Source organism: Xenopus laevis, chromosome 7S (assembly GCF_017654675.1).
Source record: "Xenopus laevis strain J_2021 chromosome 7S, Xenopus_laevis_v10.1, whole genome shotgun sequence".
In the NCBI taxonomy this organism is placed as follows: domain Eukaryota; kingdom Metazoa; phylum Chordata; class Amphibia; order Anura; family Pipidae; genus Xenopus; species Xenopus laevis.
In genome coordinates this window covers 82,910,592-83,198,949 of record NC_054384.1, presented here as the reverse complement: position 1 = coordinate 83,198,949, position 288,358 = coordinate 82,910,592, and the positions used below count along the sequence as shown (strand labels likewise).

General features: G+C 39.4%; 7 protein-coding genes across 21 annotated transcripts in view; 5 read left to right on the top strand and 2 right to left on the bottom strand.

The window, feature by feature from the left end:
- The first annotated feature begins 54,839 nt into the window (after positions 1–54,839).
- Positions 54,840–57,959, top strand: LOC121396508. Of its 2 annotated transcripts, none has more exons than XM_041571458.1 (5): positions 54,840–54,929; positions 55,851–56,240; positions 56,435–56,654; positions 57,386–57,454; positions 57,600–57,959. In XM_041571458.1, exons 1-5 carry the CDS (start codon positions 54,890–54,892, stop codon positions 57,703–57,705), a joined length of 825 nt encoding a protein of 274 aa, XP_041427392.1. In that variant the 5' UTR covers positions 54,840–54,889; the 3' UTR covers positions 57,706–57,959. The 2 variants fall into 2 exon arrangements, with proteins under 2 accessions (XP_041427392.1, XP_041427391.1); XM_041571457.1 differs by lacking the exon at positions 54,840–54,929 and adding an exon at positions 55,381–55,621.
- A 3,153-nt stretch (positions 57,960–61,112) lies between these two features.
- Positions 61,113–64,816, top strand: LOC121396507. Of its 4 annotated transcripts, none has more exons than XM_041571454.1 (5): positions 61,113–61,763; positions 62,708–63,097; positions 63,292–63,511; positions 64,243–64,311; positions 64,457–64,816. In XM_041571454.1, the coding sequence occupies exons 1-5, from the start codon at positions 61,724–61,726 to the stop codon at positions 64,560–64,562; spliced, it is 825 nt and encodes a 274-aa protein (XP_041427388.1). In that variant the 5' UTR covers positions 61,113–61,723; the 3' UTR covers positions 64,563–64,816. The 4 variants fall into 4 exon arrangements, with proteins under 4 accessions (XP_041427388.1, XP_041427389.1, XP_041427390.1 ...); XM_041571455.1 differs by having other exon boundaries at positions 61,115–61,688; XM_041571456.1 differs by having other exon boundaries at positions 61,115–61,721.
- A 3,150-nt stretch (positions 64,817–67,966) lies between these two features.
- On the top strand, positions 67,967–71,663 carry LOC121396509. Of its 4 annotated transcripts, none has more exons than XM_041571460.1 (5): positions 67,967–68,619; positions 69,566–69,955; positions 70,150–70,369; positions 71,092–71,160; positions 71,306–71,663. In XM_041571460.1, the coding sequence occupies exons 1-5, from the start codon at positions 68,580–68,582 to the stop codon at positions 71,409–71,411; spliced, it is 825 nt and encodes a 274-aa protein (XP_041427394.1). In that variant the 5' UTR covers positions 67,967–68,579; the 3' UTR covers positions 71,412–71,663. The 4 variants fall into 4 exon arrangements, with proteins under 4 accessions (XP_041427394.1, XP_041427395.1, XP_041427396.1 ...); XM_041571461.1 differs by having other exon boundaries at positions 67,969–68,544; XM_041571462.1 differs by having other exon boundaries at positions 67,969–68,577.
- A 30,980-nt stretch (positions 71,664–102,643) lies between these two features.
- On the top strand, positions 102,644–250,155 carry kazn.S (kazrin, periplakin interacting protein S homeolog; the record flags this gene model as incomplete). Its single annotated transcript, NM_001091167.1, is given in 11 exon segments — positions 102,644–102,975; positions 151,483–151,554; positions 178,091–178,282; positions 183,231–183,367; positions 219,916–220,086; positions 223,511–223,594; positions 240,403–240,592; positions 242,856–242,986; positions 246,402–247,733; positions 247,892–247,916; positions 247,979–250,155. Coding segments are annotated over 9 exon segments (1,314 nt in total). The 3' UTR covers positions 246,570–247,733; positions 247,892–247,916; positions 247,979–250,155.
- Positions 194,527–197,616, bottom strand: LOC121396505. Of its 2 annotated transcripts, none has more exons than XM_041571448.1 (5): positions 197,527–197,616; positions 196,236–196,625; positions 195,824–196,043; positions 195,030–195,098; positions 194,527–194,885 (listed from the first exon to the last, which is right to left on the bottom strand). In XM_041571448.1, exons 1-5 carry the CDS (start codon positions 197,564–197,566, stop codon positions 194,780–194,782), a joined length of 825 nt encoding a protein of 274 aa, XP_041427382.1. In that variant the 5' UTR covers positions 197,567–197,616; the 3' UTR covers positions 194,527–194,779. The 2 variants fall into 2 exon arrangements, with proteins under 2 accessions (XP_041427382.1, XP_041427381.1); XM_041571447.1 differs by lacking the exon at positions 197,527–197,616 and adding an exon at positions 196,857–196,984.
- Positions 200,164–203,632, bottom strand: LOC121396506. Of its 4 annotated transcripts, none has more exons than XM_041571450.1 (5): positions 203,221–203,632; positions 201,881–202,270; positions 201,467–201,686; positions 200,663–200,731; positions 200,164–200,518 (listed from the first exon to the last, which is right to left on the bottom strand). In XM_041571450.1, exons 1-5 carry the CDS (start codon positions 203,258–203,260, stop codon positions 200,413–200,415), a joined length of 825 nt encoding a protein of 274 aa, XP_041427384.1. In that variant the 5' UTR covers positions 203,261–203,632; the 3' UTR covers positions 200,164–200,412. The 4 variants fall into 4 exon arrangements, with proteins under 4 accessions (XP_041427384.1, XP_041427385.1, XP_041427386.1 ...); XM_041571451.1 differs by having other exon boundaries at positions 203,263–203,625; XM_041571452.1 differs by having other exon boundaries at positions 203,296–203,625.
- A 20,692-nt stretch (positions 250,156–270,847) lies between the features above and the next one.
- The window catches only part of tmem51.S (transmembrane protein 51 S homeolog), a 29,049-nt gene continuing 11,538 nt past the window's right edge, over positions 270,848–288,358 (top strand). For 2 of the 4 annotated variants that reach the window (XR_005963075.1, XM_018226879.2), the window contains exons 1-2: positions 270,848–271,064; positions 283,816–284,242. Coding sequence is in view for 3 of the 4 variants with exons in the window: in XM_018226879.2 (XP_018082368.1) it covers positions 283,920–284,242 (323 nt within the window). In the remaining variant the exon portion in view is untranslated. The other 2 variants (XM_018226880.2, XM_018226881.2) reach the window with 2 other exon arrangements.

The following is a 288,358-nucleotide window of genomic DNA, read 5'->3' as shown; positions in this document are numbered from 1 at the left end:
GGGGCGAAACTACAGTGGAAGCAGACTCTGCAGTTGCAGGGGGGCGCAAGAGGTATAGGAACCCCATTCGGCCCTCATTAATATACAATTTCAATAAATATTGGTAAAACAGGTCAACCTCTAAACATTTTGGGGGCCCAAGAATAATTTGCTGTGGGGCCCAGCAGAGACGGGCCAATCCACCCTAGGCAACCCAACTTGCCCCCTCCTGTACCTGTCGCTTGTGCACACATGCGATGGCATGCACGCGCATGCGCATCGATGTTATGCGCATACATGCTTGGCATGGGAGCGCGCAAGCTGGATGGCCAGTCTAGGAGTAAGCAAAAAAGGTAGCTGGGTAGCGCGCAAACTGGATGGCCGGTCTAGGAGTAAGCAAAAGAGGTAGCTGCCCAGCTCCCTTCAATTGTTGCACCCTAGGCAGCTGCCTATTCTGCCTTTCCCTAGTTCCGGCCCTGGGGCCCAGTAATATCTAATTATGCCACTGGTTGTAGTGGTTGATTTGGCACTCCTCTTGAAGCAGATTTCTCTTATAGAAGAACTACCAGAGTAACTATGACACCACTAAAGCATCATTTCAGAAGTAAACTTTACCCAAAAGCTTCATCCATTGGAGCTTCATTCCATCCCAGATGCCACAAAAATATGTTTATTGCAGATATGACTTACAGTAGTTGTTACATGGAGAAACAAGTATATGCCTGCATGGTGACACAAGTTTTGCGTTTTGACCAAGGTATGGGCAAACAACCAAGAGGTTGCATTTTGTGGCCAGCAGGTCATGTTGCAGATTTGCACCACTACAGCAGGTGTCGCTGACTGCAATAAGATATTTTCAAGCGAGCCTTACCATAATATATAATATGCTTTTTTGGTTTTGACGATGTTGGACATGGTGTATTATCATGTCAGTGCATCCCATGTTTAAATCTTGGTCTCACTGTGCAGAATTAGATAAGAAATCATAGATGTAGGGCCCATTGTTCCCCATCTGACTACCCAAAGAGAAGCAGAGATATAATAACACAGCCTCTGATTCATTTACCTGTTTATCTGTTTCCTTTTGGTATCAGAAATAACAGTTAAAATGTTTAGTGGTTTATAATGCAAAAATTGCAGTGCAAAATGACAGTGATTAGTTGAAGCAGAAAGACCAAACTGAAGCAAAAATAAAAATATAAAGAAATGAGTAAGAAAGAAGAGAAGCATTGAAAGGTTATCTGCAAGGACTGGCATGATGTAATTACAATCACGTTTTTTTATGAGAATGCTTGTCTCTGAGCCCATGTGTAGCCGCACACTGCCAATACTGGTATATCAGCAAAGGCCTAGATACATCTGTTTAGCTTGTGGCTGTCAGTGAATTTACCTAGATAGAAAGTGACTGTGTTTTTGGCACTAACAGATTGAGCAACATGGCTATTGCTTGTACTAGAGATCACCGATCCAGCTCAGTGTTTTGTTTTTTTCAAGCAAAACCATCCAACCATGAGGGCATGAGTAATGATAACTTAGTGAGATTACAAATGGTGGAATTTTTGTAAATGCGTTAATAAGGAAAGACGAAAGGAGTGGAATCCAATGCAAAAAGAGTGCATTCTGGATAAACTTTCCGGCCAACTGTAACTGAACTGCAACTCTCAGACGTCCACGCAGGTTGGACCTAACTAATGTTCAGCAAGTACTGAAAATAACTAATAGCTGTAAAGACATTGGCATTAAAGATTTCATTTTTGGTCCATTTTATACATTTATAGAGATAAAGAAGCTATTAATTTAAGTCAAACCTGATTCCAAGAATAGATTTGCTGTCACTTAATCCATAACATATAATATCTGATGTGAAGGCTGTGTTTACTTGGCAAACAGCACCTATGCACATATCAGTGTATCCTACAGTGACCTTAGATCCTTGCAGCCTGCAGATGTTGCTGTTCTCTCTCTCTGATAAACAGAGCAAATCTATTCCTTGGAGAGAACTGAAAAACATGGTTTCCAGCTGTCAGAGGACTCCAGAGAGGCTGAACTGTAAAACACAACAGGATTTAATTGCATCAAGGAAGGCTGTATGTAAAGTGCAAAAAATGGTTGCAATCAGCCATTTTATTTGCACTTCGCACACTGTCTTCTTCCATTGCTGCATTGCCACAGGTTTCTGTGTTTCATTTCAGACTGCAAAGACCTGTGGCTATAGAGCACTGCCTGTGTTCGGCCACCACTCTGTTCAAGGGGCACGTAGGCGTTCCCCTCCCACCCCTTACCAATCAAATAACTGAATTAATCTCATATTTTATTAAAAAAAAACAAAGACTAAACTCACATGTCCAATTTGACTTTATTTATTAATAAAAAAAATTTAAATTCATCGGTTCGGGAAAAAACCTGATAAAATCGAGCAAAACCCTTAATCTTCAGTTTTTTTCTAACTTATTCCCCAAATATCTTTTTTTGGATTTTTGCGCTAAACTTAAACCATGATCAGTGTCAGACTGGGACACCAGGGGCCCACCCAAAAATCTTAGACCAGGGGCCAACCAAAAGACCTTAGACCAGGGGCCCACTCTCAGTGTGATTATAATTCCTCTCCTCACGCAACCTCTATTCTCCTAGTCTCTTTTCTTTACATGCTATAAACTATTATTCAATCTATTTAGTCTCTTTGTTCTCATAGAAATAGGTAATGGCCATGAAATATGCCAAATGTTTTGAAGCATGAGGACCCACTGACACCTGGGCCTACCGGGAGTTTTCCTGATATCCCTGTGGGCCAGTCCGACACTGACCACGATATCTTCAAAGTGAAATTGGTGCCTTTTCCATTGAATTACAGTATACAAGACCTCGACAGGTGCCAAATCCCCACGAAAGTCCAACCGGATAAATTCGGAATTTAGTAATTAACCCCCTAAATGAACCCTAATGACTTATTTGTATGCATTTGCATTATATTGCATATTCATTAATACTTATGTGCTATTTCCGTTAGATTACTTCTTAGGGCTTCATCAATGCAGGGGGCCTAACTAGTGTTAGTAGATCAGTCACAGCAGCAGAATAAGTAGTGCTTTAATACTTCAAGGGGCAGAAGAAATTTTAAAATGCATGTGCTGCTGCAGAGAGTTATATGTATGTATGTATAACTTTATTTGTAAAGCGCTGTTAAGGAGCCGAAGCGCTGTACAGTGCATAAAAGTACAATATATATATAAAAGTATCCATGGGGGAGACAAATCACATAATAAATATATACAGAATCATAGGACAAAGAGTATAAGTGCTATAGGGTAAGAGACATTCTGCTTTACGGTGCAATTTTCAGCTTTCTTTGATCTACTGATGTTTGAATATTTTATTAGTTTGTTGGGTTTATGGGCATACTTATCTATTTTTACCTGTTTTTACCTTATTATTTCATGGGTGCACTGGATAATGGATCAGGGTCTTCCCTTCCCAGTCAAGGAGAGTTTGGTGCAGTTGCCCCCTATTTAATTTACAGTGGTTATATTAAACATGCATGACTATAATAACCTTAACACAGTACTGTGCCTCAGTTCAAATAAGAAATGTTACAGTTTGTCTAATTTAATTTTTTTCTTTATTTTGTAACATTCTACAATATAACTGAAACGCTGGATGTGAATAAAGTGTGCCTATGATGTTGCTATTTCATTTTCACAGTAGCGTTAAAGAAAAGGTTTATAGAAGAACGCTTGCATTTCTCCAGGTCTGTCTGCTTTCCTTCTAATGTGCTTCTGCTCCAGCCTTCCCTCGAGAGCTAACTTACATCAACAGACAGTCTAATAATGTCTCTGTCGTACCTTGACACTTCCAATTTTGATTGCTGAGAAGTGGGTTCTGTGCTGTTTTCATCTCTGACACTGATGTACCGACATTATGGCGTGTTGTAATCATTGTTACATTGCTTTCTTTTTCCCTTTTTTACTTTTTTTACTCTTTCTATCCAAACAACAGAGTCTGATGGTCTGTGAACAAAAATTGATGACAGATTCAACTAAACTGTACGGCTATGGGCCGTTGTCAACAAGTCATATGACTGGGGGCACCTGGGAAACTGGCAATACAGTATGTCTAGCCCCATGTCAGATTTCAAAATGAAATATTAGAAAAAAACTGTTTGCTCTTTTGAAAAAAAGATTTCAGTGGAGAAGTCTGCTGGAGCAGCACAATTAACTGATGCATTTTTTGGGGGGAAAACATCACGTGTTCCCATGACAGCATCCCTTTAAAGATTTAGACAACAGATGTTGTTGGATTCAGATTAGATGGAATGGTCTATCATTTCTAGATCTCTGTGTGGTTTAGGGATTATTTTGCAACCAGTTATCTGTGTGCCATTACACTCAGCTGCTTCCTTACCAAGGCACAATGTCCCTGCCCCCATCATGATGCCATCTCTAATTCACTCTTAAGCAAAAATCAGGCTCACTTTTAAAGTCCTGCAGGAATGGTTGGACTGTAATTTCCTTTGCTTGGCTTTAACCTTTTTATTCAAAGAATGAAGTAACCAGCAATGACAGTAGCAATGGTACAGAAACTCATTACATTACACCAACAAAATTACATCCTTGCAAATAGTGCTTAGCAGTGTTTTCAGTTTAAAAGATGCTCTGTAGTGTCAGACTGAGGGCCAAGGGCCCACCTGGCCTGCAGCTTCAGGGGCCCCCTACATCATCCCCCCCCAGCTGCAAACAACTCTGTACCGACATCCCCCCTGAGCATGTTTTTCCTGCACGGCAGCAAGACTGATATCAAGGAAGGGAGGTAAATAGAGGGAGTGTGGTAGCTGGTCGGGACCGGTGGGCCCAAAAGAGTCAAGGGCCAACCGTGTTTTTTCCCAGTGTCCCACCAGCCCAGTCCAACCCTGGTGCTCTGTGATGTAATTGGTGCTCAGTGATGTAATTGGTGAAATGCCTATAATATCAAATAATATATCCCCTCTTGGAGTTCCATGACCTGTTTCAAACCACTTGGCCTTCAGCTGCCTTTATATGGCGATTGAACAACTTGGTTTGGGCTTGTGCTTTTATATGGTCATAGAACTCCTCTGTAACCTATAACAACCCTATACTGTATTTTACAATAGGTGGTACATTATTTCTTATATAAAACACAAGACTAATGCACTTTCTGTAAATGGCGCCCTTATAAATGGTGCATAGTGATGTCATCAGTTACAGTCAGTTCTTAGTTATATAATTTCTGTCACAAAATATAAGGATATAAGAAGTCGCCACAGAGTTCCATGACCTATATAAAAGCACTCGGCCTTCAGGCCTCTGCCTTTCTATGGTCATGGAACACCTTGGTGGCTTATAATATTCTTATATTTTACAATAGGGTTTACAATTGCTTTTTTTTTCTTTTTACTGATTTTTAATAAACACTACCATCATATATTATCTTGCATATAATATCCAAGTTATTGCCAATAATCAGTATGATTACAACAAGTATGTGGTGAAATAAAATAATTAATAATTGAAATAATAATTAACACAATATCATCTAGGGTTCCAAAAAAAGATAGTAAGCTTGTTTTATCCCTGAAGAGTGCTTACTCGTGTGTACTTCAGCATTGTCTCTCAGTTAGTGCCCTTAGACATTAGGCTGGCTTAGTTGGGTTATTATTATAATTAATATGCATCTCCTGTTTTTCCTTTCTTCCCAATGCTGCTGGTCCAGGGTACAGTGGCAAGATATATGTTATATTCAACGTGTTATATAGTCTGAAATCAAGATCAGAGCAGGGGATGTTGTCCATAATAATAACATAACAAAAGCATAATAGTAAACTGTTCTTTCTTGTTACTATCGTCTGTGTGTATAGCACTGACATATTCTAAAGCACTTTAGCATGTTATACATCAGGGGTCCCCAACCTTTTTTACCCATGAGCCACATTCAAATGTATAAAGAGTTGGGGGGCAACACAAGCATGAAAAAGTCCATTGGGGTGCCAAATAAGGGCTGTGATTGGCCCCTATGTAGACTGGCAGCGTATAGGAGGTTCTGCTTGGCACTATAATTGGTTTTTATGCAATTAAAACTTATTCCAAGCCTGGAATTCAAAAATAAGCACCTGGTTTGAGGACACTGAGAGCAACACCCAAGGGGTTGGAGAGCAAAATGTTGCTCACGAGCTACTCACACTACTATAGTTTATGTAAACAAGTTAATATGTAGCAATGGGGGCAGCCATTCAAGCATAGGACACATAGTAGATTACAGTTAAGAACTGCAGAATCCCATTGTATACTACAGAGATTATTTCTTCTGATGCATAACCTTTTCTGCTTTTAACAGCTTTCGATGTGATTTGGCTGGTTGGGAAAATTAGTATATCTACCAAGTATTTTGAAAAATATACAGTTTTTCAACTCATTGCATATTCACACTGCTGTCAGAGGCTTGCATTATTTTTGTACCAAGTAAGATATAGTGAACTCTCTGGAAGCATCTCCTTATCTATCTGTCAGTTGTCTGTGCAGTGATAAGAAGGTCACCTAATGCCTTGCCATCATGCGAATAGCTTACTAGCAAGGCCATTCTGTTACATTCACATAATATAGCGTATAGTCTCTGTATATTTTATCCACAGAGAGCTGGAATAGCTGTTTTTTTATTTTAGTCTTTTTTGATAACTCAAAATGCAGTTTTCTTCACAGATAATTCAGTAGGAAAAAATATCATGAGATTCCTATATACAAAGTACTAATATTATTTACCTTTATACAGAACTTTGCGGCACAGTGAGTGTTAAGCTGGCCATAGATGCAAAGATCCGATCGTACGAATCGTGGATTCGTACGATTTTCGGACCATGTGTGGAGAGTCCCGACATTTTTCGTCCGTCGGAGATCGGTCGTTTGGTCGATCGGACAGGTTAGAAAATTTCTGTCGCCTGCCGATAATATCTCTGCGTGTATTGCCGATCGTACGATTTTCAGTGGGAGACTGTCACTAGTGTTGTCAGACATAAGTATCGTACGATTGCTGTCAGGGGCAGAACATTGGGTGATCTGTTCTTATTTGATCGGAATGGTAAAGACTTTGATCTGAATGGTTAGTGGAGGGTCGGGAGATGGGAAAGTCCGATCGTACGTTGATTCGTATGATCGGATCTTTGCGTCTATGGCCAGCTTTAGTCCCATATACCGTAACATACAATCAGGGTTTTGGTGCCTGAGGCCCTAAGTGACTTGCCCAAGGTTGTAAATAGGCATGTGGATAAAACCTTAATTTTTCTGAGCAGACTCCTCTGACTTTACCACCCCTTCTTAAAAGTTTATAATGCAAACAGCAACTGTGAATATAGTGTATTTCCCCATCTATGGGGCAGATTCACTAAGATCCGAAGTTGCGCCGGCGGTAGCTTTGCCACACTCCGCCGCACTTCGCCAGGCGTAGTTTCGCCAGCGCTTCGCAAATTCACTAAAATGTGAAGTTTCGCTCAGGGAGGTGAACGGTAGCGAAGTTGCGCTAGAGTTAATTCATCAAGCAAAGCAAAGTTGCGCTAGCGATGCCTAATTTGCATACGGTGCCAAGTTAAAGTACAACGGACGTATATGTAGCACTAAATACATTACACTACACAAGCTGGGAAAGCTTCATAAAATAAAATAGAGTTGTTATTTTGCCCTATACATGTGCCCACTGTATAGTTTAGGTGCCATATGTTAGGAAATGTAGGGGGGAAGGAGGGGAGCCCCAAAAAAATGTACAATCTTTTTCAGCCTATCACCCTTAAAAAGGAAAAGACGTCAGCGTTTTTTGGGACTTAGAAAAAATTTCAACTTTTTTGGGAGCAAGCCCTATCTACTCTATTGCACTTCGCCTGGTCTGAGGTGGCGAAGGCAAGTCTGGCGCAAGAGTTAACGTTCATGAAAATCCGCAAGTTAGTAAATTAGCGTAGTTACGTTCCTTCGCCATAGCGTAACTTCGTCTGGCGTAAGAGTGCGAAGTAGCGCTAGAGTAGGTCCACTTCGCTAGCGAATTTACGCCAGCGACCGTTAGTAAATCGGCGAAGTAACGAAATGACGGCACGCTGGCGAATTTGCACTAACGTCAGCCACTTTGCCCTTTAGTGAATTTGCCCCTATGAATGTCACAGTGATGGGGGAATCTGACCCCTTTCATTTCAACAAAAATTTGTGAAACAGCAAAAAAATTGCCAAATACATTGAAGTCTATGGGCAACAACATTTCTTTTTTGATGCACAAGAATTTATTTTGCCCATTGGAGTCTATGGGCATCTTTTTCACAGTGAAACCTGGCGAAAAATTTAGCTCATCACTATGAATTAATAATATAGAGAAAAAGAACCCCTTATAACTTTTAAATGTAATTGGCACTGACACACATCAGACCCTGGTTTTAATCAAGAGATTTGGAAGTGGATATTGCAGGCGGATCTAAATCGCACCAAGTTATGAATTAATAATACTTCATAGTTATATGTGTTTTGGCCTCCTGGTAGTGTAGTCCTGCACGGGTACATTGTCTAAAACCAAACCCAACCCAAATTAGACCCACATTGATCATCTACTGGCATCCAAATCACTTATTTTCCTTCTGGACCCAACCTGTGTCCTGACTTGCTGCCCTGATTACATACAGACAGGTGTTTGTCAGCTGCTGAGGAAGGCAGAGCACAGGCAGATGCAAGAGCTGGCAGTGCTTTGTGAACTTTCTAAACTGCTTGAGTGCCTGTGTCTGACCCTGAACACCCACCCCACCTGAACCGGACTTAATCAAGAGGGACAAGAAGAACAATATATATATTCGAATCAAAACTCATACTACATAAGGTGATGCCTGCCACTTTCTGACTGCAATCCTGCCGTATGTTGGGTATTCTGCAGGTACACAACCCCATGTAGGTCAGGATTCTACCACCTGGAAATCAAGTACATAATTTGGATCAGTCTCAGTCAAACTAGAAAATGAAAGCAGTAGTCTCAGTGGTTGGTGTGGCTATGACTGAAATTTAGTTCTTACATGAATATATATATTTGTTCAGCATCTGTAAATAAACATTTCTTGGCAGCAACACTGCTTTATATAGAAATGGTTCTTATGAGTATTCAGAGGTCCAGGAATGATATCTGGGTTGGCAATGCTGCATGACCCTGTCTGAACCCCCATCCCAATCAGGGAAGAATTTAGGCCAAGAATCCATGAAATCCCATGTAAACAGGGCAGCAGTGAGTGGCAGGTTATGAGGGGTGGCAAAAAGCCTCTTGTAACTTTAAGAGCAGAATATCAAGGTTTTAACCCGGAAATTCGGCTCCGCTAGTGCAGAGAGTGCTATTGCGCTTGTTGCACTAGCGATGTGCCCCCCCCACCCTTTGACCCACTCCGATGCTGATGTTTTAAAGGAATTGTTCAGTGTAAAAATAAAAACTGGGTAAATAGATAGGCTGTGCAAAATAAAAAATGTTTCTAATATAGTTAGCCAAAAATGCAATGTATAAAGGCTAGAGTGATTTTATGTATAACAAGCCAGTCAGAACACTACTTCCTGCTTTTCAGCTCTCTTGGTTTACACTGACTCGTTACCCTGGCTACCAGGCAGTAACCAATCAGAGACTTGAGGGGGGGCCACATGGGTCATAACTGTTGCTTTTGAATCTGAGCTGAATGCTGAGGATCAATTACAAACTCACTGAACAGTTATGTCCCATGTGGCCCCCCTTCAAGTCGCTGACTAACTCAGAGTTATAGAGCTGAAAAGCAGGAAGTTGGATTCTGGCTGTTTTATTAGACATCTGTTCACTCCAGCCTTTATATATTACATTTTTGGCTAACTAACTATATTAGAAACATTTTTTATTTTGCACAGCCTATCTATTTACTCAGTTTTTATTTTTACACTGAACTATTCCTTTAAGTGTGGAGCAGGAGAGGGGACGGGCATCGGGGCCAGAAATGAATTTTACTTTAATGTATACTACTTAAAGAAATAGCCTGATTATAAGGAGCATTGGCTGTCACCATTTCATAAACTTGACAGTTCCTTTCCATTGCTAGAATTTAGTTTAATTCATATATACATAATAAGCCTACATTATGAAAATGAATTCAGTTATACATTATCAAACAGCAGAGCCAGGGAACACCAAAGGGCATTTTTCATATATTAAATATTCTTTGGAAACTCTTAGCAAAACCCCAGAGCTCAGTGTTTTTAATTAGGTAGACTCAAATGATTGCTTTAATGGGAAATGAGAGAGCGTATGCCCAAAGGCAATATTTTCACCCACTGTCACAAAGTTCGGAGAGCCTGGCATCAAAATGCATATATGCCTGGTATATTAATATGCATTCACATTATTTTATAAAAGAACGAGAACCCAAAATTGCTGAGGAAATTTACATTAAGCTGAAAGAGGATCCGGTCTTAGGACAAAATTCCTAAGAAACAGATTTCTAAGCAGTTTTATTTTGCAAAAAGGAAGTACATTGTAACTACAAGTACAGAATTGAAAGACCAATCAATTGGTCTTCTTTTTTTTTTTTTTAAATCATTTTGAATTATATGCTTTCCTCTTCTGACTATTTCCAGCATTCAAAAGGGGATCACTGACCCCAGCAGCCAAAAAACTATTTCTCTTTGAGGCTACAATTTTATTGTTATTGTTATTTTTTATTATTTATTGTTCTGCTCATACCCACTCCTATTCATAGTCCAGTTTCTTTTTCAAACCAATGCCTTGTTGCTGTAGTAACTTGTACCTGAGCAACCATATACCTGCTGATTCCCAGTGGAAAGCTGCAGAATAAAAAGTTAAATATTTTATTTATTTATTTTTAAAACACACACAAAAATAAAAACTAAAGACCAATTGCAAATAGTTTCAGAATAGCACTCTCTACAACATACCAAAAGTTAATTTAAAGGCAAATAACCGCTTTAAGTCTGAATGAACAATTTCCTTTTAATAAGGAATGGTATTACTTATTATAACTTAAATGCTGTGTGTGTTTTGTGACATGACTGATGTGCTCAAGTTGAGACAATTTAGTGTGTTCAGAAAGTTTCTACATTTCAGGAATGATGTGGATTCTGGGCTCATGTACATAGTTGGAGTAAAGTCAGGGGTGCTTCGCCAATGAGGCAAGGTGAGGCTGTCACCTCAGGCGGCAGCGCCCCACTAGGTGCCAGGGGCAGCAAAAATGCTGCTCTTGGTACTTTAAGAGCGAATTTCCGGGGGAGGGGGGCAGCAGCAACTGCTGCTGCCTCAGGTGGCGGAGGGGCCAGGATCGCCCCTGAGTAAAGTGCATTAGCCACACACACACATTGGTGAACCTGAGTGCCACCATGTGCAGGGACATGTTTTAAACAGAAATTCTGTTTAAATGGTTCACAGTAGGCTACAGAACATTTCAATTTGCAACAATATTTTGCACTGTGCATTGACTTATTAAATGAGGTCCAAGGCTCATTCATGTGCCCTGTACTCGGGAACAGATAATCAGAGCAGGCTGACCTGGTGCTTTGGTGTAATAACAAGTTATGGGAATGTATTGCTTATAAAATGATCACACTCTGTCAAAAGCAAAATATCCATAAAGTAAGTAAACATGTTAAACATCAAAGGTGTTTGCATCAGCTAGCAATTAGTAATGGGTGAATCTGAGCCGTTTATTAGCAAGTTAGCGAATTTACTGCAAAGTTCGCAAAACGGTGAACAATTTGCGAAACGCATTTAAGTCAAAGGGCCTCAAAATAATTTTGATGTGAGCCACAACTTTGACACAAGTGACAATTTTTATACGTGCGACTATTTGGTCCATTAAAGTCAATGGGTGTCTGAATAATTTTGACGAGTGAAATTTTTATGCGTGCACCAATTTCGAAGCGTAGCAATTTTTTTTTGACATATCGTATTTTTCATCAGCGAATTGACGCCGAAGTTTCAAAAATTCATTAGTTTGCGGCGAAACGCAGAAATTTGGCGCGAATTCATGTCTGCCAAATTTATTCGCCCATCACTACTAGCAATTAGATCTTAGAGCCTCTTAAGCTCTCCATAGACGCAACGATTCTTCTTGCTGAACGACCGATTTTACAGAAGTCCGACCAATCCTTCGAAATTATCGTGCGGTTAGTGGTATTCAAACGATCGTACATCTTGTGATTTTTCTGCCGACATCTGTCAGGAAATTGATCAGCCAGATCAAAAAATCTTTGTTGGTCCCAGTGCAATCTATATATGTTTGCAGGGCCAAGCAGGCAGCTCCCCTTTGTTTTCCTGGTAAATTGGTCTTTTTAGTTGATGGTAAATTCGTACGATCGTTCAGAGAAAATCATGGTATCACGATGAGGATCTGATCTTTTAAAAATCTCAACATCTATGGCCAGCTTAAGTCAATGTATCTTCACTTTTTCTTAGAAGACACAGAGAAGTATTGTCTTTGGAACTAAACTTTGATTTAAACCCAGTTATTTTCTGCTGTAGGAGGAAGAAGAGATCAACAACTTAAAGGCCTGTATATATTGTGCTTAACAGATAAGCGGCTTAAAATTTAATGCTGACCCTTCTCAGGCAATAGGCCAGCATAGACTCTCCTGCAATGTAACTCCAGAAGATCAGCTAGTTCGGCAATGTCCATCTCACCTTGTATAACCAGCGTTACAATCTAAAGTTACAGCTCAGAAGTATATTATTGGTTAGAAATAATTAAGGAGATAGACTTATTTAAAAAAAACAGTTTTTCTGTAACCCATAGAAACCTATTAGTAATGTAATCCATTTATGAGGTTATGCAGTAACAATTCAAAAGGTTTGTCATGATTCAGTAACCCATGGCAACTGCTCATACGTTATAATTCTCACTGCTTAAGGTCAGTAAGATTCGCTGATTTGTTGCTATTAGTTACTGGACTTAGAAAACCTGTTGCTTATGATGTAATTAAATATTCCTTTCAGAATGTTGAAGCCAAATTTCTAGCTGGTACAGGCTCTTGGTTCAGATTAAAGTCTTGCCCCTGTTTCTGCATAAACGCTTGAGTCATTTATAGAAAAGGCTCACAGGGGAATCAAATTAAACAATACAACGACATCTATTACTCTAGGCCAGTGCTGTCCAACTTCTGTGGTACCGAGGGCCAAAATTTTACTGGCCTATGTGGTGGAGGGCCGATAATGGAAGTCAGTGTTGGCCACTCCCCCTTTTAAACCACACCGGCTGTAAACCACACCCATGTTACCACAAGAACTTTTAAGATCATATCCACATTAACGGTTGTAGCACACCAAAAAAACAAATGGTAGGTGCTCACTGCAGGGAAATCACTCATATGTGAAAGATTGAAGTCATGTTAAAACATACCCTTAAATCCATATGCCTCCTCCTCTGTGGATAATACAACAACCCCCCAACACATGATTAAACACCTTAGGGGCCCTTAACAACAATTTCCAAATGCTAATAAACCCCAAGAACAAACCCCTAACAGGCTTACATCCCACAGGTAGCGTAGGGCAAGCAGAGAATGGCACACACAAGCAGCACTGGGCAAGCAGAGAATGGCACACACAAGCAGCGATGGGCAAGCAGAGAATGGCACACACAAGCAGCACTGGGCAAGCAGAGAATGGTACACCCAAGCAGCACTGAGTAAGCAGAGAATGGCACACACAAGGAGCACTGGGCAAGCAGAGAATGGCACACACAAGCAGCACTGGGCAAGCAGAGAATGGCACACGCAAGCAGCGCTGGGCAAGCAGAGAATGGTACACCCAAGCAGCACTGAGTAAGCAGAGAATGGCACACACAAGGAGCACTGGGCAAGCAGAGAATGGCACACACAAGCAGCACTGGGCAAGCAGAGAATGGCACACGCAAGCAGCGCTGGGCAAGCAGAGAATGGCACACGCAAGCAGCGCTGGGCAAGCAGAGAATGGTACACCCAAGCAGCACTGAGTAAGCAGAGAATGGCACACACAAGGAGCACTGGGCAAGCAGAGAATGGCACACACAAGCAGCACTGGGCAAGCAGAGAATGGCACACGCAAGCAGCGCTGGGCAAGCAGAGAATGGCACACACAAGCAGTGCTGGGCAATGGCACACCCAAGCAGCACTAGGCAAGCAGAGAATGGTACACCCAAGCAGCACTGAGTAAGCAGGGAATTGCACACACAAGGACCACTGGGCAAGCAGAGAATGGCACACACAAGCAGCACTGAGTAAGCAGGAAATGGCACACACAAGCAGCACTGAGTAAGCAGAGAATTGCACACACAAGCAGCACTGGGCAATCAGAGAATGGCACACACGAAGGGAAGGCAGAACAGAGCAGGAGACAGGGGAAGCATTCATTCTAATATGTATTACATACAGTGACACAGTGCTGGTGCCCCATTAGCATTTTGAATAAAGTGTGAACAGGTGAACAATGTGGGCAATTTCAGTCTGGGTCTCAGGTGTGAACAGTACAGGATTTTAGGATATTAACAATAGAGGTGTCACAAGTGTGAACAATGCAGGGGGATCACAGGTGTGAACAATACAGGGGATTAGAGAATTTGAGGTTTAAACAATGCAGGGGCCAGTTAATCTCTGTAGTGATACCTTTTAAAGATTACATATAGTAAGCAGACACAGCATGTGGGGGGCCACCAAAGGGGGGCGCGCCAGATGGACAGCCCTGCTCTAGGCCATGGGTCTTCTGTCTGGGATGATATACTGTAAAACATTCTACAGAATAAATATAGCATTCTATCTTGCACTATTGCAGCTAACCTATTGGCAATAAAATGCCTCCGTAGCTTTCCATCTCCTTTGATTCACTACATTAAAAGCATTCTTGTTGGAAGCTGCAGTATGTCATGTACAGTGTGTGTTCAAACAAAAGTATGAGAGGCAATAAAATGGTCTTACAAGGAACAAGACTGAAATAAATTTATTAAAGATTTATCTATAAAGGCACTTAGGATCAAAAGTCTTGTCCATCTGGATGCTTATATTTACAGGTCTTCAAGGCTTTATTTTACCAATATTCTTTCACTTCACCCTCTAGAGGCTCAATTAGATTTTGGACTCTAAGTAATCGGATGGCATGCAGTTCATGCTGCATTCATTGATTCATTTCTATAAGGGTTCTTATCAACTTGAGCACTGGGAAGGCACTATCTGGGAGAATTACTCTAAAATAAGATTCAACCATTAGGAAATGCAACTTGTAAATGCACCTGAAACAGTTATGTCACACAATGAGAGAAATGCAACCTATCAGGCCACGGGAGTTTGGATGTCCGGAAGGGGCCATGGGTGACTGCTAGGAGGGCCCTTGTTGTTGCAGTCCTGGTGGGCCCCCAATGCTCCTGTCTGACCCTGAAGCCACTCCATCTCTAAAAGATGATTCTTATGGATTCCCTAGTCTGCATTGGCTTCATGTCCGTATTCTTAACTTTCCAATCACCACATATAAAATCTACAGCAAAAATAATGTCACTTTAAAAACACAAATGAAAAATGTTCAATCTAGCACCATTAGTTGTAGAATGATAGGTAACTAGTGGTGAGCAAAAAAATTTGCCACAAACTTCCAGGTTTCACCTCTGGCGAAGATTTTCATGAAACTGCATCAAAAATTCGCCACATGGCTCATTTCTCAAAAAAAAACACGCAAAAAAAAAAAATAGAAGAGCGAAAAAAAAAGACAAATGCATATGTCATTTTATCCTTCCTCTTTCCTTCCACATCAACCTTTTGAGGCATTTGATCCAACCCACTGTCAATATAAGAACATACACATAAATATATGGTTCATTCATTTTAATGTGGGATACAAAGCCCCCAGATATTATCTGTTGGTGGTCAGATTTATTTTTAGTTGTGCCTGTGTTAGTAAGATAGTAGTAATACTGTTTATAAACTATAGTACTTTTTAGTTAAACAGCAACAAATTTACTAAGTGTAGTAGTGGTTACTATATCCAGTCGACAAGATGTAATCACAGACATGTTTTTATGAAATTGGCAACATGGGAGCCTTTTTTTTCTATATAAAAAGCTGTCGTAGCCTATTGGATAGAAGTTCCTCTAACATGTGTGTAGCAGTGAAAATTCATGTGATTTTGCCCTCGCAAATTTTATTGATAGCCCCAAAAGCAGAAACAAGATGCCAAGAAAAAATGCAATTTGGCTCTAATGGGCACAACAAAAAATTTTTGTCTCAACAAAATTGTTTAGAAAATGTTTCCACAATTTTTCTGGGACAGATTCGCTCAACACTATAGGTGACCATTATAGAGGATGACATAAATTATTAAATAAAATCCCTCTTCTATAAAACAAATAGCATTGTGCATACATGTAAATTAGGGATGCACTGAATCCAGGATTCGGTCTGGGATTCAGCAGGATGCCGATGCAAATTAGGGTGGGGAGAGAAATTGTGTGACTTTTTGTCACAAAAAAGGAAGTAAATAATGTTTTCCCCTTCTCACCCCAGGATTCAGATTCGGTTCAGTATTCGGTCGAATCTTTTGCGAAGGATTCGGGGGTTCGGCCGAATCCAAAATAGTGGATTCGGTGCATCCTTAATGTAAATGAACAAGTTCGTTTTAGTGTTTTCAAACACAATAGGGCTCATGAATGTCCACACGTATAGCTGCAGTCCCCACATTTTCCCCATAGTCAGTTGCACATTAAAACCACTTTATTAAAGGTACCTACATCAAAATGTCCTCGTTGTACGTCCATATAATTGCACTCCATGCTGTTTAGTATATCCTGCCTTCTGTCCTGATTTTAATGCTGCTGTACCTATTAATGCAGGAGCACCCTGGAGCTACAGTGACTTCCAGAACAGGTAGTAGCACAGTGGCATAACTAGATATTAATGGGCCCCACATCAAATTATTTTTCAGGCCCCAAAAATGTCTAGAGGTTGAACTGTTTTACTAATATTTATTTAACTTCTATATGAATTAGGGCCTCATGGGGCCCCTATACCTCCTGGGCCCCCCTGCAGCCTCAGGGTCTGCTTCCTCTGTAGTAATGTCCCTGCGGTCGCAGCAGGGTTCCATCAGTGCTTTGTGCTGCAGTTCAGTTGCGTCAATAGAATTGGGCACTCGCACACTCGCAACACCAGAAATGACACCAGACAGATTTTAACTAATATGCAATTGTGCTAGGTGCAGTGAAGTTGTGTCAAGGGCATCACCACTTTGTGACTTCAATGATGCCAGGATTCTGGGGGAAAATACTGCATTGTGGGAAAAAGTATAGTGATTGTGCTCAGAATTGCACTTTAGTCACTGCACCTTTGGATGTACATGTGCCCTGATGTGTTACTTAAAAATGGTAATGTCAAAAGAGACTGGATATAATAAGTAGAGCAGAATAGAATAGAATAACTGCAGAGTACAACTACACAACATGTTTCTGGTCCCTTTGAGCCCTTTACAAATGAAAAAGGTGCTCTTCTCATTATATCCAGTGCACAACGAGGCTTGAGGTTCAGCCATTGAGGATTGATGCATCGCTTCTGAAAAGCCTGACCGTCTGAACACCACTTAATCGTTAATGTAAAAAGATGAAAGCTAAACTATCACTGTTTTCAGAACCAAGGCATAGAAAAACATTGGGACAAAGTATCTAAAGGTCCCCATAGACTCGACGATTCTTCTTGCCGAACGACCGATTTTAGGGAAGCCCGACCAATCCTTCGAAATTATCGTGCGGTTAGTGGTATTCGAACGATCGTACATCTTACGATTTTTCGGCCGACATCTGTCGGGAAATTGATCGGCTAGGTCAAAAAATCTTTGTTGGTCCCAGTGCAATCTCTCTATGTTTGCAGGGCCAAGCAGGCAGCTCCCCTTTGTTTTCCTGGTAAATTGGTCTTTTTAGTTGATGATAGATTCGTACGATCGTACGATCGTTCTAAGAAGATCGTGGTCTCACGATCAGGATCTGATCTTTTAAAAATCTCAACATCTATGGCCAGCTTAAGGTTGACAAAAGCCAAAATAAGTTTCTTTTATACACAAGCCTTTATGGCTTTTAAAGACATACCGGGGCAAAAGTTTTTTCTTTTTTACAGGGGATCTATCTAACTAGTACCAGAAGTATAATTGAGCTTTGGTTTCTATTTGTTTGTGAACCCAGTCAATAAGACATCCAATATCATTGCCCAAGCTGTAACTTGTATATGTTTCCAGCCCTCTGTATAGAAGTGCTCTTGAGATCTGTAAGTGAAAATCATCCAAATCCTTGAATAAGATGCAGGAACATGCTTCCTTATTTCTTTGTCTTTAACCATCTTTAGTCCCTCAGAGTTTCAGAAATTAGCATCTGCACACCATTTTATTCATGATGAATTTTTAATCTCAAAAATGGATGTACTTAAAGCCAGTTCTGAGCCTTCCCATATGGATAAAGAGACAAAGCACATTCGCAATTGCCAGGAGCGATTCTAGCACATTTATTATATGATTACAGACACTGCATATTGTTTCTTAATTAACTTTTTTTATCCTCGAGGCAAAGTATTTATACATCATACCAATTATGTTATCTTCATTGTTATTGCTTTTTGCATCAACACAGTGGAGGATTAGTTCTGCATTGTACTGAGTTCCTAAAACAATATGGCACAATATGTCCATTAACTAGGCTACACTTTCTGATCATCCTCTTCTATCCTTCATGAAAACCATTTCAATTATGTTGTGTGCTTTAGCACTTTAACTAACATTTATTTCAAGAATTGCTTTCATCGAAGTACAGGTTCCCCCTGTATCATTCCTAGCTTACAAGTTAAAGTACATGCCTGTTCTAGTGACCGCAATTGTCATTCTGCAATATCTGAATTGCTGCTATATTGCATGGACAGTATAAACTCATAATGCATTAATCTCTGTAGTCCAATCCCTCTAAATCTGGGGTTTTGGGACATTTTAGTTCAAGACCTTCTTTGAGTTTCAGCCTTTGCCAAATGCATTGACACGAATGAATTTGGCAAATGCAAAGACGCACATTTGGTGAGAGAAAAAACTGCCCATTTACTCCAATGCATTTGGCAATACAATATGTCACCATTTCACTGATTTTTGTTTTTTGCAGCTTCAGAAGCAGGGCAGTTTCTCTGCACTACCTAACACCCCCTCCCTAAAAGTACTAGAGTTAAAGGAAAGATATGAGCAATGTATAATGAGCTGACCTCTCCCCCACAGTGCTACTGTATCTTGGACTAAGGAGGAAAAGAAGCCGCATACTGTATGTCATGATTGAGAGGGATAAATACTAATTTCTCCTCCTCTTAACGTTTCACTAAAGAATGAAATAAAGAAAAAACATTACAACAATAGGTAGAACACATTTCCAACACAACCTCATATATTGCTCTCATGGTGCATCCTTTCTTATCATAAGTTAATAGATGGTGGTAGACTACAGCAATCAGTAGTGATGGGCGAATAAATTTGCCAAAATTGTCTTGCGTCAAAATTATTTATTTTTATGGACACCCATTGTCGCGCGTGTAAAAACTGTTACTCGAGTCAAAATTGATGTGCGTCAAAATTATTTTGATTCCTATTGACTTCAATGCCTTTCATTAATTTTCACCATTTCGCAATTTTTATTATTCTGCGAAGTGTAACGGGACAGATTCACCCATCACTTGCAGTCATCATGCAGCCTCATCTATTATCTGCTGAAAACTGTAGTCCCTATGTAAACATGCACCCTACAAAAGGTTCCGTTTGGCAGTAAACTTAGTTTTTATGCAACCAAACTTGCCTCCAAGCCAGGAATTGAAAAATAAGCACCTGCTTTGAGGCCACTGGGAGAAACAGCCACGGGGTTGGTGAGCAACATGTTGCTGGCGAGCCACTGATTGGGGATCACTGCCTTAGTGCATAGATTATTGAAATGGTGGCACTGAAATACTTGAGAGTTGCCTTGCAAAATACTGGACTTCAAAATGGCCTAAATCTAAACAACCTTGAAGTAATGGTGCTAGTCAAGTGTCTGACCACAAAAGGAGCCTGAACTCTAAAATCGGAGTTTGTTATTCCGTTAATTTATTAATGACTTTGTGGTAATTGTTATTTTTTAATGGTCTATTAGAATGTTTTATTCATTTATTATCAATATTTTATTTTTCAATATGCTTGTAAGGGCCTGTGTAACCGCAGTCACTGCTTTTTTTTTTTTTTAAAGCCTTGCCTGACAAGTAACAGGACAATGATAAATTAGTTGAAGGACGATGCTACCTGTAAAAATGTTGTTTCAAAGCCAGTCACCTCTTTCTGTTTCTTATCCTTCTCCCATAGCGATGAGTGACATTTTTTAGACAAAAAGAAGAGGTTATCTGCACTCCACCCATTATACATATATTTAAAGGAGAACTAAAACCTAAAAATAAATATGGCTAAAAATGCCATATTTTACTTTTTGAACTTATTGTGCCAGCCTAAAGTTTCAGTTTCTCAAAAGCAGCAATGATCCAGGACTTCAAACTTGTCACAGGGGGTCACCATCTTGGAAAGTGTCTGCGACACTCACATGCTCAGTGGGTTCTGAGCAGCTGTTGAGAAGCTAAGCTTAGGGGTCATTGCTAATGGGTCATTGCTAGTTGCACTGGTTTCTGTGCTGCCATGTAGTAATTATATGCAGTAATAATATTGTGACATTTATATTCTATGTGTACTGTATATTTTGAGTCGGTCCCTAATGTATAGTCTGTATAAATTTGTGGTCACAGCCTCATTGGTAACAGCCTCAAAGTTATTGGTGAGCACAACTTTCCCTTTTTTGCTATAGTTTATACAAGAGCAGTGGCCAGCTCCATGTTGTAGCTCCCACCCTTTCCAGCTAAAGTCAGATGATCCAAGTGGTGCAACCATGAAATCATGTTGCAGGTAAAACTAGATGAAAGTGAGTGTAGGACTGGCCAGACAGGGATGACATAGTTGGCCAGCTTAAATATTTTGCAATATATGGACTGTTTTGATTAAAGGTTAAGGCATTTTTAGTAGCTTAAGGCAGAAAATATCTCAATGTCTTAAATATATTGACAATGGGTTGAGTGCAATGGGTTGAGTGCAGAGGATCTCTTGTATTTGTCTGTATGAAAAAATAAGTTGCTGCACAAAATTTGTGTGTGTTCACTGCAAAAAAAACCATTAACTTTAATGCATTTTGCAAATTTTTACAAAATTTTGGTGAAGCAAAACTGCACAGATTCGCTCATCACTACCACATTGTAATTTCTGCTTCTGGGTCATCATTTTGATGATTTTACTGGTCAAACAGTTTGGGGCATTTTATTAGACACATGGCCATTGTTGTATCCCATATGTACATGGAATGCAACAGTTGCTTTTGAGACCAAACATTCAGTTTTGCAGTTACAATGGAAGAAAATGGAGAGGGAAAATGATAATGGATTTGTTTATTTCAAAACGTTATCACAAGAGGTTAAATTGCTTTTTATGAAGGAATTATTTTTACAGAATGGAAAAAGATTGTATAACTGCAGTGTTTTGAAACCGAAAAGAAAAAAATATCGGGGTAGATAATGATTACAGTATAATATTAAAGTCAGGAATCATTATTGTATGGATGTTGAAATAAATTATACATGCATTCATTTAGAGGCTGGCTTATTAGATAGTAGTAGGCATTAAATTAAGGTTTGAAGCATATGAAGAGTCATTTATATCTCAGTATGACATTGTCTCTTTGAATTATGAGATTTTAATGTTCTTTGCATACATGATGTTATTTTTATCATTTTGAATTACGGTAATTTTGTTTTCCCATATGGTATGGGGCTTTCACGCTGATGAATACATGACACCAGTAGGTGAAAAAAAGAACCTATTGTTTTCTGTGGTTTCTAGATCATTAAACCTCTGTAGGGTTTGTATATGGGCTTTGTAAATTTTAAATGATATGGCTTTCCTACATGGGATTGGATTTGGGATTTGGAATGGAATAGGTTCACAGTCTGTGTCTGTGTCTACCTCTGGTGTATTTGTACCCACATGCTTCTCACTAAATACACTGGATAATCCCACAGTAGCAATGATGGGCAGAACATTAATGGCACCATATTGCTCTGTTGTTGGCAAACTGTCAATCTGTGGGTTCTGGCGAATGGCAGAGGGGCTGCTGTAACATGCCATAGACAGTCACTATTTATTGGGCTGGTGGGGGGGCTGTTTGGTGTAAGAAAACCTTAACCTGGTGGTCCAGTGGCCAACCCTGGGGGTCTAGTGGTTACGGGGGAAACATGCCGCGGCTCTGGCGTGGATGCCCGTCTCGTGCGTCCTATATCCTTTTATGCCAGTTCCTCTATGGCGCGCGCGCCGGCACACTTCTGGGTTTATGTGCTGGCGTGATGACGTCACGTGCAACGGCGTGAAATTCAAACTATTTAAAGGGGCCTTTCATGGAAATTCACTGCCCCTTGTTAGGTTCTATTTGGAAAGTTCCTAGGTGCCTGTTTCTATCAGTTATTACTGATTTTGATCCTTGCCTGCCTTTTTGACTATTCTGATCGTCTCCAATCCTGATCCTGCCTGCTTGTGACTACTCTGACCTCTCCAATCCGACCTTTGCCTGTCCACTGACTTTTCTACGTTCTCCTATCCTGATTCCGGCCTGTCTGATGATTCTCTGCTTGTGCTGGTCCAGCCTGCCTGTTCCTGGTGGTGGTCTTCCTTCCAGTATCCTGGTGAGATGACCAGGGAGCTTAGCTTGGGTTCTGGATATAGGGTGCCAAAGTGACATTTGGGCCTCTGTACAGTTGAAATTCCAGGGCCTATTTTAACACCCAGTCCAGACCTGGTTGGCATCTTACTGTACTATACCTGTAGTTCAGCCTATAACTGCTCCCCTGGAGGTATTCTCAACTATACAGCACCTGCACCAATTGTACCATTTAAAGACAGATTTGTTAGTGCTTCCTTGAGAAATTATCTACATTATAAAAAATACTTCTATTGATGCAGCATTTAGCTTATAGGTAGCAATACAAGTATCTCTAGCATTGACCTGTCTCAGTTTAGGAAATTACTTGAGAAAAAAAAACACAAGATGAAGTGGCTTTATAGGCAATGAAACAAGTCCTTATAAGAAATGTTTTTTTAGGCCACAAAACACATAGTCTCCCAAGTTGCCATGTAGACACCTTGATTCTTTGAGGACTAGGGTTTAATAAATGCTATTTGGAATGTGACCTTTCCCCTGCTCATTTGGCATGGATGTTCTCTGGGTGCTTTATGCTATCCCTTATTTTTAGATACACTCAGTTCAGTTTATGAATCAGAATATTTGAGGGAAATATAGATCACCAGGGCATGATGAATAATGCTCTATTTTTATTACAGATGTTACGAGGACTAAAATTTAGAACAAGATAATAAATTCAGGTTGGCCGTTGAAAGTCAGTTTCCATGTAGTGCTGTTGTTTGCATGATACTCACAACAATTTACTGCCAGAGGGACTGGAATAAGATGGATGTTCGAGCTAAGTAAAGAAACATGCCTTCCACAAAGCTGAAGTTAGAAAATATATTGCCTTTTCTAAAAATTATTCTCTTTTGCCCAAAAAAAAAGTAGATGAAAATTCAAATAAAGTGTTGATGAAATCCATAATCCAATTTGATGTATTTGGCTTGTTGAGCTTGTATACCAGCCAGAACATTTTCCGGTGATGTTAATGATGCAAAGAAAAAATATCTGTCAGTTTCCTTGGCAACAAAGAGTGTTGTATTGAATGATGTATATACGATGTATTGAATGCAAGTGGAAGGTTGCATAAGCTGAGACTTGGGGAAAATAAAGCAGAGTGAATGGCTAAAGATGTTTCTTGGTAAAGGTGCGCGTTGTACAAAATGTAAGAAAGTGACTCGTGTTTGCTGTGCCTTCTACTGATAAATGGTTTGAATCCAAGTCATAAAGGATGCGTTTTATACATTTTACGGGCCACATTTAAAATAGAAAAATAAATGAAGTGCACATTGTCATAGAGAACAAACAATCATGCAATGTCTTTTAATGTGATTTTATTAAAGGGGAACGATTGCAAAAATGAAAATGTAATATAAGCTTCAGCACACTGAAATAAGAAACTTTCTAAATACAATCAATTAATAATTATGTAGCATTTCTGAAATAATCAAGTTGATCTTCACTATCCCTCTCACAGCATCTGTTTCTCTCCATTCTGTCTTCATGCAACAGTTGGATGTCATATATTTGTTTAAAGTTAGATCCAATATATCTAATAGGGGGCTCCTTTTGAAGATATATTAAAGCTCACTCTATTGAAATCACCAGAAATCATGTCTCTCTACATGCAGAATTTGTGCAAAAGGCAGTTATTTTGTTAAATTTTATTTGTACTGGAATCAGTTATTTGAGTGAGCTCTAATTCAACTTCTAGGAAAGAAAGCCCTCCTATAAAATATATTAAATCTAACTGTCAGTGATTATATGACACCAACTGCTGCATGAAGACGAAATCAAGAGAAACGGATGCTGAGAGAGGGATAGTGAATATAAACTCAATTATTTCAGAAACCATGCAGGATTTTTAATGGTTTATATTTAGAAAGTTTCTTATTTCAGTATGATGAAGCTTATATTAAATTTTCATTTTAACAATAGTTTCCCTTTAAACAGCAACTAAATCCCTCAAGCAAAATCTGACTATAGGATTAATCACTGATATAGTATATCCCCAGAACAACCCTGCAGCAGCAAAGTTTCCTCACACTGTTTAGCAAGATAATTTGGACATTATAAGTTCTTTTGCAGGGCTTTACTTTTGTAGGCCCATGGGTAATAAAACATTTTACCATGTCCACCTAAATGTACTGTATGCAACAAGTGCTAAAAATTAAAAATATTCAACCAGTTTCTTTCAAGGTTGTAACAGATTATTTCTTCCTTTCTTCTATTTCTTCTTTTGTTCTACAATGGATTTTATGGATTAATCTATTCTACTTAGGTTTTGTTGTGAACTATATTAGTCACCTGATCTACTACTTATCACATCTGGAGTAGCTGCTTATTCATTATAAATAAAATATATACAAATATAGTTGGACTTCTGTCATTTCATCAGTATATGCAGAACTGCATTTATCATATTTATAGGTTGATTGTAAATGATGGTGTTCAGATACACTGTATATGTATTTTAATAAAACAGTTATTTATATAAGAAGTGAACTGGAGGCTGCTCTTTCTAATACCTGTATTTCTTTTGTTTTAATACCAAGGGCATTTGTGAGCAGAGGGCTTGGGAATTGGGGGCAATTGCTTTCTCTTACACCCAGCTCTTTATCTAGTAAAACTTAAAATATAAATAATAGTAATGATGTTCATTTTTAATAAAAATGTAAATCGGTGTTACTTAAAATAAGCTCATAAATATGCAATTAATTTAATTTGTTATTCTTGTACCCATATTAGACTCGATATATCAATCTCTTGTGTTATTTTGTGCATCTTAGTTAATAGCAATACTTATTTGTTGTGTAAATATACAAGCAAAGGCCTAGTGTTATTTTTGGTTGGTGCTGCGCAATGGTGTATTGTTTTATCATAATTACTGATTGTGGGAGATGACAGCCTCAGATCCTGACTAATTCTGCTGCCAAGATCCCTTAATAGATTTTCTACAAGTCTTTGGCAGTCCTTGTCCCGGGGGATAGAGAGAAAGGCCAAGGGAAGCAGGTGCTGGACTGAGCTAGACTGGAAAGCTCCACTTGCTTGTTCTAAATAGCTCAGTGCAAATTATGCACACTCTTTATTATTCACCTCTTGTACCAGGGCTGCCTGTTATAATGGGAAAATGTTAACTAAAATACCAGACATGCTGGTCCTATATGAGCATTCTATATCCTTTATATATATATTTATATATATATATCTATTATTGTTATTGGAGAAAATACCTGGGTGCACACCGCAATAAAGTCATATAGAATATCATGTAAAGCAAGGCACTCACAGGACTTTAAAATATGGTGAAATAGAGATAATGTTTATTTATTATTATTATTCTGCCCCGTCAAGGCAGTGTCCATGTGTCAGTCCTAATTAAGTGAAAAAAGTGAATATTATCTTTGGGGGGGGAAGAAATACCATACCTGCTTTTCTCTTTATTTAGCATGATCTCTTCCAAAGACACTATTAGGTGGGGGTTGGGAGAGCGAGCATTTAAGGAGAGAGCCAGCTCCCCATAATACAGAAAATACACTAAAATGCAGCTCATCCCTTTTTATTTGGTGCAAGTAGGTGTGTCAGCTGCTTTTATCTGCTGCACTTCCCTTAATAAATAAGTCCCAAAGACTGTATTATTGATATAACAGATGGCCTGCAGGGAAACTTTGCTTCTTTCCTAATGATACAAATCATTAAAGCAGAACAGACATCCCAGGTAAAGTAAGATAAATAAAGAGGTTAAGTACTTGGCTAAATTAGAGGGTCTGACAAAAAACCTGAAAGCTGTTTCAATGCCAAAAAAATGCAGAAAAATGCACTTAGGATATAATCCAATATACATTAATGTGAAAACATCAAACCACTAAATGAATTGTTATTTCAGATGGCGAAGTCCTGACAAACTCTTACAGGTGATTTCCGTCTTACTCATAGTTTTGGGGTATTCTATTGTACAGGTTATGTACCACAAACAGGTCAAATAGATCATGATGCTTAATCAAATGTACTGTTCCGGTTTCTTACAATAGAATTACATGAAGGCATTTGTATGGTGATATCATTAATTATGGGGAGAGATTAGAGTACTGACATTATTTTATGATTGGGGGGGGGAAACCTTGGATAAAACCAGTTTAAGGGGTGCTGATTACCACAACTTTTCGCAATAACACTGTGGTGACTAAAAGGCTATGTGTGCTATTTACCTTATAGAGCAGGGATCCCAAACATTTTTTTTACCAGTGAGCCATATTTAAATGTAAAGAGTTGGGGAGCAACACAAGCATGAAAAAAAGTCCCTGGGGATGCCAAATAAGGGCTGTGATTTGCTATTCGGTAGCCCCTATGTGGACTGACAGCATACAGGAGACTCTGTATGACAGTACACCAGTTTTTTATGCAACTATGACTTGCCTCCAAACCAGTAATTAAAAGAATAAGTGCCTGCTTTGAAACCTCTGAGAGAAATATTGGGTTGGTGGGCAACATGTTGCTCAGGAGCCACTAGTTGGGGACCACTGTTATAGAGTATAGCTACATACATAGCAGTGAAATAGTTCATTTGGATTGAAAAAAGACAACTATTCCTTGGGTTCAATCCTTCCATGTATCTTCTAGCTCCACTCGCCCACATTTGCCAATAAAAACACACGAACACTCTCTCTCCCTTTTTGTAGTTTCTATATGATGTGTCTTGTAATCGGCATCCAGGCAACCCGTTTTGTTGTCTGTGCTGCACCAAACTTATAAGATGACTTTCCCCGAGTTAAGGGGTGGCCTCGTTCTTTGTTCCTTCATGTTTGAGAAGAGTTACAATGTAGTAACTCCTTGTAGTTAATTGCTTTCACTAGATTAGTTGCATTATTTGCACGTATCTATCCCTTTCCCAGCTCTTTCCTATGAAGTATAAATACACCCTGGTATTTTCTTACTAAAAGAAGGCATCCAACCCTTGGGCATTGAGTGATTTGGGGTGTCCTACCTGATACTAAAAATCAAATGGGCAAAATACCCCAAACTGTTCCATTTCCTATAGGCCTAAGTAATTGATGTACACGGAGTGAATGGATCTCTTTCTTATCAATTATTATGTTTATCAGCTGCGCAGATAATCTCATTTTAAGACGCAGGTATTGGACCTGTTATCTAGAATTATCTGGACCTGGGGTTTTCCGGATAATGGATCTTGCCATAGTTTGGATCTTCTAGAAAATCATGTAAACACTAAATAAACCCAATAGGCTGGTTATGCTTCCAATAATGATTCATTATATATTAGTTGGGATCAAGTACAAGGGACTGTTTTATCATTACAAAGAAAAAGGAAATCATTTTTTAAAATTTTGATTGTTTGATTATAATAAAGTCTAAGGGAGACATCCTTTCCATATTTAGGAACTTTCTGGATAACTAGTATCCGGATAACGGATCTCATACCTGTACTGAGCACTTCATTCAGAAGACTTTTTGCAGAGAGTGGCTGCTGTAAGGTTTTCTCTAAACAAAGCACAGAAAATTTTAAGTAAGGATTAGTGTTAATCTGAGATACATATCTCTGGTTTCTATACATTACAGTGCAACCTGAGCCCTGTGGATTTTCTTTCAACATAAATTGAAAACAAAGCAATGGCTGTAAGTAATATTCATTTAAGTATTACATTACAAGATTAACTCATTGGCAGGCTCTCTTACTTATACTATATATAAGCAATATATATACTAAATATAAGTAATATGTATACTATATATATATATATATATATATATATATATATATATATATATATATATATATGTGTGTGTGTGTGTGTGTGTGTGTGTATATATGTGGATATATATATATATATATATATATACTAAACACATTTACTCACAAAAGGATCCACGCTGGAACTTTCTGAACCCAGTATTTTAAAGTATATTAATCCTTTCATAAACATTCCCCTAAGAATCCTGTTCAGGTTAACAGAAAGCGGTGGCATTCTCCAATTGTGAGGACCGTCTGCAAACCTGGAGAGGTTGCAAGTGATCACTTTGCTTTCCGTAAGTACTGGTAGACAGGGCCGCCATTAGAAATCACGGGACCCATACAACAACATTTTTTTGTTTAAACATTGGTTTAAAAGTTAAAAAAATTGGGGCCCCAAAATATTTATTTATTTATTTTTTTAAATTGGTGCCAGGGCCCCCCTAAAAAAAAAAGTGGGGCCCCAAAAAAAAATTTTCTAAAAAAAAAAACATTGGTGGCAGGGGCCTATAGAATATTAAAATAATACATTGGTGGCCAGGGGATTAAAAAAAAAAACTGGTGTTCAGTAGAATTGAACTCAAGGCTTCAGGACTTGTCCCCCCCTGATGGCGGCCCTGCTGGTGGATGTTATTACTTCTTCAGAGAACTCAATAAGAGTACTGATCTTTTCTTTTCTAAAATACCTTCTGAATTCCGTACTGGAACTAGAGAAAGATGAACTGTAATGGGTACTGACTGTGAAAAGTCTGTGAGGCTGTGGTGAGAAAAGCTGGGAACCATGGCTGTAGTAATATTCGTTTACTAGTCCCTGTTCAATTCAATTACAAAGAGGTAAATCTTTCCAGTATGTTTTTAGTTCCCAGCTGTCTCTGGTTTTATCCAGCATATTCTCCAACCGCAGTAACATCCAATGCTACAATTGCTTCTTTTCACTTCAACTGGGAGTTTATTGTCTGTTAAGGATTAATAAACAAGAGAGACTGATAATTCAAAGCAAATGACAGGATCCAAATATTTGGGATTCTTGTGGTTAAAAACAAGTGTTTGCACTTGCACACAAACATACTGTTATCATCCATATTCTGCATCTACCCTGCTGAACTGTTGCTTGGATTTGACATTTTCCATCAAAGAATGTATTCATTCCTATAGCAGAAGTAAGCAAAGGGGACAAAGTGACCATATTATTCCTTTTTGACTGCCTCACTCTATGTTCTTGGGCAACATTTGAGGATAATAGTGTTATTGTTTTAATTACATGATTCTATTTTGCTGTAAAATGGGAATGGGACATATCCAGACTTGAGGCCAAGTAAGTAAAAATGCAAAAATATTAATGCCAAAAAACAGAAGGCACTGATACCTGGAGCTTACTATAAAAGAAATGGGTTTGGGATGCTCTGTGGAGCTTATGTGTTTAATTGTCTTTAAATTACGAACAATCAGCCTTTCCACGATTTTATTAGAAGGTTTCTGTCACCTTACCCTAATGGAGTATAAGTTAAAGTCAACTGTGAATCAGAGAAGCATGGGCAATCAAAGTTTACGCAGCCTAAGAGAAGCAATTAAACGCTGCTATTGGGAGAAATAATTCTGGCCTTACAGCTTCCATAGCCAACTAAGCTATAAATATATGGAATGTCACAAGCTGCCTACAAGGTGACTGAGTTTAAAAAGTTGCCATTTAAAGAAAACAAAGTAAAAAATACAAAATTCTGCATTCATAAGCATTATTTCAAGAGATGCATTGATATGCAAGGAAATGGGATTCAGGAAAGTTCTTATTTAGTAGTAGAGCGACACAGGGTTGAATATGGAACATGCCCTAACCTATTAAATTGAAACATGAAGATAATGTCAGAATCAAGCAAATGCTAAGGGCCAAGTAAATGCTATCAAGTAAATGCTACAATATTAAGGGCTCCAAAATTCTGCTGCCTATTTGTAGGTGAAGCAAAATGAAGGCCTCCTACAATTATTTATGATATATATAGTGGAGTGAATGGAGGAGAACAGGGTGGGCTTTCCAGTCCTTGCTCCATTAAGTGTTTTCAGCTGTCCAGTTAGCTAGGCAGATAAGTAAATAGGCTGCAGGTGAGCTGCAGTTAAAAAGAGATGTGGGGCTACACCTCAGTGCTTCTCCCTGGAGACCTCCTTGAGCTGGAGGAGGGTAAAGCTCCCCATAGACGCAACGATTCTTCTTGCCGAACGACCTATTTTAGGGTAGCCCGACCAATCCTTCGAAATTATCGTGCAGTTAGTGGGATTCGAACGATCGTACATCTTACGATTTTTCAGCCGACATCTGTCAGGAAATTGATCGGCCAGGTCTTTGTTGGTCCCAGTGCAATCTATCTATGTTTGCAGGGCCAAGCAGGCAGCTCCCCTTTGTTTTCCTGGCAAATTGGTATTTTTAGTTGATGGTAATTGGGTGTATTTAATGTTTACATCATTTTCTAGTAGACTTAAGGTATGTAGATCCAAATTCCAGAAAGCTCCAGGTCCAAGCAGTCTGAATAACAGGTCCCATACCTGTACCACTATTTTGACTGATGATATCAGTTGTTCTAAGAGTAAGGTATTAAGTATAGATCAATATGATGAAAATAAAGAACACATAATAACAATAAATAAAACCAGAGTATAAAACTCAAAGCTAATTATATGCTGTCACAGTTCTAAAGCAAAAATGTACATGTTCTTTTTATTGGCACACACAGTTTCCAGTTTTAATAGCATTCAAATAATTAAAGATTTGATGACAAGTAGTATTAGAATCTTCTTAAACTGCACATAGTGATTAATGCACACTTTCTGTACAATTTCACAAACCCTGTTATAATATAATGTATTGGATACTATGCCCCACATCACAGAAAATACCCTGCATGTCCTGTCCCTTTTTTTTGTACTCTCCCCTACAACTACCTTCAGTATGCTATTTGAAAATAATGCAGATTCTTAAATGGGTTGTTCATCTTTGCATTAACATTATTATGATGTCGAGTGTGAATTTCCGAGACAATTTACAATTGGTTTTCGTTTTTTATTACGTGTAGTTTTTGAGTTATTTTGCTTTTTCTTCAGTAGCTCTCCACTAAAGAGGAAAAGAGGGGCTAAATAGAAATATGAGTAATACAAAGTAACAATAATAATCGCCTTACAGAGCATTTGTTTTTTAGATGGGGGTCAGTGAACCTTTTTTTTAAAAAATGAGAAGAATAAATAATGAAGACCAACTGAAAAGTTGCATAGAGTTCACCAAATACTAAAAGTTAACCTAAAAGTAAACCACCCTTTTAATGTTTATAAAAGATCACACATGTGAAAGCATTGCTGTATCTCCTATGGAATGGCTTCCAAGCAAATCTAGGAGACCAAATCATCCTTACAATTTCACTGGTTTTTAGGCCGGTCACATCCCTCCAAAAAATGTTTTCGGAGTCCCCTGGGTGGCAGCCCCGCAGTTTGGGAGTCGCTGCTTTAGAGCTGTAGAGTTATTGGGACATATGGCTTCCCCAGGAGGCCTATAACTGAACTTACTCAATAAAAACATTTATGTGAAAAAAAAATATTATCTGCAATAACTAGAAAACTCATTAAACTTATGGAGCTTGAAACCTATTAAAATGAATAGATGTACAAGATGCCCAGTCATCCACAATGTGACCTGCCATCAGAGTGGAGGGGATCTACATGTAGAGAAATGGACTGTCAGAATTAAGTTTACCAGAAGCCAGAAAGAACATTTAATAAAAGAATTAGAAATTATTTATTGTTCTCTGTAGCAGTTGATAGATTATTCCACGCTACAGGTATGGGATCTGTTATCCGCAAACCCGTTCTCTGCAAAGCTCCGAATAATGCAAATGCAATCTGCCATAGACGCAATTTTATCCAAATAATCCAAAATTTAAAAAAAAAAATCCTTTTACTCTGCAATAATAAAATAGTACCTTGTACTTGATCCAAACTAAGATATAATTAATCTTTATTGTAGGCAAAACTGGTCTATTGGGTTTATGGGGTATGAATATCCAAATTACAGAAAGATTTGTTATCCAGAAAAGCCCAGGTCCAAAGCATTCTGCATAACAGGTCCCATACCTGTGTGCTGCAGCCAACTAGCTGTTCTCCTTTGAAACTCCCACATCCAACTGATAGTTAAAGTGATCCTGTCATCGGAAAACATGTTTTTTTCAAAACGCACCAGTAATTAGTGCTACTCCAGCAGAATTCTGCACTGAAATCCATTTCCCAAAAGAGCAAACACATTTTTTTATATTCAATTTTGAAATCTGACATGGGGCTAGACATTTTGTCAATTTCCCAGCTGCCCCTGGTCATGTGACTTGTGCCTGCACTTTAGGAGAGAAATGCTTTCTGGCAGGCTGCTGTTTTTCCTTCTCAATGTAACTGAATGTGTCTCAGTGGGACATGGGTTTTTACTAATGATTGTTGTTCTTAGATCTACCAGGCAGCTGTTATCTTGTGTTAGGGAGCTGTTATCTGGTTACCTTCCCGTTGTTCTTTTGTTTGGCTGCTGGGGGGAGGGGAGGGGGGTGATATCACTCCAACTTGCAGCACAGCAGTAAAGAGTGATTGAAGTTTATCGAGCACAAGTCACATGACTTGGGGCAGCTGGGAAATTGACAATATGTCTAGCCCCATGTCAGATTTGAAAATAGAATACAAAAAAAATCTGTTTGCTCTTTTGAGAAATGGATTTCAGTGCAGAATTCTGCTGGAGTAGCACTATTAACTGATTCATTTTGAAAAAAAAAACAATTTTTTCCCATGACAGTATCCCTTTAAGGCAGTACATTACTGCATTACTAGATTCCCTTCTTCTGATGGCAAGAAGTGACTATAGAACTAGAATTTATATAGCAGTTTGAATTTTACGAGGAACCTAAATGAATACAGTAATCCCATCTAATAAAACAAGCAAGATTTATGACATAATAGATGGGAGAATAAAGCAAACACAGAAATACAGAGAGAGAGAGAAAAATATGAACTTCATTATAAAGGTTTCTCTTGTCCAATTCTAAATGTGGTGTACTGAGAATTTTCCTACCATTGTTTTCAGTTTTCTTAAACTGGTTATAAAATCTTATGACATTTTAAATTAAAACCACAAAGAAATGTTTGGCCAGTCATTTCATTTTTGCTTTAAAGACAATGACAGATGGGCCCCCTACAAATCCACTGGACCTTGGCCACCCCACTCATTCCTATTAATCATCAACAACCTCAAGCATGTTTCCTACAAGGGTGGTCAAAAATGGGATTGAGGCATGAAAATGATGGGACTATTTGGAAAGCTTTGGCACTCCACATATCTCAGATCCCAGGGTGGCTGCCTGAACGGGCCCTAATTATAAACTAACATTGTTTTGCAGGTTCTCTGTGTCTCTGGCCCTTGGGTAATATCTGTGTTTCCTACTGGCAGAGAGTAGTGATGGGTGAATTTCTCTGCAAAAATTCACGGAAAAATCGTGAAAATCAGAACGTTTCATGAGAAAATCTTGAAAATCGTAAAGTTTCACGGAAAAATTGTGAAAATTGCAAATTTCGAAAAAAAAATTGTGAAAATCATAATTGAAGTAAAAAGTCACTCGTGTCAATTTTGACGCTGGCATTAAAGTCAATGGGCATCCAAATAGTGTTGATGCATTGCGATTTTGATATGAGCGACTTTTCGGACGCGTGTGCAGAATTTTTTGATGCAGCTGAATTTTCACTGGAGATTCACGAATTTATTCAGCGATGGAAAAATTCGTAAATTACCCGCAAATTCGTGCCAGGTGAATTTATTCGCCCATCACTAGCAGAGAGACGTAACCCCCCCCTAGTAACAACAACCCCCCTTAATTCCCTTCCATCAAGTCCCTCATCTCTCAATCCCCACACTGTGTATCAGACAGAAAGGTGCCCCTATTTTAGAACCCAAGCCTTAAATGCAGAGCACCTCAGCGGAGTTCCCCCGGAGCCATGTTACTACAGATTTTTTTCTGATCGGACTTTTAAAGGCAAAAAACACAATTTTTTTGTAGAAAAAAACTTGAATTTAGTCTGAATAAAAAAGTCCAGCTCAGACTTGCTGCGTCCATGTAGAAATCAATGGCAGATTGACTGTTGACATTTTAAAGAGATCCCAATTTGCGCTGATTTTTTTTAATAATCCGAAGATTTTGTAGTTTCGGGCCTCAAATCTGAAAAGTTGGAGGTTTCAGACTTCAAGTCTGAAAAAGTCTTCAGCAACAAATCCAAAAAATACATACAATTAGGATTTTTTCAGTATTTTATCGAGTCTTTTCCTGCATAAGAAATTGTCATGAAAATGCATTGATAAATGGGGGGGGGGGAATCTGTGCAGATTTGGTTGGAGTGTTTTTAAGAAAATAGTGAGAAAATGTTGATTTTGATAAAGAACCCACTAAGCCTGCGGGACTGCACATTTGGGCCTAGTCAGGAATTGGCTTTAACTGTGCATGCTCCCTCAGGCTTCATGTAGGACAAGGGACCAGAAATAGTGTGAAGGCGCTAGACATACTTTCAGTTTCCCAGCTGCCCCCAGTCATGTGACTTGTGCTTTAATAAACTTCAGTCACTCTTTACTGCTGTACTGCAAGTTGGAGTGATATCACCTCCTCCCCTCCACCCCCCCCCCCCCAGCAGCCTAACAGCAGAAAAATGGGAAGGTAACACAAGATAACAGTTGCCTGGTAGATCCTTTATAAGTACAGCACTCAATAGTAAAATCCAGGTCCCACTGTGACACATTCAGAGTAGGAGAAACAACAGCCTGCCAGAAAGCAGTTCCATCCTAAAGTGCTGGCTCTTTCTGAAAGCACACGACCAGGCAAAATGACCTGAGATGTCTGCCTATACACAGTACAGCAATATTAGAACTTAAAAAAAATACATTTGCTGGTTTAGGATTTAAAATTTTATATTTTAGAGTGAATTATTTGCAGTGTATACAGTGTAATTTAAAAAATACATCATAAAAATCATGACAGAATCCCTTTAAGTATCAACATATAGAAATCCTCAGGCCTAACTCTAGCCCCAAAGCTGTTCAGTGATGGAGCACCTGTTCCTTATACTGGCTACTTGGAACTGAGCAGCCAGTATGAGAAATCTGCTCTGTGACCAAGTGGGGCCGAGATGTCAACCTGAAGATTTCTACATTGTAATAGTTAAAAGCACTGTGTGCCAGCTCCTATATTACATGGAGAGCTCACTGATGTCTAAATAAAAAAATGTTGGTCAGAAACCTGAAACTGGAAAGCAAGGAGAAGTACCGAACTGCACCTTGAGTTGTAAAGTGCTCAAGGCTCCTGCCTCATCTGCCTGCCACTTGTTCCAGCCCTGACATCAGATATAATACTAGAGCTAGAGTAGGTAAGATTTCAGTTTAGTTTTGTTGGGTTGAGGGACAAAATTACTTAGGGAAGAATTCAGAGATGGAATTCCAGAGGTAAGGAGCAACAAAAAACAACCCAGTGGTTGTAGGTGGCTCTAATGAAATGTGTTAAAGCATGGGAAGTGAAGAGTTTAAAAGCTAACAGAAAGATTGTGAATGTTTTCTTTTCCCTAATTGGGAGCTATAATAAAGAGCAGTCGAGTACCAGTGTCGGTCTAGCCCACCGGGATACCAGGAAAACTCCCAGTGGGCCAATTTCATCAATTTCATGGTCATTTCCTATTTCTATGAGAACAAAATGGCTAAATAGGTGGATTATAGTATGTAAAGAAAAGAGATTAGGAGAATAGAGATTGAGTGAGAAGAGGACGAAAATAGTACTCAGGGTGGTTCCCTGGTCTAAGGTTTTTTGGTGGGCCCCTGGTGTCCCAGTCCAACACAGTCAAGTACCACTGCATTTTGGACATGATGTAGGCTGTTAGCTAATGCAATGCAGTGCTGGATCCTGAATTTCTTTCCAGCTAGAGCATTATCTGCATTTAGTTTGTATATTCTCCCTGTGTCTGTGTGATTTCTTTCCAGCTAGAGCATTATCTGCATTTAGTTTGTATATTCTCCCTGTGTCTGTGTGGGTATCTTCTAACCCCAAAACATACAGGCAGGTTAAAGGGGATGTTCACCTTCCAAACACTTTTTTTCAGTTCAGTTGTTTTGAGATTGTTCACCATAAACAAAGACTTTTTTTCAATTGCTTTCCATCCATTTCCATTGTTTTTTACCTTTTCCCCAAAGTTTAATGTTCCTGTCTCTGGTGATTCAGTCTGGCAGCTCAGTGATACAGGAGCATCTGAATTTCAATTTGCTGCATTTAGTTGATACATTCAGTTGATTTAGTTGATTTTTCAGCAGCATCTATGGACTATTAGCAACTATTGCATCAATTCTAACAGCTGTCTAATGAAACTCAGGGATTCTGCTCAGCAGGGACAATGATAACAAATGTATCAATTTAAAACAGTTAGGGTGGTTGCAGACGGGGAGTTTAGTCGCCCAGCAACAAATCTTCTCTACTGCAGACGACTAATCTCCCAAAATGCCTTCCCGCCGGCAAGAATACGAATCGTCGGCGGGATGACAAACGAATCACTTCGGATTTCCGAAGTTGCCTCACGAGGCTGGGCGACTAATCTCTCCATGTGCCACCACCCTTAAAGAGTCGGCGATCCCTCTCCCAGAGCTGTTTAAGAAGGTGAAAAATTAAACTTTACTCTTCAATATAAGAAAAATGTTCACAGATAGAAAATAGAAAGTAATCGGAAAAAGTCTTTATTTCTGGTGAACTGTCTGAAACCAACTGAACTGAAAGAAGTGCTTGAAGGTGAACAACCCCTTTAACTGGCCCCTGAGAACATTGGCCCTACTGTGTGTGTATGTAATAGGTGACTCAAGCTGGATTCGAACGATCGGACTTCCCCATCTCCAGACCTGCCACTAACCTTCAGTTTAAATAAAGTAGTAAAAGAAGAGATCAGCTGATGTTCTGCCCCTGCAGCAATCGTTTGAAAGTTTATGTCCAACAAAGCTGGTGACAGTCTCCCTCTGAAAATCCTCAGATCGGCAATACATGTAGAGATATGATCTGCAGCTGACAGAAATCTTTTAACCTGTCCGATCCTCCAAAAGACCAATCTCCATGGGATGAAAAATGTCGGGACTCTCCACACACGGTCCGAAAATAGTACAAATCGAGGATTCATACGATCGGATCTTTGAGTCTATGCCCAGCTTTAGACTGAGAGCTCCACTTAGATAGGAACTGACATATAATCTCTGTAAAGTGCTGTTTAAATGTGTGCTATATAAATAACAAAATACTATAATACAATTTCTGTTTTGATTTAACTACTAATAACATAACATATATATATATCAATAGCCTGGGGAAATCTTGTGTACTCTTTGTGGTATGTGACAAGTGAAGCGATTTTCCTGCCATTTACTTACATTAGCATCTGGCACACATCCTATAGATGTTAGTCCTTTTCATTTTGATTATTCCATTGAACCGTTATGCGGTTTTATGGTTCTCACATGCGATTTTTAAAGAGCTGAGATTACATTTACATCCTCGGCGGTTTGTAATAGTAGCTTTAGAAGGTATTAATGCCCTATGGCCATTTCCTCTCCCCACACAATACTTTCATTTCTTTAGTATTATTATAGGGATTCAATTGATTAGAGAGATCTGGTCTTTCCAATGGACTTCTGTATTTTCACATAAACGTTTGTTTCTGGACTACAGATAGGGTTGCCACCCAGCCGGTATTTTACCGGTCTAGCCAGGGCCGGTATTACAAATTTACCGGCAATGTAGCTGCTGGTAAATTTGTAATACACCTAACAAAAGCCTGTGGCCTGCCAGAGTCTGGTGAAAACTCACCTGCTTGATGCCGGCTTCTGGCCTATCGCATGCCGTGGCTCTGCCCTTTTGGTGTCACAATCCGCCCCTTTTGATGTAACGGCCCACCATTGCCTGGTGGAAATTTTATTAAAAGTTGGCAACCCTAACTACAGACCCAACAGCACTCTTATATGCATAGATATATTTTAAGCTAATGACTGACCAACTGCAAGCATGCAGGCTGTTTGCATTATAGTTCAGTAGAAACTGGGAATCCAAACTGTACCTGAAGCCCTCCAGAATTTGTTGAGCTACAATTCCAGCATCACTCCAACAGTCAGCAAATAATAAATCTTCGCTGCTGCGGGCGACTTATCTCCGTGACATGCCTTCACACCAGCAAGAATGTAAATAACCAGTGGGATGGCATTCGCGTCACTTCCTTTTCAAAAGCAAGGAAACTTCAGGAGATTTCGGAAAATAAATTGGCGTGAAAACATCCCACCGATGATTCACATTCTTGCTCGTGGGAAGGCATTTCGGGGAGATTAGTCGCCCACAGCAGCAAAGATTTAATCTGCCCATGTGCCCTCAGCCTAATTTGATATGGAGGGTTGTTGGCTGTCCATATCTGCTCTACAGTACTGTGTATTTAAAGGAACAGTAACACCAAAAAAATGAAAGTACTTTAAGGCCCGGAAACAAATGTGGTTTTTGGGCGTGGTCCGCACCGTGGTTATTAAAAAACTACCGACATGTAACTACGGTTAGTGCTACACAAGCTTAGGCAATGGCACATTACGCTAGTGTATTTACCCTGTGGCCAGCTTTTGTAAAAACCATGGCGCAGATATAGCCAAAAAAACGCATGTGTGTCTGGGGGCTAATGGAAACATAACTATAGTTTATATAAACAAGTTGCTGTGTAACGATGGGGGCAGCTATTCAAGCAAAGGATAGACAGTAGATAAGAGATAAATTCCAAAGAATTTCATTGTATACTAAAGAGCTTTATCTGTTATCAGTTGTGCAAACTATAGTAGAGATACTAAAGCAAATACACAATTTTATCAGTACAGGGCAACAGTACATTACATTTTAATTTTAAATTTTCAATACTTTAAATGCTTTCATTTTTTTTGTGTTACTATTCCTTTAAGCAATTTGTGCTAGTCAACTTCCAGGCTTTTCCGAACTCACATCTTCAGAATATCACAACCAAAATCATATTTTAACTGATTTAATCAGAACAACTGTAATGCAAAACTTTCTGACTTTCAGGGAGTTATTTACTAAAATGCAAACATTTTCTTAAAACCACTTAGCCAAAAAACTTGTGCACATTTTTACCATATTTATCAAAAAATGTACTTGATAAAATCTCAATAAAATCTTTTAAAAATCCAAATTATACCACTTTCTTCAGATTTGATGCCCAAAAGCGCAGATTTTTTCAGAGTAAACCACCAAAAAACATAAATTCTTTGGATTATTGTGCGAAACCATAAGCGCAGATCATGATATCTTCCAGTTGTAAATGGGAAATCTGCCATTGATTTCTACATGACCTCAGCAGGTTTGAGTTGGAGTATTTTTTTATTCAGACTTTTAACAGCATCGGGGTTTAATAACGTTTTTTTTTTCATCCAAAAAAATGTTTTCCCCTTTAAAACTCAGAACAGAAAAAATCTGACTCTAATAAATAACCCCCTAAAAGTATCAAGAGCTCCTGTCATTTATATCAGAGCAAAGGGAAACATGAGCCAGGCTGGTCTTACTGCTTCAGAAACCCTAATGTACATTATTGTTGAAGGATGGAGTTATAAGGTTGTTTAGCTAAAGATGGCCATAACTGAACCACATTGGTTGCCCCTCCAGACTGAGTTGGCAGCTTATTGGACCAGATATAGAGGACACAATTATGGGCCTTCCTGGCTTGGTATGGGATCAGGAAGAAGTCCTGATGGTTGGGGATTGCTACAGTGCCCCATTGCAGTCCTCACCAAATGGGAAATGCATCGATTTCTCTGTAAATCCAGTTGTCAGCCCGGGGGTATGAGTAACATGTCCAAAAAAGCCTTGCATAAATACTTTTAGAATAAATCATCTCTCTGTGTATGCCAAGTTTTGGGCCATGGAATGTTTGGCCACACCAGCAAAGATCCAAAGATCAAATCAAAGCATAGCTTAATTTCTCATGTTTCGGAACATTAGGGTAAGGGCACAGCTAAGATTCGGGGAGATTTAGTCGACCAGGTGATAAATCGCCTCTTTTTTGGGCGACTAATCCCCCGAAAAGCTTTCCCGCTGGCTAGAATTGAAATCGCCGGCGGGAGGGCACTCAAAACTTCAGGCGACTTCGGAAAACAAAGCATTCGATTCTAGCCAATGGGAAGGCTTTTCGGGGAGATTAGTCGCCCGAAGAAGAGGCGATTTGTTGCCTGGCTACTAAATCTCCCAGAATCTTAGCGTGTGCTCTTACCCTTACACGTCACATAGTGGATTCACTGCCACTTTACTTAAAGTTATTACAAAGCAAATTATAATCACTTCCCCTACAGATAGCTCCTCAAATTAAAAAAGAAAGCAAAACAACCGATTTGAAAGTGTATCTATTGATTGAGTCGACACGTTACACAAAGAACAATAGAGGCTCAATTAACCTTTTGCACTCAGAGGGTTTAAGCTAATTATTGACTAAAATGCGGAAATATTAAGTGATTTCCCAAGCGACACAAAGCATGGCATCAAATCAAATCATGCTACTTCACTTTGCAAAATGATTACTACAAATAATTGTAATTATTCAATTGCATGCTTGTTTATTTGGACACAATTCAAATTTGTTTTGTTAAATGGGTAAAATGGGCACATTTATATTCCTGCCTGTTTTATAAAATGTAAGTGAGGTCACAGGTGATATAGTTTTATGGTTTTTCATCATTCACAAATGGAGAGGTATTTAAAGTCTTTGGAAATACCTCTATTATGTTAAACCTTTAACTGCATAGGTGTTACAGAACTACCACAAGCATTGCTTCTCAATTACCCAAGCCAAGAACCACAGAGTATATGTCTCTGGGTAGGCTATAGTAAGGTACTTTTGTCCAGACATGCTCCTTATACTTCTGTATAGTAGTGCTAAGTACCAGTGTGTGCCTCTTCTACTGAATCATGCACAATTGTGCCTATTGAACTGTGGAACCCTGGCACTACTTCCACCCTGAACGTGGCATAATTTCAGGGTTCCTACAGCAGATTGCCTCAATAGGTGCTGCAGACCTACATCAAAGGGAAGACACACCTAGGGGCAGATTTACTAAGCTCGAGTGAACAGTTTGAATCCAAAAATATTCGAATTTCGAAGTAATTTTTTGGGTACATAGAAATTGGTCAAATTCGGTTGAATTCGATCGAATCGAATGAAGTAAATGGGAAATGAAGTAAAAACCATTCGACCATTTGATAATCGAAGTACTGTCTCTTTAAAAAATCCTTAGACTCAATACTTCGCCAAATAAAAGCTACCGAATTGAATGTTAGCCTATGGGGACATTGTAGATAGGTTTTGGGCACTTTTTATGATCGAATAAAAATCATTTGATCGATCGCTTAAAATCGTTCGAATCCTTCGATTCCAGTGATTTTATCGTTTGTTCGAACGATTTTTATTCGATCGTTCGATCGAACATTTTTCACTAAAATCCTTCTAATTCGATATTCGAATTCGAAGAATTTTACTTCGAGGGTCGAATTCAGGGGTTTTTTAACCCTCGAAATTCGACCCTTGATAAATCTGCCCCCTAGTAATTGCAACACTGAGCACCAGCAATGATACATTTCTGTCTCTGAGAATGCGTCGAACACAATTGCAGCATACACAATTCCCAAGCAGATGCAATAATGCTGGAATTCTGCCAAAAACTGCTATGTTATGGTTAAGGATAAAGACATAAAGAGCTACTAGTAGCAGTTCTAAAATTCCCAAAAATACCCATGGACAATACAGATAATTGCCTCTGCTGAAACATGCATTTTGTCTTAGCCAGGCTCAGATTTGTCGAAAAGTCACCAAGGCCGGGCTTATGGAGGCAGGATTTTAGGGGATGGCATGCGGCCCAACCACACCCACATTGATTCAGAAAAATTGGGGATGCGCAGGAGATAAAATCGTTTTTTAAATTTCCTGTGCAGCAATCCCCATTGCTCCAGTCCCAATTATGAAAATTTGCACAAATAAAAGGGAGGGGACAGGGCGACAAACATTAGTGGGCCTAGGGGCACACACTATGTAAATGCGGCGCTGGTCTTAGCAAAGCCAATTATCACTGTAGTAGACAAGTAACTGCTTCTAGTAGCTCTGTGTGTCTTCACCCTAAAAATCATTTGTGTCTGAAAATTGTACTTACTGTCCTTAATGACCCTTTATTGTTTGTACTGTAGCTTATATTTTCAATGAAGTATGTGGCAGAAGACAAAAGACCTCACAATGCCCCATGCAGTGTTCAAAGTGCAGAAAAGACTTCAATCTGCTTTTTATTTTTTTGCATCACACTGGATAAGTTATGTAAAAAATGGCTGCAGGCCTCTGTGATCCCTTTCAGAGCACAGATCGATCACTGACTAATTTAGTCAGTGTTCAATCTAAGAAGAGCTGGAGGGAAGCATATAGGTGTTTCCAAGGCTGGAATTAGGTGTAGGCAGAAGAGGAGGTGCTGGGCAGGTACCTTTTGAAGAGTCTTCTCCCTAGTCTGGGCTCTCTTGCCCTGTGCCACTCATACTTGCTTCTCACCGAGTGCTCCCTCCCTGCAACATCACATGTGCCGGGGAGGGAGTGAGGTGGTCTTTTGGGTTGCCTAAGTCACTTGGTCAGCTTTGCCAACCTCTGGGTATAGCCCCAACTCGCACCCTATCCTCCCCCAACTTGCACGATTTACACTTGCATGAGCATCAAGAGATGCAAACTGCACCAGGGGGCCGTGTCCTTACCACCTGCTTTAAGGCAGAGCTCTAGAATGCTTTGAATCCCCTTACACTTATTCTCTTGTACTTGTGATGTGTACCAAATGACACCCACATGCCATCTACATGCAGCCCCTTTTGTAAGATCCACTGACAGGTGCAAACAGCAGTAGACATATGCAACTTCCACTAGGCAGGTGCTGGGCTTTTGGTCCCTACTTTGATAATGATGAATGAGCCCAACTGTCAACATTTCAAGTTTCACAGTGAAACATATTTTATTCTTCTTCCTTCAGTGATAGGATTAGAGTCTGTATAGCAGAAATTGTGGCATGATCCTAAAATATTAATTATTGCTAAGCAACCATGTAGCTTGGGGAGAAAAGAAAATGGAATGGGACACTGTCATCTTTTGTAGTCATTTCCCTTTTATATTCATCTGGTATGATACGGCACACACATTTGAATAATGATGTGCAGACTGCTCTAATCAACTAGTTTTCCTTAAAAAATGTGACTATTTCACATGCTCTGAGGGCTTGTATTTTAATTTTGTTTATTTTCTTGTCTCGTTAACTCGTAAACAAATCAGATTTAAATTGTTTAACTTTTTCAAAATGAAGCTTTTCCAATATGAATCTCTTGCACTAACCCATGTATTTGGTTTCCAAGTTTTTTTTAAAGTGTTTTCTCTTTTTGAGTGCCTTTAAATGTAGGGAATGCAATAATAGTTTGCACACAAAAATGGGTCTACTGTTTGCAGAGCCAATATGGGGGGGGGGGTAGGAAGTAAAAGGTTTCAGTAAAAAAGGGGTGCAGATTGCCACCAAAGTTTGGGGCTGTACACTAGATGCTAACACCAAAAATATTTTTTTAAATAGTCCAACAGTGGCATCCCCAGGAGGACTCATTATCCAGGAGATGGCAATTTGAATCTACAGCAGTCATCCCTACTTGTTATTCCCTATTATTACTCACATCAACTTGACTGCTTACAGTGCTCATTTGACAGTAGGATTTGTATCTATTTCAGGCTGTTGTAGCCCAGAAAATCCCTTGAAAAAAACCTAAGTGCCATCCCGCCATCCCTAGGATCTCATGTACTGGGATGGCACTGCACTTCACCAGAAATGTCCACATTTATTAACCACGCAATGTTGTCGGTTGGGGGGAAATCAGGTTTGAGAAGCATCAGACACCAATAAAATATGCTGCTACTATTAAACCACTCAGGCATCTGAAGGAACTAGTATGATTGAGACAGAGTGGAGTAGATGTATATCTAATAATACAAAAACTAATAAAATAATACATTGAGTTATCTTCCAAGCTAGTCACTTCTGTCACAAGAGCCTTGGCCGGAGATGAGCTGACTTTTGCTTCATTGCTTTATAACCAGCAGAAAGAGATAAGCAGATAAATTTGCAAATGCAATTGTGTGTACTACTAACCTTAAAACAGTATTGCACCTTGTACCAAATATGGCTCTGTCTGCATTCAGTGAGAGCAGGTTCCCTTGAATCCCCCCCTAGTTTTGCTTGTCATTCAAAAGCACATGCACTTCTGCCTGGGCAATGGTAAAAAAGTCTTACTATTTTTAAAATCTATAACTGGCCATCACAATGGGCTTTTAAATACAATATATTATATGATATAACAAGCTACCTTGAACCATAATTTATTGATAAGTTAGTAGCCTAACAAACACTTTGCTACATTTCAAGCTTTAAGAGGTTTCCATCATTAAAATATTTTGTAGTTTGCCATTTCAAAGCATAAAATAACACAGGTTAGTACTGTATATTGCCAAGATGTAATCCTTTATTGGGATCTTCTGCAAAGCACTATCTGATTCAGCCAGGGATTTTGAAGTGAAACTGCCTGTGCACATCTATTACATCCGTATAAATCCTCCGAAAGCAGCTTAAAATGACCTTATCTCACTAGCAAATATCACAGAAATGGGGTATATATATATATATATATATATATATATATATATATATTTATTTATAGCCATCTAAATATATGTAGCCATTAAAACAGAAATAATTGTATATTGCAGTATTCATGATCATTTTAGTAGTCTTTAGAAAAAAATAACTGTCATCTACTCAGTTTTATAGATGACAAAAATGCAGCCTCTTTAGCATGTTTACCAAAATCTAGATGAATTATGAAAACGCATATTCCAATAAAACTAAATAGATACAAAATGTGCACTTGAGCGTCGCTGGCGAAAATCCAGTTCAGAATCAGACTTTTGGAGCTACAAATCTGCCCTGCGTCCCTATAACACCAGCCTCTTCCAAGCCAAACAAACATACTTTACTTCACTCATTAACTCCCTTTCTAAAAAACCAGCACAACTTTTCTCCACCTATAAAAACACTCTCCTTTCCCCTTCTCCACCCCCTCCATGCACATCTGTCTCTGCTCAAGATATTGCTGAGCACTTCAAAAACAAAATTGACACTATCAGAAGGGACATTACACTACTTAACCCCCCTAGACTTCCACCACCCTCCCTCCACACTCCAAAGTCTCTCCTGTGCTCCTTCACCCCTGTCACTGATGAGGAAGTCTCAAAGCTTTTGGCCTCTTCTCACCTTACCACCTGTTCGCTAGATCCAATTGATCTCTCAGCTGCATTTGACATTGTAGATCACCCTCTGCTCCTCCAGTCCCTCCATTCGCTTGGCCTTCGTGACATAGCCCTGTCCTGGTTCTCTTCTTACATCACCAATCGTTCCTTCAGTGTCTCCTACAACGGAGTAGCATCTTCTCCCCTACCTCTTTCTGTTGGGGTTCCTCAAGGCTCTGTCCTGGGACCATTACTACTCTCCCTCTATACTTCCTCCCTCGGCAAATTAATCAATACGTATGGTTTCCACTACCACCTCTATGCTGACAAAACTCAATCTATCTCTCATCTCCTGATCTCAACCCAGAACTCTCCTCCTGCCTGTCCGCTATCTCTACCTGGATCTCTCAACGCTACCTTAAATTAAACCTCTCTAAAACTGAAATGGTTCTCTTTCCTCCAACTAACACCAGTAACATCCCGGAAGTATCCATCATAGCTAACAATTCCACTATCACCCCCACTCCCCAGGCCCAGTGCCTTGGGGTTATCCTAGATTCTGCCCTGCCATTCACTCCTCATATCCAGTCCCTTATTAAATCATGTCACTTCCACCTAAGGAACATATCCAAAATACGATCATTTATCACCGAAGATGCTGCCACAATTCTTATTCACTCTCTCGTCATATCGCGTCTAGACTTCTGTAACTCTCTTTTAATTGGCCTTCCCCTCCAGAAACTGTCACCTCTCCAGTCCATAATGCTCATACACCTTAGCAACCGCTCCTCTTCTGCCACGCCAATCTGTCAATACCTTTCATACAGGCTCATACACCTTAGCAACCGCTCCTCTTCTGCCACGCCAATCTGTCAATACCTTTCAGAATCAAATTCAAATTAATGACCCTGACATTCAAAGTACTTCATAACTCTGCCCCACCCTACATCTCGGAACTCATCTCTATATACTCACCCAACCGCTTACGACGCTCCTCTACTGTCCTGCTACTCAACTCTTCTCTCATTACCTCCTCACAAGCTCGCATTGAGGACTTTGCACCCCTCCTCTGGAACTCTCTCCCACGGTCTGTCCGACTTTCTCCCAACCTTTCTGCTTTCAAGAAATCTCTTAAAATGCACTTCTTTCGAGAAACCTACCCTCACTCTGCTTAACTACCAAATACAACACCACATACAGTACCACATTTCTCACCCACTTAATTCGATCTTGCCCACACCTTGAGTATTACGCCCTTCCCTTTAGAGTGTATGCTCTTTTGCATAGGGCCTTCCTCACCTTTTGTACCGGTATTGATTGTGATGTATGTAACTCCATATTTTCTATGTATATAATTCATGTGATTTAGTTGTATAATCACATTTACTTTACAGTGCTACGCAATATGTTGGCGCTATATAAATACATGTTAATAATAATAATTCTAATACGAGTAACAAATGGAAGACTTGGAAAATACCATCTCCCAGGGGGTCAACTTTATTTAAAAAAATTCTTACCCATATTGTTTATAATTAGCGAATCCAAAAATTAACTGGTAAAGACAAGTAATGACTAAAGGTGCAAGTGCTCCTCAGAAAGTTGTACCCCTCTTTTGCAGGAAATGCAGGACACCCCTATGCTGCTATTACCGATTATCATACTCTTTATATTTACATGGTGAAATGTCAATGCCATACAGACATACAATGCCAATGACATGCAGCAGTTCAGCTTCTAAGTAAAGGAACAATAACACAATGAGAGTGTTTTAAAGTAATGACAATACCATGTACTGGTGTCCTAAACAGGTAAAACTGATGTGTTTGCTTCAGAAACACTACTATAGTTCATATAAACAAGCTGCTGTGTAACAACTGTGGAAATTGAAAAAAGTCTATATGGCACAGGTTAAAAAGTGGATAATAGATAACACCATTATGTTTTACAGAGCTTATCTGATGTGTAACCTGAGCCTTTTCTCCTTTTGGCTGCCCCCATTGCTACACAGCAGCTTTTTTATATAAACAATAGTAGTGTTTCTGAAGCAAACACAGCAGTTTTACCAGTACAGGGCAACAATATATTATATCTGTGTTTTAAAACACTTTCATTTTTTGATGTTACTGTTCCTTTAAGTGCATCTATACAATTATACAGAAATAATAACCTGCAGTTCAAGTGCCATTGATTTTGTTGCCATTCCTATTGCAATTCGGTCAACTTTTAAATTATGAAGGTTGTCATGGTTTGGCTAACTAAAGGTTGATTCCAGGCCTGTTCATGTCAAGGCTGGTTACATACACAGACATAAAATAGCAAATATATATAAAATAGAAAATATAATGTTAAAACTCCAAAGAGCACAACCTGGGGTTTTGAGGGTTTTGAGCACAACCAGAAGAGAAGAACACTCAGGACTCCAGACACAAGCTTGGGTGTAGCAAGCCCAGAGACTGCAGCAGGAAGAAAATATTAGTGTCGATAGGCATTTCCTTGAACTAAAATTAAACCACAACAAACTTAGAGCATTTCCTTCTGAGACATTACACCTCTTGGTGCTCATTGTCTTTATTGTTTCTGAATCATGTACAATGTGCTGAAATCTAAATTTAAACTGTCCAAAAATGCAGCATGATGCAAATGTGTGATCACATGCAAACCCCACCAAGGTATGTGCCTCTCTAAAGCTGGCCATTGACGCAGAGATCCGATCATACGAATCAACGTACGATCGGACTTTCCCATCTCCCGACCCACCACTAACCATTCAGATCAAAGTCTTACCATTCCGACCAAATAAAGTAGTAAAAGAACAGATCAGCCGATGTTCTGCCCCTACAGCAATCATATAAAAGTTATGTCTGACAAAGTTGGTAACAGTCTCTCACTGAAAATAGTACGATCGGCAATACATGCGGAGATATTATCGGTAGCCGAATTTTCTAGCCTGTCCGATCGACCAAACGACCGATCTCCGCCGGACGAAAAATATCGGGACTCTCCACACACGGTCCGCGTCTATGGCCAGCTTAACTGTGACATCAGCCTCACTTATGTGGTTCCCTAGTAATTCAGATGAGACTCCAAGCTCTACTTTGTTCTTCATCCATCCTTTTTTCAGCATCTATCTCTCTTTGTCTGCACTGCAAGGAATTATGTCTGTGTACTGATTTAAAGGTTCAAAATAAGTTATTGATATATATATATATATATATATATATATATATATATATATATATATATATACACGTAAAGGTTTACAAATTTATACAAATTTAATAACAATTTGATCACGAAAAAATCCCGGAGTTGCTGGTCTTTCTTTACGTATGGATTTCCTTACCATTCACCTTGGTTGAATACAGGAGATGGATTGCTATTACTTACTATTTGGCACAGCACAGGATTTACAAGAAAAGACTAAAAGTTTAATTATGATTAGTGCATAAAACCCCACGTTTCAGCAACACTAGTGAGCCTTCGTTAGGGTACATATATATATATATATATATATATATATATATATATATATATATATATATATATATATATATATAGATAGATATATAGATAGATATATATATATATATATATAAAATAAACAAAAAATTATTGATTACCCCCCCCACCAGAACACTAGTTCACCTCCAGCATTAACAGTGCAACGCAAAGCATTATAAAAGTGTTAAACCAGATTTTAATTATATTATTTCAGCCTGATACCTACATAGCCAAGGGTCTATGTTGCCTTTGAGAAAATTGAAGCCTGTTCTTAAAGGAAAACTATACCCCAAAATGAACACTTAAGCAACAGATAGTTTATATCATATTAAGTGGCATATTAAAGAATCTTACCAAACTGGAATATATATTTAAGTAAATATTGCCCTTTTACATCTCTTGCCTTGAACCACCATTTCGTGATGGTCTCTGTTCTGTCTCAGAGATCACCTGACCAGAAATACTTCAACTCTAACTGTAACAGGAAGAAGTGTCGAAGCAAAAGACACAACGCTGTCTGTTAATTGGCTCATGTGACCTAACATGTATGGTTTGTTGGTATGTTTGTGAGTACAGTGATTCCTACGATCCCAGGGGGCGGCCCTTATTTTTTAAAATGGCAATTTTCTATTTATGATTACCCAATGGCACATACTACTAGAAAAGTATATTATTATGAAAATGGTTTATTTACATGAAGCAGGATTTTACATATGAGCTGTTTTATGCAATATCTTTTCATAGAGACCTACATTGTTTGGGGGTATAGTTTTCCTTTAAGTAGCTACACATCTTTTAGAATAAGGTTTCTACTGTGGAAATACATGATGAATCGTATCCAGCTGAGAGGATGTGCACTAGATTAAAAGAGGAGGTGTGATACGGCTTATCATTCACGTGTGCATCACCCTGGAGCCTTTTCCATTACCACATTCTGTCAAGGCAAGTGCGTTTTCCCATTACTTTGTAAGAGGCCCTTCTTCTGCTCACAGCTTGGCTACAGGTGCATTTCAAGATTTTCATTTTTCCATTTCTTTTTTTTTTTTTTCTGTTGTTTGTTTAAATGGAAATGCGTAGGATTTTTTTTGCCTGCAGCTACCACAATATAAAAAAAAAAATACATGAAAAATAAAGGATAAAAGTACAGTGGAATGGTGCAATATATTAGGTAAAAAGAAATTCACTGGCACACAGGAATATCAGCAGCAGGGCAAACCCTTGCAATTTTATTAATGCAGTGTGCACAATATATCAGGTGCAATATATGTAATATTTCTCTCTCTACCCGTCATGCATCTGGGGGCCTTTATTTTGTCCCCTTTTATTATCAGCAATGTATCAGCTGCACACACAACACAGCTGTCCCAGAACATCAGTGCTTATTGTTTGTTTAAGCTTTCTTTATATAGTCCTTATTTATTAATCAGAGCTTTACAAAAAATCTATGCTCGTGTGGAGGTAGACAACGATAACCTGTTTAGTAGGTATTTCTTAATGCAATTAATTCTGTTTAAATAGAAAAAGGTTATAAATGTGTGGGGCAAAATGCTCATATATGCAAGTCAAAGTAATTTTCGTCTCAAAACAAAATGTATTCAAATAGCTAGGGAAAATTAGACAATAGATCTCATTTGAGAGATTGTGGGCAAAGATGTTCAAATTACTTCTTGTATGACTGATAATCCATCTGGAACTGTTGACTGAATTCATACAGATGTACAGTAATATGACAAAGTTTGGGAACCCCTCTCAGCTTGCATAATAATTGACTCCACTTACAACAAAAAAGATAACAGTGGCATGTCTTTCATTTCCCAGGAACATCTGAGTACTGGGGTGTTTTCTAAAAAAAAATTTTTTTTAGTGAAGTAGTATTCAGTTGTATGAAATTAAATCAAATGGGAAAAACTGGCTATGAAAATATTTGGGTACCCTTGTAATTTTGCAAATCTGAATGCATGTAACTGATCAATACTGATTACTGATCTCACTTTTGATGTTGGTTTTGCTCATTTCTTGCCCCCATTAGCTACCACAGTCACTGGCAGCTAAAACCAGGGCCACCTCTCCATCTCCTTTCTACGCAAGATTCTTTCTAGGGATGAACCAAATCCACTATTTTAGGATTCGGACGAATACCGACAAACTAATTTGTATATGTAAATTAGGGAAATAAGAAGGAAAGGATACTTTGACTTCCTTGTTTGTGTAACGAAAAATCACGAATCCTGCTGAAAAATCTTGTCCGAATTCCAAGCTGAATCCTGGATTCGTTGTGTCCCTAATCCTTTCATTTTAAAAGGCCCTAGTTGGTACAAAAATGTTCTGATGGTGACAGGCACTGTTGGTAACCAAAAAAAAAAAGAAAGCCTAACAACTAAAGATTGGTACCCATTGTTGGTACCCATTAGTATGCCCACCATCAGAAACGTATTCAGCACACTATAATGAACAAGGGATCACAGGTCCAGTGTGAATTACACAAATAATTGCTTTTAAATGAGAACAACACCCTTGTAAAAACTGCAAGAGCACAGTGGGGTCAGAAATGGATCCTGGAAGCCACATGCTAAATGAGCCAATAACAGGCATGGTGTCACCGTGTGTCTTCTGATTCTTTTGAAATCCAGCCCCCCAGTATTGACCCCCGGAATTCTGAATTCCCTCCTGTCCATGGAGCTGCCCTCCCTTAGGGCTATGGTACACACAATTTATTTTCCAAACACATCTGGTTTTCTGGGGGAACCTATTGTTTGAGGCTATTCTGTTCCATAGGATCTTACTTGCACCAGTAGCAGAGGAAAAGAGTTGCCAAATAACCGGCACTATATAATCAATAGAATTAGTATACAGAGTACAGGGGCCCTTATTTAAAATGGATAGCAGAACTGGAAGAGTACTGCAGCCAAATAATAAATAGGAACTTCTAGGCTCCAGAATTTATGAGTATACGTGGAATATAGATTAAGGGACCCCTAGAAAAGGGTAACAAGTGTCACAGCACATGTGGGCCTCTATAATATATGCAGACTGAGCCTAGGAGCCTTATAATATAGCATAGGAGTTTATGAGGTCCCACTTAGAGAAGAAGCACCCTATGGTTTATCAGGGATCTGTCTACAGCTGATGTATTACCAAATTACCCAATTAATCCCCCTAATGTCCATCTGGTAATAACCTGAGCAACTGCCCCCTTAATTCCCCCCTACTGTTTGTGGTAGCAACCCATTTAATTACCCCATTAATCCCCCTCCTACTGTCTATGGTACCAATCTAAACAACGACCACTTTAACCCCCCAGCTTCTGTCTGTGGTACCAACCCAAACAATTCAGCACCCCTTCTGTCTGTCTATGGTACAAGCCAAACAGCTACACCATTAACTCCCCTCCTCCTGGCTGACTACAGGGCTGCCATCAGAAATCACGGGCCCCATACATAAAATGATGAAAGCCCCACCCCAAAAGTGCTGTAACTCCCTCATCTCTTCAGGGGCCCCACAGTATACAATTTAAATTTGGTGTTGTTAGGCCCTTCATTAACAATCACACTAAATGTTTTCTTTACAGAAATTGTGTTCCACTCATTCTTCTGAGGACAGAGCTGCCGACCCAGTCCTCCTCAGCCCACACAGGCCTGTCTCCCTAAACAGATGCAAGCACAGAAATATGCAGCGTCTGGCACAAGTGGGGGTGCGGAGAGTATTAGGAGTGGTGCAAGGTTGGGTGCCAGGAGATGGGCCCTTGAGTCTCAGTCCCAGTGGGCCCTAATACACCAGTCCAACTCTATCTGAGTAACGTGGCACGTGAGCTTACAATTTTAATAATGTGTGGCGGGCTGTTTGCAGTTTTTATTTTTGGGGATCCTACTTTTAACCCAATAGCTGCCACAGGGGTCTCCATTGTAAATAGTTATGCACGGTTTCTACATGTTCCAGGGAAGAAAAACATGGTGATCAAAGTACCCACACTGTAAGAGCTTTTTCTTCTAAAAAGTGACAATGAAAGGACTCATTTTTATTTACAAATCAGAAAAAAGGGAACAATTAGGAGAAAAAAAAATGGGGGGGGAAGGAACTTTTTGTTTGCTATGGGCCTAACTCTGACGTGTGCAGCCGTTTCCTGCCAGTTATTTTGAGTTTCTTTCATGTGAAAACTAGACCAATATTTTTCACAATTTAGGGACAAGTTACAGTCTAATTAGGAGAATATAATGGGTGAAATATGGAAGTTTTTTCCACAACGGCATTGGATGGTCCCAATGTTTTATATGACAGCTAAACCCTCATTTTGCCTAATTTACTGACCAAAATGGGCTGATTTAGAAGACTGGGTAAAACTGACCAAAATAATTTTGCCATTTTATTCACGTTTCCCAGTGGCATTAGAGAGTGTGTTTGTTATTTGGCAGACAAACGTCAGATGAGTCCCAATTACAGGACAGAACAGGGGCTAGTTTAGGAGAAAAGAAACTGGGTGAAATTGAACAAAAGTCATCTTTTGCTATTCCTGTGATCTGGTCTGAACCCCGTCAGTTCCGCAGCAGCAAGTTTCTTTGCCACGTTTCCGTGTTTCACAAATAAACTTATTTCGGGTTCCAATCCAGAGGTTTTATTTCCCCATATTTTAAAGCACAAAATGTGGGCTAATTTAGGGGATCATAATAGAAAACAAAAGCAACTATTAGATTTAGGCTTTTTATAAAATCTTTTTTTGTGCAGCCAAGCTCTAGATTTTTCATAATAATTTAATAACAAAACAATGGCTAGTTTCAGTAAAGATAATCTGAGTTTGATCAAAAGTAATTTTGAGTATTTAGGTTTTTTGCATGTGGAAACTAGTACAGGTATGGGACCTGTTATCCAGAATGCTTGGGACCTGGGGTTTTCCAGATAACGGATCTTTCCGTAATTTGGGTCTTCTTAAGTCTACTAGAAATTAATTTAAACATTTAATAAACCCAATAGGCTGGTTTTGCTTCCAATAAGGATTAATTGTATCTTAGTTGGGATCAAGTACAAACTATTGTTTTATTATTACAGAGAAAAAGGAAATCATTTTTAAAAATTTGGATTATTTGGATAAAATGGAGTCTATGGGAGACAGCCTTTCCTTAATTCGGAGCTTTCTGGATATCGGGTTTTCGGATAAGGGATCCTATACCTGTACCATATTTTTAATAATTTAGGGACAAAAAAGGCTAAATTTACAAAATATAATGGGTGAAATATTCCAACAGCAATCGTTCAGTTTTTAGGGTTTTTTTTCCCTTTCTTTTATTTCTACAATGGCATTGAAGGGTCCCAAGGGACACAGTTGGCAAAGTATATCTCTATGGGGCTTCTGTTCCTACATTTAGTGCTTTATATTCAACACTTTCTATTCAACACGGACAACTTTATTTGCTTTGAGGGGAACATTATCACACATACACATATATATTGTGGGAATTCACTCAGAAGGTAGTCTCAACAATACCTGCACAACGTAGAAAGGCAAGGACTTCCAGGCAACTTTACAAGAAATCTGTATGTTTATTTCACAACAGAGTTTTCAATGGAGAATAACTTGTAAGTTGTAACAGAATTAACAGAAACTTACAAGTTGTGCTTATTAATCAGAACAGCCTTTTTAACTGGCCCACTGGCCGCAGATGTGCTGCTCTTGTCAGTAATGATTTAGTCCCGCTTAGGCAGTTAGTCCATACCTCAGTCTCTCAAAGACTTGTCTCAGTATCCAAATCTCTTCTTTTCACAGCCCTCTCTTAGTTACCTCACACAGACACACTCTCACTTCCTGCTTCCTGCCTTTGGCAGAGAGCTTCCCTCCTCCCAGGTGGTGACATCACTCCCACACCTGCAGTGCTAATTAAATGCAGATTGTTCATAGCATCTGTAATTCTCTTTACATGCTGTGTCTCATAGAGCATTCTGGGAGATATGTACCTTACAGCGAATGAGCATGGTGACATCATCACATTGGCCATTGTGACATCATCGCATTGGCCATTGTGACATCATCACTCGGCCATTGTGACATCATCAATCTGGCCATTGTGACATCATCACTCTGGCCATTGTGACATCATAAGCCTGGAAAATATCAAAGTGTACAGCTGGCACTGAGCTCATTTCATCGTTAGAGCTTGAAGTGAACACTACTAGTGGACACATCATGTATCTTAATATATCTAAAACAATGGATCATCATTTATTTATCTTCATATTCGGACTATTTACTTTATTTATGCATACCACATCAGGTAAGAAAGATCATTCCCTGTTTTTTTACTCCTGAGACATTAACTGGCTCCGTATGTTTCAAACCAATGACATATATATATATATCAATGTAAGATTAGTGAGTGCATGTGAAAAGTCAGGGACACGACTCATGAATGAAATTTGGTAGGCGCCTCTGTTGCAGGATGAGGCTGATAGAGACTGCTCTGTACATTTCATGATCCTAATGTCATTTTTCCCCTCTTTTAGCAGTGAATGTTGAACATTTTACATTATTTAAAGAGAAGCTGACGCTGAAGGCACATACAATCAATATAATTCCATGTATGTTTCAAACACGCGGTCAACTCAACCCACTCAAAGTCCAACTGGAATGGGGGAAAATGGATTCGAAAGGTTACACGTCTCTAATCCACCTGTACGGAGAACATGCGACAATGGAATCGCCCGATTTGAAGGAAAAATACCACCTTTTTGAAAGCCAGGTGGCAAAAGGGATCTGCTCTCTGGTGATTAATCCCACAGAGATGACAGACAGTGGCACTTATCAGGTCCGGCTGAAAATTTTAGGAAAGTTGTACGAGCCGGTTCCATCTATAGAAATTCAGGTTGAGAATCAAGTTGAGAATAAAGACACAGGTAAGTTAAATCGCAAGAAAAACAATCATTCCTAATTTCAAATGTAATCCCAATGAAATGTATCACTCATTAGATGTGAAAGAAAAGTGTCTGTATTGTAACCCCAATACACAGCACATTGACTAAAGTGCCCACACGCTCACTTAGTTAAACTATCATTTCCTTGAGATTCATGGGATCATTTTACTTTGCAGATGAGTCGCAGAGAGGGTTCTGGTCAAAGTCTCAAACAACGACTGTGCCCCCAACGACCACTACTGCATCAACAGCCACAGCCGCAGCCACTGTCTCTTTTCAAGATGCCATCCTAGAATATATTAATTCAAGTGCTAAAGGGGAGACTATACATACTGTAATACTTGGAGCGCTCCTTGTTATAGGCATAGTACTCTTACTAATAGCAGTCAAACTATGGTAAGTGACATTTCTTTTTGCTTTTGTGGTGGGCAAGAAAGGTGGAAACATATCTTACACTAAAATACAAAAAAAAAAGACAATAAGGGGGAATGTAATATTGGTCGATAATGCAAAAATTGTTCGTAATTCGTTCAAAATGTTCGCAAAGTGAAATATTTTTCCTTTCTGAACACTTTGCCCCTCATGTGACAGTAGGATAGCGATTGCAAACGTTATAGTTTGTGATAGTGCGCAGTGTATGTAATAAAACTTGCCAAACGCAAACCTTTTTTTGCGGCAAAATAATTCATGAAACTCCAGAGCATTTGTTAAAGGATCTTAAAGCGCAATTCAAATTTGCAAAGCAATAAAAGCCTAACGAAGAATATTACATTGAGACATGAGAATTTTTATTTGTTTTGCTCTTTGCATATTTTATTAAATTTTTTACTAAATATTTAAGCAAAAGCCAATTTAGTTAGATATGGGCAAGAGCCAATTTAGTGAGATTTGAGTCTGCTCAGCCATAAATAACCAGTAATATAACCTTATATATGTGGGTTAGTGATGTCATCAGTTGTTCTTCCTTGGAATCGGTGTCTGGCCTTGAGCCTTTATATGGTCACACACTTAAGTTATAGGTTTTCATACATACATACATATACGTCAACTGCAGCAAAAATATTGAATAAAAAATCCTGTAGCCATTTCACAATTTTTTCCTGTTTTTTTTTTTTTTTTTTTTGCAGTACTAACGGAAGGCAAAAAAACCCTGATAGTGATGAAGAAAACCCACCAGATAATACTTCAAAGAAAGGGTAAGTAAACATTTACAATGCTTTTTTTATAACCACTAAATATTCTGAACCCAGGGCCTTGCATACATTTTCATCTAACATACCAGATACATATCGGTAAGTATTTGCATTTTTAAGAATCTCTTGAATGATTTTGTATGTGCAGGAAAGATAAAAAGAAGAAGAAAAAAGAAAAAAGTGAGTCAGAAAAGTCTTCCAACGAGAGTGAGGAAAGCACATCTACTGTATCAGAAGAGAGTGAAAGTGACTAGAACAGGAGTGACTGGGCATCATTACAAGAATATGATGAGAACAAAGAGAATTTCGAAGCTTCGTTGGACAAGAATGACTTCTTGATAGGAGAATAAAACCTAAAATTGAAAGACGCTGCTTTAATTGGAGGCAGGAAGGACCTTTGTCTCTTTTCAGCCTCATCTCCAATGTCACTATGGAATGAAATTCTAATCGGTAAATTCTGTCATTTTCAGAAAAAATATTTTCAATAAAACCTAAATATTATAATTTCTTCTTTGTATTCATCTCTTTGATATCATATGTGTAGGGTTTTATACATTTCTTTTAATGTCATTTAACATGCCTTTGTAAGTAGCAGAATTATAATATCTATCCTTTACAGAGTGCACTTATTGTAGCAAACTTGTACAGGTATGGGACTTGTTATCCAGAATGCTCAGGACCTGGGGTTTTCAGGATAAGGGATCTTTCTGTAATTTGGATCTCCATACCTAAAGTCTACTAGAAAAACAAGTAAACATTTAATAAATCCGATAGGCCGGTTTTGCTTCCAATAAGAATTAATTATATCTTAGTTGGGATCAAGTACAAGATACGGTTTTATTATTACAGAGAAAAAGGAATGGGTTATTTGGATTATATGGAGTCTATGGGAGATGGCCTATCCATAACGCTGATCTTTCTGGATTATGGGTTTCTGGACAATGGATCCCATACCAGTTCACACATTTCTTAATTTGTTTAAGGCAGAGATGGCAGATAGTACAAGCCGCAAGACCACTCAATAGTTTTCCAGTTTTAGCTTTGGAATCAGGGATTATTATCACATCCAGAAGCAGGAATTTACAATTGCCAAGGGTGCAAGTGCTAAGGTGCTGATGAGTGAGAAACTGCCCCAGTGTTAATGACACCCCTAGACCAAATCTGTTCCTATTCAATACACTTGAGTTTAGTATTTATTATGGTGGCTCTTATAATACATGTACCATTTTTCAGTTGTAAAACAGAAAAAAAACACATCACATAAACAAAAACCATTGTAGGGGACCCAAAACTTTGGAAATAGGATATTTTTCCTAAACATACACTATACTGCAATATAAAAATAAAAGATGTTCTCAGGTACCTCCTCGCATACACTCAGCAAAATGACCTCCCATATAAGCAGTAGAGGTAGATAGGAGCACCGTGGAAGGGGTGACATGGGTGTGGTTAATCCCAGGACTCTGGACCCGATGTTGAAAAATTGTGCATGGGCACAAAGGAAGCGGAGGGGATGGGGGTGATGAGTGGCAGCGGGCCTTGGGGTGCTATGTAAATCCGGTCCTGGTGATCAAAGTACCCACACTGTAAGAGCTTTTTCTTCTAAAAAGTGACAATGAAAGGACTCATTTTTATTTACAAATCAGAAAAAAGGGAACAATTAGGAGAAAAAAAAATGGGGGGGGGAAGGAACTTTTTGTTTGCTATGGGCCTAACTCTGACGTGTGCAGCCGTTTCCTGCCAGTTATTTTGAGTTTCTTTCATGTGAAAACTAGACCAATATTTTTCACAATTTAGGGACAAGTTACAGTCTAATTAGGAGAATATAATGGGTGAAATATGGAAGGTTTTTCCACAATGGCATTGGATGGTCCCAATGTTTTATATGACAGCTAAACCCTCATTTTGCCTAATTTACTGACCAAAATGGGCTGATTTAGAAGACTGGGTAAAACTGACCAAAAGAATTTTGCCATTTTATTCACGTTTCCCAGTGGCATTAGAGAGTGTGTTTGTTATTTGGCAGACAAACGTCAGATGAGTCCCAATTACAGGACAGAACAGGGGCTAGTTTAGGAGAAAAGAAACTGGGTGAAATTGAACAAAAGTCATCTTTTGCTATTCCTGTGATCTGGTCTGAACCCCGTCAGTTCCGCAGCAGCAAGTTTCTTTGCCACGTTTCCGTGTTTCACAAATAAACTTATTTCGGGTTCCAATCCAGAGGTTTTATTTCCCCATATTTTAAAGCACAAAATGTGGGCTAATTTAGGGGATCATAATAGAAAACAAAAGCAACTATTAGATTTAGGCTTTTATAAAATCTTTTTTTGTGCAGCCAAGCTCTAGATTTTTCATAATAATTTAATAACAAAACAATGGCTAGTTTCAGTAAAGATAATCTGAGTTTCATCAAAAGTAATTTTGAGTATTTAGGTTTTTTGCATGTGGAAACTAGTACAGGTATGGGACCTGTTATCCAGAATGCTTGGGACCTGGGGTTTTCCAGATAACGGATCTTTCCGTAATTTGGGTCTTCTTAAGTCTACTAGAAATTCATTTAAACATTTAATAAACCCAATAGGCTGGTTTTGCTTCCAATAAGGATTAATTGTATCTTAGTTGGGATCGAGTACAAACTATTGTTTTATTATTACAGAGAAAAAGGAAATCATTTTTAAAAATTTGGATTATTTGGATAAAATGGAGTCTATGGGAGACAGCCTTTCCTTAATTCGGAGCTTTCTGGATATCGGGTTTCCGGATAAGGGATCCTATACCTGTACCATATTTTTAATAATTTAGGGACAAAAAAGGCTAAATTTACAAAATATAATGGGTGAAATATTCCAACAGCAATCGTTCAGTTTTTAGGGTTTTTTTTCCCTTTCTTTTATTTCTACAATGGCATTGAAGGGTCCCAAGGGACACAGTTGGCAAAGTATATCTCTATGGGGCTTCTGTTCCTACATTTAGTGCTTTATATTCAACACTTTCTATTCAACACGGACAACTTTATTTGCTTTGAGGGGAACATTATCACACATACACATATATATTGTGGGAATTCACTCAGAAGGTAGTCTCAACAATACCTGCCAGGGCTGCCATCAGAAATCACGGGGCCCCGTACAGCAAAATTTTCTGGGCCCCCGGTCCCCGCCCACCCCCAAGGCCCACCACAGATCCCGCCCACACCACAGTAAAATGTCCACAAAGACACAACTGCTTAAAATGGTAAACCCCGCACTCACAAAAAAAAGCCATTGGTGGTCAGGGCCCCCTTATAATTTAAAAAACAAAAAAAATTGGCGACAGGGGTCCCACATAAAAGTTTTTTAAAAAAACATTAGTGGTCAGGGCCCCCCATAAGTTAAAAAAAAAACTACTGGCACCAGGGGCCCCATAAATGTTTTTTAAAAAAGCATTGGTGGTCAGCCCCCCCCCCCCCCCGATAAGTATAAAAAAAACTATTGGCACCAGGGGCCCCATAAATGTTTTATAAAAAAGCATTGGTGGTCAGGACCCCCCCATAAGTTAAAAAAAAAAACTATTGGCACCAGGGGCCCCGTAAATGTTTTTCTAAAAAAACATTGGTGGTCAGGGCCCCCCCATAAGTTAAAAAAAAAGGGCCCCCCTACAAAAAAAATCATTGTATAAGTGGGCATTGCACACACTGTATATAACAGGATCCAGGTTTCTACTGATACCAGCACTAGGCAAACTCTGTACACAGGGTCTGTGGTAGTTAAATATATGACACTACAAAGAGTCATAGTTAGGCAAATATTAAGCACAACATACACATAACTGCTTTGTCTCCCTCATGTTCTGTTTCTCTGCAAGCTCCAGGATGCTGCCACTCAACTCTCTCTGTGTCATAAAGAAAAGAGCCCAAAGAGGAACCGTGTGCTTACAGGGGCGGGACATAAGGAAGGGAGACGCTGTCATTGGCTGAAAAGCACTGGGGCAGGGCGAGATTGCAGAGTTAGGGATCGTCTGCAAATTTCATACTGCTGATGAAAACTTCAGTTGTGCATTATGTCACAGCTTGAAATTGAGTTTACTGATAGTGGAACTTGCAGATAATCCCTAACTTTGCACTTCTCCTCCACATCCAATTTTCGGCGCGACTTCGGGTCTTCAGCACAGCCGGGCCCCCCTTTAGCCCCGGGCCCGGTACAGGTGTACCCCCTGTACCCCCCTGATGGCGGCCCTGATACCTGCACAACGTAGAAAGGCAAGGACTTCCAGGCAACTTTACAAGAAATCTGTATGTTTATTTCACAACAGAGTTTTCAATGGAGAATAACTTGTAAGTTGTAACAGAATTAACAGAAACTTACAAGTTGTGCTTATTAATCAGAACAGCCTTTTTAACTGGCCCACTGGCCGCAGATGTGCTGCTCTTGTCAGTAATGATTTAGTCCCGCTTAGGCAGTTAGTCCATACCTCAGTCTCTCAAAGACTTGTCTCAGTATCCAAATCTCTTCTTTTCACAGCCCTCTCTTAGTTACCTCACACAGACACACTCTCACTTCCTGCTTCCTGCCTTTGGCAGAGAGCTTCCCTCCTCCCAGGTGGTGACATCACTCCCACACCTGCAGTGCTAATTAAATGCAGATTGTTCATAGCATCTGTAATTCTCTTTACATGCTGTGTCTCATAGAGCATTCTGGGAGATATGTACCTTACAGCGAATGAGCATGGTGACATCATCACATTGGCCATTGTGACATCATCGCATTGGCCATTGTGACATCATCACATTGACCATTGTGACATCATCACTCGGCCATTGTGACATCATCAATCTGGCCATTGTGACATCATCACTCTGGCCATTGTGACATCATAAGCCTGGAAAATATCAAAGTGTACAGCTGGCACTGAGCTCATTTCATCGTTAGAGCTTGAAGTGAACACTACTAGTGGACACATCATGTATCTTAATATATCTAAAACAATGGATCATCATTTATTTATCTTCATATTCGGACTATTTACTTTATTTATGCATACCACATCAGGTAAGAAAGATCATTCCCTGTTTTTTTACTCCTGAGACATTAACTGGCTCCGTATGTTTCAAACCAATGACATATATATATATATCAATGTAAGATTAGTGAGTGCATGTGAAAAGTCAGGGACACGACTCATGAATGAAATTTGGTAGGCGCCTCTGTTGCAGGATGAGGCTGATAGAGACTGCTCTGTACATTTCATGATCCTAATGTCATTTTTCCCCTCTTTTAGCAGTGAATGTTGAACATTTTACATTATTTAAAGAGAAGCTGACGCTGAAGGCACATACAATCAATATAATTCCATGTATGTTTCAAACACGCGGTCAACTCAACCCACTCAAAGTCCAACTGGAATGGGGGAAAATGGATTCGAAAGGTTACACGTCTCTAATCCACCTGTACGGAGAACATGCGACAATGGAATCGCCCGATTTGAAGGAAAAATACCACCTTTTTGAAAGCCAGGTGGCAAAAGGGATCTGCTCTCTGGTGATTAATCCCACAGAGATGACAGACAGTGGCACTTATCAGGTCCGGCTGAAAATTTTAGGAAAGTTGTACGAGCCGGTTCCATCTATAGAAATTCAGGTTGAGAATCAAGTTGAGAATAAAGACACAGGTAAGTTAAATCGCAAGAAAAACAATCATTCCTAATTTCAAATGTAATCCCAATGAAATGTATCACTCATTAGATGTGAAAGAAAAGTGTCTGTATTGTAACCCCAATACACAGCACATTGACTAAAGTGCCCACACGCTCACTTAGTTAAACTATCATTTCCTTGAGATTCATGGGATCATTTTACTTTGCAGATGAGTCGCAGAGAGGGTTCTGGTCAAAGTCTCAAACAACGACTGTGCCCCCAACGACCACTACTGCATCAACAGCCACAGCCGCAGCCACTGTCTCTTTTCAAGATGCCATCCTAGAATATATTAATTCAAGTGCTAAAGGGGAGACTATACATACTGTAATACTTGGAGCGCTCCTTGTTATAGGCATAGTACTCTTACTAATAGCAGTCAAACTATGGTAAGTGACATTTCTTTTTGCTTTTGTGGTGGGCAAGAAAGGTGGAAACATATCTTACACTAAAATACAAAAAAAAAAGACAATAAGGGGGAATGTAATATTGGTCGATAATGCAAAAATTGTTCGTAATTCGTTCAAAATGTTCGCAAAGTGAAATATTTTTCCTTTCTGAACACTTTGCCCCTCATGTGACAGTAGGATAGCGATTGCAAACGTTATAGTTTGTGATAGTGCGCAGTGTATGTAATAAAACTTGCCAAACGCAAACCTTTTTTTGCGGCAAAATAATTCATGAAACTCCAGAGCATTTGTTAAAGGATCTTAAAGCGCAATTCAAATTTGCAAAGCAATAAAAGCCTAACGAAGAATATTACATTGAGACATGAGAATTTTTATTTGTTTTGCTCTTTGCATATTTTATTAAATTTTTTACTAAATATTTAAGCAAAAGCCAATTTAGTTAGATATGGGCAAGAGCCAATTTAGTGAGATTTGAGTCTGCTCAGCCATAAATAACCAGTAATATAACCTTATATATGTGGGTTAGTGATGTCATCAGTTGTTCTTCCTTGGAATCGGTGTCTGGCCTTGAGCCTTTATATGGTCACACACTTAAGTTATAGGTTTTCATACATACATACATATACGTCAACTGCAGCAAAAATATTGAATAAAAAATCCTGTAGCCATTTCACAATTTTTTCCTGTTTTTTTTTTTTTTTTTTTTGCAGTACTAACGGAAGGCAAAAAAACCCTGATAGTGATGAAGAAAACCCACCAGATAATACTTCAAAGAAAGGGTAAGTAAACATTTACAATGCTTTTTTTATAACCACTAAATATTCTGAACCCAGGGCCTTGCATACATTTTCATCTAACATACCAGATACATATCGGTAAGTATTTGCATTTTTAAGAATCTCTTGAATGATTTTGTATGTGCAGGAAAGATAAAAAGAAGAAGAAAAAAGAAAAAAGTGAGTCAGAAAAGTCTTCCAACGAGAGTGAGGAAAGCACATCTACTGTATCAGAAGAGAGTGAAAGTGACTAGAACAGGAGTGACTGGGCATCATTACAAGAATATGATGAGAACAAAGAGAATTTCGAAGCTTCGTTGGACAAGAATGACTTCTTGATAGGAGAATAAAACCTAAAATTGAAAGACGCTGCTTTAATTGGAGGCAGGAAGGACCTTTGTCTCTTTTCAGCCTCATCTCCAATGTCACTATGGAATGAAATTCTAATCGGTAAATTCTGTCATTTTCAGAAAAAATATTTTCAATAAAACCTAAATATTATAATTTCTTCTTTGTATTCATCTCTTTGATATCATATGTGTAGGGTTTTATACATTTCTTTTAATGTCATTTAACATGCCTTTGTAAGTAGCAGAATTATAATATCTATCCTTTACAGAGTGCACTTATTGTAGCAAACTTGTACAGGTATGGGACTTGTTATCCAGAATGCTCAGGACCTGGGGTTTTCAGGATAAGGGATCTTTCTGTAATTTGGATCTCCATACCTAAAGTCTACTAGAAAAACAAGTAAACATTTAATAAATCCGATAGGCCGGTTTTGCTTCCAATAAGAATTAATTATATCTTAGTTGGGATCAAGTACAAGATACGGTTTTATTATTACAGAGAAAAAGGAATGGGTTATTTGGATTATATGGAGTCTATGGGAGATGGCCTATCCATAACGCTGATCTTTCTGGATTATGGGTTTCTGGACAATGGATCCCATACCAGTTCACACATTTCTTAATTTGTTTAAGGCAGAGATGGCAGATAGTACAAGCCGCAAGACCACTCAATAGTTTTCCAGTTTTAGCTTTGGAATCAGGGATTATTATCACATCCAGAAGCAGGAATTTACAATTGCCAAGGGTGCAAGTGCTAAGGTGCTGATGAGTGAGAAACTGCCCCAGTGTTAATGACACCCCTAGACCAAATCTGTTCCTATTCAATACACTTGAGTTTAGTATTTATTATGGTGGCTCTTATAATACATGTACCATTTTTCAGTTGTAAAACAGAAAAAAAACACATCACATAAACAAAAACCATTGTAGGGGACCCAAAACTTTGGAAATAGGATATTTTTCCTAAACATACACTATACTGCAATATAAAAATAAAAGATGTTCTCAGGTACCTCCTCGCATACACTCAGCAAAATGACCTCCGATATAAGCAGTAGAGGTAGATAGGAGCACCGTGGAAGGGGTGACATGGGTGTGGTTAATCCCAGGACTCTGGACCCGATGTTGAAAAATTGTGCATGGGCACAAAGGAAAGGGAGGGGATGGGGGTGATGAGTGGCAGCGGGCCTAGGGATGCTATGTAAATCCGGTCCTGGTGATCAAAGTACCCACACTGTAAGAGCTTTTTCTTCTAAAAAGTGACAATGAAAGGACTCATTTTTATTTACAAATCAGAAAAAAGGGAACAATTAGGAGAAAAAAAAATGGGGGGGGGAAGGAACTTTTTGTTTGCTATGGGCCTAACTCTGACGTGTGCAGCCGTTTCCTGCCAGTTATTTTGAGTTTCTTTCATGTGAAAACTAGACCAATATTTTTCACAATTTAGGGACAAGTTACAGTCTAATTAGGAGAATATAATGGGTGAAATATGGAAGGTTTTTCCACAATGGCATTGGATGGTCCCAATGTTTTATATGACAGCTAAACCCTCATTTTGCCTAATTTACTGACCAAAATGGGCTGATTTAGAAGACTGGGTAAAACTGACCAAAAGAATTTTGCCATTTTATTCACGTTTCCCAGTGGCATTAGAGAGTGTGTTTGTTATTTGGCAGACAAACGTCAGATGAGTCCCAATTACAGGACAGAACAGGGGCTAGTTTAGGAGAAAAGAAACTGGGTGAAATTGAACAAAAGTCATCTTTTGCTATTCCTGTGATCTGGTCTGAACCCCGTCAGTTCCGCAGCAGCAAGTTTCTTTGCCACGTTTCCGTGTTTCACAAATAAACTTATTTCGGGTTCCAATCCAGAGGTTTTATTTCCCCATATTTTAAAGCACAAAATGTGGGCTAATTTAGGGGATCATAATAGAAAACAAAAGCAACTATTAGATTTAGGCTTTTTATAAAATCTTTTTTTGTGCAGCCAAGCTCTAGATTTTTCATAATAATTTAATAACAAAACAATGGCTAGTTTCAGTAAAGATAATCTGAGTTTCATCAAAAGTAATTTTGAGTATTTAGGTTTTTTGCATGTGGAAACTAGTACAGGTATGGGACCTGTTATCCAGAATGCTTGGGACCTGGGGTTTTCCAGATAACGGATCTTTCCGTAATTTGGGTCTTCTTAAGTCTACTAGAAATTCATTTAAACATTTAATAAACCCAATAGGCTGGTTTTGCTTCCAATAAGGATTAATTGTATCTTAGTTGGGATCGAGTACAAACTATTGTTTTATTATTACAGAGAAAAAGGAAATCATTTTTAAAAATTTGGATTATTTGGATAAAATGGAGTCTATGGGAGACAGCCTTTCCTTAATTCGGAGCTTTCTGGATATCGGGTTTCCGGATAAGGGATCCTATACCTGTACCATATTTTTAATAATTTAGGGACAAAAAAGGCTAAATTTACAAAATATAATGGGTGAAATATTCCAACAGCAATCGTTCAGTTTTTAGGGTTTTTTTTCCCTTTCTTTTATTTCTACAATGGCATTGAAGGGTCCCAAGGGACACAGTTGGCAAAGTATATCTCTATGGGGCTTCTGTTCCTACATTTAGTGCTTTATATTCAACACTTTCTATTCAACACGGACAACTTTATTTGCTTTGAGGGGAACATTATCACACATACACATATATATTGTGGGAATTCACTCAGAAGGTAGTCTCAACAATACCTGCCAGGGCTGCCATCAGAAATCACGGGGCCCCGTACAGCAAAATTTTCTGGGCCCCCGGTCCCCGCCCACCCCCAAGGCCCACCACAGATCCCGCCCACACCACAGTAAAATGTCCACAAAGACACAACTGCTTAAAATGGTAAACCCCGCACTCACAAAAAAAAGCCATTGGTGGTCAGGGCCCCCTTATAATTTAAAAAACAAAAAAAATTGGCGACAGGGGTCCCACATAAAAGTTTTTTAAAAAAACATTAGTGGTCAGGGCCCCCCATAAGTTAAAAAAAAAACTACTGGCACCAGGGGCCCCATAAATGTTTTTTAAAAAAGCATTGGTGGTCAGCCCCCCCCCCCCGATAAGTATAAAAAAAAACTATTGGCACCAGGGGCCCCATAAATGTTTTATAAAAAAGCATTGGTGGTCAGGACCCCCCCATAAGTTAAAAAAAAAAACTATTGGCACCAGGGGCCCCGTAAATGTTTTTCTAAAAAAACATTGGTGGTCAGGGCCCCCCCATAAGTTAAAAAAAAAGGGCCCCCCTACAAAAAAAATCATTGTATAAGTGGGCATTGCACACACTGTATATAACAGGATCCAGGTTTCTACTGATACCAGCACTAGGCAAACTCTGTACACAGGGTCTGTGGTAGTTAAATATATGACACTACAAAGAGTCATAGTTAGGCAAATATTAAGCACAACATACACATAACTGCTTTGTCTCCCTCATGTTCTGTTTCTCTGCAAGCTCCAGGATGCTGCCACTCAACTCTCTCTGTGTCATAAAGAAAAGAGCCCAAAGAGGAACCGTGTGCTTACAGGGGCGGGACATAAGGAAGGGAGACGCTGTCATTGGCTGAAAAGCACTGGGGCAGGGCGAGATTGCAGAGTTAGGGATCGTCTGCAAATTTCATACTGCTGATGAAAACTTCAGTTGTGCATTATGTCACAGCTTGAAATTGAGTTTACTGATAGTGGAACTTGCAGATAATCCCTAACTTTGCACTTCTCCTCCACATCCAATTTTCGGCGCGACTTCGGGTCTTCAGCACAGCCGGGCCCCCCTTTAGCCCCGGGCCCGGTACAGGTGTACCCCCTGTACCCCCCTGATGGCGGCCCTGATACCTGCACAACGTAGAAAGGCAAGGACTTCCAGGCAACTTTACAAGAAATCTGTATGTTTATTTCACAACAGAGTTTTCAATGGAGAATAACTTGTAAGTTGTAACAGAATTAACAGAAACTTACAAGTTGTGCTTATTAATCAGAACAGCCTTTTTAACTGGCCCACTGGCCGCAGATGTGCTGCTCTTGTCAGTAATGATTTAGTCCCGCTTAGGCAGTTAGTCCATACCTCAGTCTCTCAAAGACTTGTCTCAGTATCCAAATCTCTTCTTTTCACAGCCCTCTCTTAGTTACCTCACACAGACACACTCTCACTTCCTGCTTCCTGCCTTTGGCAGAGAGCTTCCCTCCTCCCAGGTGGTGACATCACTCCCACACCTGCAGTGCTAATTAAATGCAGATTGTTCATAGCATCTGTAATTCTCTTTACATGCTGTGTCTCATAGAGCATTCTGGGAGATATGTACCTTACAGCGAATGAGCATGGTGACATCATCACATTGGCCATTGTGACATCATCGCATTGGCCATTGTGACATCATCACATTGACCATTGTGACATCATCACTCGGCCATTGTGACATCATCAATCTGGCCATTGTGACATCATCACTCTGGCCATTGTGACATCATAAGCCTGGAAAATATCAAAGTGTACAGCTGGCACTGAGCTCATTTCATCGTTAGAGCTTGAAGTGAACACTACTAGTGGACACATCATGTATCTTAATATATCTAAAACAATGGATCATCATTTATTTATCTTCATATTCGGACTATTTACTTTATTTATGCATACCACATCAGGTAAGAAAGATCATTCCCTGTTTTTTTACTCCTGAGACATTAACTGGCTCCGTATGTTTCAAACCAATGACTTATATATATATATATCAATGTAAGATTAGTGAGTGCATGTGAAAAGTCAGGGACACGACTCATGAATGAAATTTGGTAGGCGCCTCTGTTGCAGGATGAGGCTGATAGAGACTGCTCTGTACATTTCATGATCCTAATGTCATTTTTCCCCTCTTTTAGCAGTGAATGTTGAACATTTTACATTATTTAAAGAGAAGCTGACGCTGAAGGCACATACAATCAATATAATTCCATGTATGTTTCAAACACGCGGTCAACTCAACCCACTCAAAGTCCAACTGGAATGGGGGAAAATGGATTCGAAAGGTTACACGTCTCTTATCCACCTGTACGGAGAACATGCGACAATGGAATCGCCCGATTTGAAGGACAAATACCACCTTTTTGAAAGCCAGGTGGCAAAAGGGATCTGCTCTCTGGTGATTAATCCCACAGAGATGAAAGACAGTGGCACTTATGAGGTCCGGCTGAAAATTTTAGGAAAGTTGTACGAGCCGGTTCCATCTATAGAAATTCAGGTTGAGAATCAAGTTGAGAATAAAGACACAGGTAAGTTAAAGCGCAAGAAAAACAATCATTCCTAATTTCAAATGTAATCCCAATGAAATGTATCACTCATTAGATGTGAAAGAAAAGTGTCTGTATTGTAACCCCAATACACAGCACATTGACTAAAGTGCCCACACGCTCACTTAGTTAAACTATCATTTCCTTGAGATTCATGGGATCATTTTACTTTGCAGATGAGTCGCAGAGAGGGTTCTGGTCAAAGTCTCAAACAACGACTGTGCCCCCAACGACCACTACTGCATCAACAGCCACAGCCGCAGCCACTGTCTCTTTTCAAGATGCCATCCTAGAATATATTAATTCAAGTGCTAAAGGGGAGACTATACATACTGTAATACTTGGAGCGCTCCTTGTTATAGGCATAGTACTCTTACTAATAGCAGTCAAACTATGGTAAGTGACATTTCTTTTTGCTTTTGTGGTGGGCAAGAAAGGTGGAAACATATCTTACACTAAAATACAAAAAAAAAAGACAATAAGGGGGAATGTAATATTGGTCGATAATGCAAAAATTGTTCGTAATTCGTTCAAAATGTTCGCAAAGTGAAATATTTTTCCTTTCTGAACACTTTGCCCCTCATGTGACAGTAGGATAGCGATTGCAAACGTTATAGTTTGTGATAGTGCGCAGTGTATGTAATAAAACTTCCCAATCGCAAACCTTTTTTTACGACAAAATATTTCATGAAACTCCAGAGAATTTGTTAAAGGATCTTAAAGCGCAATTCGCAAAGCAATAAAAGCCTAACGAAGAATATTACATTGAGACATGAGAATTTTTATTTGTTTTGCTCTTTGCAAATTTTATTAAATTTTTTACTAAATATTTTAGCAAAAGCCAATTTAGTTAGATATGGGCAAGAGCCAATTTAGTGAGATTTGAGTCTGCTCAGCCATAAATAACCAGTAATATAACCTTATATATGTGGGTTAGTGCTGTCATCAGTTGTTCTTCCTTTGAATCGGTGTCTGGCCTTGAGCCTTTATATGGTCACACACTTAAGTTATTGGTTTTCATACATACATACATATACGTCAACTGCAGCAAAAATATTGAATAAAAAATCCTGTAGCCATTTCACAATTTTTTCCTGTTTTTTTTTTTTTTTTTGCAGTACTAACGGAAGGCAAAAAAACCCTGATAGTGATGAAGAAAACCCACCAGATAATACTTCAAAGAAAGGGTAAGTAAACATTTACAATGCTTTTTTTATAACCACTAAATATTCTGAACCCAGGGCCTTGCATACATTTTCATCTAACATACCAGATACATATCGGTAAGTAGTTGCATTGTTAAGAATCTCTTGAATGATTTTGTATGTGCAGGAAAGATAAAAAGAAGAAGAAAAAAGAAAAAAGTGAGTCAGAAAAGTCTTCCAACGAGAGTGAGGAAAGCACATCTACTGTATCAGAAGAGAGTGAAAGTGACTAGAACAGGAGTGACTGGGCATCATTACAAGAATATGATGAGAACATAAAGAATTTAGAAGCTTCTTTGGACAAGAATGACTTTTTGATAGGAGAATAAAACCTAAAATTGAAAGACGCTGCTTTAATTGGAGGCAGGAAGGACTTTTGTCTCTTTTCAGCCTCATCTCCAATGTCACTATGGAATGAAATTCTAATCGGTAAATTCTGTCATTTTCAGAAAAAATATTTTCAATAAAACCTAAATATTATCATTTCTTCTTTGTATTCATCTCTTTGATATAATATGTGTAGGGTTTTATACATTTCTTTTAATGTCATTTAACATGCCTTTGTAAGTAGCAGAATTAGAAAATCTATATCCTTTACAGAGTGCAGTTATTGTAGCAAACTTGTACAGGTATGGGACTTGTTATCCAGAATGCTCAGGACCTGGGGTTTTCAGTATAAGGGATCTTTCTGTAATTTGGATCTCCATACCTAAAGTCTACTAGAAAAACAAGTAAACATTTAATAAATCCGATAGGCTGGTTTTGCTTCCAATAACAATTAATTATATCTTAGTTGGGATCAAGTACAAGCTACGGTTTTATTATTACAGAGAAAAAGGAATGCGTTATTTGGATTATATGGAGTCTATGGGAGATGGCTTTTCCATAACTCTGAGCTTTCGGACTTCGCTAAAATCGGTCGTTCGGCAAGAAAAATCTTTGCGTCTATGGGGAGCTTTACTCTCATATTTGAACTACACTTGCAGCCAAAATGATATACAGCAGATGAAACAACACATCTTTCTGTTTTTCAGGAAGAGATATTATTGTATCACCTATGTTCGTAAATGTTCCGTTTCATCCTTTCCTTGTATCCATTGTGAAGTCCTATCCACCTGTTGGGCAATGTCTACACAGTGAAAATTAACAGGGTAACAGATGCAAAGTTTGCTCCAGTTCTAATAACAGACAACAGCCCAAAGACATTTGCTGTCAAACAGCAGAGCAGAAAAAGTTACCTGCTGTATGGTTGCTATGTATCATGAGAACTGGAGCAGGCGTTGCTCTACTATTACATTTCCTCCAACTAACAGTATACAGACTGCCTGATAGGAGCGGAATAATATCTGTCAAAATCACTTTAGTGTTCCAGCTGAACGAGTAACTGTTAAAATGTTCAGATCTAGCCAAAAGTGTCTGGAAACACCAAATTGATTGGATTAGCTAGTTAAGCCTTAAACTTCATAGGCAGTGTAACCATTTGAGGTAACAGGGTCGTCGTCTCCTGGGGGTAGACGGGTTTACAGCAGTATTGGAGTCAGGGCCGGGCCAAGCCGACGGGGTGCCCTAGGCACCCAGTCAGCTACCCCCGCCCTCCCCCATGTGAGCGTGTGCTCTTGTTACCGCACTCATGCGCAAGTGCACATGCGTTATAGGGGGAGACACATGCGCGAGTGCACATGCGCTATGCGGGGAGATTAAAGAAAGGAAAGTGACAGAAGGAGGAGCATGACGGAGGGGCATGACGAGGAAGTGATGGACAGAGGGAGGGAAGTGACGGACAGAGGAAGTAAGGGGAGCGACGGAGAGAATAAGGAAGGGGAGTGAAGAGGGAGGGGAGGAGGAAATCGAGCAATGGAGCAAACAAGCTGGACTAGGGGTAGGCAGAAAACTTTTGAATAGGTACTTGCCCAGCGCCCCCACATCTTTGCGCCCTAGGCAGGTGCCTCTTCTGCCTACCCCTAGTTCCGGCCCTGATTGGAGTCCACGCAAAACAACACAAAACTGGCTGGTAATGTGCAACTGGCCGCAACCAGTTTTATTTGTCTGGTTGGCAGGAAGACATGAATCAAAACAAACAAAAATGAAAATAAAACCTTGCCTGTCCGGCACTAACTAAACAATTAGCTTCTAACTTACTAGTTGAGGATCTGACATCTGACACACACACAATCCCTTCCCTACTTAAGGAGAGAGAACACCTGTTCCTCTCTCAGGTGTTGGGCAAACCCAGACTGTTCATCTGGAATCGGATCACACCCAACACTCAACACTCTCGTAAACTGGGTCCTTTTTCCGGCTATTACAGCTAGCCACAGACCCGTGAAAAAATGTACATTTACCTGGTTGCTTAAAAACAGTATGACAGAAATCTGGATGATACATATACCCCTTCAACCAATTTCCCAGCATTTCTGTCAAATCAGGTGTGTCCAATCATGAGGTAAAAAGGTATTTAGGGTGGCCAATTGCAAACAAAGATTGTTCAGTATCATGGATTAGGGGAAGGCTACAAAAAGCTATCTCAGAGGTTTAAATGGTCAGTTTCAACTGTAATCAGGAAATGGAAGGCAACAGACACAATTGCTATAAAACTATGGTCTGGCAGGCCGAGCGGCATATGCGGAGGATTGTGAGAATGGTTACAGACAACCCAAATATCACCTCCAAAGACCTGCAAGAACATCTTGCTGCAGATGGTGTATCTGTACATCATTCTACAATTCAACGCAATTTGCACAATCTGTGCAACAAAACAAAACTCCAAAGAATTAAGAGGGGTTCCCAAACGTTTTCATATGACTGTAAATTCACAGTTAAACTTGATCAGTTTTGCATTCATAGTATGCCTAATGTTTCATGGAAACCCTACCTCGAAAACGTTCAATACCAGGGGTACTTCGCCAATGAGGCGAGTTGAGGCTGTCGCCTCAGGCGGCAGCGCCCCACTATGTACCAAGGGCAGCAAAAATGCTGCTCCTGGTACTTTAAGAGCTAATTTCTGGAGGAGGCGGCGGCGGAGGGGCCAGGATCGCCCCTGTTCAATACTACTAGGCATATTGGTATTGTTAAAGCAGGTTAAAGCAAGTTTAAATATCCCATTGAGATGAGGTCCTCACTCTGATGACCTGCATTCCTTCTCTGTGATCCAATAGTTTGGCCTGATCAGCCTGCTAGCACCATTGTGGGTATCAGGTAAAGATCCACTAATTTGCCATCACAAAAATGAACAGACTTTATGGGGGTTATTTACTAAACTCTGAATGCAAAAATCACAAAATAAATCGTGATTTTTTATATTAAAGACTTTATGGGGTTATACATAGTTCAGGTTATTTACTAAACTCTGAATGCAAAAATCACAAAAAAAAATCGTGATTTTTTTAATATAAAATTGGACTTTTAAAAAAATCTTTTCTGAATTTATTTAACCCCGAATATGGAAAAGTCAGAATAAGAAAGTCCAGCATCTCAGACCAGTCGAGGTTGCATATACAGTAAGTCAATGGGAGAAGTCCCAATGATTTTTTGATGTGCGCTGGGTTCTGTGCAATACCCCGAAGTTTTCGGCAAAAAACATAAGAAATCTGAGTTTTCGGATGAAAAATCTGAAAAATCGTGAAAATCTGATTTTTTCGGATTTTTTCCCGCAAACAAAATTTTCGGGAAAACTGTATCAATAAATAAGACGAAAAAACCTGCGCGGATTTGGTTGGAGTTTGTAGCAGAAAGTATTGAGATAAATTCGGACTGATAAATAACCCCCTAAGTGTATGGCCAGGTTAAGATTAACCTTACATGCAAGAATATATATCTCATAGAACTGCAGAGCCTTGTGAGAACAGCAGTGCCTTTCCAACAATAGAAATCATTATCTAATAAGGAAAAAATTCTTCCTCTCCTGGGGCTCTAAGGTAAATATCCACCATTGTTCTACTGGCAGAGCAAACAGAGTGCTAACAAGAGGAATACTACCCTTGTTAGCACGTCTAACAAATAGTGAACTTTATTTACAACTAGAAAGGTGTAAATAGCTTTTGGAAATCTACCATAGTGCACTGCTCTACAGAATAGTAATCAGGCCCTCCCCCTATTGTCTCCTGACAATATGCAATTGTACCTGTATAATGTATGTCTTGTATGTGTATCCCTTTACTCTGTAAAGTGCTGTGGGACGTGATGGCGCACTATAAATAATAATTATATTATTATAAAAATATAATAGAGTCAAATCACTTAAGTTGAGATGCAAGCTAAGAAAGAAATATAAGAAAGGAGTTAATAGCTCCTGTATTTCACTGCTCTCTAAACTAGCAATAAGAGTAGAAATCTGATGGGGTTAAATGTAAGAGGAAAAGTTTCAAACTAAAATTAATATATAACTTTTATTGCCAAAGTATTAAAACCCCCCTATAGAGGGCAGGCAAGATTAAAAAGTGAATGATAAAAAAGATGGATGGAAGAAGTATGAGCTCTGTAATATATCATAATATCCTATCACTCATATCACTGCTAGAGCAACTGATTATTTTTAAAGTAGCTTCTTGGGAGATGTATAGCAAAATAAAAAGATATTAAAAGCCACCAATATTTCCCTTCTATCCAATAGCAGCTAGTATAGGCTTGATAAAGGGCCTGTGACCCGAAACGTTGCCATGAATTGATGTCTACCTTTTCAGCCAATAAAATCACCTTTTGCATTCACAAAAAATGGATCAGTGTGCTACAGCGACTTTGAATTGTCCTATAGCTGCTATTATAGAGATGTAGGAAGAAAGGGGGTGGGGTATTTAATGACTTTATACGAATAAAGGTTATGTAAGAACATTGAAATGTTAGGTTAGACATTTTGTATAATTCTATCCAGGTTTTATCATATACATTTTTCAATCCACAAGCCTCACCCATTTCTATGGGGCAAATTCACTAACCTCCGGCCAGTGACGGCTTCGCTCACATCGCCACACTTCTCCAAGGACAACGCTAATTCACTAAAGTACGAAGTTGGTCCATGATGGCAAAGTTTTCGCTAGTGTTAATTCAGCAAGCAAAGCGAAGTTGCGCTATCGTTGGCTAATTTGCATACATCGGGAAGTTAAATTTCAATGGACATATGTTGCGGCAAATACATTATACTACACAAGCCCAGGAAAGCTTAATAAAAGAAAATAGAGTTGTTATAATGCCCTACACATGAGCCCAGTGTATAGTTTATGTGCCATATGTAAGGAAATGTAGGGGGGAAGCTGGGTACCCTAAATAAAATTTACGATCTTTTGCAGCCTATCACCCTGAACAACTGAAAAGACGCTAGCGTTTTTTGGGACTTAGAAAAATGTTCAACTATTAGTTTGAGGAAGTCCTATCTACTCTATTGCACTTCGCCTTGTCTGCGGTGGCGAAGGCAAGTCTGGCGCAAGAGGTAACATTCATTAAAATCCGCATCTTAGTGAATTTGCGTTGTTACGTCCATTCGACAGAGTGAAAATTCGCATTAGAGTGCAGCTAGAGTCTATTTCCTTCACTATCTCCTTCACTAGCAAAGTTAGTAAATCGGGGAAGTCCCGAAATGACGTCACTTTGGCAAATTTTCGCCAGCGTTAGCCACTTCGCCCTTTAGTAAATTTGCCCCTATATCTCTACTAATACAAGGTGGGATGCCATCTCTTACCTGGAAACCAGATATACAGAATGCTCTATATTAAGGGAAGCCCATCTTCCATACATTTCATTTTGAAAGAAATAATAAACATTGTATAACATCATTCCTATTTCCTCTATAATACTAATACCTTGTACTTGATGGTAGCTGAGCTGCATAAACCCTTCTTGGTGGCAAAACATGCTTATTGTTTTGTTGTTGTTGTTTTTTTATGTTTTTAAGTGATCCAAATGATAGAAATCAACTATTATTCAGAAAAATCCAGGTCACATGCATTAGGGTTACAGCTACACACATTTAAATGTTAGCACCCTGGAAAAGCCATAACCAAAACTGTAAAACTTTAGATTTATATAAAAGGAGCAGTAGTTAATGCTATGTAGGATTCGTTTCTGGCCTTACCTGATCTGCATCCTAATTTGTCACTATTTACAAACCATTGCAAGAAATGTGGCAGGAATCAAAAACCAGGGATCCATCACACAGGTTTCAATACACACTTTTTTCCTAATCAATACAAGAGATAGACACAACTAAAAGAAGTAAAGGGGTTTGTGTTTTGTTTTATTTTCATTTTAGAAGAATTGAATGTCCTAAAGGTAATCTCTAATATAATTGTATCTCTTCACTTTGTGCTTCAGGGCTTTAATAAGTTATATCATATAGAAGGGGGTTTAGCTCGTAACTGTATTTCCAATTCAGCAAGGTTTGTGAACAGCAATAAAACAGCTATTATGAAAGATTCAGTTGTGAAATCAAAGTAAAACAAAGTTTGTCAGAAATTAAATTGTACGACTGCAGAAAAGGAACCCTACATATGCTGGAAAGTAAGTCAAATTCACCAGCACAACGTTCAGCCACAGCAAGAGGAAATTTAAGGAAAAAATGGGGGGGGGGGTTGCTGACCCCATCTTAAAAGAAAATTCTCTGTAAGGCTATAAATGTATTGTTACTGATACTCTGTATTAAATTTAGACCTTCCCTTATTCATATTCCAGTTTCATAATTAAATTAGCACATTGTTGCTAGGTTAATTTGTACCAGATTGCTGAAATTGCAAACTAGAGAAATGCTGAAAAAAAAGCTAAACTAAAAAAAACCCACAAACAATAAAAAAATAAAACCAGCTGCTAAATATACTATATTAAATATACTATATACTTATTAAATATACTGCTATACTTTAGCAAATACTAATATACTTATTGAATATACTGCTATACTTTAGCAAATACTAATATACTAATATCTAATTTAAAAGTGAAAAACCCCTTTAACTCATCTATAGTCTTATTTACCTGGTATACTGTAGGTAAGTATTGAGGCCCAGGAGTCATGCTCACAACAGATTTGCACCTAATACATACAAATCATAATAATGCAGAACAAATGCCTACTTATAGGCTGTCCTTTCTTCTTTTCAATTGTTTTTATTAGCATTTAAAAAAAAACCAGAAAGAACAAAGAGCAGCAAAGCAATATCTTAGCATAACATTTGCCAATTACATAATAAGAAGAAATATTATGTAGCAATTCATTGTTAACAAAACATCAAGTAAGTTATAGGCTGTCCAATACACCTCTTTTTAGAGAGAGGCCTAACAGAAAACTAACTTTATTCTTGAGGTTAGTTCAATGATCACTGCTCACTGCTGTAAAACATAAATAAAACATTAGCCCATTCTGGAATCCATAGTTTACCAGCAGCAGTAGGGCCTCCCAGAGCTAAAGGATGAGCACCTTCCCTGACAACAGATAACTCCTATTAGTTTGCGTGCCGCTCTCATTATCCATGTAATGAGAACTACTGGGTGCTATTGCTCAAACTAGAATTACAATTCTGAAAACCACAACTGTTTGTTGGTTTTGGATGTAATTACACACTGAGATATATTTTCAAGGATATGATTCAGTCTTACATTTCGAGCCACGCACCAAATAAGATTTTCTAATGTAGTAGCGCAATTAACAACAAAAACAAACAACCGTGGTGAGTTTGTTATGTGCAGCTTGGGGCTGAGATTAAAAACAGGTTTTTTTTTTGAATGAATAAATTCATCTAATTAACTGCAATATGTCTCTTGAATACTAACTAAAGCGTCATTGTTAAAAGCACGGTCTGTTAAAGTGCAATTTATCAGAGGAGCTCAGGAAGAGGTGCCAGAAATGTAAAGGAAAACTTGCTTGGAGGTGAAAATGAACAATACATAACTGGAAGCTTTGGTAATAAGTATCTGTCACTGTGTTTTATCTATATGTACTGGGGTGCAACATCCATAGTATATACATGGATCCTGGATCCTAGTGGAAGCAGTTTGTTACCCCACTATAAACCACTCAATTAACATGTATCATTCTGATTCACCAAATTGTCATTGTGGATAGATATCCTGGATTTCCTACTGCATTACGCTGCACTCAGTTGGTTAGAGAGTTGCAGGCCAAAAACAACCTTCCTTTTATCATGCACCCAAATATGCACACTAAGTACAATGTTGCGCATCAATATTGATGTTAGCATGTGATTCACTAGGAGCTGATCAATGTACAGTAAGTAAACCCTGGAAGTAACACTTCAAGTACGTTTTAATTCCAGTTCTCCCCTGCATCTGTGTGCCATGTATTTGTATGCAAATGTATTGCATTGCATCAAAGCAAGCTGTTTGATGCTACAATCAAATGAGTGACGATTGATGCTACAAGCAATTGGGTAAAAGGCATAGGTGCAAACACTCATATACTGCAAATGACTCCTATTTGTAATCCTAGCCTTAAAAGGTATATGGAGTTAGAAAAATATACTTCCTTTCTTTTGTGCAGAGAAATTGTTGATATTTGGGGTCATTTCCAGAGCAAGTGCAGTGAGAAAAGTACAATTTTGAGCACACTTGCAATTTTTTTTCACAATGCAGCATTTACCCCAGAATTCCAGCATTGTTTGGTTGCAAGGAGGCATGGCACCGGTACATCAATATTACCCACTTGCGCTTTCTGTAATAAAGTGGACACAATTGTGCTGAAAGTCCTCCAGGTATGGATGAAGGAATTTCCAGTGCTTGGTGCTATAGTGAAGCATGTGCCCTATTCTTTAGAAGCAAGACACTGCACCTATTGATTCTTGAGCCAACAGGTGCAACTGTAATAGATTTGTAACCGGAGACAGGAAGAACTGAGCAGCCCTGAGTAGTACTGCTCTTGGCACAATCATGGTTGCTCTCCCTTATTAATACACTAAATATGCAGATAAATCATTGCACTTACCAGCTCCTGACTGACTGTGAGCTCTCTAATAAAATAGCCTGCATTTTTGCTGTAAATATATAAGGCTCTTTCTTTTGGATAAAACAGAAGTAAACATATCCTTCGCAACACAATCAACATTTTTCTCTTTAGTAACATTTTAGGCATATAGAATGAACTTTGTGTATATAACAAGGCTAATATAAATAGCATTGAACAGAGTACGACATTTTGTTCCTTTTGGCTCAAATACTTCGGCTCACCCAGACCAATAAAGAATAACACTTCCTTCCATACAAATAAACTTTAAAGGGTAAATTTACTAAGCGCTGCCATCGCAACACTTTGTCAGGTGAAAATTCGCTGAGACAACGCAAATTTACTAAGTTGCGGAGTTTCGTCCCCGGCGACGGATGCTGGCGACTTTTCACTAGCGTTACTTCGGCAGTGCGAGCAAATCAAAGCGAAGATGCGCTAGCGTTCAATTCTGCCTAGCATAACTTCACTCAGGCTAATTTGCATATGGCGGGAAATTTAAAGATTAATGGAGGTCTGTATGATACATGTTGCAGCTAATACATTACATTATCACTGATAACTACACCTTAATAAAGTCAGTAGAGTTGTTTTAATGCCCTACACATGAGCCCACTATAAAATAATGCTCCATATGTTATAAAATGTATGGGGGAAACTGGGTAGCCGAAAAAAAACAATTGTATGCCTTTTGCAGCCTATCACCCTGAAAAATTAAGTCACCAGTGTCTTTTGGACTTAGAAGATTTTCCACTTAAAAATTATGATGTAGGTAACAGAAGATTGAGGAAGTCCTATGCACTCCAATGCACTTCGTCTGGTTTGAGCTGGCAAAGGCAAGTCTGGTCGAAAGAGCTAACCTTCAGTAAAATCCGCATCTTAGTGAATTTGCGGAGTGACGTCCATTCCCCAGAGTGAAAAGTCGCCTAGTTAGAGTCCGAATCAGCGATATCTCCTTCGCTAGCGAACAGAAGCCTGCGCCCATTATTAAATCGCGAAGTGCCTAAAAGTGTTAATGCTGGCAAATTGTCACTAGCGTTTGTCACTTTGCCTTTTAGTAAATTTAACCCCATGCGTGATAATGCACTCAAAAGGGATAGAAACGGTAACCAAAAAACGTAGAAAGAATTTTTATGCATCATATGACAGGGACAGATTTCTGAATATGTGATGGTTCCATTAAACAATCATTTTCACATAATAGGGCTGTTGCTAGGAGAAGTGTTAAGAGTATATCATAAACTGTGATTATCTTCCCTGCTATTTCTACATTTATTGTAGAGATGCTCAATCAGATGAGACCAAAGGGTTCAAAGATCGGTGAGGGCTTTCAGAATGCACAGCCTGCCTTGCCAGTGTCCTGAACGAAATGGACATTTTATAGCTGGTAATTTACAATCTTTTATTTAACAATAAAGTATTACATTAGACATCACCACTGTGCTATACTTAAAATTCAAGGAAAATAAATGTTTTCTTTCTTTTTGGTTTTAAAATAATCAAGGTGCTTGCTGATTCAGTTGATCTTTTTGTTAGGAATGAATGCATCATAAAATCATCTCTATGTCTTATATAAGGGTGTAAAGGTTAAACATTACTTCTTTTTTTTAAAAAAGGTGTTCTTTTTATTGGTTTAACTGTAACTGGGATAGGGTACAGAAAGAAAGAGGGAAGGGAAAGGGGGGGGAAGAAAAGTACATCAGCAGTGAAAACAACATATTTATTTGCAGAACATACGACATTGCATTTCTCAAAACATACAATATCGTCATGGTAATGTCAATAAATGTGCTTCTAACCAGACACCCCATATTCTCTCAAATTTGTTAGGGTGACCCCTAGCTTCATATGTCAACTTAATTAACGGGAGCATCTTGTTCACGTACCCAATCCAGCCCGGTCTTTGGGGAGGGTGGGGGGCCATCCAGTGAATAACTATTAGTTTCTTGGCATAAAAAAGTTGGGATCTGACTAATATCCTGGTACTACTGAGTGGCACCATTTCGTCAACTACACCCAGTAGGCATATTTCGGGGGTTTGTAGTGGGGGCAGGGACAGAACCTCAACAATATACAGTGTGATATCGGACCAATATCTGGAAATAACCGGGCACGACCATACCATGTGCCAAAAGGTTCCATCTGCCACCCCACATCTTTTACATGTGGGAATGGGTAGTCTTCCCATTTTGTGGAGCCTGTTAGGAGTGAGGTATATCCGCATTAGGTTAAACATTACTTTTACTTTGTATTTGTCTAAGGGAAATACTAAGGGGTAAAAGCATTATTAACCCATTCTTTGATTTTCTAGCTCTTGTGAATGTGCAACTGAATAAGCATTGACCATACATTGGAAAATACTGGTATATATAACTATTATTATAAGTATTAAATAATATTTTTTTGTAATAAAACATCTAGATGCGAGGGTACTTCACAGAGTTATGGGATCTATTATCCAGATTCTTGGGAGCTGGGGTTTTTTGGATGAGGCTTTTTTAAAATACTAAATAAATCAATAGGATTGTTTTGGCACCAAAATAAATATATGCAGCTTACAAACTGATTATTACAGAGGCAGGCTCAAATTTTTGGAAATTTTGCTACCCTAGTCCTGGGCCTAGGGTAGCAAAATTTTAGGGGCAACATGCTGCCCAACCACCAAACTGCTGCACATACTAGGGGTGCGCTGGAGGTTTGGACAGCCGCTTGCATAGTCCAGAGTCGATGACTTGGAAAGTGTGCATGCATTCGAGTGGAGCCAACCTAGAGTGCCACAAATACAAATCCAGCCATGTACAGAGGAAATCACACAAAAAAATTACAATTGTTTGCTTAAAATGGGCTCTATTGGAGAACAGCCTTAACTTAATTCAGAGCTACTTTCAAGAAGTGTTCTCAGTAGAATGTGAGAAGGTCCATCCACAACCATGTCAGATTATCGGCAGCATCTGATATTCAAATGAGCACATACAAAATTGTGCTATATTGTATATTTTATTCTGGCTATAAGCATAGTTACAAAATACATTGAACGCTTCCAAGAGTTGCCAAAGTAAACGCCAAAAGAGCCCATGAAAGCAAGTTCACTTTAAAGGGACTGTTCACCTTTAATTTAACTTTTATTATGATGTAGAAAGTGATATTCTGAGACAATTTTCAATTGGTTTTCATTTTTTATTATTTGTAGTTTGTGAGTTATTTAGCTTTTTATTCAGCAGCTCTCCAGTTTGCAATTTCAGTAATCTGGTTGCCTATTTCCTAGTGACCATGCATTGATTTGAATAGGAGCCTGTAATATGAATAGGAGAGGGCCTGGATAGAAAGTTGAATAATAAAAAGTAGCAATAACAATAAATATGTAGCCTTACAGAACATTTGTTTTTTTTTTAGATGGGCTCAGTGCCCCCGATTTGAAAGCTGGAAAGAGTCAGAAGAAGGAGGCAAATAATGCAAAAACTATAAAAAAGAAAAAAATGATGGTTAAAAAGTTGCTTTTATCTAGTCATTGTATAACATACTGAGGGTAGAGACACATGTGGAGATTCGGCGAGATTAGTCGCCTGGTGACAAATCAACTTTTCTTTGGGCAACTCGTTTTCCGAAGCTTTCTCGTGAGGCATAGCGAAGCGCTCCAAATGCCATCCCGCTGGCGATTTAGATTCTAGCTGGCGGGTAGGCAGATCGGGGATATCAGTCGCCCAGAAGAGAAGATTTGTCCCCGGGTGACTAAATCCTCCCGAATCTTCTCGTTTGTCTCTGCCCTAAAAGTTAAAGTAACTTAAAGGTGAACCACTCCTTTAACTACAGAGAAAGCAGACCCTGCACTTTCAAGGGAGCCCAGGAGTGTAGAGGGCCCAGTAATGCTGTAATTAATGAGCAATTTTAATATATTTTGGTAGAATAGTTAACATTGTCAATGTTTTGGGGCCCTAAATTGAATTTGCTTTGTTTGTCTTGAAGTGCTTACCAAATTTATGATCATAACTTTGTAACTAAAAGCACCTGTTTTGGAAAATACATGTACTTGCATAGATATTAAATTATTTATGAAACAAGGGACCAGGGAATGTGCATTGATCAATCCCCTCTTTCTTTTGTTTGCTTATTTGCTGTGGGCCCAATAACATCTAGTTACACCACTGTCTACAGTATGTCCCCTTTAAATACATATTTAAAACATTTCCACCCAAAAAAACTGTTTATGATATTTTACAAGTTGCTGGCATTTCTGAAGCAAAGAGAAGCAGGCAGGCACAGTGTCGTTGGCAGTTTTCTTGAGGTCAGACATTTAATCTCTAAGTCACCAGAGATGCCTCTAAATCTAGAATTGCAGCGCCACACGATTGCTTTATTGCTGAAGGCAGTTTTTCCATGTGAGCTACAATTTGACGCGAGACATTTTTCAGTGTGGGTTTTCAATCTGATCTCACTGTACATTTCTTTAGTCCTCGTAGAATTTAAAGCATTTTTAATATCTGTCACATTTCGGTGGTCAACGGAAATCTGTGACAGGAAAAGAGCCTTCAGCCATGTGTTGCTGAATTTACAATTTCAGCATTGAAAATGAAATCTGCTGGAAAGTTAAAGATTTTCATTCTTTTTTTATCCTTTACTCCAGCATTTGATCACTGGTTTTGTAAGTGAATGGCATTCCGTGACAATGTTTATGGGATGGCAGAGAGAAAAGTTTTCTGCTGCAGATTATATTTTATAGAAAGGATTTGGCTATAGTACAAACCAAATGTGTTCAATCTGACACCACCCAAAATATTGATTCATTCCTGGCTACATTAATGGGAGCAAAAGCACAAAGATCCATGTTGTAATAAACTTACACTCTCGGCGGGGACGCCCGCCTCGCATCGCCGCCGCCGATGCGGCTAGGCCCCAGGCGCCGGCTCCTATGGAGCGCGCGGCGCGCATGCGCCAGAATTAAAGGGGCAGGCACGCTGGCGCGAGTGCGCTGGCATGTTTGCGCAGGCGCTGATTCGCCAACGTCCAATGGCGCCAAATTCAACTGTTTAAATGGCCATCAGTCCTTTTGTGCCTTGCCCAACGTAGGTTCTGTATATGGTTCCTGGGTGTGATTATATCTGTGATTCTTGTTGTGACCTTGGCTATCCCTGATTCCTGTTTGACTTCTGCCTGCCCTGACCCTTTGGCTTGTCCCTGACTACTCTTTGGATTCCATTCTGTACTTCGACCCTGTTAGTTGCTGACCTGGCCTGTGACCTCGATTACTCTGCTGCTTACCGATTTTGTACTGCATTTCCGATTGGTTTCGACCCGGCCTGTTCCTGGACTTTGATAAACCTTTACGTTAAGTTCCCTTGCTCACCCAGAGTTCTTCCCTCAGTCTCCTCACTATTAAGTCCTGGCGGCATCCGAGTAGCGGAGGGCTCCACCCGACGTGAAAGGCGGCGGTTATAGGCCGAAGCGTGAGCCGAGCCCGGACATTGGGGTTTACTCTGGGTTGTGGGATACTGAACGTTACACATGTTCTATGTGTGTGCACAACAGATGGTGCTGTCCAATGCCCAGCATGATCTAGGAGTGACCAGATTAAGGGCAGCCGGCAAAGATTCTCCCTCGGCACTAAATTAATATCCACATTTGCTACATATAAATGAGTTACTCCAACTACTTTCTACCAAAATCTTTATTTACAACAGAAGGGTAATTTGTTTGGAAACAGGAAAAAATATTGTCTTCAATCTGTTTGTTTATTGTAACTAATAACTCTTTCCGAGCAGGATTTATCTGAAAATAAATACTGAGTAAAACATATGGGCATACGTTAATCTACAAACAGTGTTATTTAGGAGCACATTTGTAAGAGCTGCAATACCACTGTTGTGAAATTAGAAATATCATTCACAGACCTTAAAGGAAAACTATACCCCCCTCCCCCTGAATAAATATTTAAGCAACAGATTATATCATAGTGGCATATTAAAGAACTTTGCCAAACTGGAATACATATTTAAAGGAGAAGGAAAGCTACCAAAGCAGTGTATTGTCAATAGATTAGCCACATTAGTGCAAGATATAACACTATATTTATTCTGCAGAATGCTTTACCATACCTGAGTAAACAGCTCTAGAAGCTCTTTCTGTTTGTTTAGGATAGCAGCTGCCATGTAAAATTGGTGTGACATCACTTCCTGCCTCAGTCTCTCCCTGCTCACTAAAAGCTTTGGGCTCATTACAGCAGGGAGGGGAGAAAGGAGGGGGATAGGAGCAAACTGAGCATGCTCACACCCTGCCCTGGAGTTTTCAGCTGAAAGAAGAAAGACTGATACAGAAGCCCATGTATACACAATAGAAGGAAATAAATGCTGTGTTTCTTTTGATAGAGGACTCAGAGCAGCATTACTTTGAGGGTTTACTGGTGTATTTATATAGACCTTTCTGATAAAGCTTACTAAGTTTTAGCCTTTCCTTCACTTTTAAGTAAATATTGCCATTTCACCATTTACCATTTAACTGAATTAAGTATGGAGACATAATATCTATGCTGATCCAGTCCCAAGACCCATACTCTCCTACTAAGTGAAGAAACCTCTCTAGTCTATCAGCAAGAACTGATTTGTATTGTCAGTTTCCCAGCTGCCCCAGTCATGTGACTTGTGCAAGCACTTTAGGATGGAACTACTTTTTGGCAGGCTGTTATTTCTCCTACTTAATGTAACTGAATCTGTCTCAGTGGGACCTGGATTTTACTATTGAGTGCTTTCTTATATCTACCTGGTTGCTTTTATCTTGTGTTAGGGAGCTGTTATCTGGTTACCTTTCCATTGTTCTGTTGTTAGGCTGCTGGGGGGAGGAAGGGAGGGGGGTGATATCACTACAACTTGCAGTATAGCAGTAAAGAGTGACTGAAGTTTATCAGAGCATAAGTCACATGACTGGGGGCAGCTGGGAAACTGACAATATTTCTAGCCCCATGTCAGATTTCAAAATTGAATATAAAAAATCTGTTTACTCTTTTTAAAAATGGATTTCAATGCAGAATTCTGCTGGAGTCCCCGATTTGATGTTTAGTAATTCCTATCCATGTTTAGTAATTCCTATCCATTATTTAAATGCATCCAGAAGGTTATATATTTTCACAGACGCAATATACAGTACATTTAGCAGCATTAATTATCCCTTTCTTTAAAGGACATTATCAGTCAAATATTATTTTTTGTAAATATTTCGCTTTCAAAATATATACTGTCGATTTGTATTGTTTAATAGGTTGTGATACAATTTTCTTTTGTCATGTTTCCGAATGCTTCTGAAATTCAGTTCATATTACCAGCAGCTAAGCCATGTACTGGAAAGCAGCAGGTTGTCTCTATGATAAATATACCTGCTGACAAATCTCCTTTTCTTCGGGGAACTAATCTCCCCGAACTGCCTTCCCTGCCTTCCCGCCGGCTAAAATTAAAATCTGCGGCGGGATAGCGCGTTTCGTTTTCCAAAGTCTTTTCAGGGCGACTTCGGAAAACGAATCGCTCCGAGTGCCATCCCACTGGTGATATTCATTTTAGCCGATGGGAAGGCATGGGAGGCAGTTCAGGGAGATTAGTCGCCCCGAAGAAGAGGAGATTTGTTGCCAGGCAACAAATCTCCCCGAATCTGCCTGTGTGCCCTGACCCTAAAAAGTAAAGTTGTGCTTTATTCCATGAGACATTGTCACAGTATGGGATGTTTCACTCCATATTCAATTAATAGTTAATCTCTACTGAGGAGTGTTTAAGCTTGACATTAGACATCAAAACAAATAACATTAATATATATATATTCAATCATAGATCACAGTAAGATCACCCCCTTTGGGCATAATTCAACATGTTTTTTTCCCACAATGCAATATTTCCCCCCACAATTCCAATATAATTTCTGGCATGATGGGGGGAGTTGCATCTGAAGCTACTGTACATGCGGCAAAATTTTTTGGCCATGTACATTTTATGACGACACCCCTTAATTACCATGTTCATTTTCCACATTTGGCAGGTAAGGGAAGTTTGAACTTCCCTTAGAGTTTTAGGGCCATGTTTTATGTATTATAACAGTTTTGCTCATTAAGGTAAAATTGTCCTTTTAAGCTGTGAGTCACAGTTCTCCCAAGAGACCTGCTTATCTTAAATAGCAACAATTGTATCTTTGCTTATCTTTGTTACCAATGTATCTAAGTGCAGGTGTCTAGGTGCCAAAACCCTCTTATTTAATTAAGTTTCAGAAATGTTGTATATTTTTCTGGCATCAGTGTAGGAGATCAAAGAGAAACTTTTTAATAAATATCAGGACTGTGGTTTGAGCTGTCAAAATCGGGACTGTCCCTTAGAAAATGGGACAGTTGGGATGTATGCATATGAACGGCCAACTTGCACAAATATGCGGCTGATTGTTCTACTAGACAATTGTTCAGACATCATGGAACTCATACAGCTGCCATAACTCATAATTTACACTTGTTAGTTAAATTCGGAATTACCAATTCTTTTCTTACAATGTCACTACTTCAAACTTATCAGTTTTACAATTTGGCAATCTATAAATTTTGGCAATTCTTGATTAACATAAGACCTACATTTTAGAGAGGAAATTCAGTGTTTTACTTATGCAATGTGGTAAGATATACTTAAAATCTAATTTTCTGCTGGGTAAAAATGCTTGAATTTGCAAGAGACCTTCATCCTTTCAAATAATCTCATATTCTTTATCTGAATTGTTTTCAATTTTGCAATATGGCTTTTTTTTTCAAAGATGGTGATTTAAACGTTATTCTGAATTGTAAAAACCTTTAGCAGAAGCGCTGTATTGAAGGAAGATTATGTCTTGCTCTAAAAAGCTTCTATACAGGCGATCAAACTGGATTATTATTCATTTTGCAGCCTGTCCAACAGACACGTTATAAATCCAGCAAAACTTGAAACTGTTAAATTGTTATTTAATCAGAAACTGCATTTGCTTTTCCTCTTACAGCTCAGCAATATATTTCACCCTTAATATATTTAAAAGCTTTTCATGCCAAAACAATAATGAAGTAAAACAGTTCTAGAGGTTGCAGTAGTGAATTTCAAACTACTCAATACATGTGTTGGTTGCAGAGTGTTTCCGCGCGCTTACATCTTATATAACCTAAGGATATAGCAATTATCTTGCTATGTGGAAAGTGAAAATTGGTATATTGACACAGATGAATTATATATACCATTTTCTTTTTGGTAATAGTCGGTAGCATTACTGTCTGGTTGTTTTATCAATTTAAAAAGTTTGTTCACCTTTAAATTAACGTTTATTATGATGTAAAGAGTGATATTCTGAGATAATTTACAGATGGTTTTCATTTTGTATTATATGTGGTTTTTGAGTTATTTATCTTTTTATCCAGCAGCTCTCTAGTTCTTAATTTCAGCAATCTTATTGCTAGGGTCCAAATTACCCTGGAATATGAATTAGAGTGGCCATGAATAGAAAGATGAGCAATAAAAAGTAGCAATGGCAATAAATGTGCAGCCTTACAGAGCATTTGTTTTTTCAATGGGGTCAGTGTCCCCTGCGCAAACGCTGGAGAGAGTCAGAAAAAAAAGGCAAACTTTTCAAAAACTATAAAAAAGAAAAACTGAAGGCTAATTGAAAAGTTGCTTATAATTAGCTATTCTTAGTTAACTCAAACATGAACCACATTTTAAGGATGTACAGCAATATCCCAATAGCCTGTAAATAACATTGGCATAATCTTACCATCTTGTTTCAGGGTTAAATGGGAGGGTATCTCATTAAGTAATTAGCCAGCTACAAGTAGCACCTACTTTTCTCTCTCTCTCTCTCTCTCTCTCTCTCTCTCTAAAATAAGTCTATGTGGTTTATTATTTAGCAAATTCAAAGCCAGCATGAAGCGTTGTAAAATATAAAATGTATGAAAAATAATGTGATTATTTAAAAAGGATAATTATATGACAGAGAGTGAGTATTTGTGATCTACTTAACAACCGTGGCTCTGGAAACCAAAACTGATTTTAAACCTAACAATTACTAATGTAAAATGAGTTTATATTATTTCATTATATGTTTGGGGGTCAATGAAAATTTCAACATGAAAACCACAAAACACCTAGGTTGAATAGATTTGGATTGCAAATAACACCTCAATTATTTCAGCTAAGCCCACATATGGTTCAACCCTTTAGACTGTATTTCTCCTCTCCTGCTTTATGATTAGGTGGCAAGTAAAAGCAGAACTGTTAAAATATTGTATGGATCACCGAGAACCAAACTATAAAAATAAACTTTTCCTCTAAACCTTCTCAGTTTCTGCGATCTCTCTAGCAGGTTTGAAACATAAAAAGGATTTTCTGGTGCTGGTTATAAATGCAAGAGTTAAGATTGAGTGCAGGTTCAATCCACCTACCACTATAAGGGATACTGGTTAGTGGAGTAAGTTTCAATAACATTTTATGAAAGGAAGTAAAATATTAGGTACATTTATGGAGGCCAAATAATCCTTATATAGTATAAATAAGGGTTGATTAACTGATCATGGTGGTTTGAAAACGGAATCCACGAATACACCAAATGAAGAAGTGAAGAGGAGCCACACCAGATCTTCACTTACAGAAGTTCTGATTGTTTTGATCACCTAAAATGAGCAAAACAATAGAAAGGTGAAATATATCTTGTATGGCCCTTGCATGGTATCCATTCAGCCATGTGCTAATTGGCCAGATATTGTGCAAGGTCAGTCTGTGTATGGCTGCCCATGATTTTATATTTCCTTAAAAAAAACACTGTTTAAAGCAATGGATCTTGGGTCCCCACTAGACAAGATAAATCACTATGGGCAGATGGTTTATTTTAAAACTAAAAAATTGCGGTGATTATCAGAATGATTGGAGAATAAGAGAACCTGGCTCCACTGAAATTTGTAAAGTGAAATGTATAGCTTTCCTTCTGTCATGGAATGGCAATTTATAAAGAACTTGGTGACAGTTGGAATTAGATAGAGTAGACACATCTAGTGTAGAAATATTTAATTGCCCCTAAGCTAAAGACGTGAACATTTTTACAATGTCTTTCAATGTTCTCCGTAAGAGGTTCTCCTGCAAAATAAACATTCATATGACTCTAAGGGATACAATAACCAATATGATACATTTATGCTTCAGATCCTTTGTTGTACCTATCTAGGAAACCTAGTGAAGCAGCAAGAGCATGCATATCATAAATGTTTGAAACACATAGAATATGTTTAAATGTCAAAATGGGAGTTAAAGCATACACTTGTTATGAAAACAACGGCAAAAAAGAACAGCAGAATGTTATGCTCAGCTATAAATACGATTTGAGAAATTAGAAATGCTGCATATGATATGTTTGAGGAGAAGAGAAACCACCAAGCATAAAGTTAGATCAATCTCATCTGCTCATCCAGAAATGTAATTCAAGTCCAGGGAAGTACAGCATGATTGCAACTGAAGTGGCATGCAGAGGAAAAGAATGCTTTTGCTTGGGAGGCCATTAACGGAAGGCTTTCCTCTGGAAAACGTAGAACTATATATATATATATATGGCAGTTGTTTTGAGAAGACTAAGCCTAAGACTAAGCCTTCCAAATGCTTTATTATTCTCAGCCTAGAGTGTGTACTACTGCAAACCAACGGGGAAATGTAATAAAAGTCGCTAATGGAAAAACTATTCACAATGCGAAAAGTTATGCCTTTGCGCAAACAAATTTTGTTTTGCCCGAATTTAATATATCTTTTGCGACCCCGGAAACTGTTTAGTAACCACTTCCGACAGTGGAAGACCGTTTGCGAATTTTATAGTTTGCGACAATGCAAAAAAAAAAAAAAGTCGTTATGTTTGCTCCAAAAGATTACAACACCTTCAAGCACTTCTTAAGAGTGCGCAATTAAAATTTGCAATGTAATAACAGTTTAAGTAACAATATTGCATTATGTGGATTTTTAGTCTTACTGGTGCGAATTGTTTTGCTCTTTGCGACTTTAATTACATTACCCCGCAAGAGTCTTGTCAGGAGTCGTGAGGTTTCAAACCCAGGTCTGGGTAGTTGCTTTTCCCTGTTGAGCCACTGGGGGCTTTTGGTGTTGATTTCTTACAAAAGTTCTCACAAATGTAGGTTTCCTCTGCAACCATCACTGTCCCCTCCTCCACTTTCATTAAAGGAACAGTAACATCAAAAAATGAAAGTGTTTTAAAGTAATAACATATAATGCAGTGTTGCCTTGCACTGGTAAAACTGCTGTGTTTGCTTTATAAACACTACTATTCTTTATATAAATAAGCTGCTGTGTAGCAATGGAGGCAGCTATTCAAAGGACAAAAGGTTTAGGTTACACAGAAGATAGCAGATAAGCTCTGTAGAACATAATGGTGTTATCTGTTATCCACTATTCAACCTGTGCCATGTAGCCTTTTTTCATTTTTCACCATTGCTACACAGCAGCTTATTTATATGAACTATAGTAGTGTTTCTGAAACAAACACATAATTTTTACCAGTGCAGGGCAACAGTACATGATATTTTCATTACTTGAAGCTACTCATTTTTTTGGCCAGGTGTCTATGATCGCATCAGTAAGGGCCTATTTAAGTCAGTCCCTTCCTGCATCACATTGCTGGATCATGTTTGCCTTTGTTCACGCTCCAGCTTTGTTTCTTGAATCCTTGCTCTGTTCTGGTGTTTCTTATTATTGACCTCTGGATTACGTCTCTGCCTGTTTCCTGGTTATCTTCTATGATTGAACTCTGCCTGCTCCTGATCTCGGCCTATCTCCAACTTACGATAGAACTCTGACTGCCTTCAGACCTCTTACCTGCTTACGGACTTGTTCTTGCTCACCATCCTAATCACAGATTCTACTGGACTTGTTTCCATCACTTCATTTAATTTTGCATTGCTTTTGTCTTCCATTGTTACCATTAAATCTTGTTGCATGTCACATGGCATACGCTTTTGTTCTACCTAGCAACATGCATAACCTGGGTTACTTGGCACATAGGCTCTCTCCTACAAACCTCTCACCTGAGTTAGCTTGTGGCAAGACTATAAAAAAAAAAGTCTTGGAACGCTGTCTCACTTGAACATACATGGAAGTCATCTAAAATGTGTCAGTGTGCCCCCTTGGGAGCATGGCAAATGAGAAAGTGTTATGAATCTTTAAGAAACTCATCCTTTTCTATGTAAATGAAAATCACAAAGAGTGCCTTGACTAAATCCAAGGCAAAATGATATATTATTAACTTGTAAATGGTCAGAGAAGGCAAATCATGTCTAAATATAAGCATGTTGAAGATGTCTATATATTTCTGTGGTCTCATGCTAAATCTTAGAGCAAATATTAACAAAAGCGAAATTCCACAAGACTATGAATGGGGGCCCCGCTGAAGAAATTTGAAGTATGTTCTTCTGAGGGTAAAAACTATTGAGGCTTGTTTATTGTTACAAAGTATTCATATAACTAGTACAAGTTTGATTCCACTAGGGCACTATCTGCAAGCAGGCTGAGGGGCTGATTTATCAAGGTTCAAAGTAAAAATTAAAATTTTATGGTGGTTCAAGTTTTTTTGCACTATAACTCACAAATTCGAATTTGAGGTTTTAAAATGTATGTGTTAATTGCAAAACCCCCACAAAACATGAATTTAAAAATATGCTCTCTAAAAGCTGGCAAATTCATGTAAAAGTCAATGGGAGATATCCTAGACATGATTTTTTTACAATGTGAGTTTCTCAAATTTTTTTTGAGAGTTGGTACCCTTTGAAAGCGATGAGTAGAATACGAATTCCCTGCATGCAAGATTATTTTCACTTTTTATTCGATTGCATTTTATTTTTCAAATAAGCACTTATTTGAGTTTGGTAAGTTTTCAAGTTTATTTGAGTTTAAAGGAAACTCTAAAATTCACAATTTTGAATTTTGATGCTTGATAAAGGGGTTGTCCCCGAAACGTTGCATGCCGCATTAATAAATTTAAAGCAAGGGTTTTTCACCCTGCCAGCAGTACCTGTGTGCCAGTGAATCTTTTCTTGGTTCTTTTGACAGAGGACTCAGAGCAGCATTACTTTGAGGGTTTACTGGTGTATTTACATAGACATTTCTGATAAAGTTTACTTAATTTTAGCCTTTCTTTCTCCTTTAAAGGAAACTCTAAAATTTACAAATTTGAATTTCGATAAATAAGCCACCACATGTTCGACTCATGTATGTGTGAATTTTTTCCAGCTACTCCTCTTCTGGCAAATTGACCATAGTGTATTTGTGTTGTGTGTGTGTGTGCAATTAGCTCCACTGGGGCAGGGAGTGATATGAATTACATGAACCACTGTAAGGGTTGAGGCAGATTCGGCGACTTATCGCCTCTTCTGCGGGGCGATTCTTCATTAAAGCAGACGGAAGGCAGTTCGGGAAGATTGTCGTGGCGCAGCAGAGGCAATTAAATCTCCCCGAATTTGCCTGCCCCAACCCTAAAAGTTGGGGGCAATATATAAATAGATGATAAAAAGATCGGTAACGCTGTTATAAACTAAGGGGTCCCAACAAATATCGAACAGGGCTTAAACTCTAAATTCTCAAAACCCTTAATTTAGAGTGTTGGTTAAATATAATACATTTATGAGTAGACTTTTGGGATTATTAATAATAATTTGATAAATAATTCTGAGAAATGTGTAAAGAATTTCTTTTTAAGCCTTTTCACTCTCAATATAAATAGATAACCCTACCCAGTGCTAAGCAGAAAATACCTATTGAAATAAACACACATAATTTATGGATGGAACAGCATTATGCTGCCCAACCTGAAAACTGAAATTCTTTGAATGAATTTTGCTCTCATTTTACTCGAAAAACATTCTGTGTTTGCAGTTTTTTTTAAACCTGAAGTTTCTGAGGTTTAGCTCAGCCATGACAAACAATATGGTGCCCCTGCCTCATTTGTCTATTTACAAATAGACAGAAATGGAGCATGCTGTGCATGCAATAAGCCCTCATACTTTACTGTCTATTTAGGCAAAACAAATGAAAGGTAACTCTTGTTAGAAATAAGGTTAATTTTCCTTTTGACACAGACCTGCTGCGTAGACTCAGTCAGGCGGCAAGGTTAATCAGCTGTGACTGTAACTTCAAAGGTAAACACTGCAAAACCCATTACTTTCAACTAAAATGATCAGCAGAACTGTACAAGCACTTTAGACGTATTTCTAATGGAGATGGATGTTCAACCTACAGGCCAAAATTGTTTGGTGATCCACAAGTTCCAGGTTAAACTAATTTGGATATAAAAAAAACTGCATACGAAATATAAAGAGACAAAACTTGGATTGGATTTGATCAATCCCATTTGGCTCACAACACGAGAGGCTAAATTAGGCAAGGATCCCCTCATCTGGCGTCCAGGCTAAATGAGTACAATATGACCAGTTCATGTTTGTGCTGCTACTGATGACCATTATGTGATGACCATGTGGTGTTAAACTACACTATTTTAGCCACTAATCCTGCACTTTGTTGGATTATCACACTACATGAAGGAAGGCTGTGACCAGGCAGCAAAAGAAGAGCTGAGCCTCACGCAAATCTTAAACAGCAAGTAGTAACATGTAAGAGAAAGTGAGATAAATAATTATAATTTCTTTTCAACACTTGTGAACCCTACAGAGACACTACTCTGTAATCATTTATTTTGGACCATGTAAAACACACTAGTTTGGCTGAAAACAATGAGAATTCCAATAAGAACAATATTTTGCTGTGTCTTTATTTGGGGGTCTGTAAATGTCACACATTTGTGAGAAGCATTGCATGAATGAAAACAATGCACTCATTGTAATAAGTGAGATATATGCAAAAGAAGGCTAGGAGCAGAAGCTGGCGCTGTCTGTTTTCCTGGTAGCAGTATAATAAGCCTAGGGCCTGCACTGCCGATTTCACCAACTGCATTGCTGCCTCCTTGTGTGAAATTACGTACACCAACAAAAAAAACGTTCATTCTTTACTTTGAAATGGCTGCAATGAATCTGCATAGATGTAATGTACATTCCAGCAAGCCAGGGAAATCAGTTATAAACACACAGCTTCTACAACTATAAATTTAAAGAGTAACCTGCCAGCCTCACAGAGATAACAGGTGCAGCTTTTTGATTTTTGTTTTGATAAAATGGAGTATGTTGGCCTTGCACGTTAAGGTTTACTCATACTGCTTGAGTACAAATGTTTTCTCCTGTTTTACTGACATGTTTGCATCCTATGAAGGTCATCTTCTTATATAAACAAATTACTTATGGGCCCCAGGTATTCTTTTTCATTACATTTTCTTGCTGCAGTCAAAAGAAATACAGATATGTATGGTCATAAATGCCAGCTCAGGGGAGTAGTCTGCAGTAACCCATACTCCAATGACCTGAGGAGAAATGACTAGATATTCGTAGTTCTCCCATGAGAGATAAAATAGAGAGAAATGGATCCTAGGGATGCAGGATTGTACTTTCCTTTATTATTGTCTACTTGCAAAATGCAAAAGGCACCTTTTTCTACGATTATGAAACATATATATATATATACACACACATACATGTGCAGCTGATTTATATGTTTTTAATCTACCCAGATAAAATGTAAATAACACAGTACCACTTGATGCTAGCTGCAGTCAGAGGCCACAGGGTTGCAAGGGGTGTGATCTGTGCTATAGATAATACAGGCATGTTTGAAATGGAACAAATAGCCCTACAACATATTTCTTTATCACATAAATACTGTGATAAAGTCCTTCTATAACCCCCTGCTGCTTTACAGCAACAGAGCAACAGCGTTTTTGTTGTGACTAGCAATAGTGAACCCAGAACAGAATTTTTTTCCCATTCTGATTTCACCCTTTATTTCAAACTTTGCCCTTCTCTACCCTTCTTAAAGGGATCCTGTAATCAGAAAACATGTTTTTTTATGTTCTTCTGTCCACACGTTTTTTTTATTCTGTTGTCCTGTTTTCTCACACCCCTCCTTTTCTTTATTGCTTTAATTCTCTCTTCTACTTTTTCTTCCTCCTCCATTTTTCACCCACTGCCACCCCATTCTAACACTATTCCCTGCTATTCTTCCATGCTTAATCTTTTCGGTTCTCCACCTAGTGGTAGTCTACTGCAAATTGTAGCAGAATATTCATAGAACCAATGTGGCAAAACATGGTTGTGAAATAAAAACATTTGCACAGTTTGTGTTAGTTACTCTAGTAAACTAAGAGGGTGTACTCTCCTCCAAAATGTATGCTTCTATAACTGTATATAGATTTTTACAATACTATTTGTGCAATTATATATTCAATGTAGTAATGTTGTCTCAATTGTACCCTAACCTTTTAGTTTGTAAACTCTAATCTCTAGGTCCTTCTAACCTTATTGTACTCTGTAATCCTTGTTTTTTATCCACCATTTATTCCCTGTTTGCTATAACTGCAGTAAAGCACTGCGTATCTTGACAGCGCTATATAAATAAATGATGATGATGATGAATGTAGTATAGATGAGCTAGGTATGCAATCGGTGTAATAGGATTATGAATGACCTGGAATCTTAAGTATAGTTTGCAAGGTATGTTCCATTTGATATGTGAATGATGCTTCTTCTACGTGATTAAGTAATATGTGATTATGATCCATTCATTGATCGTGCTATTAATTTTCTAAGTGCCTTAATTGCTCACTCATAGTCTGTGCCATACCTAGAGGACTGTCAGTGCTTCCAGTATGAAACTGTCCTGGCAAGATAACAGAAGATTTTTCCAGGGGCCAAGGATCAAGCCCTCCAGCCTTCCCAATTATTTGACCTTAATTTGATGCCACTGCTTTTCTACTCTTCCATTTCCCTAGGCTAATGCTTACAGTGTGAGTATTCCTGATGACAACCAGAATCAATAACCTAAACATCACTTTGTGATGTTCCACAAGTAGGCGTTATTTACTAAAGATAAAGCCTTGTGCTACACTTGTTCCGGGTTGCAGAGGTCTGGACTCGTTTTTGGGCCGACTTAATCAGCAGGACGGAAATCTTTTTCACAGACATAATGTGACAATTGATATATGTCTGAGTTTCTCTGGCAGGGCCCTACTAACCTAGTGCCTCTTCTTGTGTTCATTCACTGTTTGTGCCATTCATTTTCATCAGTCTAGGGACCAGTTATAGACATTCATATGATGTTAGCTTGGGCCAGGACTATTGGTGCTACTCCTAATGTCCATTCATAATCTGTGCCTTATGCAAGGTTAAAGGGGTAGTTCACCTTTAGATTTCTGCAGACCACAAAATAGCCTGGTCTGACTGTAGCCAAAGGTATTGATACATGGACCTTCCAGACAAAATTAGTAGCTTATTGACCAGCGTATTGTGCCAACCAACCATCATCTGCATGTTGATGTAGTCCTTGTCCCAATGGTCTCCATGGCTCAAAGCAGATCATCACATGTATGGAAAGCGTTATACATGTTTACATAATCACACCATAAAAGAGCTTAAATGCACACTGAGTTTACAGCAAACATCCCAAATGAAGTCTTAAAGAGAACATATCCATTATAGTACAGTATATCTAATGTCATCACAAAGGGCATTTGTCCTTGTTAATCATATGGGGAAAGGCATTCAGATATTCCCAACATTGGTTTCTACAAGGAAAAAGGTTTTGGTTTTTACACAAGCTTCTATAAGTCATGTGACACAAATCACATCACTAAGCACTGACACTGATGACACCATTAAGCTCCATTTGTAAGGATATATTTTACAGGACTCCATCTGAAAGCTGAAAAGAGGCCGAAAAGGAATCCAAATAATTAAAAAAATATTTAAAAAAGTAATAAAAAAAAAGTAAAAATGTTCTGAGAACAGGACATTCTATAACATGATATATTCAAGCATAGGACACAGTAGATGACAGATACGTTCTGAAGAATCCCATTATATGCTACAGCACTTACCTGTTATCTGCTGTGTATCCTGTGCCTTTTCTCCTTTTTCAGCTTTGAAAGGCTGCCCCAATGTATACACAGCAGCTTGTTTATAGAAACTATAGTAGTGTTTCTGAAGCAAACACACCAATTTTACCAGTGCAGCACAACAGTACATTATATTTCCGTTACTTTAGGACACTTTCATTTTTTGGTGTTACTGTTCCTTTAGGGTAAGGCCTTCCTTGACTCTGCACCGGCTAAAATGAAAAACCACCGGCGCTAATCACACACCGATTTGTTTTCCGAAATCGCAGCGTGTTATTAGCGCCGGTGTTTTTTCATTTTAGCCGGCGCAGCGTGAGGGAAGTTGTTGGGGGAGATTGGTCACCGCAAAGATGAGGCGATTAGTCGCCAGGCCCAGTGTGGCCTTACCCTTAAAGGTGAACTATCACTATAAGCTCAGGGCTCCCTTACCAAATGCAGGCAATGCTGTATTCATTGCGCTCCATTCTAGGAGCATGGAGAACCATGTAAGCCTCTAGGGTCCACATCATAAAAGCAAAGGTACTAGACTGTATGGACAAAGGGATGTCAATACAATACAAATTGCCTAACAATTAAGAGCTGATAAGGACATTACAATGGCAGTCAGTAGGCAGCCACAAATTGATCAATTTAGCCCATCCAACCAGGCAGCCTGTCTGGATTTGATCACATACTGTAGAATTTGGCTAATCCCAAAGAATTACACGACCTAAATACACATGGGTTTGGGTGCAGTACCAAAAATGATAAACAGTGAAAAAAATGAGTTTGTGCTCAAAGGATTTAAAAGATAATTAAAGCTTTATTGACAAGTGACTAATGTTTCAGATAGTAATCTAGCCTTTTTCAAAGTGACACAAGCACACAAACAATTAGGGCATAACTACATAGGAAGCAGACCCTGTGGCTGCAGGGGGGCTCAGGAGGTATAGGGGCCCCATAAAGCCCTTATTCATATACAATTTCAATAAATATTGGTAAAACAGGTCAACTTCTAAACATTTTGTTGGTACCTTTGAGATATGTTATCCAGGCCACAGTGATGCACCTTTGTTGTATTATAACTTTGATATATACAGCTTTCCATGTAACCTTCCATAAATAAAGAAAATGAATTTCAAACAATTTGGTTATTTGTAAATGTAACTAGAATTGAATCCAGTATATGTCACTTTTGCATTCCTTGTTCTGACACTTAATAATGTAGCAGGTCAGCTCTCCTCCACCTAAGGGTTATTTCACACAAGGAGATTCGGGGAGAGGCAAGTTTGGGCGACTGTGGAAAACGCATCACCGCGTGTGCATTAGCGCAGGAGACTTTTTATTATAGCCTATGGGAAAACACACTGAGGCAGTTCAGGGTGATTGTCGCTTCGAAGACGAGGGATTAGTCGCCAGGCGACAAAATCTCCCCGTATCTCCTTGTGTGAACTAACCCTAAGGAAGGTCCTGCTACATTATTTGCAAAGTCATAAATGTCAGTGCAGACAGATGCTGGTTTCAATAGTATTTACATTTATAAACAACTTTAAAACCACTGAAAAGTGTTCACTATACAGTGGAAAGTTGCTCAGAATTATATGCATGTTTGGGGTTGCATCCGATTAAAGGCTGTGGTATTCACACTGGGGTTAAAAGGACACTGAGATTTGCAGTTAAAGGGGTTGTTCATCTTTAGGGTGGTGGCACACGCGGCTATTTGGGGAGATTAGTCGCCCAGCGACAAATCGCCTCTTCTTTGAGCGACTAATCTCCCCCCAATGCCTTCCCGCCGGCAGGATGGCAGGATTTGGCTTTCCGAAGTCGCCCGAAGTTTCCTTATGAGGCAACTTTGGAAAAATTAAGCGATCCAAGTGCCATCCCGCCGGCAATTTACATTCTAGCCGGCGGGAATGCATTGCAGAGAGATTAGTCGCCCGGAGACAAGGCAATTAGTCTCCGAATAGCAGCGTGTGCCACACCCTTGAATTCAATTTTGCCATCATGTAAACAGGGTCGGAACTAAGGGTAGTTAGAAGAGGGCGCGACTCTGGAGAGGGCGCTGGGCACGTACTTCTTGCATGCATTCCCCTAGAACAGGCCCTTGCGTGCAAATCGCGTCCAAATTAACCAAGCAATCATATATTGATTTGAATAAGAGACTGGAATATGAATAGGAAAGGCCTGAATAGAAATTAGAGTAATAAAAAGTACCAATAGCAACAAGTCTTACAGAGCATCTGTTATTTAGATACGGTCAGTGACCCTCATTTGAAAGCTGGAAGAAAAAAAAAAGGCAAAATAATTGTCAAACTATTAAAACCAAACGAAGGCCAGTTGAAAAGTTGATTAAAATGAGCCATTCTATAACATACTAAACGTTAGCTGAAAGGGGTGGTTCACCTTTAAATTAAAGTTATAAAATGGCTAATTCTAAGCAACGTTTCAATTGGCCTTCATTATTTCTTTTTAATCGTTTTTGAAATATCCGTTTTCTTCTTCTAAATCTTTCCAGCTTTCAAATGGGGGGGGGGGGTCACTGACCCCAACTTAAAAACAAATTATCTGCAAGGCTACACATTTTTTGGTTATTGCTATTGTTTGTTACTCATCTTTCTATTCAGTCCCTCTCCTATTCAGATCAATGCATGGTTGCTAGAGTAATTTGGACCCTAGCAACCAGATGGCTGAAATTGCAAACTGGAGAGATGCTGAATAAAAAGCCAAATAAGTAAAAAAAAAAACACAAATAAAAAAATTAAAACCAATTGCAAATTGTGTCGACGTATCACTCTCTACAGCCAACTAAAAGTTAATATAAAGGTGAGCTACCGCTTTAAATGACTGGAGGGCTGCAAGTTGAAATCCCTGCTGTGTAAGTTAGTATCTCCCATAGAAGAAGTTGGTATGTCCGTAAGTTTTACAGTCACATTCCTTTGCGTATAGAAAAGTAGTGTGGGAGAGAGCTAATGGGCCGCATGATCTCGCACATACTATCAAGGAGAGAGCGAGCAAATAGAATTGTTCCCGCTCAGCATATTCTGTGGAACATACACACGGCTCTTCGGCTGAGTCTCTGCATTCCGTTTGTTCGTGTCAGTGTCCCCGAGGTCTTTGTGGTTCCTCTGCTCCCCCCCCGCCCTAGCCTGGGAAATGGTTTTGTCTTGGGGACTCGGCATTGAATAAATAATGAACACAGGGAAAACCAAGCCAAGAACTGCGCTCACGAGTTTGTAGCTGTGATTTACAAGGGAAGAGGAAGGTGCTAATACAAAAGGGGGGAAAAAAAGGAAGGGGGGCAGAGTGCGTCTCGAGTAGAAGCTGCGAGTCGCAGGCTGTAACGAACTATCGGCTATGCAAGTAATTTGATATTTTTTGCTTATTCTTTAAGGGATAAGTGTTTTGTTACTCTCGCCGCTTTCAAGCGGACACAGTTTAAGCAGCGCGCACACAACGCGCACCCCTACGGATGAGAGGCGGATGGTAGATTCCATTGAAAGAGTGCATGTCAGGTTGGCTGTGCGCTATGTCCTTCGGTGAGGCGGTTCTTCGTTCTGTGTTTCCCGCAGTGCACTTCATTCCTGCACCGGGTGGCGGCAACGTGCAGCGCGCGTCTCTCAACCACCCCCCTCCCCGATCTGGACTTGCACTCACCCACCATGCTGCTCTCTGTCCCGTCTCTCCTCAGGCCAAAATCCTGAAGATGATGGAAGATAACAAGCAGCTGGCTCTGCGGATAGATGGGGCCATTCAGTCCGCCAGTCAGGAGGTGACCAACCTGCGAGCCGAGCTGACGGCCACTAACCGGAGACTGGCTGAGCTGAACAGCGCCGACCCCTGTGTCACGGACAACAACCAGCACAACACGCAAGGTAAGCGGCCGGGGGAACACGAGTGAGGGCTTGGGACTGGCGGAAGGAGCAGGATAACCGCAGCAGTCGCTTCATGTACATGGGGAATCTATACCTTTCCTTACTCCTCTCAGGAATATGTTTTTATCCAACGCTTCCTTATTGGCAGTCTTGCTGCCTCTGTATCTGCACTGCTATTAGTATACATCACTCCCCAGCCTTGTGTCTTACTATCTGACTGCATATAGACCATTGACCAGTAGATTTCTCTCTACAGAGAGCCCCATTGGCAGTCATAATGCAGCTCATATAACTTTATAAAAAAAAAAGGGAATATGCACAACAGACAACCTGATCTCAACCTGATCTCAACCTGTAGCTCTGCGGCCATTGCTGCTCCGCCTCTCTCTTTCAGGGGGTTGCAGTTGAACCACAACGGGTTAGATGCCCCTGCTCTTTATACATGCCTATCATTCCTGTCCTATTGAGTGCAGCTAATGGAACGCGTACACCGCACCATCTGTCGGCTAATGGATGGCACAGATGTGCTGCCCTTACAATTTTAGCCGGCCCTGGTTACTCTGAGGAAGTGCCGAGATCACAGGCACGAAACACGTTATTTTGCCCTTTATCAAATTTACACCGGCCCTCAGCCTCCATCATGAAATTAATAATAATGAGGCCCCCCAGCTCAGTGCGATCAGGAATCCCATAGCAGTAATATTTGGGCACATTAGTGAAATGATCTGCCACTTGGTCTATACTGCTGCCTGTGTGCTGAATGTGTTAGTAATAGACACGTACTGGCACGTAGTAATGTGCCGCTCTCACATACTTCTTTACTTTACTGTACTGGCACTTCAGTACGTCTATTGCACCTTCAGCCCTAAAGACGTATGTGAGAGCGGCACATTACTCCGTGCCAGTACGTGTCTATTACTAACACCTTCAGCACACAGGCAGCAGTATAGACCAAGTGGCAGATCATTTCACTAATCATGTGCCCAAATATGACTGCTACGGCTACACGATTCCTTGTTTAAAGGGGACCCATCACCCAAAATAAATATTCAGAATCCTATTTTATCACATTAGTCAATCAAAAAGAACTTTATTTAAACTCTATAAATTATTTGAATCTTGTTTCCTTCTGTCTAGGAATTCAAAATTATTGCAAGCAGGTAGGAACCATTTTGTGGACACTGTTAGTTAAGGCAAGTCTTGTATCATCTCAGAATCTTGTTTGTGCACCAGAATGGGGGTCCTGATGTCCATCCCCATGCCCTGGCTACACAATTAAACAGTGAAGAGAACAGGGGAATGTGTGGGGAGAGCAGTGATATGTAGGAAGTGCTGAATGGAAAGTGAAAGTGATTGCCTGCCCCGCCTCTATGCCACTGGCATAGAGGAGGGGCAGACAATATTTGATTGACAGCCGATATTTTTAAATGAGCTTACAACAGCTATGAATGCTTTAATAAAAAATAGAAGTTGGATTTCATGTTTAATTTGAAAAGGACTTTTATTATAAAGATTTTTGTGTCTGGGTGACAGGTCCACTTTAAATGAGATAAATGGTGTTAATAGTTCAAAGAATGTCTGGCTAAATGGTCGGCCCCCACACATTTTCACCTCACCAAATCTGGCCCTCGTTGCAAAAAGTTTGGACACCTCTGCCCTATGTGGACTGTCCGCCTACAGGAGGCTCTGTTTTGGCACCTGGTTTTTATCAACAAAAACTTACCTCCAAGTCAATAATTCAAAAACAAGCACCTGCTTTGAGGCCGCTGGGAGCAACATTTGTGAGCTTAGTAATCAACATGTTGTTCATGAGCCACCTGTTGGGGATCATTGGTTTAGAGTTTTCTCTCTTAACTGAGTCATGCTTTTAACCTTGCAAATTTTCTTTGCTTTCAAGAGATGGTGATGCCCATAAGGTGCTAAGGGATTCGTCCACCCCCTTAATATAAGACTTCGGCTGTTCTAATATTATTTCTAGAATTCGTCTCCTGTGTAATTGTGAAAGCTGACATGCAGCGCTCCAGGGTTTCATTGGCATAGCAAATGACTGATAAGCCAATTAGAAAGCAATGGGAATGTCAGCGGCTGTGGAGGAGCAGGGGGCACATGTCATTGTTGTCGGTGAACGCACCCATAAGATGCTACACATAGGGGGGAATTCACCAAAGTGCTGATATTGAGACAAAATAAAAGTGGAGATAAAAATGTAAAAATGTCACAAACCTCTATCTCCACTTTTTTTGAATTTGTCTTTTAAACAGACTGTTTTCAGATTTTTGTGTGCCAAAATTTCAACGACATTTTTCTTAATTTGTCTTTAGCTCTTAAGGTGGCCATACACGGGCCAATAAAAGCTGCCAACAGACCGAATCGGCAGCTTATTGGCCTGTGTATGGGGGCCCCCAACGGGCTTCCCCGATCGAGATCTGGCCGAAAGTCGGCCAGATCTCGATTGGATTGGACTAAAAATCCCGCGATCCGACCGCCCGTTTGTTAGGATCCGATCGTTTGGCCCTAGGGCCCACGATCGGATCAGCCCGATATTGCCCACCTCAAGGTGGGCATATCGGAGGGAGATCCGCTCGTTTGTCTGGGAGTCTTTATTTTTCCTTTAGATAATATATTCACCCAAATTGCTAATATTGCCTCATTCATTAAGCTAAAACTAGTAAAATAATGCAAGTACGAGTTAAAAACTTTTTACATATCAAACTATAAAATACATGAAAGTTTTTCATTGTTGCCAATGGGGCACCTACAAGAGGTGTGTAATGAAGATTGTCTGAACCAAGGCAGAGCATATTAAATTTAGAATTGATCTGACACATGGGGAAGAAAATGTTGTTTAAAATGTCATTTTTGTACCATTTTTATGTCGTTTGAAAGACAAATTCATAAACTGTGATATGAAATATGAAAAGTGGCTGTTGAGTTGGAATTTAGGCGGATTTCTGTTTGTGAATATGGAGAAAGTATTTTACACCAGTTTACCACCACCTTTTCTCCAAACATTGACTCTCTCTCCACTTTTGTGAATTCCCCCCATAGTGTGTGTATTCCTGGGTAGAAGTAAATAGCACATTTGTTTGAAGTTCTGTTTCGCTTTTGGTTGGTTACACTATGCCTGTGTTTTATACTTATCCATTAAATGACTTGATTAAATGCTCTAAATGTAATGCTCTGTGCCATGAATGGCAAGTGTGTGTGTGTGTATGTATGTATATGTGTGTGTATGTATGTATGTATGTGTGTGTGTGTGTATGTATGTATGTATGTGTGTGTGTATGTATGTATGTGTGTGTGCAATGCGGGGGACACGCGTGATCACTCACTGCATGGTATATCTCCCTCCCACAATGTTGTATGATGATGGATTGTTTCATTTGGCAGCTAGAAATCCAGGTCTGACTGTTGAATGCAACAGCTCTGGCACTGTACTCTAAGGTTTTTGTTTAGTGACAACTTGGATATCAGAACAAAATGGTCACAAAGCTGTTTCACTGTGCAGGAGTCCGAAAATACGTCTCTTGCAAATTACTATATTTATTTGTAGTATCTTGTGAGCTTGCTATAGTTCACCTTGGAAATCTACAAACCTAAAACATTGCAGAGGTTTTCCATAGTTTTCAGCAGTTGTTTACTACAGCTATCAACAGTGCAATTAATCCAGTGAAATTCTGGGGAATGGTACTTTTTACTTCACTGCTTTAGAGCATTGTTTACCCCTATGCTTTTCTAAAAGTAGTGCCCTGGCCATACTCATGTCAAATTGGATCATCCACCCAAAAACTTTGTGTTCTAATCTAATTCTAAGCAACTTTCCACTCCAATTTCTAATGGTTTTAAAGTAATTTTTTTTTTTTTTGAGTAAAATAAATTATAAATTGGTGGTGGACCCCTCAGTATTTCCTCCTGTATTGCAATCAAAGTGAACCACTAGAGTTCTCGTAATTCTCATAAAATGTGTTTTATTTTAGTAGCACGTTTCTGTTTTGTTTTTTTTTATTGGGGGTTCCATTTAAGATTTTTGGCAGATTGTAATTTTTTTAAAAAAATTAAGGAATTCATTTTTAAATATTTTTTAGGGAATTAAGTCGCATGTGGGGTATTTCTTTTTGATCTTTTGTTTATCTTTACATGTTGAATATACAGAATGGTAACTTCTTTCCTTATATTTAAGTAAACATTATTGTGTAAACTGAAGGTTCTGAGACCAGAAAGGTTGGTATTACCAGTTTTAAAGTTGACTGATGACATGTTGAAAAATAAGTAAATATAACAGCAATTACAGTAAGAATGGAAGCCTGGAGGCAAAATTTGGCCTGTTAAGTTATAAACTTTGTGAAAGGCTCTGTTTTTCAAGTTTATCTTTAACGATCCACCTAGGCTTATAGTAATAAAGGGGCAAATTCACTAACCTCCAAAAATTCGCCAGTGAAGGCTTCAATCATATCGCAACACTACTCCAGGCGTAGATTCGCCAGGACAATACGAATTCACTAATTCACTCATTCGCCCAATGCTGGCAAAGTAGCGCTAGCGTTACTGCGGCAAGCGAAGCGAAGTTGCTTTAGCGTTGGCTAATTTGCATACGACGGGAAGTTAAAGTTGAATGGATGTATATGTTGCAGCCAATACATTACACTACACAAGCCCAGTGAATCTTAATAAAATAAAATAGAGTTGTTATATTGCCCTACACATGATCCCAGTGTATAGTTTATGTGCCATATGTTAGGAAATGTAGGGGAGAAGCCGGGTACCCCAGAATAAATATATGATCTTTTGCAGCCTATCACCCTGAAAAATTAAGTCGCCAGCGTTTTTTGGGACTTAGAAAAATTTTCAACTATTTTTTGAGGACACCTATCTACTCTATTGCACTTTGCCTGGTCTGAGGTAGCGAAGGCAAGTCTGGCGCAAGAGGTAACGTTCAGTAAAATCTGCATCTTCGTGAATTTGCGTAGTTTCGTTCCTTCGCTAGAGCGCAACTTCACCTGGAGTAAGGGAGCGAATTACCGCTAGAGTCTATATCCTTCGCTAGTGAAGTTACGCCTGCGCCCGTTAGTAAATTGCTAACGTTGGTCAATTAACCCTTTAGTAAATTTGCCCCAAAGGCTGCACAAATCGGCAGCAATAAAAAGTATTTTTTTGAATACTCTCTGCAGACCCAGAGCAGGGTTTTTTTTTTCTTGGAAGTGTGGTGAGAGGAATAAGATGGTGGGTATTTTTCAACCTAAACTTGCCTTGCATGCACTGGGTCAGGTAGTTGCTGTTTAGTAAATGGCAGGAGGCTAGGACACTATTGATGGACATTTGTCCTCCAGACAATAAGATCAATGTAACAAAAGCATATGGCTATTCTTGGTTGTTCATGGCAAAATCTGCTCATTGGGGATGTTGCCAAATGAGAGGATCTTTAACCAATTAGGCCACCAATGCAGTGTTCCAAATTGGGATTGGCCATTTGACTTCGGGCCAATGATCAGATCATAATTAGGACATACGGAAATCAATTTGCAGAAGAGCGAATCAATGCGCTGATTTATTCATTGTCCACACCTGCCCAATGAACATCTCACTGATTTTTGGTAAGCTAAGAAGCCCCTTTATTCTGCCTATGAGTGGGGTGCAACATATTGTAGATATACCCAGCTGACCACGTACCAGCTGATATCGGTGGCAAGTTTTGTTAAAATGTATTATACTGGCTATATCCTGGGGGCCTGCAACCATTCCGTATCTGTTTAGAATACTGGAAACCTTTTTGGCTGATGACTTTCTCGATTGGTGATTCACACCTTCCATGAATGTTGCTAAAGAGCCAATCATTTGGCCACAAAATAATTAGTGTGGTTAGTATAATTGTTTTCCTGTATCTTCACACAAATTGCAGCTCCCACTGATCTTCACATTCAGAGTGCCACTGAATATTGTTCTCTCAACACTCAAATAGGAGGCAAACTTTATATATGGAATTTTTTTTTTTTTTTATAAGGAACTACTCTGATTTAAGAAACTACTTGGCTAAATCACATAAACTATGCTTGTCTGAGTTATGAAGTATAAACTGTAAGCTTTACAAGATAGGGGGTTCACTTTGTAAAAAAAAAAAATTGCATTGTTATAAATAGCGCTAGATAAATTATTTGAAATTAAAAGCATAGTCCACCTTTAAGTCAATTTTTCAAATGTTCAAGAATAGCAAAATCAGTATGTTTTCAGTTGCTCTTCATGTTTTAATATTGGATCACTGACCCCAGCAGCTAAAACAACTATTGTTTGGCTACAGTTGTTTTGGCGTAACATTTTATTATTTAACTTAAGAGAAAATCTTAAGAGAAAATTTCAAACTCCATTTCAAACTCTGATTCAAATTTGATGACCATACATGATTTAAGTTGTGAATTTCAAGGGGCACATTTACTTTTTTTTTTAATGTTTTTTTGGCTACTTCGACCTTCGACTACGACTTTAAATCGAACGATTCGAACTAAAATCGCTCGACTATTCGATATTCGAAGTACTGTCTCTTTAATAAAAACTTCGACCCCCCTACTTTGCCACCTAAAACCTACCGAACCTCAATGTTAGCCTATGGGGAAGGTCCCCATAGGCTTTCTAAGCTTTTTTTGGTCGAAGAAAAATCGTTCGATCGATTAAAATCCTTCGAATCATTCGATTCAAAGGATTTAATCGTTCCATCAAGCGATTTTTCCTTCGATCGTTCGACCGAAGTCGAAGGATTTAACTTCGACAGTCGAATATCGAGGGTTAATTAACCCTCGATATTCGACCCTAAGTAAATCTGCCCCCTAGTGTTCTTTAAGCATGCTGCCCATACAGGTATTAAACCTGTTATCCGGAATGCTTGGGACCTGGGACTTTCCGTATAACTGATCTTTCCGTAATTCAGATCTTTATACCTTACATCTACTAGAAAATCTTGTAAGTATTAAATAAACCCAATAGGCTGGTTCTGCTTCCAGCAAATATTAATTACACCTTAGTTTGGATCGAGAACAAGGTACTGTTTTATTATTTAAGAGAAACAGGATATCCTTTTTAAAAATTTGGATAAAATGTAGTCTATGGGAGACTGCCTTTCCTTAATTCAGATCTTTCTGGATAAGTGGTTTGTGGATAACTGATCCCATACCTGTACTTACATCCTTCTACTAAACAAGTGTAACAAAACTGACTGACTTTAGTAGTTCGAGCTGCTGCAATTATGATCATGTCTATGAAAGACAGTTTGACAGGGGCTTTATATTCAGTCCCATGTTCTGTCTAACCTTAACCTGCCTCTCATAAGTAAATGTTACCAAATCCTAGCCATAGACCCTACCAAGTGCAAATGCAAAGTCAATGCAGGCACAAACTAAGTTACAAGGAAGATCATATCTTTGGGTAGGAGCCCAATTCCTTGAGCAGAAGCAGTTCTCCGCAATTAAGTTTAGTGTATGCATGGATCATTGAGGGAGATACAAAAGGTTAGTTGAAGGGCAAACAAAACCACTGTACGTTTTGTTTTGAAAATTATATGAAATATGTGCTGATGTATCCATTTAATTGTTTAAGCAAATCTTTAAAATAGCATAAGAAAGACCCAACACTGAGTTGATGATAGAAACTAAACAGTAAGATTACACTTGTGAAAACATTGTTTTTATATTTCTGTTCCATAAAAAGGGATAATCGTATACCCCTAAGGCAAAGTGCTGATTTATATGTGTATATATCTTTAAAGCAAAATCCAATACATTTTCAAGGAGTGTAGTAGAGCAGATGGGTAGCGGTTTCCCAAATGCCCTCCACTCTTGCTGTGTTTTCTACCTTTAGGTGTATGCATGTACTATATTTGAATGTCTCTTTAACATTGAAACGTATGAATATTCAATGTTCTGGGTTACCCATTAAAGGCAACATGCAGAGCATTGGTTAATATTTTAAGGTTATTCAGCTTAGTAATTTCAAGGAAATCGTAGATGTTTGACCTGTGAATTAAAGGGCAAGCAAATTTACTGTTACAAAATTGTATTCATTCCTTAAGCCAGTGCTGCTTTTTTGGAAAAAATTGTACTGGCCCTGACAACTTTCATCACTTACTAGTGATGGGCGAATTTTTTTACCAGGCGCAAATTCGCTGTGAATTCCCTCAAAAACAAGACAGCGGCGCCTTTTCGGGAAATTCACAAATTTTCCAGCGAAGCAAAACGCCCCAAATTTGCCCATCACTACCCACCACTATCTTTGCTGTTTCTCTCAGGCGTCCTTGTGAAGACATAAGCATGCAATTTTCCATTTTACTGCTACTGTGCATACCCAAGTCTAATTCTTAGCAAGGATAGCATGGAACATCTGGGAGAGACGGAGACGAAGGCAGTAGTGTATTAGAAAATTCCCTAGTCTGGTAGATTTTTTTCCCCAAAAAAGGGCACCACTCCAGGGAAAATACTTAATTTATTTCTCTGGTGAGTGCCTACCATTTAGCATTTTTGTACTTGATGAACTATGGTCTCCTTTATCTTTAAAGCACTGGGGTCTGAAAGCACAGATTTTGACATTTGTGAAAATGTCCCACGCACCCAATGCCTCGGGTAGGAACAGACTTACTCAGTGCCTGCTTGGTTGTGGACAGCCTAAGGGTGCCTAGTTAGTAAATCCAGCTTTGCATGTTCGCAATGTGTGGTAGGCAGACATTGTGTCTGACCACTTGACTAGGTCTGCTGTTGAAGCTGATTTATTCCTGATTTCAGCAGTTTCCATAATCACTTCTCAATGCTGACAATGAGCAACATGGCAAACAATAAACTAAAGCTGGCCATAGACTCAAAGATCCTATCGTTCGAATCCTCTAATGATCGGACTTCCTCGTCTCCAGAACTGCCATTCACCTTTCAGATCAAATAAAGTAGTAAAAGAACAGATCAGCCGAAGATCTGCCCCAACAGCAATTATATGAAAGTTATGTCTCCCACTGAAAATCGACAGATCGGCAATACATGCAGAGATATTCTCAGCAGCCGACAAATCTTTTAACCTGTCCTATCGACCAAACAACCGATTTCGATGGCACGAAAAATGTCGGGACTCTCCACACACGGTCCGAAAATCGAGGATTCGTACGATCGGATGTTTGCGTCTATGGCCAGCTTTAGCGGTGGGTCTGGGGTGACGTGCAATTGAAGACAACCGATGACAACCTCTGCATTTTGATTTTCGGTACTCTACGCTTTGTCTACCATTAAAACCCAATGAGTTGTAAGAGTCCGTTTTTGAGCAGTGGATTGAAAAATAATTATGGATCATCCCATTTCACATGAGGGCTTACTTTATTACGCGAAAAGCCTAGGAATTTGCAAGGACGTGAGAATGATGCACCATTTGAGAATCCTTTTTTATCTGACCTATATGTTATAAAAATAATTTTTACATTCATGAAAACTTGCTCTATAATTACAGTCATCTAAAATAATTGCTGCCTACCCCGTGCAATTGTTAGTAGCAGTAGTCACACATTGACAACTTAGTAGTTACAAAATCATTGGATATAATTGTATATCCGCCTTGTTATATTATATGGAGCTAGCATTTCAAAAGCCAGCTTGGCAGTTTAAGCATGAATGCTATTTTCTTGTTGAATAGAATTAATGATGTCTCTGACTCACAGAACTTGTTCATGTTCACAGTAAATATGGACACAATGCAAAATGATTGCATTTATTTCATTCATTTTCACACTGGGAATTGACTGCAGTTTAGGGGTAGGTCATTTCTGCTGTTGGGCTACAAATGATGCACCCTCATCCCCTCAACATTCTTTTTAACTTTATTAATAAAAGGGCAGTAACATGCACACAATTCTGCACCCATAAATCTTACTTTTTGTGATCTGTTTCTACAAATCTGTACTATTTAAACACTGACCCCTTCTGTCGTTCCATTTGATTTTTAGAAACTCAATGGTGCCAGCCATTCCCACTCTTAAAGGGATACTGTCATGAGAATTTTTTTTTTTTTTTTTTCAAAATTAATCAGTTAATAGTGCTGCTCCGGCAGAATTCTGCACTGAAATCCATTTCTCAAAAGAGCAAACAGATTTTTTTATATTCAATTTTGAAATCTGACATGGGGCTAGACATATTGTCAATTTCCCAGCTGCCCCAAGTCATGTGACTTGTGCTCTGATAAACTTCAATCACTCTTTACTGCTGTACTGCAAGTTGGAGTGATATCACCCCCCTCCCCTTTTCCCCCCAGCAGCCAAACAAAAGAACAATGGGAAGGTAACCAGATAGCAGCTCCCTAACACAAGATAACAGCTGCCTGGTAGATCTAAGCACAACACTCAATAGTAAAAACCCATGTCCCACTGAGACACATTCAGTTACATTGAGAAGGAAAAACAGCAGCCTGCCAGAAAGCATTTCTCTCCTAAAGTGCAGGCACAAGTCACATGACTTGTGGCAGCTGGGAAATTGACAATGTCTAGCCCCATGTCAGATTTCAAAATTGAATATAAAAAAAATCTGTTTGCTCTTTTGAGGAATGGATTTCAGTGCAGAATTCTGCACATTCTGCTGGAGTAGCACTATTAACTTATGTGTTTTGAAAAAAACATGTTTTCCGATGACAATATCCCTTTAAGCATACACGTCACAGTTATTTCTGTATCACAATACAGCCTACCATGTCCTCCATTTCTAACTGGCTTATTTGTGCAGACATTTACTGATAGGAACAGGTTCACATCTTCCAAAGTTGCTCACAGACTTTCTGCCTTGATCTCTTCTTACACAGACTAATGGACAGTTCTATTAAACTCTTGCTATAATGCAGATGCACAGTTCCTATTGGTAATTATCTGTGTGTTAGAGCCTCAGACAACCTGGTGAAGTATTGACCAATGGTAGTGTTGGAATGGCAAAGAAAATCTTTGCAGAATGGTGCTTAAAGTGGTACTGACACTAAAAAAAAATATTTTCAAAATATAAATCTACATTAAAAGTTACCTATAGGTCATGTTGATTGTTTTTTGCTGATCTTTTGCTTTTGTAAGTAATTGTTACTTAAAGTTCCCAAATGTGACTGTCCCTTTTTAACCTGTCAGAGTTTCTAATGCTAACGGCCTACTACCGCACAAATATGGCAGCCCCCTCATAGAGGAACAGGGTAATAAGAAAGGTAATGTAAAAGCATCAGGCAAATACTTTTATGGCAAAATCATAAATAGAATTCAAAGACAATGTTATGATACATAATAAAAAAGGTTATTTTCTGATGTCAGTTTCTCTTTAAGCTAGGGACGGAGCTATACAGGATAAGGGCTGAAACAACCCCAAATTCTAAAAATCAGTAAGAAACCTAAGCTATTATGGTTTGCAGTCAGTCTTACTGGGCCAGGCTTCTGGGCTTGATTGTGGGCATGCCATTTTTTTTGGTCATTAAGCTTTGCAGGTCTCCAATTTGCTCTGTATATAGACCTATTATTAAGATGTAAAATGTATTTTGTATTTTTTTAAAAACAAACAAACTTTTGTTTGGCACTAGCCTACTGTAAATGCATACCTCCCAACTATCCTGTTTTCAGCGGGACACTTCCGCTTTTGACAGCTCAACCCGCAGTCTTGCGTTTGTACTGAAAAGTCCTGACTTTCTCTGCACTGAACAGGCAGAAAAAGAAACTATGGGGCAAATTCACTAACCGGCGAAAATTCGCCAGCGCTGGCTTAGCGCACACCGCAACACTTTGCCAGCCTTAAATTTGCCTGGACAACGCTAATTCACGAAGATCCGAAGTTGTGCACAGGGTAACGAACGCTGGCGAAATTACGCCAGTGAAATTACACTCAGCAGTTCGAAGTTACGCTACCGATGGCTAATTAGCATAAGACGTGCAGTTAAATTACAATGGCCGTATATGCTGCAGCAAATACATTACACTGCACAAGTCTGGGAACCTTAATAAAATTATATAAAGTTGTTATAATGCCCTACACATGTGCCCACAGTATAGTTCAGGTGCCATATGTTAGCAAATGTTGGGGGAAGGAGGGTACCCCAAAAAAAAAAATTACGATCTTTTTCAGTCTATCACCCTTTAAATAGGAAAAAAGGCCAGCATTTTTTGGGACTTAGAAAAATTTTCAACTGTTTTTTGAGGAACTCTTATCTACTCTTTTGCACTTCGCCTGGTCTGAGGTGGTGAAGGCAAGTCTAGCGATAGAGGTAACGTTCAGTAATATCAAAAACGTAGTGAATTTGCGTAGTAACACTACCAAAAATTTGCCTGGCGTTAGAGGCTGAAGTTACGCCAGAGTCTATCTCCGTGGCGAAATTACGCCAGCGTATTTACCCCAGCTACCATTAGTAAATCGGCGAAGTGCCGAAATGACATCACACTGGCGTTAGCCACTTCGCCCTTTAGTAAATTTACCCCAAAGTTTCTAACTTGCACACCACCAGGTACAACTAAGATACTTCGTAACAATTTTGAGATAAGCAAATAATTCAGATTAGACAATTTAGATAAGGAAGTCCCTTGGGAAATGTTAGGCTCACCGCTTAAAGAGCAATTCACCTTCATTAGCAAAACTGTAATAACTGAAAAAAACCAGAAATATGTTCAAACTTTCATAACCTGCCAAATTTTCTAAAATGAACATGGTAATTAGATGGCCACCAAAATGGGCATGGTCACAAATTTTTCCACTTTTTTTTTTTGTCCCTCTTTTTATTTCCAAAATGTTGGGAGGTATGTAAATTTACACTGCAATATTTTTACTTCAATAGCTTTATTTGCTAAGGACATACATGATAAAAGTTGTCTCAGATCAAAAGAACTGCCCAACTGGTTTGGGCTTTTTTTTGTTTGTATTGTAGGAGTCCAGTCCTTTCCCAAAACATGTAGATCTATCTCTCCATAGCAGCAGTCTTGTTGTGTGTCTTTGCACAGGCATTCTCCTTAGATAATATCTTTTAGTAATTAAAATGTAAATGTATACACACACACACATACACACACACACACACACTGTGTGTATATATGCCCAATATCTCTAAAGCTTCAAATTACAGAAAGGTCCTCTCCCATATAGTCATTTTAAGCAAGTCATTCTAATTTATTTATATATAATACACAAAAGCCATGAATATCTTGTAAATTATATCCTCATAAACGGTGAGTAGTGATGTCATCAGTTATAAACGGTGAGTAGTGATGTCATTTCTGTCACATGACTCACTAAAATTTGTGTATTATAATAAATAAAGTACCCCCAGTTGTAAAATATGAGGATATTATAAGTTACCTCGGAGTTCCATGACCTGTATAAAAACACTCGGCCTTCGGCCTCGTGTTTTTATAGGGTCATGAAACTCCTCGGTAACTTATAATATCCTTATATTTTACAAGAGGGGGTACTTTATTCACTATATAATATTTTTTGGAGGGCTGCTGATGCCTCTGTTTAACTGCAGTCTGTGGGTTACATTTAAACTTGCAGCTACCGTTTACCTGAATTAAGAAACAAATATTGACATGAATATTTTATGCTGATATTTTTAAGCATTATGCACTTTGTTGGTTTTGATCTGGTTTCCAGTAGTATTTTTTTTAAAAATGTAATGAGATTCTGGATCACTTGTTACTGTGATTTTCATGCAGTTGGGTGAAAACTCTGACTATTGTGTGTGCTGCAACTTCCCACACCCATTTACATTCTGAGAGAATTTCTTATGTAATCCAGCAAGATAATATGAAAAATGATATCCTAAATAATGTAACCTCTGTTGTTAAACATGAGGATATTATAAGTCACCAACCCCAAGGTCCTAATAAATACCTTGATATTTTTCTGCAGCTGGTGCTTTGTTTTAATAAGTTTGAGAGTCATGCGACATATACTATCACGAAGCATCGATTATAACTGATGACCTAAGTAAGCATCGCTTACATAGTGAATAATTTATCCCTTATTGTAAAATATATATATAGTGAATAAACTAGCCCCTTTTGTAAAATATAAGGATATTATAAGTTACCGAGGAGTTTCATGACCATATAAAAGTACGAGGCCGAAGGCCGAGTGTTTTTATACAGGTCATGGAACTCCGAGGTAACATCTAATATCCTCATATTTTGCAACTGGGGGTACTTTATTTATTATAATACACAAATTTCAATGAGTCATGTGACAGAAATGACATCAGAACTCACCGTTTATAACTGATTGACATCAGAACTCACCGTGATATTCATGGCCTTTGTGAATTATATAAGGTTATTGTGTCACCCAGGAGTTCCATGATCAGTATGTATAGAGGTTGTTTGAATTCCATGCCCTGTGTAAAAGCCCACGGCTTGTAATTAGGGATGCACTGAATCCAGGATTCGGTATGGGATTTGGTCAGGATTCTGCCTTTTTCAGCAGGATTCGGCCGAATCCTTGTGCCTGGCCGAACCGAATCCAACCCCTAATTTGCATATGTTAGGGGCGGTAGGGAAATCACATGACTTTTCATTACAAAAGAAGAATTTTTACCACTTTTTCCTTTCCTGACCCTAATTTGCATATGCAAATTGGGATTCGGTTCGGCATTCGGACAGATCTATCACCAAGGATTCTGGGATTCGGCCAAATTCCAAATAGTGTTATCGGTGCATCCCTACTTGTAATATTCTGTTATTTTACAACAGGGGGTACATTATTTATTATAGAAAGTTTCTGTGAGTCATGTGACAAAATACATCACTAAGAACCATTTATAAGGATATCATTTACAGGATATTCATGGCTCTAGTGTATTCTAGAAAGATAAAATATGTATACTTAAATATAATCGATTTTCCTAAGTGAGAATTGGAGGTGAAATTACTTTTTTAATTTTTTTTTTTTTTTTCAATAATTCAAACATCTACGGGTAGATAGATTTAAGTGTAAAATTCCACCTCACTATATTAATTTCTATGGGACTTTTTTCTCAAACGGTGAACTCTTAACTTTCACCTACTGATAACAATCACCTCTAAAACCGCATAGGAATGAATAGAGAGTGGCAGAATTTTACTGTGGTGAGCTCTAATTGTACAGTTTGATAAACCAACCAATCTCTATTGGGGGGGGGGGCAGACTATTTGTTTTTATCCACTTTCTAGTACAGAATATAAATACTAAAATTAAAAGAATTTGAAATATGCAGTTGTTTCACATATATTGGTAAAAAATCTGGGAGTGTTTGTATTCAGCAGAGGAATGAGCCAAGAGGAGTTTCAGGATGTTTATGAAAGCATATTTCATCTTTTATATGATTTGCTTTACTTCTGTTCTAGCAGATATTGGTTGTAGTTTAAAGAAATGTTCAGTCTCAGACTAGCAATACGCCAAGCATTTGAAGGCAATTCTTTGAGTTGGCATGTTGATAAATCTCGTTGACATGGCATCAAAGTTGCCCTCTTCTAAAACAGAATTTAAAATTATATTCTGCTAGATTAGCAGGTAAACGTGACCACTGTGTTTAATGGAAGTGCAGTCCATCATGTAGCAGAATGTGAACTGGATGCGAGCAGGGAAGAATTTCTCACCGAGATGGCTTCGGTGACCCAAAATATCCATATGCTGTTGTCCTAAAAGAAAGTAGACGTATATATTTGTGTGAAGGTATTAATTTAGCTGCCACAATGAAACAGTTAAAAAATTGGGACCGTAAAGTAACTACATGGAGCGGGGCCTGGGTAAAGGCCATGTAGGTGGCCCCCCCACTCCCTTCCAGAAGCGATCTTCGCAGCACACAGGATTCACGTGCACGCAAACCACTGGTGGGCCCTGAGGGGTTGCAGGCCCTGCTGCACCCCCAGTAGTTCAGCCATTGATTTCAGATAAAAATATGGTGGTCTTGTATTTAGATAATGAGTTGCCTAAAATGATTTCCATGAATTGCTTTTGAGCAAAGTCTATGGCAATTACTATGCTAATGACACATGTATGATCATTTTCCCAAAGCAAAGAGATGTGAATATTTGGGCAATTATTGCATATGTGTGCCATGTGAAGAAGGGTAGATGGAAATTCTTGACATTTTATTTAAGGCCACTTTGCAATGACAAAATGCTGTCAGTACCATTAGCTTTAAACCTCTGCTTATTGTCATCTTGTATAAAAATATAAATTATAAATATTATATTATGTGTCCTATTTTTTACTGGGGTTTTACTGTGGTTCTGTAGAGATAATATGAGGTGGTGATGGGGACATTATAAATGCCATGGGGATCTTTAAAGGGGCAATCTCAGCAATTTGCCCTATTTATCATAATCAATAGGCATACCTCCCAACTGTGCCTTTTTATGAGGGATAGTCCCGATTTTGACAGCTCAGCCCGCAGTCGCAGATTTTATTAAAAAGCCCAGAGTTTCTCATCTCTTGTGCTGATGCCAGAAAAAGATACAGAGTTCCTGAAACTTAATTAAAATTAGTCTTTTTGGCACAGAGCCCAGAACACACATCACCTGCCCTTAGAACAATTTAAGATAAGCAATGATACAGTTTAAGACAAACCAGTCTCTTGGGAAAACTGAACCTCATAGGGCAATTTCACCTTCATAAGCCAAATTGTTACAACACATAAAACATTGTCCTAAAATTCCCAGACCACCTTAACCTGGTTAATTTTGTAAAACGGACATGGTAATTAGGCAGTGTGGGCATAAAATGGGAGTGTTATACTGTGTGGAAGATCTTTTTGTCCCTCTTTCCATTTCTCAGAAGTTCGTCAGTATGCAATAGGTGCTTTTCTTTGCAGGTTCTGTTTTGTCTCTAGCTGCCATGGTTAAGTGCCTCATCCAAAACCCCCTCCCAAAAATATTTTGTCATTGAGGTGTAATATTCTATACAAGAGTGTGTGAGTGACAAGCTGGGAGATGAGGTGAAAATTAGCAAGAAGGGGTCATGGACTGATGTAGTTTGGTGTCTATCAAACACGGCACAACTAAGAAAAGAACATTTATGTAAATATATTTTTTATAAAAGACTGGTAAGATTGACACTCATTAAACCTGTGTGTGCCTGGGTCTATTGGGAATGGGGGTGCAAAGTAATAAAGAAACTTATTGGAATTGTCATTTATCGCGCTGAATCACTTAAAGAGGTGGTTCACTTTTAAGGTAACTTTTAGTAAGTTGTAGAATGTTCGATTCTAAGCAACTCTTCAATTGGTTTTGATTATTTTTTATAGTTTTATAATTATCTGCCTTTTTCTTCTGACTCTTTGCAGCTTTTGAATGGGCCGTCGCTGACCCCTTCTAAAAAGCAAATGCTCTGCTCTGTAAGGCTACAAATGTATTGTTATTGCTACTTTTTATTACTCATCTTTCTATTCAGGCCTCTCCTATTCATATTCCAGTCTCTTATGCAAATCAGTGCATGGTTGCTAGGGGAATTCTGAACCTTAGCAACCACATTGCTGAAATTGCAAACTGGAGAGCTGCTGAATAAAACACGAAATAAAACCACAAATAATAAAAAATGAAAACCAATAGCAAATTGTCTCAGAATATCACTCTCTACATCATACTAACAGTTATTTCAAAGGTGAGCCACCCCTTTAATTGTCATTTATCAGCTTGTTTGGTGCTGCACAATGTAAGCATCGGCTGGTTTAACAAGATTCTATTTTTATATTGCAGATTAACTAGGCATCTTATTTGTATTTGTTATTACTTGATTGTTCTAATGCATGGAATCCAGCATAATGATGCCCAGTCAGCTGTGGGCAATGTGTTTCCTTAAAGTGATCTAATGATTCAATGGCATGCCTAAACCAGGTGTTGCCAGAGTGATTCGGCAACTCCCAAACTGCAAATGCAGCAAATATGTGTCCATGTAAAATACACTCTTGATTAACGAGCATTTTTGTCCATGAAAGTCAATTGCATGCTGAAATCCTCAGGGTGAATTTGCACACTGTACCTGTCTGGCTGGACTACAGCTGCTTAGTTGCCTGAGGATTGTTAAAGCTGTAGTGATTTACTTGAAGGTTGTTGTGTGAAATAAGAAAAATATACTGAATATAAAGTATTCACTGCACTGGGAAGCTCTGCATAGAAGTGCATAGAAAACCTGCTGTTCAGAGAGCAGGACACATGTTTATTTTCATCCAGCAAACCCAAATTCCACCTGGTAGAACTGCCCCACATGACCTTACAGTATTTATTTACAGTATTTATTTTCATATATGTGAGTTTTAGCTAATAACCGCATAACCACCAGACCATTGATTCATGTATGGGTCTTTTGGGGAGGCAGGCTGGTTTTATAATCTCCCAACATTTTGGAAATAGAAAAATAAAAAGGAGGACAAAAAGAATTGACGCCCAGAGCTAGGCAAACATTTTACCGTGCCCATTTTTGTGGCCACACCACCTAATTACCATGTTCATTTTACGAAATTTGTCAAGTTATGAAAGTTTGAACACATATCTGTGGTTTTTATGTGTTATTACAGTTTTGCTAATGAAGGTGAAGTTTCCGCAAGAGACCTTATTAAATTGTTATAATTTTTTTTTTCTTTGCATATCTTAAAAGTATCTATAAGTGCCATATTCTGGGCTCTCTGCCAAAAGCCAATTAAGTTAGAGACTTTGTATCTTTTTCTGGCTGTTCAGTGCAGGAGATCAAATAGAAAGTTGGGACATTTCAGTAACAATCCAGGACTGCGGGTTGAGCTGTCAAAATCGGGACTGTCCCGTGAAAAACAGGATGTTTGGTAGCTATGTGGTTTGCCAGTTCTCACTGAATAAAAGTTGGTATGTCAGTGCAAAAAAGCCAGTGCCACTTTTGTAACGGTCTGTGGCATTACAACACAGGGAAGTGCGGTGTGTTCTTGCACAAACAAGTTATGATGCACTGAATGAATTGTGTGGATGCAATATCTTCTGAGCTCTGCAAATAATCCAGAAGTGCTCTCTGCACAGTTTTTTTAAAACTGCACTCAAATAAGATTATTTTTGTGCACTTGGCCTATAAGAACAATACTGGTTGTTGTTCTTCCTACAATTTCCGCTCCGATATATTTGTAGAATTTGCTTAAACCTTGTTCCAACTATTCTGTGAAACCCGTAATTAGTTTGTTCCGAACACAGAGCCGTATGCATATTTGGATAGTGAGCAATCTAACAAGGCAAATGGAGACGCCTAGGGGCAAATTTACTAAAAGGCGAAGTGACTAACGCGGGCGAAAATTCTCCAGCGTGACGTCATTACGGTACTTTGCCGATTTACTAATGGTCGCTGGTGTAATTTCACTAGTGAAGGAGATAGACTCTAGCGGGACTTCCTCCATTACGCCTGGCGAATTATCGCTCTGGCGAATGGACGTAACTACGCAAATTCACTAAGATGTGGATTTTACTGAACGTTACCTCTTCGCCACTTCAGATCAGGTGAAGTGCAATAGAGTAGATAGGATTTCCTCAAAAAATAGACTGAGAAAGAGCGTAACATTTTTGTTGGGGTAACCGGCTTCCCCCCTACATTTCTAACCAACTAACATATGGCACATAAACTATTCACTGGGTTTATGTGTAGGGCAATATAACAACTTTATTTTATTTTATTAAGGTTTCCCCGGGCTTGTGTAATGTAATGTATTTGCTGCAACTTATACGTCCATTCAACTGTAACTTCCTGCCGTATGCAAATTAGCCAACGCTAGCGCAACTCTGCTTCACTTGGCACAGCAATACTAGCACAACTTCGCCAGCATTCGGCGCCCTGGATGCAACTTTGGATTTTAGTCAATTAGCGTTGTCCTGGCGAATCTACGCCTGGCGAAGTATTGCGCTGTGAGTGAAGCCGTTGCTGGCGAATTTTTGGAGGTTAGTGAATTTGTCCCCATGTACAGGCTACATCCAAGTGCTTGATCTACAGTATATTTTGAACTACATACAGTCCTTCAAAGAGATTTTTTTTTTTTTTCTACACCAGCAGTTTAAAAAAGTGTACGCTAGTCTCTGCATGAAACAACATGTTTATAGGTCAGTTCAGTTGGATTAAGGAGGTAAAATTTGAGCGATGAAAAGTCTGGCTGTTTCCTGGGTGAAATTTATCATACAACAGGTTCAACCTGTTTGGGGTGGGTTTCACATATCTTAAAAACATCCTAAAACCTGGCTTGTAATAAATAAGCAGGTTTCTTTTTGACAGGATTCTGTGGGCTCTAGCTTCTAGGAACAATTAATGCTGGCTTTGGGCTTTACGTTAATACTCTGTGCTTCTAGTAATGCTGAACCTGTAGGTGTATATAACAGTAGCCTTTCCATAGGAATTACAGGTATGGGACGTTGTCTGGAAACTCATTATCCAGAAAGCTACAAATTATGGAAAGGCTTTCTCCCATTTTTTTCTGTAATATTAAAACAGTACATTTTGTAAGATTTAATTAATCCCTATCGGAAGCAAAACCAGCCTATTGGATTTATTTGATGTTTACATGATTTTCTAATAGGCTTAAGGTATGAAGATCCAAATTACAGAAAGATCTATTATCCTGAAAACTCCAGGTCCCAAGCATTCTGGATAACAGGTTCCATACCTGTATCAGTTTGCATGTAATTTTACATCAATTAGGGGGCAGATTTGTCAAATGGGGGAGTTATTTCACCCATTCTATAAGTCCCATAGGGATGAATAGAATGTGATTGGGTTTTTATTTATTAAGCTCTACACTCACATTTTTATAAATCTGCCCCTATATGTTGCTATGGAAGAACCCTACACGTGTATAACTTTGCATTGTAACATTATTTTACTCATGTCAAATGTCATTGATAAGGAGAGTCCATAAGGGGCTTAAAATGTAGAAAAAAAAAACAAATGATCAAGTTAATTTTTCGGCACCCTTGATTATCTTGAGAAAAGGTCCCAGGGAGAACCAAAACTTTGACGCAATCAATGTTTGAATTTTCTGTATTTTGAACCCCTTGAGTGTACCATTTTGGGTGAATACATATACGTATTATATAAATCGTATAAATCATGCAAAACAACATAGCTTTCATAATGATTTGTGTATGAAGCAAAATGAAACTGACTGTGTACACCACAATTTTATATTTAATATGTATTTAATATGTAAACCACAAAATATTTTTGGGATTTTCTTTAAATATAGAATTTCCACCTCCTTCATCTCAAGAACAAAAGAATATGATGTGGGCCACTGAGCCAGAAAATTAGATAGTGGACCCATCGGTGTCTTGTAATAATTGGCAGGACTTTCTTAGTGTGATGTTTTCTGGACAGGTTATTGTTTTTGCACTTTTTAGTATAATTTTTTTTCTCTCAAATTCATAAATGCCTTTTTTGGTCCTTGATTTACTTTTGAAACATTAGTCTCTATTTGCATTTTTCTGAGGTTACATGCAGTATATGAAACTTATGTTAATCTGGGATCTGCTGTTAAATATCTATAAACTTGTCATCTTTCTGGCTTAAGAAGATAGAGGTTTTTTATCCTCATTCCCACTTGATAACATAATTATCATGTAGACTGTCAAGTAGCCATTACAATAGAGGTGCACTATACTATTCTGCTATTCTATATATAAAATGCTTAATTCTTTTGCACTGCATGCAATAGGGAATGTAAATATGGAGATAATCTATTCATAGATCTCCAGTCTGAGCTTGCTAGAGCTATTAATATACAATGCAATACTTTTGCTATTATATTGCGGAGTACTAGCCGGGCCCCTCCAAGGTGAGGGCGAGCAGCCAGTTACAAGGGGCGGCAAAAAGCTGAAACTTATAAATATAGAGGAACAGTAACACCAAAAAATGCAAGTGTTGTAAAGTAATGATAATATAATGAACTGGTAAAACGGGTGTGTTTGCTTCAGAAACACTACTATAGTTCATATAAACAAACTGCTGTTTAGCAATGGTGGAAATTGAAAAAAGGCTATATGGCACAGGTTAAATAATGGATAACAGATAACACCATTATGTTTTACTGAGATTATCTGTTTTGAAACCTTTATCCTTTGAAGGGCTGCCCCCATCGCTACACAGCAGTATATTTTATATAAACAATAGTAGTGTTTCTGAAGTAAACACTCCAGTTTTACCAGTGCAGGCCAACACTGCATTATATTTTAATCACTTCAAAACACTTTAATTTTTTGATGTTACTGTTCCTTTAAGAGCAGAATTTCCGGGTTTAACCCAGAAATTCGGCTCCGCTAGTACAGGGAGCGCTATTGCGCTCGTTGCATTAGCAATGAGGCCTACCTTTGACCCGCTCCGGTGCTGATGTTTTGAGTGGGAGATGGGGGGCAGCATCAGGGCTGCTGCCGTTCAGTATTGCCCCTGCAAACTAGTACCCCCATTCTGCCCTAGACCTTTTGCCACACCCCAACCTGCTACCCACTTTCTGGCAGTTACATTGCTATCAGGGCATGAAGAACTGCCTGCACTATTCCTGCAGCCTACTAACCAACCTGCGAAATGCTGACTTTTGAAAGTACACAGCATACTGTATGACTGTATTTGATACTGCTGATCCTCACAAAAGTGAAATTGGCATTTAAAATATTATAAAATCAGGTTGACTGCAAGGTGTAAGTTTACTGCAGTGCTGTAACCGTTAGCAACCAGATACATTGCTGTCTAGTTTGGAGTAGACTGTATTGGGCAATGATAATTGCTAATTGGCTATGACTTGCAATTTTTAAAACATGGTATTTTTAGGGCAATAGCCTCATAAACATAAAGGTTCTGGTCACTTTAAAGTGCAGGTCGCTGCCCTTTTCTTTGTGGAAGAATTCAGGCTGCTATACAGGGACAGCTGTTTCCCATCCCTTTAAATATTAAACATACTGTAAGGGATGCTGGCATTGAAGAGTGTATTCTGCAAGAATGCCCACCTGAGGATATATGTGATGGGTTGTTCAAATGAATAGCATGCAAAGGTGTTCCACTCACCATAGTTCCAAAACCTACATCACCTTGCAGGAAGTCTAATTTCGTTTCATGACCAACACCTTCAATCTACATATACTGTATATCTAGTATGTAATCCTATACAGGTATTGGATCTGTTATCCAGAATGCTCCGGACCTTGGATTTCCAGATAACGGATCTTTCTGAAATTTGGATCTTCATACATTTAGGCTACTAGAAAATCAAGTAAACCTTAAATAAACCCAATAGACTGATTGTGTTTCCAATAAGGATTAATTATATTTTAGTTTGGATCAAGTACAACATGGGGTGGCCAAAAGGTTGATTTTCCAGTAGACCTTTAGCTGGTGATCAGTAGATCTCAAGACGCTTGTGTTTGTGTGATTTCTCATAAATCGGTATTTAAGTAATATTTTCCATGAAACCGAATGATAACAATGCTTTTTTGAATGTAGATCACAATGGGACATCATTACTAAAAGTAGACCTCACATTAGTAAATTATGGTCACTCCTGAAGCACAAGGTATTGTTTTATTATTACAGAGAAAGAGGAAATCATTTTTAAAAATGTGGATTATTTGGATAAAATGGAGTCTATGGAAGACGGCCTTTGGAGCTTTCTGCATAACCGATCCCATACCTGTATTTCTGACTGATGTATTCAATGTAGCAACCTATTTTATTTAAAAAGTGGCCATCTGATGCAACAACAAGTCAGGGCACTATCAACTGTCCGGACCTAATTCTGGTGAGACCTTATTCATGAGAATGTTTAGTGATATGGATCACTGCAGGCAGATGTGCATTCCTCACAAAACAATTACAATGCAGAAACAGCTGGACAAATACATTTCATTTTGCAAAAAAAAATTTGTTTAATCAGATATTATTTGCATTGGCAGTGAAATATCTCCCAAGTTTCATTCCACCCAATATGCTCTCAAAGGACTTTTGTGTGAGGCTACTTTATAACATTGTACACCTGCGAGGCTTTCATTTGGGACACTGTAATACAGGCAAAAAATGAAGAAGTTGTTGGGTGTGGAGTGAACAGCTGGTGTTGATCGAGTCTCATTTTAGATTTTATCTGGATAAAGTGCTGAGAGGAATGACCGCTTGACTAGGTCAGGAATGATTTCTTCAAGTGATAAAATGGAAGGGCAAGTAATCGTTATTAGACATGTGTACTAGGCACTATGGGGGCTATGTAATAAAAGGTATTAAGTTGCCTAGGAGCAGTAAACCATAGAAACCAATCAACAGGAAGCATTTACTGGTCACCTGTTTTAAAGCAATCATCTTATTGGTTACTGTTACTGCTCCTGGGCAAATTTAGTTCCCTTTATTACATATGGAGGGATATGTCCTAACCACCCTCACTCAAACATTGCATTAGATGAAAATCTATTGATGACACTTTTTCCTACCCTGGTGCTTGATAAAGTCATATTACCATACCATGGCATCTGGAAGTCCTGCTTGCTCCCCTTGGCCTTCATATGAACAGCTTGCCACATCTTGCTCATTAGTTTTTTTTTTCTACTCAAAATTATTGCTGCAAAGGTCCCCCCCAAGTGGCATACTTAGCTTGACATTAGAGCTTCAGTTTCTCTTATAGGGTATAAAACAGGTCTGAATGCAGCTTATCAGGGCATATTCAAAACTGGAAATGAAGCCCATTACAGGAAAATCCCATGCTCTATTCACTAGTATGAAATATATATATGTTGTGACAGTTCACCCATTAGTGTGCCCGGAATCATATAGAATAGAAAGTGACAAGCTCTTTCAACTTTTGATACAGGTATGCAGGACTGGACTGGGATTCAAAATAGGCCCTGCCATTCCTAGAACACAGAGGCCCATACAGACCCCAACAGCCCACTTAATAGTCACTTTATATGGCATCTTACAGCAGCCCCTCTGGCATTTGCCAGAACCCACAGATTGCCAGTCCGGGCCTGCAGGTATGGGTTTCATTATGGGATTCATAATCCGGAAACCCGGCTACTGGAAGGTCATCTCCCATAGACTCCATTTTAATCAAATTGTTCAAATTTTTAAGAATGATTCTTTTTTTTTTTTTTTTTTTTTAATAATAAAACAGTACCTTGTACAGGCATGGAATCCGTTATCCGGAAACCCGTTATACAGAAAGCTCTGAATTACGGAAAGGCTGCCTCCCATAGACTCCGTTATAATAAAAAAATTCAAATATTTAAAAAATGATTTCCTTTTTCTCTGTAATAATAAAACAGTACATTATACTTGATCCCAACTAATATATAATTAATCCTTACTTAAAATAAAACCAGCCTATTGGGTTTATTCAACGTTTACATGATTTTCTAGTAGACTTAAGGTATGAAGATCCAAATCACGGAAAGATTCATTATCCTGAAACCCCCATGTCCCGAGCATTCTGGATAACAGGTCCCATACCTGTACTTGATTCAAACTAAGATATAATTAATCCTAATTGGAAGCAAAACAAGCCTACTGGCTTTATCTAGGGGCACATTTACTAAGCTCCAGTGAAGGAGTAAAAAAACGTCAAATTTCAACCATAGAATAGGCTACTACGACCTTCGGCTACGACTCGAACGATTCGCACTAAAAATCGCTAGACTATTCGACCATTCGATAGTCGAAGTACTGTCTCTTTAAAAAAAACTTTGACTACCTACTTCGCCACTTTAAACCTATCGAGCTACAATGTTAGCCTATGGGGACCTTCCCCAAAAGTTTTCTAAGCTTTTTATGATCGAAGGAAAATCCTTTGATCGATGGATTAAAATCCTTCGAATCGTTCGATTGAAGTATTTAAGGTAAATCCTTCGATATTCGATTTTCGATTTTACTTCGAGGGTCGAATATCGAGGGTTAATTAACCCTCGATATTCGACCCTTAGTAAATGTGCCCCCTAATGTTTAAATGATTTTCTAGTAGACTTCAAGTATGCAGACCCAAATTACAGAAAGATCCCTTAACCCGGAAAACCCCAGGTCCGAAGCATTCAGGTCCCATACCTGTATCTAGAAATAATATTTCTGTTTTTAAATTTCCTGTTCCTTGTTTGAGCTGCAAATCGGGCACATTTTCTTTAAACTTGCTGGTAGGGTATTAGGCACATGCTGCAGGATACAACCATTTTATCAGCACACAGTAACACAACGGAGGCACCATATCCATCTAGTTTATCTTGTATCTTCTTTCAGTCCGTTTATCCCATATTTTGATGTAATTGTTAGGGCAAGCCTGCAGTTCCTTTTAATGTTATCTTGTAGTAGAGGTGGTCCAGCTTACAGAGCCTGAGGGGAGCTAAAGGGAACATATGAAGGAATTCTTTATAGAGCAGTGATTACTTCACAGAAAATCCTGGCTACAGATGTGACACACACTATACAATAAGGGAATTCAGAGCTAAACATACGGTTTATTGTACATTTCATATAAAGCCCTGAATTAAAGCTCTAGTTGGATTTATTACAGCACAATAAAAATAGCAAAAAATCCCCTCCAAAAGGAGAATTTGTCTGCTTTTCAAAGGTTCCTCCACCCCAAAACTGTTTTCTTTTTATGTAAAAAAAAAAAAAAATCTATATAAATTAAAACATTCCAGTGGCGTTAACGTTATTGTAAATGTTATTGGAACCGAAATCAGTATTTGTTTTTCTTTTCTATGACTGTACTACTCCAGGTCTATTATTCAGCTGCTTCTGCTACATTGTTTTAGGTGCTCCTGTCATTAGAACAAAATAATGTAAACAGCTATGCCATGGAAATATCATTTACAGATAATTACATTTTCTTTCATGATGCATACCTCCCAACCGTTTACAACATTTGCCAGGTTATGAAAGTTTGAACACCTTTCTGTAGTTTTGTTTTTCTTACAGTTTTACTAATGAAGGTGAATTTCTCTTTAAGCTGTGAGTCTAACTTCTCCCAAGGGACAAAACTGTTACAAATGTATCTTAAGTATATATACTGGGCTCTCTGCCAAGAGCCAATTAAGTTAGAAACATTGAATTTTTGGGCTGTTCAGTGCAGAGAAATTGGGACTTTCCAGTACAAACGCAGGCTTGCGGGTTGAGCTCTCCCGCTCAAAACAGGACAGTTGGGAGGTATGATAATGCCATAAAACTGTTTTTTGTTGGCTGGCCCTTATTTCAGCTTCTGTTTAAGGGTCTGGCCACACGGGCAGATTTGGGGAGATTAGTTGCAGACGACAAATCTCTTCTTCGCGGCGACTAGCCTTCCACCGGCTAAAATGAAAATCGCCTGGGGTCAGGCACACAAATCGCTTTGTTTTCCGAAGTCGCCCATAATTGCCTCACGAGGAAACATCGGGCTACTTCAGAAAATGAACCACGCTCTGTGTGCCTGGCCCCAGGCGATTTTCATTTTAGCCAGCAGAAGGCAGATCGGGGAGATTAGTCGCTGCAAAGAAGAGGAGATTTGTCTCCTTTAACTAATATGCCCATGTGGCCAGACCCTAACAATAGTGCATATCCTTATCTGCTTGTGTGTTTTGGTCCAAATGTGACCATTATTAATTATATCTACTCATGTAGACTCCAGAATGTTGCTTCTACATCTCCAGTATTCAGAACTTTTAACAAATTTTTATGTTTCCATGAATTACCAGACCAAACTTTTAAACACCTTTTACTACATTACTCCCAATGTATTTCATTCTTTTCTTGAGCTTAAAGTGAGTGTAAGCTGTACACAGGAAATCTTTATTTTCAATTGATGTTTGTCTCATTTAGGAAGTCTGTAACTTGGCACCGTGTGGATTAAGTTAAATCATGGAGATAAGTTAAATGACAAAGTAACTTGAGCTGCCAAGAAAACCTTTCTTAAAGTTTCACTATGACCCAAGAATATTTATAGGGTAATCATTTAGAAATGGGATACCAGAGTAAGCTGCTGACACAGTAACAATGGCGAGGGAAAACTGTGCAGGCCTCTTGGCACAACGGCAAAGCAGCATCTGTATTGTATACAGAGACGAAGCGTTTGTTCTGCAGGGCTAAACAGATGACTCTCTCATGGCATATACGTTCCTCAAGAAAGTCTGGTATAAATGCATGGCTTGGCCACTTAAAGCTGAATTAATATAAACAGGTGTCAGATGATACTCGTGGAGGCTTTAAAGGGATACTGTCATTGGAAAAAATTGTTAATGGTGCTGCTCCAGCAGAATTCTGCACTGAAATCCATTTTTTTTTAATGTTTAATTTTGAAATTTGACATGGGGCTAGACATATTGTCAGTTTCCCAGCTGCTCTCAGTCATGTGAATTGTGCTCTGATAAACTTTCGTCACTCTTTAGGGCTGGGATACACTGGGCGATTTGGGTAGATTTAGTCGCCTGGCGACTAATCGCCACAAGTTTTCTCCCCGAATGCCTCGCCTCGATCTGCGCCTGGATAAAATGAAAAGTCGCTGGCGCTAATCACACACGGCGATTCGTTTTCCAAAGTCGCCCCAAGTTGCCTCACGAGGAAACTTCAGGCGACTTTGGAAAACGAATCGCCACTTGTGATTAGTGCAGGCAATTTTTCATTTTAGCCAGGCGCAGAGCGAGGGAAGGCATTCGGGGAAGATTGGTTGCGGAAAGTCGCGGCGTTTAGTCGCCAGGCGACTAAATCTCCCCAAATTGCCCAGTGTGTCCCAGCCCTTACTGCTGTACTGTAAGTTGGAGTGATATCACCCCCCCCCCCCCCAGCAGCCTAACAACAGAACAATGAAAAGATAACCAGATAGCAGCTCCCTAACACAAGATAAAAGCTGCCTGGTAGATCTAAGAACAGCACTCAATAGTAAAATCCAGGTCCCACTGCAACACATTCAGTTACATAGAAACAACAGCCTGCCAGAAAGCAGTTCCATATTACAACTAAAAAAATACACTTGCTGGTTCAGGAATTAAATTTTATATGGTAGAGTTGAATTATTTGCAGTGTTAACAGTGTCATTTATAAATAAAAACTATATGATAAAAATCATGACAGAATCCCTTTAATGAGAATTTCCCTAGTATCACTAAGTTGGGTGCAATGGAACCTGGAAGCTCAACCTTTCCACCAATCCGGATACAGAACTAGTACACCATTTTATTGCTGTAATGTATTTTAATAAGTGACAAATGAAGCAGCATCGAATTATGGATTGCGCAGATTATGTTCAGTTAGAACGAACAGGAGACTATGACTATGGCCTTTTTTTACGATGGGTAAATGAATACTAACCATATAAAATTTATTGCCAAACTTGGTGATAGGCAAAGGAAAGCCTTTCTTGTTTCAAACTTTGAAATGTTGTGAAGAGTAAAGAAAGTCTTGTGCAAAGATATTTGTACAAAACTTTACAATGCTCCATTGGTAGTATTGACTCCCAAAATGCTCAGCCACCGGAAGTTAATCAAACAGGTTTATAAACTAGATAAACCTGGTTTGGGGCATCGGCCTTTTAGCCGTGCCAGAACTGCACCCCACTGGATCAGCTACATTTTGCGATCCATATGTGTTCTGTTTATTATGGAAACTATCCTGTTTTTCATACCACATGTCTTCTTGACTCTTTACTGTTTATCCTTCATTTGTACAATCACAGTGACTTTTATTTGCAGTTTTTTTCCACACTATTCTACATGTCAATCTCTTCTGTATACCCTCCAGTCTAAAAAAATATTTATAACTTAAATAACCCCAATAGAATTGTTTTGCCTCCAATAAGAATTAATAATATAACAGGATCAAGTGCATGGTACTGTTTTATTACAGAGAAGGGACTCCTTTTTGATCATTTGAGTTATTTGCTTAAAATGTACTCTCTGAAATCACCTTCTTATTCTGAGCTTCCAGGATAACCGATATCCAGATTCTATACCTGTATACATTTTTGTGAGGGGCTTGTGGTTTTATTGTGAAAATCTAATTTGATTTGATTCAGATGGACACTGCTCAAGTAGCTGTTGGGATTCCTGGCCAACTTAGAACTGCCACACCCTTGGAGTACCCCACGTAGGATCCAGAGATCTACAATATCAAAATGGCGAAAGACATAGCCCCAAATGTATGGTCACATGGTGACCCTTGCTCAGTGCACTGGTCGCTGCCTCCTATAATGAGCTAGTTTGTTAGTGCAGTGATCCCCAACAAGTGGCTCGAGAGCAACATGTTGCTCCCGGTGGCCTCAAAGTAGGTGCTTATTTTTGAATTCCTGGCTTGGAGGCAAGCTTTAGTTGCATAAAAACCAGGTGTACTGCCAAAGAGAGTCTCCTATAGGCTGCCAGGCCATATAGGGCTACCAAATGGCCAATCATAGTACATATTTTGCACCACTTGGAACATTTTTCATGCTTGTGTTGCTCCCCAACTGTTTTTACATCTGAATGTTGCAAAAAGTTGGGGACATCCAATCTTTTTTGCCTTCTAGTCTCAGTTCTTTACATTCCATATTCAATAGGGATACACCAAATCCACTATTTGGGATTCACAGAATCTTCAAATCCTTGGTGAAAGATTTGGCCAAAAACGGAACCAAATCCTAATTTACATATGCAAATTAGGGGCAGGAAAGGAAAAAGTGGAAAAAAATTCTTCTTTTGTGATGAAAAGTCACATGATTTCTCTACCTGCCACTAATTTACTTATGCAAATTAGGATTCGTATTCGAATCCTGGAAGAATCAAATCCTGGATTCGGTGCATCCCTGATATTCAGACAGGTGTTTGTTATGCTTACTGTGGAATTCATTGTTTTGTTTTTTTATGGCACTTTTCTAGTCTTGCTTGTAGATGTTATCTCCACAGTGATAAGTCAGGATTTCCTTTTCTTACTACTACTAGTAATATTCTAATCACATGTAAAGTGTTTTAGTGGGTTAGGCGTCCGAAACCATTGTGTCACATTACAGCACTTTGCATTATTATGAGAACATAGGAAATACTCTTGCGGAACAACTGCTTTTATTGCACACTCATAAATTGTTTCAGCGGCTTAAACAGTGCAGACGACACATGGTTTGTATAAAGTGTGTCCATAGTGGGAGGCTCTACAGGAACAATGGCTTGTAAAGGACAAATAATCTGCATTTGCACTTACTGTTCTCTATATCTCAGGCAATTGTTATTTTGCTGTTTATTCTGTGTCTTGGTTCTTCTTTATCTACATTGCTGAACAAGAATGTTTTGCAGGAAGCTTTGTCTAAATAAAACAAAATTAACTCAAGGCTGCATTGCTTTAGAAGGCTTATACTGAACTATTATATAAATCTTACCAGGGGTGAGAAAGTGAATTCCGGTGGTTATTTGTTGTTGGCTAGAGAATAAAAGCAAGTAATTTGGTAATTTCAGTCCACACTGTGCTGCTAGATCTAACATGTAGCAGTGGGAATGTATGAAACAGCTGGCCAGACCCTTCTGGGCTTAAACCAAGGGGATCAACTGTGGCAATATTAAATCAATCCTTTTTCTTCTCGATGCACATGATCTAGTCTGAGTGTATGTGACAACAATATCAATTGTTTTCTTCACTGGTCAATTTTCTTTTTGATCTATTTAGTGTATCAGTGGTAATAAAACATACTTGTAACGTTACAGTTCCCCAGAATACATGCATCCTGGCTTTAGAAGATTCTCATAACATAATTCTTATGATTGTTGTAAGGACTATTGGGTTCCCTATATAGCAAATGCAGCATTGTACGCCATGGGGCCCAAATATTGCCTTGCCACCCTGCACAGTGGAATCCTTTGCTCCTGGTCCTAAAATTATTTCATGGCTTCCAGTAGAAGATGAAAAGATGCTTGTATATAATTGATTACTTCATTAATAAAAAGATATAACTTGCATTGTGATTGGCCAGCTAAGCTATAAACTGGGTTGGGCAGAATCAAACTTTTTAGTGCTTGTAAATGTCTAGAAGGTATGTAACTTCTACATGCAACCTATCCCTAATTTTTCCAAGAAATAGTTGTGTTTTGTGTAGCCTACTGAAATGGAATGATGTATTGGTGCAGCGGGATATAGCTGCCCGTAACAGGGTATAGATTGGAGAGAGGAGTTTTTTTACCCAATTTTTGCTATTTCTTCCTTAATAGTAAAATAAGTAAATTATTTGCCCAATTAGGGTAAGGGTGAATGTGCTGCATATTTTGAATTCTTTCTTGCACCTTAGACTTTATGGTCATGTACACATAGGGATGGTTATTAGTATTAACTTCTGAGTTTGGTGCATGATCCACTTATAGTAAGCGTTTTTTGCTCTGGGCCAGTGAACTATTTTGAGTCAAGGACTAAATGTTAGCAAAACATAGACACCACATCAATTTGTCTGCTCATAAACATGTCCATCATTAGGCAGAGTAACCATAGATGCAGTCTGTTCAGGCTGCTCTAGATGAGTGTTGCAGACATTAAGTAGGAGGACAGGCAGCTATTATATTGACATGGCACCTTCCTGCTAACATCTTATTTCTAAATCTAATACTCTCAAACCAAATATCCTTGTATGACAAATAACTCTTTCCGAAAAAGGACTACATTCTTTCTTTGGTTTTATTAATGCTTTTTTCCATGCAGCTGTAGGGAGTTCTTTCAGCATACTTTTGACCATTTTTAGTTCCACCACCTGCTGCCATAGAGCTTGGAATTTGGGGAGTTCAAAGGAGAATTGCTTTCCCCAGCTGTTCCCATACCACACGTGAAAGTTTTTTGGGAAAGTTGGTTATACAGTAGAACCCCCATTTTAAGTTTTTCAAGGGTCCAGGAAAAAATTATGTAAGATCCGGGAAAATATAAAATCGGGGAAATGTGTTAAAGTAACACTTTTTCTTCAAGAACTGAAAGGATATAAGCACAGGAGTCTTCTTTACTTTGAGATATAATATTTGCTGTGTTAATAACAAGGGTTAAAAGAGAAACAAACCATCAGCTGCTTTAGTAATCTTCTAAATGAGACCACGCTTTGGCAATTTTTCGCGAAGAGAAGAAAATGGCACCAGTGAACTCCGCTGTACAGAATCGGCACAGTGGGGTAAGTAAAGAGTTAGGGGCATTTGCCGGGGGGTGGAGAGGGCTCTATGTAGGGTAGGGCAGTAGGTTTTATTAAAGGAAAACTATACCCCCCAAAATGAACACTTAAGCAACAGATAGTTCATATCATATTAAGTGGCATATTAAAGAATCTTACCAAACTAGAATATATATTTAAGTAAATATTGCCCTTTTACATCTCTTGCCTTGAGTCACCATTTTGTGATGGTCTGTGTGCTGCCTCAGAGATCACCTGACCAGAAATACTTCAACGCTAACTGTAACAGGAAGAAGTGTTGAAGCAAAAGACACAACTCTGTTAATTGGCTCATGTGACCTAACGTGTGGTTTGTTGGTATGTTTGTGAGTACAGTGAATCCTACGATCCCAGGGGGCGGCCCTTATTTTTTAAAATGGCAATTTTCTATTTATGGCACATACTACTAAAAAAGTATATTATTATGAAAATGGTTTATTTACATGAAGCAGGATTTTACATATGAGCTGTGTTATGCAATATCTTTTTATAGAGACCTACATTGTTTGGGGAGTATAGTTTTCCTTTAAGGGTTTGTTTCTCCTTTAAGCATTGCAGCATTAACCCTTTAAGTGCCAGCAGAATTTCACATTTTGGTTACGCGAAATGCCAGCCGTTTTTGAAACATTTTGTGCTCTCTCACTTTAGGGGCATTTTCTGAGGGGAAACCTATAGTTTACCTAGGAAAACTATACATTGTTTTTTTCGGTAGAAACTGAGCTTTCTAAATCTGCCTGAGTTTTCATGTATTTCCACCTGTGCAAAAAAATTTATAGTGCTAAATACCAAAAAAAATGAAAAATTACCATTTTTCATCGTATATCAATTTATACCAGAAAATATTTCATTTTACGGATGAAAATCCAACTGATTTGGAAAGCCTTATGTCTCTCGAACGTGCCAATACCAGATATGTATAGTTTTAGGGAGATTTAGGATTTCTGTACAGCAAAAACTCCGGGCAGTATATTACCGAATTTTGAAAGCACTAAGGCAGAAAACGGCATGCTTTAGATTCCAAGGCAAAAAATCCTGAAACCGTAGGTTTACCCCAGAAAACCATACATTTTTGAAAAGTACTCATTCTGCCGATTACAAAATGGGTAACTATGTCTCTCTACTCCCAACTACCAAACATAAAAGCTTGTCTGAACATAGCGGTTTTTCAACAAAAAATTCAAAATTCTGAAAAATCATTTCAAAGGTTTTATTTTGCTGCTCCGCATATCCCAAACTATATTAGGTACCAAGAAAAAGCACCTGAAATATGATTGCCAGGGGTCCACTGAACAATTTGATACCCATTATGCATAGGTTTACCAAAGTATCTGGCATTTAGAGACACCAATATGAAGTTAGCACATCCAAATTGTTCAGGACTTTACTTCAGCTACTGAGAAATCAACACATTGACTGCATTTTTTGTGGGGTAAAAACACAGAAATATATGTTTACCCCCCAAACCCATATATTTTTGGAAAGTACACATTCTACTGAATCTAAAATGGGTACCCATGCCTTTCTGCTCCAAACTACTGAGTCGCAAGGCTTTCCCACAATTGTCGGTTTTGGTGAAATATCTGAAAATTTCCTCAAAGCTTCAACTTCCCAGCACCATATCGCCCATGTATCATTACGTACTAAGAAAAAGCACCCTAAATATGATTGCCAGGGTTCCTCTGAACATTTTGGTGGTCATTGTTCATAAGTTTACCAAAGTATCTGGCATTTAGAGGCCCCAAAATGAAGTTAGCGCAAACAAGCAGTCCCGTGGGTAACTTCAGCTAATGAAAGATCAACACATTGACTGCATTTTTGTGGGGTAAAAACACAGAAATATATGTTTACCCCCCAAAACCCATATATTTTTGGAAAGTACACATTCTACCGAATCTAAATGGGTACCCATGCCTTTCTGCTCCAAACTACTGAGTCGCAAGGCTTTCCCACATTTGTCGGTTTTGGTGAAATATCTGAAAATTGCCTCAAAGCTTCAACTTCCCAGCACCATATCACCCATGTATCGTTACGCACCAAGAAAAAGCACCCTAAATATGATTGCCAGGGTTCCTCCAAACAGTTTGGTGGCCATTGTTCATAGGTTTACCAAAGTATCTGGCATTTAGAGGCCTCAAAATGAAGTTAGCGCATACAAATAGTCCTGTGGGTAACTTCATCTAATGAAAAATCAACACATTGACTGCATTTTTGTGGGGTAAAAACACAGAAATATATGTTTACCCCCCAAACCCATATATTTTTGGAAAGTACACATTCTACTGAATCTAAAATGGGTACCCATGCCTTTCTGCTCCAAACTACTGAGTCGCAAGGCTTTCCCACAATTGTCGGTTTTGGTGAAATATCTGAAAATTGCCTCAAAGCTTCAACTTCTCAGCACCATATCACCCATGTATCGTTATGCACCAAGAAAAAGCACCCTAAATATGATTGCCAGGGTTCCTCCGAACAGTTTGGTGGCCATTGTTCATAGGTTTACCAAAGTATCTGGCATTTAGAGGCCCCAAAATGAAGTTAGCGCATACAAACAGTCCCGTGGGTAACTTCAGCTAATGAAAAATCAACACATTGACTGCATTTTTGTGGGGTAAAAACACAGAAATATATGTTTACCCCCCAAACCCATACATTTTTGGAAAGTACACATTCTACAGAATCTAAAATGGGTACCCATGCCTTATTGCTCCAAACTACTGAGTCGCAAGGCTTTCCCAAAGTTGTCGGTTTTGGTGAAATATCTGAAAATTGCTTCAAAGCTTCAACTTCCCAGCACCATATCACCCATGTGTCATTACGTACTAAGAAAAAGCACCCTAAATATGATTGCCAGGGTTCCTCTGAACATTTTGGTGGCCATTGTTCATAAGTTTACCAAAGTATCTGGCATTTAGAGGCCCCAAAATGAAGTTAGCGCATACAAACAGTCCCGTGGGTAACTTCAGCTAATGAAAAATCAACACATTGACTGCATTTTTGTGGGGTAAAACACAGAAATATATGTTTACCCCCCAAAACCCATATATTTTTGGAAAGTACACATTCTACAGAATCTAAAATGGGTACCCATGCCTTTCTGCTCCAAACTACTGAGTCGCAAGGCTTTCCCACAATTGTCGGTTTTGGTGAGATATCTGAAAATTGCCTCAAAGCTTCAACTTCCCAGCACCATATCACCCATGTGTCATTATGTACTAAGAAAAAGCACCCTAAATATGATTGCCAGGGTTCCTCTGAACATTTTGGTGGCCATTGTTCATAAGTTTACCAAAGTATCTGGCATTTAGAGGCCCCAAAATGAAGTTAGCGCATACAAACAGTCCCGTGGGTAACTTCAGCTAATGAAAGATCAACAAATTGACTGCATTTTTGTGGGGTAAAAAACAGAAATATATGTTTACCTCCCAAAACCCATATATTTTTGGAAAGTACACATTTTACCGAATCTAAAATGGGTACCCATGCCTTTCTGCTCCAAACTACTGAGTCGCAAGGCTTTCCCACAATTGTCGGTTTTGGTGAAATATCTGAAAATTTCCTCAAAGCTTCAACTTCTCAGCACCATATCACCCATGTATCGTTATGCACCAAGAAAAAGCACCCTAAATATGATTGCCAGGGTTCCTCCGAACAGTTTGGTGGCCATTGTTCATAGGTTTACCAAAGTATCTGGCATTTAGAGGCCCCAAAATGAAGTTAGCGCATACAAACAGTCCCGTGGGTAACTTCAGCTAATGAAAAATCAACACATTGACTGCATTTTTGTGGGGTAAAAACACAGAAATATATGTTTACCCCCCAAACCCATACATTTTTGGAAAGTACACATTCTACAGAATCTAAAATGGGTACCCATGCCTTATTGCTCCAAACTACTGAGGTCGCAAGGCTTTCCCAAAGTTGTCGGTTTTGGTGAAATATCTGAAAATTGCTTCAAAGCTTCAACTTCCCAGCACCATATCACCCATGTGTCATTTCGTACTAAGAAAAAGCACCCTAAATATGATTGCCAGGGTTCCTCTGAACATTTTGGTGGCCATTGTTCATAAGTTTACCAAAGTATCTGGCATTTAGAGGCCCCAAAATGAAGTTAGCGCATACAAACAGTCCCGTGGGTAACTTCAGCTAATGAAAAATCAACACATTGACTGCATTTTTGTGGGGTAAAACACAGAAATATATGTTTACCCCCCAAAACCCATATATTTTTGGAAAGTACACATTCTACAGAATCTAAAATGGGTACCCATGCCTTTCTGCTCCAAACTACTGAGTCGCAAGGCTTTCCCACAATTGTCGGTTTTGGTGAGATATCTGAAAATTGCCTCAAAGCTTCAACTTCCCAGCACCATATCACCCATGTGTCATTATGTACTAAGAAAAAGCACCCTAAATATGATTGCCAGGGTTCCTCTGAACATTTTGGTGGCCATTGTTCATAAGTTTACCAAAGTATCTGGCATTTAGAGGCCCCAAAATGAAGTTAGCGCATACAAACAGTCCCGTGGGTAACTTCAGCTAATGAAAGATCAACAAATTGACTGCATTTTTGTGGGGTAAAAAACAGAAATATATGTTTACCTCCCAAAACCCATATATTTTTGGAAAGTACACATTTTACCGAATCTAAAATGGGTACCCATGCCTTTCTGCTCCAAACTACTGAGTCGCAAGGCTTTCCCACAATTGTCGGTTTTGGTGAAATATCTGAAAATTTCCTCAAAGCTTCAACTTCTCAGCACCATATCACCCATGTATCGTTATGCACCAAGAAAAAGCACCCTAAATATGATTGCCAGGGTTCCTCCGAACAGTTTGGTGGCCATTGTTCATAGGTTTACCAAAGTATCTGGCATTTAGAGGCCCCAAAATGAAGTTAGCGCATACAAACAGTCCCGTGGGTAACTTCAGCTAATGAAAAATCAACACATTGACTGCATTTTTGTGGGGTAAAAACACAGAAATATATGTTTACCCCCCAAACCCATACATTTTTGGAAAGTACACATTCTACAGAATCTAAAATGGGTACCCATGCCTTATTGCTCCAAACTACTGAGTCGCAAGGCTTTCCCAAAGTTGTCGGTTTTGGTAAAATATCTGGAAATTGCCTCAAAGCTTCAACTTTCCAGCATCGTATTGTCCATGTATCATTACCAGCATAAAGCATCCTAAATATAAACATATGGGTCTACTAAACAGTTTGATACCCAATGTGCATAGATATACCAAACTATGTGGCGCACAGAGACCCCCAAATGACAATATGTATAGACATTTTCACGGCTGACGCGCTGGCTGCTGCAATATAACCACCCGGTGTGTGTATTATGCGACATTAGCCCACCTAACAGTACAGAGACCCCAGAAAACCATATATTTTCAGAAAGTACACATTCTGACGAATCCAATATGGGTAAATAAGTGTTTCTACTGCAAACTGCCAAACTGCAAAGCAATGCTGAACATAACGGTTTTTATCAAATTTCTGAAAATCGTCACAAAGCTTGAATTTTACCCCATTATATGCCACACATTTCGTAATGTATCAGCATAAAACATCCTAAATATGAACGCCAGGGGTCTACTGAACACTTTGATGCCCAATATGCATAGATATACCAAACTATGTGGCGCACAGAGACCCCCAAATGACAATAGTGTATATACATTTTCACGGCTGACGCTCTGGCTGCTGCAATATGAGCACCTGGAGTGTGTATTATGCGACATTAGACCCCCCTAACAGTACAGAGACCCCAGAAAACCATATATTTTCAGAAAGTACACATTCTGACGAATCCAATATGGGTAAATAAGTGTTTCTACTGCAAACTGCCAAACTGCAAAGCAATGCTGAACGTAACGGTTTTTATCAAATTTCTGAAAATCGTCACAAAGCTTGAATTCTACCCCATTACATGCCACACATTTCGTAACGTATCAGCATAAAACTTCCTAAATATGAACGCCAGGGGTCTACTGAACACTTTGATGCCCAGTATGCATAGATATACCAAACTATGTGGCGTACAGAGACCCCCAAATGACAATAGTGTATATACATTTTCACGGCTGACGCGCTGGCTGCTGCAATATAAGCACCTGGTGTGTGTATTATGCAACATTAGACCCCCCTAACAGTACAGAGACCCCAGAAAACCATATATTTTCAGAAAGTACACATTCTGACGAATCCAATATGGGTAAATAAGTGTTTCTACTGCAAACTGCCAAACTGCAAAGCAATGCTGAACATAACGGTTTTTATCAAATTTCTGAAAATCGTCACAAAGCTTGAATTTTACCCCATTATATGCCCCACATTTCGTAATGTATCAGCATAAAACATCCTAAATATGAACGCCAGGGGTCTACTGAACACTTTGATGCCCAATATGCATAGATATACCAAACTATGTGGCGCACAGAGACCCCCAAATGACAATAGTGTATATACATTTTCACGGCTGACGCTCTGGCTGCTGCAATATGAGCACCTGGAGTGTGTATTATGCGACATTAGACCCCCCTAACAGTACAGAGACCCCAGAAAACCATATATTTTCAGAAAGTACACATTCTGACGAATCCAATATGGGTAAATAAGTGTTTCTACTGCAAACTGCCAAACTGCAAAGCAATGCTGAACGTAACGGTTTTTATCAAATTTCTGAAAATCGTCACAAAGCTTGAATTCTACCCCATTACATGCCACACATTTCGTAACGTATCAGCATAAAACTTCCTAAATATGAACGCCAGGGGTCTACTGAACACTTTGATGCCCAGTATGCATAGATATACCAAACTATGTGGCGTACAGAGACCCCCAAATGACAATAGTGTATATACATTTTCACGGCTGACGCGCTGGCTGCTGCAATATAAGCACCTGGTGTGTGTATTATGCAACATTAGACCCCCCTAACAGTACAGAGACCCCAGAAAACCATATATTTTCAGAAAGTACACATTCTGACGAATCCAATATGGGTAAATAAGTGTTTCTACTGCAAACTGCCAAACTGCAAAGCAATGCTGAACATAACGGTTTTTATCAAATTTCTGAAAATCGTCACAAAGCTTGAATTTTACCCCATTATATGCCCCACATTTCGTAACTTATCAGCATAAAACATCCTAAATATGAACGCCAGGGGTCTACTGAACACTTTGATGCCCAATATGCATAGATATACCAAACTATGTGGCGCACAGAGACCCCCAAATGACAATAGTGTATATACATTTTCACGGCTGACGCTCTGGCTGCTGCAATATGAGCACCTGGAGTGTGTATTATGCAACATTAGACCCCCCTAACAGTACAGAGACCCCAGAAAACCATATATTTTCAGAAAGTACACATTCTGACGAATCCAATATGGGTAAATAAGTGTTTCTACTGCAAACTGCCAAACTGCAAAGCAATGCTGAACATAACGGTTTTTATCAAATTTCTGAAAATCGTCACAAAGCTTGAATTCTACCCCATTATATGCCACACATTTCGTAACGTATCAGCATAAAACATCCTAAATATGAACGCCAGGGGTCTACTGAACACTTTGATGCCCAGTATGCATAGATATAGCAAACTATGTGGCGCACAGAGACCCCCAAATGGATATATAGTAAATAAAATTTACAAGGCAAAACAAAATAAGGCAGTAAAGAGTGAGATGCAAAAAAATCCAATAAAACCACAAAAATCAATGTTTTTTTTCCAGACTCGTGTTATCGGCCGTCAGAATCACAGTTTGAATATTTTAGCTGGGCCAAACAGGTTATACGGCTAGAAACAAGTGAACACAACATACGCAGAGCTGAAAATGCAATAAAATGGCTAAAAATTCAATAAAATGGCTAAAAATGCACCAAAATACCCAAAATTACAATATAATCACCGAAATAACATAAAAAAGATATTGCACAGTATGGTTAGCGAATACGCTATTCGTAATGGCAATAAAACATTTTTTTCAGCCAAAAAAAGAAACGATGCGATAAGAAAAATAAAGCCACAATGCCATGTATGTGCGTGTGCGTGTGTACAAATGGTAAATTACATGTTATGTGTGTGCGTGTGCACATGTGTGTAAGTGCAGTGAGTGTAAGTGACCCCCCCAATCCCCAAAAATGTATGTGTAAGTGTGAATCTAAGTGTGTATTACTGTAATAAGTGTGTGTTGGTGTGTTTGTGTGTGTAATTGTTGCACTAACCTGAAAAAATCGCTGGAGACTGTTGCAGGCGATCTGGAAGGGCCTCAGGAAGAGATCTGCGACGTCCTCTGTGTGCCTGTGCTGTGGGGGCGGAGATATCCAGCGCGGTGTAGGCTGCAGCAGCAGGACACGTAAGTTACACGTGCCTGCTGCTGTTTTTGGGCCCCTGGGCGATCGCGCCCCAGGGGCCACTCGATCCCCTGCTCTGCTCGTTGCCTAGGGGCAGGGGATCGATGCGGAACGGAGCGAGCGGCTCTAACAGCCGCTCCTCCGCTCCAGAACCCGGAAGTGCTGCAGAACGTAGAATCTACGTTCTGTGGCATTTCAAGTTACTTTTCCACAGAACGTAGATTCTACGTTCTGTGGCACTTAAAGGGTTAATGGGGGACATGTGCAAGGACTCTCTTAACAGTCACATACACAACCTAAAGCAATAAGTGATTGGTACAGAACTGTATAAGGGGCAGACTAATTGGAATTGACCATTTACAGGCAGAGCCATGGCAAATTATACATCTGGTTAGTATTTTAAACCTCTTTATTTCACAAATATTCAAGTAAAAAAGCAGTTTTTGGGTACATCAGGACAAAATGTTTATGTAAAATCCAGGAAAACATTACTTGAAATCAGGAAAATGCATTATAAATTGGTGGGACCACAAATACAAAATGTAAAATGCAGGGAAACTTAAAATCAGGGTGCTTAAAATCAAGGTTTCACTGTATTCGATATATAGCCAACAAATCTTTAGCTCTAACTTCCCTGCCATTGACGAGTATAAATAGGAAGCTAGACCACAGGTGTCACAGGATAATCTTAAACTCTGAATGTTGTTATGAGCAGAAGATGCTGGAAGTTGTAGTAATGAACGATTTGAGTTTTACACCCCTGTATTAAAGGAAGTATGAGTCTTTAAGGGAAACAGGATTGCCCAGTAATTTTTTTTTTTCCTTTTCAGACCCTTCCCTATTCCTCTTCCAGTCTTATCACTCAAAACATTCCTCATTTTAGGGGTCGGTAACCCTAGTAACCGGCAGCAGTTTAAATACCAAACAATGGATCTGCAGAAAAAGTTAGAGGAGAGCCATTGAGAAACAAAAAAAGGAGGGTTTTCACTGTGAACACAAAAAAGGTGGTTTAAATGTGAGGGCAGTCATGTTGTAAAATTTCCTATTCAGAAAGGCGGCAACCAATGGATAAGAGATGAAATGAGTGAAAATATTTATTTGTAGGAATGCTTTTGGAATTCCGCCAAACCAAATCTGGATGTGTTTATCCATACAATTTTATTTCTGAATATGGATATTAGGGTTCAGATTCTATCCACGATTGGGCCAATTCTGTATTTAGATTGGGCACATTTGTTATTTAGACCAATTTCTTCTGTGTGCCACTGTATTTTAACGGTTCAATAAGCAGTCAATGGTAATTATCCAGAAAGGAATTTATTCTTCCCCTTTGATAGTAAGTTAGCAGCTAAGCTACAGGGGGGTTATGGTAGGGAATCCTTCCCATCATTCAACATGTAGGGATATTTTGGTTGTATTTTTGTATGTCAACCAACATTGAAAGATTTCAGATCAGGTTCAGTTGCATGTTGTCTCTGTATACCACTGTCAGAACAATGTTAAAAATTACATTTTGAGGGAATCTTTCTCATTTTAAAGCAGTGGAATGCACCACATTTCTACACAAGTATTTGATTATTATATTTTCCATTTTGTTATTTCGCATGTATATAATCAACACTGCTGGATTGATCACAGAGCAACCCATTTAGTTAGGCTTTGCACTGAAAACCAGTTTTGTTGCCAGCATTAATAATACAATTGTAAACATATTCCAGTAGTGAAAAGCAAGCCGTTATTTTGTTCTTTTGATATGAGTTTTTTTGGCTACTCTTAACAATCTCTCAAACCCTCACAATAAATGTCAGAATCCCAAAGCTGTGTTGCTGTCTGCCAAAGGATACAAAACCACAGTCACTGGATTCTAGTACAGTGATTTCTGACAAGCCCCATTATGAAGCTCTCATTAACATTCAGAGGCTGTAGTTAAGCATAAGGCAGCACAGCCAGTATAAACTGACAGATATCCTATCCATAAAACAAGCATAGTTTGCATTGGCTTTTCTCCATGCTCCAGAATCCAATACTGCCTTAGAGCTAGTCATTGTTAAGTTTTCTGTATCTATGCAACTTCACTTCATTAGAAACCATGTAAGTAGCTAGTGTGTGTGTGTGTGTGTGTGTGTATGTATGTATGTATGTATGTATATATATGTATAGAGAGAGAGATATTGAATACAGTACCCCATATTGTAAATTATATAGTGAATAAAGTACCCCCTCTTGTAAAATATAAGGATATTCTAAGTTACCGAGGAGTTTCATGACCATATAAAAACACGAGGCCGAAGGCCGAGTGTTTTTATACAGGTCATGGAACTCCGAGGTTACTTTTAATATCCTTATATTTTACAACTGGGGGTACTTTATTTATTATAATACACAAGTTTCAGTAAGTCATGTGACTGAAATTACATCAGAACTCACCGTTTATAACTGATGACATCAGAACTCACCGTTTATAAGGATATAATTTACAAGATATTCATGGCTTTTGTGTATTATAAGGATATAAAAACACGAGGTAACTTCTAATATCCTCATATTTTGCAACTGGGGGTGCTTTATTTATTATAATACACGAATTTCAGTGAGTCATGTGACAGAAATGACATCAGAACTCACCGTTTATAATACCACACTCAACAGGCTCAGATACAGGAACTGATTTTATATAGTGAATAAAGTACCCCCTCTTGTAAAATATAAGGATATTATAAGTTACCGAAGAGTTTCATGACCATATAAAAACACGAGGCCGAAGGCTCCGTGTTTTTATACAGGTCATGGAACTCCGAGGTAACTTCTAATATCCTCATATTTTACAACTGCGGGTACTTTATTTATTATAATACACAAATTTCAGTGAGTCGTGTGACAGAAATGACATCAGAACTCACCGTTTATAACTGATGACATCAGAACTCACCGTTTATAAGGATATAATTTACAAGATATTCATGGCTTTTGTGTATTATATATACATCTACATCTCTTTAAAGGGGTCATTTGTGTAAAACAAAAACCAGGAATGTGACATTGCATTATACGCCTCTAAATATAGAATGAATATACTTAGAAAAGTTCTTGTAGCTGCTTTTTTTTTCACATTTCTACCAAAATAGTTCTGGTGTCATTCATTTATTCCAGTTGGACTGTTCACAACTAGGTGGACATGACTGGGAACTGCAGCCTATATTTGCTTGTGTTAATGTGCACATGTACTTTGCCTACCCTCTGTCAGGGCTTGGGCCTTCCCAAAGTGTAATTAGGACCAAGGAAGAAGCTGTAGCACAAGCAGGCAGAAATAGTTCACTATGCAGCTTCTGAAGGGTGAAAGAAGCTTAACGTGATACTGACACTAAAAATGTTCTTTTCAAAATATAAATCTACATTTAAAGTTACCTATAGGTCATGTTGATCGTTTTTCACGGAAAGTTCTGCATTTGTAAGTAATTGTTACTTGAAATTTCTAAACCTTTTGCCAACCTGACTGTCCCTTCTTAACCTGTCAGTTATAGTTTCTAATACAAACGGACTACTGCTGTACAAATATGGCAGCTCCCTCATAGATGAACAGGGTAGTGAGAAAGGTAATGTAAAAGAATCAGGCAAATACTTTTTGGCAAAATTATAAATAGCATTCAAAGACAATGTTTTGATGGATAATAAAAAAGGTTATTTTCTGATGTCAGTATCTCTTTAAAGGAGAAGGAAAGGGATCGTGCACTTGGGAGTGCAAAATCTTAGGCACCCCCAAGTGATTGCATTGACTTACTTGAAACCCCAGGCTGGTGCTCCTATCAGCAGAAAACTGCACCGGCTTGGGGTTATACCAGTGAGCATCACGGAGCGATCCTCTTCCGTCTTCTTCTTTCTTCAAATTTCCCGGGGCAAACGCACGTGCAGTTAAACTAAATAGTTGACTTTTTAGTTAAAGTTCGGCCTTTCGTTCAACTGCACATTTGCAGCCGCGCGAAGAAAGCTAAAGAGGAATCGCTCTGTGGTGCTCACTGGTATAACCCTGGGCTGGTGCAGTTTTCTGCTGATAGGAGCAGTGGCCCAGGGTTTCAGGTAAGTCAATACAATCACTTGGGGGTGCCTAACATTTGCAGGATAACTTTGTATTCCGAAGTTGCCTCACGAGAAAACTTCTGGCGACTTCGGCATACGAAGCTCCGCGTGTGCCATGCCGCAGGCGACTGGAATACGAAGCTCCGCGTATGCCATGCCGCGGGCGACTTTTAATTATAACCGGCACAAGATAGGCGGAAGCCGTTCGGGGAGATTGGTCGCCCCAAAGAAGACGCAATTAGTCGCCAGGTGACTAAATCTCCCCGAATCGCCAGTTGTGCCCTTACCCTAAAGGTAAACTAGAATCTTACCATTATCTGATGTCCTAAACAATCTTTGAGTGGAATTACTAATACACCAATGTTTTCCTACATCTATAACCTTGTTATGCGATAAGCAGGGCCTTGGCCAGATCTTGGACTCCAAGGGGCTTGAACTGAAAAGATCCCACAACCAATTCTTTACACTGTGATGTCCCTTTGTAAAGGTGGCCATAGATGTAACAATTATGATCTTTTTTTGGAAAAGATCTTTCCAAGAAAGATTGTTTGTTTCAATACACACGTGTAGAGCTGAAATAGACCTGATTCAGCACTAACAATGGCTGATGTTTGGGTGCCTTCAAAGGCACCCAATCTGAATTTTCCGTCCAGCCCGATCAATGAGCCGACTGTTATCCAAATCTTCTGCCGATATCGGTCGGCTCTTTTCCCACCATACACCACGATATGAAAATTGGTTTTGTACGATATTATCTGTGCATCTGTGGGCCTTGGCCACCTTTTTTAGACATAAAATTATATTCAGGTTTATTGTCTAAAATGGTGAACAGTTGATTTTTTTTAAAGCAATACCAGATAAGGTTCTAATTGCCAATGGCTATGGCAATGCCTCCTACCAAAAAAAAAAAAAATCTTAATTCATAACTGCTCCTGCTAACAACCCCTTCAATGCCGCATGCTCGTGCCAGGTGAGTGCACGACAATTTAAAAAAAAAAACAAAAAAAACCGTTGAAGGGAGTGTGGGATTTTAATGCTGTAGTAGAGGAAGCCCCTTCACACCGCAGGGTCTGCTTCCTCAATTGTTGCATGATTGCAATGTTAAGTATAAGGAAAAACCATAAAAACATAGGAAGGCTGTTTTTTTTCTAGAAAATATGGCAGCCCTACTAACAGGCCACCTGAGGGATGGTGCTATTCAGAACAACAATGATCACTTCACATTTACCGAACTAATTAGCAGCTGGATAAATGCCGTTTAAATGTCGCCAGTACATCCTATATGAGTAAATAAATAGCTGATTATCCGATCATTCCCAAAGCAAAACCTGGTTGCTAAGACACCCATATTCTATATCCTACAGTATATGCAACCCAAGACTTATCGCATTTTGAAAGAAAAGCCCCATCCTGTTTCATTAGAACCTCTTGTTTGTTACACTGAACAGCGACTGGATTTCCCACAAACACAAAGCAGCTGCTTTCATTCCGCAAACAATTCCGCTACAGTGCATTATAAGCAGTACCATTGTGAGAGACTCCAGCCAGTGGCACGAGGGGTTAAGTTTTTACTTCAGTTTCACTTAATGTGTTTTACAACAAAAAAAATATAGTTTGCTTTAAAGGGTGTGTTTTTTGCACATTGTGCAGTATGTCATAACGGCTATTACTCGGTTCAGTGGCTAAAGTAAATAGCTGTCAGACAAAAGCTGATATTTTGCATGTATTGTCATATGATATGTTCCTTTTATCCATATACCCACGCGTTCAATGGCTTCATATGTGAATGTTAAAATGCTTTGTTATACGGGTTGTAGGAATTGTTACTTTTCCTCTAAGGGGTAGATTTAGCAAGGGTCGAATTTTGAATTGAAAAAACGTAGAAATTCGAATTCAAAAAGACCAACCGAAATTAAGTCTTTTTTTTTTTTTTGGCTTGAATAGGTCCGAATTCGAATCATTTGAAATGAAGGACTAGCGCATTGATCGAATTCAATTCAAAGTTTTTCCCAAAAAAACTTAGATTTTTCAAAGTCCACCAATTGACTCCAAATAGGTCCAAGGATGTCCGACCATAGGCTAAAACAGCAATTCGGGAGGTTTTAGATGGCGAATGGTCGAAGTCGAATTTTTAAAGAGACCTTACATGATAAATTTCGATAATCTAATTTTTTGCAAATTCGAATCGACTATTCCCTAGTCGAAGTACACAAAAATAGCTCGAAATTTGAATTTTTTTCAATTCTAAAATTCACCTCAACCTTTGATAAATCTGCCCCTAAGTGTTCGTAGCAAAGGTCTATTTATTGGTACTCTTTAGCATACAGTATATATGATTTTTTTTTTTTTAACATGCCTGTTTAAAGCGCACACTTTAAATTTAATAGGGTTTTTTTTCTGTTCAAATCCCTCCTTTTGAGTTCCAATATTATATACTTAGCTGATATTTCCATAACAGGCTTAATTATAGAAAAATAAAGTGTTTGCCTCTAATCTCACCCTTATGAACCTTCAGTTTGGCAATCCAGGCATGTCTAGGAGAATTGACAAATTTTACCCTTGTTGGCCTTTTCATTGGGCACCTCAGCCACTTCCCCTTGGGTGCCATGCTTATAGACGGCCAATTTACCCCAGTTTGTAGGTCCTGATAACATAATCTTCATATTCTCCAGTAATATTGTAATGTAAAATTCACCAAATTTAATAAAACAATGTATAATATTGACTGTTTAAATTGATCTAAACATTTTGCATGGAAAAGGGTTCTTTCTTGGTATTTCAGTTGCACAGATCTACTTCCTGCCAGACAAAAAGACAGCATTGCACTTTTGCTTTATGGCAAGATTCTAGATACAAACTCGGGATCCATTCTATAAAGCAAAATAGGACCAAATTCCATAGATGTGGCCTTTTAATAGATCATGTCATGTATTTTAATGGTATATAGGTGAATGCAATCCTTAAATAATCACTTAGACAACTCTGTTGATCCTGCTTTCTTGTTCATAGGTATGGAGTATGGCAAAATGAAGCTGAGCAGATCTGGAACACTTCAAATGCAAGAAAAGTACACAAATGGCTGTAAGTAGTCTATATGTGAGGTCTGGAGTGTTGCATGATAAAATGCTGTGTAGTTCATTGATGTACAGGTCCTGAACTGTGGCTTCCAGTATCCCCTGGAGTCAGTAGAGACTTGTGTTGTACCTGACTCAAGTTGTCACTATTGCTTCCTAGTAAATACATTTTTTCTATAAAAAAAATGGATGTTCCTGTTCTGTAGCAAAATACATGGTTGTACAAAGTCGCTGTCCGTTTTTAAATATTGGAAATAGGTCTCTTTGTTTTTTATGAATATTGCATCCCACTCGCAGAAAAAAGTAACTCAATAACTACCCACAAATCTTCCAGTGTGATATCGTTAACCATATGGTTATATCTAAGCAGCTGCTGATGCAATCCGCGTGCATAGATGCAATTGGAATTTGCTGTAAATTGACATCAAATCAATTATCAAGTAGGAATGCGTTGTTTAAGCAGACTTAACTCCATAAGGGGCAGTTTAGATTCATCGATTAGATGGAGCTGTGAAATAAATAAGCATTCTTTAATTATTTGCTCCTGATATCTAATTGGCAAAAAAGGGCTGTGAGACTAAGGGGCAGATTTATCAAGGATCCAATTGAAAATTCTAATTTTAGAGTTTTTTTATGGTCAACAGTCAAATTCTAATAGGGAGTTGTTTTTTTTAAAAAAAATTGAATTAGGTTTTCGAGATTTATCATACGCTGGCCCTTTAAGAACTCAAATTTGACCATTTGCCACCTAAAACCTGCCGAATTGCTGTTTGAGTCAATTGAAGAGGTCCAAGGATCAATTTTGAGTTGTTCGCAGCCTTCCTGACGTTCGCGATTTTTTCTGAGTAAAAAAATTGAATCGAGTTTTCAAAGTTCAAATCAAATTCAATTTAAATTTGATTTGGGTTTTCGGGACAATTCCATTCATCCGAGTTTAAAAAATGTAATTATTTTTTTTTCAATAAATTTAGATTGGTCGCATTTATGGGAGTTTAGGGGAGTTTTTAAAAACTCACATGAATTCGAAATTCGACCTTTGATAAATGTGCCTCTAAGGGGCAGATTTATCAAGGGTTGAAATTTGAAGTAATAGGAGTTTTTTTTAACTCCCATAACTTTGAAATTCGAAGAAAAAAAGACCAACCGAAATTTATTGGAAAAAAAAAAATCAAATTTTTTTTCTGTGGGTGAATAGGCTGTATGCGAATCGCATGAATCATAGTAAAATTGTATTTGATCGAATTTAATTCAAAGTATTTCCAAATAAAACTTAGATTTTTCAAAGTCCACCAATTGACTCCAAATGGGTTGTAGGAGGTCCCCAATAGGCTAAAACAGCAATTTGCAGGTTTTAGATGGCGAATGGTCGAAGTTTAAAAAAAATAAATAAAAAAAAGACAGTACATGATAAATTTCGATATTCGAATTGTCAGATTTTTCCAAATTCGAATTGAATTTTGGCCAATTTGATAGTCGGAGTACACAAAAATAGATCTAAATTTAAATTTTTTTACTTCGACCCTTGATAAATCTGCCCCTAAGACTGCCATTGTTTCCTGCCTCTGAAATATGAAACATACTGTTCACCTTTCCTTTGTAATTATTGTTTTTTTTTTTCTTATGTTTTTTTGTGGTTCTTGGATTATGTACAGCAGCTCATCAGTTTGAAATTCCAGCTTCTATCTGGTTGCTAAATTGCAATTAACCATGGCAGGAGTCTTTTGAATGAGGGACTGAAATATGAACAGCAAGGTCAGATAGTATGATTGTCGGTGCTCCTGCAACACTGGGCAGAGTGGAGCTGTTTTTGATGTGTGGTTACCCTAGAACTAACAATAAAGCTGTAGCTTTACAGAGAAATAGTTGTATTTTTTGTTTTAATTTCATTTATATTTGGTGGGGTTTTTTTTTTCTGGCTACAGTCAGTAGTTGTGGGTCGATTTGTGGGGAAGTACTATGAAGTGTTACTGTCAATAACACCAGGACACTTGTGTAGAAATGTAGCATTAGTTTGGAGTGTGCACATAAGACAAAGTAAGCTTTGTGTAACTGGGGCAGAAAGAAGAGCTTTTGTTATCATTGCTTCCCCTCCCACCCCTGCTGTTTACTGTTCACACTAAGAGTAGGGGCACCCTGGAGCGATTTGGGGAGATTGTCGCCCGGCGACTAATCGCCTCGTCTTTGCGACGACCAATTTCCCTGAACGCCGGGCCGGCCCCTAGGCCCACTACCATTCGTCGCCCCTGTCCCCCTCCAGGTGGACAGTAGCAATGGGGATTGGCGCACGGGAAATTTTAAAAAATTATAGTATCTCCAGCTCATCCCCAGTGTTTTTTTGAACCAATGTGGGTGTGTTTGGGCAGCATGCCGCCCCCTAAATTCCTGCTGCCCTAGGCCCGGGCCCGTGGCCTTTCCACAAATCCGGGCCTGCCTGAACGCCTTCCCTCTCTCTTGCGCTGGCTGAATGAAAAATCGCCTGCTCTAAAGCACACGCGGCGATTCATTTTCTGAAGTTGCCCGAAGTTTCCTCGTGAGGCAACTTCGGAAAACACAGCGGCGCGCGTGCTTTAGCGCAGGCGACTTCATTATAGCCTATGGGAAGACACAGGGAGGCAGTTCGGGGAGGTTGTCGCCCAGAAGAAGAGGCGATTAGTCACCAGGCGACAAAATCTCCCTGGATCTCCTCGTGTGAACTAACCCTAAAGTGCTGCAGTGTTGCATGTGGTGTAGGAAGAGCGTTGCACTGGGGTTAGACTTTTCGTGGCTTTTTACATTCTATTCTCAAACTGCACTGCAGGGGTGGTTCACCTTTGAAATAACTTTTCGTATGATGTAGAGAGTGATATTCTGAGATAATTTGCAATTGTCAGAAGAAAAAGGCAAATAATTATAAAACTATAAAAAATAAATTGTAAAATGTATAATGAAGCAATAGAATTCTTAATGAATCAGATAAAATTGAGCATAGGACTGGCCAGATATGGGATGACTGACGTAGTTGTTCAGCTTAAATATATTGCAATATATGGACAAACAATCCCTGTTTTGTTTAAAGGGTAAGGCATTTTTCAGAAGCAGTATGCACAAAATGTCGCTGTCTTAAATATATTGATAATGGGTTGAGTGCAGAGGACTCTTGTATTTGTCTATAAAAAATAAATAATCCAAACCAATTGAAAAGTTGTTTAGAATTGTCCATTCTATAACACACTAAAAGTTACCTTAAAGGTGAACCACCCCTTTAATGACAGATTATTTGGGGTGTGATTTGTCAGCCCTGTAATTTAACAGTGTTCATGTCACTGCTTGTTGGCAAAATGTCAAATGCTACTTTTAGAAATCATTTGCAGAATCAAAGTGTGACATTTTATGATTTACTATTTATACAACTTCTGTGCTCTGCAGCTAGTAACTGATTACTTTTCTATAACTTCCATGCATGCACCATTAATCAACCTGGGTCTCCCCATTTACAGGTTTATTTATAAAATAAGAGGTGTAGTTTTACAACAGTTATATCTCTTAACAGGGAGCAGATGCTTCCCAGTTCTGGCCATATTAAGACAGGGTTGTTACCCCCAGCAACTGTGGGATTGTTCATTTTTCCTATTTTTAAATATATTTAACAATTTTATAGCCTTTGTAATATGGCCATTGCCTTTGCTAAGCAAGACATTGGGTGGATTCTAATGAGAATGATTTTCTAGATTCAAACTAATGAGACAGTTTGCTTAATGGTTCATTTAACATTTTGTTTAACATGAATGGATTGTAAGTCTGGCGCGGTTTAGCCTTTCTTGGAGACCTTTCCAAATCTGCAGAAAATTGCTTATCCCACCTAAATAAATTCATTGTGATCCAAATATGTTGCAGAAAACAATATTAGTCTTACTCATTGAAATACTATGTTTTGCTCTGAAATTAGGCTCCAGTTGTTGTTTTTTTTTTTTTTTTTTTGTTTTTTTTGACCAACCATATTCCCCACTCGGGCTCTAAGTAATTAAACCACATTTCTCTTCTTTTCTATCCACAACACATTGTTTCCAGATACAAAAACCAAGCTGATGGTTTCTATGATCGTATCCCTTTAAACCTACATTTCTTTAACCTGCCTCGCATGGTTTAGTTTAGTGTGACACTTTTGTTGGCACCGAGGAGATTAACGTACATTGTCTTTATGGAACAGACAATCGGAAGGAATTTGCTGTGGGAAATGAATCCAGTGCCATGAGTGCAGTCAAGTTCAAATGCCACCAGCTCCTACTAAGCAATGACAGGCTTATTCGAAAAACAACCTACTGCTTTGGAAACTGTTATGCTCCCTGTGTGGAGCCAATTACCAGTTGTAAAACTATTTAACTTGGTTGAGGTTCCAATTTTTATTAGTCTGTTTACCTTTAGCAGCCAGTTATAAAGCAGTTTTCACCAGTTTAATCCCTAGGGTGTTAGCCTGTGTGTTTATATGCCCACGGAATGCTTTTAGGAGTAGCATCTCCCATTTATGTATGTCCCAAACTCTATAGGTGTGACAGCCTTTTGAATGGAAGCACTGCGGAGGTGTTGCCTGCCATGACATTTTCTCATTTGAGAAAATGGTTCAGAATCCATCTCAAGCTGCTTTTTTTTAGTTTGTTGCTCTGTCATGACCTTGTTTTGTGTTGTCCATCTGGCCAGCAGGCTCCCTGGCTGTTCTTTGCTAGTAGGTTTTATTCAGAACCGTTTGCCTTTTCTTTAACACCGAAACATTATCCTGGAAAGCAAAGAACATCAAAATAATTCTGTATTCCACCTGTGGGCATCTGTCCTTTGGTTGTGTTATTGCCTGATAATTCTTATAAATGTATATTCAGATGAGTCTTTATCAAGTCTTCTACAGAGAAGAAAAGGTGTCCATAGCAGCAGAATAGTTTTCCCTAAGTGCTCAGAGTTGTCGGTTATTGTGAAGCAATTTCTGCTTGCCAGACTATACAAACACAGCTAGCTTGTTTCTGTCTAGCCGTCTCCCTCTTGTTTTATGGGTGTACTGCAACAGGATTATTCCCAGCAATGTTCTGCTCTGGCTCTTTTCAAATGTAAACCATATTGATACAATTATTCTTCATTTATTCAGTCTGCAATAAAAGGGGAGAATAAAGGTGGCCATACACTATTAGATCCGCTATCTTAACCCGATATGCCTTCTAACAGCTGGGCGATATCGGTTGAATCCAAATGATCGGATTGCAATGCTGAGAATGGGCGCCAGGACCAATGAGGTCCTGGATCTCAGAAAAAAAAAATCAAACTTGACCGATGGATATCTGCCTGATTTTTGGCCTGATATTGATTGGGAGGACCCATCGGGAGCCCCCACACACGGGCAGATAAACTGCCGAATCGGTCTAAAGGACCGATACCAACAGCTTTAATCTGCCTGGTATGGCCACCTTTAGCGATGCTTTTTGCCACAAGTTCATCTTAAAACTCTGTAGATCTTTTGTTGTCGTTGTTAGCACAGGTATGGGACCTGTTATCCAGAATGCATGGAACCTGGGGTTCTTTCTGTAATTTGGATCTCCATACTAGAAAATCATTTAAACATTAATTAAACTCAATAGGCTAGTTTTGCTTCCGATAAGGATTTATTAAATCTTAGTTTGGTTCATGTACTGTTTTATTACAGAGAAAAAGTAAATCATTTTTAAAAATTTTGATTATTTGATTATAATAGAGTCTATGGGAGACGGCCTTTCTGAGTTTCTGGAAAACTGGTTTCCGGATAACTGATCCCATACTTAAACTAAATACTTATAAACAGTATTAACATATGTTTATAAAGTGGCCCCATAGTCTGTAGTGTTGTACAATAGAAGATTATATACATCAAACATACAAATACTATGATACAGAAAGAAAAGATGGCCTTGCTCAATAGAGCTTAGAATCTAAAAGGAGACGCAAGTAAATTAAGGTTGGGCCTTTATATCTCTCATAGATCTCCTCCATTAGCAAATGTAGTTCAATTTTCAAAGGACTGAAGTGTTCCTAATGTGTTTTTTGCTTTCAACTTATGGGTTTTGGAGCACTTAATATGGTGTGTGTAAAACAAGAGCATTCCTATGTTTGAAAGGTGTTGCATTTTGCCATTTTATCACTGTTTTGCCAGCCATGGTTTTGCTGGGACCTGCACATAGTATTTCTTGGGTTCTGATGGGGAACAGCAACCTTCCACCTATATAAATTAACAAATGAGTAGATAAGTATGCCAACACCTACACCTTAAACAGAGAAGCCATCCAACTTATAATTGTTTTTTTTTTTTGTGAACATTTCTAGAAGAATGAAAAGGGAGTACCTCAGTTTTTCACACTGATCAACACTTCTCAACTTTGTTTGTTGCCATGTTTTGTATTTTTTATCTTTTTGTATTTTTGTTTATTAAGGGACCAGCTTGGTTACATTTTGCATTGAGAAGGACTAAATGCATTTCTAGGGAATATATTGATTTTTGTGATCAGACATGCAAAGCCATTGTTATTAATGCAATTAATTGTTATTATTGCAACGTGAAAGTGTTGTAGCAGAAGTGTGTTGCAATGTCTGCAGCTCTTTGTATTAATGAACATTGCTAAATGGCTGGCAAATGAGGAGTTATGCTCATCTCTTCCTTTAGGCCATTTGGATATTGATACCAATTAAAAGCATCTGTAACTAAAGAGAAGCAACACCAGCTACAAAGAAACATGCTTGCTTGTGTACCAGTTTAGTAATTAGAATGTTCGTTTATTTTACCCAGACTGGTCTGACACCTTTAAAGGGGCAGTTTACCTAAAAATTTACTATTATTATTATTAAAATTATTGTTATAATTATTAGAATGTAGTAGTGGATAAGAATTTGCACAACAAAAAATTGACACGCTGCAGCATGTGACAAAAAAAATTGACGCCCATAGACCAATGCATTTTGACAAATTTTTGGCAAAGCGAAAAGGGACCGAATTCTCCCATCACTGTACACTTTTTGTGTTTAATGTTTTGTTGTTATATAGCTCTTTAGATTGCAATCGAAAAATGTTTCCTAGATAAGAGGTTACTTACCTTAGCAATTCATAATGCCAGCATGGAAAAAGAGCATCAGATAGAAAGAAAAAAACAGTTCTGTATTCAGATGAATGGCAGCAGTTTTTACAGGATTTAGACTCTAATTTTCTTTTTTTTTATTGAGCATAAAAGTAACTTCAGCGGTGCATAATTTTAAGGTACATGGAGGTAAGTGCCACATTTTGGCAATGATACAGTGTACATCAAAATCAACCAAGTCTGAGCATGCAGATTGGAGATCAGATTAATATGCTGCAGAAACAAAAAATCAAAGTGTGTGGCATTTTGGCTGATTCCAGCATTCCAGAACGCACTGATCAGGATTTGTTTTGAGATTCTGCTAGGGATGCACCAAATTCACTATTTCTACTTCGTGAAAGATTCAGCCGAATACAAAACCAAATCTGAATCCTAATTAGAATATACAAACTAGGGGTGGGAAGGGGAAAACATTTTTTAGTTCCTCGTTTTGTGACAAAAAGTCATGTGATTTCCCTCCCTGCCCCTAATTTGCATACGCATATTAGGATTCGGTTTGGCTGGGCAGAATGATTCGGCTGAACCTGAATCGTACTGAAAAAGGCCGAACCGAAGCCTGAATTTGGTGCATCCCTAGATTCTGCTAAATCCGAATCAGTCCTACTGGCTGACCGAAGGCAACACAATTTTATTTCCGATATTGCAATTTTTTGGCCACAATGTATTCTGTTTTAGATTCAGACCTATTTTTGTGGAGGATTCAGGTATTGGGCAAATCCATATTTACTACCCGACCATATATTTAAATTTGACTCCCGTTAGGGACAGTTTCACAGTCCTGTCACTTCCTTTGTTTTCCACTTGTTCAGGCCATCTGCCAAATTGAACTTTACTATTGACCAATTATTGTCCAATTATAACCAGTACAGGAACAATGCTTAGATACCCACTTGTTCGTTGGCCTTTACTGCTAAGATACTCACCCACTTTTAACACATACTACTAATGCTGTCCTGTGTACAACTGTCTAATGCTGTCCTGGGTCCATCCAATCTCATTGTTCTCGGTTTAATCACAAAGGGGTCCAATTTTCCCCAGTTAATTCCCCAATGTGACACTAGGCTGAGAAGTGGCCCGGTAATAAGTAGCTAAGAAAAGCCACATCCACTTGCTTATAGAAATAACCAATTTGAATACAAAGGATTCCAGACAATATAATACAATATGGAAATGCCAAGGTAGGCTTCAGAGAGGGTTTCATGCAAGTTTCTGTCAGTACTGAACCTGTCAGGGAGAATGACGGCACAGCCTGTCTGTTCTTTGCTCAATTATATTGGATGCTTTGCAACTGAAGCAGCCTGAACTGGCTTGAACTGAAATATCCTTTAGGGGAGATGAGCAATCATTACTCTTTACTTACAGATACTGTAGAGCAATAGGAGGGTTTGATTGAAATCAGCATGAATTGGAATTATGTTCTATAGAAAGAGCAGAAACCAGCAAGGGCGGATGGATAATTATTTGTCATATTCTTATATCTTGGTATTTTGTGGCTTAAATAAGAAATTGCTAGAATAATAAAACAATCATTTTTAGGCCCCTATTTTGCAGATTTAATGAGTGATTTTTCATGGTATGTTGTTTCCTTGCTGGCGCTGAGAGTTCATAAGCAAGCCGCTGAGAATTCATAAGCAAGCCGCTGAGAGTTCAGAAGCAAGCCGCTGAGAATTCAGAAGCAAGCCGCTGAGAGTTCAGAAGCAAGCTGCTGAATGTTGCACTACACAGGACCAGAGACGTCCCACTGGTGGGTTATTGTGCTGCATTGTTCTGCGGCTGTTTCTCCGCAGCCTGAAGATCCACTAACAATATCTCATTATCAAACTCCCAAGATGCAGTATTTTTTTTTTTGTCCACAATCCCTATTTGTCCCTTGATGGTTTTTGTTTAGTGTCGTGCAGGAAAGAGAGAAGTTTGAAAGGTGAAGGAAGAAGTTTAAATGAAACTTCTCTGTTCAATTTTAGCTAGGGTATTATGTCGTTTGTATGTGGGTTTATTTTATGGATACTCTGCTCCACTGGGGCAAGGATTGATGTATAATCTCTGTAAAGCGCTGCAGAATATGTTGACACTACATAAATAAATGATCAATCTGGTAGTTTTGCAGAACTGTACAATTGGTAGTTTTGCTCAGAATGGTGGATCAGCTTATTGTGTGCGCAAAATATTTTTTCTTGTCTGCATTCCTTTATGAATGGCAGCTACTATATTGTTTTTTACCAGCATGTTTTACTGATGATCACAGTAAATATTACAATTAATATAACCAATAAAGCAGTCCCACACACTTCTACAGACCCAAAATGTGGGCTGTCTGTAAAATTATCAACATTTGCAAAAAAGGAGAATCCTGTGTAAGCACACTGTAATATTTTAGGTACCGAGATTATCTTCCATTCTTTTTACAATAAATTCTGATTGGTGCTTGCTGGGGTTTCTACTACGGAGTGATGGCGCCACAGCTGTTACTTTATGCAGTAGCTTTGCAGGATGGAAGAAGGCAGTTTATACATAAATACAGAAGAGCCACTAGAGCCTCTTGTTTCATCCAAAGAGCTTTTTATATGCCTTACTGCTGATAAATGCCCCCCTCCAAAAAAAAAAAAAATGCATTTCTTTTAAAGCAATATCCTTTATTAATACATCGACATCTGATGATCAAGTCTGGGGGAGGGCTTTTTTCCCTTGGCTGAATTTCCATGTGTAGTTAGGAGCTACAGTTCTAAGATTTGTGCTGGCAGTTTTGTAATTGAAACTCCTTGATTTCCTTCTTCACCATTATGTGGAGAGCGCGGCTCTGTAACAAATCTCTTTCTCTTGGCAGGAGCAGACAACTTCATTCGCTTTTAATAACAGCAATTGGTAATTATAACCCTGAGTTTTATAGGCTGTGTGATCGCGATCTAAGCCAAGATGTAAATATGAGTTAAGGAATTATGCTTCGGTGCTGCCTTTCTGCAAATGCTTTTCTGTTCTTCAGTAACTCTCTCCCAGCGTATGAGTATGGACAGGGCTTGGCACTGGTTTTCTCCAGAGGGGCAATATACACTTCTGGCCACCAGAAACCATACAAATGTTGGCTTATTCTGAATATTATTTGAAATATATTATATTTCACTGTATATTTTATAATGGGGCAGTATTGTAAACTGAGCCAAACTTGCAGAAGTACACCCAAAGCACAGGTAAAAAAGACGATTTAGTGTTGTTCTCCCTAAAGGAGCACACCATGTGTGTTAAAGGGTTTTTTTCACCTTCCAAACAATGTTTTCAATTCAATTGTTTTTAGATTGTTCCTCAGACATAAAGACTTTTTTCAATTACCTTCCATTATTTATTTTTTTACTGTTTTTTCAAAATCTAAGTTTAAAGTTGAAAGTCCCTGTCTCTGTTGTTTGAGTCTGGCAGTTCATTAATTCAGGTGCAGTTGTTCCATTTCTCAGCAGCATCTCTGGAATATTAGCAACTATTGTATCAATTCTAACAGCTGTCTGTAATAAAACCCAGTGATTCAGCTCAGCAGGGACAAAGATAAGAAATGTATCAACTACGGGTCAGTCCACACGAGCAGATTCGGGGAGATTAGTCGCCCCATCGACAAATTGCCTCTTCTTCGGGGGGGGGGGGGGTGACCATTTCCCCGAACTGCCTTCCCCTTGCTGGCTAAAATGAAAATCGCCTGCGGCAATGGACACGTGGTGCTTAGTTTTCCGAAGTTTCCTTGTGAGGCAACTTCGAGCGACTTCGGAAAACAAAGTGCAGCGTGTGCATTGCAGGCGATTTTCATTTTAGTCGGCGGAGGGCAGGGGGAAGACAGTTGGGAGAGATTGTTTCCCCGAAGAAGAGGTGATTTGTCGCTGGGGCGACTAATCTCCCTGAATCTGCTTGTGTGGACTGACCCTAAATGTATCCATTTAGAACAGTTTACAGGGTCGGTGACCCCCCCCCCCCTCCAAGAGCTGCTTCAGAAGGTGAAAAATGACACTGTACATTTCAATATTACAAAAACGGCAACACACAGAAAATAGAAAGTCATTGGAAAAAATTATTTCTGGTGATCTATCTGAAAAAAACTAGTTGTTTGAAGGTGAACCACCCCTTTAATTATGGCTTGACCTATTTAACAAGTTTCAGTGTCAGAACACTGGAAGGTAAGACATACTAGAATATCGTACAGGGGCCAAAGACCACCTAAACTGGGTATATTTATATTAGGAAGTGAATTGCCATTACCGTATGTATTCCCCGTTGACTTCTTATTGTTATGTTGCTGTTGTATGTTTCCAAAACCAAGTGACCCAGTGTGCTGTTTACTGTGAGAGAATTCCAAGGGAACCCATTTATGGATTTTATCATCCATGTACGCCCCTCCCAACTGTTCCGATTTTGACAGCTAAACCCGCAGTCCCGGATTGTTACTGGAATGTCCCAACTTTCTCTTTGATCTCCTGCACTGAACAACCAGAAAAAGATAAAACGTTTCAGAAAGTCCAGAATAAATGCAAACTGTGACTTGCAGCTTAAAGGGAAATTCACCTTTATTAGGAAAACTGTAATAACTAGGGATGCACCAAATCCACTATTTTGGATTTGGCCGAACCCCCGAATCCTTTGCGAAGGATTCGGCTGAATACCGAATCCGAATCCTAACTTGCATATGCAAATTAGGGGTGGGAAGGGGAAAACTTTTTTTACTACCTTGTTTTGTGACAAAAAGTCACGAGATTTTCCTCTCCGCCCCTAATTTGCATATGCAAATTAGGATTCGGTTCGGCCGGGCAGAAGGATTTGGCTGGATCCAAATCCTGCTGAAAAAGACCAAATCCTGGCTGAACCGAATCCTGGATTCGGTGCATACCTAGTAATAACACATAAAAACCACAGCAATTTGTTAAAACGTTAATAACTTGCCAAGTTTTGTAAAATGAACATGGTAATTAGGGGGTGTATCCACAAAATGGGCATGGTCAAGAATGTCTGCGGGGTAAATGCTTTTTTTTTTGTCCCTCTTTTTAAAATATTGGGTGGTATACATGCACTCGGCTAATAGGCTTGTTCTATCTAGTCCAAAGTCAATGATCTGACTGTCTAATTTGGTAAATACATTCCAAGGAATATTGTTTTACTTTTCCTTTATTTTTAACAGTAGTAAGCAGAACATATTGATACTAGTTAGTAGCAAAGTTAGCCTAATATTTTCTGTATGCTTGTGTTATATAACGCATATTGAAATTGCCAGGGTACTCTGTTTAGATCATTCATTTTACAGCTATATACTCTGATGAAAATATACCCATGGTGGTAAAATTATGATGAAAAGGGGTATAAATTGTTGTTTTGGCTTTGTAGAGCTATAGAATCTCTGCTGTGGCCTGTGGGAGGGTACTTCTTGTATTTTTAGTCCACAGGAAAAGCCACACATAATTTCTATTGTTTTCAGAATCCATAATTAGTCCTTCTACTGTCAGTCTGAACTGCCGAACAGTTTGCAGTGTAGTCGCTGTTATTAGGCTTCAGGTCAAGTATATTTGATCTCAGTGGCAGCACAATAGGTTTCTTTCCACTTAAAACTGTTTTTGCTCCTGAAGGTTGCTTAAAAGCTTTAGCTTTTGCCTTTCAGAATTCTGTTTTATAAAAATATATGTATAAAAATATTTGTTGCCTGTTATGAATATTATGGTAAGGAAAGCAGTTTTCCTTTCTCCGGATGTAGCAAATCCATCAGCATTGTATTTATTCTCACTTTCCCAACAACCCACATTTATTAAGTCTAAATTCTGTAAACTAAGGGCTGAAGGCCAATTTTATTTCTACTGGCAGTAACAGAACAGTCCTGATTCTCCCCGCAGATTACACAGTGATCTGTGAAATGCAATAGCGTTTGAATGGAGTGTCTTCCAGTAATTACATAGTTTATTTTAATCTGCTTTTTAATAGAACCAAGGTGCAACATGTTTACTTGGGTCTGGCGCTGTTTCTTCCCTGTGTGTGTGTGTATGCACAGCACAAAAATACTACACCCCTGTTTAAATGATTATAGAAGAGACATTATATTGCTTCACATTTATGATTGATATCAGGGCTCAAGAGTAATCTGCTGCACTTCAAATTCTTGCCTGTGGAAGGAGGCAAAAACTGTTGGGTGTACCAGTTTTGGGTGGACTGTTCCCACTGGGGTAAACTCCCCTGAGATATAGGTGATTACATTAAGTGCCATCTGCCTTTAATCTAAAAAAAAATGGCTAAATGGAGCAGATGGTCAAATGCCCCAATTCAACAGGTTGCCACTTGAGTAAGATGTCCTAATGGAGCTCCAAGCTTCTAAGCTTCTCTGCCTGCTGAAGTATAAAAAAAAAGCAGCTGTTTGCCCATTTAAGTCTTCGCTCCATTTTTTGCTTCTGTTGCTTCTTTAGCAATGCCAAATTTCATGCGTTCATAACATTAAATATAACCATTCCTTTTAACAAAAATACATTATTTTTGAACTTGCATGAATCTGAAGCTATCCGCGCATACAGCATGTATGTCAGTATGAAGCAGGACAAGTGCTCCTGGCATACTGCGTGGCTCTGGATAGGACAAGGCAGCATCTTTGCAGTCTTTGTATTTGGGAGTAATCCAATGCTGCCATGGTTTTACATGGGATTGTTTTGCTTTATATCAGGGCGGCCCCTTCTGTGGCCCCCCATCTACCATGTGTAAAATTTAAATGGTATCACTACAGAGATTAACTGGCCCCTGCATTGTTTAAACCTCAAATTCAGACTGTATTCCCCTGTATTGTTCACACCTGGGATCCCCCTGCATTGTTCACACTTGTGACACCTCTATTGTTCACACCCCCAAAACTCTGTACTGTTCACACCTGAGACCAAGACTGAAACTGCCCACATTGTTCACCTGTTCACACATTATTCAAAATGCTAATGGGGCACCAGCACTGTGTCACTATATGTAGTACTTATTAGATTGGTCCTGATAGGTTTCCCTGTCTCTTGCTCTGTTCTGCCTTCCATATGCTCTGCCTGTGTGTGCCATGCTCTGCCTGTGTATAAAACAAAAATAGGGATTGGTCAACACTGGCTTCCATTATCGGCCCTCCACTATGTAGGCCGGAAACATTTTGGCCCTCAGTACCGCAGAAGTTGGACAGCACTGCTTTATATAAAGCCATGCCTGTGTGATTTATTGGATGTATTTTGTTTATTATCTATGTGAACCTTGCTGTAAGTGCTTCATTAGGTTCTGTTTCTGTTCTCCTGTTTCATTATGTGTCCCCTAGTTCTAGGGATCCTTTGCATCCAAAAAACACTTAAAGCACAATAAAAGGGTTTACTTTCTGGGAGGAATGACCAATTCTTCAGGTAAAATGGTCATCTGTGCTGAACTGGGGTACTTGGCTGGGAAACGCCAGAGCACCATTTTCCCATACAGTCTTGCTAAGATAAGCATATGTACAGGCCAAGCCTGTGCAATCAGGCAAGTTTTAAGGTGGCCATAGACATAAGAATTACAATCTTTCCAAGAAAGATCGTTCATTTCAATACACACTTTTAGAGCTGAATCGTCAGATATACAGGTAGAAACAATAGAATTCTACCTTATCTGACGATTCGGCACTAACATTGGCCAATATTTGGGTGCCTTCAAAGGGGCCCGATCCAAATTTTCTGACTAGCCGACTGATATCCAAGTCTTCTGCTGATTTCAGTTGGCTCTTTTCCCTCCATACACACCGAATATTGTACGAAAATTTGTTTTGTTCGATATTATCTTTGCGTCTATGGTCATCTTCAGTGTGCCTTGTCCCTACTCCAAAGGCATACAAGGACTACGTGGGAGAAAGAAAAATATTTGCAGCAGTGCTCCCTAGATGTGTATCCAGAGGCAGGGTTTTGTTTTTGTTTTGTTTTTTTGTGGCTTAAGGCAGACGGTAAGGGTTACAATTCACTGGGGGTAAGAAACACAGACCTCTCCCCCCCCCCCAAACCCATCACCACCATAATAATTTGTTTTATTCCTGGCACAAAATGGGACATCTGCAAAATCAGGAGTATTTTTGTTGTGAGATATGAAGAATAGATAACACAGTAAAAATAGTTGAATTTAGCTTGCTAAATCAAAATGTCCGTTCTCAATACGGTAATAAAAATGCTTGACCTGCCAATCCTTCTCTGTGAGCCCTATGGTTTATGGCAACCTGATTGATGGTGGATCTGCTGGATACGATTGCAACATAATTGCTTCTTTAATTTACTCTTCCAAATCCCTAAATCTGAAGTTTGGAGATGTGGGATCAAGTTTTGGGACGGTAGGAATTGTGTGGGTCCTAATGCAAATGAGAGTACACCCGTGCCCTGCACAAAAGCTAGGAGAATGTTGTGCTTATTAGTTTATATGTTTCTTGCGATTTTCACTACATATCCAAAGCTTGTTGCTGTGGATACAAGAAGAAACTGAGAAATGGAGTCCTGCAATTTACCTTTCCTTTAACTCCTACTGCAGTGTGAATGGCTGCTGTACTTATTCACTAGTAGGGGTTTGTTATGTTGCATTGCTAAATAACTGGCCTGGGGGTTCTGTAGGGACATTACTGACTGTAACATCTTTTGTCTCGCAACAAAAAGTGGAACATTTAGTAATGTGCCCACAGAGGTGGTTTTTATACTTATAGCGATTAAGGAAGGATAGCCTGTAATTGCCTGAAAGCAATGTGTAATACACTTGGCATATTGGCTTCTATGATTTCCTCATGAGGCAACTTCGGGCGGATTTGGAAAATGATTTGATTTTCGGGAAGGCATTTCGGGGAGATTAGTACCCCAAAGAAGAGGAGATTTGTCATTGGGCGACTTATCTCCCCATAATCGCAACGTCTGCCACCAGCCTTTGGGTTTGTTTAGGAACAGGGTGACTTTTGGCATGTAATGAAAATTCATATACGCTTAACTTATTCCCTATTATTGGCTGTAGGTTATTGCCATGGTAAGTTTAGTACTATAACAAGACCAGATATTTAGCCCTAAAGCCACTACCTCTTGGATTTTCTGCTCTGTATTGAAGGTGCCCCCCTCTCCCCACACACCTGAGGACATGCCCTAAGGACTGATCACTGCGACTTGAGCGTTAAAGCCCAATGACCTGTCTACATCTGGAGCAGGTGGTCCTGTTGCTTTGTTTCCCTAGTTTTGGTGCTTTTAGACAGGTCACATCATATATCCTGTTTTTTTATGATGTCATGGAAGCATATGAAATTTTATTACCCTTTTGTCCCAGAACACAGGTGAGGGAGTGCAGCTATGATGTGTATGTGAAAAATGTGTTGTAGTTGGTTCCTTTGCACTTACATCCATGTAGCTCAACATGCCCTGGCAATAGCTAACATGCTCTATCATTGGCGATACCCATTTTCTGAGCAGTTTGTGCTACAACACAACAAAGAGCCGTATAAAGAAGAAGAAAAAATATCTTAAGCCCCAACGCCATGATTTGTAAACTTTGACCTTTAAAGGTAGCCATAACCATCCATTTTGTATGATTGATAGTCCCATGGGCTGATTGGATGGATACCATATGCCTGTCCATACACAATTTGGTTGCCTGGCGACTAATCGCCTTGTTTTTGCGGCGACCAATTCCCCCAAACGCCTTCCCTGTTCCTGCGCCGGCTAAAATGAAAAAAACGCCGGCGCTAATCACACGCGGGGGTTCGTTTTCTGAAGTCGCCCGAAGTTGCCTCATGAGGAAACCTCATGGCGACTTCAGAAAACGAATCGCCACGTGTGATTAGCGCCGGCGGTTTTTCATTTTAGCCGGCACATATTCAAGGAAGGCGTCTGGGAAGATTGGTCGCCACAAAAACGAGGCGATTAGTCGCCAGGCGACCAAATCTCCCCAAAACGCCCTGTGTGGCCTGAAAACGCCCTGTGTGGCCTGACCCTAATAAATGATTGGAAATGCAGCAAGTAAAGAAGTGCTGCCAGTTAAAACTTGAATGACTGCCTCCAGTGGCCACGTTACATTTTTATTAATTATTTAACCATTTCTGCAGATAAGACACGTTACCAGCGATGGGTAACCATATATTTTTTTTTTCCTCTTTGGTTTTTTTAATTTAAGAAACCCACATGTTAATCTGTGCTTGGGTGATGTGGGGTGTTCTGCTGATTTAGGCATTGCCTTCCCCAGAGGCATATTAAAGGGGGTGGTTGACCTTTAAAATAACTTTTAGTATGTTATAGAATGACGAATTCTAAGCAATTGTTTTTCATGATCTATTTTTTATAGTTATTTGCCTTTTCTTCTGACTCTTTGCGGATTTCAAATTGGCGTCTCTGACCCCTTCTAAAAAACAAATGCTCTGTTAGGCTACAAATGTATTGTTGTTGCTAATTTTTATTATTCTTCTTTCTATTCAGGCCTCTCCTATTCATATCCCAGACTCTTATTCACATCAGTGCATCGTTGCTAGGGACAATCTCCCCGAACTGCCTCTTTGTGTCTTCCCATCTGCTATATTGAAAAGTCGCCTGCGCTAAAGCACACGCGGCGCTGCATTTTCCGAAGTCGCCTGAAGCTGCGTCACGAGGAAACTTCAGATGACTTCGGAAAACGCTGCGTGTGCTTTAGCGCAGGCGACTTTTCATTATAGCGGAAGGGAAGACATGAGGAGGTAGTTCGGAGAGATTGTCGCCCAGAAGTCGAGGCGATTAGTCGTCACGCGACAAAATCTCCCCGAATCTCCTTGTGTGAACTAACCCTAAAGGAGGGGGTTGCACAAATCAGGCAGTGAAACAGCTTGTGCTGAGAGGCAAAGCAAACGGATAACAAGCTAAAGCTCCTGTATTAGTTGAATAGGTGAGCTGGCCCCTCCTCTCCTTGTCCGTTAGTGGTGACATCATGGCAGATCCTAGTGCAGCCTGTGCGAGGGTCAAATTCCTGGCAGCTCAGGTAAAACAAACATTACTTCCTGAAGCACAGGGAGGAGCCAGGCACTACATTGTGACAGAGCACTTTCCTGCCATTCCCAGCATGAAGTCTGACGGTGAAGAAAGTAAGCCTGGTATGAAGCATGCTTCACTTTATTTTCATTCTCATCTTTCACTGCTGACAGCCAGGAGAATGTGTGTAGCTCTTTACAGAGAATGTGCAGAGAGAGGTGCTCTCTCTCTCACTCTCTCTCACTCTCTCTCACTCTCTCACACTCTCTCACACACTCTCACACTCTCTCACACACTCTCACACTCTCTCTCTCTCTTTCCAGGCCTTTCTGCTTGATACGGGTCATTTAAACAAGGCACCTCAGCTCGGTTATGTGCAGGGGGTGTCCATATGTACATGGAGTACTATGCTATAATCGTGCCGCATTATTGTGTCTTCTTGTTGGAAGCAATAGCTTGCCGTTTATCTTGGCTCTGCACCAGGATGATAACTTTATTGTTAAAATTATTTAAACAAAGTGCAAAGCAAGGATTCGTAATCTGTCGGTCATGACCCAAATATATGTCCCCATGGTGTTTAGGGTTGACCCCCCCCAACTCCCCATGATCCCTTGTTAGCAGGGGAATAATAATCTGGATGTTTGCTGCCCCCTATGTGCTTAGAAGATTTTTGGCATGTGATATGTGCATGTATACAGTTTATATAATTTAGTAACCATTGCTTCCAGGAATGACCCTAGAGCAGGGGTCTCCAACCTTTTTTACCTGTGAGCCACATTCAAATATAAAAACACTTGGGGAGCAACACAAACATGAAAAAGTCCCTTGGGGTGCCATATAAGGGCTGTGATTGGCTATTTGGTAGCCCCTATGTGGACTGGCAGCCTACAGGAGGCTCTGCTTGGCACTATACTTCGTTTTAATTCAATTAAAACTTGCTTCCAACCCTGGAATTCAAAAATAAGCACCGGCTTTGAGGACCCCGAGTGCAACATCCAAGGGGTTGAAGAGCAACATGTTGCTCACAAGCTACTGGTTGGGGATCACTGCCTTAGAGAGAGAGAGATTGTGGAATAAGGGGCACCGCTATTAACTGTAAGCAACGGTGTAGCTCATGATATTGTTTATATGTTACAGGCATCTTCCATGTGGTCACCTTGTTATTTTATTGCCTTTAAAGGTTTGGATATTGGTACTTACGGTTTTATTGGAGGAATAGACTGTATAGCCAAACCAAAACTGCCGAGATAACCCTTCTCAGTCCAGACCTGCCCTTCTAAAGTCAAATTCTTTTATCGGCAGGTTATTATTTTGGTTTATATCACTACACATTCAGTCATCCGATGGACTGATGAATCACACTTCACCATATTGCAGTCTCAAGGATATGGATTTGGTGGATGCCAGAATACCAACTATAAAATGTGTTAGTAGCTGTGTTGTGCTGTGTTTTATGGCAATATGGGAAACGGACCTTGAAGGCCAAATGGGACTTTGACCCCTAAACTATGTATGTATATTCTTGTTAAGTAAAACACTGCAACATTTTATTCCACAATTTGGGGTTCCTGGTAACCTATATCAGTGCTGGATGCTGGCATTATGGTGTAGTGCAAAGGAAGGACTACTGGTTCATAATCGCTGGTTTAACCCAAGTTTCTTGCATTCCTGTTGAATTGAATCATTTAAGGCCTTTGTGTGTAGCTAATGGGGGTGTCCGATGTGTCAACTACATGTCTCCGCATCACTTGCAAATTAGTGGCCAAGGGTTTCTGTTTGTTTTAGCTCACTAAAGCGGCTGGCAATGTGTTTGCATTAACAAGCTAAAATAAATCATTCATTGTATCCTACGGTTTGTTAATGAAGGGCATGTAAAGTTAATTTCTTCTGATCACTAATTTGAAATGAAATCTTTGAATACCTAATATTGACCAAAATGCTAATTATTTCTGCCAATTTTATCTTTCATGCGAAAGTAGGTGTAATGGACACAGAACTTACATTAGACTCCAGTGTACTGTAGGAGGTCGCTCTGGTAGCTTTAGAATGCTATGTCTTCTGCTATCTCTTCTGCTATGTCTTTTGCTATAAAATGCACTTGTGTTAAACCTATGCTTGATCCATTTCCATTTGTAATTATTTTGATCTGTGACTGTGCAACACTTTCTGCTTTCCTTTGCAAATGTCAGTAGCAATGGTTTTATTGAGTGAATAATTAAATGCGTGGTATTCCCTTCTGTTTGTGCAGTTGACTAGACTATGTTACAGCTGGGGGAAATCGGCATCCCCACCGCCTGCTCTCCAAGTACCATACTTGAGTCTTTGCTTCAACCTTTGTATTGATAGTAAACCCCAGTGCACAGCCCTAGATCAATATGTTCTAACCTGCCTCCTTATTTATTATGTCTGTGTAGTATATCACATTAATGAGCAATCACCATGCTATTCAGACTATGACATTGTTTGGCCCTTGTTGATTTGCTTTGTTTACACAGAGCCCACAAGTACAATAATTTCAAGCTGGATGTGTGCCTGGTTCCTGCCTATCAGCCTCTTGTATTGACCGTCTCAGAAGTTGGGTGTGTACGTCTTGTTTGCACAGTGTCAAATATATTCAGTTTATGCTCAATATATCTGTCGCTTATTCCAGTGTCTGAAGAGGCTAGTTAAGTGGCACATCTATTTCAACGCTTCTGTTACTTTAGCTGATGCAGGTTCTGTCATTTTAAAAAGCCAGAATCTGCTTTCATTTTACTTGTAGATGTATTGTGCCTGTCTGTATAAATATCTGTACCCAAAACTGGCATTTAGGCCCAATATAAAATCAAGACAAGGGGCGCTAAGCTATGATGTGTGTCGTTTAAAAATTCTTTAGTCTCACAACAGTAGAACAATAAGCAAATCACCAGCGTGGGGTGCTACCCCCTAAATATAGTTGGTCAGGCCATTCAAATCTGGGAAGAATGAAAAGGAAGAAAGGGATGTGCTCCTGTGGTGTAAAATCAATGGTTAACATTTATTTAGATAAGAATAATTGCACTTATAAATTGTTGTAGTAAAATCAGCATATCAAGTATGTAATCCTCCAGATTGATAGCTCCAAAGCGTTTTGTCTCAATACTGACTTCATTAGTGGCATAAAATTAGGGATGCACAGTATCCAGGATTCTGTTCGGGATTTGGCCAGGATTCAGCCTTTTTCAGCAGGATTTGGATTTGGCCAAACCCTTCTTCCAGGCTGAACTGAATCCTAATTTGCATATGCAAATTAGGGACGGGGAGGGAAATCGCATGACTTTTTGTCACAAAACAAGGAAGCAAAAATGTTTTCTCCTTGCCACGCCTAATTTGCATATGCATATGCAAATTCGGTTTGGTATTCGGCAGAATCTTTCGCAAAGGATTCAGGGGTTCGGCCAAATCCAAAATAGTGGATTTGGTGCATCCCTACATAAAATATTCTCAATCTCAAAGATTTGAAATCTCTTGGCAAAGAACCGCATTGGTGTCCTGGTTAAGCCTGGTATACTGTACGGAGATCCAACAGCTGCCTGTTATAGGTTGATATAATTACTAAACTACTATTACTAATTACTCAACTTGAGACATGCTGTGCTCTCCTGTAAGGGGGTGTTGTAGATTCTCATTCGTTTGTCTAGTTTGAGTAGCCAGATGGGCCATATTCATATGTGAGGAGCCAGATTCTTTTAGCCGGCATTATTGAGTGACCTCATGGACAGTATTTTGGCAAGTTTACTCTGTAGTATTTCATTTATTCCATGTTGCTTTTCCATGTTGCTTTTGTAACTAATAATTGTAACGTGGAATCACATTTGGCTGCTTACCCATGGGCTTTTTTTATACCCATGATATAAACTGCAGTTAGTGGAGGGATATTCAAAGAAAGTGGAACAGACTGGCCAAGTTGTAGTGGCAACACAAATGCAGGACCTGCATTGCATGGAGTTCATGCACTATGGTATACTATTTTCTATTGGTACAATTTTTTTAATCTCTTGTGTTTTAAAAAAAAATAGTTTTCTATCTTGTCTATCAAATTCTGTAAGCTACAGTAGGTCCGTGACCTAAATCGTAAAATTTGTCCCATTAGTCGACACACATCTTAGCAGCATCAGAGAAACGCCAGCGGCTAATGTGTTATCTATATTCGTAGCAATTCGGCGAAATGTATCAACTAACATATCTATCTGTTTATTCAGGTTGTGGCATTTTTTTGGCCCATGTTGATCTGCATTGCTTAACTGTTTAGAAAGTCAACCTTCATGCCTCCTGAGCTGCTAATGAAATTGAAAGAGTAACATTTAAACATTTTCTTTTCTAGAATTGTGGTTTTAAATAGAAGGCAACTGAGAAAAAGTCATTATTTGTGGGTAGCATTTGACAATTATAAATTTGGAAAAGATGAACTGCCCATATTCCCACTATTCAATACTTTTGTAGGTGCATATGGGACAGCTCTGATCCCAAGTGAGGATAAAACAAGTGACTGTGTCTTCAAAACTGAAATATAAGTGCCACAAATATAAAATGTACTTAAATAAAAGCATCAAATTTCACCCTCTTAAAAACCCAGCTATAGCCCAAAAATTCTTAGCAGTGCTTCAGAACCCATACTGGGTCCTCTTAATGGTTAGGGTGGGTAACCATGATCTCGCTGAATACAGTGGATATTCGTTTTACAATATCAACATTTAATTTCAGCTAAGGCCAAGGCTAGTTCTAAATTTTTCCAATCTGGGCTATTAAGGTTCTAAATAGGTGATACTACCACTTTAAAAAGTCTTTCTCAGACTGCATTATCCTTCCTGACACTAAAATAAATAAATAAATAAAAACCCTAGAAGAATGTTTGTACCAAGAAAGTATTGCCAGTCACTGTAAATTGGAATTATTGTTGCGTAGCCAGAAATAATCTTAAAATCATACATGTGTAAGAACTAATAATGCATCCCCATTTATAGTGCAATTCCCTAAGGATTGATCATCATTTGGACCCCTAGTTAATACAGGGTGTAACTCTGGGTGTATAGAATGACTTGTAGAGATCCCAGGTTTGGTCACAATGAGGAAGAGGGCCTGAATATAAAAGGATGAGCCATGTGGCTCTAGGGTCTCTTGCCAGCTGCTTCCCCAAGGGAGAAGAGAAACCCCAGAAGTGCATAATAGTCTCTCCAGGAGTAGGGCTTCCTAGATTGAGCAGCTCTGGGCTCCACCGAGGAGATTAGAAGGAAGTAGAGTTCCAAGGGCATTGTGGCCTAGACAGGGAACAAGAGCCAGGTTATAAGGATTTAGCTAGATTCCCACCTAGGTTCCACATCAGAGGTGTCCCCTGAGAAACACAGGAGAAATTCTGGGAGGTCATTGTGATATTCCCCTCTCAAGTGCTACTAGAGGAAAGACTCCTATTATTCTGTATTGTGAGTATTTGCTTATCCGTTAATTTTGCTTCTTATAACTGCATTATTCTCCCTTATGGATTTGTTATAATAAAGCAGTTCAGTTATTGTTCAAGAACCACTGGCGCTGATTGTTTGAATGTATAGTGATACTGCACCCTGCTTCCACACCGTTGCGAGGGCTCACCCCTGAGGATAAAACGTCTCATCCGGAGCTCAATTTGGGGGACCGCTACTAGTGTAGAGCAACAGGGCCGCTCATTTAACTATAAGCTTACACATGGTTGAGACAAGAATTTTTTTTAAATGGACTGGTTATTGTATAGGTTCATTTATATGAAGCTACAGGGAAAACCTTATCCTAACACAGCCGGCACACAGTGAAGATGCTTTCCATATTTGCTACCAATCAAGCCATTATACATGATGTTCCCTGAATATTCCAACATTCTCCTTTACTGAAACAAGTGCCATTTGTTATTATCCTTCACAGGCAACAAAGGTTAATAGCAGATCTATACTATGTAGAAATTGAAAGCAAACAACATAACCCATTCTGTACTGTTAAAATCAGTCTCTTGGTGCCAAAGCATTAATAGTTTTAACTTTGGGTGAAGTGATTGCCATCGCAGTGATTACATGATGTGCACATTATGCCTTTCAGGTTAGCCCCACAGGGAAACTTGTTAGGTTTAAGTAGCACAAAGAGATGAAGGGGTCTGATGTATTTCTCTACTAAAACTATTTCCTGTGTTCTCTCTCCTGTAGTCTGTCTGATGGCCTTCATGCTATTGCTTTTATATTTCTAATATCCATAACCAAAGAAAAGGGGCAATCAATGGGACAAAACCACACATATATATATATATATATATATATATATATATATATATATATATATATATATATATATATATATATTTATTTATTACGTAAAGTACTGCTGTAGAAAATGTTTAGTCTTTCTTTCTCTTTCTTTTTCTTTTCTTTTTTTTTTTTTTCTTTGTCTTTCCTATTATACAGTAGTGGGGTTTCCCCAGTATTAGATTTCATTCCGGAGATGAAATCGTTTAACTTTTTGTTTGGGTTAGTCTGGTCACCTGTTTTATGAATGAACAGACATTCCCACCTCTCATTTCAGCCTAGCTTCTGAACTGAGAGGTTCTCATTGTAGCTCTGATGTAATGACACTTTTAGCAGGTAAAATGCATTTAAAACGTTTTTTTTTTTCTGCTTCATTGCATTGTTTGAGGAAAGATTAATCATATATCTGAATTTGAAGGTTTTGCAAAATGTCCCCTTTAAAATACTTGAAAATGTATTTTCCGATTCTCAAAAGAAAGCAATTCTATTTGGAAAACAGATCTACCAATTATTATTATAATACACATGTTAAAGTGCCAGCATATTTACAGCACTGTATGAAACATGATTATATACATATCCATTTATACAGAGTCAGAGATGTCCATGTTGGTCCAACCAGTTAAATCAATGTATTTATTTTGCCTAGCTTTGCTTTCATTAATATTTGGAAACTTGTATTTCTTAATCTTTGGCAACTTACTCTTCTTCTCCCATCTCTTGACCCTGAGACTGAAATCTTGACTTCTTTCTCAGGTGATGTGCAGGGGCGGATTTACATAGCGGGTGCCCCCAGGCCTGCTGTCATTTGTCTCCCCTGTACCCTCCTCTTTATTTGCACACATTTTGGAGAATTGGGGATTGACGCACTGGAAGTTTAAAAAACTACTGTATCTCCTGCGCATCCCCAGTGTTTATGAACCAATGTGGGTGTGGTTGGGCAGCATGCGGCCCCCTAAAATCCGGGCCTGGGTATGTGACCAAAAAGCTCAGGGTCATGCAGCCCAATTACATTGCTATTGATTGTACTGCTTAACTGTACAAGCTTCTTAAATGATGGTAATTACTTATGGAAATGCACAAAAGCTGTCCTATGGGCTCCACACCATTGTTTTTTTTTTTTCTTCATTGAAGAACTGTGGTGCCATGTTTATGGTGTTGATGGAACTTCACACCTCTCAGGATATCTAAATGAGCAGCTCCCAGACATGCATATTGCTTGCTGCAGAGGAAGAACTATTTTTAAATATTATAAAAATAATTTGCCTTTTTTCAGAGAAACAAAATGAAGGGCAAAAATATGTTTAATTTCCTCTAATGCAGGAATTCTTAATCCATAAACCAGGGGATACCCATGATTCTCTTTAAAGGGGTTGTCCGCCTTCAGGGACCCCCCATTTGTAAGCTGGAAAGAGTGAGAAGAAAAAGGGAAAAAACTCAAAACCTACAATAATGAAGACCAATCACAAACTTTCTAGGAATTGAACATCCTATAACATACTAAAAGTTAACGTAAAAGTGAATGTTTTATCATTTCTTTCTACAGTCGCCAATAGTACTTGTAAAATCACAGTATGGACTTGAGTTCCAAGAATACATCTCAGAAATAGTTGGAAATAGACTGCATTGTTCTATGTTCCATGTTTGTCCATTGGCTCAACATCATTTACCTAAAAATGTTCATATCTAGCTATATAACAGCTCTCTCCAAGACATTGATCTCTCTTTCAGTCTTAAGGCAGCAAGAAGGTTCAAACTAGCGTCCTCTTTCTCTTGCTAAGCATTACCCACCTCTGCCATCCACTTGCATTTGTTATTGAGCAATTCTGCAAAAATGGAATTGCCCAAAAATTATTTTTCTCTTGAAAGAAATTGTCATTCTAAGCAACTTTAATTAAATCATTGTAAAGGTTTAAAGGTTCCAAGTAAAAGCAGCATTTATTCCTTTCAATTCCTTGGATCTACTACAAGGATCAGGAGGCCGAGCCAGGAGTGAGATATAAACACTTGCTTTCAATAGCTACTGCATTTTTAAAATAACTTTTTAAAACCTTTGAAACATTTACTTTGTCTGAAAGTTGCTTCTTTTATTATGCAAAAAAAATGAACTTCTATTATCCTTCGTTTTGGATGAGTTGTACAATGACATTATATTCTTCCCTTGTTTTTTATACCTTTTAATAAAATGTATCTCCCCTTTCTAGTGCTGCTAAGGGAAGAAGTGTCGCAACTACAAGATGAGGTTCACTTGCTCCGACAAATGAAGGAAATGTTAACCAAAGACCTGGAAGAGTCGCACGACAGCAGGTCTGCGGAGGTCCTTTCTGTGACAGAGCTAAAGGTGCAGCTAGCGCAGAAAGAGCAAGAATTAGAAAGAGCAAAAGAAGCACTTCAAGGTAAATTGTCTCTCTTAAATGTTAGATGTGCAGTTTGTTTCAGTGGCAAGTTTCTGTGTGTGTAGTTTACTTCACTTACACGTGTAACTTCCTTGCTAGTAATGCAGATTCTGTTGGCAAGGAAAAAGTTCCATAATCTGAAAGCGCCAAATATATTGTGAATAGTACAGCATGAAAGAAAAGGAAACTACATTCTTTCAGGGGGAAGATGTTAACTGCCTCTTCATCTGTTGGATATATCACTGTTATCACAACATATGATAAAAGTGACCGCAATGTCTGTTTTCTGTTTCTCTTTTACTTTTAAAGGAGAACTAAAGCTTAAAGGGATCCTGTCATCAAAAAACATGTTCAGTTAATAGTGCTACTCCAGCAGAATTCTGCACTGAAATCCATTTCTCAAAAGAGCAAACAGATTTTTTTATATTCAGTTTTGAAATCTGACATGGGGCTAGACATTTTGTCAATTTCCCAGCTGCCCCTGGTCATGTGACTTGTGCCTGCACTTTAGGAGAGAAATGCTTTCTGGCAGGCTGCTGTTTTTCCTTCTCAATGTAACTGAATGTGTCTCAGTGAGACATGGGTTTTTACTATTGAGTGCGGTCTTAAATCTACCAGGCAGCTGTTATCTTGTGTTAGGGAGCTGCTATCTGGTTACCTTCCCATTGTGCTGCTGGGGGAAAGGGAGGGGGTGATATCACTCCAACTTGCAGTAAAGAGTGATTGAAGTTTATCAGAGCACAAGTCACATGACTTGGGGCAGCTGGGAAATTGACAATATGTCTAGCCCCATGTCAGATTTCAAAATTGAATATAAAAAAAATTGTTTGCTCTTGAGAAATTGATTTCAGTGCAGAATTCTGCTGAAGCAGCACAATTAACTGATTCATTTTGAAAAAAATTTTTCCCCATGACAGTATCCCTTTAACTAAAGAAGTTGGCTGGAAATGTTGTACATTATGTTTTACTACTGCTGATTTATATCTGTTATTTGTAAAAAAACAAAACAAAAAAAAAAAAAAAAAACCACTACCTCCAATTACCATACACCAGAGCTCTGAAAGAGTATTTCACCCTTGAGGTCGATTTTTCATTCTTTTTTTTTTAATGATTCCATCTCCACATTGTAGTTTTTTGCCCATTTAAATTTGTACTTTTTTGCGGTTTCAATTTGTACTTTTTTCAGTTTTAACTTACTTTGTTTTATACCAGTAATTCCACGTTCTGTATGGCGCCAATCTTGCACCCTGTTCTCATTTTTTCATGTTCTAAATAACTTTTGCCTTGATTTATCTGCAGTATCAGTTCAGCTTTTGTTGTTGTTTTGTTCCATAGCATACAATTTTTCTGCATAGGGTTCTTAGCCCTGTTTCCTAAACTTCAACCTGGAGGACTAAGTCATTTGATATGGGGTGTCCATTCTCTACACTATTCTTATTCTTTTGGTATACTGTATGTTGTTTTAATTGAGCATGATCATAGCACTTGGCATCTTCCAACGCCCTGAAAAATACACCACTTTGATCCTGGGACAGTTTCTCTTTTTCACAACAACAACATTTTGCTTTTTTTAACTTGTCCCCACTTGCTTTGACATTCTCAAAGATCTCCCAGCAGCTGCCTGCTGCACTTCTTGCAAGTGATCAACAGAGCTTGAACAGTAAGCCAGTAAGAAAACAGGCAAATTTGTTTGTCTCAGTGAGAAATAAACATGGTCACTGCTTTCATGAGCCCAGCTGATTTGTTCCAAGCATTGTACCCTTTGTCTACTGGGAAACATATATGTATCAGCAGTCAGAGCAAATAGGCACAAGAGGCATTTGTTGGACTTGTTGATGGGCTGTAGCTAATTTTTTATTTAATGCATATATTGTAGAGGTAGAGTTATATATAATATCTATGCTCTGTTTTCTGGAATTTTAGATCACCTTTAATATTTTTAATTGAATATTAAATGTGTACTTACACAATGGAAAGAAATGGCCATAGGGCAGATTCTCTATTTACTTTTTGTTGCATACATATTTGTGAATGGGAGGTTGGACTATTATACTAATAAGTACATCAATTGTAGCCTTCCATTGTTGTTTTGAGAGCATTCAGAACAGGTGCACAGGATTAAAAACCAAGCCAGCCCTAGAGTCTCCCTTTGATAGGCTACCCTAAACAATATAGTCTGGAACACCATCTCTGTTATGTCAATTCTAATTGGCTAATGTACTTTTGCCTGGTTACAGCGAAGGTGAGCATGCATACATACTGTACTATTGCACTTACAAATTAGCTGATTAGGAGTAAAAAGATGATCCCTAAGTCTTCACAGTATGTTCTACATGAGACCATGGTCTAAATGGAGTGCAAGATAGCATAGTTGGTCTGGGCCTATGCTGATGTTTAATCTATATAGTCAGTTTCATTTAGATGGTCATTCATGTTAAAGGAGAAGGAAAGCTACGGAGGCATTTTATTGCCAATAGATTAGCTGCAATAGTGCAAGCTAGAATGCTATATTTATTCTGTAGAATGTTTTACCATACCTGAGTAAAAAGCTCTAGAAACTCTCTGTTTGTTTAGGATAGGAGCTGCAGTATTAATGTGGTGTGACATCACTTCCTGCCTGAGTCTCTCCCTGCTCTGGGCTCAGATTACAGTAGAGAAGGGAGGGGGGGGGGGAGAGGAGCAAACTGAGCATGCTCTTGCCCAGGGCAATAAGGTTTAAGCTGAAGGCAAGAAGTCTGATACAGAAGCCCATGTGTACACAATAGAAGGAAAGAAATGCTGTGTTTCTTTTGACAGGGGACTCAGAGGAACATTACTTTGGGGGTTTACTGGTATATTTAGATTGGCCTTTCTGATAAGGCTTACTTAGTTTGAACCTTTCCTTCTCCTTTAAGAGTTGGTTTACAAGATTTCCAGAGAGCTGATATGTTCTGCTTATGTCAGAACAGGCCCCACTAAAAATTAAGCAGTTGCCTCTTCTTCCTGCTCTTAGTTCCATCCCTACTACTGGTCGCTGATTGGATCTTAAGCTCAGGGGCGCTCCGCCAATGAGGTGAATTGAGGCACTCGCCTCAGGCGGCAGCGCCGCTCCTGGTAACTAAGAGCCGGATTTCCGATTTTCAACCCGGAAATTCGGCTCTTCTAGTGCAGAGAGCGCAATTGCTCTCTCTGCACTAGCGACGTGGACCCGTCCGGTGCTGAAGGTGAGAGGCGGGGGGGGGGGGGGGCGGCAAAAACAAAGGCCACCTCAGGCGGCAAATTGTTCAGGATCGCCCCTGCTTAAGCTAGCCATTGACTTATACAAGGCCTCATGTAGACTTCTGCCACCTTTTCTCAAGCATCAGGATTTTGATGCCATGTATGGGCCAGATGACTATCCGTTTGATACACAGTGCTACACAATATGTTGGCGCTATATAAATACATGTTAATAATAAGGGTCTATTTTTGTTTTTTCTGGTCTGAAGATTTACACCAGACTGGATATTTCAGGTGGGATAAATAATGTGGTAAAGGAATTCATAGTAACATAGTTAACATAGTAACCTATTAAGTAAGTTTGAAAAAAGAAACACATCCATCAAGTTCAACCTTTAATTTTTTTTTTAAATCTGCCTAACTGCCAGTTGATCCAGAGGAAGGCAAAAAAAAAAAACACCGGAAGCCTCTCCAATTTGCCTCAGAGGGGGAAAAAAATCTTTCCTGACTCCAAAATGGCAATCGGTCTAGTCCCTGGATCAACTTGTACTATGAGCTATCTCCCATAACCCTGTATGTACACTGTTGTAAAATGCATAATAAAATTGTGACCTTATGTTTCGTTTTCTGTTTGCATGGGGTGAGTTTAAGGTCTGATACTCCTCACAATTACTATTTCTCTCCTGTTAATATCCAACAGTCTTGCCTTGCTTAATGTATAGATTCTAGTAAGCACTCGAGATCAGAACACCTTTTAATCAAGATGAACTCCCCTTCGTCTCTAATGTTTACTAATATTTACTAATGTACTACACAATTGTCCTACAAGGCTTTTGGCTGAGCCATACAACAAACAAACCACGCACTCCACAAATGCTGCCCCACTTAGACAGTAGGCATATAGCATACACTGTTACACAAGCTATTAAAGGAGCTGCTAACACACTGTGTAACCACAGGTGGAAAGATTACCCCATTTATTGTGACCATCTGTGAATCAAAGTTTGGGGGGGTAACATTATGGAAGAGTACAAGGCAGTCATCAAGGGGGACTCAGTGGGTTCAAGTGATAGTCTTATAGTCCTTTACAAGCTTTATGGTCATGCTTCGTGTTACAGATAAGTGATGTAGACAATAGAATGTAGGTAGCCAATTGCAGCTTTGCCTTCATACAGGAAAATATATAATGCAGTTCACTATTGGGTCTGCCAAGTTGCAAATTAGCTGGCATTCTACAGTGCAAAGAGATGAGTCCCAGCACTGACTCCCTCTGGCTGGGAAAGCAACTAGCGAATGTGGAGCTGGCTGGTGCTACAAATGTGTATAATGTAAAAAGTCTGGACTGGCATTCAAAATACACCCAGGCATTTCAGGGACTCAGCAGCCCCTTTGGCATTTGACAAGAACCCACAGATTGCCAGTCTGGGCCTGAAAGCAAATGGAAAATCACCACAAAAGGAGGACCACTGTGTCTTATCGCTCCTAAAAACATTGAGACCCATTGGGATTTTTTTAGTTGAAAATATTTCTTCAAAACCAATTGACATTATTTTGACTTTTTGTTTAATTTACAACATGGAGCAAGCTCTGTGATGTTATCAAAATGTGAAAGTTTCAACTAAAACAAATATGTATTTCCATTAAATTTCCTCTCATTATATTTCCACAAAAATGCAGTTTGTAATACAAGGAATGAACTAGGACTGTTTTGCATTTAATCAAACTATCAAATGTCTTCGCTTTTGTGCAGCCATGAAAGCAGATCGGAAGAGGTTAAAGGCAGAGAAAACGGACCTAGTAAGCCAAATGGAACAGTTATATACAACCCTTGAGAGTCGGGAGGAACAGCTGCGGGACTTCATCAGGAATTATGAGCAGCATAGAAAGGTGAGGGCAAAAATTGTTTCTCGGCTAAAGAAAAATCTACTTTTCAAACCGTTATTCTGCTGTTTTTGTGAATTGTGCGCTTTCTTGCTAATATCAAGGAGCGGCATGAGACCTAGCAGTTGTGTGAGTGATAGAATCAAACCAGGGATGTTTTGTCCTTAAAACCTGAATATGACGTTTAGCAACCTGCAGTGTGGAGTGAATGCAAACTAATCTTTTCATACTGCCCACTGAACAGAAGCTCAGAGTCACAAAGGGGCCATTGTTAGACATTTGTTCCTCTGATTTGCAGAAAGGTCCACGGCTTTTAGATCTAATCAAAGGTGATGTATAGAAGCATTACAGAAGGTATGTTAAACACAATGACCTGCTTGCAATCAACTTGATTTTTAGTAATGCAGCTTCTTACAATGCAACAAAATATTGTTGTCTCTATAGAAACCACAGCATTGAAATGTCTGCAGCTAGCTTCTGAGTTGGTAACACCAAGGCTTATCACTAGCAAAATGGTTTTGTTTATAACGTATCACTTGCTCTAAAAGTGGCTACACATGGTTCTATGATAGGTGCCTTTTCTAGAAAGAGTTGACTGCTTTCTGACAGATAATTATAATTATTTGTCATCTTTTGTGGACTCTTTTAGAATGCAGAGGGGCGTTGTAGCCTCCTGCACTACTTAAAAACATGGTGGGTACAATTCTTAAAATCTCCTTAGGCAATATGTGTCTGTTTTTTGTCCTTTCTAGTATTTTTTTCTTAAATCAGTAGTAGTGTTTTAAGTGCTTTATTGAGTAAATTGAGGAGCTTTCAACCTACATCTAGAATGTAGACTAGACTAGACTTCACTTCATTAAATACCCGTGCCAAGAACTTTGCAGACTCCAGATGTTTGCCACTTTTATCAAGGTACTGACACCCTCAGATCCGTGTTTAGAGAAGAGGAAGTGTGTACTGGGCGTTCATTTAAAGACTGATAAATTCTGCACAATTTCAGGAAATAAAGAACAGAGGAGAAGGCAGGCTTGTGCTAAACTCCAACTGGTATTTAAATAGACATGGTGTGAATCCCTTCCCATTAGCATGTATTATCACTGATCTGATCTGCCTTTGTGTCGGTGATGTGCCTTTTGTAGAGTAATTTTTTTTTTGTTTTTGTACTCTGTGTGTTTCTTAAAGGAGAAGGAAACTTTAAAATTAAGTAAGCTTTATCAGAAAGGTCTATATAAATACACCGGTAAACCCTCAAAGTAATGTGGCTTTGTCAAAATAAACACTGCATTTCTTTCCTTCTATTGTGTACACATGGGCTTCTGTATCGGGCTTCTGGTTTTCAGCATAAACCTCCAGGGCTAGGGCTTGAGCAAGCTCAGTTTGTTCCTCATTCCCTCCCTTTTCCCCCTCCCTCCTCCCCGCTGTAATCGGATCCCGGAGCTATGAGTGAGACGCAGGCAGGAAGTGATGTCACACCAAGCTAATATGGCAGCTGTTATCCTTAACAAACAGAGAGAGCTTCTAGAGCTGTTTACTCAGGTATGGTAAAGCATTCTGCACAATAAATATAGTGTTATAGCTTGTACTATTGTGGCTAATCTATTGGCAATAAATTGCTTCAGTAGTTTTTCTTCTCCTATAAAGGGGTTATTCGCCTTCAATGTAGAAATCTTATGAAACCACTAACAATGATGCTTTCAACATGTTCCAAAAACCATTTTCCCTAACAAAAAGTAAAAATGCCATTGTAAAAGCTATTTTTTATACCTGTTAATTTAGTCCTTCTCCTGTCACTCAGACCAGTTTTCCAAGAACTTCCTATATGATGACATCATCATGCCCAGGCTTTGCCCTTGCTTGTTTCCTATTGGACATTGATACTGCCCTCCTCCTAGTAATTCATTGGTTGCTTGTGCAATGTAACCAGTCACATAATTTGAACGGTCATTGATTACTCCATTGTAAAGGCAGAGGTTAACAGATGCAGCACACAGCCTTGCAGACAATTATTGCAGAAAAGGAAAGAGCAACCTTGTTCTCCCAATTCTTTCACTGGAGTGCCAAAGGGGTGCAATCTTTTCTGGGAATAAATACTGGCTTTTCAATATTTTTATCTTTTAATACCTTTGGCATTAAGCATAATGTCAGGTATGTACAAAATTGCAACAAAGCCAGCACTAACTTGCTTGGAAACCTATGTAATTTGCACATCAAGCAGTGACAGTAGTGTTGCCTCCTAACACCTTTAAAACCGAACACATGTGGAATCCACAGCCTGCATTGCTAACTAGCAATTCATTTAGATGCATGCTGCAGACTGAACTGATTTATGTGCAGCCATGTATCATTCATCTAAATGAATTGCTAATTAGTCATGCAGGCGGTGGATTCCATGTGTTAGGGTTGCCACCTCACCCCTTTAAATCCGAAGTGACAGGCAGAGCAGTGTGATAAGGGCAGGTAGGTTTAACCCTTTAAGTGCATTCAGTGCAAGCTGTTTTTTGAACATTTTGTGCTCTCTCCCTTTAGAGGCATTTTATGGGATGGGGGGTAGTTTACTTAGGAAAATTATACCTTTTTTTTTTCAGGAGAACCAGAGTGTTTGAGTGTTACACTTCTGGAATAAGATTTAGAGGTCTAAATACCAAAAAAAATATATATACCAGAAAAATATTTTACTTTTTGCACAAAAATTCAACTCATTTGGAAAGCCTCAAGCGCATACAAATAGTCCCCAAAGTCACGTCAGCTGCTGAATAATAATATTTTTTTTATGGGATAAAAACACAAAATAAAACATTTACTCCCCCCCCCCCGCAAAATAATATATTTCTGGAAAGTACAAGTGCTGTCTCCCTTATTATCCATTATAATCCAATCATCCAGATTTTAAAAATGGTTTATTTTTTCTGTGTATTTAATTAAACAGTACCTAATAATTATACCCCAAACTAAGGGGTCAGTTTACTAAAGTGCAGTGAATTTGACATTGTGTATCGATAATTTTAGCGAGTTGCTAATTTTCTGGCGACAAATTAAGTTTTTGCTAATTATTTATGGTATAAAATAGTCTTGTTTTATGGAGGTTATTATGGCAATTTTTTACTGTGACATTTATGGCCAGAAATGCATCTTCAAAACTCATAAACTTTATTGACTGATGATTATACCATCCAACAACATCACCAGAGTAACACCAATCAAACATGTCTGCATCATATAAACCCTTCTGCCAATAGAATCCTAGGAACAAGAAATCATACCAGTCAATCTGTTTGCTTCATAGAAATGCACAGTTTAATGTAGCCGATCACAATGAAACCAAAAAAGTGTAGAGGCTGACGAATCCTTGGACTGTGAATGCCGCTGCCAATAATACGCCTCTGAGCTGCTGTTGCAACAGATAGAAGCAGACAACAAAACATCCTCAGCAATAGCTACACATCTCTCTACTGTGAGCAAAGAATGATGGGGGGAAAAAAATTATTATGGGATATTTCCTGCCCCTTGATAATTTTCCTGGCGAAAAAAAAATACTTTTGCGCCACTACATAGGTGGCGGTAAAATTTTGCGAATATTCTGGCATTCATTTTGTCTTTACCACATTTCGCTGTTTAGTAAACCGCCCGTTAATGTGTACGTAGCGTTATTTTCAGCGAATGCTATAACTGGCGAACAATTATTCATGCGCAAGAAAATTCGCAAATTTTTATTTAATATTTTTAATGCACTTTAGTAAACGGACCCCTCAGATATTATTATCCTTATTGGAAGCAAAACCAGCCTATTGGGTTTATTTAATGTGTATATGATTTTCTGGTAGACTTTAGGTATGAAGATCCAGATTACAGAAAGATCTGTTATCTGGAAAACCCCAGGTCCCAAGCACCTCAATCCCCCATCTGCACAGTTGAAGTCTCTGCAGCACACAGCCCACACTCCCCCTCCCTCTCACAAACTTGTAACAGTTTCTCTTCAGTACCTGAATGCTGCTCAAATTCCCCAGCACAGGAAGCAGTGCCAGATTGACAGCAGACACAGCCAATAGGAGATAAGGTAGCTGCCAGTACAATGTGTGATGTCATGTAAGGAAGTGGAGTAGCGACTAGTGTTTTTGGGTGTCGGTGACCTCCTCCCAGCACAGGGTCCATGTGTAGGGTTGCCACCATTTCTGGAAAAAAATACCGGCCTTCCTATATATTTATCTTTTTTCCCTATTAATAACATTGGGATCAACCATCATTTTTACCGGCCAGGCCGCTAAAATACAGGGCTGTTGGCAACCCTATCCATGTGGAAGTGAAGGATTAGTACAGGGAAACTATTTCTACTTCAAAGTTTGTTCTATTAATGTGAACTGTTAGATTTGTCAATTTGTTACAAAGGTGAACAACCCCGTTAACATGATACAGGTCCTTATATTGGGGTTAACACATCTTCCTCAGACCAGGACCGGATTTACATAGCACCCCAAGGCCCGCTGCCACTCATCACCCCCATCCCCTCCGCTTCCTTTGTGCCCATGCACAATTTTTCAACATCGGGTCCAGAGTCCTGGGATTAACCACACCCATGTCACCCCTTCCACGGTGCTCCTATCTACCTCTACTGCTTATATCGGAGGTCATTTTGCTGAGTGTATGCGAGGAGGTACCTGAAAACATCTTTTATTTTTATATTACAGTATAGTGTATGTTTAGGAAAAATATCCTATTTCCAAAGTTTTGGGTCCCCTACAATGGTTTTTGTTTATATGATGTGTTTTTTTCTGTTTTACAACTGAAAAATGGTACATGTATTATAAGAGCCACCATAATAAATACTAAACTCAAGTGTATTGAATAGGAACAGATTTGGTCTAGGGGTGTCATTAACACTGGGGCAGTTTCTCACTCATCAGCACCTTAGCACTTGCACCCATGGCAATTGTAAATTCCTGCTTCTGGATGTGATAATAATCCCTGATTCCAAAGCTAAAACTGGAAAACTTGAGTGGTCTTGCGGCTTGTACTATCTGCCATCTCTGCCTTAAACAAATTAAGAAATGTGTGAACTGGTATGGGATCCATTGTCCAGAAACCCATAATCCAGAAAGCTCAGCGTTATGGATAGGCCATCTCCCATAGACTCCATATAATCCAAATGACCCATTCCTTTTTCTTTGTAATAATAAAACCGTAGCTTGTACTTGATCCCAACTAAGATATAAGTAATTCTTATTGGAAGCAAAACCGGCCTATCGGATTTATTAAATGTTTACTTGTTTTTCTAGTAGACTTTAGGTATGGAGATCCAAATTACAGAAAGATCCCTTATCCTGAAAACCCCAGGTCCTGAGCATTCTGGATAACAAGTCCCATACCTGTACAAGTTTGCTACAATAAGTGCACTCTGTAAAGGATAGATATTATAATTCTGCTACTTACAAAGGCATGTTAAATGACATTAAAAGAAATGTATAAAACCCTACACATATGATATCAAAGAGATGAATACAAAGAAAAAATTATAATATTTAGGTTTTATTGAAAATATTTTTTCTGAAAATGACAAGAATTTACCGATTAGAATTTCATTCCATAGTGACATTGGAGATGAGGCTGAAAAGAGACAAAAGTCCTTCCTGCCTCCAATTAAAGCAGCGTCTTTCAATTTTAGGTTTTATTCTCCTATCAAGAAGTCATTCTTGTCCAACGAAGCTTCGAAATTCTCTTTGTTCTCATCATATTCTTGTAATGATGCCCAGTCACTCCTGTTCTAGTCACTTTCACTCTCTTCTGATACAGTAGATGTGCTTTCCTCACTCTCGTTGGAAGACTTTTCTGACTCACTTTTTTCTTTTTTCTTCTTCTTTTTATCTTTCCTGCACATACAAAATCATTCAAGAGATTCTTAAAAATGCAACTACTTACCGATATGTATCTGGTATGTTAGATGAAAATGTATGCAAGGCCCTGGGTTCAGAATATTTAGTGGTTATAAAAAAACATTATAAATGTTTACTTACCCTTTCTTTGAAGTATTATCTGGTGGGTTTTCTTCATCACTATCAGGGTTTTTTTGCCTTCCGTTAGTACTGCAAAAAAAAAAAAAACAGGAAAAAATTGTGAAATGGCTACAGGATTTTTTATTCAATATTTTTGCTGCAGTTGACGTATATGTATGTATGTATGAAAACCTATAACTTAAGTGTGTGACCATATAAAGGCTCAAGGCCAGACACCGATTCCAAGGAAGAACAACTGATGACATCACTAACCCACATATATAAGGTTATATTACTGGTTATTTATGGCTGAGCAGACTCAAATCTCACTAAATTGGCTCTTGCCCATATCTAACTAAATTCGCTTTTGCTTAAATATTTAGTAAAAAATTTAATAAAATATGCAAAGAGGAAAACAAATAAAAATTCTCATGTCTCAATGTAATATTTTTCGTTAGGCTTTTATTGCTTTGCAAATTTGAATTGCGCTTTACGATCCTTTAACAAATGCTCTGGAGTTTCATGAATTATTTTGCCGCAAAAAAAGGTTTGCGTTTGGCAAGTTTTATTACATACACTGCGCACTATCACAAACTATAAAGTTTGCAATCGCTATCCTACTGTCACATGAGGGGCAAAGTGTTCAGAAAGGAAAAAATATTTCACTTTGCGAACATTTTATTTGCATTGCGAACGAATTACGAACAATTTTTGCATTATCGACCAATATTACATTCCCCCCTTATTGTCTTTTTTTTTTGTATTTTAGTGTAAGATATGTTTCCACCTTTCTTGCCCACCACAAAAGCAAAAAGAAATGTCACTTACCATAGTTTGACTGCTATTAGTAAGAGTACTATGCCTATAACAAGGAGCGCTCCAAGTATTACAGTATGTATAGTCTCCCCTTTAGCACTTGAATTAATATATTCTAGGATGGCATCTTGAAAAGAGACAGTGGCTGCGGCTGTGGCTGTTGATGCAGTAGTGGTCGTTGGGGGCACAGTCGTTGTTTGAGACTTTGACCAGAACCCTCTCTGCGACTCATCTGCAAAGTAAAATGATCCCATGAATCTCAAGGAAATGATAGTTTAACTAAGTGAGCGTGTGGGCACTTTAGTCAATGTGCTGTGTATTGGGGTTACAATACAGACACTTTTCTTTCACATCTAATGAGTGATACATTTCATTGGGATTACATTTGAAATTAGGAATGATTGTTTTTCTTGCGATTTAACTTACCTGTGTCTTTATTCTCAACTTGATTCTCAACCTGAATTTCTATAGATGGAACCGGCTCGTACAACTTTCCTAAAATTTTCAGCCGGACCTGATAAGTGCCACTGTCTGTCATCTCTGTGGGATTAATCACCAGAGAGCAGATCCCTTTTGCCACCTGGCTTTCAAAAAGGTGGTATTTGTCCTTCAAATAGGGGGATTCCATTGTCGCATGTTCTCCGTACAGGTGGATTAGAGACGTGTAACCTTTCGAATCCATTTTCCCCCATTCCAGTTGGACTTTGAGTGGGTTGAGTTGACCGCGTGTTTGAAACATACATGGAATTATATTGATTGTATGTGCCTTCAGCGTCAGCTTCTCTTTAAATAATGTAAAATGTTCAACATTCACTGCTAAAAGAGGGGAAAAATGACATTAGGATCATGAAATGTACAGAGCAGTCTCTATCAGCCTCATCCTGCAACAGAGGCGCCTACCAAATTTCATTCATGAGTCGTGTCCCTGACTTTTCACATGCACTCACTAATCTTACATTGATATATATATATATATATATATATATAAGTCATTGGTTTGAAACATACGGAGCCAGTTAATGTCTCAGGAGTAAAAAAACAGGGAATGACCTTTCTTACCTGATGTGGTATGCATAAATAAAGTAAATAGTCCGAATATGAAGATAAATAAATGATGATCCATTGTTTTAGATATATTAAGATACATGATGTGTCCACTAGTAGTGTTCACTTCAAGCTCTAACAATGAAATGAGCTCAGTGCCAGCTGTACACTTTGATATTTTCCAGGCTTATGATGTCACAATGGCCAGAGTGATGATGTCACAATGGCCAGAGTGATGATGTCACAATGGCCAGAGTGATGATGTCACAATGGCCAATGTGATGATGTCACCATGCTCATTCGCTGTAAGGTACTTATCTCCCAGAATGCTCTATGAGACACAGCATGTAAAGAGAATTACAGATGCTATGAACAATCTGCATTTAATTAGCACTGCAGGTGTGGGAGTGATGTCACCACCTGGGAGGAGGGAAGCTCTCTGCCAAAGGCAGGAAGCAGGAAGTGAGAGTGTGTCTGTGTGAGGTAACTAAGAGAGGGCTGTGAAAAGAAGAGATTTGGATACTGAGACAAGTCTTTGAGAGACTGAGGTATGGACTAACTGCCTAAGCGGGACTAAATCATTACTGACAAGAGCAGCACATCTGCGGCCAGTGGGCCAGTTAAAAAGGCTGTTCTGATTAATAAGCACAACTTGTAAGTTTCTGTTAATTCTGTTACAACTTACAAGTTATTCTCCATTGAAAACTCTGTTGTGAAATAAACATACAGATTTCTTGTAAAGTTGCCTGGAAGTCCTTGCCTTTCTACGTTGTGCAGGTATTGTTGAGACTACCTTCTGAGTGAATTCCCACAATATATATGTGTATGTGTGATAATGTTCCCCTCAAAGCAAATAAAGTTGTCCGTGTTGAATAGAAAGTGTTGAATATAAAGCACTAAATGTAGGAACAGAAGCCCCATAGAGATATACTTTGCCAACTGTGTCCCTTGGGACCCTTCAATGCCATTGTAGAAATAAAAGAAAGGGAAAAAAACCCTAAAAACTGAACGATTTCTGTTGGAATATTTCACCCATTATATTTTGTAAATTTAGCCTTTTTTGTCCCTAAATTATTAAAAATATGGTACAGGTATAGGATCCCTTATCCGGAAACCCGATATCCAGAAAGCTCCGAATTACGGAATGGCTGTCTCCCATAGACTCCATTTTATCCAAATAATCCAAATTTGTACTCGATCCCAACTAAGATACAATTAATCCTTATTGGAAGCAAAACCAGCCTATTGGGTTTATTAAATGTTTAAATTAATTTCTAGTAGACTTAAGGCATGAAGACCCAAATTACGGAAAGATCCGTTATCCGGAAAACCCCAGGTCCCAAGCATTCTGGATAACAGGTCCCATACCTGTACTAGTTTCCACATGCAAAAAACCTAAATACTGAAAATTACTTTTGATCAAACTCAGATTATCTTTACTGAAACTAGCCATTGTTTTGTTATTAAATTATTATGAAAAATCTAGAGCTTGGCTGCACAAAAAAAGATTTTATAAAAAGCCTAAAAACTAATGGTTGCTTTTGTTTTCTATTATCATCCCCTAAATTAGCCCAAATTGTGTGCTTTAAAATATGGGGAAATAAAACCTCTGGATTGGAACCCGAAATAAGTTTATTTGTGAAACACGGAAACGTGGCAAAGAAACTTGCTGCTGCGGAACTGACGGGGTTCAGACCAGATCACAGGAATAGCAAAAGATGACTTTTGTTCAATTTCACCCAGTTTCTTTTCTCCTAAACTAGCCCCTGTTCTGTCCTGTAATTGGGACTCATCTGACGTTTGTCTGCCAAATAACAAACACACTCTCTAATGCCACTGGGAAACGTGAATAAAATGGCAAAATTCTTTTGGTCAGTTTTACCCAGTCTTCTAAATCAGCCCATTTTGGTCAGTAAATTAGGCAAAATGAGGGTTTAGCTGTCATATAAAACATTGGGACCATCCAATGCCGTTGTGGAAAAAACTTCCATATTTCACCCATTATATTCTCCTAATTAGACTGTAACTTGTCCCTAAATTGTGAAAAATATTGGCCTAGTCTTCACGTGAGAGCAACTCAAAATAACTGGCAGAGAACCTGCTGCACACGTCAGAGTTAGGCCCATAGCAAACAAAAAGTTCCTTCCCCCCCCCCATTTTTTTTTCTCCTAATTCTTCCCTTTTTTCTGATTTGTAAAAAAAATGAGTCCTTTCATTGTCACTTTTTAGAAGTAAAAGCTCTTACAGTGTGGGTACTTTGATCACCAGGACCGGATTTACATAGCACCCCTAGGCCCGCTGCCACTCATCACCCCCATCCCCTCCGCTTCCTTTGTGCCCATGCACAATTTTTCAACATCGGGTCCAGAGTCCTGGGATTAACCACACCCATGTCACCCCTTCCACGGTGCTCCTATCTACCTCTACTGCTTATATCGGAGGTCATTTTGCTGAGTGTATGCGAGGAGGTACCTGAAAACATCTTTTATTTTTTGCTGCAGTATAGTGTATGTTTAGGAAAAATATCCTATTTCCAAAGTTTTGGGTCCCCTACAATGGTTTTTGTTTATGTGATGTGTTTTTTTCTGTTTTACAACTGAAAAATGGTACATGTATTATAAGAGCCACCATAATAAATACTAAACTCAAGTGTATTGAATAGGAACAGATTTGGTCTAGGGGTGTCATTAACACTGGGGCAGTTTCTCACTCATCAGCACCTTAGCACTTGCACCCATGGCAATTGTAAATTCCTGCTTCTGGATGTGATAATAATCCCTGATTCCAAAGCTAAAACTGGAAAACTATTGAGTGGTCTTGCGGCTTGTACTATCTGCCATCTCTGCCTTAAACAAATTAAGAAATGTGTGAACTGGTATGGGATCCATTGTCCAGAAACCCATAATCCAGAAAGCTCAGCGTTATGGATAGGCCATCTCCCATAGACTCCATATAATCCAAATGACCCATTCCTTTTTCTTTGTAATAATAAAACCGTAGCTTGTACTTGATCCCAACTAAGATATAAGTAATTCTTATTGGAAGCAAAACCGGCCTATCGGATTTATTAAATGTTTACTTGTTTTTCTAGTAGACTTTAGGTATGGAGATCCAAATTACAGAAAGATCCCTTATACTGAAAACCCCAGGTCCTGAGCATTCTGGATAACAAGTCCCATACCTGTACAAGTTTGCTACAATAAGTGCACTCTGTAAAGGATAGATATTATAATTCTGCTACTTACAAAGGCATGTTAAATGACATTAAAAGAAATGTATAAAACCCTACACATATGATATCAAAGAGATGAATACAAAGAAAAATTATAATATTTAGGTTTTATTGAAAATATTTTTTCTGAAAATGACAGAATTTACCGATTAGAATTTCATTCCATAGTGACATTGGAGATGAGGCTGAAAAGAGACAAAAGTCCTTCCTGCCTCCAATTAAAGCAGCGTCTTTCAATTTTAGGTTTTATTCTCCTATCAAGAAGTCATTCTTGTCCAACGAAGCTTCGAAATTCTCTTTGTTCTCATCATATTCTTGTAATGATGCCCAGTCACTCCTGTTCTAGTCACTTTCACTCTCTTCTGATACAGTAGATGTGCTTTCCTCACTCTCGTTGGAAGACTTTTCTGACTCACTTTTTTCTTTTTTCTTCTTCTTTTTATCTTTCCTGCACATACAAAATCATTCAAGAGATTCTTAAAAATGCAACTACTTACCGATATGTATCTGGTATGTTAGATGAAAATGTATGCAAGGCCCTGGGTTCAGAATATTTAGTGGTTATAAAAAAACATTATAAATGTTTACTTACCCTTTCTTTGAAGTATTATCTGGTGGGTTTTCTTCATCACTATCAGGGTTTTTTTGCCTTCCGTTAGTACTGCAAAAAAAAAAAAAAACAGGAAAAAATTGTGAAATGGCTACAGGATTTTTTATTCAATATTTTTGCTGCAGTTGACGTATATGTATGTATGTATGAAAACCTATAACTTAAGTGTGTGACCATATAAAGGCTCAAGGCCAGACACCGATTCCAAGGAAGAACAACTGATGACATCACTAACCCACATATATAAGGTTATATTACTGGTTATTTATGGCTGAGCAGACTCAAATCTCACTAAATTGGCTCTTGCCCATATCTAACTAAATTGGCTTTTGCTTAAATATTTAGTAAAAAATTTAATAAAATTTGCAAAGAGCAAAACAAATAAAAATTCTCATGTCTCAATATAATATTCTTCGTTAGGCTTTTATTGCTTTGCGAATTTGAATTGCGCTTTAAGATCCTTTAACAAATTATCTGGAGTTTCATGAAATATTTTGTCGTAAAAAAAGGTTTGCGATTGGGAAGTTTTATTACATACACTGCGCACTATCACAAACTATAACGTTTGCAATCGCTATCCTACTGTCACATGAGGGGCAAAGTGTTCAGAAAGGAAAAATATTTCACTTTGCGAACATTTTGAACGAATTACGAACAATTTTTGCATTATCGACCAATATTACATTCCCCCTTATTGTCTTTTTTTTTGTATTTTAGTGTAAGATATGTTTCCACCTTTCTTGCCCACCACAAAAGCAAAAAGAAATGTCACTTACCATAGTTTGACTGCTATTAGTAAGAGTACTATGCCTATAACAAGGAGCGCTCCAAGTATTACAGTATGTATAGTCTCCCCTTTAGCACTTGAATTAATATATTCTAGGATGGCATCTTGAAAAGAGACAGTGGCTGCGGCTGTGGCTGTTGATGCAGTAGTGGTCGTTGGGGGCACAGTCGTTGTTTGAGACTTTGACCAGAACCCTCTCTGCGACTCATCTGCAAAGTAAAATGATCCCATGAATCTCAAGGAAATGATAGTTTAACTAAGTGAGCGTGTGGGCACTTTAGTCAATGTGCTGTGTTGGGGTTACAATACAGACACTTTTCTTTCACATCTAATGAGTGATACATTTCATTGGGATTACATTTGAAATTAGGAATGATTGTTTTTCTTGCGATTTAACTTACCTGTGTCTTTATTCTCAACTTGATTCTCAACCTGAATTTCTATAGATGGAACCGGCTCGTACAACTTTCCTAAAATTTTCAGCCGGACCTGATAAGTGCCACTGTCTGTCATCTCTGTGGGATTAATCACCAGAGAGCAGATCCCTTTTGCCACCTGGCTTTCAAAAAGGTGGTATTTGTCCTTCAAATCGGGCGATTCCATTGTCGCATGTTCTCCGTACAGGTGGATTAGAGACGTGTAACCTTTCGAATCCATTTTCCCCCATTCCAGTTGGACTTTGAGTGGGTTGAGTTGACCGCGTGTTTGAAACATACATGGAATTATATTGATTGTATGTGCCTTCAGCGTCAGCTTCTCTTTAAATAATGTAAAATGTTCAACATTCACTGCTAAAAGAGGGGAAAAATGACATTAGGATCATGAAATGTACAGAGCAGTCTCTATCAGCCTCATCCTGCAACAGAGGCGCCTACCAAATTTCATTCATGAGTCGTGTCCCTGACTTTTCACATGCACTCACTAATCTTACATTGATATATATATATATAAGTCATTGGTTTGAAACATACGGAGCCAGTTAATGTCTCAGGAGTAAAAAAACAGGGAATGATCTTTCTTACCTGATGTGGTATGCATAAATAAAGTAAATAGTCCGAATATGAAGATAAATAAATGATGATCCATTGTTTTAGATATATTAAGATACATGATGTGTCCACTAGTAGTGTTCACTTCAAGCTCTAATGATGAAATGAGCTCAGTGCCAGCTGTACACTTTGATATTTTCCAGGCTTATGATGTCACAATGGCCAGAGTGATGATGTCACAATGGCCAGAGTGATGATGTCACAATGGCCAGATTGATGATGTCACAATGGCCAATGTGATGATGTCACCATGCTCATTCGCTGTAAGGTACTTATCTCCCAGAATGCTCTATGAGACACAGCATGTAAAGAGAATTACAGATGCTATGAACAATCTGCATTTAATTAGCACTGCAGGTGTGGGAGTGATGTCACCACCTGGGAGGAGGGAAGCTCTCTGCCAAAGGCAGGAAGCAGGAAGTGAGAGTGTGTCTGTGTGAGGTAACTAAGAGAGGGCTGTGAAAAGAAGAGATTTGGATACTGAGACAAGTCTTTGAGAGACTGAGGTATGGACTAACTGCCTAAGCGGGACTAAATCATTACTGACAAGAGCAGCACATCTGCGGCCAGTGGGCCAGTTAAAAAGGCTGTTCTGATTAATAAGCACAACTTGTAAGTTTCTGTTAATTCTGTTACAACTTACAAGTTATTCTCCATTGAAAACTCTGTTGTGAAATAAACATACAGATTTCTTGTAAAGTTGCCTGGAAGTCCTTGCCTTTCTACGTTGTGCAGGTATTGTTGAGACTACCTTCTGAGTGAATTCCCACAATATATATGTGTATGTGTGATAATGTTCCCCTCAAAGCAAATAAAGTTGTCCGTGTTGAATAGAAAGTGTTGAATATAAAGCACTAAATGTAGGAACAGAAGCCCCATAGAGATATACTTTGCCAACTGTGTCCCTTGGGACCCTTCAATGCCATTGTAGAAATAAAAGAAAGGGAAAAAAACCCTAAAAACTGAACGATTGCTGTTGGAATATTTCACCCATTATATTTTGTAAATTTAGCCTTTTTTGTCCCTAAATTATTAAAAATATGGTACAGGTATAGGATCCCTTATCCGGAAACCCGATATCCAGAAAGCTCCGAATTACGGAATGGCTGTCTCCCATAGACTCCATTTTATCCAAATAATCCAAATTTGTACTCGATCCCAACTAAGATACAATTAATCCTTATTGGAAGCAAAACCAGCCTATTGGGTTTATTAAATGTTTAAATTAATTTCTAGTAGACTTAAGGCATGAAGACCCAAATTACGGAAAGATCCGTTATCCGGAAAACCCCAGGTCCCAAGCATTCTGGATAACAGGTCCCATACCTGTACTAGTTTCCACATGCAAAAAACATAAATATTGAAAATTACTTTTGATCAAACTCAGATTATCTTTACTGAAACTAGCCATTGTTTTGTTATTAAATTATTATGAAAAATCTAGAGCTTGGCTGCACAAAAAAAGATTTTATAAAAAGATTAAAAACTAATGGTTGCTTTTGTTTGCTATTATCATCCCCTAAATTAGCCCAAATTGTGTGCTTTAAAATATGGGGAAATAAAACCTGTGGATTGGAACCCGAAATAAGTTTATTTGTGAAACACGGAAACGTGGCAAAGAAACTTGCTGCTGCGGAACTGACGGGGTTCAGACCAGATCACAGGAATAGCAAAAGATGACTTTTGTTCAATTTCACCCAGTTTCTTTTCTCCTAAACTAGCCCCTGTTCTGTCCTGTAATTGGGACTCATCTGACGTTTGTCTGCCAAATAACAAACACACTCTCTAATGCCACTGGGAAACGTGAATAAAATGGCAAAATTCTTTTGGTCAGTTTTACCCAGTCTTCTAAATCAGCCCATTTTGGTCAGTAAATTAGGCAAAATGAGGGTTTAGCTGTCATATAAAACATTGGGACCATCCAATGCCGTTGTGGAAAAAACTTCCATATTTCACCCATTATATTCTCCTAATTAGACTGTAACTTGTCCCTAAATTGTGAAAAATATTGGCCTAGTCTTCACGTGAGAGCAACTCAAAATAACTGGCAGAGAACCTGCTGCACACGTCAGAGTTAGGCCCATAGCAAACAAAAAGTTCCTTCCCCCCCCCCATTTTTTTTTCTCCTAATTCTTCCCTTTTTTCTGATTTGTAAAAAAAATGAGTCCTTTCATTGTCACTTTTTAGAAGTAAAAGCTCTTACAGTGTGGGTACTTTGATCACCAGGACCGGATTTACATAGCACCCCTAGGCCCGCTGCCACTCATCACCCCCATCCCCTCCGCTTCCTTTGTGCCCATGCACAATTTTTCAACATCGGGTCCAGAGTCCTGGGATTAACCACACCCATGTCACCCCTTCCACGGTGCTCCTATCTACCTCTACTGCTTATATCGGAGGTCATTTTGCTGAGTGTATGCGAGGAGGTACCTGAAAACATCTTTTATTTTTTGCTGCAGTATAGTGTATGTTTAGGAAAAATATCCTATTTCCAAAGTTTTGGGTCCCCTACAATGGTTTTTGTTTATGTGATGTGTTTTTTTCTGTTTTACAACTGAAAAATGGTACATGTATTATAAGAGCCACCATAATAAATACTAAACTCAAGTGTATTGAATAGGAACAGATTTGGTCTAGGGGTGTCATTAACACTGGGGCAGTTTCTCACTCATCAGCACCTTAGCACTTGCACCCATGGCAATTGTAAATTCCTGCTTCTGGATGTGATAATAATCCCTGATTCCAAAGCTAAAACTGGAAAACTATTGAGTGGTCTTGCGGCTTGTACTATCTTCCATCTCTGCCTTAAACAAATTAAGAAATGTGTGAACTGGTATGGGATCCATTGTCCAGAAACCCATAATCCAGAAAGCTCAGCGTTATGGATAGGCCATCTCCCATAGACTCCATATAATCCAAATGACCCATTCCTTTTTCTTTGTAATAATAAAACCGTAGCTTGTACTTGATCCCAACTAAGATATAAGTAATTCTTATTGGAAGCAAAACCGGCCTATCGGATTTATTAAATGTTTACTTGTTTTTCTAGTAGACTTTAGGTATGGAGATCCAAATTACAGAAAGATCCCTTATACTGAAAACCCCAGGTCCTGAGCATTCTGGATAACAAGTCCCATACCTGTACAAGTTTGCTACAATAAGTGCACTCTGTAAAGGATAGATATTATAATTCTGCTACTTACAAAGGCATGTTAAATGACATTAAAAGAAATGTATAAAACCCTACACATATGATATCAAAGAGATGAATACAAAGAAAAAATTATAATATTTAGGTTTTATTGAAAATATTTTTTCTGAAAATGACAGAATTTACCGATTAGAATTTCCATAGTGACATTGGAGATGAGGCTGAAAAGAGACAAAAGTCCTTCCTGCCTCCAATTAAAGCAGCGTCTTTCAATTTTAGGTTTTATTCTCCTATCAAGAAGTCATTCTTGTCCAACGAAGCTTCGAAATTCTCTTTGTTCTCATCATATTCTTGTAATGATGCCCAGTCACTCCTGTTCTAGTCACTTTCACTCTCTTCTGATACAGTAGATGTGCTTTCCTCACTCTCGTTGGAAGACTTTTCTGACTCACTTTTTTCTTTTTTCTTCTTCTTTTTATCTTTCCTGCACATACAAAATCATTCAAGAGATTCTTAACAATGCAACTACTTACCGATATGTATCTGGTATGTTAGATGAAAATGTATGCAAGGCCCTGGGTTCAGAATATTTAGTGGTTATAAAAAAACATTATAAATGTTTACTTACCCTTTCTTTGAAGTATTATCTGGTGGGTTTTCTTCATCACTATCAGGGTTTTTTTGCCTTCCGTTAGTACTGCAAAAAAAAAAAAAAAAAAAAAAAACAGGAAAAAATTGTGAAATGGCTACAGGATTTTTTATTCAATATTTTTGCTGCAGTTGACGTATATGTATGTATGTATGAAAACCTATAACTTAAGTGTGTGACCATATAAAGGCTCAAGGCCAGACACCGATTCCAAGGAAGAACAACTGATGACATCACTAACCCACATATATAAGGTTATATTACTGGTTATTTATGGCTGAGCAGACTCAAATCTCACTAAATTGGCTCTTGCCCATATCTAACTAAATTGGCTTTTGCTAAAATATTTAGTAAAAAATTTAATAAAATTTGCAAAGAGCAAAACAAATAAAAATTCTCATGTCTCAATGTAATATTCTTCGTTAGGCTTTTATTGCTTTGCGAATTTGAATTGCGCTTTAAGATCCTTTAACAAATTCTCTGGAGTTTCATGAAATATTTTGTCGTAAAAAAAGGTTTGCGATTGGGAAGTTTTATTACATACACTGCGCACTATCACAAACTATAACGTTTGCAATCGCTATCCTACTGTCACATGAGGGGCAAAGTGTTCAGAAAGGAAAAATATTTCACTTTGCGAACATTTTGAACGAATTACGAACAATTTTTGCATTATCGACCAATATTACATTCCCCCTTATTGTCTTTTTTTTTTGTATTTTAGTGTAAGATATGTTTCCACCTTTCTTGCCCACCACAAAAGCAAAAAGAAGTGTCACTTACCATAGTTTGACTGCTATTAGTAAGAGTACTATGCCTATAACAAGGAGCGCTCCAAGTATTACAGTATGTATAGTCTCCCCTTTAGCACTTGAATTAATATATTCTAGGATGGCATCTTGAAAAGAGACAGTGGCTGCGGCTGTGGCTGTTGATGCAGTAGTGGTCGTTGGGGGCACAGTCGTTGTTTGAGACTTTGACCAGAACCCTCTCTGCGACTCATCTGCAAAGTAAAATGATCCCATGAATCTCAAGGAAATGATAGTTTAACTAAGTGAGCGTGTGGGCACTTTAGTCAATGTGCTGTGTATTGGGGTTACAATACAGACACTTTTCTTTCACATCTAATGAGTGATACATTTCATTGGGATTACATTTGAAATTAGGAATGATTGTTTTTCTTGCGATTTAACTTACCTGTGTCTTTATTCTCAACTTGATTCTCAACCTGAATTTCTATAGATGGAACCGGCTCGTACAACTTTCCTAAAATTTTCAGCCGGACCTCATAAGTGCCACTGTCTTTCATCTCTGTGGGATTAATCACCAGAGAGCAGATCCCTTTTGCCACCTGGCTTTCAAAAAGGTGGTATTTGTCCTTCAAATCGGGCGATTCCATTGTCGCATGTTCTCCGTACAGGTGGATTAGAGACGTGTAACCTTTCGAATCCATTTTCCCCCATTCCAGTTGGACTTTGAGTGGGTTGAGTTGACCGCGTGTTTGAAACATACATGGAATTATATTGATTGTATGTGCCTTCAGCGTCAGCTTCTCTTTAAATAATGTAAAATGTTCAACATTCACTGCTAAAAGAGGGGAAAAATGACATTAGGATCATGAAATGTACAGAGCAGTCTCTATCAGCCTCATCCTGCAACAGAGGCGCCTACCAAATTTCATTCACGAGTCGTGTCCCTGACTTTTCACATGCACTCACTAATCTTATATTGATATATATATATATATATAAGTCATTGGTTTGAAACATACGGAGCCAGTTAATGTCTCAGGAGTAAAAAAACAGGGAATGATCTTTCTTACCTGATGTGGTATGCATAAATAAAGTAAATAGTCCGAATATGAAGATAAATAAATGATGATCCATTGTTTTAGATATATTAAGATACATGATGTGTCCACTAGTAGTGTTCACTTCAAGCTCTAACGATGAAATGAGCTCAGTGCCAGCTGTACACTTTGATATTTTCCAGGCTTATGATGTCACAATGGCCAGAGTGATGATGTCACAATGGCCAGATTGATGATGTCACAATGGCCGAGTGATGATGTCACAATGGTCAATGTGATGATGTCACAATGGCCAATGCGATGATGTCACAATGGCCAATGTGATGATGTCACCATGCTCATTCGCTGTAAGGTACATATCTCCCAGAATGCTCTATGAGACACAGCATGTAAAGAGAATTACAGATGCTATGAACAATCTGCATTTAATTAGCACTGCAGGTGTGGGAGTGATGTCACCACCTGGGAGGAGGGAAGCTCTCTGCCAAAGGCAGGAAGCAGGAAGTGAGAGTGTGTCTGTGTGAGGTAACTAAGAGAGGGCTGTGAAAAGAAGAGATTTGGATACTGAGACAAGTCTTTGAGAGACTGAGGTATGGACTAACTGCCTAAGCGGGACTAAATCATTACTGACAAGAGCAGCACATCTGCGGCCAGTGGGCCAGTTAAAAAGGCTGTTCTGATTAATAAGCACAACTTGTAAGTTTCTGTTAATTCTGTTACAACTTACAAGTTATTCTCCATTGAAAACTCTGTTGTGAAATAAACATACAGATTTCTTGTAAAGTTGCCTGGAAGTCCTTGCCTTTCTACGTTGTGCAGGTATCAGGGCCGCCATCAGGGGGGTACAGGGGGTACACCTGTACCGGGCCCGGGGCTAAAGGGGGGCCCGGCTGTGCTGAAGACCCGAAGTTGCGCCGAAAATTGGATGTGGAGGAGAAGTGCAAAGTTAGGGATTATCTGCAAGTTCCACTATCAGTAAACTCAATTTCAAGCTGTGACACAATGCACAACTGAAGTTTTCATCAGCAGTATGAAATTTGCAGACGATCCCTAACTCTGCAATCTCGCCCTGCCCCAGTGCTTTTCAGCCAATGACAGCGTCTCCCTTCCTTATGTCCCGCCCCTGTAAGCACACGGTTCCTCTTTGGGCTCTTTTCTTTATGACACAGAGAGAGTTGAGTGGCAGCATCCTGGAGCTTGCAGAGAAACAGAACATGAGGGAGACAAAGCAGTTATGTGTATGTTGTGCTTAATATTTGCCTAACTATGACTCTTTGTAGTGTCATATATTTAACTACCACAGACCCTGTGTACAGAGTTTGCCTAGTGCTGGTATCAGTAGAAACCTGGATCCTGTTATATACAGTGTGTGCAATGCCCACTTATACAATGATTTTTTTTGTAGGGGGGCCCTGGCACTGATAGTTTTTTTTTAACTTATGGGGGGGCCCTGACCACCAATGTTTTTTTAGAAAAACATTTACGGGGCCCCTGGTGCCAATAGTTTTTTTTTTTAACTTATGGGGGGTCCTGACCACCAATGCTTTTTTATAAAACATTTATGGGGCCCCTGGTGCAAATAGTTTTTTTTTTAACTTATAGGGGGGCCTGACCACCAATGCTTTTTTAAAAAACATTTATGGGGCCCCTGGTGCCAATAGTTTTTTTTTATACTTATCGGGGGGGGGCTGACCACCAATGCTTTTTTAAAAAACATTTATGGGGCCCCTGGTGCCAGTAGTTTTTTTTTTAACTTATGGGGGGCCCTGACCACTAATGTTTTTTTAAAAAACTTTTATGTGGGACCCCTGTCGCCAATTTTTTTTGTTTTTTAAATTATAAGGGGGCCCTGACCACCAATGGCTTTTTTTTGTGAGTGGGGGGTTTACCATTTTAAGCAGTTGTGTCTTTGTGGACATTTTACTGTGGTGTGGGCGGGATCTGTGGTGGGCCTTGGGGTGGGCGGGGACCGGGGGCCCAGAAAATTTTGCTGTACGGGGCCCCGTGATTTCTGATGGCAGCCCTGGCAGGTATTGTTGAGACTACCTTCTGAGTGAATTCCCACAATATATATGTGTATGTGTGATAATGTTCCCCTCAAAGCAAATAAAGTTGTCCGTGTTGAATAGAAAGTGTTGAATATAAAGCACTAAATGTAGGAACAGAAGCCCCATAGAGATATACTTTGCCAACTGTGTCCCTTGGGACCCTTCAATGCCATTGTAGAAATAAAAGAAAGGGAAAAAAAACCCTAAAAACTGAACGATTGCTGTTGGAATATTTCACCCATTATATTTTGTAAATTTAGCCTTTTTTGTCCCTAAATTATTAAAAATATGGTACAGGTATAGGATCCCTTATCCGGAAACCCGATATCCAGAAAGCTCCGAATTAAGGAAAGGCTGTCTCCCATAGACTCCATTTTATCCAAATAATCCAAATTTTTAAAAATGATTTCCTTTTTCTCTGTAATAATAAAACAATAGTTTGTACTCGATCCCAACTAAGATACAATTAATCCTTATTGGAAGCAAAACCAGCCTATTGGGGTTATTAAATGTTTAAATGAATTTCTAGTAGACTTAAGAAGACCCAAATTACGGAAAGATCCGTTATCTGGAAAACCCCAGGTCCCAAGCATTCTGGATAACAGGTCCCATACCTGTACTAGTTTCCACATGCAAAAAACCTAAATACTCAAAATTACTTTTGATGAAACTCAGATTATCTTTACTGAAACTAGCCATTGTTTTGTTATTAAATTATTATGAAAAATCTAGAGCTTGGCTGCACAAAAAAAGATTTTATAAAAAGCCTAAATCTAATAGTTGCTTTTGTTTCTATTATGATCCCCTAAATTAGCCCACATTTTGTGCTTTAAAATATGGGGAAATAAAACCTCTGGATTGGAACCCGAAATAAGTTTATTTGTGAAACACGGAAACGTGGCAAAGAAACTTGCTGCTGCGGAACTGACGGGGTTCAGACCAGATCACAGGAATAGCAAAAGATGACTTTTGTTCAATTTCACCCAGTTTCTTTTCTCCTAAACTAGCCCCTGTTCTGTCCTGTAATTGGGACTCATCTGACGTTTGTCTGCCAAATAACAAACACACTCTCTAATGCCACTGGGAAACGTGAATAAAATGGCAAAATTCTTTTGGTCAGTTTTACCCAGTCTTCTAAATCAGCCCATTTTGGTCAGTAAATTAGGCAAAATGAGGGTTTAGCTGTCATATAAAACATTGGGACCATCCAATGCCGTTGTGGAAAAACCTTCCATATTTCACTCATTATATTCTCCTAATTAGACTGTAACTTGTCCCTAAATTGTGAAAAATATTGGTCTAGTTTTCACATGAAAGAAACTCAAAATAACTGGCAGGAAACGGCTGCACACGTCAGAGTTAGGCCCATAGCAAACAAAAAGTTCCTTCCCCCCCCCATTTTTTTTTTCCTCCTAATTGTTCCCTTTTTTCTGATTTGTAAATAAAAATGAGTCCTTTCATTGTCTTTTTTTAGAAGAAAAAGCTCTTACAGTGTGGGTACTTTTATCACCATGTTTTTCTTCCCTGGAACATGTAGAAACCGTGCATAACTATTTACAATGGAGACCCCTGTGGCAGCTATTGGGTTAAAAGTAGGATCCCCAAAAATAAAAACTGCAAACAGCCCGCCACACATTATTAAAATTGTAAGCTCATGTGCCACGTTACTCAGATAGAGTTGGACTGGTGTATTAGGGCCCACTGGGACTGAGACTCAAGGGCCCATCTCCTGGCACCCAACCTTGCACCACTCCTAATACTCTCCGCACCCCCACTTGTGCCAGACGCTGCATATTTCTGTGCTTGCATCTGTTTAGGGAGACAGGCCTGTGTGGGCTGAGGAGGACTGGGTCGGCAGCTCTGTCCTCAGAAGAATGAGTGGAACACAATTTCTGTAAAGAAAACATTTAGTGTGATTGTTAATGAAGGGCCTAACAACACCAAATTGAAATTGTATACTGTGGGGCCCCTGAAGAGATGAGGGAGTTACAGCACTTTTGGGGTGGGGCTTTCATCATTTTTTGTATGGGGCCCGTGATTTCTGATGACAGCCCAGTAGTCAGCCAGGAGGAGGGGAGTTAATGGTGTAGCTGTTTGGCTAATTGTTTGGGTTGGTACCACAGACAGAAGCTGGGGGGTTAAAGTGGTCGTTGTTAAGATTGGTACCATAGACAGTAGGAGGGGGATTAATGGGGTAATTAAATGGGTTGCTACCACAAACAGTAGGGGGGAATTAAGGGGGCAGTTGCTCAGGTTATTACCAGATGGACATAAGGGGGATTAATTGGGTAATTTGGTAATACATCAGCTGTAGACAGATCCCTGATAAACCATAGGGTGCTTCTGCTCTAAGTGGGACCTCATAAACTCCTATGCTATATTATAAGGCTCCTAGGCTCAGTCTGCATATATTATAGAGGCCCACATGTGCTGTGACACTTGTTACCCTTTTCTAGGGGTCCCTTAATCTATATTCCACGTATACTCATAAATTCTGGAGCCTAGAAGTTCCTATTTATTATTTGGCTGCAGTACTCTTCCAGTTCTGCTATCCATTTTAAATAAGGGCCCCTGTACTCTGTATACTAATTCTATTGATTATATAGTGCCGGTTATTTGGCAACTCTTTTCCTCTGCTACTGGTGCAAGTAAGATCCTATGGAACAGAATAGCCTCAAACAATAGGTTCCCCCAGAAAACCAGATGTGTTTGGAAAATAAATTGTGTGTACCATAGCCCTAAGGGAGGGCAGCTCCATGGACAGGAGGGAATTCAGAATTCCGGGGGTCAATACTGGGGGGCTGGATTTCAAAAGAATCAGAAGACACACGGTGACACCATGCCTGTTATTGGCTCATTTAGCATGTGGCTTCCAGGATCCATTTCTGACCCCACTGTGCTCTTGCAGTTTTTACAAGGGTGTTGTTCTCATTTAAAAGCAATTATTTGTGTAATTCACACTGGACCTGTGATCCCTTGTACATTATAGAGTGCTGAATACGTTTCTGATGGTGGGCATGCTAATGGGTACCAACAATGGGTACCAATCTTTAGTTGTCAGGCTTTCTTTTTTTTTGGTTACTAACAGTGCCTGTCACCATCAGAACATTTTTGTACCAATTAGGGCCTTTTAAAATGAAAGGATTAGGGACACAACAAATCCAGGGTTCAGTTTGGAATTCGGACAAGATTTTTGCATCTCTAGAAAGAATCTTACGTAGAAAGGAGATGGAGAGGTGGCCCTGGTTTTAGCTGCCAGTGACTGTGGTAGCTAATGGGGGCAAGAAATGAGCAAAACCAACATCGAAAGTGAGATACACTTTTGGCTAGATCTGAACATTTTAACAGTTACTCGTTCAGCTGGAACACTCAAGTGATTTTGACAGATATTATTCCGCTCCTATCAGGCAGTCTGTATACTGTTAGTTGGAGGAAATGTAATAGTACATACCTCCCAACTGTCCCTTTTTCGGAGGGACAGTCCCTCTTTTGACAGCTCAACCCGCAGTCCCTCATTTGTACTGGAAAGTCCCTCTTTTCTCTGCACTGAACAGCCAGAAAAAGAAACAAAGTTTCTCACTTAATTGGCTTTTAGCAGAGAGGCCAGAACAGCTAACAGGTGCAAATAAGATACTTTGTAACAATTTTGAGACTCAAAAACACAGTGTAGATAAGGAGAAATATTTTCAAACTTTCATAACCTGCCAAATTTTGTAAAAATTAGGGGGTGTGGCCACCGAAAGGGGTGAGGTCAAAAAAATGCTGCGCTACGTGCGGGAAAAAAAATTTTTGTCCCTCTTTTTACTTCCAAAATGTTGGGAGGTATGATAGTAGAGCAACACCTGCTCCAGTTCTCATGATACATAGCAACCATACAGCAGGTAACCTTTTCTGCTCTGCTGTCTGTTATTAGAACTGGAGCAAACTTTGCATCTGTTACCCCTGTTAATTTTCACTGTGTAGACATTGCCCAACAGGTGGATAGGACTTCACAATGGATACAAGGAAAGGATGAAACGGAACATTTACGAACATAGGTGATACAATAATAATAATAATCTCTTCCTGAAAAACAGAAAGATGTGTTGTTTCATCTGCTGTATATCATTTTGGTTGCAAGTGTAGTTCAAATATGAGTGTAAAGCTCCCCATAGATGCAAAGATTTTTCTTGTGGTAAAAAAAAAGGCCTTTTTCACTCCACCCCCCATCCACATCCGTAGTGTGACAGTCCATTACAAGTTGCTGCCATTATGTGTTCACTTATTTTCTTTACATCTTATTTTTGTTTAATCAAAGGATGCACCAAATGCAAGATTTGGTTTTGGTTTGGGTTTCAGCAAAGCGCCTCTTGCAAGATTCAGAGTCCGCCAAATTGTTTGTGTTTGCCTGGACCTTCAGTATTTGTGGATTATTCGATTTTATTCTGGATCCAAAAATGTATGCAGGGGCGGATTTACATAGCGGGCGCCCCTAGGCCTGCTGTCATTTGTCGCCCCTGTACCCTCCTCTTTATTTGCAGAAATTTTGGAGAATTGGGGATTGGCGCACTGGAAGTTTAAAAAACGTCTGTATCTCCTGCGCATTCCCAGTGTTTCTGAACCAATGCGGGTGTGGTTGCGTAGCATGCCGCCCCCTAAAATCCTGCCACCCTAGGCCTGGGCCTAGGTGGCCTTTCCACAAATCCGGGCCTGAATGTATGGATTTGGTGCATCTTAAATTTAAATGACTACAGGTGTTATAAACCTTTATTCTTCCAATGGCTGGATTGTAAAGTGATTCAAAATTCACATGGCTATTCAGCTTTTCATGCATAGTATCTTAATATCCCTGTTTAGCCACATTTATACTTGTTTTACCTTTTTGGTCTTTGCAAATTTGTTTTGAAGTGCAAGAGGATTATTTGTGTTAATTGTGTTTTTCATATATACTGAATTATATGGAAAATGTAAATATGTTTTTTGCATGCCTGCTGGTAACTATTGCTTCTATTTTCTTGTTTTCTTAATAGTCAAAAGCTTTTACTTAATATAATTTACTAACTGTTCAGCCTAACGGGCTTTGTGCTGCTTATCCATTTAAAATGAGATGTCTGATAATGGTAACCAGCACAGAATAAGTAAACACTGAAGAATGTATCCGTAGGGAATGAACATTACCAGTCATATTCTCCTGGGGACAAATTATATGCTACAGCACCTTTAGCCAGAAAGTATTAGTTAAAAACAATCGGGGAAAGAAATGTTACGCTTCAGAGAGTCTGGCAGATATTATCTTCCCATACTACCAATGCCAAAGTACTGCCCTGTTTAATCTTTATTTCTGAATAAAATTTGAAAAAGCTATTCTTTATTTTGCTCTACACTACATATTAAAGCTTTCATATAATTAAGGCTCATGTCAGAGCTGCGGCTTTATAAGTGTTTGTCACTGCACTGCTCTTTTCCTACGGAAACCCAGCCTAGAACTGTTTCTGTTGCTTTCCTACAGATGTCTATGGTTGAGCCCCAAGTTTGTCATTGCCCATTCAGCAGTGTAACTAGAGGGGTGCGGGCCCTGGTGCGTGACGCAGCCGGGCCCCCCCCCCCTCCGTACCGCCCGCATTTTCAGTGGCGCTCGGGCTGCCGGGGGGCCCTGGCTTGCTCGCACCCCCTGCTCCCCTGGTAGTTCCGCCACTGTACCCATTATTTAATGAGTATTTTTAATACAGGTATGGGACCTGTTATCCAGAATGCTCGAGACCTGGGGTTTTCCAGATAGCGGATCTTTCTGTAATTTGCATCTTCATACCTAAAGTCTACTAGAAAATCATGTAAACATTAAATAAACCCGAAAAAATGGTTTTGCTTCCAATACGGATTAACTGTGTCTTAGTTTGAATCATGTACAAGGTTCTGTTTTATTATTACAGAGAAAAAAGGGAATATTTTTGAAAATTTGGATTATTTGGTTGTAATGGAGTTTATGGAGGTTTCTGGATGACAGATCCTATATCTGTACCACAAATCACAATTAGGACAAATGCCTATTTTAAAGGGATGGTTCACCTTTCAGTTAACTTTTATTATGTTTTAGAATGACCAATTTTAAGCAACTTTTCAACTGGCCTTCATTTTTTTTTTATAGTTTAATTATTTTCCTACTTCTTGCCAGCTTTCAAATGGGGGTCACTGACTCCCATTAAAAAAACAAATGTTATGAGTAATAAAAGTAGGCCCTCAGGCCCTCTACTATCCATATTCCAGTCTCTTATTCAAATCAGTTCATGGTTGCTAGGGTAACTTGGACCCTAGCAACCAGATTGCTGAAAGTGCAAACTGAACAGCTACTGAAAAAAGCTAACTCAAAACTACGAATGAAAACCGATTGCAAATTGTCTCTGAATACGGGGTGGGGGGAGTATTAAGATTTCCATGTTAATGTCTTTAGTTCAGAGAATAGTGACAACAAATGACTATAATTTGCTTAAATCTCTTCCAGTAGGCACTGTGGGTTGGGTGTTTGTATATTGCATTCCCCTTATTAAATAGAGCAAATTAACTTGCTGTTGCGTTCGTTTGAAAAAAATGTTTAAATGAATTCAGGCCCCAGACCAGCCGCCTGGAGACGTTTGCCTTAAGGGAGGAAAATTAATTTATGTGATAGAAGAGCACTTAACACGATCGTTTTCTCTTGATGGCGAATGTTGAAAAGTTGATGAAGTTCACAAATCTGATTATTTCCGAAGTGCTATTTTTTTTTTAATCAGACACTTCATTTAAAGAGCTATGGCAGTTCTTCTATCCTCTAATAATGACTTGCTAAATGTGCAATTACTTGCAAATGTATGTCTGTGAAACCTAAATATTTTACAGTTTGCCATATGTTCACATTTATGGCCCAAGTGGCTACTGGACATTTTTAATGTAGTCCGTCGCTACGGATAGTGAACCTGAAAAGCAATCACATATTAAGGTGGCCATAGACGGGCAGATAAAGCTGCCGATATCGGTCGTTTGGACCAATTTGACAGCTTATCTGCCCGTGTATGGGGGCTTCCGACGGGTCTTCCCGATCGATATCTGGCCACGATATCGATCAGGAAGGTTTGATTTTTAACCTACCAACCCGTCGGAGCCCCTTGGCATATCGTAATTCGATCGTTTGGCCGAACGTTCGAATTACCGCCGATATAGCCAAGCCGTTAGTGGCATATCGGGGAAAGATCCGCTCGTTTGGCAATGTCGCCAAACGAGCGGATCTTTGAGTCTATGGCCAGCTTTAGTTTAGGTATTATCCTTGCTTACCCCTTCCTGCTCATCTGTGCGCGTGTGTTTTTGTCAGTCGATAGAGTATATTGGACCAAGAAACAAGCACTGGATTCCAGGTTTTATGTAAAACCAGCAGTCAGAAATAGCAGTGTCACAGTTGCTGTTTTGTTATAGTAAAAAACTAGCTTACATCAATGTGGATTTGTTACCACGCTGTTTGGGGCATAAGAACAAATGCCGCCTGGGTTTTAAGAACCGTCAAGCAACATTTATTCAGATTTAAGAGAGAGACTTGAGAGATCTGTGCCAGGCTCAAGGGAAACAGATCCCAAAATAATAATAGATTTGCTTCATCCCTGCTTCTTTTAGCTGTCAATAACAGCCGAAATCCCCTGGGAACAGAGTGAGCAATATGCAGAGCAGTGTTTAATTGGGTTCATTTAATTAATCGTCAGACTAACAGTCTGCTAGCCCACAGAAAGAGCTGCTGAGATTTAAAGGGATTGTTCACCATTGAGTTAATTTTGTAGAAGGGATTTTTCTGAGACAATTTGCCATTGGTTTTCATATTTTATTATTTGTGTTATTTAGGGTTTTTTTATGCAACAGTGCCCTAGTTTACAATTTCAGCAGCAGGCTAGGTTCCAAATTACCCAAGCAACCATGAATTCATTTGAATAAGAGACTGGAATATGAATAGGAGAGGGCCTGAATAGAAGATGAGTAATAAATGCTTAAAGCAGTATAATAGTATCCTTTAGGGCAGAGACACACGCTCAGTTTCTGGGAGATTTAGTCGCCCGGCGATAAATCGCCTCTTCTAGTCAACTTTGGTCTACTTCGGAAAAGAATTGCACCGATTTCCATCCCACCGGCGATTTACATTCTAGCCGGCGGGAGGCAGTTTGTGTGTCTCTGCCCTTATGAATTGCACCAGTTATGCGTTACAGCGGTCACTCAGATGAGTATTGAATACCAGCACACATTTTTTTTGGGAAACTGGGAGGTGCAGTCCAACATTCACTCAAGACTGCCCCATGCTGCATAACAGGGATCAACGGAAAAGCACAGAACTTTATCATGAAGTTCAGAGCTGCTGTTATTCAGCAAATAAAAATTGCAGTAGAAGCAAATACTTTAAGTTTTTCACTTCTATAAGCATTACGCTTTTTGCTATTAAGCAGTTGGCATTAAATTCCCTTGTGCCTCTTGTGATAGAATTTGCTGCAATAATGCTGGGTAGTCTGATCATCTCTACGGTGGATCTTTTGTTTTGAGAAATAGGTACAGTGTCATGATTAATGAACCACTTGGAAGTAAGCAGAAGCAATCTCCGTTCAGCACAAACCGACAATGCCAATTATTTCTGCCTGTGCTTACTGAAATCAGAAGATTGCAACTGCCCACACCAAGAAATAATTGCAGCAGGGAAGCTTTGCAATGGGTTCTTCATGGACATATACAGTTCCTTTAGCTTTCTCAGTAAATACAGTATCATTGCTTTGCAGCGTTCTCAGCCTTGTTCCCACGTGGGACCACCAATGCCTTGTGACTGGATTGTTGAGGTCAAGCACTGGAATGTGGAATGCAAATCTAGAAATAAAATCAGCAGATGGCTTGCGTACGGTCTCCAGTTCAAAGAAGTACGAGATACTTTCACTTTTGCGCTACATTCCATTAACTTGGCCCTGGTATATCATTCAATAATGCAGAAGATAAAGAAGCAGGGATGACCGGCACTCAAACGGATCCACAAGACCAGAGATATTCAGTTAAAAGATAAATTTATTGGTAGAAAAATTAAAAATATAGCTTCATCTCCATCCACCCTATCATGTAATAATGAACAGTACATTTATAACTACAGACTTTCCCATACCTCCCAACATTTTGGACGAAAAGTATTGAAAGAAGATTTTGTGACCATGCCCATTTTTGTGGCCGCACCCCCTAATAACCATGTTAATTTTATAAAATTTGGCAGGTTATTAAAGTTTTTATGTGTTAATACAGTTTTGCTAATGAAGTTGAATTGCTCTTAGAGTTGCAAGTCACAGTTTCCCCAAGAGAGCTTAACTTAAATTGTTACAAATATATCTAAGTGCACCTGCCACATATTCTGGGCTCTCTGCCAAAGGCCAATTAAGTTAGCTGAGCTGTCAAAATCAGGAGTGTCCCTTAAAAACGGGACAGTTGGGAGGTATGTTTTCCTTGTACAGTACAGCCCTTTCCCATCCTCTCCAAATAATACCACCACTACAACTATGCCAGCGTATTCATTGGTTATGTCAGATTAATGCCCCTCCGTTACTTTCTAACCAATTATTAACTAACTTTTTTTTAAATTCTGGATAAAATATAAATCTCTCTCTACATAATATTATAGGCAGGCAACTGGCCTATCTCTTGGGCTAAGAGGCAGAAGCAACTTTGCAATGTCTATTCCATTCCTAAATTCAGTAATGTCCTTCCCCCAGTGCTGAAAGATCTTGCACTTCCCCCAGATCAGGAACTATATCCTTTTTAAATGGGTCAGGCAAGGCCACAACTCCCTGTTTTGAGTTATTTCTAAATTGATTGTCTTTTAAGGGCCTATTCCCCAGATGTCTTGTTCAGTGTATTGATTAACTCTAGTGAAGGATCTTAGTCAAGAATAAAAATGGAGAATGTACTGAAAAACCATGAATGGTTGGACGTTTTCTGGGACATGGACAGTGCTGCACCAATATCAATAATACAGGAACGTTGTTCTACAAATCTTCTAACTAAATGAAATTAGGATTAGGTGCCAGAAAGGTGAGACTTCTGGTACCATAGCCTATCCTAGAGCTGTAGATAAATTGTTCCTTGCTAAATATGTTGGGGGGAGAGCCCAAGTTAAATGTTTGTACAATGATTTGCATGCTTCCAGGATCATCTTCCATCAATTGGGGGCCTTATTAAATAACCTTTTATATGTGGTCTTAACAAATATGCTTTTCTTATATGTTTGCTCTGCTGCTTAACAATGCCTGACCAAGGCATGGATGCCCACTACAAAAGATTTTTTGTTGATTAGATAGGCACTAAGCAAGATCCTTGCTGCCTTATTTCCATTTTTTGTTTCATTATGAAGGTTCTGAACTTAATAATAATAATAATAATAATAAAAATAATCACTAACTGCCTGGCTTGTACTTTAGCATGGGTGTAATTTAAACTTGACCTGTTAAAGGAAAACTATACCCCCAAAATGAATACTTAAGCAGCAGATAGATTATATCATATTAAATGGCATAGTAAATCTTCCCAAACTTGAATATATATATATTAAAGCAAATATTGCCATTTTACATCTCTTGCCTTGAGCCACCATTTCTGATGGTCTGTGTGCTGCCTCAGAGATCACCTGACCAGAAATACTACAACTCTAACTGTAACAGGAAGAAGTGTGGAAGCAAAAGACAAAACTCTGTTAATTGGCTCATGTGATCTAACATTGTTGATTGTGTGCACCGTGAATCATACGATCCCAGGGGGCAGCCCTTTTTTTAAAATGCCAATTTCTATTTACGATTACCCAATGGTACATACTTCTAAAAAAGTATATTATTATGAAAATGGATTATATACATGAAGCAGTGTTTTAAATCTAAGCTGTTTTATGCAATATATAAATAGAGACCTAAATGTCTCCTTATTCCTACACTATAGTTTGTAGATCTGCTCTACAAATGCCCTTCATCACCCCAACCCCCATTTTCATTCCTGTCACTCCAGGAATGGTGCATCGACCCCTTCAGGTTGGAATTTGAAGCTCATATATGAGAGAGGGACACCCAGTCTGCATAGGAGCACCTTTTTATTCTGATTCTTGTAAAGCCCTTTTGCTGGTTGATGTGCTTTATTTTTCCTGTACTAGGTCTGATGTGCTTTGTCACATCTATTATTATAGACATCTCATGTGTTCAGAAAGGTAAAAGAATATCAGTGGTACACCGGATGAAACCAGATATGCACAGCAAGAAGGGGAAGCAGAGAGACAAACCACTCTCTCAGACAATGCAACTACACATTGAAACATCCTCATAGAGCTGTATCATCTTACAGTTTGCTTTGATTTCTTCATGCAACAGGCTGCTTTAGGATTCTGTTCAGTAGACACCCACTGCTACACTTGCTTCTGCCAGCCATGGGATGGCCTGCCATTCACTGGATCTTGTACAGACCATTAGGATTAGGCACTCAATAAGCAAACAGACATATACAATGCAAAAATGGTTTATTTAGGTACACATAGAGGTAGTCATGTGTACCTCTATGTGTACCTAAATAAACTATTTTTGGATTTTATACGTCTGGAAGATTGCTCGTTGAGTGCCTGCTCTACACCAGCAAGGTTTGATCCGCTCCCCTAGGTGCAGGCTCCGGGTGGTGCACCTGGGCCTCTTCCAGTACATGGTGAGTTAGATGCAGACCCGGATTTGTGGCAAGGCCACAAAGGCCCGGGCCTAGGGAGGCAGAAATTCAGGGGCGGCATGCCTCCCAGCCACATTGAAGTCAGATGTGCATTTACGCATATTCAAGATATGCGCATATATGGGAACACAAAAGTGGACGGGGAGGGGAGAGAGATGCGCAGAGGGGGAAGCAGAAGGGAAGGGGAAGGGGAGAGAGAAGCGGGGGGAAGCAGAAGGGGAGGGAGACGGGGAGGGAAGAGAGCCGCGGGTGCGGAGGGGGAAGCAGAATCTGACTGGGAAGCAGTAGGGGAGGCGGATGGGGAGGAGAAGGGGAGAGAGACATCGATGCTGAGGGGGAAGGGGAGGGAGATGCGGAGGGGAAGGGGTGGGAGATACGGAGGGGGAAGCAGAAGGGGGGAGGACGGGAATATGAGCAGAGACAGCCTAGGGGCATTTGTAAGTCAGGGCCTAGTTACATGATTATCCTTTGGAAACCTCCTGTTCCATTTCATTGCATTAGGATGTACTTGAAGGACAGAAAAACATTGGTGTGTTCCATATGCAGTTCAATTCCATATGCAGTTCAATTAGGGATGCCACCTTCTGTCCCGTGGAACTACAGATAGGGGGCAGAACTGTGACATGGGGGTGTGGGTCATGACATCAGGGGCGGAGCTATGACGTGGGGATTGGCCCGTTTTTCCTAATCAGCCCTTCAAAAAACCGGGTCCAAACCAGACAGGTGGCAACCCTAAGTTCAATAGTTTCTATTGTGACTGTCTCTCTCTGGTTAAATCAGTTATGTATCCGGTCAGCCTCTCTTCTGAATCAATACATACAGAAACAATGGAAAGTGTCTTAACTGCTAACCAAAACCTTTTTGCTAAAAATCACATTGCGTATTGCAAAAAGTCCATTCCCTTTTCTTTCTGACATTTAATGAAAGCAAGCAGAGTGGTGCTATAATGCAGGATACCCGTGAGCTTGCTGATACTGTAGTTGCTGAAATTGAATGAGGCCATAAAGTATCCCCACAGGCACAGCTGCACTCAATTGTTCTCATGACATATCACAAGCCTTTCTCTCCTCCTCAACAAACCTTGCTGATTTTTGCCAAATAATGCATCGTTGCTGCATGTGTATATGTACGTATATACTGTGTATTTATATATAAATATTGCCTCTAATTGGCTAGTAGCTGAGGTGAGGACAGAGTAGTGTGAGAGCCCAAGTATTTAGATGACTGCAGTCAGGGAGTGTGAAAGCATTGTGCCCTGCCAGCTGGTTTAATTCATAGTCTACCTGCATTGCTTGCTGATAAATCATAGGAATAAGGCAGCTCTGAGTGCTGTTCAGTAACGGATACAACACGTTTGTTCTGATATGTTTCTTAGCTATTTTAGCAGCCTAATTTTCACCATATGGGTTTAACCATAATTGTATTCATATTAAAGCTAGACATATGTTTCTACACCACTTAGTAATGTTTAGTAACACGTTGCTTGTAAAGTATTATGTACAATTTAGAAAACAACAAATGCAAAATTACATTTCTATTTGTCTGCTTAGTTTTCTAAATGGCATTCTCCCTTGTACAGCTGCTCTGGTGCATGGCCTAAATGGTGGGAAAGTAAAAATTAAAAGTGTATTAAGGTAATGAAAATATAATGTACTGTGCTTCACTGTGTTGTTTGCTTCAGAAACAAAACTTTAGTTTATATAACCAGCGGCTGTATAGCCAATTAACAGAGTTGTGTCTTTTTGCTTCAACACTTCTTCCTGTTACAGTTAGAGTTGTAGTATTTCTGGTCAGGTGATCTCTGAGGCAGCACAGATAGAGTCACGAAATGGTGGTTCAAGGCAAGAGATGTAAAAGGGCAATATTTGCTTAAATATATATTCCAGTTTGCTAAGATTCTTAAATATGCCACGATTTAAACTATCTGTTGCATCTATCTGTATTCATTTTGTGGGTATAGTTTTCCTTCAGCTTTAGTTCTCCTTTAAGCAGAATGACAACACAGGACAAGGAGAGCAATTCTGTATAATACTGGTGAGGTTGAGTTCAGAGGGTCACTTGCGGTGTGTTTATACACATTCTGTATGAGACAGACATGCAACTGCATCTATGAATAGACTGAGGATGCCCTTCATTTATTTAGGAGCATGTAGAAATCGCAGTGTAAAATCAGTACTCGTACAGTTTCTGTTCTGACATTCTCAGATGTCCTAGTTTAAAAAAGCAACGACCAATGTTACAATTTGCTAAGGATTCATGAACATCTGATTGTAACACTGCGTTTTCTGCGTGCAGTGCACATGATCTCATTACTTCCAGTGGAACTCGTGTTTAAAGGAAAGTCTGTTAGCACTTGGGGGTGCCAAATGTTAGGCACCCCAAAGTGATTGTATTGACTTACCTGAAACCCCGGGCCAGTGCTCCTATGGGCAGAAAAATGCACCGAACTGGGGTTATACCAGTGAGCACCACGAGAGATCTTTTTCCTGCTTCCTCTTTTTTCGTGTGGTTGCGCATGCGCAGTAGAACGGAAAGCCGGACTTTTAACTAAAAAGTCGGCTCTTTAGTTCTACTGCGCATACGTCTGCCCTGGGAAATTTGAAGGAAGAAGAAGCTGGAAGAGGATCGTTCCGTGGTGCTCACTAGAACAACCCCGGGCCGGGCCGGGATGGTTTTCTGCTGATAGGAGCACCAGCCCAGGGTTTCAGGTAAGTCAATAGAATCACTTAGGGGTGCCTAACATTTGACACCCCCAAGTGCTAACAGACTTTCCTTCTGCTGTAAATACAAGTTCCACTGGAAGTAATGAGATCATGTGCACTGCACGCAGAAAACAGTGTTACAATCAGATATTCATGAATCCTTAGCAAATTGTAACATTGGTCGTTGCTTTTTTAAACTAGGACATCCGAGAATGTCAGAACAGAAACTGTAAGAGTACTGATTTTACACTGCGATTTCTACATGCTCCTAAACAAATGAAGGGCATCCTCAGTCTACATGTCCTGCCATGGTTATGATACTTGGGTTAAATAGGTGAAATGAAAATTGAAGCCTGTAACCCAGCTCAAAGTTTGGCTCAACAAAGATGAGACACAAGCATCTAGGGAGTCGGCATGGACATTTAGGAGGTTCACAATGAGCCCATGAAATAATAATAACTCAATGTATCCTGCACACATCCATCCAGTTGGGTTATAGAAGGCTAAGTTTTTACTCCTTTACACCGGTAGTTCTGCTGCTGCTATGAAACACATCATAGTTTGTATAAAGAAGGTGATTCAATTTGCTACCATCTGAAAATAATTTGTAATTGTGCAGCCACTTTATAATTTTTGTCTGTATGTAAAATGTTGAATACAAACTTGTAGCTGCGCTATTGCCTTTGTGTTTCTTCCTTAGGAAACTATGAAAATACTTGATTGGATGATATTTTAAGAATCCCAGCCTGGGTATACTGAATGGTCTAGGCCTGGAGGAATAGCAGATTGTGTTTTGTGACCTATTCCTGTCAGTCACTGTGTAAATGAGGAATTATTTCCCCTCTAAAAATCCTCCCACTTCTGTTAGGATATTGTCTCTGACCTTTTTGCCTCCTCATTGTCCATTCATGTTCTGTTGTCATTAGCAGTCATTCCTCAATCTCTAATCACCTGTCCTTCTTGCAGGAGAGTGAAGATGCAGTAAAGGCTTTAGCAAAAGAAAAAGATGTTTTAGAGAGAGAAAAGTGGGAGCTGCGGCGCCAGGCCAAGGAAGCAACGGACCATGCAAGTTCTTTGCGGTCACAGCTGGATTTAAAGGACAACAGGATTAAGGAGCTTGAAGCTGAGCTTGCAATGGTAAGGAATAAAAATGTATTAACTTTCAACCCCCAAAGCAGTTTGAAGGATCTGGCAGGGTTAGACGGAATGAATAATGCCACCTCATTCTACAAAATAACTACATCGATTTGCACTTTTAGCTGTGGAAGTGATTCTGCAAAGGCACACACAATATCAAATAACGGGATACACACAATCACTTAGTGGGAACTATTACCCATACAAAGTCATGGTGATCCCTTGCTTTTTTTTCCTGAAAAGTAGGAAATGCCTTTTCCTTCCTATTAAAGGGGCAGCAATATCTTTTCCAGATGTATATTTTGCAGGTGAGCTTGACTAGTTTAGCCTCCTTATAAATTTTAGTGGAAGGTGTCAGCAACTGGCTGACTTCTGGTCTCTGAAAAGCTGGGTGAACCATGTGTACCTCTTACTGGTTACAATGCGGTATTGCAGCTAAAAGTAGCCCGCAACATGATATCATGACCAGAAAGTCACAGGAAAACAGGATGCTTGTAAAAGGTTAACCACTTGACTGTACACACTTCTATAGCACTTGCTTGGTTTTTATATATTTAAATTGGTTTAAAATACATTTTTTGCAGCTTCTTCAACCTTTTTGGTCATCCTATATAGTTATTTTGGAGAAAGCTGTTTTTTTTTCTTGCCTTTCTTCCCCCAACTGCTATTTCTATTAGAGTTATAAGAAAATTATTTCCAATTCTAGTCCCAAAGGTTCCCTTTTCTTTGGTTTCTGTGCTCCCCTGTAACCCAAATACATAAGAGTATGCATTGGAATCCCAACCTCACCTCTAGGAGAGCCCACAAACCTTGCCAAAAAGTGCCAAAATGGCAGTCAAAATATTTGAAGGTGACTGATGCCAAGGTGCTAGCTCGCAGTGTATATATTGCATGCATTTGATGGAAGAAAACATGCCCAGGCAATGTTCCCTCTAAGGTGTGCGTGAAAACACAACATTTTGTATTAAATCTGGCCTGAGCACACCGTTTTTAAAAACTACCCACAAGTTTAAAATGTGGCACAAAATAATAATTTTTTTCACACAAGAAGGAATTAGAGGGAACATTGTGCCCAAGTCTCTCTGCATTTTTTCTTTGCCTTTGAACTGTTACATTCTCCATTTACCAAAACCTCTTTATAAAAAGCTATTTAGTAGATAAGCAAGTAACCATGAAATACTGTATGGAATCTGGTTTGGCCAATTTATGCAATTACTTGCTATAAGTTTCTAGAAAGTGTCCATACAAGTCTGTTCTTCTATTCAAACTAAATAGGGAAGTGCTACTTATCACACTTTCCATTTGTATATGTGAAAAAACTTCTGGCCTGGTTACTTTTTGGGTTTTCTGTTTTTCTTTTTGTTTAGGGGTTTGGGTTTCCATGCATGAGCAAATATATCACCCTAAAAAGTTGCATTGCATGGCAAGCCACAGCAATTATTGTTTAATAACAGGTAGTTCACCTTTAGATTAACTTTTAGTATGTTATAGAATGTTCCATTCCTAGCAACTTTGCGTGTGGTTTTTAATTTTTTTTTAAATTATTTGCATTTCACTTTTGGCTGTTTCCAGCTTTCAAGTAGGGGTCACATTTTGCTCTGTGTGGATCCAATTTTATTGTTACTGTTTATTACTTCTTATATTTCTATGCAGGCCCTCCCCTATTCATATCCCTGTCTGCCGTCCAAACCATTGTGTGGTTGCTAGGTTAAATAAAACCTTAGCAAACAGATAGCTATTGAAATACCAAATTGGATAGCTGCTAAACAAAAAGCTAAGAAACTGGAAAAAACGAATTAAAAAAATGAAGACCAATCACACATTGCTTAAGAATATGAATTGTCTACATCATACTAAAAGTTATAATTAGTACACACCATGTGACATAGCCATACGAATTTCATTTGATTCAGGTGTTTACAACTATGTCTTAAATATGATGGGTTTTTTTTAGAAATTAATATATTTAAAGTAGGAGTAACATTTATTTAGTCCTGTATGCTGTAGATTTTTTTATTGCACTATAGCTGTTAAAGCCACTTGAGCTGTACCTGCAAGCCATAGGTAGGTTTAACAATCGCTGTCTGGTAAAACGCTTAACTACATCTCTCATATTGCACTTACAGCAAAAACCTGTCAAGGGGTGCAGGGAGTTGAAATTTAACCGGACTTTTGTGAGCTCTAGGCTGTATATCTTTCTAAATGTTTCCCCTTCTTTAGACAGGCTTCCAGTTCAGAAACAATCTTGCTTTTCTAATTCATATTCCTCCACTGGTCAGTTGCACATTATTGCTAGTAAAGTTATGTTTAATGACTCATGACAAGGTATTAAAATAAACTTTTTTTTATCTGTTTCTGGCCTTGTTAAAGCTACACCAGGCAAACTTTAAGGAAAGCTTTTTGAACTTCTGAACTCAGATGTTGGCTGGGAATCCAGGATTTCAAGTTTATTGGACTTTTTTTTTTTTTTTTTTTTTAAGCATTTAAATGTTTTTCTATCCATTAGAATTAACCCACACACGTTAGGCTTTCCAACAGAAGAGAAAAATGTTTAGAAAAGGTTTGAAAAGAAAAAAATCAGGTTTTAGATTGCTCAGCATGATTTCGTACTATTAGCCTTCAGCTAAAGTATATGTTTAGACGTATTTAAACCTTGAGAGAATGGCCCTTTAGCTTCCAGACATGTCCCAGTGTTTGTCACAGTAAATTACCCTGGGAAAATAGAATATATGCTTTTCTTTTATTGTGTGCATGGTTACTACAGGCTGGGTTTCTTCAGTGAATGATCCTATCACCATTATCATCATCGTGTAAATATGTATCTGTAATTGCACATTATTCTTACCTTTCTATTAGTCTGGCAGCATGGGGATTTCACAAAAGAAGTTGTGTCCACAAAATACCAGAATTTATCCTTATTGCTTATGGCAGTCACTGCCCAAAACAGTGGATGGGTGGTAAACAAACATTCCCAGTACTTCTGTCGGTGGATTTTCACTATGATATAAAAAGCTGTGCACAGCCCAAGCTTTGGGGGATATATCGGGTCTTGGGCCCTTGAATTGCTGATTCAATCTACATTTGATGATCACCGTTAAGACCCCAGTTATGTAACACCCTTGTGCGTATTCTTACATACGGTTCACCCTTATTATGTTGGGTAGATTATTTTTGCTATTCATTTTATTAATTCTTACTTAAAAGTGTTTACAGATTTTGCTCATGATTTCTTGCCTCAAAGTGTCTTACATTTTTGCTAGTATTTTCTTAACCCATCGGACTGCAGCTATAATCAATGAAACCCTTTAATGTGACTCACATGAATGTTTCTGCTCTTGTAAGCTTGTCTATGTAACTATTACTACTCAATGATCCAACTTGGATACTCTGGTTCCATTGTCATGGTTGTGACCTGTTTCTCCAGATAACAAAGTGCTTTGTCCAGAGAAGGGAATATCGTGTTTTTGATCACCTCTATGAGAAGGAGCACTTTTCAAGAGGGATAGCGGTAAGACTGACGCTCTTTGGGGGAAACCATCTTGTTTTTCCCTAATAATTGCTTCCTTTCTTTTTGTTAACCTGTATAATGGGGACACACTGCTCGTATACTAACATGCACTTCTCCCTGGAGGAAATTCACATGATTCTTAACCCACTGGCGATTACCTGTCACTAAGTACATTGTAATTAGAATAAGATGGGCACATGCATTGCTGCCAACAAATAGAAGTCTTCTTGTAACAAGATTATGTGGGATCTATTGTCTCCGGATTTGTAATATTAGAACATTACAATAACATACACTAAACACAAAAAGATCTCAAATGTATTTTACAAGTTAACCTCCATGTTTCTAGGATCAGTGTAACGTTGGCACCAATGCATGTTCCCAGCTTGGCTACTCTAAGATATGATCTCTTTTCACTCCTGTCTTCTCTGTTCTGGTGTCCAGGATAGGGCAGTCCTGTGTCATTTTTTTTCTGTACATGTTTGAGACATGGAAATACAGTAAGTGTTGAGATGTTGTCACCAAGTTGTTTCACTTCAGTCTTCTATGTAACGTCTTAAGGTCTGACAGCATGTACAGAAATACTGGCTTCTGCTACCTTTACTGCAAACTGCACGCAGGAATTTCATTTTCTCTGGGGTTCTTCGGATTTTAAATCTAAAACCATAAGTTTCCAATGCAAAAGATATTATTGATACTGCATACCGGTGATTTATGAATTGTCCAGATAGTACAATATGCATAGGGTTTCTTGCTTATCAAAGCTTCAGAGAAGCCTTCTGCTACTGTATATTTAATCTACATGTTTTAGCTCTAGTCTAAAGGTGTGGTGTAAAGCTGGCCATGCACATACCTGTTTCATAGAATTACTGGTAAGTGGAAGGTGCGCTGCCATGTACAGATCCAGAAACAGGCAGGTTAGAAAATGTAATCTGCCATGATGGCCAGTTATTGGTGCATCAACAGATGTGACTTCACTTCAAGTTGGAACGATTGGAACAATATGAAGGCAGCAATACTATATGTGGCCCCTTATACACTCTCTTTCAATCCAGCAATGGGCAAGAGGGTACCTGGTTAGCCATTGTATGGATGTCTTCAGTCTTGTCTTTTTTCTAATATAAAATACACATACTTTAAAAATCTGTTATTCTGGTTTTTAAAAACCTCCTACCCCAGGGGTGGGGTGTTTCCGTAAAGGGATACTGTCATGGGAAAAATGTTTTGTTCAAAACGCATCAGTTAATACTGCTGCTCCAGCAGAATTCTGCACTGAAATCCATTTCTCAAAAGAGGAACCAGATTTTTTTATATTCAATTTTGAAATCTGACATGGGGATAGACAGACATATTGTCAGTTTCCCAGCTGCCCCCAGTCACGTGACTTGGGCTCTGATAAACTTCAGTCACTCTTTACTGCTCTACTGCAAGCTGGTGTGATATCACCCCCTTCCCTTTCCCCCCCAGCAGCCTAACAACAGAACAGTGGGAAGGTAACCTGCCTAACAAGATAACAGCTGCCTGGTAGATCTAAGAACAGCACTCAATAGTAAAATCCAGGTCCCACTGCAACACATTCAGTTAAATTGAGTAGGATAAACAACAACCTGCCAGAAAGCATTTCCGTCCTAGTGTTGGCTCTTTCTGAAAGCACATGACCAGGCAAAATGACCTGCGATGGCTGCCTACACAACAATATTACACCTTAATAAAAAATACACTTGCTGGTTCAGGAATGAAATTTTATTTTGTAGAGTGAATTATTTATTTGCAGTGTAAACATTGTAATTTAGAAATAAAACTTCATGACAATCCCTTTAAGCAGTAACCCCTCGCTCTGTAGCCATGCACTCTTATGAGTGCACAAACTTCAAGCTTTCTCTTGTATATCCAGCCATATCACTTTATGCAGAAACAAGGAGAATAAAGTGTCACCCTTTATTTTAGCCATGTCACAAATGAAAGTTCTCCCTAGCTTTGTTAACAATGCAGCAAAGCCAATCTTTTGCAATAGAATGTAAGCCTTTGTGTTACAGTAATAAGAATGCTAAACAGGCTGGAGCCTTGGCAGCAGTGTAATTTTCGCAAGATATTTTTTGCTCTCCTGTTGATGTCAACTAGTTGATCCCTCTAGGGACAGAACATAAATAATTATCTCACAAAATGTTTTTAGTTACAATCTATAAATGCAATAACTTTAAAAACATAAAGAAAAATTGCATGTGAGAAAAAATGTGATACTATTGCTTTATATGGTGTACTTTCTGTTTAACTCTGCCTTCAAGATCAGACTTCCAGCAAGCCAAGAACCTCCAGGGCTCATCTGTCCCTATAATCTAGATTACTAAATAGCTTTGTTGTACATATAATAATAATGAAGAGGTAGTCGTGCTGCTGTGAATTCTTATTGATAAGCAGATACATAAGCCTCTATTGACTGTTGTGTGAGTGAATGAGCAGCCCTGTATTGCAGGTAGCAGTAATGACTTTGTCACTTGTCATTTACCTTTCTCCCACCACTTGCCCACACAGTCAATAAGCACTTTCACTGAGCTCTACTTCAACAGCTGTAATTTCTCTCCTGCGGATGGCAAAGGAACTCATTCTAAAATGTTGATCTGCGCATGGAGATTAATTAGTCTTCCTCCTGTCTACTGCATTCATTTTTCTCCCCACAGCTTCCTTTTCTCTCCCACTCTCCTGATCAGGTTGAGAGGAGGGCGCTGCTGTACTTTCATATAAAGCGTCCATGATGTTACCCAGCTGGAGCCACACTAACAGCATAACAGTCTGCAAATGATTCACAGCAGATGTCAGTGAGTGCTTGCAGTCAGTCATTATGACTGGCAGCTGCTAAAAATCCTCTACTTCTAATGAAGGAACTTCATACAGTATTAACAGTACTTTCCTATAAAGCTTCCCTTTTTATCTTTATATTTGGAATCTGCTTACGGATATGCTATTTATACATTTTCAAAATTCCTTACCTTTTCTCTCAGTCCAATAGTGTATGATGGAAATTGTAGTTCAGCAGAATGACTGGTTGCTATATAAATGCTTTCATTTAGCAGCCATATATGTTCTCCCTCCACCCTCAAGGTGAGTTTTTGGCAGTCTGTAGGTGGGTGTCCACACTGTGAGATTCTAGTTGGACATCCTAATGGCATCTTTAAAAAGCCTGTCCAACTGGAGGGCTGCTAGTTGGATGTGGCTCTCCAAATGATTTTTATGGCCTCTAGTCTGCTTAAAGGAGAAGGAAACCCCCTGGGCGCAAAAACCCTCCCCTGTGTTGCTCCCCCTCCCTCCTCCCCCCTGGCCTACCTGTCCCGCTGGGCAAATGCCCCTAACTTGTTACTTACCCCTCTGCGCAGGTCCAGTCCACGGAGTTCACAGACGCCATCTTCTTCCACACGATCTTCTTCCTGCATTGACCAGCGTTTTTGGCGCATGCGCAGTAGGAGCACTTCGCCGGTACGGATCTACTGCGCATGCGCCAAAAGTCACGAAAACGTTGTGACTTTTGGCGCATGCGCAGTAGATCCTTACCGGCGAAGTGCTCCTACTGCGCATGCGCCGGTCAAAGCAGGAAGAAGATGGCGTGGAAGAAGATGGCGTGGAAGAAGATGGCGTCTGTGAACTCCATGGACTGAACCTGCGCAGAGGGGTAAGTAACAAGTAAGGGACATTTGCCCAGCGGGACAGGTAGGCCAGGGGGGAGGAGGGAGGGGGGGCAAGGGAGGGGGGGCAACACAGGGGAGGGGGGGAGGGTTTTTGCGCCCAGGGGGTTTCCTTCTCCTTTAAAGGCGCCATATACTTTGCTGTAAAACATAATTTTAATTAAATGCTAAATGAGAAGATATCATCCCACAACATATAAGTTGGACAGCATTGAAGACGAGTCAATGAAAATTAAAAGAATGCAGAATGAATCTGAGGGCCTGGTAGACAAACAAAGAGATGGCTATGTAAAGTACAGCCAAATCCTACCTAAAGATAGTTACATGGTTAAGTTGGGTTGAAAAAGGAACAAAGTTCATTGAGGTCCGTCCGTCCATCCAAACAAACCCCAGTGTCCATTCACACTCGTAACACCCTATCTATGCACTCGCATATATAAACTATACAGTCATCTGAAAACGTTTGGGAACCCCTCTAAAGTTTTGTTTATCATTGGCTGAGCTTTCAAAGTAGCAACTTCCTTTTAATATATAACATGCCTTATGGAAACAGTAGTATTTCAGCAGTGACAAAGTTCATTGGATTAACAGAAAATATGCAGTGTGCATTATAACAAAATTAGACAGGTGCATAAATTTGGGCACCCCAACAGAGATATTACATCAAAACTTAGTTGAGCCTCCTTTTGCAAATGTAACAGCCTCTAGAAGCCTCCTATAGCCTTTGATGAGTGTCTGGATTCTGGATGGTGGTATTTTGATCATTCGTCCATACAAAATCTCTCCAGTTAAGTTAAATTTAATGGCTACCGAGCATGGACAGCCTGCTTCAAATCATCCCATAGATTTTCAATGAAATTCAAGTTGGGGGACTGTGACGGCCATTCCAGAATATTGTACTTCTCCCTCTGTATAAATGCCTTGTGTGTGTTTAGGGTCATTGTCTTGTTGGAATATCCAACCCCTCTGTAACTTCAACTTTGTGACTGATGCTTGAACATTATCCTGAAGAATTTGTTGAAATTGGATTGAATTCATCCGACTCTCGACTTACAAGGGCCCCAGTCCCTGAACTAGTCACACAGCCCCACTGCATGATGGAACCGCCACCAAATTTGACAGTAGGTAGCAGGTGTTTTTCTTGGAATGCGGTGTTCTTTTTCCACCATGCAAAGCTTTTTGTTATGACCAATTTTTGTCTCATCAGTCCAAAGTACTGTGGCTTGTATAAATGAGCTTTTGCATACAACAAGCGACTCTGTTTGTGCCGTGAGTGCATAAAAGGCTTCATTCTCATCACCCTGCCATACAGATTGTGCAAATTGCGCTGAATTGTAGAACGATGTACAGATACACCATCTGCAGCAAGATGTTCCTGCAGGTCTTTGGAGGTGATCTTTGGGTTGTCTGTAACCATTCTCACAATCCTCCGAATATGCCGATACTTGCCTGCCAGAACTGGGTTTTACAGTAACTGTGCCTGTGGCCGTCCATTTCCTGACTACATTCCTTACAGTTGAAACTGACAGTTTAAACCTCTGAGATAGCTTTTTGTAGCCTTCCCCTAAACCATGATACTGAACAATCTTTGTTTTCAGATCTTTTGAGAGTTGCTTTGAGGATCCCATGCTGTCACTCTTCAGAGCAGAGTTAAACTGAAGCACAAATTGCAATCAGCCACCTTAAATACCTTTTCACATGATTGAACACACCTGCCTATGAAGTTCAAGGCTTGACAAGCTAATTCAACCAATTTGGTGTTGCCAGTAATCCGTATTGAGCAGTTGCCTTCAAATCAGCAAAATTACAAGGGTACCCAAATTTTTGCACAGCCAGTTTTTTTACATTTGATTTAATTTCATACAACTGAATACTGCTTCACTAAAAATCTTTGTTCATAAAATGCCCCGGTACTCGGATATTCCTGGGAAATGAAAGACATACCAATGTTATCTTTTTTGTTGAAAGTGGAGTAAATTATTATGCAGGCTGAGAGGGGTTCCCAAACTTTTTCATATAACTGTGTACAAGTCTATAAGTAATTGTTGATTTTACTATCACAGCAACCTTTGATATTATGCTTGTCGAAGAAATCATAGCTGCTGTGTAGTCATGGGGGCAGCCATTCAATTAAAAAAGGCACATAGCAGCAAAACTGTAGAATTCAATGGGGTTTGTTCATACATAGAAATCTAAACCCATTGTATTTAACAGAGCTTATCTTGTATGTAATCAATGTATTTTCTCCTTTATCAGACTGAATGGCTTCTCCCATGGCTACCCAGAAGTGTATTTATATGAAATAGTTATACCAGTGCAAGACAACAGTACTTCATGTTTTAATGGCTTTAAACCAGTTTCATTTTTTGGTGTTACTGTTGGTTTATTCTCCAAACATAAGTGCTTGTTCTAATGTCTGCATTGGAAGTCTTATATATACAGTTGATCACCCTTGAGAGTTAGACAAGCATTCATGTAAGAGTGGGTGTAAACGTGTGAATCATCTTAAAGTGCCAGTAACATCAAAAAACTAAATTGTTTTAAAGTAATAAAAATATAATGCAGTGTTGCCCTGCACAAGCAAAACTGTTGTGTTTGCTTCATATTGTTTATATAAATAAGCTGTGCCATATAGACTTTTTTCAATATCCGCCATTGCTACACTGCAACTTGTTTATATTATGAACTATAGTAGTGTTTCTGAAGCAAACACATCCGTTTTACCACTGCAGGGCAACACTATATGATATTTTTATTACTTTAGAAAACCTTAATTTTTTTGCACAGAGTTATGTTCTGTAGTTTTGCTAAAGCAGTAAATGGATACCAGTATTACAGAACAAGTGTTTTTTATGATCGATGCATTTCATTTAGAACACAGAGCAGCCAAAGCTTGACTTAGCTATTTCTAAAATAACTACTTAGACATCTTTAAAGGGGACCCATCACCCATAAAAAATATTCAAAATCCTATTTTATCACATTAGTCAATCAAAATTAACTTTAATTACACTGTATAAATTATTTGAATCTTGTTTCCTTCAGTGTGGGAATTCATAATTATAACAAGCAGGCAGGAGCCATTTTGTGGACACTGTTATTAAGACAAGCCTTGTATCATCTCAGAATCTTGTTTGTGCACCAGAATGGGGGACCCGATGTCCATCCCCATGTCCTGGATACACAATTAAACGGTAAAGTGAACTGGGGAATGTGTGGAGAACAGTGACATCTAGTATTTATCTGCCTGGCTTCTATGCTTAAGCCATAGAGGAGGGGCAGACAATATTTGATTGACAGCCAAGATTTTTAAATGAGCTTATAACCGCTATGAATGCTTTACTAAAAAATAGAAATTGGATTTCATGTTTAACTTGGGTAACAGCCCAGATCATGTACTATGAATCGACATAATAGGAAATGGGGGGCTACTGGGGTGATCTTTGGAGCAGATCTTGCTTGCTAAAAGGCTGTAAACGCCCTGGGATGCTAATGAAGCCCAAAACACAAGTTGTTCCATTCCCAATTACAGATAAATTGTTTTTTAAGCATTGGCTCTCCTTTAAATGTAGCAGATAAATATTAAAGTTACAATTTCTCAATAATGGGAGACAGTGTCAGACTGGGATGCCATTGGCCCACCCAAAAACCTTAGACCAGGGGCCCAACCAAAAACCTTAAGAAGTGCCCAGCAGCATTCCCCATTGGCCCTAGCATAACTGACAGACGAGTCACCAGATATTGCCAGGTAAGACTGCTTTCAGTGTTTCTTGAGTTATAGTCATTACAGTAAATTCTGTGCCCTAATGTACAGCACCAGCCTGTGATCTGCATTGTACAGCAGTGCAGCCAATATAGTCAGTAGTGCAGCAGTAATATAAGAGTGGATCAAGTCTGTTGCCTGTCTTCATTACAAGCACAGGGTACTGCTGTAAATACACTATCTCATATCCAGAGCTGAATATCCCTAATATTTTTTAGTTCTCTCTGCCAGAACATTATTATAAATATAACCAAATATCCTACTTTTTTGCCCCCCTTTGGTAGTGACATCCTATGTAAAGTTTTACCATCCATGGTGTTTATGTTGTACACATTCTTGTCTATATAAAAACAAACCCTCCAATTAACATAAAATATTTTTCGTAAACAATGTTGGTAACTTACACTAGTGAAAGACTAAGCAGCAGTGAAGTATTAGGCAGACACAAATAAGTAAAAGTCCTTGGGGGTCAATATTTGTTGTCCGAGAAGAACAGCTGAATGTAGCTGGTGAATTCCCCAAATTCCTAGAAGACTTAAATCTCTGCGGGGAGAAGACCTATGACTGTTCACTTGCAAAAGAACCAATAAGCTTGGGCTTACTAGGTATTTGCTACAGCATCTCCTTTATAGGCTTTGACATGTGCATATAATAAATTTCTGACCTGAAACTGAAGGCTACGTTGAAAGTGTCAGGGGAGACCAGATGCATTTTAGAAGTGATGGTTGGGATCAACTATACCAAGAAAATGATTTTCACTCTTTCTTATGCACATTTGTCAGCAGAGATCCGGCTAGAGGTCATTATTCCTTTGAACTCCACCGATGCATGCACCAGACCATAATATGAAGGCCATGTGAGATCTGGAGTGAATGTCTGTTTTCTTGGTTTTAAAGGGATTCTGTCTGTGATTGACCAGTTGGATATTCAAAAGTTTACATTGTCATTTGCCAAAAATATAATCTATAAAGGCTGGAGTGATTGGATTTGTAACATATTAGCCAGAAACTACTTCCTGCTTTGCAGTTCTCTTGGTTTCCACTGATTGGTTACCATACAGTAACCAATCAGAGACTTGATGGAGGGCCACATGGTTCATAACTGTTGCTTTTGAATCTGACCTGCATGCTAAGGATTAGTTACAAACTCACTGAACAGAAATGTACCATGTGGCCCCCCTTAAAGTTGCTGAGAACAGCAAAGCAGGAAGTAATGTTCTGGCTATTATGTTAGACATCAGCCTTATAGATTACTTTTTGGTTAACGAACTATATCAGAAACCTTTTTTTTTTTTTTTTTGCACGGCCTGTCTGTTTAGGCAGTTTTTATTTTTACACTGAACTATTCCTTTAAGGACAGCTGTTCATTTCAGTTTTAAGTTGTAGCAAATTAGTCAATCTTTCCTATACATCTGTATGTGAATTGGATCGGACTGTTCACATTGTTCCAAAGAAGGAATTGCAGTATGTTCCACTCAGGGCTGGATTTACATAACAGGCACCCCTAGGCTCACTTGACATTTGTTGCCCTGTTCCCTCCCCTTCATTTGTGCACATGCGCAAATTTTCATCATCGGGTCCGGAGCACTGGGGATTGGCTCATGGGAAATTTAAAAAACGATAGCAACTTCTGCCCATATCCAGTCCTTCCCAAACAACGCGGATGTGGTTGGGAAACATGCCGCCCCCTAAATTCCTTTGGGCCTTTGTGGCCTTTCTACAAATCTAGGCCCCTGGTTCTCCTCACTCAAACCAATGAACAAGCAAACTGACTGCCTATTAATTGGCAAATGGAAACTGGATGAGTAAAAACATTTTTCATGCACAGACTGATCTGATTGAAATTAAACCATTACATTTTAAAAATTTAACCATCTTTGCACCTAAATGAGATCCAGTTTATCAAACTTATATATAATCCGAGTTTGATAAACTGGATCTCATTTAGGTGCAATGTGACTTTCAGGTAAAGCCTGTCTGCCATGTGAACAAGATTGATTCTATATGGATAACCATTTACTGGCATTGATGGTTGCTATGTGGTTTCAATATTTTGTTATAGTCCCATTGAAAAAGAGAGTTTTAATAATACAAATGTATTAATTGTGGTTGCTTTGTACTCTTTCAGAGCACCTTAATTGATAACCATAGGTTACCAAATATCTTTAGAAGGCCTTGGTGGTTATATGTAAGTGACTCCATGTCTTGGATTAAGTAAAGCAACAAGCTCTCAGTAAGGCAATTATGCCTGATGTAAAGCCTGTCATTCTAAACCATCTGTTTTTAGAGTAAACAAAGCACCCACCCACATTATTCCTGGCTTGAACCCTGGCTGTAAATGTATTTCTCACCTGACCCTATGTGTCTAAGCAAGAATGAAAAGAATCTCTTTAGAAGATGCATGTGTCTTGTACACTTCTAACTGAAATCTGCCATTAAAGGGCACCTGTTGCCAAAATGTATTATCCCCAACTAAAGGTGCACTCCGGTTGGGGGTAACAGTATTTTTTTTATTTAAATGCCCCCCGCCATCACTAGCCCACCTGCACCAGGAGGAAGCTCCCTGTTCGAGCAGCCATGTTGAGGCACACCCATGCGCATAATGAGCCAATGCTGCAACTGGCGCTACTGGGGGGAACAGTATTAGTCCGCACCATGGGTTGGGGATATTATATTTTGGCAACAGGTGCCCTTTAAAGGAGAACTCAACCCCCCACTAATAAAACCCTACCCAGTACTCTACATAGTCCCCCCCTCCCTGCCCCACTCCCGCATAGTTGATAACACCTATAAGTGCCCCGAATCCTTTACTCGCCTATAGTTGCAGAGTAAGCTCAGCGGAGCTAGTGGGCACCGTCTTCTGGATCTTCAGATTTCTTCCGGAAGTGATCACTGTATTGGCGAATGCGCAGTTGGAGCAGTCTTCCTGTTTGTAGCAAATGCGCCAAAATTGACGGAAATTGTAGGAAAAGGGTCCCAAGAGTTGGAAGATGGCGCCCATGAGCCCATAAGCTGCGCTTACTCTGCACTTATAGGAGAGTAAAGGATTAGGGGCACTTATAGGTGTTATCACCTATGCGGGGGAGAGCAGGGAGGGGACTATGTAGGGTACTGGATAGGGGTTTTTATTAGTGGGGGGGTTGAGTTAACCTTTAAATATAGCACAGAGTCTAAGTTCTGTCTAGGAAGTCTTGCAAGACCAAAACATCCAGACACAAAATTATATCGAGAACACGTATCATGAGATAGAGATGTATAATGTTGTGGTAGTAAGTGGTTTTAATGGACAGATAATGTTGTACAGGAAATCTAATGCTTGGGCAATGTAGTTACCAATCAAAGCTGTGCCGACTGTACACTTTTACTATCAAAGTAGGCACTACCAGGAAAGCTTGCTCTTTTACCCCTCTTCACCAATTAACCTGAACATGCAGTGTCACATTATTTAACAGCTTTGGGACAGTCCAGCTTGAACTGTATGTATAATATGTAAGAGGCCTCCACTATTAACCCTTTTGCTCTTTGATTTGCTCTTAGCAGCAAATCAAATCTTGGCTTTTATCTTGCTAACTGCCGGAGGTAACTGCAACTGTAGCAGTGTTTCCAAATGGAAAGGGTTAAAGAGAAGATCCTTATATGAACGGACAAGACAAAAAGTAGGCTTGACGGCATAACTTGGTGTTTTATCATCTAGGAACAATTAACTCTTGGTAATGATTATGCACTGTTTGTCCAGTTGAAACAATGAGGCAAAAAATAGTCCTGCTGTTCTTTTCCACGAAGGCCCTTGAGTTCCTTAAGTATTTTGCTATTGCTAAGCTAAATGTAAAAATAGAGATGAGCAAACATTTTGCATTGCGGTTTACAAAGCTGATCCACTGCAGGTTTGCTGTAGGCAAGCGGAATTTAATTAAAATAGATGGAAAATTGATTTCTACAATGAGGAATTTCTAACCCTCCCAGACGTGGCCGGGTCCAAGTACAGGTAAAACTTCCCCTCAGTGCTCAAATACCTTTACGGTATATGAGTATTTTCAATCCTTAATATTTCTAGAAAGGTTAAATTATGGAGAAAGAAATTTCCACATTCCGACAATTCTACTGATACATGTTTTGTCAAAGCTTCCACTGACTTCAGGTCAAAGATGGGTCAGAGTTTGTGACTACTTTAATCCCTTGTGTATACAATTACTACATTTTCTAGAAATGTGTTTCCTCTATTAATAACATTTGCAATGCAGGACTGTTTTAACTTGTTAGATCCGTAAGATACTGGCAATGCAAATTCTATTGTCAGGATACAAGAGAACTCTATTCTGCTCATTCCCTCCCATGTGCTTTAGGCTAGTACCATATTGGGCTCTTTCTCGGCCTACATATATGGGTGGTTTTCTTCTTCTTTTTTTTTTTTTTTTTGTGCAATCTCAAAAATTGCCTCTTATTATGGTGTTGAATATGAATAGGCACCGGTAATAAGTGTTTTTTGTGCCAATGCCAAGGGTTACAGTCATTGAATTCCACCCCAAAACCAAAGGCTTTACACGCATTCACAGAGTTTTGTGGGCTCAGTGTTCAGGAACTGCAGCTAATTGTTATTTCTGTATTTTGCAGGTACTGAAAGTTTTAGCCTTGGGTTTCTTTTATTTTCTCCTGTTGCTCTGGCAATGGTTTTATAGAGCAATAAGTGTGTGTTTTAGACTTCACTCTTGCTGTTCCCAGTCAGAAGCGTCTGAGCAGTGCTCTGAGGGCACCTCCAACAGGAGAAGGTTGTTAAAGACTTGATAATGGTGACACCTACTGTGAAAAGGCAGGCATACACACACATCCATATATACTGAAAGCACTGCAATATACTTAATATGGCTACGGATTTTATGGTTAAATGTGATTACAGTTATAACTATTCCAACCTGATTTTTATCTCCGCTGAGAAATTCATTCAAGCTGTTCCTTTAAAATCACTGTTCAGTCATGGAATCTCAATATCCAGAAAATCTATATTTCCCTTTTCTCTGTAATAATAAAATAGGACCTTTATACTGTGACAAAGCAATCTTATTGGGTTTGTTAATGTTCAGCATAGTGATCCAAACTATGAAAAAAAAAAACATGTTCCAAGCATTCTGGATAATAGGTCCATAACTGTTCAAGCAAAGAGGCCCTACGGATCTGAAGTAATGTGGCGGCATCTTGGCCACATCCATCAGACCCAGTAGCGTAACTAGAGGGGGCGGGCCAGGCCCCCTGCTCCCCCGGTAGTTCTGCCACTGGTCAGACCCGTGCTGTGTTGCGTGCTCCACTATTCAGCCAATATCGCATTCTTTGCATTGCAATGGAGTGGCTCAGTTAGATCTCGGGTCCAATCGCTGGAGATGGACTTGTTACAGCAGGAAACCAGTTGAGCAGAGCTTAAATGAGGGTGACTCCAGACAAATATATAGTGAATAAAGTACCCCCTCTTGTAAATTGTAAGAATATTATAAGTTACCAAGGAGTTTCATGACCACATAAAATCACGAGGCCGAAGGCCTTTTATACAGGTCCTGGAACTCCAAGGTAACTTATAATATCCTCATATTTTGCAACTGGGGGTACTTTATTTATTGTAATACACAAGTTTCAGTGAGTCATGTGACCGAAATGACATCAGAACTCACCGTTTATAACTGATGACATCAGAACTCACCGTTTATAAGGATATAATTTACAATATTTTCATGGCTTTTGTGTATTATATAATCATAAAGCATATAACAATTGGGGGACCAAGGCTGCAACAAAAGGGACCAGAATGTTTTGTTTTATTTTGACTTTGTAGCTGTAGTACAGGGGATTCAGCAAGAGGAACAGTGTAACGTGGTGTTTTTCTATCACCGTTTCTCGTGTATGTAATAGCAGCAGTAATGAAGCGGGTATCGATCCACTGAAATTTCAGCGGGTGCTGCCACATGTTTATATGTTAGTGGAGGTATAATGTTATATGCTAGATTTGACTGAGACTAGACAAAGCACCATATTCTGTCATATATAGCTAGGGGATGTTGTACTGTATTTTGGCTTTTTATTCATATAAGCTCGATCGGTTCTTTTGCATTGTCAGTGTTTCTGCTTTTAACATGTGTGCATGTTCCTATAATAACTAGTGCCTGGGGGTCTTTCAATGTACATTACTATGTGTTTTCCTTACAGTGATATATAATTCCAAGGTGTCCATGCATTTTGCTATTTTTTAAGCCTGTGGTATAATTGTGTATGAATTTAAACATATAGCATTACCCAAAAGGGTCTTGGTGTCTAGATAAGGAGACTTCATTGGCACCCATCCCCGACACCTAATCAATATAATCACCGTCAAAGTACGCAATGATTTACAAGGCATGAACACAAACGGGATTATAGTTCTATAAGTCAATGTAATATAGATGAGCTCCGCGCTCGATGCAATTAGTTCTTCAGAAAAAAGGCTCTGTGTCTAGTTGATTCTAAAGCAGCAACAGCATTAATGTCTGTAGAGCAACTTGTCCACAGTTCGGAAAAAATAAATGTATTCAAGGACTGATGCGCTGTTAGAAAAATATATATATTCTTCAAATCCTTGGGATGAAAATACATTTGATTGAGTGTATTTCCCTTTTAAAAACCAATAGTAGGAGTAGCGATCTGGCTTGCAAGGGTGAAATACTTACGTAAAGACAAACCTCTATGGACTTGATGATTTTAAATTAAAGACAAACCTCTATGGACTTGATGATTTTAAATTAAAAGGCAATTTTATTTTAGCCAATGTACAGCCCAAGACGTTTCATATAACTAGATACTTCCTCAGGGGCAATCCGCCGAGAAAGAACAGAACCGGGAGCTGTCCTAAGGATTATACTTCTAATACATTAGATCAGGGATCCCCAACCTTTTGAACCCATGAGCAACATTCGGAAGTAAAAGGAGTTGGGGAGCAACACAAGCATAAAAAATGTTCTAGTGGTGCCAAATAAGGGCTGTGATTGGCCATTTGGTAGCCCCTATCTGGATTGTCAACCTACATTGAGGTTCTGTTTGGCAGTACACCTGGTTTTTATACAACCAAGACTTGCTTCCAAGCCTGGAATTCAAAAAAAAAAAAAGCTCCTGCTTTGAGGCCACTGGGAGCAACATCCAAGGGGTTGGAGAGCAACATGTTGCTCATGAGCTACTGGTTGAGGATCACTGCATTAGACAATGAGAATAAATATTTTAAAGTGCTACACATTTCATTACACATTTCATTACACATTACACGGGTCCTGTTTTCAAAGAGCCTACGAGCTACTAGATACAAAGTATTAGATCTTCACAAGTTCCGTTATGTGGCAAACATTGATGTTCTTAGACCGGCACATTCATATGAAGCTGTAAGATTTGCACATCACTAGGCTTAGTGGCACTACAATGCTGGTACTAAGGTGTGGTACAAGAAGGTGCAGGCACTATGCCAGCCTATCCGTGTGGAATGGGAGCTCCTTTTTCAGCTCAATAGGCAGAATGTGTATGTGTTGCACCATTGTAAGAAGGGCTCTCCGTTTAGATACAAATGTTATGCGTTGCATTGTATTTGTGTTGTATTTTGTTACAGATATACAGTAGATTTCTATGTATCATTATCAAAATGTTCATATTAGTTTGCCATCTAAATGTGTATTAGCCAATCACACTACAACATGTATTCTTCATTTACACATCTTGTGCTTCGCTAATTTTACAGGTTTACTGGTACAAATTTAGTGTGTTTTTCATTGTATTAAATTTAAACCACTTTGGAGAGATCTGCCCTCACTTTCTCTATGTTCACCATAGAAAAATGCCTTACCTTTGTCTTGCGCCGGCTAAAATGAAAAACCGCTTCGTATTCCAAAGTCGCCCAAAGTTTCCTCACGAGGCAACTTCGAGCGATTTCGGAATACGAAGCGACACATGTGCCATGCCGCAGGCGATTTTTCATTTTAGCCAATGCAAGACAGAGGTAAGGCATTTGGGAGGATTGGTCGCCGCAAAGACGAGGCGATTAGTCGCCAGGCGACTAAATCTCCCCAAATCGCCCGGTGTGACCTTAGACTAAGGTTATAGGTATTTTATGTAGCACTAGTTTTCATTCACATCAGTCCCTGCCCCAGTGGAACTTACCGTCTATTGTCTTTATCACACAACACAGTAGGGTAAATTTCATCATTAACCTTCCTTTTATGTTTTTGGAATGTGAGAGAAAATCTGAAAATCTATGCAGAACATTTAAACTCTTTGCAAATAGCAAGACAAAATTGAATGCCACTTTGCTACGGGTGCACTCTGAGCTTATACTAGTCTGGCTGATCAAGAGAAAAATATGGTACTTAAAATGATGTAACAGCCATATTGAATTATTGCACATGGAGAAGGCAACACTGCTGCTGAGAGCCTGACAATGTCTCTGTAACTGAGCCAACAAGTAACAAACATGTTAAGTTCTGTTGAGTTCCAAGCTGTAGTAAGATTAGCCCTCTATAGTTCATCCCTCTATAGTTTATACCCCTTAAATTAGGCTGATCCTTCCTTCCAGTGTTGGGCCCCTATGGTGGCCATCCCATTAGTTTGGAGACCTCTGCTGGATTTTGTTGAAGAGGAGGAGGATGCTATTGGTTGGGCAGACTGTTTACTACTTTGATAACTGAAGCAGACTTCAACTAGATGGAAACTGTTTATTTTTGTTATGCCTGGCAAAGTTTTACTCAAAGTTTAGTTACCCTTTTAAGGCAAATGCTTGCTTCTTTCAAGTTTCCCTTTATAAAACATTCAGGGGTTTTCAGTCTTAATGTCCTTTAATTATCCATTCCCTATGTACATTTAACCCTGGGATTAGTTTTAATATTTTGACTTGTCGGTGCTAGGATAATTCCAGTGAGACCGGCCCTTGATAGTCCTGTGCCAATATCTGAGCTTTGTAGAGAATCAAGTGTCTCATAAATATAATCCCTAATAGGTCTAACTACACAATAATGGAGTGCTCAAACCTCATGCGACAAATCCCTTAGGATCAGGTGTGTGAACAGTATTAAATCTGACCTGCCACGGGTCAAGAAAATCATATGCAATAGTCCAATATACTGCAGCAGCAGCAGTCAACTCAAGTGAATATCTTTTCAGCAAAGTGATTTTATTGGCTCAAAACATATGAGCAGACAAATAGTGGCCACTGCAGTATATTGGACTATTGCATATAATGGGTCTAACTAGTCCTGGTTTTGTTTGTTTTTAATTGTCTTGGCCAATTTAAAACGTATTTGGTAAGGGTATACTTATAACCTCCAGTTCAAGTTGGTTGGCATTTTGTGTTCTGGAATATTTTCTTTCTTCTTTTAGGCAAAACAGTCCTTAGCGACGCTTACAAAGGATGTGCCCAAGCGCCACTCTCTAGCAATGCCTGGGGAAACTGTGTTAAATGGTAATCAGGAGTGGGTAATGCATGCAGACCTCCCGCTGACCGCGGCAATTCGACAAAGCCAGCAAACCCTATACCACGGGCATCCACAGCATACCATAGACCGGCAAGGTTTGTATTTTAACAGCTTCTGATTCAGATTGGTATCTCTGCCTTTACCCATTATTCTATATAAATGTTACATGCAGTAACACACCATGACATGCAGCTCCTAATACTGGTTTCCTACACATGTTCCTGTGCACAAATGCATGTTTTCCACTTTCATTTTTGTACCTCAGGAGTAAGTGTTTTTTAATCTGGCCATAAAAACATCAGCTGCATAAAAAGTTAAATACAAGTTACACAAATACATAGCGATGTTAGAAATTGCCTTAAGGTGGCCATAGCAAGGCCTGAACTAGGGGTAGGCAGAGTAGGCACGTGCCTAGGGCGCAAAGCCTACTCCATGTCCGGTCCCGTCTCTCCCCGGCCGCTGCTGTAATTTTTGTGCGTAAATGCGCTGCTGCGCATGTCTGCACGAGCACAGTTTCCATCTCTCCCCGGCCGGTGCTTGAATTCCTGTGAGTAAATGAGCTTCTGCATGCGCGATCGCGTGCAGTTTTGCGCATGCTCAATGGAACGCCGCCATGGCCGCCCAGGTTGCATAGGGCGCCTGGCCGGGTTGGCCCGGCTATGGGCCATAGACGTAACAATTATGATCTTTCTTGGAAAAGATGTTTCCAAGAAAGATTTTTTGTTTCAAGACATACGTGTAGAGCTGAATCGTCAGATATACAGATAGAAACAATAGAATTCTACCTGTATCTGACGATTCAGCACTAACAATGGGCGATGTTTAGGTCCCTTCAAAGGCACCCGATCAAAATTTTACGTCCAGCCAATCGACGAGCCGACCGATATTCAAGTCTTCTGCTGATATCAGTCGGCTCTTTTCCCACCATACACGCACCGAATATCGGACGAAAATTTGTTTTGTACGATATTATCTATTATGAGTCTATGGCAACCTTTAGCAATACACTGCAGTGGCCAATATTATAAACTGCATATTGAGCTGCACATGTGAGTTTTACTTTGTCTATATCAGGGGTCCCCAAACTTTTTTACCCGTGAGCCACATTTACTTGTAAGAACAGTTGGGAAACAATCACAAACATGAAAAAGTCCCTGAGGGTGCTAAATAAGCTCTGTAATTGGCTATTTGGTAGCCCTCTAAGTGGATTGGCAGCCTACAGGAGGCTCTGGCTGTACATCTGTTTTTTGTGGAACCAAAGCTTGGCTCCAAGGCAGGAATTCAAAAATAAACACCTGCTTTGAGGGCACTGGAAGCAACATCCAAGGGATTGATGAGCAACATTTTGCTCACAAACCACTGGTTGGGGATCAATGGTCTACATGTTGACTGCATTGTACAATAAATTGCATTGTATTCAGAAAACACCTAAACCCACTTTTGGACTATTTCACTTTTTTGTTATTACATCCTGGAATGTATTTAAAGGGGGGATATTTACACTTTGAAGGTGCAAAATATTTACCATGAGAAAAGATATTAAAAAAAAAAAAAAGCAGACACTTGTAGGTTGCATAAATGTTTGTAGTCACATACAAGTCTTTTGGGGTAAGTACATAGAAATTTTACACACTGTTCAGGAGTGATTTTTGAACCATTCTTCCAGGCTAATTGCTCCATTTTGTTCGGGTTAATCAGATGATACTTTTTTCATCTCATTATTCAATGGGATGTGATGGAGCAATTACACTGATTTGCCAGCCCAGCCCTTTTATTTTAAGACAGGCTTCTCTTTCTCCCTTAGTTTACAAAGTTGGAGGGAGGCTTTTGTGAATCTGTCACTCTTTATGTCTATGTTATTCCATAAATCCATTAGCTCAGTACCTGTAATATACAGCACTGTCTTTTCATACTCGTTGGGGATCTATTATTTGCATTATACAGCAAGTGATTAATTCAAGGCCCCAGATGATGCACTGTGACACCTATTTGAATATTAAGTCAATTTACAAAGGCTGAATTGCCTAGCAGCTGTGCAAATGATTTAGTCATACATGCTATCAGTCACTTTGGGGCATTATGATTTAAGCTGCTTAATTTCTTTGCATTGATAAGAGAGCTCTGCAAATTAAAATTCAAGCACCAATTTTCCAAACATCTTGTGGCCCACTCCACCCCACCTCTGTATTTGCACTCAACTCCGATTTACATGTGAAAGCAACTAAAACAATTGACTGTTTATGGCTGACATTTTGTATAAACTTTTTCCACAGTTAGGCTGGTTTGAGGAGGTGTATTTGTGAGCACAAATGTCTGTGTCGAGACTCACTTTCTATGACTGTTTTCTTTTCTTTTAAGCTGTCAGAGTTAGTCCTTGCCATTCCCGTCAACCCTCAGTAATATCTGACGCTTCTGCAGCAGACGGAGACAGGTCTTCAACACCAAGTGACATCAACTCTCCGAGACATCGAACGCATTCCCTCTGCAATGTAAGACGGTAGTGTAGGCATTTTCTTGGCTTCTTCTTCCATCTTTTCCAGAAAGGTTTTTGAATCTTTTACTTTTCTACCAACTTGTACTTTGCTTGCCTTTTGCATGTAGACAGGAGGGATGCATGCAGACTGAAAGATTGGCATTGTGATCATTATTCCATGTACAGTAGTTCCTAGACAAAGCATGCCTTTGGGAACAATCCATATGTGCTGTGGAAATCGATATTGCATGTGTTAGGGCAATCAGAAAGAATAAGCAATACATGTGACATTTTATTGTCTGAAACATGGTGCCAGTGTTTTGCAGGCCTCTTGAAGATACATCATATATTACCTTAAATCCTGCTATTATAGTGGTCCAAGTGTATCCAAAACCGCAAATCAAAATTAACCTCAAATCCTTTAATAAAGCTCCCCTAAAGTTACAATTCACATACAGTTGTGTTCAGAATAATAGCAGTCCGACAATCAATCGCTGCTTGTTTTTGGTGGAAATTGTATTTGTACATGGCAAATAATTTACTAGTAGGTGTAGTAGAGTAATAGAACACCAACATGACATGCATGCTGCTGATTCTGTGTAAATGAATCATTAATTGAAGCTTGATCAAAATAATAATAATAATAGCTTGTTCCAAATAAGAGCAGTGTGGAGTTCAATTAGTGAGGTCATTCATTCTGTGAAAAAAAACAGGTGTCAATTACGGCCCTGGTTATTGTGCATTTCTCTGAAAATCTGAGTAAAATGGGTCATTCCAGACTTTGTTAAGAAGAACGACGTACTTTGAAAATTAAAAAGTTGATTGTGGAGTGGAAAAGATATAAAGAAGACTCAGCCAATGATCAGCTCCAGGAAGATCAAAGGGGGTCTAAAGTTACCTGTGATAGTTACAATTAGAAGATGCCTATGTGAAGCCAAGCTATCGGCAAGAAGCAAAGTCCCATTGTTGAAAAAAAGATGTGTGCTGAAGAGCTTAAAGTTTGCCAGAACACATTGACTGGCCTAAAGAGAAATGGCGCAACATTTTGTGGACTGATGCAAGCAAGATTGTTCTTTTAGGGCAGTGTAGGACTGGCCAGACCCCCTCTCCCGATATCTAAATTTAGTGGAAAAAAACAGTTTTCGACGCTGCGCATGCGCGCTGACCGATGCAGCTTGCGCATGTGCATGGCGCCGTTCATCACACAGTAACGCCTAGCTTGGCGCATCACAGTAGGGGGCCAGGGGGCCATAGGGGGGTCCTAGACCAGAAGTCCCCAGTCCGACCCTGTTTTTGGGTCTAGGGTCCCCCAAACACTGAATTCAAGCCATAGTACAGTGTGAAGACAGTGAAGCATGGTGGCAAAAGCATCATGATATGGGGATGCTTCTCATACTATGGTATTCAGCCGATTTATCACATACCAGGGATCATGGATCAGTTTCAATACATCAAAATACTTGGAGGTCATGTTGCTTTATGCTGAAGAGGTAATTTCTTTGAAATGAGTGTTTAAACAAAACAAAGACCCCAAACACACCAGTAAACGAGCAACATCTTGGCTCCAGACCAACAAGATTAGCATTATGGAGTGCAGAAAATTTGTGGGGTGACATCAAAAATGCTGTTTCTGAGACCAAACAAAGAAATGCAGAAGAATTGTGGAATGTAACAGGTGCCAGAAGTTGGTGGACTTCATGCAACACAGATGTGCAGCAGTTCTCCGAAACACTGATTATACAACTAAATATTAGTTCAGTGATTCAAAGGAAAGCAAAATCTTGAAATATTTTTCATTTCATACAGTGAATGTTTGAGTTTGTAAAGAAGAATGCAGACACTGCTATTTTTTTTTTTTTTATTATTATTTTTTTTTTTTGGAACGACCTGTAAAGGAACTTTCTGTAAAGGAATAACACAAATTTGTTCCCGATGCTTTTGTGTGTATGGAAAATAAAGCTTTCATAAGGATTAATTCACTTTTTAAACAAACTATCATTCTGAAAACAACTGTATATAGACCAGATGGTCCAGTTTGCTCCTAATTCAGCCAAGAGTGACCAAGCTTAAGTAGGCCCACTCCTTTGCTAGAAGAATAAAGAGTCTTTAAAGGTAAAATTTCCTGTTTAAAAGTAGGGTTATTCTCTAAAATAACCTGAACCCTAATTTAGTTCTTGTTTATGAGAGAGAACTGCAATATTGTTCCTTTTTCAAAAAGCCTCTCCATAAGCTCAATCTTCAGTACCCAAACTGAAATGATGATCAGCACAGTGTAGCTTCACCAGTTGCTTCTTATTTTCTTATTGCAGCCAGCTGGTTAATGTCAAGAAGGATAATAAAAGGCACACTGTTTGCCCAAGTCTAGCAACCAGACAGCTGTTATGTGCTACTCATTGAATGGTTGCTATGAGTTACAAGACCTGTAGCAACATTTGCAGCTGTAATTACATTAATGCGCTTTATGTGCATAACTTAGGTATGCACATAAAGATCTACTCAATTAGCAATGTTTTGCCTGCACCTACGCGTCTCCAAATCTGTCTATCATCTTTTTGCCCCTTGAGCCACAGATTGGATCAGAACGGTGGCCCATGTAAACAGGTCTGTAAGATCTGTAAATCAGCAGAGGATCCTACTAACCATGAGAGTTGCTACATATACCTATAGACTGTAATAATGACCTTCCACTAGCAGATTAACTTAAGACATTTTATTTCATTGACCAAATGTTTTTGGGGTTCATGATCATGGCAGTGTGTCTTGCACGATGCCGCTCCATCTTAAGCTCTACCCTAGTCAAAATGGCGCACAGGATTAATGTAAATCAAGTCACATCTGGGGAGCAGTTTTGGTTTTTTTGTTTAAATTAGCATTTCTTAGATGTTCCTGGGGAAATAAGGAAATAGCTGGCAGTTATGAGGGCAAACCTAATAAATATGTGACAGGGGCTCAAATCAATTGGGATTGGTTTCCTTGCAGCCCTAGGAAGGCTTGTTCCACTTTAACCTGAACTGCATTTAGCATTAAACATAGAGCAAATTTGTCTTTGGCAGGTGCAGCTTTCCCTATTAGTTTCTGTTAGTATTTATGGAAAAATTCCAAGGTGCATGCTAATTGTAATAACAAGCCCGTTAGAAATCAGCTGGGAAGATTATTGGATGAGAGGAGAGCAGGTAGGTGTGAGGAATTCAACAAGGCAAATCCATCTGCTGCCCTTGACTGAATATATGACCTAGAGCCATATGAACTGTACATCTGAATCTCTGTGCATTCTGACTCCCAAAAAAGAAATCAGTTTAGGCCTGCAAAACACGAGACACGCACCTGTGAAACTGTCACGCTTATGACATGCAATACAGACCATTACCCTGAACCATATTCAGGCACATATCACACGGCTACTGAATTTCCGCTCCTTTCAATCTTTCCAGTCTTTAGAAGACCTTGAAGACCAAAAAAAGAAGAAGAAGAAAGAAAAGATGGGTTTTGGCTCCATATCCAGAGTTTTTGCCAGGGGAAAGCCGAGGAAATCTTTAGATCCCAGCCTATATGATGGTACCACTCCTGACTATTACATTGAGGAAGATGCAGACTGGTGAAGTGCCTGTTTACCCTGTGTGTGTACATGTGGCAGGACACACGTGCCCGTGTCATACAATGTGAGCCTTTTATTTTGTATTTGTTGTATGAGGGATTGCGGCTTGTGGCTCTCCAGCTGTCATTGATCTACCGCTCTTATGAACCAAACAACAAAACCCTCAGCTCTGGCATTCTGGGAGTTGTAGGTCAACTGGAGAAGCTCAAGTTTTGTGTTGTACATAACATGTTCAAACCTGTTTGTTGCCTGTAGATTTGATGCAGTTGTGTTGGATTCCATTTTTAGATTTTTTTCCCCTAATTTTTCCTTTTTTTTTTTCCTTTTTTTTTTTTAAAGGGGATTTATTGTTGTTTTTTTTTTTTTGTTTGTTTGTTTCAAAACTTGAAAAACTACTGTGTATTTGTAAATAACATAAAAAGTGCACTTTGTGCTTGTAGTGTCTCTCGTCCAGAAAGCGGTTTTCTCGAGCCCCTAGTATGATGCACCCTGTTATTTCATATGTTTGCGTGACATTATCCTGTTTAAGGGGTGTGCCAGTGCTTTGTTTAAAAAAGGGAAAAAGTTTAAAAAAATAAAATATATATATATATACAGAATCTTTATTCAGAGAAGGTCGCCACTTTTTCTGGATGAAGGGTTTAATAACCTTTAATGCCTGCCAGACAAAGTTTTCTTTTGTTTGTATTTTTTAATTTATTTGCATAAATGCACAAAACGTGTTATATCTAAATTATAAAGTAATTGTTGAAGTTCTATTTTTTCCCTAAAGGAAGGAGGGTATGTTTATATCATATTGTTCTCTGGAGCTCCATCTCAGCGTGTCAGTGGAGTGGAGAAGTGGCCGGCGCAAAGGCAGTGCAAACGGAACCTCTCGACTTAACACCATTTTAATATCCACTTGGTTACGTCTTCCAATATACAATTTCTACCATGTCCACAGTATTTAAGGTAGCAGCCCGCACAGACACCCACACAACTGTCTATATATGTATATATATTTATATATGTATGTATATATACCAACATAAACCGCACTCATAGGACTTTAGTGAAAGCAACAACAAAAAGTTGTGATTTATTTTAACGTTTCGGCTGCCACACTCGAGCCATCTTCGCGAAGACAGCTCCACCCACACGCACACACACACACGTACACACGTTTTGGCACCTTAACCCGGGCCGTGCCTGAGTTAAGGTGCCAAAACGTTGAAGCATAAACATAACTTTTCTTTTCCATTGGGGTGCGTTTTTTTCTGTTTTGTATGATACTTTTTTCACCAGCACCCAGGCAGTTGCGAGATTGGTTTAGAGGGGAGACAGGATTTACATAGCAGTGTTTCTAAATGCTGAATAATGAAAAATTTTTGCTTATTGGCTGCAATCAAAAAGCCCCCCCCCCGTTTAATTAGAGAAATATTTTAGTGGAAAATGTAACCCCAATTTCATTTACATACCATTGCTCAGTTTAAAGGGGAAGTTGTGGACAGTAAGTAATCTTACAGTTTATTTTTTTTGTATTTTAAAGGATAAGTAAACCTTAAAAAGAGGTGAATGTAAAATTGATGAGGGTGCTATTCTAAGCACTTTTGCAATGTACATTCATTTTTTTTAATTCCAAGATATTAAGAGATACATGTGCTGTTAATGTAAATGAATTTTGTTACAACGTCACCTACTGGTCATTTCCCCACACCTGTCTTGGCATAATTATATGGTTTCTCTTGTACATGCTGTGAATACCTCTTGATTTCTTCATTCCAAGATATTAGAAGTTACATAAATATGAATGAATATAGTTACAAAACCGCCACCTGCAGATCATTTTCCAACAGTCTGACCACCAAGTAGTCAAGGAAGTTGTCAGGAGAAAGAAAGAGGCTGATCTGATGTTCTTCTGATTCGGAAAACATTTTTTAAACCTTTCTCGCATCTTTCCTAACCAGAAAACCACCAGAACAGCCTCTTTCTCTCTCCTGACAACTTCCTTGACCAATTGGTGGTCAGACTGGTGGGAAAATGACCAGCAGGTGGCAGTTTTGTAACTAAATTCATTCATATTTATGTAACTTCTAATATCTTGGAATGAAGAAATCAAGAGGTATTCACAGCATGTACAAGAGAAACCATATAACTATGACAAGACAGGTGTCCCCCTAAACAAAGAGCAATTGAGCTGGATAATGTTAGAGACAAGATGATAGGTACAAACTGGTACATTGCACCTGTACAGGAGTTATTCAGCCTTAAATAATAAGATATGCCATATCCCAAGGCTTATATAATTGGGGTGAATATGGAGTAGCGCCTGCTATTCATAGGAGTTGCTTAGGCAAGATAAGTATGGAGCCAGTGAGGTTTGTCCGTTATATCAGATGGAAGGTAGGTCAGACTGCAGAGCAAGTAGGGTGGCATGAAGATGAAAAGGGGCTTTAAAAGTCTAACCCCCATATGTAATATAAGGCACTAACCCTCATATGTAATAACAGCCACTAAGTTTGCCCAGGAGCAGTTACCCATAGTAACCAATGATATGTTTGCTTTTAAACAGGTGAACAGTAAATGCTACCTGCTGATTGGCTGCTATGGGTTATTGCCCCTGGGCAAGCATAGTGCCTTTTATTACAGAACCCTCTAAGTTTGCTCAGTAGCAACCAATAAGATGCTTGCGTTTAAACAAATTCTACCTGCTGATTGGTTACTGCACCTGGGCAATCTTAGTGCCTTTTATTACATAACCCCCTAAAACTATAACATTACTCGGATGACTACACTCCACAACTTCATTTGTTCTGGGCTCGTTCTATTTCCTAATCTCTCCCTACAAGAGACATTTTCCATTTTCGTATTGTAAAGAGAGGCCTGGAAGAAGAAGAAGAAGAAGAAAAACCCCATTTCATTTACTTCTTACAAGAAACACTGGATTTATTTTTGTCCTGTGATTTCCATTAAAATGCGGCAATTTCTGGCCAAGCAGAATGGGCTGGCAGTGGCATAAATAGATCTTTGTTTGGCCATTTTATTTTCAATCAAACTCCTCTCTGTGCAAGTGACTGTGTAATTGCCTGTAACCGGCTTTGTGTTTCTCCCTTCCTACTAATCTGTGTATTTTGCTTTATCCGAAAAAACAACTGAATGTCGAGCTCTGAAAACTGTAACATGGACATTTGATAATGTTTAGATGGTATTTTTCCATTTAGTGCACCCCATGGAAGGGGTATTTAGTCTTACAGCTCTTGTTAACACCATGTATATTCTCACTGGCTTTGGGGATCGGAAGAAAAAACACATTTTTCTTTTCCCGTGTCCAGACGAAGTGTTTTATAAAGCTTTTTTTTTTTCCCCCCCTGTGTTTTATTTTTTTTAAAAAAACAAAAGCTCATGGTTATTTAGTACTTTTCATTACATGCTAGGAAATCATTTTAAAGCAGATGGTCTATTGAAAAAAAAATAAAGAAATAAAAGAGCGATAATATGTAGTATAAAATGTTTGGTAACTTTAGTTTTAATTATGGCCACCTTGGTCGTGGATCAACTCTAAAGGCATGGAGGCAAATACAAAAAAAATCAATAAAGCATATTTTAAAATATTCCAGTTTGTCTGTGTGTTTTCCCCCCCCCCCCTTCCACGGAAACCCTGAAGTAAACATTGAGACTGCGCTCCCCTGCTTCTGCCATTACCCTTACCCTATGTACAATAAGCTTGCTGTCTGGGAATGAGTATGGGAGAGCTAGTGCTGAAATATATTGAGTAAAGCATAACACAAAGAGATTCAGGTGAGAATATCAAATAAAATTGAGTGAACATCACAACTTCACTTCTGTGTATTGTACTCGGTCTTCCTACTACAGCGACCATACTAGCTCATCCTTCTACTACAGCTTCTATACTAGCTCATCCTTCTACAACAGCTTCCATACTAGCTCATACCTCTACTACAGCTTCCATACTAGCTCATCCCTCTACTACAGCTTCTATACTAGCTCATCCCTCTACTAAAGCTACCATACTAGCTCATCCCTCTACTACAGCTACCATACTAGCCCATCCTTCTATTCTACTACAGCTACCATACTAGCTCATCCTTCTATTCTTCTACAGCTACCATACTAGCTCATCCCTCTACTACATCTACCATACTAACTCATCCTTCTACTACAGCTTCCATACTAGCTCATCCCTCTACTACATCTACCATACTAGCTCATCCTTCTACTACAGCTTCCATACTAGCTCATCCCTCTACTACAGCTACCATGCTAACTCATCCTTCTACTACAGCTACCATACTAGCTCATCCCTCTACTACAGCTTCCATACTAGCTCTTCCCTCTACTACAGCTTCCATACTAGCTCATCCCTCTACTACAGCTTCTATACTAGCTCATCCCTCTACTAAAGCTACCATACTAGCTCATCCCTCTACTACAGCTACCATACTAGCCCATCCTTCTATTCTACTACAGCTACCATACTAGCTCATCCTTCTATTCTTCTACAGCTACCATACTAGCTCATCCCTCTACTACATCTACCATACTAACTCATCCTTCTACTACAGCTTCCATACTAGCTCATCCCTCTACTACATCTACCATACTAGCTCATCCTTCTACTACAGCTTCCATACTAGCTCATCCCTCTACTACAGCTACCATGCTAACTCATCCTTCTACTACAGCTACCATACTAGCTCATCCCTCTACTACAGCTTCCATACTAGCTCTTCCCTCTACTACAGCTTCCATACTAGCTCATCCCTCTACTACAGCTTCCATACTAGCTCATCCCTCTACTACAGCTTCCATACTAGCTCTTCCCTCTACTACAGCTTCCATACTAGCTCATCCCTCTACTACAGCTTCCATACTAGCTCATCCCTCTACTACAGCTTCCATACTAGCTCATCCCTCTACTACAGCTTCCATACTAGCTCATCCCTCTACTACAGCTTCCATACTAGCTCATCCCTCTACTACAGCTTCCATACTAGCTCATCCCTCTACTACAGCTTCCATACTAGCTCATCCCTCTACTACAGCTTCCATACTAGCTCATCCCTCTACTACAGCTTCTATACTAGCTCATCCCTCTACTACAGCTTCCATACTAGCTCATCCCTCTACTACAGCTTCCATACTAGCTCATCCCTCTACTACAGCTTCTATACTAGCTCATCCCTCTACTAAAGCTACTATACTAGCTCATCCTTCAACTATAGAAGCGTTCACAGCGCTGCTGGCAATATATGAGCGAGAGGGAAACATAGTTACACCAGCAAATTACTTAAATGTAGTTTACAACAAAAGTCTCCATTATGTTTCATCAGTATTTCAAAAAGTATTAAATCTGTGTAAGTCAAATACTAATACCAACAGCTGTATAGTTAAGGAGTATAAGAAATGAATTACACACTCTCTCTCAAATCTGTTTACTTTTCTCCAGTAATGTTCCCTTCCAAGTTGCTTACTAAAGGAAATAAACCATTAACACATTTAACGCTGCACAGCAGCAAATGGATCATGGTAAAGTGACACCACTTCCAATATACAAACAAATGTGTTGTGGATCTGCAGTCGTTTGCCTTTTCCAGCAGTGAACATGTTCCTGTGTATGAGCTGCGCTTGGGAGACTTTTCCCACCATCTCTTCATTCCATTTGTGACCCGACTTCCTGCCCTTCAGCTGTTTCATATGATTCCCCACAGTCACATCCATTGGGTAAGGTACACACTGCTTTCCTTTTATCTCCATCAGTCATGGCTACAATTATATTTAGTCCTGGGACTGTGTGTTATCTGGAAATAGAACTCAAGCCAATATGTCAGCCCAGCAGTAGTTAAGCTTTTCCCACTCACTATTATATGGCCTTTGTTCCAGTGGATGAGAAAGGAAAGTTTCCATAGGGAATTCCTTCTGTTTCAATAAATCTAAAAAAGGCATTTGGTTTCTGCAATGTGTTTGATTTAATTTTTTCTGCCAAAATTCACCGGGGGGCTACCATCTGTGAGCCCGCCAACAGCTCCAAGTGCCACCAACCCCCCCCCCCCACAAAGCAACACCATCGCCCCCCAATCAAGCAGAAGGGCAATCGGACCAGTCTGACCCTGTCTAGAATACCAGCAAAGGGGCAGGGCCTGATTTTAGGAGCTTATGAACCAACAGCTGGAATGAAGAGTTGCAGAAACTGCAAAGACATACAAAATAGTAAAGACAACATCACGCTGAAACGAGCAGTTTCATATTTAAACAAGATGTGCAGTCAGTGCTCTTACACACGGCCGTTCCGACCTGCACTCCCCTGCGTTCCGTTTTTTGGCGTTCAGCCGCAGGGGAGCGCAGGAATAGACGCAAGTCATTATTTGAAATTGGGCTGTACTCACTCAGGCACGTGTAGGCGCCGAACACAGGAAAAATGCAGCATGTTGCGTCTGAACCTGCGTTCGGCGCCTACACGCGCCTGAGTGAGTACAGCCCCATTTCAAATCATGACTTGCGTCTATTCCTGCGCTCCCCTGCGGCTGAACGCCAAAAAACGGAACGCAGGGGAGCGCAGGTCGGAACGGCCGTGTGTAAGAGCCCTTAGGAGGAAGCAAATACTCATTACCCTCTAATTAAAGAGCAGCCTGTGATTCCTCGGCTCTAGTAGAACTACAGTTTCTGCTCCCTTTATGTCTGATGGGAGTTGCAGCTATTTGCAACAGGACTGACAAAGGCTGAGTAACAGTGTGTGTGTCTGGGGAATGCACAGCCTTCTTAGGACACCCGGAAATAGGGGAGTAATAAAGTGGTTAATGGAGAAAAATGTCCTGTGTGACCATTTTTTTTCATTCATTTAAAGGGCCAGTTCACCTTTAAATGTATTATGTTATACATTGTCCTAGGTTGTCACTGGAGTTAAACCAGGGAACTTTTAGTGGCGTAACTAGATGTTACTGGGCCCCACAGCAAATTAATCTTACGGCCCCCAACATATCCAGAGGTTGTCCTGTTTTACCAATATATGTTGAAATTGCTCATTCATTAGGACTCATGGGGCCCCCTGCAGCAGCAGGGTCTGCTTCCTCTGTAGTTACGCCCCTGAACTCTTAAGGTGGCCTTAGGGTAGAACTACATTGATGTTTTTGGCGCGATCCGACGTGCTGCGACAAGTCGCATGTGACAAAAATAAGGTAAGTGAATGCATTGTCGAATGGTGTCGCATCATTGATCCAACGCAACACGACTGTCGGATGCAGGCGCTGCGTATGAAAACGTCCATTTAGTCCTACAATAGACGTAGAGATCCACTCGTTTGCCGATGTCACCAAACGAACGGGTCTCTTCCCGATATGCCCACATTGAGGTGGGCGATATCGGGCTGATCCAACCACAGGCCCTAGGGCCCAATGATTGGATCATAATGGATCCGTTATGGGCTGTCAGATCGCGGACCGCATGCTGCCGCGATCCAATGGGATTTTTTAATCTGCCCGATCGAGATCTGGCCAACTTTCAGTCAGATATCGATCGGGGAAGCCCATCGGGCCAATAAAAGCTGCCGAGAGACCAAGTCGGCAGCTTATTGGCCCGTGTGTGGGGCCATCCGATGGGCTTTCCCGATTGATACCCGGCAGATTCTGTTGAACTACAATGCTCTAGAGCAGTGATCCCCAACCAGTAGCTCGTGAGCAACATGTTGCTTTCCAACCACTTGGATGTTGCTCCCAGTTGCCTCAAAGCAGGAGCTTATTCTTGAATTCCAGGCTTGGAGGCAAGTTTTGGTTGTATAAAACCAGGTGCACTGCTAAACAGATCCTCAATGTAGGTTGACAATCCACATAGGGGCTACTAAATGGCCAATCACAGCACTTATTTGGCACCCCAGGATCATTTTTCATGCTTGTGTTGCTCCCCATCTCCTTTTACTTCTGAATGTTGCTCACAGGTTGAAAAGGTTGGGGATCCCTGGTCTAGATCCTGCCAGATCCTGAAAGCCTTATCTTATGGAGGTCCAATATCTCCTTTTCTGGTGTATAATGCTCATAATCCATCCTCAGAGTAGTGAAGTCAGGCCTAATTGGCCTCCATTCCCATTTTTATTCTATAACCCTTGTTTGTTTGCAGTGATTGGAAAGTGCTGAGTAAAGTGCTGAGTCACCAAATAAATAAATAATGGTGATAATTCGGGACGATCTGGCTCATGAGTCAGTCCAAAAACTTTCTTGCTCAAATTCAAGGCACTTCTCAGTCGGATGTGGATACAATTGAAATAGTATTTCCCTTTTCTCCCAGCAAGGCTCCTGGTATTAACACTGACGTATTTCCAGTCTGTCACGAGAGGGCACTGTAGGGTAAAGTTTGTTCAGCTCCTGAGGATGAGACTTGCAGAGATTCTAATGAAATCAGAGCAATGACATTTTTTAAACATATTATTTCTCTTTAACACTAATTCTAGTGATTTGTTGCAGGGAGAGATACGTCTTATGTCTTTGCAGTAACTAAATACTTGTGTCAGTGTGTGTCCCCAGCCGTTCACCTCTAGTCTACCTTTAGAATAATAATAATGCTGCTTCTATTACCCATAATCCTCAGTTCAGTGACGGAATCGGCAGAATATTATTCAATATTTCACTCTGGGTCACCTTTAATAGTTTCTAATCATTTTGCTTCCTTTGTGCATGTTCTATTAAAGCTCACTGTAAACAGCTCATTGGTGTAATGCTGTATTTAGAGAAATCAATATTTACTTATTCAGGGCAAACTTTCTGATCCTATTATAAATGAGAAGAAAATTAGAGCTGATTTGATTGATTTCTCCGGAGGAGGCTTTGCAATTGTAATAAAGGGACCGGTCCCTGCCATAAAAACATCCTATACTAATAGCAGAAACTATTGACGGTACCAGGTGAAATTGTCCGTTTGCAGGAGCAGTTATCCCTTATTGCTCCAACAAATACACTCCACCATGGAAAGTCAGAGAACAGGAAGGCGCAGCTCTTTCAGCAGGAATAAACCATTTAATAACTCTATGGAAGCATAATGATGAAATGTGAAACATATTTATTAAGCAGCTATCACTGTTCAGGGTGCATTTTTAGAATTACACAGGTATGGGATTCCCTGTCCAGAAACCTGTTATCCAGAAAGCTTAGAGTTGTGGAAAGGCCAACTCATATAGACTCCATTTTATTCAAATAATCCAATTTTTTTTTTTTTAAATGATTTCCTTTTTGTCTGTAATAATAAAACTGTATCTTGTACTTGATCCCAACAAAGATATTATTAAAAGCAAAACCAGCCTTTTGTGTTTTTTTGTCTAAATGATTTTCTATTAGACCTAAGGTATGAAGATTCAAATTACAAAAAGATCTGTTTTTTGGAAAACCCCAGGTCCCAAGCATTCTGGATAACAGGTCCCATACCTGTACCTGTAAGTAAATGCACTGTGTAACACTTGATATTGGAACACTCGTAGCCAATTAGGAACCAGAGCTTTGGTAATTGTAATTAAAACACATTTACTATAGCCCTTAATGTCGGAAGAAATAGAACACATTGATCACCCTGCCAACCTACTTATTGGCTGGGCAGTTATACAGTTAAATAAAAAGGTGGCGAATACTCCGGCATTATCTGCCTTTTTGAATGAATTACTCATAAAAATGTGGTCTGATCCATCAATTGTTCCCATACTAGATAAACACAAAGGGGCACATTTACCTAGGGTCGAATATCGAGGGTTAATTAGCCCTTGATATTCACAGTCGAAGTAAAATCCTTCGACTTCGAGTATCGAGGTCGAAGGATTTACCGCTATTCCTACGATCGAAGGAATAATCGCTCAATCGAGCGATTAAATCCTTCGAACCGAACGATTTGAAGGATTTTAATCCATCGATCGAAGGATATTCCTTTGATCACAAAATTGTTAGGAAGCCTATGGGGAGCTTCCCCATAGGCTAACATTGGCCTCAGTAGGTTTTAGGTGGCGAACTAGGGGGTCGAATAATTTTTTAAAGAGACAGTACTTCGACTATCGAATGGTCGAATAGTGAAACGATTTTTAGTTTGAATCATTCGATTCGAAGGTCGTAGTGGAAGGTCGAAGTAGCCCATTCGATGGTCAAAGTAGCCATATTCGACCATTCGAAATTCAAACTATTTTTCCTCTATTCCTTCACTCAAACTAAGTAAATGGGCCCCAAACTGTTTCAACTAATCAATATTGGATTTACTTTGTTGTCAATACTGAACTCATTGTGTAAACATTCACAATCTAGACTGAAAGGGGGAAGGGAACCTCTAGGCCAGTGACGTATTGGAGGTGCCTTGCCCTGTTACACACAGTTTGGTCAGTTCTTCTCAGGCAACAACTGTTCCCTCACTGAAAGAACTATCAAGGAACCTTAGAGGGAAAAAATGCATGAAACTGTAACAATCTTGAAAAGCCTTTCTAAAGGCAATGGCACACAGAGGAAAGCTGTCCCGCTGCCTTCCTTACCCTGTATGTGTGCGCACTGATATGTATAGGGTGAGCCTGTAACCACAAACACACAATGCATTTTAGGGCAAAAAAATAAATACTTTAGCCAAGGTTTTGCTCATTTTCCGGTCTGTTTGGGGTCGTTGTGTTGTTGAAACCCCCATTTCGAGGACATTTCCTCTTCGGCATAAGGAAACATGAACTCTTCAAGTATTTTGATGTATTGAAACTGATCCATGATCCCTATTATGTGATAAATAGTATCACAGTATGAGAAGCATCCCCATATCATGATGCTTGTGCCACCATGCTTCACTGTCTTCACACTGTACTATGGCTTGAATTCAGTGTTTGGGGGTCGTCTGACAAACTGTCTGTGGCCCCTAGACCCAAAAAGAACAATCTTGCTTTCTTCAGTCCACAAAATGCTGCGCCATTTCTCTTTAGGAGAATCAATGTGTTCTTTGGCAAATTGTAAGCTCTTCAGCACGTCATTTTTTCAACAATGGGACTTTGCGGGGGCTTCTTGCTGATAGCTTGGCTTCACATAGGAGTCTTCTAATTGTAACCATATCACAGGTCACTTTACACCTTCTTTGATCTTCCTGGAGCTGATCATTGGCTGAGTCTTTGCCATTTTGGCTATTCTTCTATCCATTCAAATGGTCGTTTTCTTCCACAACTTTCAGGTTTTGGTTGCCATTTTAAAGCATTTGAGATGATTTTAGCTAAGGGGCCTATCAGACAGATCCAGGTCAGGGCAGGCACCAGATGATCGTGGACAGGCCAGGTCAGGCAGCAAGAAAGTGGAGTTCCAAAAAACAGGCCAAAAAGGGAAGAGAAAAAATCAATAGAATATCAAGGTTGAATTTTCTTTTAAGGGGGAAAGCACACCAAAGTGGTATTGGCACCAGGACTTGTGTGAGTTGAGTTACGATTTGTGGGAGCCACCAATGTGTGTCAAAAGTGCTACAGAAGCGAGTCTGAGCATCCACAGAAGCAAATGCAGAATAATGCATCAACGGGAACAGGGGTGCCAGCCCCTTAGGATGAGTGCCCACAAACAAGGAATGGTAGGTAAACTTGTATGTAACCACAATGGCCTCCTGCAAGGGTACCAGGTGCTGCTTATTATGGTTCAGCCAATTCCAAGTGTGTGATAATTTGTAGTGAAAAAAATATAAATAAAGGTTAGGTTAAGCAAGCTCCAGTCAAAGCCTCAGGACAGAAAGTGTTGTACACACACAAGAAGGCATGTCATTGGCTTCTGAGAAGATCTTGCCCAGCTTCTCCTGAGTATGGGAAACATGTAGAGGAGAATCTTGAGTTTGTGGACACTTAATAAATGTCATCACACAATATAGCTTTTGATTTTACTGGATTATGGAGAGGAGTGGCATTGGTGTTGGATTCATGGTTTGGATTGGTTGATATGAATGTCGGTGTGCCCAATTCCTCAAATGTAATTGTGATTTTGTGAGTCACTTCACTTTGTTGTGTATTCAAGGTTGTCAGGTTTATTTTTCATGCCATCAGTTACAAAAAGAGAGTTGACTTTATTCCCAGTATTTGCACATTTTCTTGCCAACAGCAATTCTAATTTGTATTATACCATATGTGTGTACATAATAAACACTATGCATATCAGTTATTTACTAAGCCCTGCTGCCCTTTACGATCCTGTATGTCAGGTTCCACCACTAGAGGTATAGAAAATATATTACAGTTCCTAAAGCTCTAGCACTGAGTTTGTACATGAGCTCACCAATAATACATATGGGGCAAATTCACTAAATGCCGAAGCGCCTAACGATAGCGTGAATTCGCCAGCATTGGGCATTTTTGTTAATTCGCCGATTCACTAACGAACGCTGGCGTCAATTCGCTAGTGTTACTTTGCACCCTTACGCCTGGCGAATTTGCGCAACGGACGTAACTACGCAAATTCACTAACGTGCGAATGATTCTGACCGCTACCTTTTACGCCAGACTTCCTTCGCCACCTCAGACCAGGCGAAGTGCAATAGAGTAGATAGGGATTGCTTCAAAAAAAGTTACAATTTTCTAAGTCCCAAAAAACGCTGGTGTTTTTTAATTTTTTATGGGTGATAGGCTGAAAAAGATCGAAAAAATTTTTGGGGCTACCCTCATCCCCCCTACATTTCCTAACTCATGGTAACTTAACTATACAGTGGGCACATGTGTAGGGTTTGAAGGTTTCCCAGGCTTGTGTAGTGATGCTACATATTCCTCCATTGTAACTTGAATTTGGCGCCGTATGCAAATTAAGCATCGCTAGCGTAATTTCGCTTTTCCATAACTTCTTCATAAACAATGCTAAATTATGTAGGAAGATTACAAAATATTTAACTGCAAGTTATATGATAAAGGAAAGAAAAGAAGCGACCAGGTCTTCCATATGCAGAGAACATTGTATTTCAGGTAACTTAGAGAGGAAACGCACATAATTTACAGGAATACTGATATTTGTGCATGTTGGAAAGATGACATTAAGATAATGTTTTTTTATCTTTAAAAACAAATATAGATGTGAAGTTAAGCTGAACTTTAAAACTGCAGGTTACATTATCAGCTGTGACTTCTCCTTTCCCGGCTTATCTATTAGGGCTAAAGTGCAGCAGAGTGATTGGGTGAACTAATCTAACAGAGTCAAGGGCGAAACTACAGAGGAAACAGACCCTGCGGCTGCTGGGGGGCCCAGGAGGTAAAGGGGCCCCATGAGGTCATAATTCATATACAATTTCAATAAATATTGGTAAAACAGGTCAGCTTTTTAGACATCTTTGGGTGTGAAAAATTATTTGCTGTGGGGCCCATTAATATCTAGTTAAGCCACTGAACTTACTCTTAAGGTGGCCATAGACGCGCAGATAATATCGTACAAAACTAATTTTCGTACAATATCCGGTGCGTGTATGGTGGGAAAAAAGCTGACCGATATCGGCAGAAGACTTGGATATCTGTCGGCTCGTCAATCAGGCTGGATGGAAAATTTTGCTCGGGTGCCTTTGAAGGAACACAAACATTGGCCATTGTTAGTGCTGAATCGTCAGATACAGGTAGAATTCTATTGTTTCTACCTGTATATCTGACGATTCAGTTCTACACGTGTGTATTGAAATGAACGATCTTTCTTGGAAACATCTTTTTCAAGAAAGATCGTAATTGTTAAGTCTATGGCCACCTTAACTCTTGAGCTCTTACTTTCAGTAACATTGCTAAATGGGAGTCCTTTCTGTCACTGTCCCTGTTGTACCATTTCTTTCTGGGTTGGGACCTCATGTAAAGAAGATCTGGGTTATCTAAAGGAAAACAGTGTTCTTAGTCATTTATTGGTATAATTACTGAAAATACAGGAAACAGTAATATACTGTCGCAGCCCAATGGTAAACAAATAGGTCCAACTACGTGGGTAAACTAAAGAATTCAAGTGATTTTTTTTTTTAGAAGGATTTCCTTTTTCTCTGTTAAAAATAAATAAATAAAACAGTACCTTGTACTTGATCCAAACCTCTGTAAGCTGTAATTAATCTCTGTTGGAGGCAAACTTCATGTTTAAAATATTTTTTAGTAGCCGTAAGGGATGGGGATTTAAATGACACAAAGGTCCCTTATCTGCGAGACCCCAGGTCCTGAGCGTTCTGAATAACAAGTCCCATAACATTCTGAAATCGTTCATCGTCCTGGGGACCCCAAGCAGTAACTGTGCCTCTCTCTTTATTGTTAGACCCCAATAAGGAATCCAAATTGATTTGTTTCCGCTACATTCATACAGTTCTGGGAAAAAAAGACCTTTAGGAGCATCTAGGGAAGCAATACTTGCCAATTCCACTCCATAATTTTGGACGGGAGATTTTATAGATGACAGAAGGGTGTGAGTGATCGGAAGGTTTTATCATCAGCCAGAGTTTATATTAAATCAAGTAATGACGGATTCAACTGTTATGTGTATGTGTATTGATTGTATGCCATTATAACAAGTCATAGCAAGACCTAAAACTAGAGAAAAATGATTTGTTCTTCATGTGTTTTATTATGTAGTGTTATTGAATGACACTGTATGAGCAACCAAAACACCTCCACATAAATTTCCATATATTTTTTTACTGGTTTAAATTTACATAGTAAATACATCGTTTTTTTTACATGTTTTAAATTTACATACATTATAAAATACATAGAGTAAAAATACTAAACAAGCAATGAAAATAGAAAAAAACATTGCATTTAAATACAGACTTGGTTTCATAAATCAGTTAAGAAACACAAATTGTGTCAATTACATACAGCTGGATATAACTTGCTTTAATGGTCCCATCGTCCCTCCAACAGACCCGGGACACATACAGGCCCACAGGCAATCTGTCGATTCTAGCAAATGGCAGTTTTTGAACTGTTTGCTGATAGAAAACTGTCTTTATTTTTCGGTATGCTGCTGCTGGCTGAAATAAATAAATAACAATTGCTACCTGGGAACCTGCCACAGCCACCAATCCCCACAACCTTTTATATCTATAGATTTATATCTAGACAGCCATTATCTGCTGTTTCTGTAGTTACACCAAAGACACTTATGGGGGAATGGAATAAAAGTCGGTAACGGAAAAAATATTTGCAATGCAAAAAGTTACACCTCTGTGCGAACAAATTTGCCTTGTGCGAATTTAATATAGCTTTTGTGAACCTGGAAACTGTTTAGCGACCAATTCCGACCAGTGCCGGGCCAAGTCGACCAGGCGCCCAAGGCAACCTGGCCGACTACGGCGCTCCCAATCGTTCGCACATGCGCAGAAGAGAACGAGTGTCTGCGCATGCGCGGAAGTGCCGAGCGCGCGTAAGTGCGCATGCATGAAAGCGCCGGTGCCACGAAAATGCGCATGCGCGGAAGAGTGCACAATCGTCATTGAGCAGGAACTGCAGCCACAGATGGGTCCGAACTAAGGGAAAGCATCAAAAGAGGTACGTGCCTGGCGCCCCTCTGCCTTTGCGCCTCTTCTGCCTACCCCTAGTTCCGGCCCTGGTTCCGACAGTGGAAGAAGGTTTGTGAATTCTATAGTTAGCGCCAGTGCGCAGTGAATGTAATAAAGCTTCTTACTGAAAAAGTTGTTACGTTTGCTCCAAAAGATTACGACACCTTCAAGCACTTCTTAAAAGTAGGCAATGCGCAATTAAAATTCACAATGCGCAATTAAAATTCGAAATGTAATAACAGTTTAAGGAAGAATATTACATTGTGAAATGAGACTTTTTATTCTTATTTGTGCTGTTTTGCTCTTTGCGACTTTTATTACATTCCCCCATTAATACTTTATCTCTCTATGCCCATAAGTATCGACTACAGCCTTAGCATTAACTGTGGTTGTATTTCTGAGCATGGTGTTATCAGGGGCAATACTGCCGATGCCTCTCCCTAAAACATCCGTATCGGTGCGGATCAAAGGGTGGGCCACATCACTAGTGCAATGAGCAAAATATCGCTTTCTGCACTAGCGAAGCTGAATTTCCGGGTTTTTACGCCCCTTGTAACAGGTGGTCGCTGCCACCTGATGGCAGGAGTGGCCCTGGGTGTTAAAAAGTGGCCAAATTCTGAGTCTGCATGGTATTTGCTGTCATACTGAATTTTCTTGTTTGTGAAAATCAAATAAAATATTTTAAATACTAAAAAGTGGCTAAATGAGTGTCCCATGTTGTATGCAATGCTTCGTTCACCTTTAAGTTTTATGGCACATGGGGAAATTTGACACCCACAGTTAAATCTTTGCTTCTGTGGGATACACGCAACATCAGACTGGACCTCCCCAGTCCGACCCTGGCTACACATCTCCCGAAAAGGAACTTTCCATTGTATAACATTAAAGGGGATGTAAAGGCAAAAAAATTAAATCTAATTTTTACTTTCTTTAATGAAAAAGAAATCTATTTCCAATATATCTAGTATAGGTATATCTAAAACAACTGGACTTGCTGAGTAATCAATGAAGACATTTCACTACTCATCTGAGCAGCTTCTTCAGTTCAACTGACTGGTGTGGAAAGTTCTCGGCATATAAACTCTTCCACTAATCCATTTACAATGGCACATTGTAACTCTTCAGAGAGGTGACATCTAAAGAAATTCACAGAGGTGTAGATTCTGTGTAGTTACTGTGATAGGATTATCCAATGTGTCATGCAACTCCTAGATACAGGTGTTACTTGTGAGAGTTGTATGAATGTGTGAAGTGTTCTGAATCCGCCGGGGTACAGATGTTAGAACAGCATTGTATGTAGCAGACAGGTGGTGTAGAAGGCCCCCACCTCTATTTAGGGACGGTTTCTCCACGTTGCCTCTTTCACGCTTCGTTCAAACCAGCGGTCTTCTATATCCAAGATTTGGACCTTGCTATCTTCTAACATCTGTACCCCGACGGATTCAGAACACTTCACACGTCCATTCATGCAACTCTCACAAGTAACACCTGTTGTGTATAGAGCTAATTACTGGGGGCAAGAGCCACAGGGCTGATCCTCGGGGAGTCGGACCCCATTAAGGTATCTATTACACTCAATAATGTATGATAAAACATTTCTTTATCTAATGTTTATGCTGTAGCTAGGCACAGAGTCTAATACAGAATCTACAATGTACCAAAAACACTGTGGAAAACCCATAATGGGCAAACCAAGAGAGAGCTATAAAGGGTATTGTTTATTGTATAAGCACAATTCCAGCTCTCATATACACACATATTCCTGAGCAAATATAAAAATGGTATTTTATCACCAAAAAAAAAAAGGAATACATTTTTCTAAGTTTATGAAAATGTCCATTTTCAGTCCTTGCCTTCATCTTACATTGGTACTGTAGCACCCAGGAAGTATATCTATTCCTCACTAAATCACTGCCAAAATTGTAAGTTAAGGGAATGTTAGTACTTCCTGCTGGAACAACTGGGCCATCACACCCAGCTTAATAGCAACTAAGAATGGAACTCAATTACATTCATTTTATAATTACAACTGCTATTAATTTGGCATCTTTATAATAATAATTTGAAAGAGGTTTGACGATACCGCATCAAAGCAGACTGCAGTTACTGTAATACACAAATAAACGTGCACAAAGCTGTGTTTTATCAGGGAGACCTGCCCCATTTCATCACTCAAGTTAATCCTATTGTTTTCACCTTTTTGGAAATTGGTTGGCAAAACAATCACCTGTCACCCTCACTCTGCCACCCTCTTAAGGTGACCATGCAGGGTCAATAAAGGCTGATGACTCGCTCCTTTCAATGTTCATAAATGAACCTTTAAAAAAATGTGAATGAGCATGATTATTTCAGTTTCCCTTGCTTTTAAACACCTTTTTTTTATTAGCTATAGCGTATCAGGGAGAACATTTGGGACTGATATCATTGTGCTACATTTTATTGGGTATTTTCTGTTCTTTCAATCAGTATTGCTATAAAAGTGACAAATTATCGTTACCCAGTTCATAAAGTTCTGAAAATTTTCAACGGTGACCAAAACTGATAAAAGTTTAGTTTGAGCAAAGCAGTGTTGGATTGGGCCAGCAGAACCCCTGGAAAAATACACTGTGCCTAGGTCTAATTATCCTGCTGGCCAATTGAGCCACTGCCTCTCCCATGATTGTGTCCACACTTGTGACTCGGTGAGGGCCCCCATGTGGCATCGTCAATAGTCCCTGGACACCCCAGACCAACACTAGAGCAAAGCAAAAATTGCAAAACAAAATTGCAAAAAACATCTTGTCCACATTTCAGAGCAACAATGTCCCATAGGATATACAGGTTTTTCACCACCTCTAGGCAAGCAAACCGTTTTAAGAGGAAAATATATACAAAAAAAAGCATGCTCAAAAACATTTAGCGATTGAAAAGAATGGAAAGGCGTTTTTAGTTATGAAATTTTTAAAAAGAGTGAGATGAAATCTTTAAAACATACTACACATTTCTGTTTGTCACATCAGACTGCAGGAACAAACCAGCAACTTCTGTACATCTGGTCTGATTCAACATTAGCAGGGACAAACATCTCCTGGGGCCGAGGATTAAATAACAGGAGGGTCCATTTCTGTTAATTGATTATTGTTTATAGTGTCACATTAATGATTGCAAAATATGTAAGCCCACTGCAATACTATCTATGCCAGAAGTCTCTAACCTTTTTTACCTATGAAGCACCTTTAATTGTAAAAAGAGTATTTAGTAGAACCTACTCTCTAATCGAGGTGGTTGTTTTGGCCTACAGGAGACTCTGTTAGACAGTACACCTGGTTTTATACAACTAAAACTTGCCTTCAAGCCAGGAATTCAAAAATAAGCTCCTGCTTTGAAGTCACTGGGAGTTGGTGAGCAACATGTTGCTTGTGAGCCACTGGTTGGGGATCACTGATCTATGCATAACCCAAAATCTGACATTAAGGGTTGGGCCACACTGGACGTTTTCGGGGAGATTTGGTCACCTGGCGACTAATTGCATAGTTTTTGCGGCGACCAATCTCACCAAATGCCTTCCCTGACTCTGCGCCGGCTAAAATGAAAAAACGCCGGCGCTAATCACAACGCGGCGATTCGTTTTCTGAAGTCGCCCGAAGTTTCCTTGTGAGGCAACTTCGGAAAATGAACCGCCGGGTGTAATTAGTCCCGGCGTTTTTTCATTTTAAGCAGGCGCAGAGTCAGGGAAGGCAATTAAAATCTCCCCTTACCCTTAGATGCAACTTCTGTAAGTTTTCCATTATTCCAAAATCAACCAATGTCTGTTTGTCTTTATACCAAATGAATAAAAGGCAGTTGACAAACATTGAGCTTCTGTGAAGACTCAACTTGATCTATGGGGCATATTTATCACAAAGGGAATTGGAGCTTGTCAGAGGGAAATTCCACCACTCTATATTACTTTTATGGGCTTTTTAAGGGAATATTTATCAAAGGGTGAACTCTCACTTTCACCATAAGATAAACATGTCCCTAAAAACCCCATACAAGCGACCAGAAAGTGACAGAATTTCCATCTGATATGAGGGTGTAGGCTGTATTTGCCTTTTGATAAATATGTCCCTATGATCCTGTGTTATAAACAGGAAAGGAAGGAATTAATGTGAACACATTTGGGTGATTTCTACAGCAAATATGACCGAGCACTTTTCATTGCTAGGCCTGCAAGGCTCCAATAAAATACTGAAAAAGTAGAAAGCAGGCAGGAGGAATATGGAAGTACATATGAAAAATAGCAGATAAGCTGATGGAGTGCGGTGGAAGCAGGGGGCTATTGGCATGATCATGGAGAAGAAAGCATTCCGGTCAGGAAATCATTTACCTAAAGTACACACAAGCCAGGTGAGAAAGCTTTCGAAGCAGTGCCCACCCCCTGTGCTCTCATAGGAAGGTAAGCTGTCAATCTAAATTGCAGACAACCTTCAGCAAGCCAGGATTGGCTGAAAGCAAGTAGGGAGAGAGAAAGGGCCACCAGGAGAAAAGTGCAAAACAAGTAAAAAATGGTTGTATTACCAATCTCTTTTTAATTAGATGCTTATCTGACTACAGGTATTTCTAAATGTGGATATGTGGTAAACTCTGTAGACCAGAACTGGTTGGCGCCCAGATTCACACAAGGTGGGTATTTAAACATATGCACATATACTGTACGTTACAACCATAATTATACCAGTTTTCTCTGTTATTATCTTAAAAATAACAACACACCACTAAACTGTGTATTGACCTGGGCCTAGGAAGTTAGCCTTTAAAAGTTGCTTAGAACTGGTCATTCTATAACAAGCTATAAGTTAATTTAAAGGTGACCCACCCCTTTAAGTTAATTTGGAGCATTTTAGGGTTGACTGGTCTACCTAATGCTCACCATACACAGAAAGACCAACTCATTTGATCTGTGCCAGATTTGGACATCTACATATTCTATCACATGGGGTGACTATGTCTGTGGCCAATGCAGTCCTTGGCCAAAGGGGTTTTCATATAACCTGATGAGATTTTAAATGAGGTGAATATTTTGTACCAACCAGACCATTTGAAAGAACTAGAAGAACAAAACAGAATTTGCAGATTTTGGAAAACCGACATAAGCTGATGGGATACATTCGTTAGCTACTCACCAGGGGCGTAAACTACAGAGGAATCAGACCCTCTGAGACTGGAAGCTATGTGCAGTGACAAAGGTGCCAAAGTATTAACCAACTACATGTGTTCATGGAGATAATGTTGCAGTCTTTACTATACTGTTTGTTACCAATTGGCGTAAACCAAATAAGAAGTTAGAAATACCTATATCATTGACTGCAAGGAAACCTGGACATCTTACGTACTGGAAGATTGATGAACAATATCATTCTGAAAGTTTGATCCTTGATATAAAGAACAAGGAAAGTGTTAAAGGGTAATTACCCCAAGGCACCTTTAAGACTCATGTAGAGCTAATTATTAAGTGGTTAATTATTAATTAATTATTAAGCAGAGGGAATTTTCTTGTGGAACACTGGGGTGACCTAATAATGGGATCACTGCTGATCACTTGCCATTGTAGTCAGTGTGAGCATCATGGTTAATGTGATCTTTTGCTTTTAACAATTTAAACTTGAAGATTGGGTCTTAGAAATCTAAGAGTGAAGTTAGAGATCTCCATAGTCCACTAAAGTGAGATTCCTCCACTCTCCATTTATTTCTATGGGATTTTTAAAAGAGTATTTATCAATGGGTGAAAATGAAAAATCACCCTTTGATAAATATACCTTCCAAAATGTCATAGCAATGAATGGAGAGTGGCAGAATTTCACTGGAGCGGACTGTGGAGATCTCTAACTACACCCTTCAATAAATATACCCCTATGTGCTTACTGGGAGCTCATGTAGGCAGCAACGCTGGAGAAGAGGCGCTTAAGGGGTGATATGATAACTATGTATAAATATATAAGGGGATCATATAATAATCTCTCTAATGCTTTATTTACCAGTAGGTCTTTCCAGCTGACACAAGGTCACCCATTCCGATTAGAAGAAAAGAGGTTCCGCCTAAATATTCGGAAGGGTTTTTTTTACAGTGAGAGCTGTGAAGATGTGGAATTCTCTCCCTGAATCAGTTGTACTGGCTGATACATTAGATAGATTTAAGAAGGGGTTGGATGGCTTTTTAGCAAGTGAGGGAATACAGGGTTATGGAAGATAGCTCATAGTCCAAGTGGATCCAGGGACTCCATTTTGGAGTCAGGAAGGAATTTTCCCCCTCTGAGGCAAATTGGAGAGGCTTCAGATGTTTTTTTTTTTTTTTGCCTTCCTCTGGATCAACTGAAAGTTAGGCAGACAAAAAAAAAAACTAAAAAGGTTGAACTTGATGGACGTGTGTCTTTTTTCAACCTTACTTACTATGTAACTGAACCTAGAGGAGCAGAGAAAGAAAAAAAAAAGCAAATGCTTTTTTAAGGCTGCAGTCCTTTATTTGTTTATTAAAAATGTGTGGCTGCTTTGGTCCAAAAAGCCTGTCATGTTTTAGGTTTGGATCCTTAATCATAGGCTGATATGATATACACAAGAGCTACGCAGGGGGTCTGTGCCGGTATCTTGTATTGATCTGCTTTCTAGACAGCCAAATGCAGAAAAGAAATGTATCCGGACCATTTATTTTTTTCATTTTTGCTGCCTTTTGATGTGCAGCCACACAGAGCTGAATTCAACCAATAAATACTTGTGTTGTCATGCACCACACTGCAAGCTGAAACACCTCAGGGATGAGTATGCACTTAAATAGCAATCCCCAGGGGGAGGGAAGAGAAAATGTTAAAGGTATCTTACCTTATCTGCAAAATAAAGGGCATCGTGAGGGCAGTTTTATGCTGTGGCCATAGTACCAAGGATCATAAACTGCTCCCTAGGCCAAGAGAAGAATAATATTTTCAATATTCCATTAATATACTGTAAACACAAACTTTTTGAACCTGCTTGAATTTTATAGTACTGATCTCCTGTTCAGTTTTATTTCTACATTATCTACATTACACACAGTGCGCATAGATTTCTGTAATTGGCCTGCACTTCTCTCTAGCCCTGTGTATAATCATTTTCCTATTCTACCTTGTTAACTATTTCACTATTTTCACTATTTTACGGTCACCTAAATTATACATTTAGAGGAAACTTTAAAGGGCAAGTCAGCCCCAAAATAAAAATGTGCCTAATAAAAGAAAACATAATTTTAAGCAACTTTCCAATATACATTTATTTAAAAATGTCATTGCTTTTAAAGTTATTTGTAAAAACCACGAATTTTGAAAGCAGCATTTGCTTAAAGGAACAGTAACGCCAAAAAACAAAAGTGTTTTAAAGTCATGAAAATATCATGTAGTCTTGCCGTGCACTGGTAAATCTGATCTATTTGCTTCAGAAACACTACTATAGTTCATATAAACAAACTGCTGTGTAGCAATGGCGGACATTAACAAAGTCTATCTGGCACAGGATAAATAGTGGATAACAGATAACACCATTATGTTCTACAGAGCTTATCTGCTGTGTAACCTGAGGCGTTTCTCCATTGTATAACTGCCCCATTGCTACACAGCAGCTTATTTATATAAACAATAGTAGTGTTTCTGATGCAAACACAGCAATTTTACCAGTGCAGGGCGACACTGCATTATATTTGTATTACTTTAAAACACTTTAAATTTTTGATGTTACTGATACTTTAACTCCTGTTGTTACTTTTTAAACAATATTGCAAAAGTCTTAGGCTTGGGCCACATGATATGGATCTCGGCCTGCAGAAAAACACAGGCCAAGAATCCTCTACCCCGCTGCTCTTTTTCTGCTGTCCCGCCCATGGGCAGGATCGCCCCTAGTCCCGCCTGCACCTGGAATCATTACCACCCCTTGGGTACAGACAGAGATGACGGCAGACATGACGGATTTTGACGCCAAAACTTGACATTTCACACCGTGACACGCAGGCGACCAGTCGGAGGTGTTGAATATAATGTAAGTTATAGAAACATTGCAGCTACAAACTACACACAACACGACTGTCGGATGAAGATGCAGCGCGCAGCGTTCGCCTCCGACTGTTTGCCTGCGCTTCCTCTCAGCGCGTCGCATCGGAACTCTGCTCAGGGTTGTACTGGGGGCTGCTGTACAGGGCCCCCCTCCAGTGCACCGCTGATCCCGTGCACGCCACTGCGTATGTGCACACCCCCGCACTTCATTTTACAGACGGCACAGCAGGAAGAAGCGTGAAAATCGCGGATCTGGGTCGGCCTGAGGCCCAACGGGTTTTTTCCTGGTGTCCCGCCGGCCCAGTCCGACACTGGTTCTGCCCTTATATAACCAAAAAGTGTAGCCTTACCATTAGTGTTCTCTGGTTGCTATGTTTTTACTGACCCTAGCAACTTATTAGATTCCTCCAATTCAGGCTGAAAATGAAGGCAAATAATATAAGTGCTACAAGAACATAAAGATCACACGCAAACGGACTCCCTTTTAGTATTATTCAAGTACACCCGGGTGGTCCCAGGAGGATAGTGGGGGGGAGGGGCAGTTCTGAGTTGCAATAAATGAAAGGTAACGTTGGTAACCACTTCCCAAAAAGGAGGAAGGAATGGAATTTTCTGCCAGCCAAAAAATATTTCCTGGTACGAGTTTTCTTACACGTATAAGGGCAGCCTGAGTCATTATGAGTAACCACATCAGCACTCTAACAGTTAATAGCCGCAGCTGCTGTTTTAACCCCTCTAGCGCCGGAGATGTCCGTGTCCGTCAGGCTAATGCTTCCAGAGTTGTACATCCGTGTGGCTGTAAAGTTGGAGCTTTAGGACCCAGGAAGAGAGCGCCAGTTCCCTCCCTGTTGCTGAGAGCGGGGGCGTGTGCGCTGGGAACTGCACTTTCCTCCTGTGTCCTTGCGCCTAGTTCCGTGTCGGGCTCCTCACTAACTACTCACAGTCGCACATCTCGGGGAGTCAGGGGCGAGTGGGTCACGTGGATAGAATGTTACACAAGTGAACGTGGGAAGGTGAGTACATTCCACACTGGAGGGGGGGAGTCACGTCCAACTCACCTGAGCTGCTCAGTAACATGGGACGTACTTTATTGTCACAGAGAAGTACAGAGGGCTGCTCATAGACACACACACTCCTGGGCGCCTTGCTCCCTGTCTATCGGGTATATTAGTTCACTTGTGCCGGAACTTCTTTGACTTCAGGTAAGGATTGTAGTCCAGCTCTTTGTCTACGCGGTTTTCCCTTCACAGAGCGAGGGACGATGCGGCTCTGCCATTTGCTGTAAGTTCTCTAAACTCTTTGTCGCAGGGTGGATTTGCCTCACTCACTGCTGAACTACTATAGTGATGTCCAGGCCCGGACTTACAATCTGAGAGTTCAGTCAATATTTAATGGGGGGGGGGGGAGCTGTTTGGGTCTGTGTACCTGAAATTCCAGGGTCTATTTTAAATCCCAGACCTGGTGAATCACTTGGCGCCTGATGAGCTCCCCCCCCCTTTGGCCTTGCAGTGGTCTCTGCCATCCAATCACAGCTGGAACTGCTACTTTCCTTTAGGGCAGTAGAAATGTGAATAAAAGTAATGGTTCATTTATCAACACTGGTCAAATGTGCCCATGGGCTGTTACCTATAGCAACCAATCAGTGATTAGCTTTATAAAGCCGGCTGCAAGTAGAACAATAAATGCAGCAATCTGATTGGTTGCTATAGGTAACAGCCCATGGGCAAATTTGCCCTGTGTTGATAAATGAGCCCCAGTGATGGGGGAGTTTGTTTTCTGTAGCTGCCGTGCATGATCAGCATATTTCTGCTGGAAACTCAAAACTCAAAAACAAGTTTCTTCCACCAGGGCCAGTTTTAGGGCAGAGAGGTGGCTTTTGCCCAGTTCTCACAGGGGCTCCTTGGGGTAACGTTGCCACCTGGCCAGTATTTTACTTGCCTAGCCGGTAAAACACCTGCAAAAGCCGGGGCCAGTATCACAAATATACAGGCAATGTAGTTGCCGGTAAATTTGTTATACCCTTAACAAAAGCCCTAGGTCCTCTGCTCCAAACTTGCCTTTTATTCACCTTCTGGCCATTGCGTGACGTGGCTCCGCCCGCTTTTGCATCACGACACCCCCGTGGGTCCGCCTCTTGTGCCCGCCCCCACCACGGCCAGTAAATATTTCCTGAAAAGGCGGCAGCCCTACCTTGGGGGTGCAGAGTGGTTGGACAGAAATGAATCATATAGTCCCCCCCCCAAAATGGGGCCCAACATTCACCGTCTTAAAGGAGAATTCAATCCTAAAGTTAAAAAACCCCTTACCCTACACAACTCCAGTCCTGCTCTTCCAAGCCAGGTTTATCACTGGTTATGACCAGGCCCGGACTGGCAATCTGTGGGTTCTGGCAAATGCCAGAGGGGCTGCTATAAGGTGCCATAAAAGTTACCATATAGTGGGCTGGTAGGAGGCAGTTTGGGCCTCTGTGTACTTGGAATGACAGGGCCTATTTTGACTCCCAGGCCTGGTTATGACTGTGTTGCTCCTTGCAAGTAGTTTGTAATTTCCACTGTGGTATGTAGTTTATAAGGACACTTGAAATTACCACTAGAAAAAGCTAAAAAAGCAAACTACAGTCACAATTAGCAGGTATAATAACAACTGAGATTTCACTACAAAAGAAACCCCTCTTCCCTCCTCTCTGATACTTACCTTTCTTACTAGACGCTTCATTCTTGATCTCGATTTCTTCTTTCATTCCAAAAAAGATTGCAAAATTTATTTTGAATGTAATCTGGAAAATTAATAAAATTTTCAAGTAAAAAAAAAAAAAAAGAAGAAATTGCCAGGTGTGCAATAACCATATAAATGGGCAGGGCCGCAATGGCTTTTTATGGTCTTGTAGCCTTAAAGAACTATCTTTTTCCTACATGTCACAGGAAGTCTGTGTGTGTCAGGAAATTGTGGGAGTTGTAGTTCCTTGACAGTTGGAGGACTGAATTGCGGACGTACCTTTTTTGTAACAGTATCTGTGTCCGGATTATGCCAGAGTAAATCTTCCCCTGAAGACCTAGGGGCAAGTACAAACAGGAGCTGGGCTGACACCAGTTGCTGGTACATTCTAATCACCTTTATACACATTCACGTTGGATGTGCCTTTCAACTGCCATCCCCTTGCCCTGCTGTTTTATATCCCTTTAATCACTTATCATGAAATCACCCATCAGTTGTTCTTCCTTATGCCTTTTTGTGCAGCCCTGAGCGTTGGTAGAGCACCGTCTGCTTTATTTCAGTCATGAATTGTGCAACCTTTATAAGCATGCTTATGATTAAAACGCATCAAGCCAGCAGCGTGTTTTAATATGGATTAAATAAAGATTCCCAACTTTTAAAACTACAGTTCGGTGTCTGGTGTGCGGAACTTTGTTGCTTTCTCCTTCTAACTTTATGTTTGCTTCCTGGAATTCGAATGATTGCTTACATTTTGGGGTGTTGCTGTGTTTAACTTTGTGGTGATATTTAGAGCCAGACTTGCCTCTATCAGTAAACTCCCATGAGAGTGTGAAGTTGTAAGAGACATAATGTCGGCCAAATTAACTTCCTACTAATGACATTGTGACATGTGCCATTACCATAAACATGACCTCTTGGGCTATGCCTGACAGTATTTTTGCTTCAGCTGAATATATTTGCCCACACAGGACCGCACCAAGACTGGAATTTATTGATTATAGTCACACTGTTTCCAAGGGACTTGTTCACATTAGGAGTTGTCCCTTTCACCTGGAACTCTCTTGCGCCACAATCACAATTTGTTGTACTTCTCAAAACTGATATCATGAAGAGCACAACTACAGTAAAACCAGGGCTGTTAGATTTCCAGCATTCTGAGTGACATGGTGGCTTAGCATATCCATTTATTGTCCCGGCTGTTAAATGGTATTCTGATACTGGCAATAGTGGTGGGTCAAGAAAAATGATCACGTAAATTTAGGCTAATCGGAGCACAGTGGAGTCATAACTACCTTCTCCCTGACATGCTTCTGGCTGAGCAAAGCTGGCTGCAAACTAATAATTGTTGCTCCAAATAAAATAGCCATGCAGCAATACTTCCATGATATTCATTATTATATAGTTATATCAGTATATAGTTAAATTAATGTATGCACAGTGGGCAGTGGAAAAAAGCGGGGGCCCCATGGGGGGTGTGGGTGTTGCAGCTGGGGCCCCAGGGGGGGCATGGGTGGCGCAGCTGGGGCCCTATAGAGGGTCTGAGGGCCCCTGGGGTGGCAGCCCTGAGGGCCCTGCAACCACCATTCTGACCCTGAGTACAGGTATGGGACCTGTTATCCAAAATGCTCAGGACCTGGGGTTTTCCAGATAACGGATCTTTCAATAATTTGGATCTTCATGCCTTAAAGCAGTGATCCCCAACCAGTAGCTCCCGAGCAACATGTTGCTCTCAGTGGCATCAAAGCAGGTGCTTCTTTTTGAATTCCAGGCTTGGAAGCAAGTTTTAATTGCTTAATAACTTCGTATAGCGCCAAGTAGGCTGCCTGTCCACATATGGGCTACTAAATGGCCAATCACAGCCCTTATTTGGCAACGCAAGGGACTTTTGTTGTCAAGTGTAGAACATCGGCTGATCTGTTTTCTACTTTATTTGATCTGAATAGTTAGTGGCAGGTCTGGAGAAGTCCAATCGTTTGAGAATTTGAACGATCGGATCTTTGTGTCTATGGCCAGCTTTAGGGGCATTTACCGGGGGTAACGGCTAGGCTGGGGGGTGGGAGCAGGGAGGGGGGTCTATGTAGGTTAGGGGGATAGGGGTTTTTATAATTAAGGGTTTGGTTCTCCTTTAAGTCTACTAGAAAATCATGTAAATGTTAAACCGAATAGGCTGATCTTGCTTCCTATAAGGTTCATTATATCTTAGTATGGATCAGGTACAAGGTACTGTTTTATTATTACAGAGATAAAGGAGAATTTGAATAAAATGGAGTCAATGGGAGATGGCCTCTTCGAATATGCATAACAGGTTTCCAGATAACGGATCCATACCTGTATATGTTTCTTACACAAATTTAATGGGTTTTAAAGTTTTTAAAATAGTTTTTGTTTGGAGGACCTTGCATGAATGTTGCTAGAGTCCAGCTTGCTTTGGGAAGGTGCCCGCAAGGACAACATGAGATGCGTTCATTCTTGTCTCATTCAGTGACCGTTGAAGTTGTGGCGTATAACACAAGGATATTGTCCATGTGAATTAAAGTATGAATCAATAGTTTGTTAGAATGATCAGTATCTCTGCTTTATACTCCGTTTGATGTTTAAATGTAATCAACCCTAAGCTAATGCTGACCTTGACACTAGCTGATTGGCAAGCAAGATTTCACTGGGATGCTGGGTAAAATGTAGTATTGTGGTTAATAATTATGGATAGTTGTGCCTCTGAGCTGTGCATATGTACAACAGTTTGAGCTCCAAAATATGTTGTGCACTGTGCCGTAAGAGAGTTTTGCACACACAGACTTACACATGTCATTATAAAGGCTTGACTCCATGTTATTTTGGTAACACATTATCGTTTTTGTTTCCTCAACAAAAGGTTATTGGAAATGTTTGTTTTAGCATAGCAAAGACCTGTTCCTGTTGTCGTTATCCTTTTATTTAGGTGTCGACATTTTACACCGTCCTCTACATTGACAGTACTCCCTGCCCCTGTGGTGCTTTGGTTTTGCATGGAGCTCAAAACAAGTTAATTCTGTCTTATAAGAACCACCCTAAAAGATCTGGAAATTGCATTGTTACAAGTTCTCATACCTCCCGTTTTTTTTCGGGACAGTCCCTATTTTGACAGCTCAACCTGCCGTCCTGGATTGTTACTGAAATGTCCCGACTTTTTCTTTGATCTCCTGCACTGAACACCAGAAAAGTGTTAATTGGCTTTTGGCAGAGAGCCCAAAATAGATACTTCGATACTTTTGTAACAATTTATAAGCTAAGCGGATCTCTTTGGGAAACTGTGATTTGCAGCTTAAAGGGCAATCAACCTTCAATAGCAAAAATGTAATAACACATAAAAACCTCAGAAATGTGTTCAAACTTTAATAGTTTGACTCACGAGGAAACTTCAGGTGACTTCGGAAAACGAATTGCCGCATGTGCTTGGCGCCGGCGATTTTTCATTTTAGCCAGTGAGGGAAGGCGTTCGGGGGATTGGTCGCTGCAAAGACGAGGCAATTAGTCGACAGGCGACTAAATCTCCCCGAAACGCCCAGTGTGACCTTACCCTTAAAGGGATACTGTCATGGGAAAAAAAATTTTTTTCAAAACGAATCAGTTAATAGTGCTGCTCCAGCAGAATTCTGCATTGAAATCCATTTCGCAAAAGAGCAAACAGATTTTTTTTATATTCAATTTTAAAATCTGACATGGGGCTAGACATTTTGTCAATTTCGCAGCTGCCCCCAGTCATGTGACGTGTGCCTGCACTTTTAGGGGAGAAATGCTTTCTGGCAGGCTGCTGTTTTTCCTTTTCAATGTAACTGAATGTGTCTCAGTGGGACATGGGTTTTTACTATTGAGTGCTGTTCTTAGATCTACCAGGCAGCTGTTATCTTGTGTAAAGGTGGCCATACACGGGCCGATAAAAGCTGCTGACAGACCGTGTCGGCAGCTTATTGGCCCGTGTATGGGGGCCCCCGACGGGCTTCCCCGATCGAGATCTGGCCGAAAGTCGGCCAGATCTCGATCGGATGGGATTAAAAATCCCGTCGGATCGCGGCCGCATCTGTTCGTTGATGCGGTCCCGCGATCCGACCGCCCGTTTGGCGAACGCTAGGATCCGATCGTTGGGCCCTAGGGCCCACGATCGGATCAGCCCGATATTGCCCACCTCAAGGTGGGCATATCGGAGGGAGATCCGCTCGTTTGGCGACATCGCCAAACGAGCGGATCTATCCGTGTATGGCCACCTTTAGGGAGCTGCTATCTGGCTACCTTCCCATTGTTCTTTTGTTTGGCTGCTGGGGGGAAAAAGGGAGGGGTGATATCACTCTAACTTGCAGTAAAGAGTGATTGAAGTTTATCAGAGCACAAGTCACATGACCAGGGGCAGCTGGGAAATTGACAATATGTCTAGCCCCATGTCAGATTTCAAAATTGAATATAAAGAAATCTGTTTGCTCTGTTGAGAAATGGATCTCAGTGCAGAATTCTGCTGGAGCAGCACTATTAACTGATTCATTTTGAATTTTTTTTTTCCCTTTAAGGGTAAGGTCACACTGGGCGTTTCGGGGAGATCTAGTCGCCAGTCGACCACCCCTTTAAGGTTGAAGCTGAGTTACTAGTTATTAAAGCACAGCTTGTACAATAAGTAGGAACTGTAACTTATGTCAATTAGGTAAAGATCTTAAACATACTGGTGCTTGTCAGCTGATTGTATATGGGTGCTTGTGCGTAACCACACTTGCTTTCTAGGCAGAGTTTTACAGGGTACCTCTGTTCTTGCCGTGTGATTCTATGTAGGAGGAGTGTGGGACTCACAAGTAAATATTTCCCTTGCTATCCTAAAGGCATACTCATCTGGATTCATTGATTCTGATCTGATCCCAGGAAAGTGAGTACATTCTGTCAGTAGAAACCAATATAGCTATATATACTTATGTTCCCTGAGGAAATAAAATAGCCCATTGTTTGTTCTCTTCAAATTGTTCCATTATAATATAGAATATGACTCAAAGTGGTGTCCCTTGTTAAAGGAAAACTATACCCCCCAAACAAGGTAGGTCTCTATTAAAAGATATTTCATAAAACAGCTCATATGTAAAACCCTGCTTCATGTAAATAAACCATTCGCATAATAATTCTTGTCTAGTTGTATGTGCCATTGGGTAATCATAAATAGAAAATTGCCATTTTAAAAAATAACGGCTGCCCCACCGGATCGTAGGATTCACTGTGCACACAAACATACCAACAAACCACACTTGTTAGGTCACATGAGCCAATTAACAGACACGAGTCTTCTGCTTCCTCACTTCTTCCTGTTACAGTTAGAGTTGAAGTATTTCTGGTCAGGTGATCTCTGAGGCAGCACACAGACCATCACAAAATGGTGGCTCAAGCTAAGAGATGTAAAAGGGCAATATTTACTTAAATATATATTCCAGTTTGATAAGATTCTTTAATATTCTTAATATGATATAAACTATCTGTTGCTTAAGTGTTCATTTTGGGGGTATAGTTTTCCTTTAATTTCTTTAAAACCACATACCAGCACTCCAAGCTGTGTGGAGACAAATTGTGATATATTTTAGTGATGTGGCTTCCGTAGCCCTGTAGGAGACAGTGTTTATAGAAGCTGGCACCGCTCTGAACATTCCCTGCTCACATCTGTCTGTGTTTAAGAAAATAAGAATTCTGGTAGGGATTCAGTATAAAGTCAGACAAGTGCTAACCTTGGGAGCTTATATGCACTATATGTTTCAGTTAATAGCACATTTAGGTCTATTTGTAATCCCTGTCAGGCTTTAATATAAATATCATACTTCTTACTCAAAGCAAGTCTTTAAAATGCATACAAGTATTTATGTTTTCAATGTAGGGCCGACAAATCAACTCAAGTAGTGGGTCACAAGAAAGCCAAACTTCCTGCATGGCTATGAGCAGAAGCACATTGGTAGCCAGGATCAGGTCACCTTCAAATGCGTGGGATCAGAACGCACAACACTTCTTGTTCCACAGCTTTGTACTTGGCCAGGAACTGACCTGTGGGCTATTAGCCAGCGGGCACTGTTCAGTGGCTGTACAGTTAAAAACAGAATGCGGTTTTAGTTTCCCTTTAAAGTTGCACACTTTTTATGTTAAAGCAGAAAAGGAAAAACTGAATTTCTGAGGATATTATTAAGCTTTTCTTCCAAATCCATTGAATATTTTGTACAGGGGAAGCAGGATTTTACTTTATCTCATGTTTCTGCACATCTTACTGTTTTTAATTTCAAGGTGCACACCCTATTTTAACCTCTGCCAGGGAGTGTTAAACCAACTGCATAAACATATGCCAATCTTCCTGTGACCTTAAATAATAGCAATAGACCGCAAACTACAGTAGAACCCCCCTTTATCTTTTTCTAGGAACTTCAAAAATTCACTTAAAATTCCTGGAAAATGTAGGATTCATGAAGGAAAGAATGCTGCTTATTTATGTTAAACCGCAAATAAATAACATAATTTCCTGGGTAGGTAAAATAATTACTACATGATTAGCACGGAAACCAATGCAACTAGCATCCGAATTTAATAATCAGCCTTGTTTGAAGTCCTGGATCATTGCTGCTATTGAGAAGCTGAAACTTTAGGCTGGTTCAGTATGTAAAATATGGAATTTTTCAGGGGTTAGTTTAAAATGGTGAAATGAATGTCTGTTGAAAAGTTGTAGTTCAGGGAACTTTCCTATATATCTGTGGATTGCACTTACTACAAAAAATGTGAGATGCTGTGCATGTAACAAGCACAAAGAGGATTATTTGAGAAGTTTAGCTTTTTATTCAGCGGCTCTCCAGTTTGCAATTTCAGCAATCGGGTTTGTATGGTCCAAATTACCCTAGCAGCCATGCACTGATTTGAATAAGAGACTGGAATATGAAAAGTGGAGGGATTGAATCGAAAGATGATTAATAAAAAGTAGCAACAAAAATACATTTGTAGCCTTACAGAGCATTTGCTTTTTAGATGGGGTCAGTGACCCCCATTTGAAAGCTGGAAAGGGTTAGAATAAAATGGCAAATCACTCAAAAAAGTATAATCTATAAATAATGAAGACCATTTTCATCAAGTTGTTACATTGCAAATCAATGATTATAGAGATAATATGCCAGGTATCCAGGGGACATGGGACGCTCCACAGTCCATGTACAGTGGCGTAACTACTGGGGGAGCAGGGGGTGCAACTGCACCAAGGTCCTCTCCGCCTCGGGGCCCGCCAAGATTGCGCGGTAGTTCCCCCGAAAATCAAAACGGTAAGAAATCCACTTGTCTAGAGGGTTAATCAGCGCATCTAGAGGGGTGGGGAGGGGCCCGGGTGCACATCCTGCGCCCGGGCCTGGAAGACTTTTTTTTTTTACGTTACTGTCCATGTAGTAAACACTCCGAACATTACATATGCAATAAAGGTCAGATTAGGCAAGGTACCCATGACCACTATAGAGCATTACATATGCAGTACAGTAGAGATTAGGCACAGTGCATATATCAACTACGTCGATGTGTAATAACCGCTCAAAACATTACCTTACCTCCCAACTGTCCCGTTTGTAGCGGGATAGTCCAGATTCTGACAGCTCTTGATCTCCTGAACAGCCAGAAAAAGATAACAAGTTTCTAAAACTTAATTGGCTTTTGGCAGAGAGCACAGAATATGTGGCAGGTGCACTTGGATACTTTTGTAACATTTTAAGATGAGCAAAGAAACAAGTGTAACAATTTAAGATAAGCAGGTCTCTTAGGGAAACTGAGACTTGCAGCTTAAAGGGCAATTCAACTGTAATAACACATAAAAACCACCGAAATGTGTTCAAACTTTAATAACTTGCCAAATTTTTTAAATTGAACATGGTAATTAGGGGGTGTGGCCACACAAATGGGTGGGACCAAATAATGTTGCAAATCTTTTTGTCCCTCTTTCGATTTCCAAAATGTTGGCAGGTATGAAAAATCGCCAGCGGCACTTCGTTTTCCAAAGCCGCCTAAAGTTGCCTCAAAACTTCGGGCGACTTCAGAAAACAAAGCGCCGCTGGCGATTTTTCATTATAGCCGGCGGGAAGGTAGGGGAAGGCAGTTAGGGGAGATTGTCACCCCACAGAAAGGCGATTTGTCAACGGGGGGACTAATCTCCCCGAATCTGCCCATGTGTCCTTACCCTTAGAAGTTTAAAAATCATGTAGGAGATAGATGTTAAAATGTAAGAACCAGATCACAAGATGAACAATGATGCTACAATATAATTACAGTTCATGTCAATGTTCTAATAAGCTATTCAGTTCATGGGGGTCAGTGGAATTTACCTTAAAGGACCAGTAACATCAAAAAAGTAAGTGTTTTAAAGTAATAAAAATATAATGCAGTGTTGCCCTGCACTAGTAAAACTGCTGCGTTTGCTTTAGAAACACTACTGTTTATATAAATAAGCTGCTGTGTAGCAATGGGGGCAGCCATTCAAAGGAGAAAAGGTTCAGGTTACATAATGGTGTTATCTGTTATCCACTATTTAACCTGTGCCACGTAGCCTTTTTTAATTTTCCACCATTGCTACACAGCAGCTTGTTTATATGAACTATAGTAGTGTTTTCTGAAGCAAACGTATCCGTTTTACCAGTCATTACTTTTAAAAAAACTTTTTTGGTGTTACCGTTCCTTTGACAGGCTGGGATAATCCCCTGTTTTATTGTGTCAAAAGCAAACTGCACACTGTGTTTCGGTGGCGTGTCCCTTCTTCAGGTGTGTACCATACAATTGCTTATCCCATTATATGACCACCCAAAAGCAGTGGGTGCCAATTCCCCCACTGAGTAAGGAATTGAGATAGTGCTCGTGTTCTTTGTGATCAACTGCAACAACAAGAGAATTAAGGTTTATGGGACCTATGAAGAGGAAGCATACGGATTTTATAGGCACTCCCAGACCGAACTGTATATGCTGCTCAGTCGTTTCTAACTTTACCACAGTCGTTTTTTTTTTTCCCCCCAAAATCTACCTATTTGCAGTCATTTTTTTTAAAAATCAAATGTTTCTATGATTTCTACCTTACAAGCTGCATTTCTTTTATCTATATCGTATTCTTGTCTTCACGAAGCCAGTCATACGCCTTCTTCCTGGGTGCATCACCTTACCTACACCTGGCACAAGAAAGCACCTTTATTTACATGTCCTAATCAGACCAGCCAATTCAATCAATAACATGCACATGAGCCCAGATAGAAAGAGGGTCACATTTTGTAGCCATCACCATTTTAGGGGTTATGTAATCTAAGGAACAAAATTGGCTAAAGTTCTTCTCACCTAGGGCCGTTCCTGCCATGAGACAAGGTGAGCAGCTTTCCTCAGGCGGCAGTGAACGGCCAGTTAGAAGGGGCGATTGCTGCCTCCTGTAACTTTAAGAGCCCAATTTCCGGCTTGTAAACCGGAAATGTTGCTCTGCTAGTGCAGAAAGCGCAGTATGCACTCGTTGCGCTAGCGATGTAGCCCCTTTTGACCCGATCCAACGCTAAACTTTTAAGCGCGGAGGGGGAGAGGGGGCGCCATCGGGGTTGCTTCCTCAGGCGGCAGCAGCCCAAGGATCGCCCCTGTTCTCACCTATATCAACTAATCATCAGGTAGCATTTACTAACCTCCTGTTTTAAAGCAGACGTCTTTACAGGTTACTGCACCTGGGCAAACTTTGTTCTTTTTGTTAAATATGTGGGTTTGAAATTTATTGGAGGTTATTTACTAAAACTCCAAATATTCTCATTCTTTTATTAAAACAAATTCAGCCAAACCCCCATCTACTTGTTTATTAGTAAAATAACTTGCAAAATTGGGTGCAGGAAAAGACAATAAAATCAGGAAAAAATTTGAATCAGACCTTTGAATCACAGTGCTGTGAGGCTTTTTTCTTATTTCCAAATGGATGTATATGAACACAATAAGCATTATATGGGCTCATCCATTCTGGAGCACAGCACATTAACTCTTTAGTACCTACTCATTATTCAGGTCATAATATACAGTATCTAGGAGTAATAGGTCTGCTCATCTGAGTTCAGCCAGTGGTGGAGAGTTTTAAAAGTGTAACATAATCGCCCTCATTTAATCACAGTGGTTCCACTGAACTTTTACAATTCACTACTAATCACTGAATGTGATAATGCCAGGGGATTTTAAATTGTGATTAAAAAGCTTTTCCTGGTCCTTTGGGATGGGTGTGAATTGCACAGCATAAAATATTAGATATAGAAGATAAATGCCTAACTCCTGCCTTTTTAATATACTCCCCCTTCTATGAAATCACAGCGGGCGGGCATGGGTATATAAATCGGAGTACATGGCGGATCATTTAGTTCTTGACCTGCACTTTACTACAGTACAGGTATGATATCCCTTACCCATAGACTTTTTTTAAGCCAAATAATCCAAATTTTGAAAAATGATTTCCATTTTCTCAGTAATAATAAATCCGTACCTTGTACTTGATCCAAACTAAGATATAATGAATCCTTATTGGAAGAAAACCCAGCCTATTGGGTTTATTTAATGATTTCTTAGTTTTCTTAAGATACGAAGATCCAAATAATGGAAATATCTGTTATTTAGAAAGCCACAGGCCCCGAGCATTCTGGATAACCGGTCCCATACCTGTACAAATACCCCAGAGTTTTATAACTTTAACGTCAATAAAGCACAATATTTATAAAGTGAATTTTAGGTTAACCACCACTACCATGTATAAAAATGATGCCAATACTGTGTATATCATAGCATTGTTGCCTATATGCCTTGCAATCTATGTATTGTTCCCCGTACATAATTATAAGGATGTGCATTTTCTGATCTGCCCGATCTTCATTCATATCAGTGGCAAGATAAATGTTTTGGAGTCATGGCCTAACATTTTCCACAGATGTTTATTAAAACCCAACTACTGACTCCTTGAATCCGTACAATAGTGTCAATACAATGGGTCAGATCTCTTGGGTTGAGTTGGTGGTGTCATTATAATGGTGCTTTATTTTGTCTTTAATGCAGGAGTATCTACAATGTTTCTAAAGGGCCATTGACATTGGATATGCTTGCTTGGCTAGTGGGATGATGAATTGAAGGGAGCAAAGTAAACATTTAATCTCGCACCCATGGCCCAGATGAAATCCAGTGGATCCCATTATGCGCTCACTGCCATCGGAGCGGGAATGCTTGTCCTGGGAGTGGTCATGGCAGTGTGGAACTTGGTACCAGTATCCTCCACAGGAAACAGCAGTAAGCCAGAAGTCCCTACAGAGACAAACTTAAAAAGCAAGTCTTTTACAGTGGCCTATGTTCTGGTCGGGTCGGGCATTGCATTTCTATTAATAGCCATCTGTCTAAGTATTCGAAGTAGAAGAAAAAGGAGGCAAAGTATGGAGGACACTAGAATCCCTCATGAAGAACCTAATGTTGCACAAGCGAACAGTGAAAGGTAAGCGTCTATACTAACCAAAATGAATATGAGGGATAATACTCTCCTCCTCTTATATAGGAAGTTATAGAGCAGTTCTATGACCGTATAAATAAGACTGACTACGTTTTTATATAGCTCAACGACTGTACAAATTTGAGATGTTTTTTTTTTAAAACAGGATCCAGACACGCCTGAGGCAGGTCCGGACTGAAAATTAAAATAGGCCAAGCCCCAGCCATTTCATTTACACAGGGGCCCAATCAGCCCACACAGAGGCCCAAACAGCCTCCACCAGCCCACTAAATATTGACTTTCTATGGGACCTTATAGCAGCCCCTCTGGCATTTGCCAGAATCCACAGATTGCCAATCCGGGCCTGGCCTGAGGTATACTGCAAATCGTTTCATCTCTTTTCTTTGAATTATCATGTTGATGTATGTATCAATATTTGCTAGAACCAGTGAGTAAGTCGTTGGTTTGAACTTCAAAACCAAGGATCATGGATCCACATGTACAAGGTTACCGGCTAGGCTGCTGTAGTTGTAGTTTATTCTTCTTTTTGGAGCTGTCGGTAATGGTTCTATTCACACAAACACAAGCCTAGTTCACTTTTCTGTCTAAATTTGGCACGGTTTTGTGAGTTGTGCAAGAAACATAGTTGAAAATAGAGGGGGAAAATGAAGAACATAATATGTATATTCACAACTTGGCGTGCAAATAGGATATAGTGAAGACAATTGCACCCAAATGAAACCCAGCATCCATACACACACCCCTCCCTACTTCCACATAAATTCTATATACTCATACCTATACTAACTATAGAGCTTAGTATCACAATAGCCTTTAATATTATGTCTGTCCAAAAATCATCCAAGCCACTCTTAAAGGCATTAACTGAATCAGCATCACAACATCACCCGGCAGTGCATTCCACAACCTCACTGTCCTGACTGTGAAGAACCCCCTACGTTGCTTCAAATGAAAGTTCTTTTCTTCTAGTCTAAAGGGGTGGCCTCTGGTACGGTGATCCACTTTATGGGTAAAAAGGTCCCCTGCTATTTGTCTATAATGTCCTCTAATGTACTTGTAAAGTGTAATCATGTCCCCTCGCAAGCGCATTTTTTCCAGAGAAAACAACCCCAACCTTGACAGTCTACCCTCATAATTTAAGTCTTCCCTCCCTCTAACCAATTTAGTTGCACTTAGTCTCTGCACTCTCTCCAGCTTATTTATATCCCTCTTAATGACTGGAGTCCAAAACTGCACTGCATACTCCAGATGAGGCCTCACCAGGGACCTATAAAGAGGCATAATTATGTTTTCATCCCTTGAGTTAATGCCTTTTTTATGCAAGACAGAACTTTATTTGCTTTAGTAGCCACAGAATGACACTGCCCAGAATAAGACAACTTGTTATCTACAAAAACCCCTAGATCCTTCTCATTTAAGGAAACTCCCAACACACTGCCATTTAGTGTATAACTTGCATTTATATTATTTTTACCAAAGTGCATAACCTGCATTTATCAACATTGAACCTCATTTTCCAGTTTGCTGCCCAGTTTCCCAACTTAGACAAATCACTCTGCAAAGTGGCAGAAAATTGTCTGAAACTCTAGATCAAAGTATTCTTCTGCATTTTCACTCATATGATGACAGTTGAGTCTGGTTACAGTAAAGTTATGCCACATGTGTGGAGGAAACAAATGTATCTGCGGCATAATAGTAGAAAACAAATCACAGCAATTATTGTCATTAAAGACAAAGCTCAGATCCCCTTGCCTGTTCTTTAATGTTGAATGTTTCTCAACATTAGTATGAGATTTTGGGTGCTCAGCTGTCAAAGTTGTTTGCACAGGAAAAGTAATATTTAACCTATCATATGAGAAAATGTATTAAAAAAAAAAAAAAAAACATTTTAAATCCTATTTGTGATATTTAACAGTTAAATTAAAAATAGCAACGCAGGATTGTAGAAATACAAACTTTTTGTCATTCCTGTGTCAGATATATTCATTCTAGGGTTAAAGTTACAGTGGCAGCATTCCCACTTGATAAAATGGTGAAATAGTTGTCACACTGACTAATGGAAAAATAAAATAAAAGTGTAAAGGTCATTCTGCTTTCCCAGAATCTGCTCTACTGAGTAATGCGCAGTCCTGGAACTAAGAGGTTTAAAGGGGACCCGTCACACAAAAAAATTATTTAAAATACTATTTTATCAGATTAGTCAAGGAAAATGAACTTTAACTACACTATATAAATTATTTGAATCTTGTTTCCTTCAGTCTGGGATTTCAAAATTATAGCAAGCAGGCAGGAGCCATTTTGTGGACATTGTTATTAAGACAAGTCTTATATCATCTCAGAATCTTGTTTGTGCACCAGAATGGGGGACCAATGTCCATCCCCATGCCCTGACCACACAGTTATATGGTAAAAAGAACTGGGGGAATGTGTGGAGACCAGTGACATCTAAGAAGTGCTGAATTGAAAGTGAAAGTAATTGTCTGCCCCGCCTCTATGCCACGGGCATAGAGGAGGGGCAGACAATATTTGATTGACAGCTGAGATTTTTAAATGAGCTTACAACAGCTATGAATGCTTAAATAAAAAATAGAAATTGGATTTCATGTTTAATTTGAAAAGGACTTTTAGTATACAGATTTTTGTGTCTGGGTGACAGGTCCACTTTAATTGTGTGCTTTCCATAGGGTTAGTCCACACGAGGAGATTCGGGGAGATTAAGTCGCCTGGTGACTAATCTCCTCTTCTTCTGGGCGACAATCTCCCCGAACTGCCTTCGTGTGTCTTCCCATCCACTATAATGAAAAGTCGCCTGCACTAAAGCACACGCGGCGCTTCGTTTTCCGAAGTTGCCCGAAGTTTCCACGTGAGGCATCTTCGGGCAACTTCGGAAAATGAAGTGCCGCGTGTGCTTTAGTGCAGGCGACTTTTCATTATAGTGGATGGGACGACACGCGAAGGCAGTTCGGGGAGATTGTTGCCCAGAAGAAGAGGAGATTAGTCGCCAGGCGACTTAATCTCCCTGAGGTAGGAACAAGTCAGCTCTATATAAATAAATGATAAAAAATATATATATATATATATATATATATATTCAGCTAGTTAAAAAAAAATTGTTGTAAGAAATAAACATTGATAACAATATGTGATGGGAAGCTCACCAGTAATTCTTTTGAATTCAGTGATCATTATATTGACAAATTATTGATTAAGAAAAGAATTGTGTGTAAGAACCAGGGTACTTCGGCCATTGGGAGATGTTTGCTAAAGCAAAATAAGCAGGTCCAGAATTTTGAATGTAACGTGTACCACGGCAAAAACATTTTAAGGCCCCACCTTACAGAAGGTGACTTCTTCGACCTAAAGCACCTTGAAATTGCATAGAATTATAAAGCTCTGCTGGTGTATTTACATTGCTGGGCACAGCAGCAGTTGCATGATTTCCATCTGCTAGTGTTACAGATTGCACAGGGAAGCTTATTTATATGGCAAAGCAAACTTTTCCATCAGTATTCCCCAAACCATGGCTTCATTTCAGTGGCGCTCTTTTTCACTGTGGACAGTGACCTCTCCTGGGAAAGAAGAGGCAGCTAGAAGGCAAGTCCGGACTGAGAATTAAAATAGGCCCAGCCCAAGCCATTTCATTTACACAGAGGCCCAAACAGCCCCCACCAGCCCACTTAATAGTGACTTTCTATGGGACTTTATAGCTGCCCCTCTGGCATTTGCCAGAACCCACAGTCCGGGCCTGCTAGAAGGTATGCAATATGTTTTAAGTGAATTTTCCATATACAAATTAAGGGTCAGATTTATCAAAGGTCGTGGTGAATTTTCAAATGAAAAAAATAAGAATTTCAAGCTATTTTTTGTGTACTCCAGCTAGGGAATAGTCCAAATTCGATTTGAATTTGAAAAAAATTAGAAAATTCGAATATCGAAATTCATCATGTACTGTCTCTTTACAAATTTGACCATTTGCCATCTAAAACCTGCCGAATTGCAGTTTTAGCCTATGGGGGACCTCCTAAAACCTCCTACTTGGAGTCAATTGGTGGACTTTTTTTGGGAAACTTTAATTCGATTCGAACTATTCGAATTCTGCCG

Coding starts and splice junctions, on each gene's coding strand:
- LOC121396508 (XM_041571457.1), top strand. CDS start 55,534: ATGTATCTTAATATATCTAAAACAATGGATCATCATTTATTTATCTTC. Junction 55,622..55,850: donor ATTTATGCATACCACATCAG/GTAAGAAAGATC, acceptor CCCCTCTTTTAG/CAGTGAATGTTGAACATTTT. Junction 56,655..57,385: donor CTAATAGCAGTCAAACTATG/GTAAGTGACATT, acceptor TTTTTTTTGCAG/TACTAACGGAAGGCAAAAAA.
- LOC121396507 (XM_041571453.1), top strand. CDS start 62,391: ATGTATCTTAATATATCTAAAACAATGGATCATCATTTATTTATCTTC. Junction 63,512..64,242: donor CTAATAGCAGTCAAACTATG/GTAAGTGACATT, acceptor TTTTTTTTGCAG/TACTAACGGAAGGCAAAAAA. Junction 64,312..64,456: donor GATAATACTTCAAAGAAAGG/GTAAGTAAACAT, acceptor TTGTATGTGCAG/GAAAGATAAAAAGAAGAAGA.
- LOC121396509 (XM_041571459.1), top strand. CDS start 69,247: ATGTATCTTAATATATCTAAAACAATGGATCATCATTTATTTATCTTC. Junction 69,335..69,565: donor ATTTATGCATACCACATCAG/GTAAGAAAGATC, acceptor CCCCTCTTTTAG/CAGTGAATGTTGAACATTTT. Junction 71,161..71,305: donor GATAATACTTCAAAGAAAGG/GTAAGTAAACAT, acceptor TTGTATGTGCAG/GAAAGATAAAAAGAAGAAGA.
- LOC121396505 (XM_041571447.1), bottom strand. CDS start 196,944: ATGTATCTTAATATATCTAAAACAATGGATCATCATTTATTTATCTTC. Junction 195,099..195,823: donor CTAATAGCAGTCAAACTATG/GTAAGTGACATT, acceptor TTTTTTTTGCAG/TACTAACGGAAGGCAAAAAA. Junction 194,886..195,029: donor GATAATACTTCAAAGAAAGG/GTAAGTAAACAT, acceptor TTGTATGTGCAG/GAAAGATAAAAAGAAGAAGA.
- LOC121396506 (XM_041571449.1), bottom strand. CDS start 202,593: ATGTATCTTAATATATCTAAAACAATGGATCATCATTTATTTATCTTC. Junction 200,732..201,466: donor CTAATAGCAGTCAAACTATG/GTAAGTGACACT, acceptor TTTTTTTTGCAG/TACTAACGGAAGGCAAAAAA. Junction 200,519..200,662: donor GATAATACTTCAAAGAAAGG/GTAAGTAAACAT, acceptor TTGTATGTGCAG/GAAAGATAAAAAGAAGAAGA.